This window comes from Vipera berus (assembly GCF_964194415.1).
Source record: "Vipera berus genome assembly, chromosome: 1".
In the NCBI taxonomy this organism is placed as follows: Eukaryota; Metazoa; Chordata; class Lepidosauria; order Squamata; family Viperidae; genus Vipera; species Vipera berus.
In genome coordinates this window covers 347,830,520-348,118,877 of record NC_138202.1, presented here as the reverse complement: position 1 = coordinate 348,118,877, position 288,358 = coordinate 347,830,520, and the positions used below count along the sequence as shown (strand labels likewise).

Here is a 288,358-nt window from a genome sequence, read left to right as displayed (position 1 = left end):
AAGCCAGAGTGATTTTTGGCTTTTGAATAGCATGCTAGAGATCACATGGGAGGTGCAAAAAATAATTTAAATTAAATCAATCTTTTAATTTAACACAGTCAATAGATTACCAGCTCTCCATTTATCTAGTACTTTGGAATTATTCCCAATTTGGAATGAAGCTGAAATCTAAACAAGATAGATTTATTTTATTTTTTTACTCACAAGCAATTGGGTGGACAACTCTAAACCACCCTGTCCAAATTCAAGATTTATTGAGCCACTGAAGAAAGACTGTTGGTGATCCCTTATCTAAGTACCATCCAAAGCTGACCTAGATTTGCTTCTGAACTGAAAGTCAGCTGATATTTGTGTAGATTTTTACAATTAAAGACTCAGGGGAAAAAATACCAGTCTGGTTCTGCTTACAAAATGTTGAAGACGAGGAAAATAATACGTTTTGTTTTCTCTACATTTCACCCCCAGTCTTGCAAGTAGGCTAGGCTTTTTGAGCAGCAAGGCTTTTTTTTTTGTTTTCAAATTTTCACAACTACCCCTAAATAATTTCTCCCGCCCCTCTCTCTCCCACTCAGGTATAAAGACCTCGAGCTTGTCAACTGGAAAAGTGAGAGCCCAGGTTTGAGATCCCAGCGCTGCATGATGGGGTGAGCTCCCACTGACTTGCTCCAGCTCCTGCCAACCCCGCAGATAGAAAGCATGCAAAGGCAAGTAGATGTAAACAGTTAGTTCATCACTTACAACAGTTCATTTATTGACCGTTCGAAGTTACAACGGCACTGAAAAAGTGACTTATGACCATTTTTCACACTTATGACCATTGCAGGATCCCCAAGGTCTTGTGATCATGTTTTAATAATAATAATAATAATAATAGAGTTGGAAGGGAACTTGGAGGTCTTCTAGACCAAATCCCTGCTCAGGCAGAAAACCCTATACCATTTCAGACAAATGGCTGTCTAGTCTCTTCTTAAAAACTTCCCGTGTTGGACCAAACACAACGTCTGGAGGCAGGTTGTTCCACTGGTTAATTGTTCTGTCAGGAAGTTTCTCCTTAGTTCTAGGTTGCTTCTCTCCTTGACTAGTTTCCATCCGTTGCTGCTTGTCCTGCCTTTGGGTGCTTTGGAGAATAGCTTGACTCCCTCCTCTTTGTGGCAGCCCCTGAGATATTGGAACACTGCTATCACGTTTGCGACCTTTTGACAAGCAGAGTTAATGGGGAAGCCAGATTCACTTCACAACTCTGTTCCTAATTCAACAATTGCAGTGATGCACTTAAGAAACGTGGCAAGAAAAGTTATAAAATGGGGCAAAGCTCACTTAGCAAATTTCCCACTTAGCAAAATAAATTCTGGGCTCAGTTGTGGTCACAAGTTAAGGACTACTGTACCACTTTAGTGGGAAGGTAACAGCGTCCATGAGCCTTTGGCATATAGCCTTGCTGGCCACATGACCACTGAAACGTCTTTGGACAACGCTTGCTCCCTCGGCTGAGAAACAGAGATGAGCAGCGCCCCCTAGAGTCAGACAGGACTGGACAGGGGAAACCTTTTGCCTTTATTTTTGGAAGACTTCTTGAGTCTAAGCTTAATCAATAGGCCACCTTGGGGCCAGAATTCACACATCCTTCATTTAACAGTCTTAGCAGAGGTGAGCATTTTCTGGATGACATGAAAAGATTCCCTGGCTAGAAGCTTAACCTCAATCAGGCAGCTGATGTTAGTAAAACGAAAAAGCTTGTCCCCAAATTGACATCCACCCTCTTTCCTTGCAAAATCACCATTGGTTTTGCACTTAGCATTTGTCTCACTTGTTCTCTGTCTTCCACCATGTCCTTAGTTATATTGGAGATGATGCACAAGGAGTCCAGAACTGTTTGGACATGACAATTGAAAATCATATCAACCTGGACTTCCGGTGGCTGCGCGGCGCCGGAGACAGCCTTCCCGGGCTGCCCGCGGCTCAGCTGAGTAATTTTCGCCCGAAACAGCGTCGATCAGCTGTTCGGGCGAATTTGAAGCCCCCTCCTCGGGAGAAGAGGAGGGGGTGAGGCCCCAGGTAGGGGTCGAGTTCTCCGGGGCCGCCTGAGCTTGGAGCTTGGGCGGCTGAAGGATCGAACTCCCCCGTAGCCTGGGTCGCTCCCAGCTGGTCAGCGTCTCTGCTCCGGATTTCTTGGAGCAGAGCCAGGCGTCTGCGACCACCCCTGCCTGAAGGAAGGACTATGGAATAAAAAGAGCAGGCAGAGCGGTACAAGAGGAAAAGGTGAAGAGGATTATTTTATTTTACTCTCGAGCTTGATGGACTTTTTAAACTTAAAGTGAAAGTGCGTCACAATTGAAAGTAAAAGATGGCGGCTAAACCTCCCCCTAAAACTCTTCGGAGTGGTGGAACTTCTCCGGTGCAACAATCATCATTGCAGGCGTTGCATCCTCCTGATGTATTGACATCGAAGGATTTACAAGATGCTCTTGAAAAACATACCCAGGTAATTTTGGAATCAATGGGTGATAAATTTGCACAGATGGAGGAGAAATTGGAGAAATTGGAGGAGAGAATGGAAGAGAGGATGGAACAGAAGTTCAGTGTGATGAAGGTAGACATTTTGTCCTCAGTGCATAAAGTGGCTGAATGTGTGGAAGATTTGGATGAAAAAGTGGAAGATTTGACTCAAAAGAATGCCACATTAGAAGCAAAAGTATTGGAGAATGAAGATTTAAGAGACAAAATGGATAGAGAATTGAGTCTTGCTCAATATTATCAGATGCAGTTTGCTGTTAGAATTAGAGGCTTAAAAGAGAATATTAAGGAAGATCTAAAGCAGCTGGTTTCTGAGGCTTTCGAAGTGGTATTGAATCAGCCAGCATCTGAAATAAAAGCAGGCATGGATAAAGTGTTCCGTGTGAATTCATGGATTGCTAGACAGAGAAAGTTGCCTAGAGATGTGGTGGTTTATTTTGCAAAAAGGGAAATTAGAGATGAAGTTATACAAGCTGCCTATGATGCTAAAGTTGTGATTGCTGATCAAGAAGTCTTGGTTCTAAAAGAAATTCCTCCAAAGATTTTAAGGAGAAGGAAGGATTTTACATTTCTTGTGCAAGAGCTCAAGCAACGAGATATAAGGTTCAGATGGGAGATTCCAGTTGGGTTGATGGTGATGCATGAAGGTAAAAGGTACCGTCTGGTTACTGTGATGCAAGCGCGTGATTTTTACAATAAAGTTTTAAAAGCAACCCCATTAACACTTCTGGAAGCTGCAAAGGGATCGGGAGAAGGAGAACATCAAGAGGCTGAAGATGGACAGACAGAGGAGAACGGTGCTGGAGGAGATCAAGCTACAACTTCTTTGGATGATCCTAGAGAGCAGAGGGTGACGCGTGCTGCTTTAAAACGATCAAAAAAAATAAAAGAACAAGATCAGCAGAAGTCTATGGTACTTCCACAACGCACTTACAGCCAAGCAGTGGGAGGAGCACGGCCCAAAAAAGATAGCCCTATCAAAGCAGTGCTCCAAGAGCTTTGGGATGATCTGCATGGCAACTAAATTTTTAACTTGGAACGTTAATGGACTAAATTCACCACAGAAGAGGAAGAAAGTTTTTCAATATTTAAAACAATATAAGATAGATGTTATATGTTTGCAAGAAACGCATATTAGGGTTGCGGATCAAAAGTATTTATCAAACTTAAGGTTGGGCACGCAATTTGTTGCTTCTGCAATGAATAAGAAAAATGGAGTGGTTGTTTATGTTAAAAGTGCTTTAACAGCAGACTTAATTGAAGCAGATAAGCATGGAAGATACGTTATGATAGAGCTGCTGCTAGAAGGTAAAAAGACGCTTTTAGTTGGATTATATGCTCCTAATCAACAACAAGCTGACTTTTTTAGCTTACTTCATACAAAGCTTACCCAGTTGGATTATAAATCTTTTATTTTTATGGGGGATTGGAATGGTGTTTTGGATGTACAGATGGACAAGGCTGGAGCTTTTAAGCGCGTCCCAAGTCATGCTAGACTGCCTAAATCTTTTTTTGAAATGAAGGATGACTTGGAACTGCGAGATATCTGGCGCGAGAGATATTTGCAGGAAAAGGATTATACTTTTTATTCTGACAGACATCAATCTTTTTCCAGGATTGATTTTATTTTGTTGACTAATGATTTTTTTTTAAGGACCAAAAAGGTGAAGATTTGTGCAAGAACTATCTCTGATCATAGTCCAGTTTGGCTAGAGATTGATAAGGAGAATAGAGACAGGCGCTCATGGCGCGTAAATGAGAATTTGTTTAGAAATCAGAGAAATGTGGAAGAATGTAAACAGCGGATGAAGGATTTTTTTGAAATTAATATGAATAAGGGCACCTCTATGGACATGGTTTGGGATGCTAGCAAGGCCTATATGAGAGGGGTGTTGATATATATGAATAATAAACATAGATGTGCTGTGGAAGCTAGGAGGAAAGAACTGGAGAATGAAATAAAGGAAAAAGAAAAGGCTTTGATTTTGAACTCAAAGGATGTGAAAACTAAGGAGGCTATTAAACTGTTAAGAGGACAATTTGATAAATTAATGGCTGACCAAGTGGCAACCAATTTGCGGTTTGCCAGGCATAATACTTTTTGCAACGCTAATAAACCAGGTAGATGGTTAGCTTATAGACGGAGGAAAAAACAAAGGGCTTTTAATATAGACAAAATTGAGTATAAAGGAAGGGTTGTGTTTCAACAGGATCTTATCAAGGATGCTTTTGTGGATTTTTATTCTAAATTATATGCTAAGGAGAAGATTAATGAAAAAGACATTGATATATATTTGGAGAATGCTAGCATCCCGGTTCTTACGCAAATACAAAAAGAGGAGATTAACCAATTAATTACAGAAGAAGAAATTTTTACAGCAATTAAGGAATTGAAGGTGGATAAAGCACCAGGTACGGATGGTTTGTCTGCGGCTTACTACAAAAATTTACAATTAGAGATGATCAAACCGTTAAAGGAACTGTTCCAGACAATCCAGAGGGGGGGAAAGGTGCCACCGTCTTGGAGAACAGCTTTCATTTCTTTGATTCCGAAGGAAGACCAAGATGTTACTCAAGTTAAAAATTATAGACCGATATCGCTATTAAATACAGATTACAAGATATTTGCTAAGGTTTTGGCTAATAGACTGATGAGGGTTCTGCAACAGGTGATTCATGGGGACCAAACGGGGTTTATTAGTGGTAGACAAATGAAAAATAATGTGAGGCATATAGTTGATGTGTTAGAGTTTTTGGAAAGGAACAACCAGATCCCTGCGGCGCTAATTTTTCTAGATGCTGAAAAAGCTTTTGATCAATTGAATTGGCAATTTTTGATGAAAGTTTTAGATAAAATGGATTTTGGGGAAATTTTTTTACAACCGATTAGGGCATTATATCAAAAACAAACTGCCCGAATTATAGTTAATAATAGTCTGACAGAATCATGTAATATTGAGAAGGGCACAAGGCAAGGGTGTCCGTTATCGCCCTTGTTATTTGTGTTAACATTAGAGATATTATTGGTTAAAATACGGAATTCGGAAAAAATTAAGGGGATACAAATTAGAGATCAGGATTATAGATTGAGAGCATTTGCAGATGATCTGGTTGTTACAGTGACCCAGCCAGAGAACTCTGTTGTGGACCTGATGGAGATAATAACACAATATGGGAAGGTTTCTGGATTTAAAGTTAATATACAGAAAACCAAAATTTTGGCCAAAAATATGACAGTTTCGCAAAAGGCTCTCTTAGAAGGATTAACTGGATTTGAGATTGTTAAAAGGGTTAAATATTTGGGGGTGCTTTTGTCGCCCTCTAATACAAAGTTATATAAAAATAATTATGAAAAATTATGGGGGAAAATTCAAAAAGAATTGGAGAGTTGGGAAAAATTGAAATTGTCTTTGTTGGGACGGATTGCAGCAGTGAAAATGAATGTCCTGCCTAAATTTTTATTTTTATTTCAAATGATACCGATTCTTAAGAAAGATTCTAATTTGGAGGAATGGCAGCGAGGTATCAATAAATTTGTCTGGGCAGGGAAAAGGCCACGAGTTAAACTTAAGATTATGCAGGATACTCGTGAGAGAGGTGGTCTTAAAATGCCTAATTTTAAACTATATTATGAAGCTGCTGCATTAGCAGGAATAAGTGATTGGATTACTTTGACACAAGAGAGATTATTAAATCTTGAGGGCCACGATTTGTTGTTTGGCTGGCATGCATATCTGTTGTATGACAAGAAGGTAGACAATGTGTTTAGAGTGCATATTTTAAGACAGGCATTGTTGAGAGTTTGGAAGAAGTATAGACATAAGTTAGATTGCAAGATACCACTGTGGGCAATTCCAAAACACGCAATAGAAAATATACATGCTGGCTTCAAACATGATGTGACTACGTACAAGGAGATCCTAAGTTTGGAAAGAAATGTTTGGTGTTTGAAATCATATAGCCTCTTGCGAGAAGAGAAGGTTGTTCAAAATTGGTTTCAATATACTCAGTTACGGGCCAGGTGGAAAGAAGACCAGAAAAATGGTTTTACAATGACTGATGAAAATTTGATAAAGCAAATCAGAAATCAGGGACAAGCACATATTAAACGGATATATCTTGCGTTGATAGAGATTGATTCAGAAACAGAACTTGTTAAGGATTGTATGATAAAATGGGCCCAAAATATCCAGGAAGTTATCACAATGGACACGTGGGAAAAGATCTGGGTGAGGAATGTAAAATTTACACAAGCTCAAAATCTAAGAGAGAATTTTTACAAAATGTTTTATAGATGGCATTTAGATCCTAAAAAGCTCGCAAGTATGTATCCAAATTATCAGCCTAAATGTTGGAGGTGTGGTGATGAAGACGCAACATATTTTCATATATGGTGGACTTGTAAAAAGGTTAAGGCCTTTTGGATAAAAGTCTGGTGGAACATGCAGAAGATTTTTAAACAGAGGATAAAGTTTTGTCCGCAACTTTTTTTGTTGGGAATAATTATAGATGCTACAGTTGTGGACACTAAGTTGATGTTGAATTTAATTACGGCAGCAAGACTTTTGATAGGTCAGTATTGGAAGAAAGAGGAACTGCCGACCATAGAAGAGTGGACTTTAAAGGTTTCCGACCTGGCAGAAATGGCGAAGATTTCGGCCTATTTGAAAGATCACTCGCAAGAACGCTATATTATGGAATGGAGAAAATGGATTGAGTTTATCCAGAACAAGTATAGGGTTAAGAAGTTTCATGTAGCATTTGAATAAGTCTTCTTTCTTTTCTTCTTTTTCTATTTTTGTTTTCTATATATGTTTAATATTACTAAGGTTTGTTTTATCCTATATAAGCTAGAGAGTGATGGATTTTAGAGTTTATGGTTGTTAGTATATGGTTGTTTATGATTGTTTTTTTTATATATACCTTGTATTTAGCTCTGGGAAGTCGGGGGGGAGGGGGGGAGGGGGGAGAGGTAGGGGGGAGGGAGAAGGGAGGGGGAGGGGGATTTTTTTAAAGAAAAAATTGTATGTTAAAACTTTTCAATAAAAAAAAAGAAAGAAAATCATATCAACCTAACAACTTCTGAAATCAATAAACAAAACCATAACTTCTTGCAGACTTTTTACTTCTTGATTTTGAAAAGGATTGCAGTTGCTATGCAGATGGCATAGCTCGGAAGGACAAATGCAGCTATCCCAACCATGTACTATCTGATGACTAAGTTCGCTCATCTTGGTAGATCTTGGTGTATCCTAATTATGACTTAATGAACTATAATGGGTGATGCACAACTTTAAGCCATAGGCTCTGTATGTAGGTATATGAGTATGTATGTGTATACATATGAATAAGAGCTGTGGTGTCACAGTAATTAGAATGCATTATTGCAGGCTAATTTTGCCAACTGCCATTGAATTCGATCCTGGCCAGCATAAGGTTGACCCAGCCTTCCATCCTTCCAAGGTCAGTAAAATGAGGACCCAGATTGTTGGGGGCAATATGCTGATTGTGTAAATTGCCTAGAGAGAGCTGTAAAGCAGTATGAAGTGGTATATAAGTCTAAGTGCTATTGATATTGCTATGTATGTACCATATGTATGTATGTGCCAACAGTGTACTGCAGCTGCCAAAAAAGCCAATGCATTCCTGGGCTGCATCAACAGAGAGGTAGTATCAAGATCATGTGAAATGTTAATACTGCTTTATACTGCTTTGGTAAGACCACACTTGGAATATTGTGTCCAGTTTTGATCACCACGATACAGAAATGATGTTGACAATGTAGAAAGAGTGCAGAGAAGAGCAACAAAGATTATTAGTGGGTTGGAGACTAAAACCTATGATGCATGGTTGCAGAAAATAGGTTTGTCTAGTCTAATGAAGAGAAGGACTGGGGTGACATGATAACAGTCTTTCAATGTTTGAGAATCTGTCCCAGAAAAGAGGGGATTGACTTATTCTCCAAAGCACCAGAGGTCAAGACAAGAAGACATGGAAACCTATCAAAGAGAGATTCAACCTAGAATGAAGGAGAAATTTCCTGACAGTGAGAACAATTAACCAGTGGAACAGCTTGCCTCCAGAAGTTATGGGTGCTCCATCACTAGAGGGTTTTAAGAAGAAATTGGACATCCATTGGCATAGAATAGATATACCATTGGACATCTAATAGTATAGAATAGATTCTCCTGTTTGAGCAGGGATATTGACTAGAAGACTTAAAAGGTCCCTTCCAACTCTGTTGTTATATATTCTGTATAATATATTGCTCTAAGTTGTCATGGGATTTAGGTTGTGTGGGAAACTTAACACCTAGTGGCATGGAGCATTTTTATTGTATTGATTTTTATATAATGGAATTGATTTACTGGCAGTTTAGAAAGAATATGCGATCACATGTGCCTTAATTGGCTTTGCTCTTTCAGGGACTGTACATTGATTGCTTTTTATTAGTTTGTTGATGGGCTTTTCTAATTTCATGTTGTAAAGGTCTGTAATTATTGGCTTTCTTTGACGTTCCAACATGTTCATTGTCTTTTGAATAGGTGGCCCTTGATTCAAAGGTGCATTAGAAATGAATACATTATTATTAAACAAATCATAGATAAGCAAATCATGCCTTGATACTATGAATAAACCGGGCTATTTGGAGACCAGGAAAAATACATTTGTCCTTTCTATTAAATATACACTGTTCTTCCTTTCCTCCCATTTTCACCCTCTCCTGTCCAGAGCTGAGCTGGCTCATTTCACAACTAAAACTGCACACAAATGGAGATCAGTCATTATGGAGAAACACAGCTGCCAAAACAGACTTGTCTAGGAGATTAACAGTAGAAAGGCTTAGCTTTGCTGGATGATCCTGGTGTAAGAGATAAGTCAAAAGCCAATGCTTCTCAGATGTCAGTTAAGTCAACAATCGACACTCTCAGCTTTAAGGTGGAGAGGAAACTTGGGAAAGGCAAAAGAAATACAAGTAGTCCTCAACCTATGACCCAACTGAGTCCCAAATTTCTGTTGCTAGCAGGACAGTTGCTATGCTGATGGTGTTAAAGTGAATGAATGAACCTTTATTGTCAAAGTACAACCATGTGTACATTGAGATTGGCTGAGCCTCCCTTCGTGCCCCCACCGCCAACTTGCAGTGACACAAACCCTCCATCTTATTACACCATGTGAGCTAATTGCACAACACACCGGCCTCGCAAGTCAATCATGCATAAAGTTTATAAAATTATTTCCCGTTCAAAAGCCTAACAGCCCATGGATAAAAGCTGTTCTTCAGCCCGTTGGTATGGCTGGCTATACTCCTATATCTCCTTCCCGATGGTGGGAGAATAAAGAGATACCATCCAGGGTGTGAGTCATCCCTGAGAATTTTCCTCACTTGATGTCACTTGATTTATTTATCTACTATTTATCTACTTTGTGACGATGGTGTTCAAGTGGTGCTCCAGTTGTTTTGGGTTTGCACCCAGGGCGCCTATTACTACAGATAATCCTTGACTTACAAAAGTCTGTTTAGTGACCATTCTAAGTTGCAACGGCACTGAACATAGTGACTTATGACCATTTTTCACACTTAGGACCGTTGCAGCATCCCCATGGTCATGTGATTTACATTAAGATACTTGATAACTGACTCACATTTATGATGGCTGCAGTGTCCCGGGGTTGTGTTCCCCTTTTATGACCTGACAAGCAAAGTCAATGGAGAAACCAGTTTCACTTATTAACCACGTTACTAATTTAATAGCTGATTCACTTAACAAATGTGGCAAGAAAAATCCTAAAATGGGGTAAAGCTCACTTAACAAATTTCTCATTTAACAACATAAATTTGGGGGTGAATTGTAGTCATAGGTTAAGGACTACCTGTATTGGTAGTAACTTTGCTTTCTTTTGCCACAGTCGTTCTATTTCTGTTTGCAGGTCTTTGTGTTTTGTTATCTTCTCCAGTTCTTTCTCGTCTATTCTGCTGTCTCCAGGCACTGCCACATCTCCACTATCCAGAACTTTTTGTCTTTCTTATCCAGAATTGTTAAGTCTTGTTACAGGTAGTTCTCGATTTACGACCACAATTGAACTCAAAATTTCTGTTGTTAAGCAAGACAGTCGTTAAGTGAATTTTGCCACATTTTTACAACTTTCTGTGCATTAATGCAATTGTTAAGTCAATAACATCGTTTTTAAGTGAATCTGGCTTCCCTATCAACTTTGCTTGTCAGATGGTTGCAAAAAGGGATCACATGACCCCAGGGGCACTGCAACCATCATAAATACGAATCAGTTGCCATGCATGACAATTTTGATCACATGACCATGGGGATGCTGCAACACTTGTAACTGTGAAAAACTGAAATAAGTCACTTTTCCCAATGCCATTGTAACTTTGAATGGTCACTAAGCAAACTGTTGTATGTCGAGGACTATCTGTAGTGTGTTTCTGTTGCTGTGGGTATAAAAGGATGTTGTGCCATCAGAATAACAAAGGGCTCTCCATTGCTTAATGTGCCCTGTTTCTAGTATCTGAGATACTTCTGCCAAGTTGAAGCCTAAAAACCTGTGTGTACTATGTTAAGTTGGGTTTCTAAAACTGGCTGAGCTAAGTCTATGAAGAGAAGAGAAGGACGAGGGGGGACATGATAGCAGTGTTCCAATATCTCAAGGATTGCCACAAAGAACAGGGAGACAAGCTATTCTCCAAAGCGCCTGAAGGCAGGACAAGAAGCAATGGATGGAAACTAACCAAGGCGAAAAGCAACCTAGAACTAAGGAGAAATTTCCTGACACAACGATTAACCAGTGGAACAACCTGCCTCCAGAAGCTGTGAGTGCTCCAACACTGGATAATTTTTTAGAAGAGATTGAACAGCCATTTGTCTGAAATGGTATAGGGTTTCCTGTCTGAGCAGGGGGTTGGACTAGGTGACCTCCAAGATTCCTTCCAACTTCTTCTTCTTCTTCTTCTTCTTCTTCTTCTTCTTCTTCTTCTTCTTCTTCTTCTTCTTCTTCTTCTTCTTCTTCTTCTTCTTCTTCTTCTTCTTCTTCTTCTTCTTCTTCTTCTTCTTCTTCTTCTTATTGTTATTGTTATTAATCATCGCACAGTCAGCCAGATGTTCAAACTAGATTTGGCATTATTATTATTATTATTATTATTATTATTATTATTATTATTATTATTATTATTATTATTATTATTATTATTATTATTATTATTATTATTATTATTATTATTGCCCTGGCTCAGGAAGACTGAGCACCCTGGCTGGCAAAAGGCATCATCTGGTCCCTCAAAATCTATCTTCCTGAGCCACGGAGTGTGTTTGCCATTGATTCTTCCACCTGTTTCGATTTCAGTACAAGATCTTGTCAAGTTTGCCTCACCTTCCAGGCTGTTGCTAAGGAGCCACTTAGGATTGTTTTCCAGCAGCTGCTAATCACTCAATCAGCATTTCAGACAGGCCCCTCAATGAAAGACAAACCTCACACCAACCTGGATGGCTGTAGACAAATTCACATACTCATGCTAGGGATGACACGTTACAGGTACTCCTCAATTTACAACAATTTGTTTAGTGTTGGAAATTGACTTGACGGGGGGGGGGGGAAGATTTATGACCAGTTCTCACACTTATGACTGTTGCAGCATCCCCATGGTCACGTGATCAAAATTTGGGTGTTTTTTTTTATCCCATTTATATCCCGCCCTTCTCCAAAGACTCAGGGCGGCTTACAATCTAAAGCACAAACCAATGTGCTTAGCAATAGCCTTCATTCTATGTATATGCCTGCTTATTATTAGGGCTTTCACCCCCCCCCCAAGCGGCATTATTACACAGTCAGCTTATTGCCCCCAACAATCTGGGTCCTCATTTTACCTACCTTGGAAGGATGGAAGGCTGAGTCAACCTTGAGCCTGGTGGGACTCGAACCTGCACTAATTGCAGGCAGCTGGTGTTACTTAAGGAGGATATATTTGTGATAGTTGCAGCGTCCCGGCATCATGTCTTCGCCATTTGTAGCTTTCCCATCTGGCTTCCCACAAGCAAAGTCAATAGGGGAAGATGGATCTGTTTAATGACTGCATGATTCACTTATTAACCATGGTTGGTTTTTTTTAAAAAAAAGGTTGTAAATTTGGATATGACTCACTTAACCTTGCTTAGCAATGGAAACTCTGGTCCCGACTGCGATTGTATGTTGAGGACTACCTGTAATTCTTAGATCAAAGACAGGAGAATATCTCACATTATCAGTTTTTGGGTGCTTTCCAGAATCAACTGGCTGGTAATAGAAGCCCAAACTATATAGGCTGTCCGGATGATGCAATGAATGCTGCCTCGGATTCTGTTCCACGGTTTCTCAAAAGCATTCTGCCCTGTAAAGTCCCCTGTTTCTACTTTATTCTTAGGATGTTTTTTTTCTTTCAGACTTCTGAGCTGGGGGGGGGTTGAGCCAATGTCCTCAATGAAGGTGGTGGAGGGCTGTTTCTTGCCATTGCACAGGTAGTCCTTGACTTACGACCACAATTGAGCCCAAACTTTCTGTTGCTGAGACATTTGTTCAGTGAGTTTTGCCCCATTTTATGGCTTTTCTTGCCAGAGTTGTCAAGTGAATCACTGTAATTCTGAAGCTAATAACATGGTGGTTAAGTGAATCTGACTTCCCGAGTTGTGTAGTAGGATACGCTGAGATGTTAAAAGAACAATTGAAAGACAAGAAGCTATTACCCAGGGGATGACAGTCACTAGGATTTGAGAATTTTATTCTTATTGATACATGAGAAGCAAGGGTGGCTACAGAGTCTCGGAGAGATGATTAAGAAAGAGAAATTTATTTGTATTTATTTTTTTATTTTAACCCCATTTATATCCCGCCCTTCTCCGAAGACTCAGGGCGGCTTACAATTTAAAGCACAAATCAATGTGCTTAGCAATAGCCTTCATTCTATGTATATGCCTGCTTATTATTAGGGCTTTCGCCCCCCCCCCCCCGCAAAGCGGCATTATTACAAAGTCAGCTTAATTGCCCCCAACAATCTGGGTCCTCATTTTACCTACCTCGCAAGGATGGAAGGCTGAGTCAACCTTGAGCCTGGTGGGATGCGAACCTGCACTAATTGCAGGCAGCTGGTGTTACTTAAGGAGGCATTAGCCCAGTGCTCCACCAAGGTGTGTTCAATTGAATATTGAACACACCCCCTTGGCCAGGTGAAAGAAAGAAGAACATCACACTTTGTTCATGAGTATTTTCCCCAAATTCTTTAGGAAAGGAACATTCTCCATAACTTTTTTTTTCTCTAACCAAATGAGACTTGAAAGATTTTTTTTTTCTGTAGTGGTTAAGGTGCTGGACAGAAACTGGGAGGTTGTGAGTTCTAGTCCTACCTTAGGTACGGAAGCTCTAGCCACCTGACAGTACTGTGGTGGTAGTGAAAAGAGAAACAGGAGGAGGAGGAGGAGGAGGAGGACTAGTTTGGTGTAGTGATTTTATCGCCAGGCTTAAAACCAGGAAATGGTGAGTTCTAGTTCCACCTTTGGCACAAAACTGACTGGGTGACTTTGGACCAGTCATTCTCTCTCAGCCCTAGGAAGGAGGCAATGGCAAACCACTTGTAAAAATCTTGCAGAGAAAACTGCAGAGACTACACCAGGCAGTCATCAGGCATCAAAATTAACTCGAAGGCACCCAAAATAATAATTATAACACCAGCACAGCTCTACTTATGTTGTTACTAGTGATGAATAAATTTTTGGGGTTTTGGTGTTGTTGTTTTTTTTGCTTTTCTTTTTCTTAATTCAATGACATGGAAAAAATGCTTCAGAGGCTTTTCCAGTAAAAAAAAAAGTTCATTGCACTAGACCAGACACATTTAAAAAGAAAAACAATTTGCTAAATTTGTAATAATTAATGAACTCAAAAGAGTTATCTCACATTTTTTCACATATGAATTAGAAGTTAACAAATTGAATAAAAGGCACCAGACGCTCTCAAAATATTCTTATAATGATGATTGACTCAACCAGACAGAATTAGGTGGCCATTTTTTTCACAAATCCAAATGTTGCAAATTTTAAGGTAACCAATGCAGAAGATATCTGAATTAGAAAGTTATAAGTAGATGTTATTCTTTATTTTGTTCATATCCTGTTGGAGCATACTCATAATGGAACTGCTAATTGGATGCAGCAATATTTTGGAATTCATCCACTCTCTTTACAGGGGCCTATGCTGCAGTTCTTCAGGAGTAATTAATTTATTTTCCATTATTGCCACACAACAATGTGAACATGTCGCATCGAAGTTCTGTGGAGAAGAAGCATTTCAGACTGATGGCCTTTATTATCCATGTAATGAAGAAAAAAAGAATGACACGCTTGTGTTTCTGGTGCAGACAACGTTAGGCTGTGTTCAGAGGTCTTGTAAGTCATCCTTAGATGGGCCATACCTGAACCCCAAAGACATGCAAGATAATACTATTTTTATTATAAGGACATATTTTATTTATTTGTTTGTTTAATTGGTTTCTTTGCTAAATTTATATGCTGCCCATCTCCCTGTTAAAGCAATCCTTATAATCAATCTTGAGGAAGATGGATAGTTTCTAAATATGATCAATCAATCAATAAAAAGGTAAAAGGTTTCCCCTGACCATTCATGTCCAACTCTAGCAGGTAGCGCACATCTGTTTCCTAGTCAAGGGAGCCAGATTTGTCCAAAGACTCTTCCATGGTCATGTGGCCAGCATGACTATATGCCGAGGCTCATGGAATGCTGTTACCTTCCCACTGAAGTGGTACCTATTTATCTACTTGTATTTGCGTGCTTTCGAACTGCTAGGTGGGCAGGAACTAGGGCAAGTAATGGGAGCTCATCCCCTCACACAGTGTTCAGGTCTTGAACCCAGGCTGTCAGCTTTCCAGCTGGTGGCCTAGGATCAAGAGGTATAATGGGAACAAGGACTAACCCTGAGGAAAAGGAGGAAGAGGCTTAAGCAAGGCAATGGTGAGATCAAGGAAATCTAGCTGACCGTGTTTTTAACCACTGAGCCATCACTCCTCCTTCAATCAATTAATAAAATAATACACTGGTTCTCAACCTTTTCTTCACCATGGAACCCCTTTAAATACCTTTTGTGGCCATAGACCATGGCCACAGACCACCAAGACTTAACTCAAGTTTTAATAATAATAATAATAATAATAATAATAATAATAATAATAATAATAATAATAATAATAATACGCTACTCGGAACATCTTACATTTTAAGGAGATACTTGGTTGATATCTAGGATGCTGGCAGCAACCCGTATCAACCATTAGTGCCAGTCAATTTGAGTGTTCAGTTGACTGAGTTTCATGTTTTATGAATAAAAGTTTAATAATAATAATAATAATAATAATAATAATAATAATAATAATAATAATAATAATAATAATAATAATAATAATAATAATAATAATAATGTTGTAAGGGACCTTGCAGGCCATCTAGTCCAACCCCCTGCTCAGGCAAGAAACCCTATACCATTTCAGACAAATGGCTGTCCAGTCTCTTCTTAAAAACTTCCAGTGTTGGAGCATTCACAACTTCTGGAGGCATGTTGTTCCACTGATTAGTTGTTCTAACTGTCAGGAAATTTCTCCTTAGTTCTAGGTTGCTTCTCTCCTTGATTAGTTTCCATCCATTGCTTCTTGTCCTGCCCTCAGGTGCTGTGGAGAATAGCTTGACTCCCTCTTCTTTGTGGCAGCCCCTGAGATATTTAAATCACAACATTTCTTCAAGCCTTTGCAGACCCCCTGTGATGACATTATGGATCATGGACCACAGGTTGAGAACCACTGTAGCAACAGAATCTTGCAAGTCTAAATACACTTCCCCTCCCCCATCCTCCATGGTTTTGTTTTTTTTCATTATAAGAGAGGATCATATCTGAGATGCTTTCTCAAATTACATTTCTGTCCCAGATTGAGATTTCCTTTATCTGACCATTGTCTTGGTTAAGATTCTTTTTCCTGTTCCTCAAGGTTATTCCTTCTTTCCAGGACTTTTTTTTTCTCATAGAACCCTCAGAACGGAGTTCCGGCACCTTTTTGGGATGGAACCTTGTAGGGTAGGCAAGGCGGGTTGTACGACATGTGTGAGTTCCGGCACCTTTTTCTTTTACAAACAAAGCACTGCTTCTTTCCATTACAGCTCTTGATCCCAGTCCACCAGCTGAATTAAATGCTCCCTAGGCACTCCATATTAGTGTAATATGCAGATCTATCCTCTGTGGTGTCCTTCTAGCATGCTTCCCATAGAGATGATGGTTATCAAAGAAAACAAGAACAGCTGTTATTCACCAAGAAGGAAGGCAGATAACTTATTTCCTACTATTTCTTGAGCTACTTATCTCCCTTTGAAGCTTTTCTTTCCTTTTTCTTTTTGCTACATTATAGTGGTCTTTACATTTCCAAAAGCATTATCTATAAAGCCTCTTTTTCAAATGTACTTGCAGTTTCTTGCACAAAAAAGGGGCTCTACACTCTTAAGCCAATCCCATTGATATCAGCTTTCATAATGCCTTTTTTAAAAAAGGGGTGGGTGGGTGGAGGTGTGGAGTTCATTGTTCAGATTAAAAAAATATGATGTATTCCACATCAAGGTTAAAATAAATTAATTCATTTATTCCATGGCATCAATAAAGAGAAGCTTGTTTTACACACTGAGCGTACTAGAATTATTTATTCTTTTAGGGCAGGCATGTCAAACTTGCGACGTCATGTGACGTCGCGTGACGTATCGTGACCTTTTTCCCCATTGCCAGCAATGGGGAGTATTATGTCGTGGGCTCTGATGAGCAGGAACGAGAACATGCAGATGAGTACAGACAAACTCATACTTTATTTAAGCAGAAACTGTACTGAGAGATTGGAGTCACCCTGCTTCAATATATAGCCAGGCCCTATGGCATTAACCAATCAGATTGAAGCCATGCTTGCCACCCAAAGTTGACCAATGGCAGGACTGGAGACATCCTGTCTGAGTTGCTGGAGAACTAACGGTTCTAACGCACGTGGTGATATTCCAAAAGCCCAGTACATAACAGGGAGGACGCGGTTTCATCCTGGTGCATCCAGCCCATGGCCGGCAGTTTGACATGCCTGTTTTAGGGCAGTCCTTCCCTCAGGATGATCTATCTTTGCTTCACTTAATCTAAAGAGTGAAAGGTTAATACCCACTCAAAAGAAAGCAGTAGCAGGAGAAACCGGACACAGCTAAGGTGTGAACCTCCCATCAGTCCAAAGAATTACTCCTGATTTTCCAGGAATGATTGTGGAACCACCTGACTATGAAATTATATGACAGTTCTGTAAGTCAGGGGTTCCCAACCCCTGGTCCGTGGACCAATACTGGGCCACAGCATGCCAGCAATTGGTCCACATAAACAAGCAAAGCCCCATCCGTAGGATGCAGGCAGCATCCACACACTCTCCAGTCCGTGGAAAAACCTTTCTCCATGGAACCGGTCCTTGGTGCCCAAGAGGTTGGGGACCTCTGCTGTAAGTGTCAAAAGGAGGTGGGGAAAAAAAATCCCTCTATGAAATGAATCTGGACTTGCTAGAAGTGCATCAAGCTTTTTAAAGTTCAAGCAGCAATGGAGGAAATCCTTCTGGCTTATACTTCAAATAAAATGTAACCTTCACCTGTTCTGAAAACTATCCAGGTCTGTAAAGAAAAAAAATTAAAAGAAAAAGAAAAATGTCAGAGCTCAAAACAGTCCAGTTATAGAAGTAGCTTTTTATTTGAAAGTTTGTTTTGTAAACTGTTTTGAACTTTGCTGAATTAAGCCGCATACTATGAATATAGTATGAAAAGGGCGTATAGTCACGGCCATGGTTTTCCCAGTTACAATGTATGTCTGTGAAAGCTGGACCATAAAAAAGGCCGAGCGCCAAAGAATTGAGGCCTTTGAGCTCTGGTGCTGGAGAAGACTCCTGCAAGTCCCTTGGACTGCAAGGCAATCAAACCAGTCAGTCCTAGAGGAGATCAACCCTGACTGCTCTTTAGAAGGCCAGATCCTGAAGCTAAAACTCAAATACTTTGGCCACCTAATGAGAAAGAAGGACTCACTGGAGAAGAGCCTAATGCTGGGAAAGGTTGAGAGCAATAGAAGAAGGGGACGACAGAGAATGAGGTGGCTGGACGGAGTCACTGAAGCAGTAGGCATGAGCTTAAATGGACTCCAGAAGATGGTAGAGGACAGGAAAGCCTGGAGGAATGTTGTCCATAGGGTCGCGATGGGTCGGATACGACTTTGCAGCTAACAACATAAACAAGAGAAAAGCTCAGTGCATCTCAATGCTTGAAAACTATGTGACTTTTCCTTTTCCCCAGTTAAAGAGGCTGCTGACACGCAGGTCCTCATATTTTGCTTAACCTCACCTGGAACAACTTTGCAGCATCCAGTGAAAAGACCCTCGGTTGGGCTCCATTCCCTCCCTTAATAAGGCAGCGGGAGATGGAGAGATACAGAAATCTCTAGACAATCTGACCGTGGAAACAAATCACTTAGAAAACCCTTTTAAAATGTCTCATGCCTTTTAGATCACCACAGGACTGCCAAATATTCCATTTTTTGTGTGTGCAAGAGAGGAGGAGAAGCTGAGCCATCCCTGTTTTTCAACCAAAAGCAGCCCAGAATTTAATTTGTAAAGCTGGAGAGTCTGCAAGGTTTCAAATATTTGGAATTTATTTACAAACTATCCACATGAAGTGGGAGGAAAACTGTCAGAATGAAGTTGGCAGTTGTTTGGGGTTCAGCATTCATTCCTGTGTCTGCATTACTTGGGCAATGCATACACACTGCTCACACACACACACACACTGCACACACATTTAAATATCACACAGAAACACACATGCGCAGATCACACTCTTTACATGGTAAACACATATGTTTTGTGCCCCGTATGAGGTCTTTTCCCAAAATGGGTTGCTAAATTATTGGACCCCTTTCAGGCAGTGAGTCAGATTGACGAGATGGCTGCTTTGTATATCTCCTGTGCACCTTAAAAACTTGATAGCACCCCAAAATAAAAAAATGGATGGAAACTGCTCTCTACAGGACACATCTGTGTAGGGGAGTCAAAACAAGGCAAGCTGATGGCTATAACTGCACAAGTAAAGCCCTGTCTCTTTTTAATGTGTGCCAGCTTCTTCACCCTCCCTCACAGATACCCTTGCTATCCACACCAGTGACATCATGATTATGAGACATTCACACAAACACACACCATTAAAGTGCAGGGCACACCCCCCCCCCACTAACTGAAAGGTTTTACAAAAAGACAACATGAGATAAGTAGGGCGTTTAGCTCCAGCAGCTAATTTATAGTCAAGGATGAGTTAACAGAATGACAAGCTAGGCCTGTCATGGCATAAATCATAAGAGACACCCACATCTGTTGTGTTAGATAATACAACAACCAATGGTTATTTGCCCTTTTCATTGGCTCCTTTCCCAGACATTTTTTGCAACAGCTAGTCAAGTGACATTTCCTGTCTATTCCACCTCCAGACACACATTCTAGTGGATATGAAAGCTACCACGCAGGGTGAGGAACAGGTGAGGTAAATCTGGTTCTGCCCTACCCCCTTGATGCTTCCTATAGAACATGGCATGTAGAATATCAGAGTTGGAAGGGACCTTGGAGGTCTTCTACTCCAAGCCTCTGCTAAAGCAAGAAACCTTTATACCATTTCAGACAAGTAGCTGTCCAGTCTCTTCTTTAAAAACTCCAGTGACTTCTGAAAGCGAAGCATTCCACTGTTTAATTGTTCTCACTATTAGGAAAATTCTCCTTAATTCCAGGTTGCTTCTCTCCTTGATTAGTTTCCATCCATTGCTTCTTCCCTTGCCTATAGAGCTGGGAGAGAGGAATTCTGTGGCTGCATTTGCCCCCTTGCAGACAAGCCCACTTCCAACTCAATGTTTAGGCTGAAAGGGAGATTTACCTTGTTGTTGTTGTTCAGTTGCTAAATTGCGTCTGACTCTTCACGACCCCATCGACCATAGCACGCCAGGATCCCCTGTCCTTCACTGTCTGTCCAAATTCATGCCTACTATGTTGGTGACAGTATCTAACCATCTCATCCTCTGCCATTCCCTTCTTCTTTTGCCTTCCATCTTTCCCAACATCAGGGTCTTTTCCAGTGAGTCCTCTCTTCTCATTTGGTGGCCAAAGCATTTGAGCTTCAGCTTCAGTAGTTATCCTTCCACAGAACATCTGGAGTTGATTTCCTTTAGGAGTGACTGATTTGTTCTCCTTGCAGACCAAGGGACTCTCAAGAATCTTCTCCAACACCACAATTTGAAAGCATCAATTCTTCAGCACTCAGCCTTACTTATGATCCAACTCTCAAAGCCACACATTGCTACTGGGAAGAACCATAGCTTTGACTACAGTGACTTTTGTCAGCAAGGTCATGTCTCTGCTTTTTAATATGCTGCCTAGGTTTGCCATAGCTTTCCTCTCAAAGAGCAAATGTCTTTTAATTTTCTGGCATTGCAGTGATCTTGGAGCCCTGTTGTGATTCAGGGTCAGCCTGTGGGTTCGGCAGTTGGGTCGGACGACTCAGAGGAGGAGGAGGGGGGTGTTGAAGACCTTGCTGAGGGGGTTGAAGATCTTGCTGATGAGAGCCCTCAGCCAGGCCCCTCCCACTTGGTCACCACAGAGACCCAGCTGTGTGAGCCTGACAGCGTGGATGAAGATGACCCACAGCTGGCCCTGTTCAAGGACGCTCGACGCAGGAGGCAGTCAATTAGGAGTAAACAGAGGAAGGCAATGGGGCTTCTCGGAAGGAGGCAGAGAGAAGCCACGCCCTGAACTCTATATAAGGGGAATGTGTGGGGAGGGCTGGTTTGCTGAAGGCAACCGCTTGGATAGTTCGTGTTTCTTAAAGCTCCTGTTTCTTGGTTCGTGTCTTGTTTGTTTTTGTAGCTATAAATTTGGCAGGCGTAATTCCAGCCTCTTGCCATTTGTAAAGGGGTTGTCCCTGCCTTTTCTGCAGGGCCGGTAGCAGGCTGGTACAGAACAAGCCCAAGAAAATAAAATCTGTCACTGCTTCCATTTCTTCCCCTTCTATTTGCTAGGAATTGATGGGACTGGATGCCATGATCTTACATTTTTTTAACATCGACTTTCAAGCCAATTTTTGCATTCTCCTCTTTCACCCTCATCAAGAGGCTCTTTAGTTCCTCTTGACTTTCTGCCATGAGAGAGATTTACCTATGTTTATCCAAATGTACAGGTTAAACTCAAACTAACTATGCCACAACTATTGTATGAAGTAGGTCAGTTGATTACACATGCCACTTTCACATTGTAGGCTTCCGATGAACCAGAACCTGAAATCTGGAAGCGAAAGAAACCAAGGACTATCTTCTACAAAGAATAATGGATGGAGGGTTCAGATATTTTGGAAAACGGAAGCCACTTGGAATCCTAACTCACTGAAGAATCCAGCACCGGCTTCCTGAGTTGATGGCTAACAGCTAGTCTTCATCCTGACTGTTTCAGAATTTGGATTTGCTTGGGAAGAAGAAAGTAGAGGTGGGGATTTCATCATGCAGGATGATATTGGCCACAGGCTGGTTCCAGGTTGCTCTTAAGAAGAAAACACTCATCAGATGACTTGGCTACTCTGTCTCTTTTTGAAAAGAAAAAAAAGAAACATGGAAGGAAGGAGTGGTATGTATGCCACCTTAACTTACTCAAGGAAAGGTGGGATATAAATCTAAGGAATGAAAGAAATAGATCTAATAACTGATAAATGTTATTTTTGACGCCTCTGATTCAGGTGTTACCTCAATTAAAGTAGATGCTTTGCAGAAATAGTGTCACTTCCTTTTTTTTTAGATAAGTGTAGGAGAGTCTCCTTCCTGCTTTGGTTTTACCTGCTAATAAATACGTAATTTGTAGAAACCCTACTTTAAAGGCCACTTTCTCAAACCAACAATTCACACTTTTTTCAGATACATGAAGATCTCAGCTGACCCAACGAACCTCAACCTTGAAACAATTAGGAGAAACAAAAGGGATGCTGAGTACAGCTAACAGTAGCAGACTACCTCAAGAGATGAAGGACAGTCCATCTGGCAAGGAGAATGCAGATGCAAGAATCCTACATTGAGAATGTTGTTCTAAATAACCTTCCTCAATATGACCCTCCTTGAGGCAAGTGAGTTCCCAGAATTGTCAGCATGGCCATCATGGCTGGAGAATTGTGCGAATGAAACATTGCACATCTAATAACATTTAAATATGAGCCAGCAGTGTGCTGCAGCTGCCAAAAAAGCCAACACAGTGCTAGGCTGCATTAACAGAGGGATAGAATCCAGATCATGTGAAGTGTTAATACCACTTTACAATGCCTTGGTAAGGCCTCACCAGTTTAGGTCACCACGATGTAGAAGAGATGTTGAGTGCAGAGAAGAGCAGCAAAAACGATCAGGGGACTGGAGGTTAAAACATATAAAGAACAGTTGCTGGAATTGGGTATGTCTAGTTTAATAAAAAGAAGGATAGAGGTGACATGATAGCAGTCTTTCAATATCTTAAGGGTTGCCACAAAGCAGAAGGAGTCAAGCTATTCTCCAAAGCACCTGAAAGGCAGGACAAGAAGCAATGGATGTAAATGAATCAAGGAGAAAGGCAACATAGAACTAAAAAGAAATTTCCTGGCAGTTAGAACAATTAATCAGTGGAACAACTTGCCTCCAGAAGTTGGATCTAAAAGTTTCAATCGAAAAACTTTGAAGTGTTTAAAAATAGATTGGACAACCATTTGTCTGAAATGGTATGGGGTTTCCTGCCTAAGCAGGGGATTGGACTAGAAGACCTCCAAGGTCCCTTCCAACTCTGTAATTCTGTTCTATTCTATTCTAACATCTATCCCATTTTATTTAATATATAAAATACAAAGATAAATAGAAATAGGAGATTAGGGGAAGGAAAAGGAGAGGGGGAAAGATGGTGTGAGGTACAAGGGTAAAAAAAAATTGTTTACTTCCAATTTTTTTTTAGCACAGTGCAAGATAAAAACAATAACACCTATCCCCAGGTTTGAGAAGTAAATGTGTGCAATTTTTGGTAGCAAAGTCTATATTTAATATTTGGGTAGGAGGGTGAGAACCACAGTAGGCGAACCATTGAAGCAAGATAGGCAGACCCATATTATATACGTAAGCAAGGCTTAACTGTTCTGCTTTTTTCTGAATTAGGTCTTTTTTCATGCTTTTCAGACTACTTTAAGGTTGTGTGTGGCAATTTTTTTATGCCCGGAAGACATGTCCCTGATTTTTTTGTCCTTTCACGTTGGAGGCGGTTCGAAAGGCCCACAAAATAGTTTGAGATTCAGATGAAGCCTGGTTTCTCCAATTCCCAACCTTTGGCTTAGGGGCGGTGGGGTGGCTCAGCAGTTCAGACTCTGGGCTTGTTGACTGGAAAGTCAGCAGCCCAGGTTCGAGACTCAAGCGCCACGTGATGGGTTGAGTTCTCATCCTCGCCTCAGCTCCTACGAACCTAACAGCTTGAAAACATGCAAGCGCAAGTAGATCAATAGGTACCACTTTGGTGGGAAGGTAACAGTGCTCCGTGACATCATGCTGGTCACATGACCGCAAAAATGTCTTCGGACAGTGCTGGCTCAATGGCCTTGAAACGGAGATGAGTACTGCCCCACTATAGTCAGCACCAACTAGCAGAGTAAAATCTGCAGGGATTCCTTTAGCTAGTTTTACCCACCTTTGGCTTAAAAGGCTGCTAAGAAGCCTTCCAATTCCCTAGTTCTGTGACTTCTGTTCCATCCACTGTATGCTGCCTTCACTTATTCTGCAACAGCTGTTTCCCACCATTTAAAAGCCCAAAGGATATTTGTTTGTTCAGTTAAATATATACTTGGAGAGGGGAGGGGGAGCATAATGGTCCTAAAATAGATCAAAATGTAACTCAGCAGCTGCAAAATGGAACATGGCAAACTCGGCCAGTGTTCTGTTTCATGTCTGTCCATGTGCAAGATGTCTCTCTGATCCATGCTATGCATTGAGATTTAACCGCTAGATGTTAAGACCTGAATCCTTAAGAACTGTCGTCCTACCATTTCGCGATGACAGGAGGCAGAAACAGAAGAGGAAGTTGTTTGATTTTCATTTTCAGGTGCTTTGGAGAATAGCCAAGCTATTCTCCAAAGCACCTGAAAGCAGGACAAGAAGCAACGGATGGAAACTAGTCAAGGAGAGAAGCAACCTAGAACTAAGGAGAAACTTCCTGACAGTTAGAACAATGAACCAGTGGAACAACCTGCCTTCAGAAGTGGTGAATGCTCCAACACTGGAAGTTTTTAAGAAGAGACTGGCCAGCCATTTGTCTGAAATGGTATAGGGTTTCCTTCCTTAGCCGGGGGATAGACTAGATGACCTCCAAGGTCCCTTCCAACTTATTATTATTATTATTATTATTATTATTATTATTATTATTATTATTATTATTATTATTATTATTATTATTATTGTTGTTGTTGTTGTTGTTGTTGTTGTTGTTGTTGTTGTTGTTGTTGTTGTTATTATTATTATTATTATTATTATTATTATTATTATTATTATTATTATTATTTTAAAAACCTAAGAAAGTGGCTGCACCTAGCTGATTTTGGCTGATCCTGAACTGATCCTGAACTGCATCCAGTTTTGGTCACCAGACTACAAAAAAAAAGATGTTGAGACTTTTGGGGAAAAGTACAGAGAAGAGCAACTAAGATGATTAAAGGCCTAGAAGAGACTAAAACATATGAAGAACAGTTTCAGGATTTGGCTTTGTAGTCTAGAAAAAAGAAGGACTAAGGGTGACATGATAGCAGTATATCCAGGATTTGAGGGGCTGCCACAAAGAAGAAGCGGTCAACCTATTCTCCAAAGCACCAGAAGGCAGGACAAGATACAATGGATGGAAACTAATCAAGGAGAGAAGCAACCTGGAGTTAAGGACAAACTTCCTAACGGTGAGAATAATCAACCAATGGAACAGCTTGCCTTCAGAAGTTGTGGGTGCTTCATCACTGGAGGTTTTTAACAAGAAACTAGACAGTTCTCTGAAGTGGTATAGGATCTTCTGCTAGACCAGGGGATTGGATTAGAAGACCTCCAAGATCCCTTTCTTCTATTCTATTCTATTCTATTCTATTCTATTCTATTCTATTCTATTCTATTCTATTCTATTCTATTCTATTCTATTCTATTCTATTCTATTCTATTCTATTCTATTCAACAGCTGCTGTTCTCGTAAACCTTGACTCTTGGGACCTTCACATGCAGTTTCCTTGGAAATAATGAAGAAGCGTTATCGTATCATTTCTGTTCCCAGTTTAGCCAGCAATTCTAGAATTTCCCAATAACTGTCCACCCTGGTGAGCTTTTGCAGGGATCACCAGAAGTCACCTAGTTGTATGCTGCCATCTGCTTAAGAAACCTCAGGGTATAAAAGTGACTGGTATGGAAGAACAGATGCTCAAAACACTGTAATGCCAACCTAGTCAAAAATAGTTGCAATCATACCAGGGATTTTTTTTAAAGGCCCTTTTACGCCTTCAGCAACATTCCTTCTGTTTGGGAGGAACACAGAGCTGACTCACTCAAATGAAGTCGTTGCTGCTTTAATAAATATTTCAAGCCAAAGAATGATTGGGTGGAGAGATTCTGGGGAAATCTCAGGGTGACCCATACATGCTTAGTAAACAAAATGCCATATCTGAAAAACCAAATGGAAGTGGCTAGCAAGTTTATCACTGTGTCTGTCCATCAGCAGGAACCGATCTGCCTCTTTTGGCAAACTCTGGAAAAGAACCAGCATCTTGCAGTTAGTTGGTGCAGGAAGGCATAGATCTTTTTTCACAGATGCAAGTTAGTGCAAATTGTTTCCTAAACAATTGTGGGAAATTGAGAGATTTCAGAGTTGGGCAATTTATGGTGATACTGATAAAGGAGAATATTTATAGCTCAGGGTTGAAATCAGGCCTTGCAGATGTTTCATTACCCAACTAGATAACATTATTAGTGCTAGAAGGGAGTGGGATTTACTCCATTTGCTTCTAAGCACTGGTGAGAGTGTTCTTCTTGGTTCTTACATTAGGCTATTGCTTACTGCTTGATTGTTGGTCTAATATTAATCACAGTGTTAATCTCTCCTTATCTGGATGTTAATTGCTGGTGAGGAGGTGTTTTGGTATTTTGTTTCGTTTTTTGGCTTTTTCATTGTCTCTTTTGAATGATAGGTAGATGTTGTTTATATCTATTTGTCTGTTGATGGTTGCTTTATATGAGTGCCAAGCTTCCAAAACATCCCTGGGATTTTTAGATTTGGCTTAGCCTACTATGTTCACAGTTTCTCGGTTGAAATTACTGTGAAGTCTGTCCAAGGGGTTGTGAAACTAAGGAGTTTTCATCATGTCTTGTGACTGCTGGTTGGTGTCCACGGATGTGCTGTGCTAGCTTTCTGTCTATTTGTCCTACCTAGTGGCTGTTACCATCGCGATGGGTCGGACATGGGTCGGACACGACTTCGCAGCTAACAACAACAGTGGCTGTTACACTCCCTTACACCAGTGGTGGGATTCAAATAATTTAGCAACCAGTTGTCTGCCCTACAAGGATTTCAAACGGGATATTCTAAGATATGTAACCACTAGGACTATTTTTAAAATGAGAAAGGAGGATATGCCCCAAAGTAGTTTTCTCGCCAAAGCAGCAGAATATGGGTCAGCGTCATAAAAGACCAAAGGCAAACTCCAGGGCACGCTCCAGGATGGTGATCAGGTTGTGCCGGCAGGCATCCCCAATGGTGAGCAGGTTGTCTTACCAGCACATAGGAAATTCAGCCAAAGCAGGGGGGGGGCCTGGCTCGCTTCAGCAGAAGAGCGGGATGCTCCATTTCACTTCCTTCCAGTCCGCTTACACTATATGTTATAGATGACTTCATTTTTTTTCCCTTTTTCCTTCTGGGGCTGCTGGGTCATTGTTTCTGCAACATGAGGATTCTGTGCAGGTTGCAGAATCAGTGCTGGGGCACATTGATTTGTAAGCTCTGGACTGTTTGCCCTTTCTCTATATCCTCCCCATTGGCCTCCCTGCACCCTAAGCTGACATCCATGATGTGCAAACACATAGGTGTCCACCAGACCTTTGAAAGACTGCTGTTGTTGCAGTGAAACAGTTTTGGTCCTCTGTGCTGACATTTTTCTCCTTCTTTTCAGTCATTCACGGGGGATGAATGCAATAAAAAAGAACTGCATGCGGATGTTGGGGAATGAATGGAAGAGAAAATGTGACAAAATATAATGGTAGTGTAAAAAGGTAAAGGTAAAGGTTCCCCCGCACATGCATGCTAGTCGTTTCCAACTCTAGGGGCCGGTGCTCATCTCCGTTTCAAAGCCGAAGAGCCAGCGCTTGTCCGAGGATGTCTCCATGGTCATGTGGCCGGCATGACTAGATGCCAAAGGTGAACGGAAGGCTGTTACTTTCCCACCGTAGTGTCCCCTATCTACTTGCATTTTTACGTGCTTTCGAACTGCTAGGTTGGCAGAAGCTGGGACAGGCGCTCACTCTGTTATGCGGCACACGGGATTTGACCCGCCAAACTGCTGACCTTCTGATCAACAAGCTCAGCATCCTAACCCACTAATCCATGCAAAAACTGGATTCTTTTTACATTGATGTTGACTTATTATTAAATACATTTCATAGTATCATCCCCTATATATGCATTCAGTATGTTGTCTTTTTCATAACAGTTTGAACTTTGTTTCAACAACAACTTGGTTGTTCCCAAGACTTTGGGGAGGCAGATGTTGCCCTGGGACAGGAGCATCCTTAGGGAGGTGTCAAAAAATCTAGATGATGGCCAGGATTGCGTAATTGAACACCTGCCCTTTGAGATATATGTTGTGTGTCCAAATCAGGGTTTCCCAACCTTGACAACTTTAAGACATGTGGACTTCAGCTTCCAGAATTCCCTAGCCAACCATGCAATTTTGGGAGTTGAAGTCCAGGTGTCTTAAAGTTGCCAAAATTGGGAATCCCTGGTCTAAAATGATGGCCAAGGAGTGTGTGTGAACTGCGGTGCCATTTCCATCTGATTATCCTGCATGTTTTCCAGTGTTTTTCATTTGACTGTTGGTCTCCAACATGATGAGCTTCTCCCTTGGGTCTTCAGAGCTGCTTCTTTCATGCACATTTTAAAAATTCAGCCCAAGGATTTCAGATGTTGCAGTGAAATCATTTAAAGTTTTTAAAAATCATTGCTCTTCAGTTTCCTTGAGCAACCTCTATAGGTGTTTTAATTTGAATGTGGGTGTAATTACTTCACTCCAGATTCATCTTTTATAGCACCTCATTACAGTCCAAGGATGTGCTATTGCCACAGCTTGGCAATCTAGCATGTTTTCAAGACAGTCCCCATCCCCATAGATAAAGAGAAAAAAAAGTGTGGTGCAAAAACCAGATCCACACCTGAAGAATTCAATTAGTGACTATATTGCTCATGTCTATTTCACAAGAATCTTCTCAAACTGGCAGTTTGCACCTGGGCCAGACTAGATAAAGTTCAATGGCATTCAATGAGGGTCTGACTTTGCTCTCTTATGCCTATGTAACGATTCCAGGCTAACTGCCCACTTGACTCCTCCCCTTGGCTCAGCCACTCCTATCTCCAACAAATTGGGACTTTATTATAGTATATGTTGACTGCAGCAAGACTTCTTAATGCACAAAAATGGAAACATATGTCAGTCCCCACAAAGGAAGAATGAATGGAAAAAGTGAAGAATGAATGGAAAAAGGAGCTAGCAGAGATGGCAAAATTAACTGTTTTAATCAAAGAAAAGAATATATCCAGTTTTGTTTCTACCTGGAAACTGCCTCTAGTTTTTGTGGTTGAGACAGACAAAAAAATTACTTTGGGTTTTACTGATTGGATTAGTTTTTTGTTACAGAAATGATTAAGTACTATATTACTAAGTACTTTATAGAAAAGTAAAAGTTCAGGCTGCAATTTTATTTTGTATTTTAATGTGCTGATAAAATATCAGAACCTAATGCTTTTTTCTATTCCCTGTTATCACACACTTTCTTTTCCTCTTTCTTTCCTTTTTCCATTTCTCAGTTACCTTTATTTTCATTTGTATTTTTCAGGTAGTCCTCAACTTATAACCATTCATTTAGTGACTGTTTGAAGTTGTAACAGCCCTGAAAAAGTGACTTATGACCATTTTTCACACTTATAACTGTTGCACCATCTCCACATAATCAAAATTCGGACACTTGGCAACTGTCTCTTAGTTATGACGGCTGCTGTGTCCCAGAGTCATGCAATCACCCTTTGCAACCTTCTGACAAGCAAACTCAATGGGGAAGCCAGATTCACTTAACAACCACGTTACTAACATAACAGCTGCAGTGATTCACTTAACAACTGTGAATCGTAAAATGGGGCAAAACTTAACAACTGCTCTACTTAGCAGAAACGTGGGGCTCTATTGCGGTCGTAAGTCAAGGTCTACCTGCATATCATGATAATCTCTTTAAAATTTCTATCTATAACAAGAAAAGGGATAGACAACAGGTGGAAGGTCTATGAAAATCAGGTTTTTTTCAATATCATTTCCCCCCATTTCTCCCATTTGAGGAACATAAGTGACTTACATGCCTGGGCCTTCTCCCAAATATACAAAAGCTGCTAACTATTTTATTTCGGTTTGGCATAATTTTAGTTGCAAAGTGAACGTGGTTTGCTATTGATGGAAGGAAGCTTGCTTTAAAAGCCTTCCATGATCTGTGATCTGATGTTATCTTAACAACGTAATTAGATAAATGGAGTAGCTGGATGAAAGTTCTTAATACAATCTGGGATCATATTTCTCTTTCGATTTCATTTCCATCCCTTCAAAAGTAGCATCCAAATCCTTCCGATGTTCAACCTTCAGCTACCTTCAGCTACCATTTCGTTCCTTTACAGTTCCTCTGTTTACCTCTGCTCAGTGTTACTACCTTCATTGTGAATGACTGATTAAATGTCAGAATCTCAGGGAATGGTTGATTACATGGATTAAATCTCAGAACTGCTAATTAAATGTCAGAATAGATTTGAGATGATAAGGGTGGTACTGTTCTGAACCAGCCCTCTTCTCGCAACCCCTAATTAAGAGAAGAGTCTGGAAAGCGTCCAAGGCTAAAAGGCTTCTGCCAAGATTTAATTACGCAGTTAACAAAAACACAAGAGCTTGTCTTCTCAAGCGGAAAAGTTGCTTTCAGCAACCAGCCCCTCCCCAAACACTTCTTTTATAGAGAGCTCAGGGCGTGGTCTCCCTGTGCCTCCTCCCGAGGAGTCCCATAGTCTTTCTTTGTTTGTCCCTGCTCGTCTGCCTCCTGCGTCGGGCGTCCTTGAACAGGGCCAGCTGTGGGTCATCATCCTCCGCACTCTCGGGCTCACACAGCTGAGAAGAGGTCCCCGGCTGAGGACTCTGCAAAGCCTCCAAATCATCATCAGCCGGTTCGTTTCCCTCCTCCCCCACATCTGAGTCCTCCGATACATCGGACCCGGCTGTCGGACCCACAGGCTGGCCCTGAGTCACAACACTATCCCGCACCGCAGGGCCCTTCCCTCGGGTCTGCCGATCCGGATGCGGTCGGGATGGGAACTGTTCGTGAAAAGCAGTCACCAACGCAGGGGCATGAACGGCGGTCGCGTCTTCCCATGTGAAGTCCTCCGGCCCGTACCCTTTCCACTCGATCAGGTACTGGAAGCGACCTTTCAGCCAGCGGGAATCCCTGATGCTGGCGACCTCGTACTCGGGGGTGCTGCCTCCATCACGAGTTCCTGATGGGGGAGGTTCCGCTTGGCGAAGTGGACAGGCCGGTTGTTCGGGGACCAACAAGGACCGATGGAAGACGGGGTGCACGCGCAGGGAACGTGGCAGAGTTAAACGATAGGCGACCGGGTTGATGACGGCCTCGACTGGGAACGGTCCAAGGTAACGGTGGTCCAGCTTCCTCGCCGGCCGAGTGGATGGTAGGTTCCTGGTGGACAGCCAGACCCGATCCCCCACCGATAGTGGAGGCGTATCCCTTCTCGACCGATCGGCGAACCTCTTGTAGTCGGCCTTGGCCTTCTCCAGCTGCCGTCGCACCAACCGATGGATCGCCTGTAACTCCGCCATGAATTCGTTCGCTGCCGGCTCCGGTGAGTCCACGGGAGAAAGAGGGAAGAACCTGGGGTGATAACCCACGTTGGCCAAGAACGGTGTCATCTGCGTGGAGGTGTGTTGCGAGTTATTAAAGGCAAACTCGGCTATGGCCAAATAGTCCACCCAGTTGTCCTGCTGCAGGTTAACATAGCAGCGCAGATACTGCTCTAAGATGCCGATGACCTTCTCGGTACCCCCGTCGGTCTGAGGATGATGCGCGGACGAGAGGCAAACCTTAATGTCCAACGCCCGCATCAACTCCTGCCAGAAGCGGGCTGTAAACTGGGCCCCCCTATCGGAGACGACCCTATCGGGAAGGCCGTGCAGCCGGAACACCTGTTGGATGAACATGCGACTAGTGGCGCGAGCTGACGGTAAGCCGCGACAGGGGATGAAGTGCGCCATCTTGGTCAACATGTCCACCACCACAAACACTGTTGTGAAGCCGGAGGATGGGGGTAGATCCGTCAGAAAGTCCATGGACACAGCCCCCCAGGGTCTCTTGGGCGTTGGCAAAGGCTGCAGTAAACCAGGCGGGGCCCCTGTCGCTGACTTGGCCTGCCTGCATGGGACGCAAGAGGTGACATAAGACTGGACATCGTGTCGGACTCGGGGCCACCAGAAAGTACGGGAGACCAGGTTCAGAGTCTTGAACAGGCCAAAATGCCCCGCAGCCGGGTTATCATGACATTGGCTGAGGACGAGTCCCCTGAGTGGCCCTCCTGGAACATAGAGCCGGTCACGATAATACAGGAGTCCATCCGTGACCGACCAAGGCGAATCTGGCCCCACCTCTTCCTTCCGCTGAGCCACCCACGCCTCCTGCTGCTGCGCCTCCCGGATCCGAGCCCGTATATCCACCGGCTCCCGTACCGCAGCAAAAGACTCGACGGGGATCACTGTCCTGGGCGGAAGCTTGTCTTCCACTCGGGTGTACTCGGGCTTCCTGGACAGAGCATCCGCTCTCTGGTTGTGCCCGCTTGGTATGTACCGCACCCGGAAGTCAAACCTCGCAAAGAAGAGGGACCACCGGATCTGGCGTTGGTTCAAATTCCGAGCGGTCTGCAGGCTTTCCAGATTCTTGTGGTCCGTCCGGACCTCGATTTGATGCCGCGCCCCCTCCAGATGATGCCTCCAAGCCTCGAACGCCGCCTTGATGGCCAGCAGCTCCTTCTCCCAGATGGTATAGTTGCGCTCCGAGGGATTCAATTTCCGAGAGTGATACGCGCAAGGGAAAAGGGTACCGTTGGGCGTCGCTGCCTGGAGTAACACGGCCCCAATGGCAATGTCGGAGGCGTCCGCCTCCACGACAAACGGCCGTTGCGGGTCAGGATGCTTCAAGATGGGCTCCTTCATGAAGGCGTCCTTCAAAGCTTGGAACGCCTGTTGTTCGGGGGCGTTCCACTGGAACCGAGTCTTCTTCTGCAGGAGCCGGGTGAGGGGGGCTGTCAAGGCAGCAAAGCCAGGGATGAATGTCCGATAGTAGTTGGCAAATCCAAGAAGTCGCTGAACATCCTTCACGCGACGCGGGGGTTGCCAACTCTGCAACGACTCAACTTTACTTGGATCCATGGCGATGCCCTCAGGAGAAATGCGGTGGCCCAAGAAATCAATGGTCACCTGGTAGAACTGGCACTTCTCCAACTTGGCAAACAGCCGATGTTTCCGGAGGCGCTGCAGGACCTAACGGAGATGCTGATGATGCGCTTAACGCGACGGGGAGTAAATCAGGATGTCGTCCAGGTAAATCACAACAAACTGGTCCAACAGATCCCGAAAGATGTCATTCATAAAATGCTGAAACACAGCGGGAGCGTTGGTCAGGCCAAACGGCATCACCGTGTACTCGAAATGTCCATAGCGAGTACCAAACGCTGTCTTCCACTCATCACCCGGCCGAACCCTGACGAGGTTGTAAGCTCCACGCAGGTCCAGTTTCGTGAAGATCTTAGCCTCCCGGAGTCGGTCCAAGAGCTCGGGGATGAGGGGCAGCGGGTAGCGGTTACGCACCGTGATAGCGTTGAGTTTCCGGTAGTCACAGCAAAGCCGTAACTCGCCCGACTTCTTTTTGACGAAGAGCACGGGCGCAGACACTGGCGAGGACGAGGGCCGGATGAATCCACGAGCCAAGTTCTTTGTCAGGAAGTCCCGCAATGCAGCCAACTCGGGCTCCGACATGGAGTACAAACGCCCCACTGGGAGAGGCGCATCAGGGACTAGGTCAATGGAGCAGTCGTAGGGCCTGTGCAGGGGTAATTGGTCCGCCTCTGACTCGCTGAACACGTCAGCAAAGTCGGACAGTACGGGAGGCAAGGAAACCCCTGAGGAACCCTCCACCTGGCCGGCACAGATATGGCGGGTGTGGTCCACGCACTGCAAACTTGGGAAGGTGACCAAGTTCTGAGACCAATAGATCTGTGGATCATGCGCCCGGAGCCACGCCAGTCCCAAGACCACGGGGAAGTGCAGATCCGAAGTGACGTAAAACTGAATGGCCTCCACATGGGTACTGATGGCCATACACACGGGTTGCGTGGCGGCCGTGATAGGCCCGGACAGGAGCACTCGACCATCGATGGTCTCCACAAGCATGGGCGGATCCACCGGACACTGGGGAACAGCCCATTTGGCCACAAAGGCCGAATCCATAAAGTTAGTGGTAGCCCCAGAGTCAATTAAGGCATGGACCGGAATCCCCTCTGGCTTGCCAGGAAGGATCAGTCGTGCCTCCAAAATCAAATGCCGTGGAGGTTCACAGGCACCGTCGGAACGGCGTCGCTCGGCGTGATCGTTGTGGGTCGCCCGATCTTTCACACCGTCTAGATCGGGCTCGGGCCGTTTCCCGATAGCAAAGCAGGGGACTTTCTCGGAGCTGGCTTGGTCACTGACGCCCGCTGACGCTTCTTTGGGCAAGAAGCAGCCAAATGTCCAGGGTCCCCACAGTAAAAACACAACCCCTCCGATCGTCGTCTGTCCATTTCCGACACCGATAGACGGGACCTGGCGGCACCCAGCTCCATTGGCTCCTCCCTCTGGACTGGGGGCTCACGCACAACAGGGGCGGCAGGGGTCTGTGGGGTGGCACGGCGACTCTTACGCTGCTGCAGCCGGGCATCGATCCGCAGACAAAGATGGATCAGCCCATTCAGATCGGAGGGAATGTCCACGCGGGCCAGCTCATCCAACATCTCCTCTGACAAGCCATCCTGAAAGGCATCCACGAGCGCAGCCTCATTCCAGGCGGAATCCTGGCTAAGCAGCCGGAATTCGCTGATATAGGCCTGTAGGGGGCGCTGACCCTGCCTCAAAGCTTTCAGACGTCGGGTGGCGGTCTGCGCCTTAATCGGGTCCTCGTACATGAGGCGCATATGGTCACAAAACCCCCCAAAGTTATCCAACAAAGGGCTAGGCTGTGCCAACAGAGGCGTGCCCCAACGAGCTGCATCTCCCGACAGAAGGCTCAACACGAATCCCACCTTATCTCGGTCAGTGGGGAAATCAGCTGCTCTCACGCTGATATAAAGCTGGCATTGTCCCAGGAAGGCAGGAAACAGTTCTGGTTTACCAGCAAATTTATCCGGCATAGCTAACTGACATTTCCTCCTGGGTGGGGGGGCAGCATGTACCTGAGCCTGCAGTTGTGCCACCTGAGTGGCCAGCAAGGTGAGTTGCTGGTTGAGCTGGGCATTCTCGGCAAGAAGCTGCTCCATCGTAGTATTAAGGGGTGGGTGGCTGAAAGCAAACTGTTCTGAACCAGCCCTCTTCTCGCAACCCCTAATTAAGAGAAGAGTCTGGAAAGCGTCCAAGGCTAAAAGGCTTCTGCCAAGATTTAATTACGCAGTTAACAAAAACACAAGAGCTTGTCTTCTCAAGCGGAAAAGTTGCTTTCAGCAACCAGCCCCTCCCCAAACACTTCTTTTATAGAGAGCTCAGGGCGTGGTCTCCCTGTGCCTCCTCCCGAGGAGTCCCATAGTCTTTCTTTGTTTGTCCCTGCTCGTCTGCCTCCTGCGTCGGGCGTCCTTGAACAGGGCCAGCTGTGGGTCATCATCCTCCGCACTCTCGGGCTCACACAGCTGAGAAGAGGTCCCCGGCTGAGGACTCTGCAAAGCCTCCAAATCATCATCAGCCGGTTCGTTTCCCTCCTCCCCCACATCTGAGTCCTCCGATACATCGGACCCGGCTGTCGGACCCACAGGCTGGCCCTGAGTCACAACAGGTACCTCCATCGGTCATCTTCCCACGACGTGTGCTCAAAGACACCTGAAGGTCAGAAATTTCCTCACTTGTGCATAGTCAGAACCCACCCAATATGCCATCACTTTAGAACATAGAGTATTACTTGGGGATCTTGGAGGTCTTCTATTCCAACCCCCTGCTTTAACAGGAATCCCTATACTATTTCAGATAAATGATTGTCCAATCTCTTCTTAAAAGCCTCCAACTTTGGAGGGCAAGCAGTTCCACTGGATAATTGTTCTCACTCTTACGAAATTTCTCCTTAGTTTCCTAATGGAGTTAGTTATTTTCCTAATTTTAGCTTATTCTAAGCCATGGTTTAATAGTTAAAGCAATGGATTAAGCTCCAGAAGACCAAAGTCTAAGTCACCATTACACAAACTTTTTGGGCCAATCACTAGTTAATCCCCAATAACATGTTAGAGCATCTTCTAGAGTCATCCAAATTTATGCCAAAATAAAGCTATTTATGACAGGTTTTACATGTAGTCCTCGACTTACAACCACTCATTTAGTGACTGTTCAGAGTTACAACAGCACTGAAAAAAGTGACTTATGACCATTTTTCACACTTAGGACCATTGCAGCATCCCCAGGGTCACAAAAATTTGGATGTGCAAGTGGCATGTATTTATGCCAGTTGCACAGTCTGGGTTCATGTGATCACCATTTGTTACCTTCCAAGTCAGCTTCCAACAAGTGAGGTCAATGGGGGAAGCCGGATCCACTTAACAACCATGTGTTTCACCTAACAACTGCAGTGATTCAGTTAACAAAGGTGGCAAAAAAAAGTTGTAAAGAGGGATGCAACTCAGTAACTGCCTTCCTTAGCAGCACAAATTTTGGGCTCATAAGTCGGGGACTGTCTGTATATCATTTCAATAATAGTTGAATGGTTAATAATGCTATAGGTTTCTAGTAAAGAAATGGTCTGTATTTTATTTTTAATCCCATTTATATCCCACCCTTCTCCGAAGACTCAGGGCGGCTTACAATTTAAGCACAAACCAATGTGCTTAGCAATAGCCTTCATTCTATGTATATGCCTGCTTATTAGGGCTTTCGCCCCCCCCCCACAAGCAGCATTATTACAAAGTCAGCTTATTGCCCCCAACAATCTGGGTCCTCATTTTACCTACCTCGGAAGGATGGAAGGCTGAGTCAACCTTAAGCCTGGTGGGACTCGAACCTGCACTAATTGCAGGCAGCTGGTGTTACTTAAGGAGGCATTAGCCCACTGCTCCCCCAAGGATCTTCTATTGCTCAGATTATCCTATTTCACTAGACGGTGGTTGTAGAAAAATATGGGGAAAAGATCTGTGCTGTCTTGAGCCCCTGAACTTGAGATATAAATAAAACAAATAAAGAAATGAATTCATAACTAAAGAAATGCCTTCCAGGTTGGAAATCCTTTTCCTGAACCAAGAAAAGAAGAAAATAATTCAGTTATATTCAGTTCCTACAGCCTCGGAATCTTGTACAAGCTTGTAAAATCTCGCTTGTTCTGAAAGAATTTGGGGATTTAATTGGAACAGTTGAGTAGCCCCATGCATGGTTGTTGTTGTTGTTGTTGTTGTTGTTGTTGTTATTATTATTATTATTATTATTATTATTATTATTATTATTATTATTATTATTATTATTATTATTAAGAATATGTTCTGGTTGTTCTATATTTAACATGTACTGACTTTGTACTAGACTATTGCTCCTGTCTGCTACCTTAAGTCCTTGAGATTGTGGTAGCATATAAATTTCCTAATTAAATATATAATGATAAATAATATATAAATACAACTGTACTTTGCTTCAGCTTGTTCATCTCCAATTCAGGGCAGAAATTCACAGGTTCCCTAAGGCTTCCAAGAAGACGAGAAAACCATTTCAAATTATATGACAGGAATGTTTCTAGAAACCCCTCCCCTCCTGATTTTATTTTATTTTTATTCTAAAAAATTGAAAAGGGGAAGTTATGAGCAACAACAGAACAGATCCCAAATCTCTAGCATTTTCTAGGTTTATGAGATAACATTTGTTAGGAAGTAAAATCTGAGGGTTATGTCTTATTGGGTGCTTTAATGGGTCCGTCTCTTTCAGGCGTCTGTCACTGTGAACTCTTCAATTTTACGTTACAGTTCTCAACTTACTACAACAATGGAGCCCATAATTTGCATTGCTAAGTGAAACAGTTGGGAAGTGAATCTTGCCCTATTTTGCACCTTTATTGCCACAGTTCTTAAGTAAATCTTTTCAGTTGTTAAGTTAGTAACACTAACTTAAGTTAGTAACAGTAACTTAACTGTTAAATGAATCTGGATTTTGCTTGTCAGAAGGTCACAAAAGGTGATCACATGAGACAATGCAACTGTCAGAAATATTGCCAAGCATCCAAATTTTTATCACATAACCATGGGAATGCTACAACGGTTGTAAATGCGAAAAAAAAAAACCATTCATAAGTCACATTTTTCAGTGCCATTTGAACAGTCGCTAAAGGAATGGTTGCAAATTGAAGACGACCTGTAGTCTTTAAAACTCTCAGACATAGGTTGGTAGGACAGACTACCTGTCAACTGTCCAGTTGGTGGATCCAGAAAAAGAAATTCTTGGGACATTATTTTACCAAGAGTATAAACTTTAGTGATGGCTGTGAATGTTGGGCCATAAGAAAGGCTGAGCGCCAAAGAACTGAGGCCTTTTAACTATGGTGCTGGAGAAGACTCCTGCAAGTCCCTTGGACTGCAAGGCGATCAAACCGGTCAGTCCTAGAGGAGATCAATCCTGACTGCTCTTTAGAAGGCCAGATCTTGAAGTTGAAGCTCAAATACTTTGGCCACTTAATGAGAAGGAAGGACTCACTGGAGAAGAGCCTAATGCTGGGAAAGATTGAGGGCAAGAGAAGAATGGGATGACAGAGAATGAGGTGGCTGGATGGAGTCACTGAAGCAGTAGGCGTGAGCTTAAATAGACTCCAGAAGATGGTAGAGGACAGGAAGGCCTGGAGGAACGTTGTCCATGGGGTCGCGATGGGTCGAACATGACTTCACAACTAACAACAACAAAACGTTAGTGAATAAACAATATTGGCATAGATGAAGCGAAACCAGCTTTGGGTTCCCTGCGCAAAAGCTAACATAGTTATTTCCCCCCCTTTCCCTATGGGCCACCCACAGTCCATTATGTCCACCAATCACTTCTGTTCGTTTTGTTATGGGAACCGGCGAGCCAGCATAAAACACCTGCTCAATGTGTCCTTGGGTTGTAGCACCGTCTCACAGGAACCATGATGCTCAGATGCAATTTCCCCATATCCACCCCTTGCATTCCATCCCACCTCCTCCCTTCTTTTGTCAAGCTGCGAGCGAAGCAGAACATGTGAGTCACTTTTGACATTACCTTTCAATTTTCCTTCTGTCCAAAGGGAAGACATATATATTCAGATGGAGTTTGGGTTGCATGCTTTTCCAAATTTCCTTTTCAACAGCAGTGCTTCCAAACATTTTCTACGTTTTCTGTTTTTTACGATCAAGTTTAATTTTACGTCCCTTCGACTTTATTGCACTAAGCCATCTTAAATGCTGGCTGTAATAGAAAAAAATGGTCTGGAGGCTTAATAGCTACTTTCTTTTGTTATCCACAAAGAAAAATGCAAAAGGGCAAAGAGATGAAAATTGGTGACCTCATTTGCCACCACTTACCTGAAAATTCACAACAATGGATGCCACCGTGAGGCTGTTTCTGGATAAATTCGGCAATGAAATGTGTGTCCAGGGTAGCATTTTTAAATGCCTCTCTTTCACTTCAGCAGATTCTGAAATTACAGTCACTTATAATATGCCAAGCTATTTCATTTTTCTCTGGAAGGACAGACACTGTAGCTGAAGGTCAAATGCTCTGGCCACCTAATGAGAAGAGAGGACTCATGGCAAAAGACCGTGATGTTGGGGAAGATGGAAGGCAAAAAGAGAAGGGATGGCAAAGGATGAGATGGTTAGATAGTGTCATTGATGCAATGAGCATGAATTTGGGAGACAGTGGAGGATGGGAGTGGGGGGTGGCGGCATGCTATGGTCCATTATATGGTTGCGAAGAGTCAGGCATTACTTAGCCACTGACCTTTTCATTTTTCTATCTTCTATCTTCTGAGGACCCAGATTGTTGGGGGCAATTAAGCTGACTTTGTAATAATGCCGCTTGGGGGTGTGTGTGAAAGCCCTAATAAGCAGGCATATACATAGAATGAAGGCTATTGCTAAGCACATTGGTTTGTGCTTTAGATTGTAAGCCGCCCTGAGTCTTCGGAGAAGGGCGGGATATAAATGGAATTAAAATAAAATAAATAAAAATAAAATATAAAATGCACTCTGGCTCCTGCCAACCCAGCAGTTCCAAAGCAGGTAACCACACATAGATAGATGGGCAGAAACTTAACTGGGACATGCAAGGAGCCCCCAACTGGGTGTTCTCTGGGCAACGGTGATGTCACTGTTCAATCTTTTCAACCCAGAAGCACTTCAGCACTCCCAACACAACTGTAGTACATTACTATTATTACTATTAGCATGTGGCATTGTGTCATGGCCCCCTCGGAGGCCAGTTCGGAAGAGGAGGAAGAGTTGGAGAGAGGATCATCCGACAGGGAAGGCATGCCAGGGGCTGAGGATGATGCTGTCCCTGGGGGCCCTCAGGCTTTGGGGCAAAGTGGTCAACCAAATGGGGAGCTACTTGCCCTCACAGACACAGGGGAGGATTGGCTGCTGACTGGCAGCAGTGCTGATAGGCAGCCAATCTCCTCTGATGAGGAACAGCTGCCTGCTCCACTGAGCCAAGGACAAGGAGAGTGGAACAGAGGCAAGCCCAGAGAAGGGCTGCAAGGCTACTTGGGAGGAAATCGCCCCACCCCTCCTCCCAAGGAATACCTGGAGGGGAGTAATTTAAGGAGAAGCCATGGGGAGTTACTCTTTGCCAGGAACAATTGTTTGCTTTGGCTTATGCTCTTCTGGCTTTTACTCGAGCTTGTTGCTATTTGCCTTGCCTTGCTTGGAAGATAGCTCTTTGCGTTTCGTTTTGGACCTCACCCTTCTCTTGTGGCCTGAGTTTGGCCTTTGCTTCATTTGGGCTTTGGAACCGCTTCTTTTCTGGGACCTGTTTCTTATCCTGAGGAGTGCCCTGGTCTTATGCCTGGACCCTGCCTGGTGGATTGGATTTTAGAATAGAAAACCCTATACCATTTCAGATAAATGGTTGTCCAATCTCTTCTAAAAAAAAAAACAACCTTCCACTGTTGGAGCATTCACAACTTCTGGAGGCAAGTTGTTCCACTGGTTAATTGTTCTAATTGTCAGGAAGTTTCTCCTTAGTTCTAGGTTGCTTCTCTCCTTGACTAGTTTCCATCCATTGCTTCTTGTCCTGCTTTCAGGTGCTTTGGAGAATAGCTTGGCTCCCTCTTCTTTGTGGCAGCCCCTGAGACATTGGAAGACTGCTATCATGTCACTCCTGGTCCTTCTTTTCACTAGACTAGACACACCCAATTCCAGCAACCATTCCTTATATGTTTTAGCCTCCAGTCCCCTTATCATCTTTGTTGCTGTTCTCTGCACCCTGGACCTTGCCCTGTGAGTGTGCTCCTACTCTGTGGACTTTGTTTGTACTACAGGGCTGTGTTTGGGAGTCTGAAGGTGCCTACCTTCAGGGTAGCATGAGGGTCGAGCCTTACTGTTTGTTGGAGGGCTGTTGGCTTTGTTAAGAGAAATAAAGAACTCTCTAGAGGCCTGCTTTGCCTTGACTCATCACATTGTTATGGTAGCCAAGAGACCAAACTGCTAATGCAGAATGGTAATTTGGCTTGTCAAGGTACCAGCCCTGTTATAGGACATGGTTGTGGGCTTCCCAAGGTGCACTGCAGGAGGGCGAGATGGCTGTGCCACAGAAAGATGAGTGGCTCTTCCTGCAGTGTCACACAAGGCCCTCTCCCTTCCCAGAACTGCCTTGCAAGTGGATGCTACAACCGGGAAAGTTCAGAGCCATCAGCAATCTGACTGCCTACACAGAGCATAGTTCATCTCTCCCCACCACAGTGGTGCCATGCATAGAACATACTTTCGAACGGTTAGGTAGACAGAAGCTGAGGTAAATGATGGGAGCTTACATTGCCCTGCAGTGCCTGGGCTTGAACCTCCAGACCTGAGACCGTCTCCAGTGTCATTACACCACTGAGCCACTATGCCTCTTACCATAGTATAGAATACCTTTCCAGATTATCCTTTCCAGATTTGGAGCCTTTAGCATTTGAGGTTGGTCTCTTCTGTACCAACTCTTCTTTGCTTCTTATGTGCATAAAATAAAAGGTCTTCTAGTCAATTCTTCCATCCCAGTTTCATATGTTCACAGTGAGTGGGAATCAGAAGATTACAACTCTGGACAATGATGGGATGTGGCTTTCAAGCCAAACACTTGTAATTGTCCAAGAAGAGTGGGGGAAAATCAGTCGTGTTATTTTTCTGCATAGGAAAATTTTAATAAAGGAGAATACTGATTAAGGCTTTTGTGAAATGGAAGGGGAGCAGAGAGGCATTGAGCAGAGAAGGCCCCATTTGCACATTAAGCTCATTCTGTTGGACAGAGTTATGAATGAGCTTATAGAATAGGAATGTAAATATCAACTGCAATATTCTAAGCCAGGGATGCGTAGCCTGAAACTCTTGGCTGAATTGGAGCTCATAGGTTTTGAGTGTGGCCTCAGATCCCCTCTAAAAGGTTGTCAGCCATTTGCAATTTTTGTAGTGGTAGAAGGGAAGAATGTTCTGCCTACAGGTGCTTTGGAGGACAGATTGACCCCCTCTTCTTTATAGCAACCCCTTAGATATTGGAACACAGCTATCATGTCACCCCTAGTCCTTCTTTTCATGTCTAGTTTAATGAAAAGGACAAGGGGTGACAAGATAGCTGTGTTCCAATATCTGAGAGGCTGTCACGGAGAAGAGCTATTCTCCAAAGCACCTGAAAGCAGAACAAGAAGAGACTGTGCCTATTCATTCTAGTGGCATCCCATCAATCTTAAACAATGCAGCCTTATTCAAGATCCTTTCAAGTTCCTTCTCACCCAAGCCTTTGGCTTAAAAAAATTATAACTATGTAAAGTTTACCATGAAAAGCATGACTTTCTTTTCATTATTGTTCATTTCATAACAAATGCACCTTCTGCCTCAAGGTAGCCCATCTCTGTGTTTCTTAATTCTCTTCTGTTGCTTATAATAGTCTAATGACATCATCATCATCATCATCATCATCATCATAAAAAAATGACTTTCAAATACAGACAGATCGCCATTTGGAACACATCACGCCAGATATCGCAGTTGTAGAGAACAGAAGCGTGCAGCTGATTGATATTGCTGTACCAGGAGATGACAGAGTCGAAGAAAAAGAACTGGGAAAAAACACGAAATATCGTGACCTGGCCATCGAAACTACGTGATTATGGATGAAACGTCTAACAATGGTACCCATTGTCATCTGGGCACTGGGAACTATGTCCAAAAACCTTGCAAACTACATCAAGAAACTGCAGCTTCCTCCAATAACTTCAGCAATGCTACAAAAAACTGTGCTACTTGGAACATCTTACATTTTAAGGAGGTACCTGGTTGATTCCTAGGATGCTGGTAGCAACCCGTGTCAACCATCAGTGCCATCAATTTGAATGCTCAGTTGACTGAGGTTCATGTTTAATGAATAAAAGATAATAATAAATAAATATGATAATGATGATGATGATGATGATGATGATGATGATGATGGAAGGGACCTTGGAGGTCTTCTAGTCCAACCGCTGCTCAGGCAGGAAACCCAATATCATTTCAGACAAATGGCAGTCCAGTCTCTTCTTAAAAACTTCCAGTGTTGGAGCATTCACAGCTTCTGGAGGCTGGTTGTTCCACTGATTAATTGGATGACTGTAAAGAATATAAATTCTTCAATTTCCCACCAATCAATTAGAACTGAAGAAGCTTCTTGGATGAGAAGTGAAACATTTTTTACAGAAAAAGAAAAAAAACAAGAAAGTCCAGTTGCCTTTTGGAAAAAACAACCATGACCTGGATGATGGAGAATTGCCATAAACATTCCCTTTTCTTCTTTTATCTTCATAAAAGGTGTTAGTTATGACGTACAAAGCCCTTCATGGCATGGGTCCGGATTACCTACGGCAACACCTGCGACCGGCGTCAACTTCCCTCCGTCCAGTGCGCTCCCACAGAGAGGGCCTCCTCAGGGTGCCGCCGATCAAAGAATGCCGATTGGTGACCCCCAGGGGGAGAGCGTTCTCTGTGGGCGCGCCAGACCTTTGGAACAGCTTACCGGTTGAGCTCCGGACGGCCCCCGACCTTCGCTCCTTCCGGCGCGATCTTAAAACATTCTTTTTCGAACAAGCTGGCCTGGTCTGACGGGATGGGGTTGGGTTTTTAAAATTAGTTTTTAACTTAATATGTATTGATTTTATGGGCATGATGTTTAATGGTTTTTAATGGTTTTTTAATTTTTGTATCTGATTTTTATTGTGTATTGCCCTGTTCACCGCCCTGAGTCCTTCGGGAGAAGGGCGGTATAGAAATCAAATTATTAAATTAAATTAAATTAAATAAAATCTAGAGAGGGTCACGTTCAAGACCCTTTCTCAACTTACATTTCTGCTTTGGACTCAAATTTCTTTTATCTGATACCTGATTGGTCGTGGCTCTTCATCCTATTCCTTAAAGTTCTTCCTACTGCCCATTATGCTGCCTTAGTTCTCCTCTTGTTCTCCCCCAAGCCATTTTTCTTCTGGCTTTCCACAAAACTAAAAAAATAATAATCTGCAGCTCTTCAGATGTTGCCAGGTTAAAGTTCACATCATGGGATTGTTGAGATGTTGAAGTATAGCAACCTTGATGTTGGGGATCAGAAGTTCATTAGCTCTGTTCTATAACTTGCAAAAGGGACGTGGTGGCTCAGTGGGTTAGGATGCTGAGCTTGTTGATCAGAAGGTCGGCAGTTTGGTGGGTCGAATCCTGAGTGCCGCGTAACAGAGTGAGCGCCTGTTACTCGTCTCAGCTTCTGCCAACCTAGCAGTTCGAAAGCACGTAAAAATGCAAGTAGAAAAATAGGGACCACTACGGTGGGAAGGTAACAGTGTTCCGTGCACCTTTGGCGTCTAGTCATGCCGGCCACATGACCACAGAGATGTCCTCGGACAAGTGCTGGCTCTTCGGCTTTGAAACAGAGATGAGCACCGGCCCCTAGAGTTGGAAATGACTAGCACGCATGTGCGGGGGAACCTTTAACTTTACCTTTACCTATAACTTGCAAACTCCTTTGAAGACCTCCAATGAAAAGGAAGACCTCATGAGGCAACCCATCCCATTATAACAATTCTTGCTGTTCTGCAATTTTTTCTGTCCTGGCTGGCAAGAAATTTTCAGACAAATCACTGGTTGTAAAATGAAATTGAACCAAGCAATGTTCCCCCATCTGCACTGGCCAAATTCAAATAGTTCCTGTTCTTCCCATAATGAAGAATATAATGTTCCATGGAGCTACTAACTTCAAAATGATCCAATCTGAGTTACTCAGTTACTACGTTAGGACTGTTTTAAGTTAATTACAATTAGACCATATTGAAATTGATGTGAAAAGTTCATTGTGATGACTACACTAAGTGCCATTATGTACAATGGGAATGTAAGTAATTTAGGGAGGAGAGATCCTAGTAACACTGGTGGATACCCCAACAAATAATAAACAATTTCATTTGTTTTCATTTAATCTATCTATCTATCTATCTATCTATCTATCTATCTATCTATCTATCTATCTATCTATCTATCATCTAGCTAGCTAGCTAGATAGCTAGATAGCTATCTTTCTCTCATCTCCCTTTGACTACATCTGTCATAGGTGAGCTGAGATTTAACACTCTTTCCTAACATGTTAAATTAAAAAACAAGCTATTATCAAAGTATTGTCTTTTTTCAACTCTTCATTTCTCTTGCAGGGATCAAAACAAGGACATTAGCATTACACATTGTCTTTATCCACTTCAGTAAATGATACTTTCTGTTTCTAAGACACTTACATTTACACTTTAAGCTCCTCTTATAGCTGATTCTGTCTTCTGACTCATATAAGAATTTAATTGTAGATGGGTCAAGTATTGCCTGAATGGCATCACTTCAGTGACTCAGACAATGTTCAGATTTTAGAGCAGCAAGTGACCCTTGAGGTCATCAAGCTAAAGCTACTAGTGCTTAGATCAAGAATCCCAATTAAATCATCTCTCTGTCAAGTTTCCGTATGAATTATGAAGAGGACTTGACCAGCTTTCTTGGCCATTGCCTTTCAATTGTTACATACAGTAAGCCTGTAGTCAGTGGAACTGCTGGAAATTGAACCGGTAACCTCTTGTGCACAAGATAAAGGGCTCTACCATTACTCTACAATTCTAATTCTGAAAAGAATAAGTGTCTCACCTGTCTTCAGGGCTATATTGGGTATTTGAACTCATCTCACCCTTTGAATAAAGTCCAAAGAGGGGTAACCCACTTCATTTATCAAAGGCTTAAACAATTTCCTTACAAAAGATGTAAAAAATATTTGCAATCTTTCCCTTCAAAAGGGACATTGAAAGAGGACTTTATTGGAGTATATGAAATCATGATGGCAGAGCGGCCTGATAGCCTAATGGTAAAGATGTTTGCCTCCTAGTCGCAAGGTTGGGAGTTCAATCCTAGGTAGCCTCAGATGTTTCTCTATCAGGATGCAAAGAGGAAATATCTATTGCAACACCATCGCCCCCAATCTCATCCTAAAACTAAGACCAACATTCATCCAATGAAGCTGATTGGAAGAAGATTTAGAACTGCCAAATAAAACTCTTCTTCATTAACCATTGACCAGTGGAATCCATTAATACCAACTGTTTGGGTTACTAGCTGAGATGGTTTTACAGGGGATTGGATACATGGGTGGGGCACAACATTATCAGATGTTATTAGACTTAAAGGGTTGAGTGTCACCTTCAAGTTTGGGATAGCATATTTCCATATTCGTACATGTATTCATTTATTCTTTCATTCTTTCATTATGATTAATCACCTTTCCTTGTGATTTAACCCATTATTTCTGGTCCTACCATATGGAGCAATAGAAAATAAACACATTTATTCTTTATATATTTGAAGAGTGTTATCATACTAACTGCCTTGTCTTTTCTGGATGCTCAGCTTAACCAGATCCTTTAACTAGTCTTCACAGACTTTGTTTTCCAGATTCTTCACCGCCTTGGTAGTCATCCTTCAGATTATTAATGTCCTTTTTGAGATGAAGTGCTCAAAAGTGGACACAAAACTCCAAACGGGGATTCTAGGGAGACTGCAAACTTCTGGAGAAAGAAATGAAAGAGATACATTTACAAGGACCCTTGTTCACCTTGTAACTCCATTAGGAGAAGAAGCCTATCTTCTTCCACTCATCAAAGTTCTTCCAAAATCCTCTTTTCCTCTGGAAGATTTGAAAAGCAAAATCTCTTTCCTCCACTCAAATGAGAACTGGAAGGGGGGGTGGAATGCAGGAGAATTTCTCAACCCAGCATCAGTGTTAGTTCAAAATATAAAGAATCATGCATAGATCTTGCCTTGGTAGCAGTAGAATAGGAAATTGCAAAGCTGATGGGAAGCAGCAGCCATCCGAACTGGAATATTATTTGTTTTTCACTACAAAACAGGGAACGTATTTGCAAGTCATAAAAAGAAGATTGCTTTCCTGGGGCTTTCCCTGAATACCAGCTTAATTTATTATGCCATGCAATATTGGGGCAGGGAGGTGAGGACATTACATCAGAAGGTGTTCCTTCAGCCACTCAACGATAACAACTAAGCTATTAAGTACATCTGCCCCAAATTATTGATTTCACCGCTTATTCCAGAGACAAGCAGTAGGGTGCTCTCACGACCCAATTACGTTGAGTAGTTAAGCTTGTTAAGACATCTGGAAGGAAGGGAGAAGTGTGGGACGGTTGCCTAGAGACTCCATGGAGTTGGGGGGGGGGTGTAAATATGACTGATTGGGGGGAGGCAGGAAGAGATAATGAGGTTGCATTAGCAGAGCAAAAGCTTTTTGCTTTGAAGCCAACGGGGGCGAATAGCATTTGCTGCCAGGAGAGAAATAATCTTCATAGGGGCAAGCATGATTTTGCGTGTTCTAGTTACATTGCCAAAGAAAAGAGGAAATTAAGTCGGGGTTATCCAAGTGGCAATCTGAAAAGACAAGCAATGTCAAGGCTCCTCTTGGTTATGTTTATTGGTGAAACTACAACCCTACAGTCGGTGAGAGAGGATTAGGAGTGCCCAGAACTTGAAGATCTGCACCTCAGAGTCCCAAAGCTGCTTTTACCTAAAGGCAACTGGATTTTCCTGGTGTCTGTGGAGTCATCAAGGTCCATGGATGACCCAAAGGTGCTTTTTTGAAAGACAACTGGATTTTTTTTCCTTGAAGGCATTTTGCTTCTCATCCAAAGAAGCTTCTTAAATGCTTCAGAAATGAAGAAGCTCCTTGGATGAGAAGCAAAATGTCTTCAAGGAAAAACGAAATCTGGTTGCCTTTTGGAAAAAAAAACATCTTTGGAACAACCATGACCTGGAAGATTGAGAATCTTGATAGACATCTTGTAGTCCCATCCTTCCCCTTTATTGATTACTGCCTTGTCATGGCAAAGGGGCTTGTGTAATTCAATGAAGCTATGAGCTATACCATGCAGGGCCACCCAAGATGGACAGGTCATAGCAGAGAGTTTTGATAAAATGTAATCCACTGGAGAAGGAAATAGCAACCCATTCCAGTATCTTTGCCATGAAAACCCCATGGACAGTACCAAAAGGCAAAGAGATATGATGCTGGAAGATGAGCCCCTCAGGTCGGAAGGCATCCAATGGAGAAGAGCAGAGAGCTAGTACTAGTAGTGCCAGAAAGAATGAAGCGACTGGGCCAAAGCCGAAAGGACACTCAGCTGTGGATGTATCTGGTGGTGAAAGGAACGTCCAATGCTGTAAAGATTTTTTCTCCATAGGAACCTGGAATGTAAGATCCATGAATAAAGGCAAGCTGGACATGGTCAAACTAGAGATGACAAGACTGAACATTGACACCTTAGGAATCAGCAAACTAAAATGGACAAGAATGGGTGAATTTAATTCAGACAACTATCAGGTATATTACTGCAAGCAAGAATCCCTCAGAAGAAATGGAATAGCCTTCATAGTCAATAAAAGAGTAGGAAAAGCAATACTGGGATACAATCCCCAAAATGAAAGAATGATCTCAGTTCAAATCCAAGACAAACCATTCAATATCACAGTAGTCCAAGTCTATGCCCCAACCACCAGTGCTGAAGAGGATGAAATTGACCGGTTCTATGAAGCCCTACAGCACCTTATAGAACTAACACCAAAAAATGATGTCCTTATCATCATGGGAGATTGGAATGCTAAAGTAGGAAGCCAAAAGATAACTGGAATAACAGGCAAGTTTGGCCTTGGAGTACAAAATGAAGCAGGGCACAGGCTGACATAATTTTGTCAAGAGAATACGATGGTCATAGCAAACACTCTTTTCCAACAACCCAAGAGACGGCTCTACACATGGACATCACCAGACAGTCAACACAGAAATCAGATTGACTATGTGCTCTGCAGATGGAGAAGCTCTATACAGTCAGTAAAAACAAGACCAGGAGCTGACTGTGGCTCAGACCATGAGCTTCTCATTGCAAATTTTAGGCTTAAATTGAAGAAATTAGGGAAAAGCACTAGGCCACTCAGGTATGAATTAAATCATATCCCTGATGAATATACAGTAGAGGTGATAAATAGATTTAAGGAATTAGATCTGATATACAGAGTGTCTGAAGAACTATGGATGGAGGTTCACAACATTGTACAAGAGGTAGCAACCAAAACCATCCCAAAGAAAAAGAAATGCAAGAAAGCAAGATGTCTGTCTGAGGAAGCTTTGCAAATAGCTGAGGAAAGGAGGGAAGCGAAAGGCAAGGGAGAAAAAGAAAGATACAGCCAATTGAATGCAGAATTCCAGAGACTAGCTAGAAGAGATAAGAATGCCTTCTTATCAGTGCAAAGAAATAGAAGAAAACAATAGAATAGGGAGGACCAGAGATGTCTTCAAGAAATTAGGAGAGATGAAGGGAACGTTTCATGCAAAAATGGGCATGATAAAGGACCAAAATGGCAGAGACCTAAAAGAGGCAGAAGATATTAAGAATGGGTGGCAAAAGTACACAGAAGAACTATACAAGAACGAGCTTAATGTCCCTGATAACCACGATGAGGTGGTCACTGACCTCGAGCCAGACATCCTAGAATGTGAAGTGAAGTGGGCCTTAGAAAAGCTGAGCAACAACAAAGCTAGTGGAGGTGACAGTATTCCAGCTGAGCTATTCAAAATCTTAAAAGATGATGTAGTAAAAGTGCTACACTCAATTTGCCAGCAAATTTGGAAAACTCCACAGTGGCCACAGGACTGGAAAAGATCAGTTTACATTCCAATTCCAAAGAAAGGCAGTGCCAAAGAATGTTCACCATTGCACTCATTTCACATGCTAGTAAAGTTATGCTTAAAATCCTACAAGCTAGACTCTAGCAGTTTATGGATTGAGATCTACCAGAAGTACAGGCAGGATTTTGAAGAGGCAGAGGAACTAGAGATCAAATTGCCAACATATGCTGGATCATGGAGAAAGCTAGGGAGTTCCAGAAAAACATCTACTTCTGCTTTATTGACTATGCTAAAGCCTTTGATTATGTGGATCACAACAAACTATGGCAAGTTTTTTAAGAGATGGGAGTACCAGACCATCTTATTTGTCTCTTGAGAAACCTATATGTGGGTCAAGAAGCAACAATGAGAACTGGACATGGAACCACTGATTGGTTCAAAATTGGGAAAGGAGTCCGGCAAGGCTGTATACTGTCGCCCTGCCTGTTTAACTTATATGCAGAACACATCATGAGAAAGGCAGGGCTAGATGAATCAAAAGTTGTAATTAAGATTGCTGGGAGAAATATCAACAACCTAAGATATGCAGATGATACCACTCTAATGGCAGAAAGTGAAGAAGAACTAAAAAGCCTCTTGTTGCAGGTGAAGAAGGAGAGTGCAAAAGTTGGCTTGAAACTTAACATTAAGAAAACCAAGATCATGGCATCCGGCCCTCTCAATTCCTGGCAAATAGATGGGGAAGAAATGGAGGTAGTGAAAGATTTTATTTTCCTGGGCTCCAAGATCACCGCAGATGGGGACTGCAGCCAAGAAATTAAAAGACGCTTGCTCCTGGAGAGGAAAGCCATGGCAAATCTAGACAGCACACTAAAAAGCAGAGACATCACCCTGCCTACAAAAGTGCATATAGTCAAGGCTATGATCTTCCCAGTTGCAATGTATGGCTGTGAAAGTTGGACCATAAGAAAGGCTGAGTGCCAAAGAATTAAGGCCTTTGAACTATGGTGCTGGAGTGCAAGGCGATCAAACCAGTCAGTCCTAGAGGAGATCAACCCTGACTGCTGTTTAGAAGGCTAGATTCTGAAGTTGAAACTCAAATACTGTGGCCACCTAATGAGAAGGAAGGACTCACTGGAGAAGAGCATAATGCTGGGGAAGGTTGAAGGCAAGAGAAGAAGGGGACGACAGAGAATGAGGTGGCTGGATGGAGTCACTGAAGCAGTAGGCGTGAGCTTAAATGGACTCCAGAAGATGGTAGAGGACAGGAAGGCCTGGAGGAACATTGTCCATGGGGTCGCGATGGGTCAGACTCAACTTCGCAACTAACAACAACAGCAAATCCCATCATTAGAAGGTTGGTGTGAGGTCAAGAGCTGTCTTCAGAAGCTAGTGCTCTTGTAGTGTTGGTGCCCCAAAATGAGGAAAAGGAAATCTAAGGAAATGCAGGGAGCATGTTTTGGGAATGGCAGGATCTTCAGCCTTCACGATTTCGTTTGGAGAAGTTAGAAAAAAGTGATGGAAACAAATGAGTTAAGATATCTTCAAGGAAATATTGCCCACCCCCAATCTGAACAACCAAACAAAACATAGACTTGAAGTTTTAAATGAAGCTAATATGTAGTCTACAAAGCAGGAAATGAGATCTCACTTCTTTCTCTGGTAATCTTTAGAAAATTGTGGGTTTTTTTAAAGAGCTATATCATCATTCAGCAGGTGCAGTGAAATTTCTACTTATTTTGCTTTTGGAAAAGTATTGAATCTATTTCTGGGGGTGGGGAAGTGTCCAATTATATATATATCAAAGCCTGCTGGCAAATCTGATCAGTATGCAGATATACAGAATATAAACAGAACATATCTATCATCTTATTCCCTTCCAGAGTAAGCGGCATTGTGCAAAGTGCATAAAATGAGTAAGAAATAGTAAGCATTTAAAATTAAGCACTTAGAAAATGAAAGGAATGAAATACAAAAGAAATATAAATATACAGGGTGTACCAAAAGCCAAGCCTGAAAGAGGAAATCAGACCCACAAACAATTTATCTGATACATATGCATATAGAGTACATATACATATACACATATACATACATATACACAGGTAGTTCTTGAGATATGACTATATGTATATACATATACACACACATATCTGCACTGCACTGTAAGAGGAGCCAGGACCACCAAATCTAGGCTGCAACAAACTAGATGACGACTAGATGGCAGCAAAAGGTTGAGGTTTTCTATATCCCAGCTTCCACCTAGTGGGCTTTCTGCTATGTTGCAGCCCAGCTCTAATACAGGTAGTCTTCAACTTACAACAATTAGTTTAGTGACCATTCAAAGTTACAATGGCACTGAAAAAAGTGATTTATGTATGATCATTTGTCACGCTTACGACCATTGCAGCATCCCCATGGGCATGTGATTAAAATTCAGATGCTTGGCAACTGGTTCATATTTATGATGGTTGTGGTGTCCCAGAGTCATATGATCAACTTTTGCAACCTTCTGATAAGCAAAGGCAAAGTGAGAAGTCAGATTCACTTAACAACCGGGTTACTAACTTAACATCTACAATGATTCACTTAACAACTGTGGCAAGATACATCATAAAATGGGGCAAAACTCACTTAACAAATGTCTCACTTAGCAACATAAATTTTGGGCTCAGTTGGGGTCATAAGTCAAGAGCTACCGGTAACTCTAATCCCAAATCACCCCTTTTCCAGGATTGCCCAAAAAACCCCAAACTTTGGTTTGATATCTAGGAGCATGGCTTTCAATATCCTTGTTTAGCCAGGGCTCAAGATGATCCATGAATAAAGTTTCCTTTTCAAAAAGCTCTAACCAACCTACCAAAACCCAGAATATCTTGCCTTGTTTCCTTTATGGGCATGGAAATATTCCATTTAGCCATGAACCCAATTTCACTGACAGTTCAAACACACACACACACGCACACACAGACACACAGACACAGACACAGAGACAGACACACACACATACACACACACACACACACACACACACACACACACACATATATAGATCTTTGGTCATTCGGGTTTTTTCCCCACGTAGAATTGGAAGTATCAAGGCAACGTTTCGACGAAATCTCATCCGTCATCCTCAGGCTGGTGATTAGAATACCATATATATATATATATTAAGTATTTGTCAAGGCACCTTGCTAATTAACTCTTTCTTTCCTGCTTTGGCCTGACTCAAGGCTTATCCACAGGATATAGTCAACTTATGACAGCTCATTATTTGTGTAAATTATTCAAATTGCTAATAAAGAATTTGGGAGGCTGAGATGATAATTTCGAACTTCTTATGTTCTATATATATATATATATATATATATATATATATATATATATATATATATATATATATATAGTAAAGGTAAAGGTTCCCCCGCACATGCGTGCTAGTCGTTTCCAACTCTAGGGCCAGTGCTCATTTCCGTTTCAAAGCCAAAGAGCCAGCGCTTGTCCGAGGACATCTCCGTGGTCATGTGGTCGGCATGACTAGATGCCAAAGGCACACGGAACGCTCTTACCTTCCCACCGTAGTGGTCCCTATTTTTCTACTTGCATTTTTACGTGCTTTCAAACTGCTAGGTTGGCAGAAGCTGGGACGAGTAACAGGTGCTCACTCTGCTACGCAGCACTCGGGATTCGACCCGCCAACAGTATATATTGTCTGGAAAGCAAGGCAGAGGGATTAGGTTTGAATTGTAATAAAGATGAGCTCAAGGCAAGGTGAGTTTCTACAGCACAATAAAATCCATCAATTGTCAAGGAAGATTAATTAATGTAATGCGAAGCAGAAGCTTTGCTAATGGTAGCAAATGAGGCTTGTTCATCCTGTCTACCCCCAAGCCTTAGGATATATCCGCAAAGTCTTTTTTAAGGGAAAAAAAATCAGAGGGCATTTTTGTAAAGGTTGCTGCTATTTCATGACCTTGAAATTCGTGTTTTGCTTCTTTTCATCAGAGTGACAGAGAAGATGGATATGTTTCTTATCAGTTTTAATATTAGCTTTGTACCATGACAGATCTGGATTTTTTTTCAAAACAAAGTTTGTTTCAGTACATGGTATATTTTGTCTAATGAAATGGCAGGTTATTCTAATCATCCTGATGAATTAAAATTGGGGAAAGTATTCAGCCAGGGAAGTATATTGTGTGTCAGGATATTGGGGTTTATTCAACAAAACATAGTTAAAATAAGCCATAATTAGCACTGTTTGAATCAAGCTAACAATGATGGATGTTTGAAGCTATATCATTTCTATTGGTTCAACCAATAGCTGGTAATGTAGTCATTCTTTAAAGCATACTACAAAATAATACAAAGCAAGCAGCCGCAAAACTGTATTATAAGGGGAAATAACATCATTTCACAACTGGCTGCCTTTTCTCATAGTAGCTGGCATTAGCTTTATAGGGAGAAATTCCTGACTTTGATTCTCAGATACTACATTGGTGTGCAAAACATTATTTTAAATTTCGGAGGTCAGCACTATAGTGTACACAATGATGTCTATGGAATTTCAAACCAGTCATTCTGCAGAAAGCAATGTTATGCATGAAATCCTACTTCTTTTATACAGGTATTGGGATAATGACTGATTGTCCAAAAGGAAACTCACCACAGCCAACTTGCCATGGCCAACTAGCCATAGCCAACTCACCATGGTCAACTCACCATAATCAACTCACCATGGCCAAGTCACCATGGTCAACTCACCATGGTCAACTCACCATAGACAACTCACCATGATCAATTCACCTTGGTCAACTCACCATGGTCAACTTGACATAGCCAACCCACCATGGTCAACTCACCATAGTCAACTCACCATGGTCAACTCACCATAGCCAACTCACCATGGTCAATTCACCATGGTCAACTTACCATGGACAACTTTCCACAGTCAACTAGCCAACTCGCCATGGACAACTCACCACAGCCAATTTGCCACAGGACAAGAGTTACACTAATATCAAAGAAATAGTGGAATAGAATAATTAAAGAAAGGATGTAAAAGGAGTGACAAAATGAAATGTGAATGATGAAAAATAAAGCCATTTTTTAAACTATTTTAAATAATTAAATTGAATTGTTGAATTGTCCCACAGCGAGTTGTCCTGTGGCAAGTTGGCCATAGCAAGTTGGCCCATGGCGAGTTGTCCATGATGAATTGGCTATGGTGAGTTGGCCGTGGTGAGTTGGCTGCTGTGAGTTGTCCCATTCCAGTCCTTGACATACATAAAACATGGAATAATAGAGTTGGAAGGGACCTTCTTCTGTCTCTTCTTGAAAACCTTCAATGATGGAGCACCAGCAACTTCTCCATTTGAAAACATCTAATGAGAACCCAATCACTTTTCTGGATGATCGCTCCCACCACTGAATTGCTTCTAAGGACAGAAAGGTTTTTTTCTAGGATATTTGTGGCTCAGGGTTGAACTTAGTACTCTCTGAGCTTCGTTGTTTTCTTGCAGACATTTCATTACCTAACTAGATAACCTCATTAGAGCAAGGAAGGAGTGGGATTTGAGTTCTGTTTATATAATGTATAAGTGGTTTGCCCTGTCAGTGTTAGTGGGAGTGCTCTTGATGCTTTCGTGATTAGGCTGCTGTTTACTGTTGGATTGTTTGCCTGAGTTGGTCGTTCAAGCAGTAAACAATACTCCAATCAAGGAACTGCCAACTCAGACAATCTCACAATAAACAATAGCCTAATCAAGGACACTCCAACAACATTGACAGGGCAAGCCACTAGTATATAAACAGAGAGCAAACAGACTCACTCCTAGAGATGGGAAGGCTTGCGGGGGGTGGGGAGGATTGAAAAAAAAGTTTTTCCAGGTTTTTTCCAGGCCTTCCCATCTCTACTCACTCCCTTCTAGCATTGATGATGTTACCTAGCTGGGTAATGAAATGTCTGCCAGAAGATAACCAAGATAAGAGAGCACCCAGGACCTTACAAGGTTTTCCCCTCCTAGCATTCAATAAGTGTCTGCCTTGATGTTTGTTTTTTTTAAAATCCATCTTCCAAGTTCTGCATCATGGAATGAGAAAAACCAGGCCATAGCTGCCTTTGTGCAGCACAGTGGCTCAGTAATTAAGAACTTGTGCTTGTCAGCTGGAAAGCCAATAACCCAGGTTGGATACCTGAGCACCATGGAACCAGATGAGCACCCATTACTTACCTCAGCTCCTGCCAATCTAGCAGTTCAAAAGTATGTAAATGCAAGTAGATAAATAGGTACCACTTTGGTGGGAAGGTGATGGTATTCTGTGACCTCATGTTGGCCTCATGACCGCAGAAATGTCTTCAGACAGCTCTGGCTCAATGGCCTTGAAATGGAGGTGAGCACCACTTCGCTAGTTGGCAATGACCAGCAAAGTAAAATCCGCAGGGACTCCTTTTTTTATGGCTGCCTTTGAGGTTTTCTCTTTGCAGAGGTTTAAAACAAGGAATCCTGTTCCCCCCTCAGACTGAACTTGTCCATCTCCTTCAGTCTCCATTATTCTCTACATATCCATCTTGCCTTCTGTTCATGCATGCAAATGGCAGTCTGGCCAGCTGTTTCAAAGGCCCCCGACTATAACAAAGCTGCAGAAACAAGTGATGTCTTTTGCAATCACTGTGACAGTTTATATCCATTTTCCACAACTAGTCATGCTGGAAGTTGAATTCTTAACAACTGGAAGACACTAAATTGAGGAAAGCTGCAATTCTAACCCTCGGTATACCACTGATGGCCACATAATGGTGGCAAACTAAAAATCAAATCCGTAAAAAAAGTACGCAAAAACTACATGTGGCAGCAAAAGCAATCCAAGAGTTGTATCACTCACACGAAACCCATGTTGTCACATGAAAACAGCTCACTACTCTATTCCCCCCCCCCCATCCCCAAGTTGTCTTCCAGGCATCCAATGTTGACATCTTGTTCTCTCTAAAGTCACTCTCAGATCTCACAGCCACCCACCAGCCTGCTTGCTGTGCACCGTGGATCTAGCTAAATATTGATTCTTAGTTGGAGGTTTTAGCAAGCTGAGCCAAATATGAATTTATAAAAACTCTATGGTATCCTTATCTTTCCTTATGTTTTTCAGTTTGGGCAAAGTCCAGGTTTTCTTTAAAACAAGGCTGGGAAGCCCTATAGCCAGTCACTTCAAGTGGTCCTCTAATCTAGTCTACCCTTCATGGTCCTCAGAAATTTAGCAGCAGCTTATGCCAAGAAAATTAAAGGGGAATGCTCACTTTGATGACCTTCAAAAGTTCTTTTTCAAAGGGCAACTGGACTTTCTTGGGTTCCCCCCCCTTTTTTTCTTTTAGTTCATGAACTGAACTGAAGAAGCTTCTTGGATGAGAAGCGAAACATTTCCAAGGGGGAACAATCCAAGAAGTATACTATTCTTAATTCTTCAAAAGGGATGTCTATGGAGATTCTCAACCATCCAGGTCACGGTTATCCCAAAAGTGTTTTTTTTTTCCAAAAAGCAGCTGGAATTTCCTGGTTGTTTTTCCCCTTTTCCTTCAGTTCATGAATTGAACTGAAGAAGCTTCTTGGATGAGAAGTGAAATGTTTTCAAGAAAAAAATAACCCAAGAAAGTCCAGTTGCCTTTTGAAAAAAGCACCTTTGAGACAATCATGATCTGAACGGTTGAGAATCACCTATTTTGATGATTTAAGAGAATCTCCATAGACACCCACTTTCATTATTTAAGAGTGGTATATGAACCACTGAATAAGCTTTACACACTAAAAAAAAACATTAAAAACCCCTCAACTGCTTCCTTATAATTCCTGGGCCAGTTGTATGATACCATCGCATTGTTGCATGCCTACTCTGTTTTTTTAGCAATCCAAAAAAAATATTCCCATTTGTAAGCTGTACAGCAGGGGTCTTCAAACTTGGCCCTTTCATGACTTGTGGACTTCAACTCCCAGAATTCCTCAGCCAGGCACACTGGTTGAGGAATTCTGGGAGTTGAAGTCCACAAGTCATGAAAGGACCAAGTTTGAAGACCCCTGCTGTACAGCCTCTAGCCACTGGAGGAATATTACCTTCCTTTCCTATATCTTGTGTTAGTGCTCCTGATGCTGGATGCCTGACTTTTGTGACTTCCAATTTGTTTTCATTGCTTTGTTTGGTACAAGACAGAGCTTCTCAAACCTGGCAATTTCAAGATGTCTGAACTTCAACTTCCAGAATTCTCGAGTTGCCACACATCTTAAAGTTGGCAACTTTAAGAGACACTGGTGTAAGAGATCTTAAAAGCAGGCATGTGAAAGATTTGTTGTTTAGTAGGAAGAGAAACATATTCGTCTGTGGTTACCCCAAAATCAAGAGTCTCCTAGCACCTTTTCCAACTTACAATACAGGTAGTCCTCGACTTATAATGGTTCATTTAGTGACTGTTCAAAGTTACAATGTCACTGAAAAAAGTGACTTATGACCCTTTTCACACTTATGACCATTGCAGCATCACCATAGTTCACATGATTAATGATGGTTGCAGTATCCCAGGGTCATGTGAACACCTTTTGCTACCTTCTGACCAGCAAAGGGGAAAGCCATATTCACTTCACAACCGTGTTACTAACTTAACAACTGCAGTGATTCACTTAACAATTGTGGCAAGAAAGGTTGTAAAGCAGGGCAAAATTCACTTAACATCTGTCTTGCTTAGCAACAGAAATTTTGGGCTCAGTTGTGGTCGTAAGTCAAGAAAGTTGTGAATGCTCTAACACTGGAAGTTTTTAAGAAGTGACTGGAGAACACTTTGTCTGAAATGGTATAGGGTTTCCTGCCTGAGCAGGTGTTGGACTAGAAGACCTCCAAGGTCCTTTCCATCATCATCATCATCATCATCATCATCATCATCATCATCATCATCTACCTGTAAAAGGCATACATTTTTGTGAGTACAGCTCACTTTATTGGATGTGTAGAGTGGTTGAACTGCTGTAGGATTTAAATTAAGAGGAGATGTTGGGAGAAGCAGGGAAGGGAATAGAAAACAAGGTAGTTATGCAGATGTAGGTTACACATGAGACAGATTACAAGTGCTTTACCATTCACAATTGTAATGTGTTACAAATCCTTTGTGTTTGTTGAGGCCTTTTGAGATTGCCTGCAACCTTCTGATGTATATGAGTTCAGTAATCTCTTGCTCAATGAAGCTGTTAAACTTTCTGTTTTTCCAAAACAGCTACTCTGAGATCTGCAATGAAGTGACCTAGGAGACTGAAAAACACTGATATTACTTTGCCCTTGTTTTAAGTCCTGATGTGAAACTGGACTCCCATGTATTCTCTTGTACAAAGTTTGTTCTCTATAGAATGTACAGAGGAATTGCTGGTCAGGGATGCCTTGTATTAGAGGAAAAGTATACAATGGCCAGGGCTTTTTTTCTCATTGAACGCTCAGAACGGAGTTCCGGCACCTTTTTCTTTCACAAAAAAAGCACTGACGATGGCATTGCTAGTCTTCTCACCTGAAGAGTGCAAATGGGCATGGAGCCTTTTTGACTGCGGGATGTTTTCTGCCCTGTGTCCCTTCACTGTTGAAGACAGACACAGGCTGTTGGGGATGAGTCTGTGTTGTCTGCACCTCAAACTGAAGCGCAAATGGTTCCTGTAGTAAGGTGACCCTGAGGACACAAGTAAACCTCCAAATGGCCTCTCTTAAAGAATGCAAATGACCCAGCTGTCTGCAAGGAACATAAATCCTTCCACTCTCCACCATCCAGTCAGAGCTGAAGAGGCTTCTTAGATGAGAAGTGAAATGTCTTCAAAGAAAAATATTCAATATCTCAGGGGCTGCCACATAAAAGAGGGAGTCAGGCTATTCTCCAAAGCACCTGAAAGCAGGACAAGAAGCAATGGATGGAAACTAACCAAAGAGAGAAGCAACCTAGAACTAAGGAGAAATTTCCTGACAGTTAGAACAATTAATCAGTGGAACAACCTGCCTCGTTTGGAATGCTGCAACACTGGAAGTCTTTAAGAAGAGACTGGACAGCCATTTGTCTGAAATGGTATAGGGTTTCCTGCCTGCACAGGGGGTTGGACTAGATGACCTCCAAGGTCCCTTCCAACTTTATTATTATCTTTTATTCATTAAACATGAACCTCAGTCAACTGAACATTCAAATTGACTGGCGCTGATGGTTGACACGGGATGCTGCCAGCATCCTAGGTATCAACCAGGTACCTCCTTAAAATGTAAGATGTTCCAAGTAGCATTGATGGAGTTATTGGAGGAAGCTGCAGTTTCTTGATGTATTTTGCAAAGTTTTTGGACATAGTTCCCAGTGCCTCGATGACAATGAATATCACTATTACACGTTTCATCCATAATTGTGCAGTTTCGAAGGCCAGGTCGTGATTTTTTGTAATTTTTTCCAGTTTTTTTTTTTGATTCTGGCATCTCCTGCTACAGCGATATCAATCAGCTGTACACATCAATTCTTTACAGCTGTGATATCTGGCGTGCTGTGTTCTAAATGGTGATCTGTCTGTATTCAAAAGTCCCACAAGATCTTCACCCTCTCATTCTCAACAACTTTTTCCACCTTATATTCCCACAACTTTTCGGACACAGGCACGTCGTATTTTTTACACAATGCCCAGTGAATTAATTTAGCAACTTGGTCATGTCTAGCTTTTTAATCAGTTTGCATAATTTTGCTACACTCACATATTAGATGTGAAACAGTTTCAACTTTGTTGTTGCAAAGTCGGCAATTTGGATTGTCAGTGGATTGGACTAGATGACCTCCAAGGTCCCTTCCAACGTTATTATTATTATTATTATTATTATTATTATTATTATTATTATTATTATTATTATTATTATTATTGTTGTTGTTGTTGTTGTTGTTGTTAACTTTTCAACCAGTGGTACGGGTACCAGGCTTTTCAACCAGTGGTACGGGTACCACCTGCGGTACATTGGCATCTGGCAGGTGGTACGCGACCATCCTAGAAAAGTGGTAGCGGAGAAGGGGAATGAACTGAACCGGTGGCAGCACCGTACAAGCCTGAGCAAGAGATGCCTGGAGCTGCAAGGCTGTCAGGGCTCAGCGGAAGTGCCAGGATCAGTGCTTCTTCGGGGCTCTCAGGGCTCAGCAGAAGCACCAGGATCAGCGCCAAGCTCCAGCTGGAGCTCAGTGCTGATCCCGGCGCTTCTGCTGAGCCCAGAAGAAGTGCCGATCAGTTGGAATGTTGCAGCATCTCCAGGGTCTTGTGATTTACATTCAGATGCTTGACAACTGATTCATATTTATGACAGTCACAGTGTGCCAGGGTCATGTGAAGTGACCAAAACTGCTGCAACCACCCAGCAGACGGGGGGAAATAAAAGCAAACACACACCCCCACCCCACCCTCGCTGCCAATCCTCAACAGAAATGCTCACAACAATGAAAACCTCGGACAGGAGGAAGAGTGCCGCTGGGCGGGCAGGCAGGTGTCTTGCTCGGCTGTGGATTGGGGGCACTTTTTTCAGTGCCGTTGTAACTTTGAATAGTCATTAAGTGAACTGTTGTAAGTTGATGACTACCTGCACTTCATAATTTTTTTCCTTTTTTTTTTGGTCAAGTTGACACCTTGCTAGGCAACTGGTGGTACTCGGATGTTGCCATATCCTAAAAGTGGTACAATGGGTGAAAAGGTTGAAAAGCCCTGAACAAGAAAGTCCAGTTGCCTCCTGAAAAAAAAGCACCTTTGGGACAACCATGACCTGGATGATGAGAATCTCCACAGACAATGGGAACCAGAATTTCCATTGCTAAGTAAGGTGGTAATTCAGTTGTGCCAAATTTTATGAACTTTTTTGGCACCGTTAAGTGAATCATGCAGTTGTTAAGTGAACCCAGCTTCTCCCATTGACTTTGCTTATCAGAAGCTGGCTGGGAAGGTTGCAAATATCTATCACATGATCCCAGCATACTTCAACTGTCATAAATATATGTTGGTTGTCAAGTGCCCAAATTTTGATCACATGACCATAGGGTTCCTGTGATAGTCATAAGTGAGAGGACCTGTTGAAAGTCACTTATTTTCAGTACTGTTATGATTTCAAAAGGGACGCGGTGGCTCAGTGGGTTAGGACACTGAGCTTGTCGATCAGAAGGTCGGCAGTTTGGTGGATCAAATTCCGAGTGCCGCATAGCAGAGTGAGCACCTGTTACTCGTCCCAGCTTCTGCCCACCTAGCAGTTCGAAAGCACGTAAAAATGCAAGTAGAAAAATAGGGACCACTACGGTGGGAAGGTAACAGCGTTCCGTGTGCCTTTGGCATCTAGTCATGCCGGCCACATGACCACGGAGACGTCCTCGGACAAGCGCTGGCTCTTCGGCTTTGAAACGGAGATGAGCACCGGCCCCTAGAGTCGGAAACGACTAGCACGCATGTGCGGGGGAACCTTTACCTTTTACTATGATTTCAAATGGTCACTAAATGAATGGCTGTAAGTCAAGGACTACCTGTACATCAACAGTAGAGAAGCTGTGCACAAAAACAGTGGAAATTGCATCTGAAAATGCAAATAGACATTTTCTTTCTTACTTTATGTAATACACAAATAGACAAGACAAGGAACAAGAAGTACAATTAACTCTGTACCCAAAACTGAAGGGCTTAGTTTTATGGGGAACTATGGTTTCCTGAGCTAACCTAGTTGGCTGAGTTTATAGTTGACCATGAGTCACAAATCAGCCAGTTGCATTTTCATTTAATGGGTTGTGTGAGTTCAGCCATAAACTGATCTTTATCTCCATATTCAAAGGTCACCCAGTCCACCCCTTTCCAGAATAGGAAATCTTTTCTTCTAACATTTAGAAAGAGCAGATGGAGGATCTATTTTAGCTGATGAATGGAATGAGGTATGGGTAACTCTGCCTGTGGAGGCATAGGGGTGTCTGTCTAAGAATTAAAGGCCAGTTTACCAAAAATAATAAATCCAAACAAAATGGAACAAATTGTACAAAGGCTGCACAAATTATACACCTTAAAAATATTGATATCCCTGTTCCAGTTTGAAAGCAGAGTGGCTCACCCACCACATGGATGCACAAGCCTGGGTGATGTAGAGTCATATGGTATAGTGGTTAAAGTGTATGAATGAAAGGATCCACATTTTATTCCTTCTTCAGCTATGAAAGCTTGCTGGGTGAATTGAATCATTCTTTTCTTCTTAGTCCAAAGACAAGGTAGGGTGATGGTAAAGATGGTGGACTAACAGAATAACAGAGTTGGAAGGGACCTTGGAGGTCTTCTAGTTCACCCCTTGCTCAAGCAGGAGACCATTTACCATTCCAGAAAAATGGCTGTCCAGTCCCTTCTTGAAAAACCTCCAGTGATGGAGCACCCATAACAGACAAGCCATTCCACTGATTAAAGGAAATTTATCCTTATTTCTTTCCTCCCCAGGGGAGGAAAGCCATGGCAAATTAGACAGCACACTAAAAAGCAGAGACATCACCCTGCCAACAAAAGTGCGTATAGTCAAAGCTATGGTCTTCCCAGTTCCAATGTATGGCTGTGAAAGTTGGACCATAAGAAAGACTAAGCACCAAAGAATTGAGGCCTTTGAACTCTGGTGCTGGAGAAGACTCCTGCGAGTCCCTTGGACTGCAAGGCGATCAAACTGGTCAGTCCTAGAGGAGATCAACCCTGACTGCTCTTTAGAAGGCCAGATCCTGAAGTTGAAACTCAAATACTTTGGCCACCTAATGAGAAGGAAGGACTCACTGGAGAAGCGCCTAATGCTGGGAAAGGTTGAGGGCAAGAGAAGAAGGGGACGACAGAGAATGAGGTGGCTGGATGGAGTCACTGAAGCAGTAGGTGTGAGCTTAAATGGACTCCAGAAGATGGTAGAGGACAGGAAGGCCTGGAAGAACGTTGTCCATGGGGTCGCGATGGGTCAGACACGACTTCGCAGCTAACAACAACAAATCCTTATTTCTGTGTTGGTTCTCTCCTTGATTATTTTTCCATCCTTTGCTTCTTGTTGTGCCTTCAGGAGCTTTGGAGAATAGATTGACCCCCCACTTCTCTGCAATGTCCCCTTAGATATCGGAACCCTACTATCATAGATTAGGAGCAGCAAGACTCAGACTCAAGTCTGTTCTCAGCCCTAGAAACTTCCTTGGGTTGACTTTGGACCAGTCCTCTGTCATTCCAACCTTTCTCACAGGACTGTTGTCATGGGGAAAATAGGAGAACATTATGTAACTGAAGGAAAGGCAGCATAGATATCCGATCAAGCATTAAGTGCAGGAAGCTCTTGCCTGTACCCCAATTCATTCATATAAGCTTGCCCTCATCTATATCTCCTTTTCAAAAGGGAGCTTGGTGCCCTTGAAAATGGCTTCCTTGGAGCCATAAGGCTTTAGCACATGAAGTTTTAATGTGTCCCTAGGCATATGTGTCTTTGTGATTTCCAAGTAAGGAGGCAATCTCAGTGAGAAAATTTCTCTCCTCCTTGCCCACTAATGGTCTCCATTTAAAAGCCTCCTCCACAGAACAATGAAGCTTTAAAATAGCCCTTCTAAATGGAGGTTATTTTAAAAGCTCATCCCAGTGAGTGAGCAAGGAAGTGATTATATCATACCAAGTATGGCACAGTGAGTCTTATCTTTGCTATGAGAAGCATATTGGAACTTCCCAATAACCTTTCCAAAGTGTGAAGAACATATTCTAAGCACAAGTAGTGACCTTCTGGGTTGGACCCCCTGGTCCATCTAATCTAGCAGTCTATTTTCCTAGTGACGCACCAGTCATGGTGAGGGCGCTTATGCAGCTCAATGAAGCTATGAGTAATGCTGTGCAGGGGCCTAGGACAACTTGCCACAGCCAACTTGCTTCAGCCAACTCATCACGGCCAACTCACCATGTTCAACTTGCCATGGCCAACTCGCCATGGGACAACTTGCCATGGCCTGCAGGACAATTCATTTCATTCAGTTACTTTTATTATTGGTGACCATGTTTTCATAGAAATTATTGCAACTCTTGTAGTTCATGGAATGACTTTATTTTATTACTCTTGGCTGTGATTCCGTCAAAATTAATTTAACTTTTGTATTTGTTGAATTGTCCTGCGGCAAGTTGTCTCACGGGGAGATAGTCATGGCAAGTTGGCTGCAGCAAGTTGGCCATGGCTAGTTGGCCATAGCTACCACAATTTGGCTGCAGCAAGTTGGCTGTGGTGAGTTGCTCCATTCCAGCTGTGCAGGGCCAATCAAGATGGACAGGTCATAGTGGAGAGCTCTGACAAAATGTGGTTCACTGGAAAAGGAAATGGCAACCCCCTTCAGTATCCTTGCCAAGAAAATTCCATGGACACTACCAAAAAACTAAAAGATATGATGCCGGAAGATGAGGCCCTCAAGTCATAATGAGATGATTAGATAGTGTCATCAACACAATGAACATAAATTTGGGCAAACTCTAGGAGACAGTGGAGGACAGAAGAACCTCATGCCCATGGGGACATAAAGAATGAGTCACGACTTTGCAACTGAACAAAATAAATTGCACAAGGAAGCCTTTGTCTTCCAGTAGGCGTCCTTCAAAGGCAATCCCATCACCATTGAGGCTAAGCACCATTGATCCCCAAAATTTCCATGAATTTATCCAACATTTTTTGAAGTCAGCCAAGCTGGTAGCCAGCACCACATCTCTTCCTGATTGTACTTCAGTCTTACCCAGAACTTGCATCTGAAATATTAGCTGCACTGCTGATATACCAAAGGCTTTGTTGTTTCTTAAATGTAATGGAATAGCCCTTAAAAACAATCTTCCCATAAGCACTTGAGATAAAATGAGATTTGCAAATATAGAAAGTTTTTTAAAAAAACAAAAATCTGCTATCCTGAAAGGAAAAAAACAACAACCATGTCCACAAGAATTTTCAAGTAACTTTTTAGAATTTGCCATGTCACCCAATCTTCATCAGCCTTGTCTCTGGGCACCTTTTCAGGTTTTAGACCCTTTATCAAAATAGCTCATGCCTTCAAGGATGTCACACAGAAAGCAACATACTGTATTTTGATTTATTCTCCTTGCCATCATCATGTGCCAGAGGCTTTTTGGAAGGATTAGAGGTCAGACCTGAAGTGTGCATTTTCCACGCAATCTGTTTTCCTTTCACTGTTGAAGCTGTCCTGTTGTTTCTCCAGAATGACCTTGGAAGGCATAGTAATTCTGAAGCATTTCCATTTCTAAAGTAGATTAAGTGGCAATAAGTTTCTAATGATGATGCCACATCAGTTTGCGATGTACCTCTGGCCCAAATGTTCAATTATTTGTTTCATTATGCGTTGGATGCAACTTGTTTTTCTCTGACTTAAATCACTTATAGATAAAAATCGGAGTATCTATTAAATCAATCTCAAGTTCTGGTTGCTTCTTTGAAGTATCTACAGGTTTTCTGGACAACAAATATCTCCTTGTCAATCTAGAAGTTACTGGTAGTCCTTGCTTAACAATGGTAGTTAGGATTAAAATTTCCATCACTAATCAATGTGGTCATAAAGTGTGACATAATGTGATTGTGTTGTTTAGTGGCAGCAATTCTGGCAGTCCCTAGTTGCCATCACTAAGTTGCTAAGCAAGGACCACAGGAGTTTTTTTAGCCTCCTCCTCCTAATATTTTTATTTTTATATTGATTTTAGCACCTATTCACCAACTGAGTAGTACATGATACCACAACATACTTAGTTTTCTAAAGAGACTTGTATCATATACCTAAGTGGCATATGCAGATCCTGACATGAGTAAGAGAAGCAACAGAAGTGCAGGTTGTCACAACAGGAGGAATAGCACTGCAGATGCTGCTTGCCTAAGGTGGGACTGGCTGAACACCAGAGCAGGACCCAAATTGTGCTAATTTTATTAAAGGCTGACATATGGTATCCCTTCCGATCATATTCACAGACCTGAAGTCTGCCTGATTTCCGACCAGTCTAAATGGCTCAACCAGTTAGGAGTGTCTATGGAGATTCTCAGTCATCCAGGTCACAGTTGTCCCAAACATGCTTTTTCACGAGGCAACTGGTTTTCTTGTTTGTCTTTGAAGACCTTTTGCTTCTCATCCAAGAAGCTTCTTCTCAGAGCTGAAGACGTTTCTTGGATGAGAAGCAGAACGTCTTCAAAGAAAAACAAGAAAGTCAGTTGCCTCGTGAAAAAGCACCTTTGGGATTTCAGTTAGGAGATTTTAGAAGACTGGAAACTAAGCCATACAACACATGATTAAGGGAACTGGGTATGTCTAGTCCAGTGGTAGGCAATCTTGGCTCTTGTATGACTCATGGACTTCAACTCCCAGAATTCCTGAGCCAGCCATGCTGAGGAGAAAGGGAGAGGTTTCCATGCTGAGCTATGCTGGCTCAGGAATTCTGGGAGTTGAAGTCCACGAGTCATAAAAGAGCCACGGTTGCCTATCCTTGGTCTAGTCCAACGAAGGGAAGGACTAAGGGTGACACGATAGCAGCCTTCCAATATCTGAGGGGATTTCACAGAGAACAGAGGGCCAATCTATTCTCCGAAGCACCTGAAGGCAAGACAAGAAGTAACAGAAAGAAGTTTATCGATTAAAAGTCCAACCTAGAACTAAGGAGAAATTTCCTGCCACTGAGAACAATTAGTCAGTGGAACAGTATGCCTTCAGAAGTTGAAGCTGAAACAGTTATAACTTGAGGACTACCTGCATCTACCCGACAGACAAAAAAGTATTTTTACAAATGTCTCAGAGAAACAAATGCATTCACCAATTAGAATAAGCTGCAAAAATGTCATGGAATTTCCAACAAAAGACAATATATTTGTCCTTTTTTAGGCAGGAAAAGGGGAAGGAGACGAAAAGGAAGAATTTATTGATCTTGGAAGCTCTGATGAGATTAATATTTTGCCCACCCACTTCATAATTTCATTAATCAATGAAGCATGCTTAGGATAGCATTTTGAGATAGAGTTTGTGAAACCAATGATCTGGCGTGCACTGCAACAACAACAAAAAATGCAAAAGGGCTAATTGCACATCGTATTTATTTGTGTGTTAACAAATACATCCAAGGGTATTGTCTGATTTATGCTTGCTCATTAGCAGCTCTTTGAAATATGGCATTGAAACAAAGCTGAATGTGCCACGTAAGGGGAAAGAAATGCATCTTTTGCACTATGGCATTAAAATAAGGAGGGAGGGGGAAAACCGTGGCCCATTTTTTGGTGGCCAGGTCAGCGCACTCTAATCTCAACCATCAAAAATCACCAGCCACCAAACATCACTATGGACTTCAAGTCACTCCTAAACCAAGCTGCATCAAGTTTAAAAGATAAACCTCTAAACCTCTGTCACTTTGCATCATCAATTCCCCAATTATATCCTGTGACCAGTGCATTAGAACAAAGAATTATATGGCTGGAAGGGACCTTGGAGGTCTTCTAATCCAGCCCTCTGCTCAAGGTATACTGTTCTGGTCAAATGGCTGTCCACTCTACATTTGAAACCCTCCAGTGATGGAACACCCACAACTCTGGAAGGCAAGTTGTTCCATTGATTAATAGGAACTTCTAGGTTCAATCTCTCTTTAACAATCTTCCATCCATTACTTCTGGTCCTGCCCTCTGGTGCTTTGGAGAATAAGTCAATCCCTTCTCTGTGACACCCCTTCTAGTACTGGAAGACAGTCATCATGTCTCTACTAATCCTTCTCTTTGATAGGTCCAGCATACCTAGCTCCCTCAACTATTCATCATACTATTTAGCCTCCAAACATCCTTTATCATCTTTGTTGCTCTTCTCTGCATATTTTCCAGGGACTCTGCATCTTAATTGCATCGTGGTGACCAGAACTGGATGCAGTATTACAAATGTCATCTTACCAATGCAGTATAAAGCAGTAGATTCGTTTCTCGTGTTCTTGATGCTATCCCTCTCTTGATGCAATCTAGGACTGCATTGGCTTTTTTGGCAGCTTTGGCTGCACATTGCTGGCTCATACTTAAGTGAAAGACCACGAGGACAACATGATAACCCTGGAGATTATATGTCACCAAAGCAGTTCAACAGGCTAGAAGGTCTCCTGTATTTGTGCGGATCTCTGAATAATATATGTGCCCCACTACCTGCCATTAATTATTTATTAAGAAAATTTATATGGCCACCTATCCCACTCATGGTGACTTCAGATTGCTTACAGAAATAAAACCCCAATACAAAACCCAATAAACCCTGAACATCCTGGCGACAACAATCAAACCAACCACTTTATGGGGTCCAAATCAACCTGAGGTCCCCAGGCCAATTAGCAAAGGCAAGACTTTGGGACCTTTTGTAAGAATGTCAGGCTGGGGGCCAATATTATTTCCTCAGGGATGATATTCCACAGGGAGGGAGCCACCATGGAAAAGGCCCTTCCTCTTGGTCCCCCAAGATGGACCTTCTTAAGAAAGCACAGGTTTCTTTCATTGACCTTTACCTTCCTGTTTTTTTTTCCTTGCAAATGGGCAGGTGAGATCAACCTCCGCTCAAATCTGCTTTCCAGATCTTCAAAGGTGATCTTCCTCCCAAAGAATTTGTTGGGTGCTTGATTTATTTATTTAATAAATTTATGGGCCACTTATCTCATCTCTATGGCTCTGGGTAGCTCACCATTGATCCTTTCATGTCTATGGAGGTTTAGGTCATGGTTGTCCCAAAGGTGCTTTTTCAAGAGGCAATTGGACTTTCTTGTTTTTCTTTGAAGACGCTTCGCTTCTCATCCAAGGAGCTTCTTCAGCTTGAGCCTTTTTTTAAAAATTTATCTTGATGACTCTTTGGACATTGCTTGATTGTTCAAAGTGATTGAAGAAGCTTCTACTGCTGTGGTTTTCTGTGCTATGCTTTCTCATTATTTTACAGCCTCTGAATACTTGAGATAGTATCCCTCCCAGCTAGAGAAAGCTCAAAGGGAAGTGTTCACATACAGTATGATGTTTTTCCTTGAGATTTTGTGGAAAGCAGAAAGGCTGCTGACCACTGGAGAAAATGGTCTACAGTGAAAGATAGATGCTTAGCCACTTCACAACTGAATAAAATAAGCAAACAAGCAAAGCTCAGAAAGAAATGTTGAAGAGCAAATTCTCTTTCATCCAACTGGACAAGAACCAACAGAGAAGAGAAATGTAACATATTTTTTCTGCACTGCATTAATTTCACTTCTCCAAGCCCTGATTGCTCTCCTTTTTTAAAAAAAAAATGAAGTGATTTCTCAGTCTCTCAGGAAATTAGTTCCCAGAAATTAACTGTCTTTGCTGAAACACTAGTTGAGCATTCTGAATGACCAGCAGCTTGTTATAATCTCTTGTCTTTTACTTGATTTTAGGATTATCTGTGCCAGAGCTGAGAATGAAGACTTCAGATAACTGGAAAGATTAAATGATGTTGAGCATCAGCAAATGTATCATTTGAGGAGACATTTTAGCAGCTTCTCTGTAAGACTGATTCAGAGAGAACACATCTGCTAATTCCAACCCCTCCCCCCAAAAAAAACATGAAGCTTCCCTTATTTCTGTGTGTGCTTCTTCTTACACCTCAAACTCCTTAGTGAAACATTTACTATGCTTAAACCTCTGTTTTCCCTTCCTCTGATTTTCCCCAAAGCTGCTATTAGCTCCACAATGGAAAAAAAACTTTAGCAAGGAATGTTTGTGCCTGGATATGATATAAATTAAAAATGGGGTTTTTCTCTCTCACACTCCTCCCCACATCCCCAAATGCTTTAGATTTAATCCTTTAAGCGTCCAGTTAGGTTTTGCAGATCTACATAATGAACACACACAAATGTTCATAGAATGAGCTGATAATTATATCTCTTTACAATACAATAACAGATTTGGAAGAGACCTTGAAGGTCTTCTAGTCCCACCCCCAGCTTAGGCAGGAAACCCTATACCATTTCAGACAAATGGTTGTCCAATGGTTTTTCCTTCTATTCCAGTTGTCTCTCATACAAAATACCTTCATCCACTGAGGAACCATGTATTTCCTATTCATTTCACCTGATCTTCTTTGAAGCGCTTGTGGTCAAGGTTAATTGCTCAATCAAATCTTTCAGTTGTTTTTATACCCCATTTTTCTGAGGAAGAAAGGGAGGCATGGAGTGCTTTTCCACCCAGTCTTTACCACATGCTTTTATGTAGTGAGTTGCTTCGACAGGCAAGGAGCGACACAGCGTCCTAGCATAGCTTTATTGCAACAGGAACAGAACTGCCCAAACAACAGGTAATGGCTGGTACTTATACACTTAAGCTCCCAGGTGTTCACCCAATTACCTGCCTGGAATCTCCCGCCCAAATACGAATGTTCCCACTGAAACAGTTGGGACTAACCGTCAGGTTCCTCTAAGGGCTAGCCTTGGCTTGGCAGGAAACGCCCGCTTAGCTTCTCCACATTAGGCGGGGGTCCAGTGGCTTAGCATATTTACAATACAGTACATAACACACGCCTAGGAGAGAATATTGTAGAGTTTGGTGCCCCAATTTGCTGTAGGGGTTGAGGTGCTGGCCTAGAAACCAGCAGACTGTGAGTTCTAGTCCCACCTTAGGCGTGAAAGCCAGTTGGGTGACTTTGAGCCAATCATTAAGAGAATATGAGTTCTATTCCCACCTTAGGCATGAAAGCCTAAGAGATAGACACTCTCTCTCAGCCCAACCGGCTTCACAATGTTGTTGTTATGGAGGAAATAGGAGGAGGAAGGAAAATTAGGTCTGTTCACCCCCTTGATTACCTATAAAGTTTTAAAAGCAGGATAAAAAAACAAATAAAATAAATAATAAAGTTTAATACCAAGGCTCAAAGTCATCCATTTCACACAAACACCAGAGCCTTCATTTTGCTTGCACTCTATATCTCTTTCCTATTGCTTGCTCAGCTGGTTCATAAGCCTATAGGTTAGATTTGGTGGACCACCTCTTACCAATTACATCTGCCCCACCAACCAGAGCAGCAAAGCAGGGCATGTTAAAGGTCCCAGCTACAATATACAGTATCTGGTGGGATTTAGGAAAAGAGTCTTCTCTGTGGTGGCTCCTTCCCTTTCGAACGTCATTACCCCAGAGATAAGACTGGCATCTAGCCTGTTGTTTTTCTGCAAGACCTTGAAGATATGATTTTGTCAGCAGGTCTGGAGACCCCATCCTTGTTTGATTCTGTTGACAATGTCATCATGTGGGGAGTGTGTGTTTGGTGGGGGTTGTTAAATTGTGAACATTTAACTATGGATCTTTAATGTTGTACACCGCCCAGACACATGGTGGCTGAGTTGGATAGCTACATACATTTGTTTAACATTAAATAAAATAAATATTGTATAAGCAGAAGCCTCTGCAAATGACCTTACTAAATGCCATCAGCTTTCTGACTTAATGAATAAACACAGGGAAATGAAGTTATATGCATTAAATTATGCATTAAAGACCTAAAATATATGTCAGAACATATGAATTGGTGTCAAAAAGATTATTGTGGGTGGGGACAGAAGTAGGGAGAGCAGATTGGTGTAGTGGTCAAGGCATCAGGCTAGAAACTGGGAGACTGTGGATTCAAGTTCCCATCTACAATTGTCAGCTACGTTACCAAAAGAAGAAGAAAAAATAACTTTTTTTTTCACTGTGAGTAAAGGGTGTATGTAGAGAGTAGCATCTGAGCTTTCAGTGGGATGTTCCCTCACATAGACCATGAGGAAAGTCCATGCTGTATGCCCTTGCAAATTTTCTGACTTCTTCCAGGGGCTTTTATGCCATTAAAAACTTGTGACAGTCTTATCAATTGTTAAAACAACAACCACAACCATCTTAAGCTTGGAATCAAGAACTACTGAGCTGTGCTTCGACTCACCAGGTTGACATTTGAAAGAAGATCTGAGGCAGGGGTCTTCAAACTTGGCCCTTTTATGACTTGTGGACTTCAACTCCCAGAATTCCTCAGCCAGCTTTGCTGGCTGAGGAATTCTGGGAGTTGAAGTCCACAAGTCATAAAAGGGCCAAGTTTGAAGACCCCTGATCTAAGGCTTCCAGGTGCCTGGAATGAACAAGAAGATCTCCTTGGGTGCTCATGCCTATTTGCCCATACATTACTGTCTCAAAGGAAGCTACTTCTTACACTCAGAGCAATGAAAACAAAATGAAAACATTTCACTTGGTTAACCATTTGAACGGGAAATATGTTCAGTACGGGTAGTTCTTGACTGATCACCACAATTGAGCCCAACATTCCTGTCGCTAAGCAGAGAGCCTTGTCCCCATTTTGTGACCTTTCGTGCCACAGTGAAATACTGTGGTTGTCAGGTTAGCGACAAGGTTGTTAAGTGGAACTGGCTTCTTCCTTTGACTTTCCTTGTCAAAAGGTCACAAAAAGTGATCGCATGACCCCACGATACTGCAACCATCATAAATATGAGTCAGTTGCCATTTTAATGACATGATTGTGGGGATGTTGCAATGGTTGTACGTGTGAAAACTGATCCTAAGTCACATTTTTCAGTGCTATTGTAACTTTGAACGGTCACTAAATGAATGGTTGTAAGTTGAAGACTACCTGTAATTTACTGGAAGCAAAAGAATGTAATAATAATAATAATAATAATAATAATAATAATAATAATAATAATAATAATAATAATAATAATAATAATGATGATGATGATGATGATGATGATGATGATGATGATGATGATGATGGAAGGGACCTTGGAGGTCATCTAGTCCATGGCTTTTCAACCAGTGGTACGGGTACCACCTGTGGTACATTGGCACCTGGCAGGTGGTACGCGACCCTCCTAGAAAAGTGGTGGTGTGGGAGGGGAATAAACTGAACCAGTGGCAGCACCGCACAAGCCTGAGTGAGAAATGGCTGGAGCTGCAGGGCTGTCAGGGTTCAGCAGAAGTGCCAGGATCAGGGCCAGATTCCAGCTGCAGCTCGGCGCTGATCCTGGCACTTCTGCTGAGCCCAGAAGAAGCACCGATCAGCTGGAATGTTGCAGCATCTCCAGGGCCTTGTGATTTACATTCAGATGCTTGGCAACTGATTCATATTTATGACAGTCACAGTGTCCCAGGGTCATGTGAAGTGACCAAAACCTTCTGCAACCACCCAGCAGATGGGGGGAATAAAAACCAAACACCCCCACCCCACCCCCACTGCCAATCCTCAACAGAAATGCTCACAACAATGAAAACCTCAGACAGGAGGAAGAGCGCCGCCGGGCAGGCAGGCAGGTGCCTTGCTCGGCTGTGGCTTGGGGGGAACTTTTTTCAGTGCCATTGTAACTTCAAACAGTCACTAAGCAAACTGTTGTAAGTGGAGGACTACCTGTACTTCATCACTTTTTTTCCTTTTTTTCTCATCAAGGTTTTGACACCTTGCTAGGCGACTGGTGGAACTCGGATGTTGCTGTATCCTAAAAGTGGTACAATGGGTGAAAAGGTTGAAAAGCCATGATCTAGTCCAACCCACTGCTCAGGCAGGAAACCCTGTACCATTTCGCACAAATGGCTGTCCAGTCTGTTCTTAAAAACTTCCAGTATTGGAGCATTCACCGCTTCTGGAGGCAGGTTCCTCCACTGGTTAATTGTTCTAACTGTCAGGAAGTTTCTCCTTAGTTCTAGGTTGCTTCTCTCCTTGTCTAGTTTCCATCCGTTGCTTCTTATCCTGCCTTCAGGGGCTTTGGAGAATAGTTTGACTTCCTCTTCTTTGTGGCAGCTGCTGAGATATTGGAATACTGCTATCATGTCACCCCTCACCCTTCTCTTCATTAAACTAGCCATACCCAATTCCAGCAACCGTTCCTTATATGTTTTAGCCTCCAGTCCCCTGATCATCTTTGTTGTTCTTCTCTGCACTCTTTCTAGAATCTCAACATCTTTTTTACATCGTGGTGACCAAAACTGGACGTAGTATTCCAAGTGTGGCCTTACCAAGGCATTGTAAATGTTGCTTTTCCTGGACAGACAAGGAACCAAAAATTAGGTTTATTTCACCGCAAAGATCTTTCTGCAGATGTGATTGCCCTGCAGTTATCGGTCATAATCGAGATGTCAGCGGCTATACAAATAAAAAGGCAATAGCAAAGCAATCTTTTCTCTTAAAATTATTGGCCAAGAAAGTGCCTGTGTATTTTCCTATCTGTAGCTGTTTAGGGCAGTGTTTCTAAACATAGGATGTCCTGAAAAAGTTGATTTTTTTTCTGCCGTCCCATTAAAAGATCATGAAGGATTTTCTGCCTTTTTCTTTAACATCTTTTTCCTCTGAAGAGTGGATTTGCAGTAGTTATTACAGAGACACAATAGGCTGAATGTAATTATCTTTAATAAATCTTACCCCAGACATTGATGAAATGAGCCATCATATGCAAATGCATATATTCCCCGTAGGAAGATACACACTCAATATATTAATGCAAGTAAAATAAGGAATGTGATGAAAACCTGTTTTATTTTAATAGCCCTTTGAGTCCCTCGCCCTTTTATTTTAAATAGATGTCATTATTGTTATTGTCGGTAGTATTCTTTGTGTTATTATTTTCATACATTGGGTTTCAACTTTATAGGAGGTTGAGAGCAAATGGGATAATGTGATCACCATTTTATAAGGATGCTGAATGCCACAAAATCAGTGGTGGGATTCAGCCGGTTTGCACCACTTTGGCAGAACCGGTAGCTAATTTTTTTGGGGCTAGGCCCAGAATGGACTTCCAGAAGTGGCATCCACACAGAGAACCAGTTGTTCACCTATTTGAATCCCACCACTGCACAGAATCATTGGATTCCATTTATTCTACTTAATTCTATTTATAGCTTTGAGTGCAGTACTTCTAGATCTGTGGCACCTAAGCAATCAAAGCTACTTTGTCTAGTCAGAATGGACCTTGTTCCTTCCCAGATTGGCCTGCGCAACCTCCAGGAACTGAATTAGGGCTTTGACTAGATTATATAGCTTGACTCCCTCTTCCAATATCTTGACTCCCTTCCAATATCTCAGGGGCTGCCACAAAGAAGAGGGAGTCAAGCTATTCTACAAAGCACCTGAAGGCAGGACAAGAAGCAACGGATGGAAACTAGTCAAGGAGAGAAGCAACCTAGAACTAAGGAGAAACTTTCCTGACAGTTAGAACAATTAACCAGTGGAACAACCTGCCTCCAGAAGCGGTGAATGCTCCAACCCTGGAAGTTTTTAAGAGACTGGACAGCCATTTGTCTGAAATGGTACAGGGTCTCCTGCCTGAGCAGGGGGTTGAACTAGAAGACCTCCAAGATCCTGTCCAACTTTATTAGTATTAGTATTATTACATAAGGGATGCAGTGGCTCAGTGGGTTAGGATGCTGAGCTTGTCGATCAGAAGGTTGGCAGTTTGGTGGGTCGAATCCCGAGTGCCGCGTAACAGAGTGAGCACCTGTTACTCATCCCAGCTTCTGCCAACCTAGCAGTTCGAAAGCACGTAAAAATGCAAGTAGAAAAATAGGGACCACTACGGTGGGAAGGTGTTCAAGATAAAACATAGCAGGGAATCTAGAAGGAATTGGTCCTTTCCCCCCAAAAAAAAAGCAACTGGACTCTCTAGGTTTTTTCCCTTTGAAAACATTTTGCTTCTCATCCAAGAAGCTTCTTCAGTTCTAATCAATGGAAGATTGCAAAGAATATAAATCCTTCCATTTTTCACCAGTTAGTACTGAAAAAGCTTCTTGGATAAGAAGCAAAACATTTTCAAAGGAAAAAACGACAACAAGAAAGTCCAGATGCCAGAAAAAACAAAACACACCATATTTTGTGTAATTAGATCCTTGCAAGGTAGGGGGAAAATATTCCTGAAACTATCACATGCAAGGAAGGAATAGAATATATATTTTTTTCTGTTGCTTTCCAGGATCCTCAAATGATTGTTATTATCAAATGTTATGAAATCTGAGAGCAGAAGCCTCACTCAGGCCATTCTGTGTTAAATTAAACCCAAGCTGAAATAACCCCAAAAGATGGCTACACAACTTCTGTTTAAAATCTTTTAAAACCTCATGCCAAATTGTCATGACTTTTTACAAAAGCAGAGTTAAGATGTTGGATAGGAAATCAGTGGCACTGACAAATTAAAATGTGAGCAAGATCTGACTCCATAATCTAACAATTAGATTTTATACTGTATATAAATGAGGAGAAACACAATTACAGCATAATTTTGAGTTAGACTCTAAAGTTAATAACTTCCTGTCTCCTAAATGTGATCACGAACTTCAAAGGGAATGCAAAGCTTTATTCTTGAAAGTGGATTTGCATTTAATTAAAAACCAGCACGTAATGCACACATCCACATCCTCGCTCAAAAAAGCCTTATATTTTTTTTAAAAAATATATTTTATTCCCTAATCTTTGCTGAAGATTTATCTAGCCCGGTAATGAAACGTTTGGAAACCAGCCCACAAGCTCAGAGAATGATCCTTCACCCTCATATATTTTACTGTTAAAATAATGAAAGGGGAAAAAAGAAACAAAATGATAACTACTATTGGAAGAAAAGTCTTCATCATGGTTCCATCCAAGCTGCTTTAGGAAGAAGGTTGTAGTTTATTGAAGAGGAGAACCAGACAGGAAGATGGCTGGCAGAAAATAAGGGCTGAACACATATAGGGAGCCTTTTGTTTGGAGCTCCTTCCTGCTCCTGTTTGAGGCTATTTCCTGTGTCATGTATTCTGAGCTGGGTTTGCCCTTTCTGGTATTCTGATGGTGATGGGTTCATCCTGTTATGTCCAAAGGTCATGTCCTGCTTCCCTGGGGCTGGGCTGATGACTCTTTGGATGGGGTATGTAGATTTTAGGTCTTTGTCTTCTTCTAGCTGGGGCCTCCTATATCTGCATTTGTACACAGCTTGGGGGAGGGAGAGCTGGGGCTATTAAGCAAACTGGGCATGCTTTTCTGGTTCTTCAATATCTTTTTAGGAAATATATTTTTTCTTCCCTTTTAATACTTCCTTCTCTGGAAAGCTGACTTCCCACACTACTAAATATAAATTACAGACATCATGAAAAGATGTAAAGTAGCTCACTCTCCCTTTCTGTTTGTGTTCTCAACTGTTGAACCACAATTTGGATATCTATCCTTTACATTGAACATTAAAGATTGTTACTAGTTTCTATTTAACTCCTAGAAAGCACATTCCAAATGTCTAAATTTGGACTGCTGTATAATATGTGTGTGTGGGGGGGGTGTTCCTCATTATCAACACTCTGTTTCATCTGGGAGAAACTAAAGACAAGTAACATATAAATAACTATTTTTGGAGATGACATATATGGGAAGATAGACAAATCCAGCTGAGAAGCAAACTATAGAGAGAGGTTAACCTACCTTTGCAAACAAAACATCCTTACTTTAATTGATGCACAAGAGATGCAGATGAAGGCAAGGGAACAGGAGCTTCCCTAGAGAATTGCTACCCAGAGCAATTATTTCATACTGAAATTCAGAAAAAACAAACCTGTCCTATGCACCCAAGAAGGTTCTGCTCCTGTCATGACTCCCTATTAAACTCATGCTTCCTAGTCCCGATGTTTGAAATTCAATCTCTCATATCCTCTCTTGACTGCTGGCCTCTCGTTTCATTTGAGCTGAGGAACATTAAATGGGTGGATCCAGGGACTGGCAAACATGGTGTGTTTTGTTGTTGTTGTTGTTTCTTTACATAGAGTTATAGTGCCATTGTTCCTATCCATTCCTGACAAATCCACTTTGGAACTAAAAGATTTTGCCCAGCTGTGTCTGGTCATTTATGCCACTTTGGGGGGTGGATTATGGTGCAGATGTTCTTTTAGCAATTGTTTCAATACTTTCCAGTCTGGATTCAGATTTTACTTGGGGAGAGAATCAGTCATGATCCCATGGGAAAAAGAGAGATGGTGCATGAACCAGCTGATCCTCTTTATCCCTTAGGTAAAGGTTCCCCCACACATGCGTGGTAGTTGTTTCTGACTCTAGGGGCCAGTGCTCATCTCCGTTTCAAAGCCAAAGAGCCAGCGCTTGTCCGAGGACTTCTCCGTGGTCATGTGGCCGGCATGACTAGATGCCAAAGGCACACGGAACTCCGTAGTGGTCCCTATTTTTCTACTTGCATTTTTACGTGCTTTTGAACTGCTAGGTTGGCAGAAGCTGGGACGAGTAACAGGTGCTCACTCTGTAACACGGCACTCGGGATTCGACCCACCAAACTGCCGACCTTCTGATCGACAAGCTCAGCATCCTAACCCACTGAGCCACCGCGTCCCTCTTTATCCCTTAGATGTTTTCAATAGATTCCATGGTAGTCTCCCAGATTATCCCTAGGTGTTGGATATTTGTGGCCTTGTCTTACAGTTATTCCCTCCCTACTGGCAAGGAGCGTGCCAGACTGGTTGCTATTCTTTTTAATGTGGGGGATTCTTGGTGCTCTCTGAGTTTGGTTGTTTTCTTGCAGACATTTCATTACCCAAACTTGGTTATATCATCAGTGCCAGAGAATCCCAAGGACCGCTCATTTTAACCTTGAGCTATGAATATTCTCCCTTATTCATTTAACGTTTTATGATTTTCCTACTGGGCAGATATCTTGCTGTTTTAGCCTTGTTGATGTGTAGTAGACTTGTCTGAGGGATGGTGTCTACCAAGGTGAAGTGGTGTAATGGACTACAGCGAAGCTGCAGTTTCCCAGGAAGGAAGCAACACATTCCAGAAAGGGGGACAAAAAAAGAGGTAGATGCTTGGAGCTTGACCAGAAACAAAGGAAGAGAGTTAGGATAGCCTAGAATCTCCCAGGGTATATAGCATTAGAGTAATAAAGATTTAGTCTGGGGTAGAGTCAGGGCAACTGGATGGAGCTGAGCGTTTACTTGCCGGATGCCTATTGGAGTGGAGTTCGCAGGGGTTATTTTCTCTTTGCGCCCTCAGAGACTAGGATTGAACTCTGTTCTGTTATTCAGTGGGTGGAAGCTTGTTAAAGAGAGATTCAACCTGGAACTAAGGAGGAATTTTCTGACAGTGAGAACTATCAGCCAATGGCAGTTTGCCTTCAGAAGTTGTGGGAGCTTCATCACTGGAAGCTTTCAAGAAGAGACTGGACCGCCATCTGTCAGAAATGGTGTAGGGGGCCTCCTGCTTGGGCGGGTGGGTTGGACTAGATGACCTCCAAGGTCCCTTCCAACTCTGTTGTTCTATTCTATCCTTATTCTATTCTCAATTTTTCGAGTGGGAGGCGAGCATCTTTATCACTAGGCAACCACTGTTCAATAAGCCTTTAATTATTATTTACATTAAAAGATCTCCACTCCCAGAGAGAAAGTAGTTTCCATTTGCTGGATATGTTCAAGCAACAGCTATCCGGAATGCTTTAATTTGACTTGTTGTCCTGAACAGGGATTAATGACCTAAATGGGCCTTCCAGAATCTCTATCTCTAGAATTGCAGGGCTGGAAGGGACCTTGGAGATCATCTAGTCCAACCCCTTGCTCAAGGCAGGAGATTTTATACCATCCCAAATGGTTGCCCCCATCTTTTCTTGAAAACCTCCAGTGATAAGAGCACCTACAATTTCAGGAGGCGAGTTGTCCCACTGATGAATTGTCAGGAAATTCCTCCTTAGTTCCAGTTTGAATCTCTCTTTAACAAGCTTCCGCCCACTGAAAAATAGAATAACAGAATAGCAGAGTTGGACCTTGGAGATCTTCTAGTCCAACCTCTTTATCATTTCAGACAAATGGCTGTCCAGTCTCTATTGCTTCTTGCCCTGTCTTCTGGTGGCTTTGGAAAATAAGTCAACCCCTTGTAGAAAGAAAAATCTTCATCAGGGTCCAGTTCAAGCTGGGAATAAACAAAATGGAGACTGCTTTAGAAAGAAGGTTGTAGTTTATTGAAGAGCACAGCCAGACAGAAGCATGGCTCTGGAAAAACTGACCGCATGTAGCAGGGAGTGGTGGGTTTTTATACCTTCTGGGGCTCTTGAGGTTGTTTCCTGTTCCTGTTTGAGGCTTTGTATTTCCTGTCTCATGTACTTTGGCCTGAGTCTGAGTGTGCCCTTTTGGTATCGGTGGGTTAATCCTACTATGTCCCCAAAGGTCATGTCTTTTAGAGTTTGTGTGGGGTATGTAGATTTTATGCAGATTACATCAGCTTCTAGCTTCCTGGCCCCAGCCTTCCTGAATGGATTATTACATCTGCATTTCTAAAAGTTGGTTTCTGCTGAGTTTTGTGGCTGCGGGGAGGGAGACGTTTCGGCCTTTTAAAGATCTTCTCCATTATTCCTTTGGAGAAATATATTCTGCCTTTTTAATATTTCCCAAAATATTTCTTTCTCTGGATTCTTCCCACACCCTCTTCTCTGTGACAGCTCTTCAAGTACTGGAAGACAATTATTTTGTCTTCCAGTGTATGATAAATCTTCTCTTCCATCGGTTAGACATACCTAGCTTCCTTAACTGTTCATTATATAGTTTAGCCTCCAGACCCTTCCAGATCATTTTTGTTGCTCTTCTCTGCATGCTTTCTGGGCTCTCAGTATCTTTTTTTTTGCATCATGGCAACCGGAATTGGATGTAGCATTACAAGTGTGGCCTCAGTAATGCAGTATATAACACATATACAGTACTTAAAATATAAATAGCTAGAACAAGACAGTCTGCTCTGCTGGGAAGACATCTCTCAACACCCTCTTCATCCTTGAGAGTTTCCTTGGAGGCATTTATTTAGCCGTTATGTGATACAGAGGAGATGTACAGAAGCTAAGAACATAAAGAAATAGGATCTGCAAGGTCCAAACAACCAGATTCGAATGTAGCTTACCAAAGGAATCTGAGGAACAGAAAATCGTTTAACTGCTGCAAAGTTTTCTCATCCAAACAATGTTTGTTCATCTAGCACCACCTAGTGGTTATAGGATTATTTAGCATCATCTCACCTCCCTCTGAATAACAGGGGGGGGAAAACCAAACTACAACAAAGTAGATTCAAGAGGACAGTCAATGTGATGGAAGCGGTGGTGGGATTTATCCAGTTCGCACCAGTTCGGCAGAACCAGTAGCTAGTTTTTGTTGCCCAGGTCCAGAATGGACTTCCGGAAGTGGCATCCATACAGAGAACCGGTTGTTCACCTATTTGAATCCCACCACTGGATGGATCCAACTTAAAGTCCAACTTAGAGCAGTTCTATGGAAACCTATGGGACATGAATTGCAGAACAAGCCAGATGTTGTTGATCTACAACTCCATCCAGCCTCAGCCCCCAGGCTCAAAGACGTCATCTGAATTTTCTGAGGTCTTGTAGTTTTAGTTTGCTCTAAATTTGTGTCCAGCCTGAAGTACTAGGAATAGAATAGAATAGGATAGGATAGGATAGGATAGGATAGGATAGGATAGGATAGGATAGAATAGAATAGAATAGAATAGAATAGAATAGAATAGAATAGAATAGAATAGAATAGAATAGAATAGAATAGAATAGAATAGAATAGAATTAGAGTGGAATGGGAATAGGAATAGGAATAGGAATAGGAATAGGATAGGATAGGATAGGATAGGATAGGATAGAATAGAATAGAATAGAATAGAATAGAATAGAATAGAATAGAATAGAATAGAATAGAATAGAATAGAATAGAATAGAATAGAATAGAATAGAATAGAATAGAATAGGAGCTGGGAACTTGGAGGTCTTCTAGTCCAGCCCTCTGCTCAAGCAGGAGAACCTATACCATCAGACAGGTGATTATCTAGACTCTTCTTAAAAATCTCCAGTGATGGAGTGCCCACGATTTCTGGGGGCAAGCTGTTCCATTGGTTGATTACCTTCACTGTCAGGAAGTTTCTCCTTAATTCCAGGTTGCTTCCCTCCTTGATCAGTTTCCAAACATTGTTTCTCATCCTGCCCTCTGGTGCTTTGGTGAACAACCTGGCCCCCTCTGCCTTGTGGAACACTGTTATCATCTCTCCCCTATTTCTTTTTTTTATTTCTTATTTTTAAGGAGTAATGCAGTGCAAAGCTCAATAGCTTGCATTCCTTAGTTATGTTTGTCTTGCTTTCTTATTTGTAGTTAACTTAATCTTGGTTTACTCCATCTATTTAAGACAGTAGGCTAAAGCAACTAATCTTTGGTTCAGCATGACAGGCTATCCTGATATATCCACTTGCTGTTGTGGGTTGCACCTGACCCTAAATCATATTGATAGAAATAGTGATTGCTGCTTATGTACCAGTGACCAGGAATCCTTCTAATAACTCCGGATCGTATTTTACAGTTTTCGAGGCTAAGGACACAGGGCCAAGATTTTTCTGAGGAAAGCCTAGAAGTTTGCAGAATTTCCAGTGTTTTGCTGGAACTTCAACTGGCTGTGTTTCCTGCAGCCTTGTATGAAAAGATCCAGTTTGGTGTAGTGGTTAAGGCACCAAGGTAGAAACCAGGAGATTGTGAGTTCTAGTCCTGCCAGTCACTCTCTCTCAGTCCAACTCACTTCACCAGGGTTGCTGTGGGAAAAAATAAGAGGAGGAAGCAGTATATTTGCTGCTTTGAGTTACTTATAAAAGAAACAAATGTGGTATACAAATAATAAAATAAAAATAAAATAACAAAATAAAATAAAAGACATTCCTAACATTCAGAACTGCACCATAGAGATTTGATGGCATGGCTGAAGGAACTTGCAAGAGATCATAAAACACACAGTGGCTACGAAGGAACCAGAGGATTTGGAATTCCCTGTTGCCCACTCTTGATGTAAGCAAAAAAAAAAATCCGTTCTTTTCCTCTTCCTTCTCCTTTTTCTATTATTGGACTAGAATAGAATAGAATAGAATAGAATAGAATGGAATGGAATGGAATGGAATGGAATGGAATGGAATGGAATGGAATGGAATAGAATAGAATAGAATAGAATAGAATAGAATAGAATAGAATAGAATAGAATAGAATAGAATAGAATAGAATAGAATAGAATAGAATAGAACAGAACGGAACAGAATAAGGACAAGAAGCAATGGATGGAAACTAGTCAAGGAGAGAAGCAACCTAGAACTAAGGAGAAACTTCCTGACAGTTAGAACAACTAACCAGTGGAACAACCTGCCTCCAGAAGTGGTGAATGCTCCAACACTGGAAGTTTTTAAGAAGAGACTGGACAGCCATTTATCTGAGGTAGTATAGGGTTTCCTGCCTGAGCAGGGAGTTGGACTAGATGATCTCCAAGGTCCCTTCCAACATTATTATTATTATTATTATTATTATTATTATTATTATTATTATTATTATTATTATTATTATTATTATTATTATTATTGTTGTTGTTGTTGTTGTTGTTGTTGTTGTTGTTGTTGTTGTTTTTGTTGTTGTTTTGTTGTTTGTTAATAATAATAATAATAATAATAATAATAATAATAATAATAATAATAATAACTGAAAACTGAAGGGGTTTTAGCTTTTTAATATTGTTTTAATTGTTGGGCTTTAATTAATTTAATTCATTTTAATTTTATATTATCTTTTTATATTGTCTTTTATATGCTGCCCTGTAAACCGCCCTGAGTCCTTCGGGAATAGGGCGGTATAGAAAAATAAATAAATAAACAAACAAACAAACAAACAAACAAACAAACAAACAAACAAATAAATAAATAATATTCGGGCTGCAAAACTCCAGGAAACTGCTATATGACCAAAAAGTGCTATAGAAAACTCTGCCCTTGTTTTGCAGCCCACATTTGTCATCGTCATCATCCCCATCATCTTCATCATTATTTCATCCTTATAATATGAATGAACACGGAGATGCAGAATAATGTGAAGATCTGTATTTGGTAGTTTTATGTCTTCTATCTCTTTTCCCCCCAATACAAAATCTTTGCTTTTTTGGACATGAAATCTTTACTCTGCTGCCACCTACTGGCCTATTTGTCTTACTTCAGGAAAAGAGAATAAAATTGCTCTCTTGCTGAAACTTCTAGTCCAAAACTTTGGATGTGGGTCTGCTTGGGAGAATATTGTGTTGTCTCTGGCAGAGGTTTGATAACATTAATATTCTTGGATTGATATATAGATTGAACATGAATGCATCCTCCCACTTCCCAATCCCCAATTGCCCACTTTGAAAAATAACATACAGGAAATCAAGGATATAGGAAAAGTGTATTCTTTAGGGGAAATGGTATGCCAGAAAAGAATTGTAGAAAATAAGTATCAGTATTTACAAGAATTGATCCAACTAATTCAATCTTGCTGGAAGAGGCAGCTGGTGATCTTAAGGCTCAGAGATAATGCCTTTCTACAGAAGTGCCAATCCTCTGAGGTGGCAACATCAGTTGTTTGACATTTGGATTTCTTAGCTTTGATGAGTTTTAAATTTACGCTGGACATTTTAGTGGTATGCATGTTCTGTTGAATTGCCAAGAGCTTGTGGCAGTACAGAAAGTTGATAGATAGATGATAGATAGATAGATAGATAGATAGATAGATAGATAGATAGATAGATAGATAGATAGATATGGATAATGATATACAATAGATACACGATGGATAGGAACAGCACTTAGACTTATATACCACTTCACAGTGCTAAGCGGTTTACAGAGTCAGCCTATGGCCCCCAACAATCTGGGTTCTCATTTTACTGACCTCAGACGGATGGAAAGCTGAGTCAACCTTGAGCTGGTGAGACTCAAACTGCTGAACTGCTGGCAGTCAGAAGAATTAGCCTGCAGTAGTGCATTCTAACCACTGCACCATCACTTCTCTATAGAAAGCAAAAGAAAGAAAGAAAGAAAGAAAGAAAGAAAGAAAGAAAGAAAGAAAGAAAGAAAGAAAGAAAGGAAGGAAGGAAGGAAGGAAGGAAGGAAGGAAGGAAGGAAGGAAGGAAGGAAGGGAAAGAAAGAAAGAAAGAAAGAAAGAAAGAAAGAAAGAAAGAAAGAAAGAAAGAAAGAAAGAAAGAAAGAAAGAAAGAAAGAAAGAAAGAAAGAGAAAGAGTTTTGCTGAAATCTGGAAGTAACTGCCAGTTTTTGACAAAACTTCTGAAAAACACAGACACATGACCATGGATGCTGCAGAGGGGGAGGAATCACTGGCATTTCAAAAACTGAATCATAAGTAGCCCCCAAGTAGGTCCATTGTAGCTTCAACAATGAAATGAAAGATGCCAAGGCTTATGGTTGAACACATCTTGCTAGACTATGCTGCAAGAGTTGAGTGTGGTTTATTATACCATATGAACCCAGCCACCATCCTATTTGCAAATTAAGCTGTTGGGAGTAAAAACATAAGATTTCTTTGTTTGGGTATAGCATGTTGTTTGAGTGTGGCAATTATATTTTGTTAACCCACATTTAAGATTAAGTATGATGTGTGATCCCAGCAATGGACACATGACTATCCAACCATGTTTGGACATTTGTCTTCCAGGAATATAAATAGATTAGATAGATAGATAGATAGATAGATAGATAGATAGATAGATAGATAGATAGATAGATAGATAGATAGATAGATAGATAGATAGATAGAGATAGATAATAGAGAGCAGAGATGGATAGAAACAGATAAATGGTATATACAGAGATGAGAATGAGAGAAATGTGTACAAATAAATAAATGTTAGTAAAGCATTATTCACTTAAATCACAGATAAATGTGATTTGCCAATATCTGGTCTTGTATTTAAGGGAAAGCTACAAAATTGGCAAAAAACAGACACAAATTTCACTTCCAAAATACACAGCAGGCGGCTGCATGTCCAAAATCTCTGGCATCTCCTGGTAACGCCCTTAACAGATGTTGAAAAAAATTTTTTTTAAAAATGTCTGATATAAAGGGATTTTGACTGAATAAGAACATGAATGAAGAGAGCGAATGGAATGGAATGGCTGGATCATCTGAAATGATCACTCACCCAAAAGCTCCAGACAGAAGTTGACCTCTTCAGCTGCACAGCTTTCAAGAAGTGAAAAATGACTTAACTCCAAACTACAAATAAGGATTGCACTGCTGTGATAAATATTAAGGTGGGTAGGAGGCAGAGAAAATGGGCCCTTTGTGGCAGAAATGGGAAGCCAATTTTGCACTCCACTCCTAGTTGGCACCACAGAGAGTCAAGGTTGATGGGAGCTGAGGCCTATTTGAGGAGTTCCCGCCTGTGTCTTCTGAACTGGGTCACGCCAAACAAAGAATGCCTACCAGTATAGTTCACATTTTTTAATAACATGGCACAGATTTTACATTACACAAGGCTTTGCTCATGAGGAAACATGCTGTGGATTGAATGTCGCTTCAGAGTTGTTGATTTTTTTTTCCTTTTTCACATAAGGTTTAGAAAGGACTTTATTACATACAGGAGAAACAGCAAAAAAGATTTGTATATAACAATATTTTTATACAATACTGAAAGCTATCACTACAGTGCCAGTGTACATATTTTTCAGGATTCTCTCTCTTTTTTAATTTTTTTGCTTTGTTTTGTCTTGTTCTTTTAAAAAAAAACACTGCACAACATCTGGAGTTCACAAAATCTGAAGTTCACAACTAAAACTTTTTAGTTGACTACTAAAATAGATTTTTGATCATTAGAAACAGCGGTCTGTAACAGACTTTTTTTTCCTTTTTGTCAAAACAGGAGAAACGATTTGAGATATCACTTTAACACTAGAAGACCAATGGAACTATTTTCTTTTAATCCCATACACATATTTTTACAGTTTATTAGGAGGCAAGGTATCGTACGCTTTCTGATAAAGTCATATTCTCTCCAAAGTATTTCAAAACAGAACTCAGCATTTAAAAATGAGACACTTAGGAAAACGGAAGCATTGAAACATATAAAAACAATTTCTACTTAGGGAAAAAAATGGACACTTGTGAACATCATCACATAACTTTGAATACAGGTAGTCCTCGACTTATCACAATTTCTGTTGCTAAGCAAGACAGCTGTTAAGTGAGCTTTGCCCCATTTCACAACCCTTCGTGCCACAGTTAAGCGAATCACTGCAGTTGTTAAGTTAGTAACACAATTCTTACGCAAATCTGGCTTCTCCATTTTCTTTGCTTGTCAGAAAGATGACATGACCCCAGGACACTGCAACTGTCCTAAATAGGAGTCAGTTGCCAAGCACCCGGATTTTGATCATGTGACCATGGGGATGCTGCAATGGTCGTAAGTGTGAAACATGGTCATAAGTCACTTTTCTCAGTGCCGCCGTAACTTTGGATGGCCACTAAACAAATGCTTGCAAGCCAAGGAATACCTATAATGGAATGCACACCCCTAAAATCAAGCAGAGTATTTTTTTTAAATGGTCAGAATCTCACAGGAGTACCACTTTCAAGCATTTTTAGGGTTCTTATGCACACACACACAAAAAACCCCAACACCCCCCCACACACAATCTTCTAAGGCTCCAATCTTCTCATCTGAAAATGCATGAGATTTCAAATGAGATCATTGGCATCTCCTAGACCAGGGGTAGGGAACCTTGGCTCTTTTATGACTCGTGGACTTCAAGTCCCAGAATTCCTGAGCCAGCAGTTGAAGTCCACAAGTCATAAAAGAGTCAAGGTTCTCCACCCCTGTCCTAGACTGACTGATCTCATGAAAGTTAAGCCTTTTCTCATTTCTGGAATATTCAGGGTGAACCTGTGGTTCCCAGGATGGAGTTACAGGCAACATGGTGCCGTGGCCCTCTTTTGCTCACCTTTACATTGATGGGACGGTGGAAAAACATTAACATAAATGTACTATCTTACCAACATTTCCGAAGAGCTAATAGCAGACTTCTGCACCTAGTTAAAAGTACATCCATATAACAAGGTTTATGCCTATGTTAATGGATGTTCAACTAGAGTCTGAATGTGGGAAAAAGGTTAAGAAAATTGGTACCCAACCCAAACACCAATGATTCTTTTTTCCCAAATGGCAAAGATATCCAAATTCCTTAGAGTTCCAAGTTGCTAGTCCATATAGCACCAGAGGTATCAGGTTTACCACAGATGGCATTTAGAAAAGTGGAGGTTAATGTTATAAGGCCCAGCTCTAGACTTACACAGGCAACATGGTGTACTGCAGTTGTTTTGGGCTCCAGTTCCTATGAGATCCAACCAATGTCAAAATAATAGATGTTTCTGCAAAAAGTGTTGAAGCATCAGGTGCCCTTTGTTTGCTAGGTTTTGGAGGCAACTAGAATCACTAAGGCAATGCCCGAGATCAATCAAGTTGCCCACCAAATTTTGGACTACAACCTCCACCATTCCTCTCTAGACAACACTTCCTTACTTGCCTAACCTTAATTCAGGAATTAGGTGCAAAAATCTGGAAGTAAACTCACCAAATGGACCAGATTTTCATAGCATCTTAAATCACAAAACTAAAAAATTAGCCAAGGTGAATACGAACCACGTTTAGGATGTTGTACAAATATTGGTATTGGGCTTTAATTACTATGACCTCAAAATCGGGCAAAAGTACATAACATCAGGGGTTATCGGGGAGAAAGGTTAGAAAGTCAAATGGCAGCTGTGGCTGCGTGATCAAAGTCAGGCGTATTTTTATAGACATTGCACCAATAAAAAAATAAGTCAGCATTCATCATGTCATGACTGCCATCTTGCCTTTTCTGACCACCACCCCCCGGGCAGATTAGCCGATATAAGTGTCAGTTTTGTTTCATGACACACATTTTGTCACTTAGAGAAACCTTTATTTATAATAGGGTTCTCCAAACTTGGCAACTTTAAGACTTGTGGACTTCAACTCCCAGAATTACTCAGTCAATCATGCTGGCTGGGGAATTCTGGGAGTTGAAGTCCAGAAGTCTTAAAGTTGCTAAGTTTGGAAAACCTTGGTTTACACTCTAAATGATGGATGAAACAAGGATGACCAAAATGGGCCAAGTCGGGACAATTAGCTTCATTTGATAAAATGGAAATGCTGTCAAACAGTAATTTCCCATGAATTTAATAATTTCCATAGTTTGTAATTCAAAGTTGGCAGAAAACCTGGAGATGGGAGGGTGGGGGAGGCAGATTGTGAGTCCCCTTCTCTTACCCACTCCTCACACTTTATAAGGCCTAAAGAGAAGGACAGCCCAGAGAGCAATGCTGGCTAGGTTATTGGGAGTTAAATTCAGAGTGCGCTTGGCTCCTCTAAATGGATTTCAGCAAAAATGGCCTACTTGTGAGTTTTAAAGTTTGATTCACAGTGACTCAGGAACAGCTATGGAGAGGCTGGATGGAATCTAACATTGTACAACATTTTTCAAGTTAAGAAAAAGAAACAACAAAACACTAGCTAGCAAAAAGATTTTTTTAAAAAAATAGGTAGGAAAAACAAACAACAGGTGAGACCCAATTTCTATTTGTTGAAGATGAAGATGGTTTATTTCCTCATCCAAAAGTTATCCGTGATGTGTGGGTTTGTTTAGGGAAAGTATGACTTTATGTGTGGTTGAGTGTGTTGACAAGGCGCCTTTGAGTTAAAGAGGCTTTTGTGAAAAACTTCAAAATTAATTGCATAGCTGAAGGGGTTTAGCTGTCTTATGACATTAGATGTACCGCAGCTGCGGTCTTTCACACAATTAAAGTCTGCAAAGAGCACAGTTTAAGAATTAGCAATGCATTATGTTACTTTTTTTCTTTTCCTATGTACATACTTACAAAGTAAAGCTTTCGTCTTACCCATGTTGCATATATGACCCACTAGCCCACGAAATAATGTTATTTTCAACAACTCTCTTACAGGGGAGAAAAAATAAAAAAAGAATAAAGGAATTCTGCTTTTCTTCATTTCAACCTGGAGAGAATGAAAAGAGAGAGAGAGAGAGAGAAGTGGAAAGAGTGAAGATTTTTGAGAAGATGAAATACTGACTTACATCTTGTTCTGGTAGGAACAGTAAAAAGAAAGAGCATTTACGTAGAAAATGTGCCAACTTTTGTCTAAAAGGTTCTGAAAACTTTTTTTTTCAACATATAATATACAACCCAACCATATTTTATTTTTATTTTTTTTGGAAAAAAAAACAAGAAAAGAAAGGAAAACCTTAGTACACCTGGGTCTGTACATTTTATACAGTTGGGTCATAACCAAAGTCTACGTTTATCGAGCAAGAAGATCCGTTTGTCTAATGTTCTCTCTTGGACGTGTTCGGCGGTTATTTATCGCGCTTCGATGTCTTTGAGAGTGTGGGAGGGTGGCCTGTCCCTCATTTCTGACGACAAAGGTGTAGTCCTTCGGGGGGAACCAGGCCGAGGTCCTAGGGTGGAAATGAGAGGGGGAGGCGCACTCAGGGCCGCTGTGGGGGGCGTTTTATTGAGAAGCCCATTCTGAAGTCCTGAAGGGGGACTGACGCGAGGGTAATGCATACTAGGAAGTCCTGGAGTAATTAGACTTGGGTGAGCCAAGTGACCGTCCAGGGCCACGGGATGCACGGAGTGAAGCCGAACGTGCTCATAGTCCTCTCTGAGCATGTGCAACCTTTCTCTCTCATCCAGGTGGGCTCCCCTTTCGTGCTCACGACGTGGGTCAACCGAAAGGGGGTGGTGATGATTATTATAGTCATGTGGCTCTCTGTCCCTGAAAGATCGCTCTGCGTCGTACAGCCTTGGTGTGGAGAGGCGGTGCAGCGGATCATTCCTTAGCAGAAACTCCCTGCCCAAAGGGTCTCTCCGATGGATGTCTAAGTCTCTGTAAGGGTCCCTCAAGGGGTCTCTCATGGGGTCCCAGTGGAATGAAGGATAAGGGAAGCGTTCGGCCCCTGGAATTGGGCTGATGCCCATAAAAGGGGTCATCATGCGAGTCCTATCTAGACCACTGATGGTGTTCATGGGGTGGATGCCAGTGACACCCACAGTCATGGGCATGGACACTAAAGGGCCTGGATGGACACTGGCCGTGGGCATGGATGATGGCTGCTCAGATGGCCGATGTGTTTGTGGTGTTTCAGGAGAAACGTCATGATCTTCCTTCCGCTCCTCTTTCACTTTGACCTCATTCGATTTTTTCAGATTCTCATAAGCAGGTTCATTCTTCTTCTCAGCATCCCGACTCAAGTTGCTGTTAGGTCTGGTGCTTTCTGCAACAGGTGTCCTGGAGTAGGGTGAAGGCACCCGGGATGCTTGTTTAGATTCTTCCAATGATCTGCTATCGTGGGTCAGACTTTCCTTGTCTGAAATATAGTTGTCTTTTGCCTTGTGCTCATCAACACTGATATCCTTCCGTGGTTCTGGATGATCCCTCTCTCGCTCTTTGGGCTTCTCTTTTTCACGAGCCTCTGAGTTCAGGTGGCTTCTGATCTGTTCAGCTGAGCTGCGGTTGTGTCCAAGGGAACTCACAGAATGGATAGGCGCTGATGAAGGGTGGCTTGTGTGTCTTTTCTCAATAGTTTCCCTAGAAGTATTAAAAAGCACAAAAATTAAGACAGAAGAAAGCTTATGGAGATGCTTAAGGCCAATATTTTGCACATGTCCTGTGTAATTATAACCTGCCTAGTATGGATAACAAGTTCCAGTTCCTAACAGTTTCAGATGGTTTAGCCAAAGATCAGAGCTAGTGAGGATCAGACTCCAACATCATCTAGAAGGCTTCTATCTCCCTGCCATTTGTATATCAAAACAGCATTCCATAACCTGGCACCTTCCAGCTCATTCACAACTTCAGATAGTTAAGAGACAATAGGAATTTTAATCCAAGCAAACTGGACAGCTGTAGGCTGTGGAAGGTTGCATTAAAGCCTGATTTATTTTAGTGGTGTTGACACAAGGCGTCAGTTCCAAATGGGGGTGCCAACACATGCTTCGTGTTCCTAATAGATAGCATCCTCCCTCAGAAGACCTCTGTTCCATCAGAAGCTCAAATTCTTTGGCTTCCAAATGAGAAGAGAGGACACATTGGGAAAAAAATATGATGTTGGGAAAGATTGAAGGCATAAGGAGAAGGGGATGGCAGAGGATGGCTAGATAGTGTCACTGACACCATGAACAAGAGTTTGGGCAAACTACAGAAGACAGTGAGGATAGGGGGACTTGGCGTGCTGTGGTCCATGGGGTCACAAAGAGTTAGACATGATTTAGCAACTGAACAACAACATTCCATCAGACGTAATAGTTCAGGCAGGCAGGCACCCTGAAACACCCCTATAGATTTATATAAGACTTCCTGAGATACCAAAAGGTATAATTTGTTAGTGGGACACAGAATTGTGACAGAATTGTGATTTTTGGGATATCTGTGAGGTTATTTAGAGTCAAATATCAAACCAGTGTGGGTAATACAATGTTGACAGATATTCCTTCTTGACCTCTTTCCACAAGCATCTTTTTAAGTGCACTGAAAGACACAAAGGAGTGCAAGACTTGGTTCTAGAAACCTATTTGCTCTTTGGCTTTTGCAATTTGTATTTATTGTTGTTGTTGTTGTTATTCTCACAGTCAGCCAGATGTTAAGACTGGGTTTGGTATTTTGGTCTACCTATCATCCAGGACCTGGAATAGGCAGATCTGGATGTTCGGTAGTGTTACAGATAGTGTCACAGGGTGGAAGCTGTTCAGAGTAAAGCTGCCTTTTGCAATTGACTAATGGTGAATTTGTCAATGCCAATGGTGTTCAAGTGGTGCTCCAGTTGTTTTAGAATTGCACCCAAGGTGCCTATTGCTATTGGTACTACCCTTGCTTGCCTTTGCTACATTCTCTTTGTTCTCTTTCTCTTCTATTCTGCTGTCTCCAGGCACTGCCACGTCTACTATCCAGACTTATCTTTCTTATCGACAATTGTTAAGTCCGGGGTGTTATGTGGCAGGTGATTGTCTGTTTGAATTCTAACATCCCAGTGCAGTTTAACTTCTTCATTTTCTATGATTTTCTCTATTTTAGGGTCCCAACAGTTTTGCTTGCAGGCAAATTATATTTCTAGCAGATCTTCCAATGCACCATTGTTGCTACTTTGTCATGTGGCTGCTTGTAGTCAGTCTGGGCAATCTTCTTGCAGCAGCTTACCAGGTGGTCCACTGTTTCTTCAGCTTCTTTGCATAGGCGGCACTTACTGTCTGTTGCTGTCTTCTCAATTCTGGCTTTGTATGCATTTGTCCTTAAAGCTTGGTCTTGTGCAGCCAGAATTAGTCCCTTGGTCTCTTTCTTCAATTTTCCTGCTCTTAGCCATTGCCAGGTCTTGTTATTATCTGCTTTCCCTGCTATTTTTTTTTTAAAAATGTACTGGCCATGTAGTGCTTTGTCTGTTCATGCCTCCATTTTGTTCTGCATTTGGTCTTTCTTGTAGGGCAGTTTGGTGGTGCAGTGTTTTGGGGGTTTTTCCCCTTCTCTGTTGACTTTGTATCCCAAGTTATAACTGTAGCTGTGCTATACATTAGTTGGTTTGTTTCTTGCAGTGTGTTGGTGCTTATACTTGATATTGCAGTATTTGCATCTTTTAATGCTTATGCTAGCTGTTTGTTTGGAACAAGCTTCAATGCAGACAGCCTGATTCTGATGTTTATTATTATTATTGATGTTGCTGGTGTTCTAAATGACTACAGTCTATTGGATTATTTTATCACTTAATACTTGTGCCCTTATTTTCCATAACTGGTGTCAAGATTCACAAAACTTCTTTCTACCTGCTGCCAGCTAATAACTGCCTGGCCAGATGTTACACAAACTATTGTGCCATCCATTTATCTGTCCATCCAATTTATGGTCAAAGACCATGGAGGGGGAAAAAATCCAATTTGAACAAAAGAAGGAATTAATATATTAGAAGAAAAAAAGATTAGGAGTGAACATTAAATACATGAAGTATATCTTGTCAGACCATTTAAGCTTAAACATAATTCAAATCCAGCATCTTCTAACAACAATAATAACTTGGCAGAATCCCTTCCTAGAAATTTAAGTCAACTGATCCATCAGTAAAAAACTCTCATCTTCAGGCCAAACCATGTAAGGAGATGAAATATTGAGAGCTCTAGGTATGATCTAGGGGTCAGGACCCAAGAAATTAGATTATCTTGTTGATTTCATCTGAATGTGGGCAGGGTTGTGGAATCTTCCTTCCAACACACTTGAACTTAAAATGTTATGAGGCTGCCCGAATAACTATGAGCACCTTAAATTTTGTCTTTGTACGGCTGCTACTTTGGCCGCGGTTAGCTTCCTGGTATAATTCAAGGTGATCTTCAAGAAAGATTTGTGGAAAATGGAAGATTAACCCTATCACCATAGATGGAATGTTCATGGTTTGTTAGGAAGGAGCTTTCCATTTGACTCAAATGTTCTAAACTTAAGTGTTTGGGTGTTTTGTAAACCATTCAACACTATGAAGTTGGGTAGCATAGAAGCCTAAGTATTTAACAAGAAATAAAATTCGTATTGATGTAAGTCAGTGGCCCGCACATTTTTTGGCACTAGGGACCAGTTTCATGGAAGACCATTTTTCCAAGGACCAGGGGTGGGGGTGGGGGGGAGGTGCACCCAACCTAGATCTCTCGCATGCACTTTATAGTAGGATTCATGCTCCTATGAGAATCTAACGCCTGATGATCTGAAGTGGAGCTAAGGCAGTGATGCTAGCACTGGGGAACAGCTGCAAATAGAGATGAGGCTTTACTCATCTCCAGCTGTGCACCCTGGTTCCTAACAGGCCAGAGACTGGTACTGGTCTGCGGCCTGGAGGTTGGGGACCCCTTATATAAGTGGTCTCCTATGTAGAAAGGCAAGAATGGTGGAGAGATAACTAGGTACAGAAAGATTTGTGATTGAGGCCCGCTTAATAATAGGGATCTGTCATTGTTCAGATCCAGAGCAAGGACTCTGCTTTCTACTATAGCATTCTTTGGTCAGTGTTTGAACTGAGAATCTGCAGGAAAACAAATCTAAGATTATGTCATTTCCCCCCAGAAAAGACTCCTCAGCCATTTGGCTCAGATCAAGATCATGCCGCATGTTTCTAAAAATCAGAAGTAGTATCAGATGCAGAATTGGAAAAGCATCCTGTCATTTAATAATGTAAATTCCTAATTCAAGGGCAGGCCTTCTTTTTTTGACAAAAGTAAGTAACTCCACACCCCCTACTTGCCTGTGCTGTGCTAAAGATGCAGTGAGAAACCAGAAACTCAGTATATGTTGGGCACTTAGTTCTAACTATCAAGGAAATCAGAAGTAATGTTAGATAAAGTTTAAAGGCTCCTGGTTCCCCACATCAGTTTTGAAAACATTCAAGTTTCTTCAGCAACCTATGACGACAACAAAAAAACAAACTACCCTAGAAAATTATAGCGTACGATGATTCTCCAAATTAAATTGAACATCCAAGATAGTTAAATGGTTTGAAGTGCAATGTAAGCTAACTATTATTTGGGGTTCATGAGCAAGCTTTCAGGTAATGAATAAAGGTTGCAGTCTTAGTCTAGTATCAAATCTAAGTATTTTGTAGTCACGAAATTCTAGAGAATTAAATTTGAAGATCCACAAATGAAAGCATCAGATATAAAGTTAGATCTGAAATATGTACTCATTTCCCAGGCTTTTTTTCTAAACAGTAGTTCCCAACCCGTTCTTTTAGGCAGATCATGTCATCGTCAAAAGCTTTTGAGGACCATGATGTAACTCGGACATTATCAGCATGGTACATGTTGGCATCATATCAGTGTAACTTCCCAGAGCACATTTAACGTCATAAAAATTGAATGCAGTTATTTTTTTTAATGGCAAATATTTCCAAATCCCCAGATCTCAAAGGATTTTAGCATTCCCCTGTAAAATCTTGCAGGAAGTTTCATCAGGAATATCAAAAGCTTGTGAGATTTCAAGCAAGAATGTCAAAACCTGCTGGCTAAAATCTTGACAATTTTACAAGATTTTGGCCATAAATAGATAGATAAATAGAAAGGCAGAGACAGAGATAGAGATACTGGTACATGATAATCTATAGTGACGAGTCCTTGGGGCTCTCTGAGCTTGGTCTTTTTCTTGCAGATGTTTCATTACCCAAACTAGGTAACATCATCACTGCTTAGTGACTAGCATTGATGTTACCTAGCTTGGGTAATGAAACGTCTGCAATCAAACAACCAAGCTCAGAGAGCACCAAGGACCCCTCATGTCAGCCCTGAGCTACAAATATTCTCCTTTATTGATAATTTATCGGTCATCATCGACCATCAGCAGTTTTTGGAACCACAAGTTAAGTATGTATTAAGGAGGGAATGGTTCCCCATCCCCCAGCAGGTGATGCTCAGCAGGTGTGTTCTTTTCATACCTTTCTTTGTCATCTTTACTAAGAGAAGCGTCTCCTTTATCTACATCTCTGTCTCGTTCATGAGCTGCAGCGGACGCGCTGCGTTCCTGCTCACCTGGCTTCAGCCAGGGCGGTGGAGTTGGAAACGAAGGAGGCGTTCGGTGAAGACGATTCCAAGGCTCGTGAGGGTTGCTAAAGCTTTGCATGCTGGGGCAATCCTTGTGGCCAAACATAGCGTTGGGTGCTGAAATGGTGAAGGGGAGGGAAGGAGGGGGGGGGAACAGAAAGCAATATGCTCAGTGGGTAGTACTTACCAATTAAACCCAAGTTTGTTTATTTTAACAGCACTCAGAGTTTAAAATGAATACATATTATGGGGAGCTGCAAAAGGAAAGGAGATTAATAGATCATTGTTAGCACCTCATTTAAGAGGAAGAGATGCAATCCCTCCTTTGAAAGACAGGGGGAGCCATTTAGGTGACTCAGCTGCTAAGTTTTTATTTCTTTGTGAAGAGGAAGAACAGCCAAAGAAATCTTAAGATAATATTAAAGGACACAAAACCAATCCCAAACTAATTAGGAAATGAACCCAGCACAAAATATGTTGCATTTTAAAAAAACATTTGGAGCCTATTTGTTTTGGTGTCTATCAAGAGAATCAACAGCACAACAATGCTATAAAAAGGCATATAAAATAAAGACACTGAAATGGAAGACTACTTGAATTTAAGAAAATTTCACTTGGGAAAAGAAAGTTAGATGGGGGAAAAATTGCCCTTCCTCCATTGCAGAATTCTCAGCAAAGTTTAGACAATTTTCTCACTAAGTCAACAGTTTAAGGCAATGGTTCTCAAATTTTTTTTTTGTTCTCAGGACCCCTTTACGCTCTTAAAAATGATTGAGGACCTTACAAAGCTTTGTTTTACATGGGTTATATCTAACAATATTGACTATTAGAAATTAAAACTGAGAAATTATAATATATTATTAGACTTTGTGGATACCCTGAAAGTGTCTCTAGCATCCCCAGGAGTCCTGAGATCACATTTTGCGTATAAGGGAAATATTTAGTCTTCCTTTCATTGTAACAAAACAAGACAATTCTGAAACAATAGCTGCAGGATCCGAAGCCTACAGGAGAGGTAACCCAGAGAAGCAGATTAGAACATAATCAACGTAAGTTGTTGTTGTTGCCAGTTGTGAAGTCGTGTCTGACCCATCACGACCCCGTGGACAATGTTCCTCCAGGCCTTCCTGTCCAATAACATCTTCTGGAGTCCATTTAGGGTCATGCCTATTGCTTCACTGACTCCATCCAGCCAACTCATTCTCTGTCATCCCTTTCTTCTCCTGACCTCAACCTTTCCCAGCATTAGGCTCTTCTCCAGTGAGTCCTTCCTTCTCATTAGGTGGCCAAAGTATTTGAGTTTCAACTTCAGGATCTGGCCTTCTAAAGAGCAGTCAGGATTGATCTCCTCTAGGACTGACCGGTTTGATCGCCTTGCAGTCCAAGGGACTCGCAAGAGTCTTCTCCAGCACCATAGTTCAAAGGCCTCAATTCTTTGGTGCTCAGCCTTTCTTATGGTCCATAAGAAAGCCATGGCTTTCCTCTCCAGGAGCAAGCGTCTTTTAATTTCTTGGTTGCAGTCCCCGTCTGCGATCATCTTGGAGCCCAGGAAAATAAAATCTGTCACTACCTCCATTTCTTCCCCATCTATTTGCCAGGAATTGAGAGGGCCGGATGCCATGATCTTGGTTTTCTTAATGTTAAGTTTCAACCCAAGTTTTGCACTCTCCTTCTTCACCCGCAACAAGAGGCTCTTTAGTTCCTCTTTACTTTCTGCCATTACAGCAGTATCAAATGCATATCTTAGGTTGTTGAAATTTCTCCTGGCAATCTTAATTCCAACTTTTGATTCATCTAGCCCTGCCTTTCTCATGATGTGCTCTGCATATAAGTTAAATAGGCAGGGTGACAGTATGCAGCCTTGCTGGATTCCTTTCCCAATTTTGAACCAATCAGTGGTTCCGTGTCCAGTTTTCACTGTTGCTTCTTGACCCACATATAGGTTTCTCAAGAGACAAATAAGATGGTCTGGTACGCCCATCTCTTTAAGAACTTGCCACAGTTTGTTGTGATCCACACAATCAAATGCTTTAGCATAGTCAATGAAGCAGAAGTGGATGTTTTTCTGGAACTCCCTAGCTTTCTCCATGATCCAGTGTATGTTGGCAATTTGATCTCTAGTTCCTCTGCCTCTTCAAAATCCTGCCTGTACTTCTAGTAGTTCTCGATCCACATACTGCTGGAGTCTAGCTTGTAGGATTTTAAGCATAACTTTACTAGCATGGGAAATGAGTGCAATGGTGTGATAGTTTGAACATTCTTTGGCACTGCCTTTCTTTGGAATTGGGATGTAAACTGATCTTTTCCAATCCTGTGGCCACTGTTGAGTTTTCCAAATTTGCTGGCAAATTGAGTGTAGCACTTTTACTGCATCGTCTTTTAAGATTTTGAATAGCTCAGCTGGAATACTGTCACCTCCATTAGCTTTGTTGTTGCTCAGCTTTCCTAAGGCCCACTTCACTTCACATTCTAGGATGTCAGTGACCACCTCATCGTGGTTATCAGGGACGTTAAGCTCATTCTTGTATAGTTCTTCTGTGTACTTTTCCCACCTCTTCTTAATCTCTTCTGCCTCTGTTAGGTCCCTGCCATTTTGGTCCTTTATCATGCCCATTTTTGCATGAAACGTTCCCTTCATCTCTCCAATTTTCTTGAAAAGATCTCTGGTCCTCCCTATTCTATTGTTTTCTTCTATTTCTTTGCACTGTTCATTTAAGAAGGCATTCTTATCTCTTGTAGCTATTCTCTGGAATTCTGCATTCAATTGGGCGTATCTTTCTTTTTCTCCCTTGCCTTTCGCTTCCCTCCTTTCCTCAGGTATTTGCAAAGCTTCCTCAGACAGCCATTTTGCTTTCTTGCATTTCTTTTTCTTTGGGATGGTTTTAGTTGCTACCTCTTGTACAATGTTGTGAACCTCCGTCCATAGTTCTTCAGGCACTCTGTCTATCAGATCTAATTCCTTAAATCTATTTGTCACCTCTACTGTATATTCATCAGGGATATGATTTAGTTCATACCTGAGTGGCCTAGTGCTTTTCCCTACTTTCTTCAGTTTAAGCCTAAACTTTGCAACGAGAAGGTCATGGTCTGAGCCACAGTCAGCTCCTGGTCTTGTTTTTACTGACTGTATAGAGCTTCTCCATCTTTGGCTGCAGAGCTCATAGTCAATCTGATTTCTGTGTTGACCGTCTGGTGATGTCCATATGTAGAGCCGTCTCTTGGGTTGTTGGAAAAGAGTGTTTGCTATGACCATCGTATTCTCTTGACAAATTTCTATCAGCCTGTGCCCTGCTTCATTTTGTACTCCAAGGCCAAACTTGCCTCTTATTCTGGTTATCTTTTGGCTTCCTACTTTAGCATTCCAATCCCCCAATATAAGTAGGAGCATCTATAGAGGGAGTCGTCAAACAAACTCAAAATGGTCAAAATCATGACTGCCTGATTGAAGCCCTCTTTATTTTACATTTGTCCTACATGTAGAAAAGGGACAAGGCTGTGATTGTGAGGTCATGATTGCCATCTTGACTTTTTGTCCCTCTTCATGCCCTTAAAAGTTCAGAATGCACTTATACTAATGGCCAAATTCATAACTTCCTAAGTCAACAGAGATGCCCACATGCAAGATAATTCCTGTTCACTCAAGCAGGAATGTTGTGTATGCTTAATAATAGATTCCTTTCTTTTCACTTTACTGATTTTTTTTTAAATTAATGCCTTTGTTCTTTTCTTTTATTTCTTCTGTAATATGTTTGCTAGCTGCCTATAAGGGCTTTGGATTTAAATGTGCTTTGAATGAAGAGAAAACACCAGCCATGTTTTCTTCTGTCATAAAGCTTGACTGTGAGTTCAACCAGTGATAGGATACATTCAGCCCAATTCAGTTGACTTGCAGTTGTTACCAGATGCAATCAAATCTTATACATTCATTTCACTGCTTAATCCAAACAGTAATCAAAATATCATTCTTTTCTGTTTTCCGATCCCACTTTTTGTCTAGTAGTGTCTACATTCCGCAACCAAGAGCAACGTAGGCAACAGTGGTTTGTGATTATTTTCCAATGCCAAAGAGCAGTCCTACTTACTTTTGAATGAAATACTATAGCGGTAGGAACCTTGTCGGTTTTATACTGGCAATCTTATCTTTAGAAAATTAGCTTTTACCATAGATTGATGGAGCTACCTCTTCTGAAGTAAGAAAATTAATCTGCCCCTAACTTGACTTTCTCTTCTAACAAAAGCCATTTAATGTAACGTTCTTATTACTAATATATTCAAGATGACTTCATAGAAGCAGGAGAGTTATTTGTGTTAAGATTACATGATCATTCAGAATTAATCATTGACCTCAAAATTATACGATGGCGAATTTCTGAGATTCATGCCAGCAGAGAACAGTGTTAAAATGCTATTAAAACTGCCAGTAAAACAAAGATACAAAAGAAATATACACATTTACCAAAACCCAAATCAATATATAATAGTAAGCAAATTAACATTTGTCTGTTTGTTACAAGATTTTTTTTTAAAAAAATCTCATCTTTGTTTCTGGTCAATTCAAGGTAGCTTACATAGCCTAAGATCAGGGCTTTTCCTTCCTTCCTTCCTTCCTCCTTCCTTCCTTCCTTCCTTCCTGTCAACCCACTGCACCCCATTCAGACCCCAACTACATTTAGACTAGGACAGAGCCTCAATGAAATTTCCAGCTAAGCTCAGAATTGAATATAAGATGGGAATGGCATAGCGATGCTAAACTATGCTCAACTGTTGGAAGACCTACCCCAGTGGTTTCATAGACATGGTAAGTGTGGTGCCCTCAAAGAGAAGGGCCACTTGGCCAATCCCATATCCCCAATGTCAATCAAAACTGCCCAATGCAGTCCAACACTCTCACTAGTAGGAGGGGCAGCATATAAATTTAATAAATAAGTAAATGAGAGAAATGGGGCTACTGAAACAGAGTACCCCCCCAATCCCTAACCCCTGTAGGTGGTCCATAAACAGACCATGATCAATCACATTAAAGGCAGCCAATAATAGGAGCAAGTGAGATGCACTACCAAGATCAGAACAAAAATGATACACAAGCGTGGCCAAAGTTCACTCCACCTCATTACTAGGTTTACACCTGACTGAAGAGAGATGCTGGGACAGCTGGGAGTCTGAGGATCAGTCACAACCACTAGGTCTTCAGTGACTTCTTAACTTTAAATGGTCACTGAACAAGTGGTTGGAAGTCAAGGACTGCCTGTACCCTATTAACCCCCATCCGCTCCTTGTACCAGTTTACACTGCCTTTTCAAAATTCTCCTTCAGGGGGAGAGGAAATTTCTTTACATTGCTATTCAATGTTTGCTATTCAATACTATAGATTGATATTCAGTGTTAAGAGCCGTGGTGGCGCAGTGGTTAGTATGGAGTATTGCAGGCTAAATCTGCCCACTGCCAGGAGTTCAATCCTCACCAGCTCAAGCCTTGACTCAGCCTTTCATCCTTCCGAGGTCAGTAAAATGAGGACGCAGATTATTGGGGGCAAGACGTTGAGTCTGTAAACCGCATAGAGAGGGCTGTAAAGCACTGTGCAGTGGTATATAAGTCTAAGTGCTACTGTTATTCCAAGTTTTATGAGATGATCTCTCTCCTGATTCCTTCATTGGAGATTTAATGGAGAGGTGGGAAGCAACAAAAAACAACAGATTGGTGGAGACATGATTATGCAATGAAAATCAGGACACCGATGTGCACGCTTCTTGTCCCTTTTACAACACAGCAAGACCACCAAGCTTTGCTAATGAGAACTTTCTAAAAGTCTCCTCTCATCAGGTGGAAATGCAAACTGGTAGGGGAAAAGAAATGCAAGAGATTTTTTATTGCTTGGAATTAGATTTCCGTGTCAGTAAAGGGTTTATAGAAAGCAGAGGCATTCCATATTCTCTTGCTTTTCTGCACAAATACAGGTAGTCCTCGACGTACGACCACAATTGAGCCCAACTTTTCTGTCGCAAAGTGAGACATTTGTTAAATGAGTTTTGCTCCCTTTTACGATTTTTCTTGCCAGAGTAGTTAAGTGAATCACTGCAGGGGCTAAGTTAGTAACACGGCTGTTAAATGAATTTAGCTTCCTCATTGACTTTGTGTGTCATAAGGTTGCAAAAGGGGATCATATGACCCCCCAGGACACTGTAACCATCATAAATATGAGTCAGTTGCCAAGCCCCTGAATTTTGATCACTTGACCATGGGGATGCTGAAATGTAAGTGTGAAAAATGGTCATAAGTCACTTTTTTCGGTCCTGTTGTAACTTTGAGTGGTCACTAAATGAACTGTTGTAAGTCGAGGACTACCTGTGCTGTTCTTTCACTCTTGCTACTAAGCCAACCCAAAGCATGACATAGCCAGAGCCGAAGGAGAATTTACTCACTAACGGCATGGTTGCCAAGTCCCCCGAAGGCATTGCTGCTCATGGCTGCAAGGCTGGTGAACGTCACGGGCCGATTAAAAGTCTCTGAAACCAAACGGAAAGATGCTAATGGGAGGGGTGTTACCTCCTAGGGTGAAACAGTGGCTTACTTGTATTTGGCTTGGGCAAGCAAAGCATTAGCAGGACACGTCCTTAGAAAGAAAAGAGATGGAAGGCTAAGAATATGTAGAGAGGGTGGATTCAAGAGAGACAGGAAATAAGATTCAAGAGAGAGGAAATAAGGGATAAAAAGAGGAAAAATAAATAAAGGAAGGAAGGAAGGAAGGAAGGAAGGAAGGAAGGAAGGAAGGAAGGAAGGAAGGAAGGAAGGAAGGAAGGAAGGAAGGAAGTAAATGAGAAACAATGGGGAAATATGCAGCAGATTCTTTCCAAACAGAAACACTTACTAATGTACTGCGAATGTTTTTCTATACTATGAACTGGCCTGAATGAACAATCTGAAAGTGGGAATCCCAAGGAACTTTTCTATGGCCCTCCAAGCTTCCTTTGACCATAATTACTGAAACTATGATAGCAAAATGTCTCCAACACTGAAAATGATAGCATAAGCACTAAATGGTTAAAATAAATAAATAAATAACTCTCCCAAACCAAGACTTGGCAACAAACATGCCATTTGAATACTAAATACAACCCTCAGTCATCAAAAGATTGTCCATCCCTGTTCTGAAGGATAGAAAATGACTGGTGTATTTAAACTGAATGAGAATAGATTTCATCTAAACCAGGGGTGTCCAACTTTAGCAACTCATGGGTTTCATGGCTGGATGGGGAATTCTGGGCGTCGAGGTCCATAAGTCTTAAAATTGCCAAGGTTGGACACCCCTGATCTAAACATTAGGAGAAATTTCCGAAAACTGTTAAAAGAATGGAACAGGCTGCTTCATTTGAAGATACGTGGACTCCCAGAATTCCCCAGTCCACACATCTTAATGTTGTTGAGTTTAGAATCACTCTTCTAGAGCAAGGGTGTCAAATTGCCAGCCTGCGGGCTGGTAGCCTCATAGGGAAGCCACGCCCACCCCAGCTCTGGCAATGCAAAAAATAAGTCACGATACATCGTGACATGTCACGTGACGCAGCGAGTTTGACACCCGTGTTCTGGAAGATTAACACACCATTTGGCAACTTTAAGACTTGTGAATTTCAACTCCAAGAATGGTTGAGGAATTCTGGGAGTAGAAGTCCACAAGCCTTAAAGTTGCCAAGTTTGGAGACCCCTGTTTTAGAAGAACTTAAGAAAAAAGGGACCCCTTCCCCCTGAGATGGGAATAGCAATAGTTGTTAGATCCCAGCACTGAACAACTAGTCTAGGACAGATAAACTACAGGTAGTCCTAGACATGCGACTGCAATGAAGTCTGCCTATTATGGTCAAAGGTTCTTTTATGACCTTTCTTTGTGGTGGTTACGAAGTGAATGTGGCAATCATAAATCAATTGCCGCAGCTATTAAACAGATGCTGTGGTCATAAAGTGAAGCCATGGATTGCTATGGCATAGTTTTAACTTCCTGTTTTCAGCGAAACCATCTTAAATGTGGTTACGTGATGGTGGGACTCTGCAAATGGCCATCAATGCAGCTGTGTTGCAGTGACATGACTCCAGGGGGAAGGGAAGGGGTGCAATTATCAGAATTTCAGAACAGGCCTTTGCTCTCTTGTTCCAGGTAGGCCATAACTTCAAATGGTCACTAAGTGACCAGATGTAAGTCGAGGACTGCCTGTACTACAAACTCTCCTGTTAAAATTTGTGTTAGTCTAAAGGATCCTTGGTGCTCTCTGAGCTTGGTTGTTTTCTTGAAGATGTTTCATTGGCCAAACTAAGTAACATTGTCAACGCTAGTCATGGATTACTCTACATATCTGATACTTGCCACAGAATGCAGCAGTGACATTCAGAGTTTAAGCAATTTCTTTCTCTTTTTTTAGTGTTATGGCATACATAACCAGGGAAGTCTACAAGGCTTTTTACCACAGAGTAGTTCTGGCAACCTAACATTGCTAGTTTGTTCATTCACACATGCATACTATCCATGGCATACCACTGGGGCGAACTAGCTTTGCCTCAGCTGGCTAGCAGTGCTCATGGGATATCAGGTCATCCAGACTTTTTTTTGGCCAGCCTCACCTAACATCCGGGCAGGTCCGGCACTGTCTCCCACTTCCACATGGAACACTGCTAGCTTTTCCCACCAAAATGGTAGCTATTTATCTACTTACATTTTTACATGCTTTCAAAGCACTAGGTGGGGGCAAATGATGGGAGCTCACTCTGGCACATGGTGTTGTGGGGCTTGAATCGCCGGAGTGCCAAACATCTTTGGTCGACAAATCCAACATCTTTTAAGGCGTTGAGCTACACCACTGTCTTAAGTTTAAACAATGTAAGTTACGTCAATGTAGTTACACCAAAGTTAAGGTTGTGAAGGGAAAATTATAAAGGGCAAGTCACTCTGCTCTTTGGATGTGGAAAAGTTCAGCGGAACATTGAAGTAAAGGTAAACCATCACACTGATTTACTCTGCACTTTGTGTTGCCAACTTTGAACATATAAAGCACCGTAGTGACGCGATGGAAGAAGGAAGCCCAGAACAACAGTCCATATTTGAAATAAAATGAAGACAGACTGCTACACTGCACCACACTAGCATATGGAAGCTCTCAGGTTCTGAAGTAGAATAAAATAACAGAGGTACAAGGGACCTTGGAGGTCATCTAGTCCAACCCTCTGCTCATGGAGGAAACCTTATACCATTTCAGGCAAATGATTGACCAGTCTCTTCTTAAAAACCTCCAGTATTGGAGCATTCACCACTTCTGGAGGCAGGTTGTTCCACTGGTTCATTGTTCTAACTGTCAGGAAATTTCTCCTTAGTTCTAGGTTGCTTCTCTCCTTGATTAGTTTCCATCCGTTGCTTCTTGTCCTGACTTCAGATGCTTTGGAGAATAGCTTGACTCCCTCTTCTTTGTGGCAACCCCTGAGATACTGGAACACTGCTTTCATGTCACCCCTCGTCCTTCTCTTCATTAAACTAGCCATACCCAATTCCAGCAACCGTTCCTTATATATTTTAGCCTCCAGTCCTCTGATCATCTTTGTTGCTCTTCTATGCACTCTTTCTAGAGCAGACATGTCAAACACAAGGCCCGAGGGTCGGATCTGGCCCGCAAACTGGTTTCATGTGGCCCGCGAAGCCATCCTGGAAACAGTGAGGGAACGGCCCCCACTGCCTTGGCCCTGGCCCAGAGACCCTCCTTCTGCCAGAGACCCCCAGATCTGTCCCACTCCTGCCCGGGCCCCCATAGGCACCCTTGATGCGAACCATGTAGAGCTGGCCACGCCCACCCAGTAGGCCATACGCACTCTAGTCACGCCCATGCAGTAGGCCACGCCCACCCTGGCCATACCCACCCGGCCCCCTGAGGGCAACTGCAATGCTGATGTGGCCCTCAATGAAATTGAGTTTGACACCCCTGTTCTAGAGGCTCAACAAAATATAAACGGTCTTCTCCCATCCAACACAGATTAAAAAATCATTTGCCACCTCATCTCTGTGATAATCTCCAAGATTTGCACCCCCACCACGAAAGGACTCAACATGAACGAAAGGGATCGGAAGCAGTTTCCTGAGTAGACGTTAACTAAACTCAGAGCTGCTTGAAATCATGGAACTTTGGATAATATCCTGAAGTCTAGGACAAACTTTCAGAAGTGAGAAGTTTCTGATTACTTTACTTTGAGAGTTTCTACTTACCTAAATGGGCTGCTGGGTTGAGAAAGTTGCTGTGGTGCGAGGGTGGGCCGAAAGTAGGACCGGCTGGATGGTGGGCACCTAGCAAAACACATTCAAAAGCAAGCAAACCAAAACATTTGAGTACAGCACCTCCAGTGTGGCCACTGTATCCTAGGTTTGATTTGGTTTAGCCAGAGAGGTTGGGAGGCTAGATTCCTGCACAGTGAACTTAATGGCCCAAACAGCCCCTTCCAATATTTTGATTCTAATATATCTGTTTACCTCAAATGAGCATAGGAGCAGCACGAGTGGTCCTTAATTACAACCATTCATTTATTGACTGTAAGAAGTTACAACAGCACTGGGGAAAAAAGTGACTTGTGACTGTTTTTCACACTTACGACCTTTGCATCGTCCCCATGATCACATGATCAAAATTAGGACACTTGGCAACCTGTTCGTATGTATGACGGTTGCAATGTCCCGGGGTCATGTGATCTTTTCTGACCTTCTGATGAGCAAGTCAGTGGGGAAGCCAGATTCAATTAACAATTATGTTGCTAACTTAACAGCTGCAGTGATTCACTGGCGAGAAAGATCGTAAAATGGGGCAAAACTCACTGAACGACTGTCTTGCTTAGCGACAGAAATTTTGGGCTCAATTGTGGTTGTAAGTTGAGGACTACCCGTACGTGCATACTCCACCCTGCTGAAATTCTGATCAAGGGAAGAGTGCATTTAAAACAACAGCAAACCAGGTCAATTCAAGTCTTACATTTTATTTCATGAAGTTTATCTGATCATATTTATCAGTAGAAAAAAGACATTGTGTATTGCTGAAGTCTATATCATACTGCCCACCCTTCCATTTCTTCCTGTTCCGTTTCCAAACAGAGAACAAATTGGTGGTTTACAAACTCACTGGTTGCGGAGAAAAGAGTTGATGGCCGGGCTAAGTCATGAGGATGATGAATGGCCCCAAAAAGACTGGGACCTGGGGGTCTGCTCAGAAATTCAGGTTTCAAACCAAAGTCCAATTTATGGGGATCTGTCTGCATCTGTTTCTGAAATAAGGGAAAAAAATCATGAAGGTAGCAGATCTTTTTTTTCCAAAAAAGTAACATACCATGGTACTTTGGAAATCAAGGAGAGATCAGGTTGTTTTTATAAAGCATGTCTTATAGATGTAAATATCTGTAATTCATGCTTATGAACTGGAAGCCAAGAAGTTAATATTCCTGACTACAGACATACAGAATAGCATTGAGCATAGAGGAACCTGTGGCCATTCAGATGATGCTGAACTTGTAGTAGAAAAGCAGGAGGAGCTGCGGGAGGGCGGAGTTAAGTTCCTCATCGGTTTAGAGTCCTTGCATTCCCACAAGCGCTCCAATTCCTCCTGAATTCTGTTGACCCTTATCTGGTGCTAATTTACTGCTGAACTTTAGTTGACCAGATTCTTATGTGTAGGCTGAATAAATCTTCTATACCAATCCTTATGAATGGTCCTGATTCTTTGCGCCTGACCGAACTATAGTTTCCAATGTCATAACAATTGGAGGACCACAGGTTCTCTACCTGACATATATAACTGTAAGAAGTGCCTTAAACAGGCCATCTGATCCAATATTGCCTCATTTAAATGTCAGTGGCTTTCCAAAGCATTAGGCAGAGAGGAGCTTCTATTGACTGGGTCTCTTGGAGGTTTCTTGAGAGCTTTCAAGGATTGAACCCCAGACCCTTTCCATGCAAAACTCTTGCTCCGCCATTGAGTTATGGGCCTCATAAAGAGTCTGATATGAATCAATTATGGGCCTCATAAAGTGTCTGATATGTATCAATCAATCAATCAATCACTCTCTCGCTTTTTGCCCAAAAAGAGCTCACCTTGACTTTCTGTTGATGGTGATAGATCTGCCAAGCAATATGAACATGCATAGCACACCATTTGCCTGGTTTCTGCAAAAAAAAGAAAAGAAAAAGAAACAAGTATTTAAAAGTATTGAAAATAATACCTCTTAGCTATAGGAATAATGAGATTTTAAGTCTTAACCTGTTGTTGCTTGAGAATTGCCATCAATGGGATTTTTTAAGCACAAAAAACAATGCAGTGTTCTATAAGAAGTCTCCTATCCAGGCACTAATGAGAACAATTGCTTTTTAGATTCACAAAATTTGTAGCATTATATACATTTAAGCAAAAGATTCAAAACTAAGGGCCTTAGAACTGCATGGTTCACCAGAAAACTTCATTCCCCTCCATCAAAGACTCAGATCCTTCCAAAAATTGTGACCAAATTTCATTTTTCAATAGGATGGAAAAGAACAATTCTTAATCCCATGTGGGAGATACATTTTATTAACCATCACTGCATTTAAAGATAAACTGAAATCGTGTCTGGGTTTTGTATTTTATTTTTTTAGACTATGAACCTCCACCATGAGCCAATTTTTAATTGAGAAAAGTTGTGCACCCTGCTTTACACCACCTTTTATGTAAGTTATATAGTACTTTCCACTAGTGAAGGAGGATTCACACATTGCCACAGAAATAACAGGATCAGCTTGTAAAATGGAGAGCGAGGACAACCTGTATGGTGCCAACTGTTTGATAAGACATCAAAGATGTAAGCATGGACATTAGTCATAGCCCATAATTAAATATTTAGCCCACCCACACAAGCCTTCATCTTATTTCTTTCCACCTTCACTTTTATTCCAATTGATGTAGACATGGTTTTACAATGCAGGTTTTTGATTTAGCTATTGATGCCCTGAGAATCTTTATAATCACAAAAAATCTGCCAGAAAGAGATATGCAGATTTACCAAACCATTTGGAAAGACTCTATGACCAAACATAGAGTGCCTTCACACTGGCTGTTAAGCTAGCTATATTAAGACATCGGGTAGGAGTTGAACTTTAAAGACAAAGTCAGTGTGGTAAAGGGGAAAAAATGCAGGAACATGAGGGAGAGAAAATAATCATCTCCATCTACTGTGGCTTGCAAAGTAAACCTCTGATGATGCTGGGTAGCCTATAAGCCACAACGTGTCACACAGATTTATTTCAATAAAGTGATCTGAGCCATGGAGACATTATCACTCACTTTGCTGAAACAAAAATATCACCAGTGCCTACATGAAACAATTTGGGTGGTTTGAAAGTGCTTTGGGTCACTACTGTGGCCATAATGGTTCCAGGTTGAGCAACCTTGAGGACCACCCACAACTTGTCCCCAAGCTATTCAACCTCCAATCCCCTCAGCAAGTACCAAAAGTTGTCCAGGTGCTGACACACGCGTTGTTCAACCCTACAATGATGGTCAAAACCTCTGGAGAATGTCAGAAGTACCACTCATTGTGGTGAACAGTTGGAAGGAGGTGAACAATGGCTTCTCATTTTAGGAAGTACATGGCTGAGAAGATATATAGATGCCGTGGGACTGTCTGCAGGATTGATTAAAGCCAAGTGGTCTGGAAAACTCTTTGGCATATATTCCATGGCTTCCAAGCTGGCTACACATATTGTACATATTGTGGGCAATTCCTTATTATTTGTCTGGAAAATCTATGGCGCATACCAAGGTGCTCTTGGATGGCTTCTAGGAAATCTTGCATTTGATGCAAGGGACAAAGAATATGTGGGTTCAGCATCCCTGGAGGTTTTTAAGAGACTGGATAGTCCCCTCTCAAAGAAGTTCTCGTTATTTTTCTTGCACAAGGCACATTGTAGAGGACTACATCAGATGACTTTTGTGGTCCATTCCCTTCCAAAATTTCATGATTTTATGACAAACTGCATGTGTAGTAATTTTTATATAGCATAAAAGGTGACCCACTTTTAAAGGAGGAATAAATGATGCCTTGTGAACAGTGCATTTTGCAGGCAACAATCAAAGAGGAATGCAGCTGGGGAAAATCTAAGAAAAGCAGAAGTGGCATAGCGAAACAAGGAAAAAAGGGTTAGTTGTCATCTTACCCTCAACATGGGCCTGAATGGATCTGTCAACTGGAGAGAGAGGAAAAGGGAAAGAGAGGGAGAAGGAGAGGGAGGGAGGGGGAGAGAGAATTAGAATCTAGATCAGCACTGTTAAGAATCTGAAAATGGAAAACATTAGCATATTCTAAGTTGTACATGTAGCCCCAAGTAAGCACTTCCTGATACCTTAATAGAGACAGGAGAAAAACAAAGCAAGTGCTTTGTCAGCTTTGGCCTTATGCCTACTGCCAGCTGTTTTCCTAGACAATGTATTTGAATTGTTGGTTTCCCATTTAGTCTTCATAAGGACTGCAGCAGGATCAAATCTGGTTTAACCCATCTTGCCTTCCCATCTGTTTTTGTCTGTGTGTCCAAGGGGGATAATGCTAATATTTATAAGTCATTCTGGGAGCTTTCTGGCTGAAGAATGGTGAAGAGAAAGAAAGAAAGAAAGAAAGAAAGAAAGAAAGAAAGAAAGAAAGAAAGAAAGAAAGAAAGAAAGAAAGAAAGAAAGAAAGAAAGAAAGAAAGAAAGAAAGAAAGAAAGAGAGAGAGAGAAAGAAAGAAAGAAAGAAAGAAAGAAAGAGAGAGAGAGAGAGAAAGAAAGAAAGAGAGAGAGAGAGAGAGAGAGAAAGAAAGAAAGAGAGAGAGAGAAAGAGAGAGAGAGAGAGAGAGAGAGAAAGAAAGAAAGAAAGAAAGAAAGAAAGAAAGAAAGAAAGAAAGAAAGAAAGAAAGAAAGAAAGAAAGAAAGAAAGAAATCCCAATCCACCTTCTGTTAATTATTTTAAATTCACCACCAAGAAGCAGAACATGGCTGGTTTCATCCTATATTGCAGTGACTTTAAGATGTATGGATGTCAGCTCCCAGAATTTTAGGAGTTGATGTCCATATGTCTTAAGGTTGCCACGGTTGAATAACAGTACTGTCTTCAGAATTCTGCCTGAACAGAACAGAGTAACAGTTGGAAGGGAGCTTGGGGGTCTTCTAGTCCAACCCCCTGCTCATACAGGAGACCCTATACCATTTCAGACAAATTGTTATTCAAACTCTTCTTAAAAACTCCAGTGTTGGAGCACACACAACTTCTGGAGGCAAGTCATTCCAGTGATTAATTGTTCTCACTGTCAGCAAATTTCTCCTTAGTTCTAGGTTGCTTCTCTCCTGAATTAGTTTCCCTCCATAGCTTCTTGTCCTGCCTTCAGGTGCTTTGGGGAATAGGTTGACCCCCCACTTCTTTGTGGCAACCCCTTGGACATTGGAAGACTATCATGCCACCCCTAGTCCTTCTTTTCATTAAACTAGACATACCCAATTCCAGCAATCGTTCTTTATATGGAATTGAACAATCTCAGCAGAGCATGACTCTAATCCTGTACTGCCTCTTGGTGGTCAGTATAAATAAAGACACCACACAAGATCTACATCGTTAAGAACTGAGAAATTCCTCAGGTAAAATCTCATACATGTGGAGATAACATAATTTAATATCACTCTCTCTCTAGTCTGAGAGCCTAGGGGCAAGCGATCACATATATCATTCTGACAGATAGTCAACTTCCTAGGAAACATGTCTCCAAAGTAATAGTTTGTCCTGGAGCTGCATCATTCATTCAACACTGAAAAGGAAATAATTGACTTTGGGTTTCAGGCTAAGCATAAGCTCAGGAAGATAAAAAGGGAGAATGCATCTGAGAAGCAGCTGAATTATCCATAAAGAATTGCTAATTTGTATTTCCTACCCATCCCCTTCTCTTGAAGCACCTTGGAGTCATTCCATTCTAAAATTCAAGATGAATGAAAAATAGTACTGGGAATAATCTCAGGTGTTAAGAGATGGTTTTTCACCAAGGAAGAAAATGCCAATATAGAAAATAATCATCAGTGCTAACCCCCCTTCCCCACCCCCGGCTTCTCTGCCAGCTTAGATCAACTTTCAGCATATGCTAGTTTTCTCCTCTTTTCTCCAGAGTCTAGAAACTGCAATGACAGACAGGTTCAGTGATTAACTAAACAACAATCAGCATCAAATGCCTGAAGTTATGAAAATGGGTAAGGATATAAAATGCAATCTAGAGAAAATCAAATTATTGCGTTCATAGCGGCCTATTTAAATTCGAATGGATCTTTGGAGCTGATTTTATTGCATCAGTTTCAGAAATTTAAGAATGCGCTGTATTACGGTCAGCACTATTTATGACTTATGAAGGAAACTCTCATTCGGAGGGCTCTTAGCACAGGCTAGGGTCTTGAGGCTATGATATAATTGAATTTCTTTTTAGAACTTTCTGATCATAATTCCTTTTGGCTGCACACACTTCATTGGGATTAAACTGTGCTGAACTCTGATGAAGTGATGTTCAAATACCCAAGAATTGATTCATATTATTAGAGAGCTTTGATTCCTTTTTGAAGGAATTCATGGAAGCTCAAGTAATTACTTGCCCTTTTTCAGGCTGTTATTTCATTCTATAAACCTTATTTATGTTTTTTGGGGGGCGTGGGGCCAACATATGAAAAACAAAGCACAGGTGCCAATGCTGGATTTGCCAGCAATACCATATTCTAACTTTAAATGCCTGTGACCATCCAACTGACCATCCCCCATAGAACTGGACTTCTTAGGAATGGACATTCCTGATGAGATGGAACGTCTATGTATCTGTGTGAAGTCAACAGCACTCGCTGCATAGACAGTGAGAAGTATTAGGATGAAAAGAAGGACTAGGTGTGACGTGATAGCAGTGTTCCAAAAGTAAGGGGCTGCCACAAAGAAGAGGAGGTCAACCTATTCTCCAAAGCATCTGAAGGTAGGAAAAGAATCAATGGGTGCAAATTAATCAAGGAGAGAAGCAACCTAGAACTAAGGAGAAATTTCCTGATGCTCAGAACAATTAATCAGTGGAACAACCTGCCTCCAAAAGTTGTGAGTGCCCCACTGGAGGTTTTTAAGAAGAGATTGAACAATCATTTGTCCAGAATGATATAGGATCTCCTGCTTGAACAAGGAGTTGGACTAGAAGACTTCCAAGCTCCCTTTGTTATTCTGAGCAGTACGATAGCAAGCTAAAGACTCAGAAGTACAACCATATCTCATTCTACATTTACAGCACTGGCTTTATAGGCCAAGAATCCAGAAAGGATGGTACAGGTAGTCCTTGACTTATGACAATTGAGCCCAATATTTCTGTTGCTAAGCGAAACATTTGTTACCTGAATTTTGCCCCATTTTTGCCACGGTTGTTAAGTGAATCACTGCAGTTGCTAACTCAGTAAGACGGTTGTTAAGTAAATCTGGTTTCCCCATTGACCTTGCTTTTCAGAAGGTCCTAGATGCTGATCACATGACCCCAAAGCATTGCAACCGTCATAAATATGAATCAGTTGCCAGGTGACCATGGGGATGCTGCAAACGGTCGTAAATGTGAAAATTGGTCGTCTCTTTTTTCAGTGCCATTGTAACTTCAAACAGTCACTAAACTGTTGTAAGTTGAGGACTAGCTGTAGTGCCCAAGAGGATTACGAAGCCTGTGCTGAAGCAACTAATCCCCTTGGGAGCCCCCCAAGATATATAACTTCAGTCTGATGCTATTATCTTGATGTTCCCAGGGATAGAATGACAGATTACTCACAAATCTTGTACAATTATTTTTTTCCAGTTCCATTAATTCACCCATTTGTGGTCGGGCAGAATAAACGATTCACAGGAATTAGTAGCCAATGCGATTTAGCGCCGATTCGGGACCCACATTATCAAAGGGCACAGAAAGCATTGAATAAAATGCCTGAACGGAATGTGAGACGTCGGAGCTGCTTAACGGCCAGGTGGTTCACTTAACAACCATGGCAAAAAAAGGACATAAAATCAGGTGAGACTCATGCAACTTATCTACCGCACCACATAGCAACAGAAATACTAGTCTAACTGCGGTTGTGAGTCAAGGACTAACCTATAGTTTTCTTTCTTTAATTTGGTTTGGATATTTTTTTAAAAAAAAACGGTATTTCCATGTTTTGTTTTGCTTTTCCTTTTTAGAAGCTGCAACTTCACAGGACTTACCCTGGGATCCTTCTGTAGGAGAGTATGGGGAAGAGCTCCAGGCCTTGTTGCAACATCAATAGGATTGGAAGTCTGCAAATGTCACATGTAACATACATGAAACATATATTATTTAAACATGCACCTAATTAAATATAATCAGTTTTGGAAAGGGAGGAAGCTCACAGATAAACCCCCCCATTGCTTCAGTGAGATCATCTCATCAGAGATGAAACCGCCTTGAAGAGTCTCCAACTCCGTTCTCAAAGTTTATGGAGATGTTCTGCAATTTGGGGAAGTCGAAGTACTGCTTCAGTGTCTTTTCAATGTCCATCTTGGACAAAGACCAACTTGTCCATCAGCTAATTTCCCCCAGCCTTGCTGGATCCAGCTTTTGCTTTAAAATTCTATTATCTGAGTAAGGAAAATTAGATATATATTTTTAGAAAAAGAAAATGGCTGAAACTTGAGCCACATTTTTTTAAACCATCCATGAAAATTGGCTTCTTTTAACGTCTTTTATGTTTTTAGTGTATATAATACACACTGTAATATATATATATATATATATATATATATATATATATATATATATATATATATATATATATATATATATATATATATATATATATATATATACATACACACACACACATACATACACACTAAATATAACATATAAAGTATACTTTATGGATGTAGGCCACCCAGAGTTATCCTGTGGTTAAATGGGCAGCCAAATTTTATAAATAAATAAAATATACATTTTAAATAGACTGAAGTGGCATGATTTTACAATGTGAGCGGTGATGATTTAAAGGCTGATCTTTCCCATTTTGTTTCCTTCCCTATCCCCTATTTCTAACTGCAGCATCTGATTTCAACCCATGGACACAGGTGTGCATTGGGAAAATCAAGTATTTCCACCCTAAGTTGCAAGACTCTTCTTTCATAAGAGAAACTGATCCTGAAATCAAGAGAAAATCCTCAGTTAAGGAATTACTTTCTTAAAAAAAATATATTCAGAAAACAAACCATCTACAATGCCATGGATGATTTAACTCAAATGGATTCTTAACAGACTGATTAGCATACATATGAAGGCCTTTGCTAACGAGCCATAATCTACATATTTAAGCAGCCTAAATCACCGTTAGTGGGGCTGGTGTTCACACTGAGCAAACGTAGCTGTGGATTCATGCTGAAAAAGTGTAGATTTAAAACACACTGCTGAAAAGATAATTTTCCATTGTACATATATATCCACCCCTCCCCCCCACACAAAATGCTCCATACAAAGAAATAAAATATCTAACATACAAAGTTTACAGTAATTGGAAAGCTTTGAAAGCTTGTCTGAAGATCTCATCACCACTTCTAAGTTGTCATCTTCTCATTCATATTCCTGCACTTATAGTGTGAAGCCTTAGGCTTCCCTCTGATTTAATTCACACACCAAAACCATAATTTTGTTTAGTTCCTTTTAGCATAGTAAGTTATGAAAACCCAACCATTTTATTTGTAATCTTGGCAAGGATATGTGTGGACCGATATACTATTCTTGGTTCATTCTACAAACCATGGCTAAAACAAATCCCAAATTAAATAGCCTCCCCCCCCTTTTTTTTTGCTCTCCAAATTCATCCCACCTCTAAACTGTACAGAATGTCCAGACAAGTTTGGGTGAGTCCTCCCATTCACTGAGAAATGGAGATCCAATATTCAAATCATTGGAAAGAGTCATGCCTCAACACATGAAAGCCAAGGTAAGGAAGATTATCAATGCCCACCTCATTCAACTTAAGAGGCAATGGATGTTTAAAATATCTCTCTGAAAAGAATTCAACCAAGGTTGTTAGGCCATGTTAATTACTTTTTTTTTAATCTCTGCAAACTTCAGGTTGGGTGAAGTCTATATGATTGACATCTCTGCTTTGAGTCCCCCTCTCAAAATATCAGCAGATCCATGACACTTCATGTAAAGGTAAAGGTTTTCTTTCTCCATCATTTCTGACTCTAGAGGCTGGTGCTCATCTTGGTTTCTTAGCCAAGGGAGCCAGCATTCTCTGAAGACATTTCCATGTGGCCATGTGGCCAGCATGACTATATACTGAAGTACATGGAACACTTGTTACCTTCTCACCAAAGTGGCACCTATTTCTCTACTTGCATTTACATGCTTTCGAATTGCTAGGTGGGCAGGAGCTGGAGCCAATAATGAGAGCTCACCCTGTCATGTGGCGCTCGGATCTCGAACCCGGGCTGTCAGCTTTCCACCTGACAAGCTCAGCTGTCTTTATCCACTGAGCCATTGCACTCCTCCCCTAATAATTTGCTCCAAATTTCATCTTTTCTTGTGTAATTATAGTTTCAGAATTCTTTTAAGACAATGTCTGAGATTTTAACAGCCCCATTTCCTCTGTATGTTTACTACTTTTGCATGAGACTATCTAGAGTTTAGAAAGATTATACTTTCTCTCACTTTTTTTAAAAAAAGTTGGTTTTAAAATATAACTTAGGCTACTTCTCTAAATGGGTGACAAATTGCTTTCTTAGTCACCCACTCAAATCTAAAATGGCCCAGAGGTGACACTATAATATTTACAGGTAATCCTTGACTTATGACTACAATTGAGTCCAAAATTTCTGTTGCTAAGTGAAATATTTGTTAAGTAAGTTTTGCCCATTTCTTGTCCTTTCTTGCGACCACTGTTAAGTGAATCACTGCAGTTGTTAAGTTAGTAACACGGTTAAGTGAATCTGGTTTTCCCATTGACTTTGCTTGTCAGAAGGTTGCAAATGATGACCCTGGGAAACAGCAACCGTCATAAATATGAGTCAGTAGCCAAGTGTCTTAATTTTGATCACGTTACCATGGGGCTCCTGCAAGGGTTGTAGGTGTGAAAAACGGTCACAAGTTACTTTTTTCAGTGCCATTGTAACTTTGAACAGTCACTAAATGAATTGTTGTAAGTCAAGGACTACCTATATTTCCTTAAATTACATTCTTTACTTTTTTTTAGAAAGTTTTATTAAATATACATTTAAAAACAAAAGTGGACGTGATTCAACTTCCCTAGCTACAACACTACTATTAGTATTGTCTTATGTTACAGAAAGAAATAACAAAAACCTAAAATACAGTCTATAACAGGACCGAGTATAACAAACTGTACATATAACATCTGTCGGGTTTTTTTTTAGTAAACTGTCATACAGTCCTCAGCGTTATATTTACATATCTTTCAATTATGTCCATTATATAGATGCTAATAAGAAATCCTTACATTATCAACCAATCAAACAATGTTCATCTCAGCGATCCTCCTTAACTCTAACCAATTGTACAAATTTTGCCAAATTTCATAATACTCCGTTTCGTTCTTATTTTTAATCTCTAGGGTTAACCTGTCCATTTCAGCGCAGGATAAAATTTTATCTATTATTTCTTCTTCAGTGGGTGTTTCCTTTCTTTTCCATTTTTGGGGATATGCCAGTCTTGCTGCGGTTAAGATATGTACTAAGAAGTAGAGAGATGCTTTACTGAGATTATCGTTAATAATCCCTAATAAAAAGATTTCTGGTTTTAAATCAATTTTTTGTCGTAATATTTCTTCCAACTAATTTTTTATCCGCTGCTAAAAAAAATTTGCAACATTCTTTACTTTTTTAAATAGCCTCTACATCCATACTATGGGTATCCTATCCATCTCATTGTCCAGATTTAAGGGAGGAGATGCTAAGTAAAGGCTTTCTCAAGAAAAATAGGAGACTGCTGCAGTAAGTACCAAGCAGTTACGCCAAGACAGAAAAAGGCAGGCCAGGTTGTGCAAATGAGTTTTGTTTGTCTGCCAACGTGTAGGCTTCCTCAATCAGTCTATTGCAGCCATCTCCAAGACAATGTAAAAGACTACCATTAGACACACACCCCCTCTGCAAAAAAGAATGGGCACATACAACACAAACACCTAAGCAATATAGTTCACACTATACAGTCTATGTTTACCTTCGGTTGAAACGCTCCTTGCAGCGAGCCAAAAGGACCAGTTGGAGGTATCATGGGAGGGATCCCAGATACAGCAGGAGGATAGGAGTGGAATAACTGTGGCAGAAAGACATCAGTATTAAAAAGAGACTACTGACTTTTTTTTTCCTTTTTTTAATATACAAGTCTTGCCATTTTAATTTACAAGAAAGCAAAAGAGATACAAGCATGGATGAGTCGGTGAACTGACTGTGTAAAAAAAAAATCCATGAAGGACCACTAAAGCTTGTTAATCTGTCAAGTACTAGGCAAAGGAGGAAATGATAAACCCACAAAGAAATGACAACGAAGACAGCAAAAGGTTACGCAGAGCATTTATGACATGCAAGATGAGAGATGATTGATACAGAGAAAAGAACTCGGCTGAGTGAATGCATCACAAGGCAGAACTATAGCAGATATAAAAAGGCCAATTATCTCTGCAGTCTTGTGTTATGGAAAATATGTAAGCAAGGGGAAAGGAGCTAGTGCAGAAAGAGGATCTCATTGTCAATTGCATTAGACACAGCACTGAAATCATGGCATGCAACTTTCAGTACTAGCCCCAAAGACTTTTCAATCAACTTCCAGGCATCTTTTTAATGACTGCTGATATTTGGTAAGTACAATACAATTCAACTTAATGGTTGCAGGATTGATTAAAATAGAAGTAGGAAAATTCAGGAGGGAACTAACTTATTTTTTTTTAAAAAAATGTTTCTGGTCCATGACTGGCAAATTTTGCACACTCCTGTTGTCTAAGATGACCATCCACACTGTCTTCAGAATTTCCCATCCATACTTGGAGACTCAGGAAACTGAACCCGAGACCATCTTTATCCAAAATATGTCTTTTGCCACTGCGAAAAGCACAGTTGATTTTGAACTTAAAAGTATTTTAGAAAACAATCTCTTCCCCAGTTTTCTATATATTGGAAAAGGAAAGGAAGGGTGTTTTTTTTATATGAGACTTGGCAAAAATTGCTGTTTAATTGAAGACGGGGAAGAAATTGTTACAAGTTCCAGGATTCTTGTTCCCTCTTCCCCCACCATTAAAATGCAATTAAGAGCACAGAATTCAAGCATTATATGCAAAAATGAAAAGTATATTGCGTTCCAACATTATTAGTGTAATATAGTATATCATCACATTGAGCATACAAAGTAATAATATCTCAGTTTCTCTTCCACCCCTTTAATAATTACCTAATTGTCTGCAAAAGACACAGTTGGGAAATGTAATAGCATTACTTGCAATCCTATCTATGTAACGTGGAAGCTTTGTATAAATAGGGACATGAATAACAGAACAGAATAATGGAATAACAGAGTTGGAAGGGATCTTGGAGGTCTTCTAGTCCAAACCCCTGCACTGCAGGAGACCGTATACCAGGGGTAGGCAACCTTGGCTCTTTTATGACTCGTGGACTTCAACTGGCTCAGGAATTCTGGGAGTTGAAGTCCACGAGTCATAAAAGAGCCAAGGTTGCCTACCCCTGCCCTATACCATTCCAAACAAATGACTGTCCAGTCTCTTCTGAAAAACCTCCAGTGTTGGTGCAACCACAACTTCTGAAGCCAAGCCATTCCACTGATTAAGTGCTGTTACTGTCAAGAAAGTTCTAGATTGGTTCTCTCCTTGATTAGTTTCCACACAGTACTTCTTGTCCTGCTTTCAAGTGCTTGGGAATGAAGGTAACATGAGATTTGAGAGTCCAAGCATAACCATGGCTTGGAAGTGGCATATAAATGTTATAAATAAATACATTTTGGAGATTCATTAGATTTATATCCCATATGTTCTCCAGGAATAAATGTGAGCTTGCAAAGCAGTGTCCTTTCATTGTATTCCCATAACAGTAATCCAGTGAATTGAGCAGGATTGGCCCAGTTACCCAGCCAAATTCTATGGCTGAAGCAGGATTTGAACTTGGGTTTCTCTTAATCTAATGCCTTAAACCCTATATGAACTTCAACAAGATTTTGCAACTTAGCATGGATTCATTGACTGGCTGCACTATCAACATTGCTCTCTAGTTTTCTTAACTGAAAACCTACATGCTAGGCCAGCAGTGGGAACTTCCAATCCCTTCCAGATGTTCCTGGATTACAGCATCTTATAGCCCAGCCATCATGGCCAAAGTGTAGAAAAGAAATTGGAAGATGTACTTCAATATTAGATAAGAGGGCTACAAGATCCCTTTTTATTCCTATTTCAAGACTGCATAATTTCATAATCTCAAATGCCACTCGAGACTTGGCATTCCAATGGTCTTATCTGAAAAGTCGGTGGAAGCAGGAGTCTTTTTTTGTTTGCTATATTTATATCCCAAAAACTAGTTTGGTCTAGTAATTAAAGGTGTTGGACTAGATGCTAAGGAATTGTGAGTTCTAATTCTGCCTTAAGCATAAAAGCCAACATTGGGCCAGTCCTTTTCTCAACCCTAGAAAGAAAGCAGAGACAAATCATTTCTGAAAAGCATAGCCAAGAAAACTGCAATGCCAAGAAAACTATAGTGATTAGGAGTTGGAACTGACTCTAAGGACCATTACTTATTTCCCAGTGAGTGTGACTTAAACCCTTAAGCTGCATCCCCAACTCCACAACAACAACAACAAAAGCCTATGGGGGAAGGGGATTGTATATAGACTGGAGGATACAAAATGAATATTGCTGGGACTCATGCAATCCACATTTTGCTCCTATCTTGTACGTGAAAATATCCCCAGATAAAAGAATAATTCCTTGGACAGAAAAGGGGACCAACAAGCAAGTACTAGAGTGCATAACACCAGACATGTCACTGGAAGGCAAAATCACAAAACTACATTATTTTGGCCATGTCATGCGGAGGAATTCACTGGAGAAAGCAATTATGCAGGGAAAAATTAGCAGTAAAAGGAAACCAGGCCCCAAAAAACATGGTGGCTGGACACCATCAAAGCTGACACCAGCCAGAACATAGAACAATTCAAAAAAGTATTGCAAGATTGGAAGACCTAGCCCTTAGAATTGTGAAGAGTCAGACACGTTTAAATGGATAACTTCATCATCACCAAAACAATTATACTACCCCCACTCTACCTGATGAGTTGCTCTTCCCCATTTACAAAAGGAAAGAATGTATCATTAAAAAGCACAATTTTGAGAGGAACTGTGTTCATTAAAGCTTGCTTCTTTATACTTTGCATTTAGCTCAAATATAATTGCAATGCTGCATGAGCTGGTATGGATTGCTAATATGTTGGTAATTGAAAAGAAGCAGGACAAGTAAATAAGAACGTGGTCACTATTAAATTCCTAGCCAAGCAAAACTTTTAATTCGGCTGAAACATTAACTCATTTCATTACATGCTGGTATGAAAGATAGGATAACATCTTTCCTATTTTACAGACCAGGGATCTGAACCCAAGAAACAATGATACACTACTAAGCCAAAATAATACAGCTATACCAGAAATAAGCTCAAGAAAATAACATTCTTTTGGAAACTTCCAATGCAACTTCAAGGCAAAAGTGAAACTGCCATGCCTTCTAAACACAAAAACTCAAAAAGCGGCAATTCTTATTCCCTATATACTCCAAAATCCTCAACCCCTTTTGCAGTTAACTTCGTTAGGAAAACATACTGATTTAAGTGCAGCTACCTGGCTCTCTCTCTCTTCCTGTTGATAGCTCTGTACTGTTTTAATGTGGTTCATTTCAGCACAAAATGTCCAACGATGCAGAAAATATTTCCAAGATTAGCTGATATTGAAACTGAAAGCTTTAAGAAGTCATTAAGTCAGTCAAGGCTCTCGGACTGAAATCACGTTTTAATGAGCATCTTTAAAGACTCCAATGCCTGTAACATTTAATTTTCTGTATAATGTGCCATTCAAAAAGATGGAGAGACCCAGCAATGTTATTGCCCATTGGCTGTTAACAACAAAATGACCATCATGGCAATGACATTACTGTTCTTTACACTCCATCTCGGCTTCATCCCAACAGATCAAATTCATTCTTGGGAATCAAGCAAGAAGGATCTCACATCTCGTGCTCCAAACCAGGGCAAAGTTGACAGACAGGACAACAGTATCAACTCTAAAGCTCTCCGCTGAAATTAAATAATGCTCAAGCAACACCTGTCTTGGAATGTCTTCAGTGGTTCCTGCTAATTTGGATGTTCTAAACTTTAATTCAATGAGTAGTTATTGAAATCTTTAAGTCTGGATTGTTCTCAGGCTCTTGACCTCTGCCTAAAACTAGAAGAAATTTCCTTTTTCCACTGTCTTTTCAGAAGGAAAAAAAACTGATTAAAAAGAAAGGAAATAGGTTGCAAAAATTCCAATGACTGAAAATATTTCCCAACGTATAGCTGATATATTCCCAACAAAAATTGGGATGGAGTCTTTCTCCCCTTTCCCTTTTTATACTTCCTTATCATGAACTGATTAACTTTATTTATTTATAGCATTTATATAACTGTCAGGTCCTTTGAATCATAATGGTGGAGCTTGTAGGTAGAGATTTGTATAACTGTCTGCAAATTCTTTGACAGTCAGGACATTGACCACTATGGTCATATAGCCCTTTATCTATATGGTAAATTAAAAGTGTTACTTGAATGTGAAGCTTAATTATTTCCTTGGTAGGGCAAATGATAGGAATATATCCCCCAGTGGGTTGATCAATACATACACTCAGGAATTTGAAAAATGCATTCAAACTTGCAATTTTGATGCATTAAACTGATGTATTAAACAGTTCCCATATAAGATATTAACAAAATTGGATTCCTCCATAGAATAGGAGGTTGGACTAGATGATCTAAAGGAGTCTTCTGTTATGATTTTATGCACCTTAATAATCCTATGTCAAGATTAAATTATATTCTTGATTTGGGTTGCTTGCTTTTTTATTGCCCAATTCTACACTCTCAGCAGAGAAAACAAATACATTTGAACACAATAGTGATTTTCTAATTACACAGTGTATTTTAGTAAAAAAAAAAAAAGCACATACTGATCAAAAATACAAAATGTAAAAAGCAAATTTAGACCATAATAGTTCTCTGCTTTGGGTTATTAACTAAAATCCATCAGTTAGGATGCATTTAAATAAGGTGCTATTTAATAGATTCAGCCTTTTAATCTTACAGCTTTGATTAATTCAACTATTTTTTTCAGGATTATATTCCAACCAGTTTTGACTGGATTATATCAAACAATAAATACATTAAAATAAAATTACGGTCTTTAAAAACAGTCTTTTATACAATGAATTGCAGTAATCCAGCTGTGAGGTGACAGGGTAGGAATTAACTGTACACAAAGCTCCCTGATCCAGGAATTGGTGCAATTGGCACCCCATCTGTAATTTATAAATCTGATCATAAGAAACAGAAGTTGTGAGTCCAATACGACCCCCCCCCCCCACACACACACACACCTAATTGCAAGCCAGCTCCCTTATGGGTAGCACAACTCCATCCAAAGCTAAAGATGATTATTCAGCGGGTTTAGTTGGCCTTTGAATCTACACAACCTTGCCAAGGCTCAGTCTGTCCCATTGTCCCATAGCCAGTGTTTCAATTTGGGTTGTTTTGTTTTAAAGTCAAATTAAAACTTATTTCCATCTCAATTATGAGGCATAGACGTATGCACTGCATCTGCATAAATCACTGCAGATACTAAAAGATTAATAAACACAGGATTCTATTTACACGTGTGAATGGGGCTCTCTCATCTTTATTGCCATATCAAACTGCAAGATTACAATCACCCTGGAGTGAATAAGATGATGCAGTGGTTAAAATGCAGTAAAGGTAAAGGTAAAGGTTCCCCCGCACATGCGTGCTAGTCGTTTCCGACTCTAGGGGCCGGTGCTCATCTCCGTTTCAAAGCCGAAGAGCCAGCACTTGTCTGAGGACGTCTCCATGGTCATGTGGCCGGCATGACTAGACGCCAAAGGCGCATGGAAAGCTGTTACCTTCCCACTGTAGTGGTCCCTATTTTTCTACTTGCATTTTTACGTGCTTTCGAACTGCTAGGTTGGCAGAAGCTGGGACGAGTAACAGGTGCTCACTCTGTTACGCGGCACTCGGGATTTGACCCGCCAAACTGCCGACCTTCTGATCGACAAGCTCAGCATCCTAACCCACTGAGCAACTCTGCCGACTGCCAGGAAATTCTGACCAGTTCAGGGCTGACTCAGTCTTCCATCCTTTTGAGGTCGGTAAAATGAGGCCCTGGATTGTTGGGGGGGATGGGAATATACTGACTCTGTAAACCACTTAGAGAATGCTACAAAGAGAGCGGTATATGAGCCTAAGTACTATTGCTATAAGAAAGCCTATAATAATAAGGGAGACTCTGTAAATCCACTGAATACCCAGCCTCGTTATGAAAAAACTAGAATTGTTGAGGAAAAAAAGACATTGCCATTTTTAAAAAGGAGAAGATTCTACTTCTTTAGAAAAGACAGTGAGGCAACAACTAAAGCAACTGACAATACTGGTGACAGGTGCCTTTTATAGTGAATGGAGGTGAAGGAATGACACATAAAACTGGATGTTCTATCAGTGACTGAACAGTGATATGAACTCATGGAAGAAAAGCAATTAAAATCATTTTAATGCAATAGTGAGAACTCACACTGTGACGGTAGAAAGGATCTACTTTTGTAGGGTATTTGTCAAACTGTAAAAGGATTGAAATACAAACTGATTACATGTGTCAGGGGAAATCCTTTCATTTCATGAAGAGTTTTGAATGTTACCCTATCTAACAGTTCAGCCATCACTTTTTATAGATATTTTATAGATATTGATGGAGGTTAGAAGGATAATAAACTCAAGATGGTAGCCATAGCCACAGTATCAAAGAACCACCTTTTTATGTATATTTCACGAAGCATGTTAAAAAAGAACAGGGCTTCAATTGCTACTTGTAGTCCCTGTCTTGATTTTTTTTAATGCTTCACACACATACACACACAAACCCTACCTAAGATGCCCCTCAATATAAACCACATCAGAAAACATTATTTAAAAAACACACACACAAACAATATTCCTGGAGATAAGAAGGATCAGGAATCAACAGTCATAAAGAAAAACAGATCAAGGAAAACACAGGTAATAAAATTTCAGATATTAAATAAAACAAGCAAGGATTAGACCAGGGGTAGGCAACCTTGGCTCTTGGACTTCAACTCCCAGAATTCCTGAGCCAACCATGCTGAGGAGAAAGGGAGAGGTTTCTATACTGAGCCATGCCGGCTCAGGAATTCTGGGAGTTGAAGTCCACAAGTCATAAAAGAGCCAAGGTTGCCTACCCCTGGATTAAACATTCTGTTGCTCTTTCACGTTAACATTTCAACCCTCACTCATCATTTTACAGCATCTTCAATTTTGCTGGATTTGGTTTAGGAAGACAGCAAGTAGGGGTTGTTTTTTGTTAAATAGTAACAGTAGTGGTAAGAGCAGTAGTACAAGTAGTCTTTGACTTACAATAGTTTATTTAGTGACCATTCAAAGTTACAACGGCATTGAAAAAAGTGACTTAGGACCATTTTCCACACTTACAATCATTGTAGCATCTCCATAGTCACATGATCAAAATTCAGATGTTTGACAACTGACTCACGATTGTGACAGTTGCAGCGTCCTGGAGTCATGTGATCACATTTTGCGACCTTCTGACAAGCAAAGTCAATGGGGGAAGCCAGATTCACTTAACAACCGTGTTACTAACTTAACAACTGCAATGATTCACTTAACAACTGTGGCGTGAATCATCGTAAAATGGGGAAAAATTCACTTCACAAATGTCTCACTTAAGAACATATATTTTGGGCTCAGTTGTGGTTGTAAGTCAAAGACTATCTGTAGTAATAGTGTTGAGATTGAAAATTCTACCCAGCCTGCTAACATCTATCTGCTATTTTTCACTCATTTCTGTGATAATTCTAATTATGTTAACACTAATCCAAATGGAGTTTCTGATCAGAGTGATGAAAATTGGGAGATGATTTATTATGAATTTAAATTTAATAATCTATGTGCAATTTAAATTTAATAATTTATTAAATATGTATGCTGCCTGGCTCTCAACAATAGAATGATAGAGATAAATACAGAGATAGATTAGGGCCTAAATACAGAAAAACCACAACTGAGAACTTTCTACCTTTTAAGTAATACCATAGAATAAAGCAGAGTGAAAGAAAGACTGACAATTCACTCATTTCCCCCCTCCCCCAGAGTTTCAGATCTATTTAAATCTTTATTTAAAGGCAATAAAGATGGGATTTCTCTGCACATCAGTGTGACTGATGTTCTCATGATTCCAAAAAGGAAAGGATAAGTTACTTATTAAATTAGGAACACCAGATCTGGGCTGCAGGATCTATATACACAGAATCCCTCTACCCCGGGCCCCCTCCCCACTGCAAAGGGGAACATTCCAGAACCTTTCAGCCTTTTCTCCCATGACTTCACAAAGATCTTTGCTCTTGTGATTATTATATGTAGCTGTCACAATATACTTGGCAACAAAAAAAAAGGTTGCGCGCTACTTATCCTCACATTTCTGCCTGGATTACGCACCATGGGAGGTGCTGGCGTTGGCATGATGGCTGTTGGTGGGAGGGCGTGAGGAAAAGGCGTGAAGGTGTGCTGGTGCGTGTGTTGGTGCGTGTGCTGGTGTTGGTGCTGGTGCTGGTGGAACTCCGTCCTCAAGTAGGGTGGTGGGCCCAGCGAGGCGCCACGATCCGCGCTCTGGGAAGCCAGAAACCGAGTGTTCAGCTCCTGGCGGAGAAGATCTTGCTCTGGAAAGGAAGACAATATCATGAAAGTCTCTCCCTTCCCCCTTTACGTCATCTTATGCATCACTCCAATCATTGCGAACTCTGAACAACATGCCTGCCTAATTCTGTAAAGAAGGTTAAAAATATGCATCAGAATCTATAAAATAACAATAAAGGACAAGGCAACTCACAACTGTATACAAAGGAATAGCATGAGAAATTCAATCTATCTCTCCTCCCCACCCCACCCCCCAAAAAAAATCTGTTGAAAAGTCAAGATTTGATGGCCTTCATAAAACCCAGTAAGGTTGAGGCTGTATAGATCTCAGTAGGGATGTTATTTCAAGGTCCTCAAAAGAAGAAGAGCTGGCCCCTCAACATGAGCCTCTTGAAATCTTATTGTATGGAGTGGGTAAAAACAACTGGGAGAAGGCCAACCCAAACATAGCCAAGACCTGGGCCCTCTTCCTTCCACTGAATTCTCCTTATTGCCCAGAGAATAATGTAGATACTGTATGTGTGGATTAGCCCCTGTTTTGTTCATACAAGGTCAGGATCATAACATGGGAGGTCAATGACATGAATGAACTGGGCAATCAAAGCCCTGAATCTTTTTTACACTTGTGAGATATGAGGAAGGAAGGAAGGAAGGAAGGAAGGAAGGAAGGGAGGGAGGGAGGGAGGGAGGGAGGGAGGGAGGGAGGGAGGAAGGAAGGAAGGAAGGAAGGAAGGAAGGAAGGAAGGAAGGAAGGAAATTTAAATAGCTCCATATTCCTTCCCTCTTCTTGATGAACTATGAAGTTCCTTCATAAAATATGTCCCAGCTCAGAGGTCCTGGTGCCATGGAGAAAGGTTTTTCTGCAGACCAGAGGAGATGTGGTTTTGAATACTGCCTGCATCCCGAGGATGGAGCTTTGCTTTGTTTGTGCAGCCCACTTGCTGGCATGCTGCAGACTGGTGCTGGTCCACAGACCGGGAGTTGGGGACCCCTGTCCTAGCTCCGTAAAATCTGTTTGTATAAATTTAAACCTGTTTCCTTTGCAAGATGCTGATACCTTGACTACAACAAGCAAAGAAACTAGCATTTGACCCAGCAAAGTTACACTTTCTTCCTTACCTGAGTAAGCAGTGCCAGCAGGATGACCTGGAACTTGTAAGGTTCCCGATGTCAGAGGAGGAGGAGGAGGTAATGCCGTGGGAGGGGCAAACATATTGGGGTGATGGGTGTGGGTAGAAGGCTGGAGGGCAGGTGTAAAATTATGGAGAGGGCTGTGATTGGGTAAAGAGAGAGGAAAGGGGGATGCTGGAGGATGGTGAGCTATGGGTGGAGGAGGCAGTGGAGGAGGAGGGGGCTGACTCTTGGCTGGGGTGCTGCTTCGGCTGCTGCTGTTTGTGGGAAAGAGGCAGAAAAGAAGAGGTTAGCAAATGCACAAAAAGGAGTTCCCAAGAAAGGAAGGGCAGAGCCACAAGCCCTCCCATTGCTGCAAAGAGAGAACAGGTCTTCTTCCCAAAATACAGGTGATCCTCGACAGTACCAAGTTGGCACCTTCCCAATTTTTGACACACCAAGTCCAAACGTTCACCATCACTGGCCTAATCTGCTGTCGATGAAAAATGGCCTGAGGTTCCTTCATACCAACTGTCCTGATGGAAAGCGGGATTTAGAGTAAATGCAAACTTGCCATCTCTTGGGACAGATTATTATATACATTTTTATTTTTATTTATTAAATTTAAATTTGTTTGCCGCCCATCTTATCATCAGACGATTCTGATTATGGTTGGACTTCTCTTTTTTGCTAAAAGCTTGGTTCAAGCCTGGTTGGCTTACAAACCATCATGCCTTTGCTTCTACAAAACACCAAGCCATGCACCAGAGGTCTTCAAACTTGGTCCTTTTATGACTTGTGGACTTCAACTCCCAGAATTCCTCAGCCAGGCATGCTGGCTGAGGAATTCTGGGAGTTGAAGTCCACAAGTCATAAAAGGACCAAGTTTGAAGACTGCTGCCATGCACCATGTTTTATAAGCTGTAGTGGCTAGGCTCAGGTAATAAAGTAAGCTGAGGGACTGGGTGGTCACTTGAGCAATTTTGAGAGCATGATATAGCCGTTCTCACAAAATGGCTGCCTTGATGGATATGACCAGTCACTCATTTACCAGAATGCCAAACTGAGACCTTCCCCAGCAGGCATTTAATCTCCTCACCTTATCTGACCTTTTCTAGGCGGAAGGACCATAGTTGCAAAGGAAGCACAAGCCATATTCACCTGCCATTTGATTTCTGAAGAACATCTCTTGGGTTTACGTGAAACCCAGACATTTTATTGGAAATACGCATGGATAAAAGCTGATACTTGTCTCAGCCACATGTCAGCTTCCCCTTTATTTATTTTTAATTTAGACAAAATCTAAAAAGCTAAAATTGAGGAGCGCAAGGACTCGATAGAGGCTGTGGGAGATATTGCTGCACATCTTTGAGTTTCATTAGCAGAAGCAGGATGAAACCAGCCCAATTATTCTGTGATTTATTTTCTTGTCTGATTAACAACCTCTCCCTAACACTTGACACAGCAATAGCCTTGCTGTACTTTCAGTCCTTTAAATTGGCACACAACAGTACTGGAAACTGGCACCTCTTTAGTTTTTTGTCTAGTCTCAGTTTCCAGGGTTGGCCCAGAGTTTTTGTATTATGGAAGAAGATGTTATTTATAATGTTGGCTGTCTTCCAACTCTCCCACAGCACTCACCCAAATAAAGAGCCTGGCCCCTTTTCAAGAAATGTCAACATCTCTACTTTTACAACACAGTTGATGAACTGATGCTTGGAAAACGCCCAGCCTGATCCTCACCTCAAACTGTTGAGGCTTAAGCTGCTGCTGTTATAAGCTGACAGCTGTTGTGCAAGGCTACGGGAGGGAGGACGCAGCTGAGAAGGTGGTATGTTTGGATGGGCCGGCTGCCCAGGAGAGGGAGGTCTCGGTGGATGTTGTATTTGGGAAGGAGGAACTGTGGGAAACTGGGCCTCTTCCAAAGCTGGTTGCTTCTCTGGGCCTTCTGAATAGGAAGAGTGAGCAGGGTGGACAGCAGGTGGCTTTGGAGAATGTGCTTCTGTTGGTGGCTCCAAACGAGGTGGGACCAAAGGCTGAGAAACTTGAGGACAAAGATCCTGAGGAACAACAGGGTCAAGTGATGGCTCTTTCCCACTGTCCTGACTCTTCTCTTGGCTCCGTTCTAATCCTGATATTTTGGGGAGTGCCAAAGACCTGGCCTCTTGATCTTCATTTTCTGTTAGCGTACCAACTCCTAAGTCTGTATCTGGAAACAAAAACATCAAACACAAAAAGAGATGATGGATACAACAGGGAAAACTACACCTACTCTGAAGCTAGACTTTAGCATGTTAAGTTAATGAACTAGAGTCTGACTGGTTTTCTATTAATGTTTTACACCCTGACAGAAAAACTAATCACAAAAAGCTAACCACGGAAGGTTACTTACAGTCCGACTTTTGTAAGAGGAGATGAAGCAACAAAAACAACCATCCCCAACTTGTTTATCAACAATAATTAACAAAATTGCCAAAGCCATAAGCGGTTTTCAAAAATACAGTACAAATATAGCAAGTAATAAAATTAAACATTACATGTGAAGAAATGCAATAAAACTCTTGTTTACAACAAGTGACTTAAAGATGAACGTCAATCGTGAGAGCAGCTTGGGTTGACAGTACAGCATCAAAACAATGAAAGCACTCCTTCTTGCGATTATTTTTTAAGCCTCCAGAGATGACAAATTGAGATGACTCAATCCATTCGGTGCCAATAGAGCTTCAAAAGCTTTTCTAGATTATCTTCACATAAACAACACTCCTGCAACAAATACCACCTAATAAGCTGTGTATGACAGCCAAGCAAAGCTTTTGAAGTAGCTGAGCAGAACCATGTTAAGGAGACTTAGAAATGGGGAATTTTACTCATGCGAGTACATTTTCTGGAGCATGACTATTTGCTCATTTATTTATTCACTCACTCACAAAATCATAGCTCTGGTCAGCTTAAAAGATCAAAACAAAGAATCCAGAAAAACAATCTCAACAAAAAATCAAAGCACCACAAAAGGGGTCCATCATCCATGGTACCCCAAGACTTAGGGAGCAGCCAGCTGTCAAAGTTGAATTGCTAAGATGCTTGCTAACCTATATAGCTGTTCAACTTGGCATACAAACAGGGGGGATTGGGAGTCTGGGAAAGAAACAGGAGTTTCAGGAAGCCGTCCATGGACTGTGAGAACCAAGGACATTCAAAGCAGGTGTCTGACAGAGAAGTGGACCATTCCCATAACAAACAGAAAGAATGTGATTGGCCAACATGAACACATGGTGGGTGGGGATATGAAAAGCTATTGATAACTAATCAGAACTTCATGCAAGAAACTTAAGAGTTGATTTTACTTCTTCAGTGCCGGGATGTGTATTCAATAAAAATTTATCTCTTATGGCACCTCAAGGCCATAGAGTTTCTTTAATGCTATATTCACCAGCCGGAAGATTGACACCAACTCTTAAGAACTCATTTAAACAGGGTCAAGGTGAGAGCCATATGAATTGCATGGTGAATGTTGTCCTGAGGACAGGTGCCATGATACAGAAGAACCGATTGCTGGGTCCCACCAGATGGCACTTTTTAATTTATGGGACCAGGAACATGCCAAGTCAGAATATATGGCTTGGGCAGAAGTAATGGGCAGTCCCTCAAATACCAATAAAGGAGAATATTTGTAGCTCAGGGTTGAAATGAGGGGTCCTTGTTGCTCTCTGAGCTTGCTTGTTTTCTTGCAGACATTTCATTACCCAAATGAGGTAACATCATCACTGATCAGCACTGATGATGTTACCTAGTTTGGCTAATGAAATCTGCAAGAAAACAAACAAGCTCCCAGAGCACCAAGGACCCCTCAGTGCCTCAAATAAGCAGGTTGATTGTCATCAAGGCCTTTATAGATGATAACCAGCACAATGAATTGTGCCTGCTAGTCTACTGATAACCAAAATAGCCCCCACAGCAGAGGTGTTACATGGGTGTACCATGGCACATCCATGTTACTGCATTTGGGATCAGCTATAGCTTCTGAGTGGTCTTCAAGGATAGTCCCAACTACAGTTCATTGCAGTAGTCTAGATATGAATGATCAAAGCATATATAATTGTCTTAAGGGCCTTCCTACTGAGGTATGGTCACCACTGTCATTAATAGGTAAACTTATGCTTCTTCAGTAAGCATTATAAGTCCAAAAAGACCCTCAAATTGTGCACTAGCTCTGAAATAGGAAGTGAGACTCCAATTACAGCTAAATACAGAATCACTCCAGACTCAGGCAGTCCAAACATCCACAGCCACTCAATCTTATCAGGATTCAACTTAAGACCTTTCTTCCCCACACAGTCTCCAGGTATTAGAACAAACTGGAGCTATCTTCAATAGTTAGTCATTGAGAGCACACTGTATACAAAGTCAGCTTTCTCCATGAGACAATATTTTTTTATTATTTTTTTTAAATGGCAACTATTTCAAAATCTGTACCATGACTTCCAATTATTATTGAGTCCACAATTATGGTCATAAGATGTGGTTGTTAAGTCAGGGCATCACATGACTGGACCCAATTTTTAGCAATTTTGCACCAGTTGTTAAGCAAATCCATTTTACCCAAAGGGAAGTTATTTTGCCAGAAACTGGAAGTAAATGCCATAAATCAGCAAAAAAAAAAACCCACTAAAATCATAGTCATGTGAACTCAGGATGCTGCAAACAGCCATCAAAATGATCTGGTTGACAAAGATCCAAAATGTGATCACACGATTTTGTGCGTGTATATGTGTGCGCAAGTGTGCAGTCACTGTGACTTGAAAATCAGATGGTAAGTATCTTTGTGGGGGGAAGAGACTTCACAACTTCAAAAAGTTGCTAAATGAGTAATCATAAGTCAAGGAGTACCTGTAACTAGTAATCTGTAATCCCTTAATGCCGGGTAAAATCAGGGCAACTGAATGGAGCTGAGCTTTTACTGGCTGGATGCCCTTCCTGATGCCTATGTGTGAAGCTCACAGCAGATATTTTCTCTTTGTGCCTTAAGAGAGAAATATCTGTCCCTACCTAGGGTTAAACTCTCTTTACCATTAGGCCACCAGCCATTTTACCTATAACTAGGAATGACTAGACAAAAAAAAAATCTTAAGCGATTTGATGACCCTGGTCTGTTGCTTTGTTGTTTTGGCCATGCACAAGTGCATTATCTACAACTCCTCCAGATCAAGACTTGGAATATCCACTGCAGCTAGCAAGAGATGAGAGATAGTAATGAAAAAGATGAGATCCACCAGATCTCAATTCCTTCTTCTTGCTGAATGCATTAAACCTTAACAAGTGTCTTCCAGTTCAGCTATTGTAACCTGAAAAGTGATGGAGGCTGCCAAGGCTTAAAATTCTTCTCAGTTACTGAAATACACAAAGACAAATTGAGGGAAAGCTCTGGACTTGTTTTAGTCCCATTAGTTTTGTACACACAGAGGTGGAGAGCTGACAGGGCCTTGGCAGACCTCACAGAGCTTCTACTTTATGGCTGTCATTTTGGGTAAACATTCATTAACTCAGCCAACACTCCTGTCTTTTTCCAGACCTCAGAAGATTTGGGAGCCTCACAGCATGGAAAACCTTTGTAAAGAGCTGAGGGAAGCAGGCTTGGAAGCCCAAGTTTACTGCTCCATGACAAATTTATTTTTATTAAAAACATCTGTATTGGCTTGGAGATGTATCTCCACGTAAGGAAAGAAACCCAAGCATTTAAAAACAATAATAGAAAAAATGAAGCAATACTCTCCATAGATAAAATTGCCATGAACCCGTCATTAAAGGAAGGTTGGGTTGTACAGGTAATCCTCGACCTAGGACCACAATGTAGGTCAAAATTTCTGTTGCTAAGTGAGACAGTTATTAATTGAATTTTGCCCCATTTTATGACCTTTCTTACCACAGTTGTTAAGTGAATCACTGAAGTTGTTAAGTTAGTAACATGGTTAAGTCACAAAAGGTGATCACATGACCCTGGGACACTGCAACTGTCATAAATATGAGTCAGTTGCCAAGCACCTGAATTTTGATCACATGACCATGAGGATGCTACAGCGGTCTTTGAGTGTGAAAAAGGTTGTAAGTCACTTTTTCAGTGCTGTCGGAACTTTGAAAGGTCACCAAAGGAACTGTTGTAAGTTGAGGACTACCTGTATTTTGAGTTCATAGGAACGCAGAGTCCTGGAGGAATAACTCCAGTTTCTAAGGTACACAAAATCATCCAACAGCTATATCTGAGGAACTCACAAGTCTGGATGAGAAGTCAAGTGTCCTCTTTTTTTTAGTTACTTCCTCTTAACCACTATTAAAGGTTAATATTTCAGAGGAAATTTCAGAGGAAGTAAACACCCATATCTTCTGTTTAGTTATTTGCAGGGTTTTTTACGCTGGCCAAGTCCAAAGACTCCAGGCAATTTACAAAACGGTCAAAAGATGTGCTGTACATAACTTCAACAAAGAATTTTTAAAAGGCATTCCAAGGTCAAAGAGTCAAATAACAAAAAAAAAAATCATCATCATTTTAACGCCCTTGCGTCAAAACTATTTTCACGGCTCTGCATGAAAATGAGGATGTCCAGCGCACCTCTGAGAGTGTTGCCCAGCAGGGGAAAACTCCAGAGAACTACTGTCTTTAGAGGTGTGTTCTTTTGAACTTTTGTGGGACGTGACCCTAAATATCCCTACTCTGCTTATATATGACTGGACAGATTCCACCTGGAAGAAGCAATCTCCCAAGGAATCTGGAACTAGGTTCTCTATTGTCTTCAAAGGCAGCCCATGTAGACTTGTATTACTATAATTAAAGCAAGTCTTCACCAGAACTTCAACAGTCTGCAAACAGGCCTAACATCTAACTTATGTACCACCTAATCAACTTAGGTGAAGACCACTCATCCATACTTCAAAAGATGTAGTAGATACAAAACATGCCACTTCTTAAAGTATGGATCTGAGAAGACCTCCAATTGCATTTTTTTTTCTTCAGAGTGATGGGCTCCTATCTAGAAGAATGACAAAGGATGTCCAGGACCCAAGAGGTTTGTGGACAAACAGTAACTCCATCTTGCTGGAATTCAGCCTAAATTTGTTTTTGTCCATCTAGACCTTCATAGCCTGCAGAGACATAGTCAGAATTTCCACAGCATCTCCATATCAGCTTGGCAAAGCAATATATAGTTAAATAACATTGGGAAACTGATTATTCCTCTTCCTAAACGAAAGGATGATCTTCCATGAACTTGTCCAGACTTGTTTTTAAACCACTCCAATTGACTAGAATCATTTTTTATTAACAAGGATGCTGGTAGTTAATTCCAGAGTTTTATCTATGTTCTCTGTAAAAAAAATATCATATTCTGTCCATTTTGAATTTCAGTACAGATAGTCCTCAACCTACAACCACAACAGAGCCCAAAATGTATGTTGCTAAGTGAGAAATTTCTTAAGTGAGTTTTAGAACTTTTCCTGCCACATTTGTTAAGCGAATCACTGCAGTTGTTCAGTTAGTAACATGGTTGTTAAGTAAATCTGGTTTCCCCATGGACTTTGCTTGTCAGAAGGTCGCAAAGGGGATCACATGACCCCCCAGGACACTGCAACCAACATAAATATGAACCAGTTGTCAAACATCCGAATGTAACCCACTTGAGCATGGGGATGCTGCCCATTAGTCACTTTTTTCAGTGCCACTGTAACTTCGAACAGTCATTAAATGAACTATTGTAAGTTGTGGACTACCTGTACAGGAGGCTATTCAGTTCAAATATTGTAAAAGAGATAAAAAGGTAATTCTTCCACATCTTATTCTCTCTCTCTCTCTCTCTCTCTCTCTCTCTCTCTCATCAATTCAAGCTTTTAAGTGTTACCTTTTGAAGGAGTGATTTTGCTATAGGTAAGAGGCAAAATGACTGCCTCTGGCAAAGAATGCCCAATAGGACCAGATTTGGTGAGGAATGGCAGATGGTCCTTCCATCTGATGTGACAACTTTGATTTTGGCCAGTGTCCCACAACCATCTGTTGTCTTCTTAGTTCTGTTCCATCACTGGCACAAAGCTTTCAAGCCTCTGCAATTAAATTTAGCCATATATATAAATTTAATAAAATAAATATATATGGAGTTCAACTACCACAATGGAAGTTCAAAACATCTGGAAGACATCATGGCTAATGTCTTTCCCAGCCCTGCTAGTTGAAATCTATGGGCAGAACGACCCTTTTGCCTGCAAAGCCTGGATTTTACTGCTAAGATATTGAGATGTCCTGTTTTACAGCCTCAGGGAACTGTAATTTTGAAAGAAAGATTTATGCCAAGATTGTAAGAAAGCACATCTAGTCAACACTCAAATGCTTGGCTCCTCCAGCATGGGAATTGCAATTATAAACCAAAATCTGCCACACAAAAACAATAATCTATGTGCTTTGCTTGTTGACAGAGCCTCTGTTGCAATGGAAATATTAAACTCCCTCCCATCAATTATGGTAATAAAATAACATGTGGATTTCTTTTTCATCCTTCAACAAAGTTCTGTTCCATGAAAAGTGGGTTCCCCCAGGGTGCAAAGCTTTCCAAGAACATAATACCCCATTTTGCTTCTGTTTTGAATTTGTTCAACAGTCATTTGAGACTGACAGTAAATGGATAGTTGGGTTTAAGCTCCTAACTCTTTGCAACACTCTCCAGAGAAAAAAAAAGGGGGGGGGAGATAAACCATCCTTGTGTTGGACAGATGCATATTTTAAACAGCTGGCTTCCTAATCACAAGAGGGACATTTGTTCATAAGCATACAAACTGTGTAACTGCTGACTTCTAGTGTGATATGGCAATGTGCTAAATTACAATTTTAGCTCACTCCTGAGTTAAGTAGCAATCTTCTTATTATTTTTTTTGATTGCTTTATTACTTGATTGGTAAACAGAAAACATTTCCTGTCTAAATTACTGCCTAGCAGTAGAGGTGCTGCTCGAGTTACAGCAGTTCGTTTAGTGACTGTTCAAAGTTACAATGGCACAGAAAAAAAGTGACAACCTCTGAAGCATCCCCATGATCATGTGGTCAAAATTCAGACCGTTGCTGTGTCCCAAGGTCATGTGATCCCCTTTTGCGACCTTCTGACAAGCAAAGTCAATGGGAAAGCCAGATTCACTTAACAACCCTGTTACTAACTTATCATCTGCAGTGATTCGCTTAACAAGGGTGGCAAGAAACCTCATAAAACGGGAGCAAAACTCATTTAACAAATGTCTCGCTTAACAACAGAAGGTTTGGGTTCAATTGTGGTTGTAAGTCGAGGACAGCCTGTGTTTCTGACTTCATTGATCTATTTACCGTGGTTCAAACTTAATAAGACAAGAGAAAACAAAGATCTCCTTATTTCTTGAGGCAGAACAGCGTACTGAGCTGGCATCAGACTAGATGATCACTTCAGTTGACAGCTTTAATGCAGATCCAGAAAAAAAACAAAAAACCCAAAATGAGATGCTTAAATACTTTTCCATGTTACACATATCGTTACAGTGTCTGAATTTAAGACAGTTAAAAACCTTCCTGACAACTGGAAACAGAAAACCAATTATTTAAATCCGAGATCTGATGGTTTCGATTAGAAGTGGGAGAACTGAAATGTTTAGGGGGATGAATCACATGAAACAAGGAAAATAAAGCTGGGAAACACTGGTAAACAATTTAAAACAGATGTGCCAGATATTCTGAAAGTAAACCTATCTCTTCAGGATGAGGGGACCTACCTTGAGGGTCTTTATCACAGGAATGCTTTTTGCTAAACATTGTTGAGCGGTTGTTTTTTTAGGGGGTGGGAGGAAGAGATTGTATAAATGTGGTTTTATCACTGCAGTTGGGGTATAAACTTGTAACTGCTCACCCAGTTCATTGGTTGTGAGATAACTGAGGTCTATAGTATGGGATCATGCTCTGCTTTTCAAACAATACCCAATGCAAAATAAGTAAAAAAAAAAAATAATTTTCCTCAGGTCAAACAGCTCTCAGAGTTTCATGAACCCATCCATATTTCACTGGGGGTTCTTGGCAATAATATAAAAGCTATTTGTCACTGCTTCATTCAGAGACTTTTTATATTTCCTAACCCGGACTACAGCTCTGGGATTTTGTGGTAACCTCCTATCTATGAATTTGCCAGATCTAATCTTGCTTAGCTTTTCAAAGTTTTATTTATTTAGATTTGTTCATTTATATAAAATCGGAGGCTGCTCAATTCCAAACAGCTTGGGGGGGGGGAGAAGGAACTTATGTTTTAAAAGCAAGAAGCACTTTAAGAAAGAAATCATTTATGATGACAAAAGCAACCCCCAAGGATTAAACAGACCCTTTTCTCCCAAAACCTGGAAGAACACACAGGTATTCAATGACTTGAGAACCCCATCAGGACAGGTGATCAGATAAGTGCTGCCTTTACTGTGCAATACAGGATAATATAGCATATAGTGTCTGTCAGAATGGAGCCAGCAGTAGTGTTAGCCTTGTGGGGTAGCCCAGATAAAAAGCACAACCAGAAATACCATCTCTAAATTTAATGTAAGATTACAGTTACAGAATCTTGAAGGTCTGAAAGTCCATCTCTCTCCCCTCACCTTTACAATCCAAGAAACTAGGGACTCTCCCTTCTGAGATGTTTGCCATACCCCAATTCCATGTGCTGCAGGAATTGGGTATGTCCGGTCTAGTGAAAAGAAGGACTAGGGGTGACACGACAGCGGTGTTCCTATATCTAAGGGGCTGCCACAAAGAACAGGGAGTCAGCCTATTCTCCAAAGCACCTGAAGGAAGTACAAGAAACAATCAATGGAAACTAATCAAGGAGAAAAGCAACCTAGAAGTATCCCAAAGATGCTTTTTTCACGAGACAACTGGACTTTCTTGTTTTTCTTTGAAGACATTTTGCTTCTCATCCAAGAAGCTTCTTCAACTCTGACAGGATGGTGGGGAATGGAATGGTACATGCAGTACAATGCAGTGAGCCATGTGCATATCTGTACATTGGGGAAACGAAACAACAACTTCATAAACACATGGCACAACATAGGAGAACAAACTCATCAAGTCAAGAGTCAACAGTTCATCTGCCTTTAAAAGACAAAGGTCACTCTTTCAAAGACAGCAAAGTTGACATTTTAGACAGAGAGGACTACTGGTTTGAAAGAAGGGTCAAAGAGGTGATCAACATCTATGTCAAAACTGAACAGCCCTCCCTCAACAGAGGGGGAGGGATCCGACATCATTTATCTCCAGTCTACAACACAGTCCTTTCAACAGTTCCAAGAAAGCTCCACACCCATTTGCACTACTCAGGTGATGCTGGAGACACAGATAAGCCTCCAGGTAGCTTTAACAACTCGCTAAAAGAAGGCAAATGAACACCTGTCTGCAGGAGTATAAATCTTTCCATTCTCCACCATTCAGTCAGAGCTGAAGAAGCTTCTTGGACGGGAAGTGAAACGTCTTCAAAGAAAAATAAGAATGTCCAGTTGGCTTCGTGAAAAAGCATCTTTGGGATAACTATGACCTGGATGACTGAGAATCTCCATAGACAACCTAGAAGTAAGGAAAAATTTCCTGACTGTTAGGATAATTAACCAGTGGAACAACTTGCCTCCAAAAAATGTAGGTACTACCAATGCTGGAGGCTTTTAAGAAGAGACAGGTATACTGTATTAGCAATAATGTTTAGCCAATGTGACAAATTTAAGAGTGTTACATTAAATTTAATCAACAGTGTTGTATATTCAGTCATCTTGAGCAAATCTTTTCATAAATCTACATTATTTGTCTTAGTGCCATACCACCTTTGGCAAATGCAATTTCTATTGTCATCTTATGGCGGTGCAATGGCTCAGTAGTTAAGACACCAGGCTTGTGGGCTAGAAAGCTGCCAGCCCAGGTTTGAGACCCAAACACCACATGGTGGGGTGAGCTCCTGTCCTCGCCCCAGCTTCTGCCAACCTAGCAGTTCGAAAGCACACAAGTGTGACTAGATAAATAGGTACCGTTTTCATGGGAAGATAACAATGCTCTGTGATGTTGTGCTGGCCACACGTCTGCGGAAATGTCTTCGGACAACACTGCCTCAATGGCTTGAAACAGAGATAAGCATCACCCCCCATAGTCAGCAATGACTAGCGGAATAAAATCCACAGGGACTCCATTACTATCATCTTAACCCATGTTCATACACAGATCAGTGGCACATGCATACATATTTGAAAAAGGGAGCTACTTTGGTGTTGTGGCCTAGAAACTAGGAGACTTGAGAGTTGTAATCCCACTTTAGGCATGAAATCCGGCTGAGTGACTTTGGGCTAATCACCAGGAGACCATGAGTTCTAGTCCTGCCTTAGGCTTAAAAGCAGGTTGGGTGACATTTGCATCAGTCACTCTCTCTCAGTCCAGCTTACCCCACAGAGATGTTGTGAGGAGAAAAAGGAGAAGGAAGGAATATCATGAATGTTCTCACCTTGAGCTGTTTATAAAAATAATAATTGTGGGATAAAAAAATCCAAATTTTTTTAAAAAGCAAGCTTTGGGGGAAGTAACATAAGCCCCTGCATTACAGAGAATGATTGGCAGTAGATTCCCAGGATTTGACTCAATCTTTTTTTCAGCCCTAGTTGGAAATATTAGGAATTGAATCTTAGAACATAGAACATAGACTAACAGAGTTGGAAGGGACCTTGGAGGTCTTCTAGTCCAACCCCCTGCTTGAGTAGGAGACTTTATACAGTTTCAGAAAAATGGTTGCCCAGTCTCTCTTTGAAAACCTCTAGTGAACCCACAATTTCTGAAGGCAAGCCATTCCATTGGTTGATTGCTGTCACCTTTAGGAAATCTCTCCTTAGTTCTAGGTTGCTTCTCTCCTTGGTTAGTGTTCATCCATTGTTTCTTGTCTTCCCTTTTGGTGCTTTGGAGAATAGGTTGAGCCACCCCTCTTCTTTGTGGAAGCCCCTCAAATATTAGAACACTGCTATCACGTCATCCCTAGTCCTTTTTTTTCATTCTTAAGCTCCTGAAAACAAAACAAGGGCTCAACGATAGTATTTGCTTAAAGAAAGCATTCAATAATAGAATGCTGATCCCTCCTTCCAGATCAACAATTGGGTGATTAACCTGGTGACTTTTTCCTAGATCCCACACCCTTCAAAAAATAAGTTCTGCATTGTCATGATCAATATAAGACTCTCATTGAACTTTGGATAGAAAGTGGTTAACTCTTACAACCAAGGATCACACAGAATTTCTTTCTTTTTAATGCAGCTAAAGATAAACATTTATTGGTCATTGGAAGGCTAAATCAGTGCATTTGATGCGTTGACAGCAAATCAAACAAAATAATCAATGCTTTCCAATTCATTCTATTGACTCTCTTCCCTTGCAGCCCAACGCACAAAGCTTGACATGGTTGTTTAGATAGTATCAAATTGATCAAGTTTTGAGAATGTAGGCAATTTATTCAGGATTACCTGATTAGCGTTTTTAATGCTCTTGGGCTTTCAAAAAGTCAAGGGCAATGAAAGCAGACTGAATGAAGTATGACTGTGCTTTGTCTAGACCAAAAATGTTATTTGATATAGTGAAACACCTCTGCTACTACAGTATAAGAACTAGACATGTTAAAGTCCTTGTTCCAGGGCTTGGCCATTCTCAAATCTAGTGCACACTATTTACCCTTAACTTTAAACCACCTATGCCTTTATCCCATCCCCTTGTGTTGAGTAATGCAACTAGCTTTACACCTTCTGTTAAGCAATGGATATACGCAGGGCTTTTTTTCTCATAGAATGCTCAGAACGGAGTTCCGGCACCTTTTTTGGATGGAACCTAATAGGGTAGGCAAGGCAGGTTGTATAACATGTGTGAGTTCCGGCACCTTTTTCTTTTACAAAAAAAGCACTGGATATATGTAATATGACTTAATCCAGCATCTAGGGCATAATGGTTCAGGGTTAAATATACTGAGCTGGGGAGCTAACAATCCAGTTTGAGACCCACGTTCCATGCAACAGGGGGAGGTCCCATTCCTGCCCCAGCTCCTGCCTACCTAGAAGTTCAAAAGCATGCAAATGTGAGTAGATAAATATTCACCACTTTGACGGGAACATCACAGCGTTCCTGTCGCCTTCGGCATATAGTCATGCTGGGCACATGTTTATGGAAATTGTACAACACTGGCTCCCTTAGCTAAGAAACGGAAATGAGCACCGTCGGATATGTCTGACAAGCAGGGCTTTTTTTGTCATAGGATGCTCAGAACGGAGTTCCGGCACCTTTTTTAGATGGAACCTTGTAGGGTAGGCAAGGCGGGCTGTATGACATGTGTGAGTTCCAGCACCTTTTTCTTATACAAAAAAAGCACTGCTGACAAGGAAACCTTTACATTTAATCCAGCATTTCTAGCTAGCCTGGTGGACTGAAGAATGCTATGGCATGTCGTTTAAAACTCCATCTACTACCACTACCCTTTTTTTGTGTGTGTGTGAAGGAAACATGGCTCCCCATGTATTCTTCTGCAGAAAGAAAAAGCCACCTGGATCTTCCCTGATCAGAGATTGCACTGGATGGCCTTATGACTTTTGTTTCAATCCCATCGTTCTTTCTAAAAGGTTCTGGATGCTGAGAAGACAGGGTCTCCTCTGTGATCTAGAAGGCAGATGACGTTTATGGAACAATACATAGAGAGGAATAACTTGGTGACCTGCAGATGTTGGCCAACAATTCCACTGAGTCTGGAATCTAAAACCGTCATTCATAATTCGTCAGTCTTTTCCCATCAGTTTCCCAACTTTCTTCTTATCACATAAACACCCCTTAAGAGTGAAAAGTTGGGGAAAAGTTCTTCGAAAGAACTTCGAGGCATAGTTTTCCTTAAAGAATCTTTCACTGAGGATACAAAGTATCGGCACTACATGGTTGAACCCAAAAACTAAATTCCCTTCCACTGGATACAAAGTAACAAAGTACAATTCCCACCCCCCAATAAACAGTCATAAAACACATTCCCCAATTAGCTTAAAGCAGGGGCTTTCTCCCCAGCCCACCAAAACGTTATCGGCTCTGGATTTAGTTTGTCCTTGGGATCCCACGGCAGAGTTATTATTATGGCTAACTGAGCTCACGTCCCAATCCCCCCTCCCTGCACCAACTAATTCTAAAAGCAAGAAAAAGAGTATAGAGAAAATGGCTGCATTTTCATCTGTTGTCAAAGGAAGAACATCCAATGTTAGCAGCGTTGACGGTAGGAGCAACAGAAGCAGCAGTTTAAGATTGTTAAACTCTCAAAGCTGCATTCGTGACTCTGAAATGGTGGAGGACAGGGTGGATTTGATTTAAAATCAAGATGATTTAAATCACTAGTAAAAAGGCTTGATTTAAATCAACTTGATTTATATCAACTTGATTTAAATCATAATTCTTAAAGAGCAACTGCCATCTCTGTCCCGCAGTGGCTCCTCCTCTGACCCGCTGTTGACTCACTGACAGTCCCATTCACTTTAATGGGATGGCTGGTGATGCAGCAGTGACACAACAAGGTGAGGGACGTGGCTGGCAACAGCTGAGTGGATGCCCACTAACAGGCACTGCCATGATGGATCTGAAATGACAGGTGTTCTTTAAATGTAAGGAATCATTCTTCTTGGTAGTTAGAATTTTTAATATTATTTGCAAACAAAATGAAGGTTTCCTATTTAGAATAATAAACTGCCAGGTTAGTAAAACAGCGATATTAGAACCGATTTTAGGTTAATAGGTTAATCGCACATAGTTGGAGAACTACTCAAATTCTTTTGTTTAATTAAAACACTTAGAGCCTGGTACAGATGCATTTCTCTTCAAACAATAATACAGTCTGTAGTGTACATAGATTTGCAATACAATGGGATAAAGGAATATTCCTGAACTTTGTTTTATGATTTACCTCATGGTTACTGTGAAATTGTGTGAATGCATCAATGCAGTGCATGTTATCTCAGCTTGCAGAGCTTGGATTCACTGAGTTTACCAAAAATGTAAATATTGCAGAATATACAGCCTTACGCTACATAACTAACTCATGCTGAATAAACTAAATTATTATTGTATCTTAAATGGAAAATTATATTTAGATAATTATTTAGAAAATTATATTTAGGGACGCGGTGGCTCAGTGGGTTAGGACGCTGAACTTGTCGATCGGAAGGTCGGCAGTTTGGCGGGTCGAATCCCGAGTGCCGCGTAGCAGAGTGAGCGCCTGTTACTCGTCCCAGCTTCTGCCCACCTAGCAGTTCGAAAGCATGTAAAAATGCAAGTAGAAAAATAGGGACCACTACGGTGGGAAGGTAACAGCGTTCCGTGCGCCTTTGGCGTCTAGTCATGCCGGCCACATGACCACGGAGACGTCCTCGGACAAGCGCTGGCTCTTCGGCTTTGAAACGGAGATGAGCACCGGCCCCTAGAGTCGGAAACGACTAGCACGCATGTGCGGGGGAACCTTTACCTTTACCTATATTTTTATTCCAAAAGCACTTTATTAAAATAAATTTGATAAAAATAAAAAAAATCCGATTTAAATTAAAAAATTCAGATTTTTTAATTATTTTTTTAAAAAAATCATCAACTATTATCCATCCTGGGGGAGGATGATTAAAACTGATTGGCTATTTCCTCCCTCCCCACTTGAAACTTTCCAAGTTTGACTTTGGAAACTTCCTGAGGAATATATCCTGGGAGAAGTCCAAAGACAGAATGGGACTTTAGAACCTCAGTCTTCCACCAAACCCTATTCTTTTGCAGATCTCTGAGCAAGTGAGGGAATAACAGAATAACAGAGTTGGAAGGGACTCTGGAGGTCTTTTAGTCCAACCTTCTGCTCAGGCAGAAAACCCTACACCATTTGAGGCAAATGGTGGTCCAAACTCTTCTTAAAGAGTTTGGAGCACCCACAACTTCTGGAGGCAAGTCGTTCCGTTGATTAATTGTTCTGGCAGGACATTTCTTCTTAGTTCTAGGTTGGCTCTCCCCTTGAGATTGACCTAGGGAGATTAGGGGATTAGGGAGATTAACCTAGTCATTGGTTGTGCTAGTAGAGTTCATTAGAGATATATTCCTATATGTCTTCAATGTATGGGGTTATCAAATCCTGTATTAGATATATTCAAGAATTAAGGGAGCAACAGGAAGTAGGGGAGAACAACAGGTCATATATGTCTGAAATGGTATAGGGTTTCCTGCCTGAGCAGGGGGGTGGACTAAATGACCTCCAAGGTCCCTTCCAAGATGATGATGATGATGATGATGATGATGATGATGATGATGATGATTATATTATTATTGTTATTATTGTTATTGTTATTGTTGCTATTATTATTATTATTATTATTATTATTATTATTATTATTATTATTATTATTATTATTATATCTAAGCAGTTCACAGTACCCTGTTATGGTACAACAGTAATTAAATACAATTATATTTAGAATAATATTTGCTAATCCTTTGAATTCAAAAAAGACACTCTTGTTGCCCAGTTGCGCAGTTCAACTGTGGACTGTGGTGATGCTTCCCAGTTTGGAAGTGCAGTGAGGGAACAAGAAATCCATTATTGTAATAACTGTGGGTGTTAATAATTATTAATTGATTGAAAATTAATTGAAAATAAATGAAAATGGCAAAATTTCATGAGATCACCAAACCATGCAAGATTTCAATCTTCTTGCATGAAATCTCATAGGTTTTGCATTGGGAGGATTCCAAAACAGGCCTATGCAGGTAGTTCTCGACTTATGGCCACCACGAGCTCAACATTTCTGTTGCTAAGTAAGATATTGGTTAAGTGAGTTTTGCCCAATTTTATGACCTTTCTTGCTACGGTTGTTAAGTGAATCATTGCAGTTGTTAAGTAAATAACACGATTGTTAAGTGAATCTGGTTTCCCCATCAACTTTGCTTGTCAGAAGGTCACCAAGTGGGATCACATGACCCTAGGACACTGCAACCGTCATAAATATGAGTCAGCTGCCAAGTCGGCTGAATTTGGGTCACATGACCATGGGGATGCTGCAACAGTCCTAAATAAGAAAAACAGTCATGTCACTTTTTCAGTGTTGTGGTAGTTTCAAATGGTCACTAAATGAGCTGTTGTAAGTCAAGGACTAGCTGTTCTACATTAGCTAAGTACCTAGCCACTTTCACTAGAGACAGAAGGCATCTCTTTGTCTTCTTTTCCCACCGCATGGTCCTAATGAAAAGGAGACTTTCCCCAAATCACAACTTAACAGAGGTCGGAGGGTGATAGCAAATCTCCAATTCTGCCTTTGGCTCTCCATCTGCTTCTAGTTATTTTTTCCCCCTCAACATTTCATCCACAGAGATTCCCACAAGCTTCAACAGCTTATTCATATTTCTGGTTTTCAGAAAGCCTAGATATGTTTTGTGTAAAACATGTTTCTATTTTATTTTATTTTATTTGTGGGGTGGGGGCGGTGCTTTGCTCTCCATGCTTGTTTCAATTTAGTTTCTGAATGTTTCATGACCAGACTAGGTAAACATCTTCAGCAGGATTTTCCTGAACTGTTTTCCTTAGCTTATAAATTTCTTGTGTGCCAGTGTGGTCAGTTGGTCGTGCGATTGGTTGTCCGTTCGGAGCTATCTTTAAATTCTGAGCAGCTGATTGGTTCTCTTGTGGATTGGCAGTTCGAGTGGTCTGCTTTCTTACATATTCCTGTTTCTTACATAGTCTTACAAAACATGTTTCTCCTCAGGTTTATTAGGATAACAGGCAGAAAACTCTTAGCCTCATGGGAAAGATGGAGGACAATAAGAGCAAGGCCCCTTAGAAAGGAATGATACAAGCATGCTGTGCTGGATGAGACCCCTGGCCCTACTATTTATTTATTTTTTAAATTCCATTTTTATCCCACCCTTCTCCGAAGACTCAAGGGCGGCTTACAAGCTTAGCAGTAGCCTTCATTCTATGTATATGCCTGCTTATTAGGGCTTTCACACACACCCCAAGCGGCATTATTACAAAGTCAGCTTAATTGCCCCCAACAATCTGGGTCCTCATTTTACCTACCTCGGAAGGATGGAAGGCTGAGTCAACCTTGAGCCTGGTGGGACTCGAACCTGCACTAATTGCAGGCAGCTGGTGTTACTTAAGGAGGCATTAGCCCACTGCTCCACCAAGGCTCTATTCAGTGGCCTGTTCACAGGGGCCAACTAACTGCATAAGGAAGCCCATTCGTCTCCCAGCAGGTGGTCTATAGAAGCAGTCCCATTACCATCAAGACTAAGCCTTACTTGGTCCAGCCCCATTTTGAAGCCTGCCAAGTTGGTAGCCAGCGCCACGCCAAATTCCAAAGTTTAACTACTCATTGTGTAAAAGTTTAATTAAACATGGACAGAAGATGCTGGGGTTCGTGGTTTTCCCCCACTTCCAATTACAACACAAACAGAACTTGGAAGAGGGAATGAAGGGCTCCATTTGAGAGACTTCATTCGCCTTTTTAGTCTGGAAAATGTAGACAGGAAGAAAGCTTTGTAATGAAGGAAAAAAAGAGCAACAGAAAACTGTTGCCTTCCATAATAATTTAGTTGTGCATTGCCCCGAGTCAAAAATTTGAGAAAGAAAGAAAGAAAGAAAGAAAGAAAGAAAGAAAGGAAGGAAGGAAGGAAGGAAGGAAGGAAGGAAGGAAGGAAGGAAGGAAGGAAGGAAGGAAGGAAGGAAGGAAGGAAGGAAGGAAGGAAGGAAGGAAGGAAGGAAGACATTTAGAAGAAACTCTCTAGTATCTCAAAAATGAGGATGAAAACAAGCATCTTTTACAGAAAGAGAAAAAAAATCAGAGGTATTGTATCATATTGCAAGGCAGATTATGGAACAGAACTCCCAACACATTGCCAGAAGAGAAATTATTATGGCCTTGTTCACATACCTCAGTTTAAGATATAGACACACGAGGTGGAGGGGAGGAATAAATTTGATAAATAAATAAAATAGTGGAAAGAAGGGACAGTGTTTGGGATTGCATGGTTTGTTCAATCACGCTAATCCAGATATGGGCAATTTTTTCTTATGATTACTATTTTTAACCTTTGAGGATGGTGCGAATATGTCTACTTATGCGGAGACATTACTGGGAGGGTGGGGTTGCTGCAAAATTTATCAGACCATTTTTCTTTCTTTTCACCTTTGGAGACAGTTTGCAGCCTCAAGATAGATATGTTCATTCTTGGGGATATAATTAAGCCTTACTTATCACAACTCTTTTCAAGCTTTAAATAACCCAAAGGAGCAAAGAAATCACACCAGAAAAATCAGCAATTTTCCAACAATATTTTTCACTATAATCAACAGACAGCCATAAAATGAGGACCAGAAACTACAGGTTACCCAGCCTTACATTAAGCCACATATCATGATTTACACTGGATGTCTTCAAGGGGATAGCAATAGTCATGTGCTTTGTTGTTCAGTCACTAAGTCAGTGGTCCCCAACCTTTGCAGCTTGGCAGTCCAGCTGGGGTGGGAGGAGAGGGAACCAGGCTGTGTGAGCAGCAGGTCAGCGCACACACGCATGCACATGCAGCTCATCTCAACCCTAGGAAGGAGAAAATAGCAAACCTCTTTGAAATTTCACCAAGAAAACCTACAGGGACTTGTCCAGGCAGTCACTAAGAGTCAGTGCTGACTCAAAGGCACTATGTATGTTGGCATGTATGTATGTATATATGTATGTACTACTACTACTACTACTACTACTACTACTACTACTACTAATAATAATAATAATAATAATAATAATAATAAGTAGTAGTAGTAGTAGTAGTAGCAGTAGCAGTAGTAGTTGGAAGGGACCTTGGAGGTCATGTAGTCCAACCCCCTGTGCAGGCAGGAAACCCTATACCATTTCAGACAAATGGCTGTCCAATCCCTTCTTAAAAACTTCCAGTGTTGGAGCATTCACCACTTCTGGAGGCAGGTTGTTCCACTGGTTAGTTGTTCTAACCGTCAGGAAGTTTCTCCTTAATTCTAGGTTGCTTCTCTCCTTGATTAGTTTCCATCCATTGCTTCTTGTCCTGCCCTCAGGTGCTTTGGAGAATAGCTTGACTCCCTCTTCTTTGTGGCAGCCCCTGAGATATAGGAACACTGCTATTATGTCACCCGTCGTCCTTCTCTTCATTAAACTACACATAACCCAATTCCAGCAACCGTTCCTTGTATGTTTTAGCCTCCAGTCCCCCAATCAACTTTGTTGCTCTTCTCTGTAGCCTTCGACTCAGTCTTAGCCAGGGGTGTCAAACTGCCGGCCCACGGGCCAGATGCGTCATCCCAAAACCATGCCCACCCCATTGCCGGCAACGGAGAAAAAGCTCTGATAAGTTGTGTGACGTCATATGACATCACAAGTTTTACATGTCTGGTCTTGGTGACTGCCTGCAGAAGTCCGTGAAGTTTTCCCGACGAGATACATGATCAGCCTTGGAGTTCCATGGTCACATGAACTATGTATCTTTTGGAGAGGTGTTTGTGGAAAACACATGGAATGAATGAAAGTATGAAACACTATATAAATAGCTGTATGTGACATAATTGAAGGAACAGAGTGAGTGGTGTGGCCCAAGAGTTCAACCTTGATTCTTGGTGACTGCCTGGAAAATACCTGCAGGTTTTCTGATGAAATAGATAGATATGAAAAAAGGGAGACAGAGACAGAGAGATGGCTTTTTTTCACAGCACCCATTTAACTGGTGACTGAATAAATCTATTTTCTAAGAACAGGCAACCCACTGCATTATAAACTAACATAAATTGCCTGGGCTGCAGGAATGCAAAACAAACCTAAGACAATCAAGCATGGCACACTGACCAAAAGAAGCCACTAGGTTTGCAAAAGCCCTGGGGAAGGGCTTGTGTGAACACAACTATTGGTTAAAACAGGGGTCTTCAAACGTGGCCCTTTTATGACTTGTGGACTTCAACTCCCAGAATTCCTCAGCCAGGCACGCCTGGCTGAGGAATTCTGGGAGTTGAAGTCCACAAGTCATAAAAGGGCCACGTTTGAAGACCCCTGGATTAAAACAATCAGCCAGAGAGAAAGTGAGAGACTGAGGGATCAAGGAGCAGAGGAGTCTCTGACTGAGAACATGACAGTGGGAAACCCTAACCCTCCCTTGTCACCCTTTTTGCAGCTTGAACTTGTCAGAAATCTAATCTTGTTTTCTTAGCCAGTCAAGCCATGACCGTTTTTTTCCTCAGAGGTTCTTTGTTTGGATAGGATTTGGATTCATCAAGCTGTCACTCTTGCGTTAGGGCAGGGAGGGGGAGTGGGGAACGCCTCCAAAACATACATAAGATTAGACAGGATTTGCTGTCAAACCAAATAACAATCTGACATTAAAAGCTCCACATGGAATTTCACAGCCAGTTCCACCTTATGTTGTCAGAGAAACATAAAAAGCAGATTTCCAAAGGGAGGGGAAGGAGGAAAGACAGAAACAAAACTATTGTTTCACATTTTCATCTTGGGATTCTCCCATCTGGGCTCCTCCCGAAAACCTGCCTGATGCAACATGGCAGACCTTTAAGAAACAAATAACTTTGTGTGAGATTTACAGTATTCAAAGCCTGCCTCACTGTTCATGAGAATCGAGGCATAATATTAAAGTTTGCCAAAATATTTCCTTTGCAACCGTTGGCTGCATGGGGGCCAACTCTAAGCTACTCCTTGGAAAGAGGCAATCCAAGAAGGAAAATATATGAGGAGAAAAAAGGAGAAATGCAAAGCAAAATGCAGCCCAGGTTTCAGGCACCCATTTCGCTCATGAAATGTGTCCAATGGAGGAAAAAGAATCATATTCAATATTTTAAAGAGTCCCTTAAATGTATTAAGTATTAAGATACCTATTTCATCCCTTAACGCCCTTGGAGCTCTAAATCTTCCCCGAAAATTAGCTGGGTTTTCTGACCCACTTCAGAGTCATGGTGGGGTACCTGCATGCCCATAGAAAGCTAGCTGTCTATCCCAGCACAGAGATGAAAAAAACAACAACAACAACCAACAACGACAACAAAACATCTCCAGGGACATCGGCAAAGGTGTCTCCAGAGGAACAGCTGGAAAATAATTTCAAAGGGGAAGTGACAAGGGAAGACATGTTCACACAAGGCTAGGGACAACATGTAAAAAATAGCATTTGCAGGGAATTCGCAAAGGCAGAACAAAAAATTATTCTACTTCCCTGCGATTGGTCCTTAACAAGAGCTAGAAGACAGCCCCCCCCTTTCTGTTTACCAGAGGTTTACAGCCAGTGGTGGGATTCAGCCGGTTCACACTGGTTCGGCAGAACCGATACCTAATTTTTTTTGTTGAGTTCGGCAAACCGGTTAGGATAAATCTGTGATACGCATTGTCCTGGTGACGCTGCCACCATGAGGCATGCCATACAGCTGATGACATCAACGCAATGTGCATCACACCGGTGATGACATCAATAAAACACACATCCTGCCAGTGATGACAATGCTACGTGATGATGAATATGTGAGGAACGTGGCACCAGTGATAACGATGAAAAGAACCAGTTGTTAAATTATTTGAATCCCACCACTGTCTACAGCAAAGGCCTCCAAACTTTCCGGGCTCAAGGACTGGAGGGAAGGAGAAAGACTGATTTACACCATTATACTGGTGTAGATCTGGTTCTTCTATGGAAGCCAGAAGCATTTCTGGTAGAAGATTTGAGGGAGGGGAGGCTATCTGTTTAAATGGGGCAGAGTACCCTCCCCTGAATTTGACTGTGGTGTTCCTCAGCAGACACTGGATCATATAGTGACTACATAGTCATCTGAGGAGGAAAAACAGACTTTCTCCAAATAACAAATACTGCGCTTGATTGGATAAATGGCCTAGATATTAATAAATAGAACAATAACAATAACAGAGTTGGAAGGGACCTTTGAGATCTTCTAGTCCAACCCTCTGCTCAGGCATGAAACCCTATAACATTTCAGACAAATATTCCACTCTCTTTTTAAAAACTTCCAGTGATGGAGCACCCACAACTTTGGAAGGCAAGTTGTTCCATTGATTCATTGTTCTAGGTTGCTTCTCTCCTTGATTAGTTTCCATCCATTGCTTCTTGTCCTGCCTTCAGGTGCTTTGGAGAATAGCTTGACTTCCTCTCCTTTGTGGCAACCCCTGAGATATTGGAACACTCCTATCATGTCCCCCCTCGCCCTTCTTTTCATTAAACTAGACATACCCAATTCCAGCAACTGTTCTTTATATGTTTTAGCCTCCAGTTCCCTAATTATCATTGTTGCTCTTCTCTGTACTCTTTCTAGAGCAGGGGTGTCAAAGTGCTGGCCCATGGGCTGGTTGCATCGTATGGAGGCCACGTCCACCCCAGTCTGGCAATGCAAAAAAAAGTTGCGATACATCACGACATGTCATGTGACGTGGCGAGTTTGACACCCATGTTCTAGAGTCTCAACATCTTTTTTACATCGTGGTGACCAAAACTGGATGCAGTATTCCAAGTGTGGCCTTACCAAGGCATTGTAAAGTGGTATTAAGATTTCACGTGATCTTGATTCTATCCCTCTGTTAATGCAGCCTAGCACTATGTTGGCTTTTTTGGCAGCTGCAGAACACTGCTGGCTCATATTGAAGTGATTGTCTACTAGGACTCCAAGATCCCTCTCACAGTTACTATTGTTGAGCAAGGAACACTTATTTTGTGAAGCCAGAGAGGCTGCAGACTGCTGGAGAAAAAGTCCCACGGTAAAATATAGGATGTTCAGACATTCCTCTTGACTTTTTCTCACTTAATATGGGCAAGAATACCATACCTCTGCATCTGAAGTTTTACTTTATTCTAGAAGACTGATGCCTTTTACCAATTTCAACCTTGATGTCAAATGTGTCTTGCTAATTTCAACCTTGGGGTTAAATCTGTTTAAATGCAATCTCTAATCTTCTGCTGGAATTTGGCTGAAATCTGTATAAATGTAATCTTTAATCTTTCGCAGGAATTTGGCTGAAAGGTCAGAGAAAGAGGGATGGGGAAAAGGCTGAATGGTGGAAGGTGGAGTTTCCATCTTACATTCCAATTGTGAGATTTTCTTCAAAACCATCTTCTCCTTTGGAAAAAAAATATGGAGGGCAGATCCTTCCTACATTAAACCAAAGAAGACAGGTAACAGAACAGTCCTAGCTGTAGCAACTAATCATCCAATGTTAGAATACTTGGAATACTGCAGCCAGTTTTGGTCGCCACAATGTAAAAAAACATGTTGAAACTCTAAAAAGAGTGCAGAGAAGAGCAACAAAAATGATCAGGGGACTGGAGGCTAAAACATATAAAGAACGGTTGCTGGAATTGGGTTTGTCTAGTTTAATGAAATGAAAAGAAGGACGAGGGGGGACATGATAGCAGTCTTCCAAGAAGAGGGAGTCAAGCTATTCCCCAAAGCACCTGAAGACAGGACAAGAAGCCATGGATAGAAACTAACCAAGGAGAGAAGCAACCTAGAACTAAGGAGAAACTTCCTGACAGTTAGAACAATTAATCAGTGGAACAACCTGCCTCCAGAAGTTGTGAGTGCTCCAACACTGGAAGTTTTTGAGAAGAGACTGGACAGCCATTTGTCTGAAATGGTATAGGGTTTCCTGCCTGCGCAGGGGGTTGGACTAGAAGACCTCCAAGGTCCCTTCCATCTCTGTTATTCTATTCTGTTATTCTGTTAATATTTGAAATATTCACAGCCATGGAAAGATGAATAAATCGGGTAAAACACTTTTGTTGTTAAAAAAAACAAGGAAAAAAAAACAAGTGAAGGTTCAAGATTATTTTAGTTTCTCCCTTTCCAAAAGAACAGACATTTCAGTCTTTGCAAGCAAGTCAAATATATTGTTTCTTTTTCCTTGAGGGGGGGGGAGGAAACGTGTTTTATTTCTGGGAAGTTAGAGACGAATATTTATTTAACTAGGTTGTTGGTTGTTTGGTGGGGAGGAGGCTGTATGTTTGCTTCCCTTCAATCTGGATTCCATTCAGTCACTTACCACTCCAATTAACTAACAATTATTTAACATTAACAGTAATTACAGATGCCAGTTAAGCACCTACAGATGTCAACTGTTAGCTTTTGTACCTAATCACTCAATGAAATGGAGAAAGTTCAACAAACATCAATTAGCCAAGCAATTAGTTGGAGTTAGAAAAGTGCATGTTATCATGTGTGAGCTGATTCGATTTATTTTATTTTGGCAGTAAAAGGCACATTGGCTGACAAGCCGGCCTACATGACTGCGATAAGATAAAACTCTCCGCTGTTAGGGTTGTTTGCTCAAGGGCAAGCTTCTCTTTTTGCTGTGAGGTGGAAATGACATGACCTGCTGAAGGTACTTGGGGGGCAGGGTGGGGACAGGAATTCTTGCACTGCAATGTTGTTCAGCTTAACATTAAGAAATTGAGTGTGGAAGCACGTAGTTATGTACATACAAGCATGCATTTATATACGGTATACTTCTATAGGAAAGACATGCTCCTGTTCCGAACTTTAATTCATTACCAAAAAAAATAAAAATCAAGGTTATTGAGTTGCAAACAACAACCTTCTCCTGAACGTATTTAAATCTAAGTTACTCTGAAAAAATGTGCCCTTTTGTAAAATAAAGGATACTTCAAAAATGACCCATTTTTGCAAAACGCCACTGTCAAAAATAACAGAATAACAAAGTTGGAAGGGACCTTGGAGGTGTTGTAGTCCAACCCCTTGCTCAAACAGGAAACCCTATACCACCTCAGACAAATGCCTGTCCAATCTCTTCTGAAAAACCTCCAGTTGTTAGAGCACCCACAATTTCTGGAGGCAAATCATTCCACTAAATCAGACATGTCAAACACAAGGCCCGGGGGCCGGATCCGGCCCGTGAAGTGGTTTCATGCGGCCCATGAAGCCATCCTGGAAACAGTGAGGGAACGGCCCCCACTGCCTTGGCCCTGGCCCAGAGACCCTCCTTCTGCCAGAGACCCTCAGATCTGTCCCACTCCTGCCCAGGCCCCCATACGCACCCTTGATGTGAATGATGTAGAGCTGGCCGTATGCACTCTAGCCACGCCCACCCAGTAGGCCATGCCCACCCTGGCGATACCCACATGGCCCCCTGAGGGCAACCGCAATGCTGATGCGGCCCTCAATGAAATTGAGTTTGACACCCCTGCGACTAAATCAAGAGTGTCAAACTGCCGGCCCGCGGGCCAGATGCATCATACCGAAGCCGCGCCCACCCCATTGCCAGCAATGCAAAAAGAGTCGCAATACGTCACGACACATCCCATGACATGGCGAGTTTGACACCCATGCACTAAGTAATTGTTCTGTCAGGAACTTTCTCCTTAGTTCCGGGTAGCTTCTCTCCTTGATTGGTTTCCATTCGTTGCTTCTTGTCCTGCCTTCAGGTGCTTTGGAGAATAGGTTGACCCCCCCTCTTTTTGTGGCAGCCCCTGAGATATTGGAACACTGCTATCCTGTCACCCCTGGTCCTTCTTTTCATTAAAGTCCTTTGCTTCATACCTAGAATTTTTTCCAGAACATCCAGTGGCGAAAAGAGGAATCTGTGAATGTGCTGAAGACTTTTCCAACACTTCCAGAGAGCTACTGATGCAGGTTTGGTGTATAGTGGTTAAGGCACCAGGCTAGAAACTAGGAGACTGTAAGTTCTAGTCCCATCTTAGACATGAAAGCTGGCCTGGTGACTTTGGGCCAGTCACACACTCTCAGTCCAATTTTCCTCACAGAATTATTGCTGTGAGGAAACTAGGAGGAGGAAGGATTATTCTGTGTTTGCTGTCTTGAATTACTTCTAAAGCAATAAAGGCAGGATAAAAACCTAAATAAATAAACAAATTTGTCACAGTACTTCAATAACTGTTTGTGTTCCTTCCAGAAGCACGAAGTGATTTCCTAAGGCAAAATATTATTACTACTTATGTTTAGGGGACAAGGCTAAGGACACAGAAAGGAGTTATATCCAATACATGAGTGGGGTGCTTTAACCAATCCAAACTTTCAATGTAGAGAAATAGTTCTCTTCTGAGAATTAGGCAAAGTAGCATCCTAGTGTTTTTATTTGCTTTTATTCTTCAGGGTTAAGTGTAACATATAAGAGTTACCCTCCCTCTGAGGTTGGGAACTACAACATACTGAATGCCATTGTCAATGCTGGCAAGAAATTCTGGGAGTTATCACAACAGAGCAACCTCAGAGTAGGGAAGATTGATAGGAGCTTTAGAAATGAAGGTCTTTTGTATACGACTATAGCACATGTGCACACACACTCATGTTCAGACATATAATCCACACCTGTCTTGGGTCTTTTTCTCCATTTACACAAAGGATGAATGTTGGTTCTCCACAAAAACTGAAAAGCACCCAAAATGACAAGGGGGTCTTAAACAATTCTTATTAAATGGAGCATTTAAAAAAAAGCATTGCCTTCTACTTCAATTTATCATTAAGATTCTTATTATGAATGGTGGTGGTTGGGAGGCAAGGGGAAAGTACAAGGAATTAGGAAATACTGAATTATTATTGTCTAAAACTTTGCAAGATGCACATTTACTGTCATCAAAAGGGGGAAAGCAGAATACCTTAGTTTCTTTCCCTTTTTTCCCACCATTTTAGATTGTAGCCTAAGATCAGGGCTTCTCTGTCTTTCCTTTCCTTCTTTCCTTTCCTTTCCTTTCCTTTCCTTTCCTTTCCTTTCCTTTCCTTTCCTTTCCTTTCCTTTCCTTTCCTTTCCTTTCCTTCCATCTAGATTGTAGCCTAAGATCGGGGCTTAATAATTTCTGAATATTTGTGGGCAATTTCCAGCTGAAGGATGGAATAAAAATAAATATTGGCTATTTGCTATTGTGGCCACTGGTTACCAATGGTAAAGGTAAAGGTAAAGGTTCCCCCGCACATGCGTGCTAGTTGTTTCCGACTCTAGGGGCCGGTGCTCATCTCTGTTTCAAAGCCGAAGAGCCAGCGCTTGTCCGAGGATGTCTCCGTGGTCATGTGGCCAGCATGACTAGATGCCAAAGGCACACGGAACGCTGTTACCTTCCCACTGTAGTGGTCCCTATTTTTCTACTTGCATTTGTACGTGCTTTCGAACTGCTAGGTTGGCAGAAGCTGGGACGAGTAACAGGCGCTCACTCTGTTACGCGGCACTCGGGATTCGACCCGCCAAATTGCCGACTTTCTGATCGACAAGCTCAGCGTCCTAACCCACTGAGCCACCGCGTCCAATTCTTCAACTAAGCTTACAAGCATCTCTGTAATTCTGAACAGAAACATCCTATATTTATACTAGTGCTAGGCCTAAATAACTTTTCAAAATCCCTCACCCAACTGTGGGCAGAGTCTTTGGGTAGACATCTTTTCCCAATTTCTCCAGGAGGAGGAGGACTCTTCCAACGTTTCTCCAAGGGTAGGACTTCCTCCAATGATAGTTGCTATTGAAGCAGCCCCAAAGGAAGAACCCCTTCTTCATCTCTTTGTTAGGAGTTGAGTGGAAGTGTGGGAAAAGAGAGACAATAGAGTGATAGAGTGAGGACGATACAGTGGAAGACATTCCAAACTGCCTTTTGCCAATTTCTAATTCAATAAACACAAGAACATCACAAGCAAAAGAGGGAAACAAATTAGAAAAGCAGAGTTTCACCAATATAACACAAGCACCATGTCTCTTGTACATGGGTTGTGAGGTTGCGCACATTTGTGAAAGTGGTTGAGTTTGTGTCCATGGCACAACATTGATTTTGTCTTTTGGACCTTGTGGAGGCATCTCTCATCCGTTCTTCTTCTAGAAAAGAAATTTCAAAGCATTCTTTTCCAAACCAAATGAGCATTTATTTATTTTTTAAATCCTGAAGAATTTCTCTCTTTGTTTATTTTAGGTTATACTAGTTGACTCATGCCCTTCACATGAGCTTCGTGGATGCTGAACTAAGCCCTTTTCTTCTGAAGAGTTCCCATGCTCCCAGTTGCACACTGAAACTCTAAATGAGGCTCATGAGAAACTGCCATCTGGATGCACCCTGATTATTATTATTTTTTTCTAAATAAAAATAAATAAATAAATGAACCAGGCTTTCAGAGTGTTTATACATTGTGCAGACAAGGAGACAATCTGGTGCTGATAAGCCTTTTCTGAGAAACTCAAATAAAGCTTAATCTCTTAAACAAACACAGCAGTCAGAACAGATAAAAATTATGCATTAGTAAATATTACCATTTTGCTAGCTGGCAGTAGATTAGTCTGACTTGGCTAAAAACAAAAGGCTCAAACACTTAAGGAACCTACACAGAAATGCCATCATCCTCGTCTCACAAAATGTTCATTATTTCATTTAGCTCAATCAATAACTTGTACTACAATTGCAGCTTAAACAAAAACTCTGCATGCTGAAAACCTCAAGATATCTGAGAGCTATTTTTTTTCAGCAACGTAATTTTTTCATGGGTACATGGACATACTGTAGCTTGTCTATCAAAGCTGCCACCCTTTATACACTTGAATTAAGTCAATAAGAATTAGTAGGCTGGACTGGAGCTGGTTCACAACCAAAAAGCTGAGCCCTGAGCATGAACTTCACAAAACCTCACAGAAATCTAAAATCAGCAACTTTATCAGAACAGAAAAATCTCTAGAACCCTGTTTTTAAGTGCTGATTTGGGTGCTAATTTCTACAACAGGTGGCATCATAAAATTTAACTTGAATAAATGCTTTTTGCTAATTTTATAATTAAGATATCAAAGATTTATAAATAAGATATCTTTTAATCAATCTTAAAAAAGCATTTCTTCTCTGTCCTCTTCTTGCTTTGCATTGAAAGTGAGAGGTCTTCAGCATAAATTCAACCCAAAGTGGGAAATCTATAATAATTCAGATCTAATTTCAAGTTCCTTCCTCCCTCACCAACCGTCAAGTTGACTGAGAATAGCAATTCAGCAACTGGTATGTGGAGGGGGTTATCTATCCTAGAATTAAATACATAAGAAATCAAAAGGATTAATTGCGGAGGCAGAGCTTCAGGTAAATAAAGTATGGCCAATTTCCATACAGCAATGGTAAAGTTTGAACCTTCTTGTCTTTCCCTGGAAAAATTAGTCAATTTAAAGGACTATATTCAAAAGGAAGGAACCGACAAAAGGAAAGTAGACTAGAGAATCTATTTGTTAATTCAGAATACAACCCTGGATCTATCAAATTAAAACACAGGTCTGGAAAGTACCTTGGTGACTTCCATTTCTACCCCAACCCCTGCTCAAGACAGAAGACTTTAGACCATCCTGATCAAATGGATGTCCAATCTATTTCTGAAAACCTCCAGTGATGGAATAACCCACATTTCTGGGAGACAAGTGATTCCATTAATTGTCCTGTCAGAAAATTTCTTCTTACTTCTAGGTTAAATCTCTCTTGAACAAACTTCCCACCCATTATGTCTTGTCCTGCCCTTTGGTGCTTTGGAGAATAAGTCAACCCCTTCTTCTCTGTGAAAAATACTGGAAGATAAGTTATCATGTCCACCCTAATCTTACCCTTTGATTGTTTTAAGGTAAAGGTAAAGGTTCCCCTGCACATGCGTGCTAGTCGTTTCCAACTCTAGGGGCCGGTGCTCATCTCCGTTTCAAAGCCGAAGAGCCAGCGCTTGTCCGAGGACGTCTCCGTGGTCATGTGGCTGGCATGACTAGACGCCAAAGCCGCACGGAACGCTGTTACCTTCCCACCGTAGTGGTCCCTATTTTTCTACTTGCATTTTTTACGTGCTTTTGAACTGCTAGGTTGGCAGAAGCTGGGACGAGTAACAGGCGCTCACTCTGTTACGCGGCACTTGGGGTTTGATCCGCCAAACTGCCGACCTTCTGATCGACAAGCTCAGCATCCTAACCCACTGAGCCACCACGTCCCTTTGATTGTTTTAGGCAATATCAAAACAAGATCCTAATCAGGCCACTGGACCTTCCAGCACAGAACTGTCAATGTTGATTAGCTGTGTGGTAGCTCTCCGTGATGTTCCCTACTTACCCGGAAGTGCCTGGATTTGAACTTTGGAATCTTCAGTATTCAAAGCAGATTCTCTGCCACTCAGCTCCAGTCCTCCAGGTGGACCTTTTGACATCTTCACTGACAGCAGATCTCTTCCCTCCCCTTGTTCACCATTTAGTAGCTCGTCTGACTGCACTCTTCTTTTCCAAAGCAGTCTGAGTAGTTGTGGCATGGAGTTGAGTGAGAAATTTGCTACTTAGGAAATAGAAGTCCAAAGTCCTTCTTGCCTGGGCAGTATTTGGATCCTGACCAACAGTGTAACTGCATTTTAAATCAATAAAGGTGACGTTTTAGGAGAGAGTGGACTAACCTATAAATACCCTTCAAACAAACAGAGCAAAGTGTCAGGATTAATGTAAATCGGGTCTTCCTAATCAAAATCTCCAAGTTAGTTGCTGTCCTTTATATTGAGATCATTTTAACACAACAAAGGGTGATCTTTCTGTATTGAAAGTAATAAGAAGGAGGGAATTCAGGACTACTGTCAAGGGATAGGAGGGCTAAGGAAACCAGGTCTCTTTTGTAAATATGTTCTATGATTACCTGGCTCAAGAAAATCACTGGAAAGAAATAGGACATGGATAATCAATTAGCAATATGGTTTTAATCGTAGTATTATAGAATCAGAATCAGAGGGAATGTCAGCCGTCCAAAGTACACTAGAGTAGGAAACTAAAGTCATACAGGTTAATACAAGTAGTCCTCACTCAATGACTGAACATACGACAGTGCTCAAGAAGTGGTAATTTACAACCAGTCCTTTAAGTTCTGGCTGCTGCAGCATCTCCACACTCACATGATTGCAATCTGGCCACTTGGTAGACAGCTCACAATTACAACATTTCCCAGTTGCAATGTATGGCTGTGAAAGTTGGACCATAAGAAAGGCTGAGCACCAAAGAATTGAGGCCTTTGAACTATGGTGCTGGAGAAGACTCCTGCGAGTCCCTTGAACTGCATGTCGATCAAACCGGTCAGTCCTAGAGGAGATCAATCCTGACTGCTCTTTAGAAGGCCAGATCCTGAAGCTAAAACTCAAATACTTTGGCCACCTAATGAGAAGGAAGGACTCACTGGAGAAGAGCCTAATGCTGGGAAAGATTGAGGGCAAGAGAAGAAGGGGACGACAGAGAATGAGGTGGCTGGATGGAGTCACTGAAGCAGTAGGCGTGAGCTTAAATGGACTCCAGAAGATGGTAGAGGACAGGAAGGCCTGGAGGAACGTTGTCCATGGGGTCGCAATGGGTCGGACATGACTTCGCAACTAACAACAGCAACAACAACGGACACATGATTGCCACTTGCATCCTTCATGGTGACTCCCTACAAGCAAAGTCAATGGGGAATCCAGCAGGAGGTCCATAAATGGAGACCAAATGACACCCTCACTTCACCTTGTTAAGTGAAGCATGGGATTCACCTAGCGGCAACTGGAAGTTACTTCACGAAGCAACCTAATTGGCAGCTCTCGACACTCAAGAAATTCCTCTTCATATCGAACTAGAATTTATTTCCTCGTCCTATATTTTCAATCCTAGTTCTGATCCAGCTTTCCAGGGCAACAGTTCCTTTTATTGTTCTTCACAGAATCTGGTTTCTAATCCTCTCACCCTCTCAGTACCCTTCTGCAGTACCACTCTGAATTCACTCCAAAGTATCCTTTTTTTCGGGCTGTGGCATCCAGGATTGGACACAACATTTATTTATTTATTTTGCAAAATTTACTAGTTGCCCATCTTACCGCGTGGCGCCTTTTGTAGGAAGAAGGTAGGGTAAGCGGGAAGATGCAAGGGAGACATGATGAGGCTCAGGCAAGGCGCATGGGGGTACAGGGAAGACACAATGAGCCCAAGGGAAAGTGCATGGCGAAGATCCAAGCAAGTAAAAACTGAGCGAAGAATGTGGCATTTGGACTAGTTTTCTGTAAAGAAAACATGCCTCTTCCCAACACAGTTACAAAAACTGTGTGAATGATGGGCGGGGTAGGGCAAGATTCTTAGTCCCCTTTCTATTTAGGAATCTTGAAAACTTTCCTTTTATAGTTGAACAGACTTTTGTCAATCAGGACAGGAATGCACAACTGGAAATCCAAGGGCTGCCTAGGACACTCAGATTGCTGCTCTTTGTGCAATAAAAAGGGAACATTGTTAAACACAAAGGACCAATAAGCAACCATATTTGTACTGAATTTGCTTCGTAATTAATATAAACTTGTATTTCGTTCGGCTTAGGAAACATCACTCAAGAGCTAAATGCAGGATCAAATGATCTTTAGATCTCTAGCGCCACAGCCGTGTGCACACCTGTTTGTGCATGTGCACGCGAGCTAGCCCCGCCGCTGTGCACATGCCCGTTTGTGCATGCACACCCAGGGCCATGCAAGCGCACATTTCCATGCTCTTCCCTTTCCTTCTGGGCCGCCAAACCGGAAAGGTTGGGGAGCTCTGACCTAAACAATAAAGGTAGTCCTTAACATACTACTGTTAGTTTAATGACTGTTCAAAGTTACAATAGCAATGAAAAAGTGACTTATGACCCTTTTTTACACTCACGACTGTTGCAGCATCCCCGTAGTAACATGATCAAAATTTGGACCCTTGGCACCTAGCATGTGTCTATGATGGTTGCAGTGTCTCATGATCATGTGATCACCTTCTGAGACCTGCTGACAAGCAAAGTCAATGGGGAAGCCAGATTCACTTAACAACCAGGTTACTAGCAGTAGCACTTAGCACTTAGACTCATATACCGCTTCATAGTGCTGTACAGCCCTCTCTAAATGGTTTACAAAGTCAGCCTATTGCCCCCAACAATCTGGATCCTCATTTTACTGACCTCGGAAGGATGGAAGGCTGTGTCAAACTTGAGCCGGTGAGAATCGAACTTCTGGCAGTTGGCAGAATCAGCAGGCAATATTGCATTCTAACCACTGCGCCACCATGGATCTTAACTAACTTAACTATTGCAATGATTCACTTAACAACTGTGGCAAGAAAGGTCAACAAAATGGGGTAAAGCTCACTTAACAACTGTCTCACTTAACAACAGCAACATTGGCCTCAGTTGTGGCCATACGTCTTAAGGACTAACTACTCTTGACTGAGATGTGAAGGTTTTAGACAGAAAAGCAGAGCCCCGGGAGTTTGTGCTCAAGTTTTTTTTTTCCACTGGTGTCTGCCCAACACCACTTATGATCTTTATGCAAAGTTCCTTTGTATCATCTGATCACCCTAGAATCAGAGATGGAGCTAGGATATTTTGTGTACCAACCATCTGTCTAAGCTGGAGCGTAGAAGGCCCCCGCATGTGACCTTCGTGATAATTAAGGTTTCTTTGGCCTTCACAAAACCTCTGCCTCTCCCCAATACCTCAAGGCAGTGCCTCTCAAGTTACATATAAAAGAAAATAATTCCCTGTCTCATACCACCTGAACATTTGCAACCAGCAGTAATTCTTACAAGCCCTGACTGGCAGTATATTTGGCTAAGGATTCCAAGCTTTCCACCGACCTCTTTTTTTTTACAACAGTGCCGTTGCTAAGGTGTCAAGGCTCAGCTGCAGCTCCACGAGTATTTTGGCATCGTAAAAACTCTACCACAGAGCTCTCAAGTTTCTCCCATCCTTGTCCCCACCTCCCCCACCCCCCCAGCAGCCTTCAGAGTTCTCAAAAGGCTAACAAATCTAGGACTCTCTCTTTAATGGTACAAAGACATTGCCAACAAAACTCTGTTGTGAGTCCATCTGGCAATTCCCCGAGGGATTTTGAGGGAGGGGGTGGGTGGGAGGGTTGTACTGGCCCTTTTCCAAAAAACAATGGAACTCAACAGAGAAAGGAGATGGTTGGTTAAAAGCAGAAAGAGAGGAAGGTTCATAATGGATGCCTGGCTGTGAAATGTTGGCTGAAAGAAAGCTTTTGTGAGACAGACGGAGGCAGCCACCATTTGCTGGTGTTGCGAGGTCCATCTGAAACGTTTATGAACATGCTTCACACTGAGTCAAATCAATGGGCCATTTAACTCCACGTTGCCAACTACTGACTGATAGTTATGCTCCAGGTCTTCTATAGCTCATCTGGAGATAGAAGGACGACTTCTGCAAGAAGTTCAGGTGCTCTACAACTCAGCCATGATATGCAATAGTGGTGAATATCTGTAGCTCAGGTGTAGGATGACGATTTGTTCTCTGAGCTTGATGAAATGTTCGGAAACCAACCCTCCAGCTCAGAGAATGAACCTCTACCCTCATCAGCCATGATATTCCCCTCAAGGCTTTCAGGCAATCATATATCAAACATGGTCCTTCCTACACTTTGGAAAAGAAAAGAAAATCAGATGCTAGCTTCCCATTCCAGTCACCTAGATTGGCTTAATTTCAGCCATAGGCCTGGGACAACTTTTCCAATATGACCTCCACTGGAATACTGATAAGAAAGTGCTACGGTTTGATAATAAAATAGATTAGAAGGAACCGATCACTTTATTCCTTAAATGTCAGCATCTGTAGGCTAATACAGGTAGTCCTTGACTTATGGCCACAAATGAGCCTGGCAATTATGATCCTAAGTCCCAATGGTTGTAAAACAGGTCATCCTGCAACTGACCCAATTTTATAATCTTTTTTTGCAGCAGTCATAAAGCATTTGCCGCAGTCTTTAAACAAACACCATGGTCAGTAAGTGAACCCATTGTTTGCTATGGGCCAGCTTTTGCCAGAAGCTGGAAGCAAATGCCAATTTCCAGTAAAAATGTCATAAATTGAGGTCACATGGCCACAGGATGCTGCAAACAGTCATAAATGAGATCCACTTGCCAAGCGCACAAAATATAGTTACATGACCGCAAAAGAGCTGGCCACCAGAACTTTGAAATTGGGTCTCTAGTCAACCGGTCATAAGTCAAGGACCACCTGGATACATAAAGACGTTGCAGTACTTTATAGCTATCCATAAGAATTGGCTATGGATTCTTCACAGGTCCTCTGTGTACCAAGGCAATGAATGCAACTTGCTATCATATCATATCATATCATATCATATCATATCATATCATATCATATCATATCATATCATATCATATCATATCATATCATCATATCATAATATAATATAATATAATATAAAATAATATTACTTATTATCCTTCTCATCTGTCCTATTACCTATTTCCTTAGATTCTTATGACTATAACTTGTTTTATCTCATGATTTATGTTGATTGCTTTTTTAGAATCCATTATTTGTGATGTATCTATGATTTATGATTTATCTATGATTTATGATTTATCTATGATTGTATTTTATTATTACGATTATCACTTGTTGCTTGTATCTATACTGAGAGCTTATGCACTGGAGACAAATTCCTTGTGTGTGTTCAATCACATTTGGCTAATAAAGAATAAAGATATTGTTAGGGCTCAGGGGCAGAAGCCTGTCCACCATCTTCCTGAGAACCTCTGACTAATCACAACAGGAAACAAGATGATAAGAGGATTGTCACCTGGGGAGGCTATACTTAATGATGAGCTTACGCTGTAGAAATGAACAGGTAATCCTCGACTTACAATAGTTCATTTAGTGACCATTCAAAGTTACAATGGCACTAAAAAAGTGATTTATGACCATTTTTCACATTTACAACCTTTGCATCACCATGGGTCACCTGATCAAAATTTGGACACTCGGCAACAGACTCATATTTGTGATGGTTGCAGTGTCCCGGGTTCATGTGATCATCTTTTGTGGCCTTCTGACAAGCAAAGTCATTGGGGAAGCCAGATTCACTTAACAACTGTTACTAAATTAACTGCAATGATTCACTTAACAACGATGGCAAGAAAATTGGTAAAATGGGGCAATATTCACTAAACAAGTGTTTCACTTAGCAAAAGAGGTTTGGGGCTCAATTGTGGTTGTAAGTCGAGGACTACCTGTACTAGGTGGCTACATAAAATCCCTGTTAATCCTAACAGCAAAATAGTCAATATTAAAGCTAATTACATCTCTACATACAATGGCAGTGTATATTATTCTTTGTAGCCCAGGCCATAATCATGGTATACATAGCCTTTTAGCACACATAGCCTTAGTGCTCCAAGAGATTTGGGTCACAAACATATCATCATCATCATCTTCTTCTTCTTCTTCTTCTTCTTCTTCTTCTTCTTCTTCTTCTTCTTCTTCTTCTTCTTCTTCTTCTTCTTCTTCTTCTTCTTCTTCTTCTTCTTCTTCTTCTTCTTCTTCTTCTTCTTCTTCTTCTTCTTCTTCTCCTCCTCCTCCTCCTCCTCTTCCTCCTCCTCCTTTTTATAAATATTTTATTGGTTTCTAACTATAACAATCCACAAACATATCTTCTGGTTAGCCCTTAGCCAGGATAAACCAAAAAGCCTTCTTCCCATCCATGTAAATGCGACCGCTATTTTCTTCTTTTCTTAAAGCAATTTCTATTTTAATGACCCGGCGCAGATCCCGGCTCGCTCCTTGGTTCTCCGTGGACCTGCGGAAGATGAAGCGCCGGAGAAGGGGCCTAGAGAGCATTTGGAGGTCCAGTCGGTCTGAGTCTGACCGAACACAGTTAAGATCCTTTTCTAGATCTTATCTTGGGCAATGGAGGTGGCGAAGCGTGCTCACTTCGCCACCCTCATTGCATCTGCAGATAACCGCCCGGCCGCCCTGTTTAGGGTGACCCGTTCTCTTTTAAATCAGGGGACGGGAGAGGACCCCTTGCAGGGACGGGCCGAGGAGTTTAGTGAGTATCTGGTGGATAAAATCGCTCAGATTCGGGCTGGCTTGGACTCCGACTGGGCAGTGTCTGATGAAGGGGAAACAATGGGTTTGGCCGATAATATTTGGGAAGAGTTCGATCCTGTGACTCCGGATGAAGTGGACAGGATCATGGGGAAATTAAGTGCCGCCACGTGTTTGTTGGACCCGTGTCCCTCCTGGCTCGTTTATGCGGCCCGGGAGTTTACACGAGGCTGGCTCCTGGCAGTCATAAATGCTTCCTTGAGTGAGGGGTGCTTCCCTGCCGCCTTGAAGGAGGTGGTGGTAAGGCCCCTCCTCAAGAAACCTGCCTTGGATCCAGCTATTTTAAACAACTTTCGTCCTGTCTCCAACCTTCGCTTTCTTGTGAAGGTTGTTGAGAGCGTGGTGGCACGGCAGCTCCCTTTGGTCCTGGAGGAAACTGAGTATCTGGATCCATACCAATCGGGTTTCAGGCCCGGGTACAGCACGGAGACGGCATTGGTCGCACTGGTGGATGATCTCTGGCGGGCCCGAGACAGGGGTTATTCCTCTGTCCTGGTCCTTTTAGATCTCTCAGCGGCTTTTGATACCATCGACCATGGTATCTTGCTGCAACGTCTTGCGGGGTTGGGAGTGGGAGGCACCATTTTATGGTGGTTCTCCTCCTACCTCTCAGGCCGCTCGCAGACGGTGTTGCCAGGAGGGCAGAGGTCAACCCCTAGGCCCCTTAGTTGTGGGGTGCCTCAGGGGTCAGTACTCTCGCCCCTCCTGTTCAACATCTATATGAAGCCGCTGGGTGAGATCATCCGTGGTTTTGGGATGAGGTATCATCAATATGCCGATGATACCCAGCTCTTTATCTCCACCCCGAACCAACCCAGTGATGCCCTCGATGTGATGTCCCGTTGCCTGGAAGCGGTACGGATTTGGATGGGGAAGAACAGGCTCCAGCTCAACCCGGCCAAGACTGAGTGGCTTTACGTACTGGCATCTCGACTTGTCCAAGAGGTTCCATCTTTGGTTATGGGAGGAGAGGTGTTGCCTCCCGTTGATAGGGCGCGCAATTTAGGCATCCTCCTGGACTCACGACTCAATTTTGAAGATCATATTGGAGTCATGGCCAGGGGGGCATTTGCCCAGGTTTGCCTGGTGTGCCAGTTGCGCCCCTATCTGGACCGAGATGCCCTATGTACGGTCATGCATGCACTCGTTACCTCTCAGATAGATTACCTCAATGCTCTCTACATGGGGCTGCCCTTGAAGACCACCCGGAGGCTCCAGCTGGTGCAGAATGCGGCCGCGTGGGTAGTGATGGGAGCATCCTGATACTCCCATATTACACCCCTCCTGCGTGAGCTGCATTGGCTACCAGTTGTCTTCCGGGCGAGATTTAAGGTGCTGGTACTTACCTTTAAAGCCCTACATGGCCTAGGCCCGGGATATTTGCAGGACCGTCTGCTGCCGGGGACGACTTCCCATCGCCCAGTGCGCTCACACAGAGAGGGCCTCCTCAGGGTGCTGTCGGCCAGACAATGTCGGCTGGTGACCCCCAGGGGGAGGGCCTTCTCTGTGGGAGCACCAGCCCTTTGGAACCAACTCCCCCTTGAGCTTCGAATGGCCCCGGACCTCCGGTCCTTTCGCCGCGACCTCAAAACTTTCCTCTTCCATCAGGCTGACCTGGATTGACGATGGGTTTTTAAATATGTTTTAATTTTTAACTGTGTAGTTAATTTATTTTTGGGCTGTTATTTAATTCTTTTGTAATTTTTGTATTGTTTTTATTGTTGTTAGCCGCCCTGAGTCCTTTGGGAGATAGGGCGGCATATAAGTCCCAAAAATAAATAAATAAATAAATAGCCAGTGGGAAGAAAACATATCAAGAAGAAAAACAGCACTTCAAATAACTAGCATTTTCTCCTAGTGGGAACCATCTTTGTCTAAAGATAGGACCAACTTAGCAAGCCTACAAGAGCAAAATTATTACTTCTGTGCACTGCAAAATTCCCTAATTTGCAAGCCACTAAGGCATTTTACCAACAGCAGAGTCTTGTACAGCAGCAAATGGATTCATAAAGTTTAGATGAACTTTCTGTAAACACATCTAAACATTTAAAAGCCCCAACAGAAATCCCCTTATCCAAGAGGAAATTTCAGCATACCACAACAGATTGAACATTTCAGCCAACAGAAAACAGAGCTGTCAGTTGAAGGACCTACTTTCCAGTTACTCATTTAAAATGCAGAAGCTTTTCTTGCACTTAACTGTCGGCAAAGTTGAAAAGTGTTTATTTCAGTTATGCCCAATACACTACACTTGAACTCAATTATACCCCAGGGAGGAGGGAAGGATGTCATGAATTTGACAAGTACCAGCTTTCCATGGGAAAATGTGGTTTCATGAAAACCTGTATAGTTAATTTGTGACAAGAGTTTGTGCAATAGACATAACTGGATTAAAACTAATAGTTGATTTGACACTGGTATCTCAGGAACTGCAAATTACTCTGGCTAAATTATATTTGATACATGATTAATACTGGAATCATCATAATTGCCACAATATAAAAAAGATGTTGAGATTCTAGCAAGAGTGCAGAGAAGAGCAACAAAGATGCTTAGTGGACTTTAGATAAAATGGAGGAGGGAGAAGAAGAAGAAGAAGAAGAAGAAGAAGAAGAAGAAGAAGAAGAAGAAGAAGAAGAAGAAGAAGAAGAAGAAGAAGAAGAAGAAGAAGAAGAAGAAGAAGAAGAAGAAGAAGAAGAAGAAGAAGAAGAAGAAGAAGAAGAAGAAGAAGAAGAAGAAGAAGAAGAAGAAGAAGAAGAAGAAGAAGAAGAAGTTGTTCTTCTGTTCTATATTCAAAGATGCCACTGAAGATGAAAACAACAATCCAAGGCACCACTTATCAATGGTGTCTCCTCAAAAACCAGCTCCAAGCACTGAATTGGTCACTTTTGGAATCAGATGCTCAAACAGGGAGGATCTGATTCAGTACAAATACATTTTTAAAACAGGATTTTTTTTCCTTTTAACTATGATATTATTACATTCTGGCAGTGCTTCTTTGGGAATATCTGTCATAAGCAGCCAAATGTGACAAGGCAGTCAAAGCAAGCATAGATAGGAATGTGAAGATTGTCAAACAGAGGGCTAAATCTTTACTCTGAGCCCCTGTCAAGTTAGCTGTTTAAAAAGACAAGGGGGCCACAGAGACGGTTTTCTTCTACTCCTCTCAGCTGGACAGAAGAGAAACCCTTCTAAAAGTTGGCAGAATCCCCGCCCATTTCTTCTAGAACAGGGGTAGGCAACCTCGGCTCTTTTATGACTCATGGACTTCAACTCCCAGAATTCCTGAGTCAGCTCAGGAATTCTGGGAGTTGAAGTCCATGAGTCATAAAAGAGCTGAGGTTGCCTACCCCTGTTCTAGAAGTTTAAGACTGCTTATTCTCATCGACTGGCATAGTCAATCACTAGAGAGGAATGCCACTGTTCACAGCTCCTGGTTGGAGACCACTGACTGTAGGCAATAGAAATTAAACTAGAGCAAAGCAGAGTCCTGTTCTGCTATGTTTTCACCGGAGGTGGGAAACCAATGGCTTTCCAACTGTTGCTGAACAGCAATTCCCAGTAGCCCTCTGCTACTCATGCTGATTAGAGCTGTCATACGGTGGGGCTTAGCAACACCTTGGAGGCACACAGCCTTCATCCTCCAAAGCAGATGTATGTTTTAAGTGATCAGGCAGGGACCAAAAGAGGGGAAGAGCCTAGAGTTGAGTCTCACTGAATACTGAAGTTGAACTGACTTGGGTTAAACAAAGAGAAGTATAGAAAGCACAACAAATGGCAAATGACTCCTGTGTGTGATGCAATTGGTGTGTGATGGTATGGCAGAAAAGAAAACAAAGTCCAAGAAGTGTTGTGCACCTGTGCTGTCCTGGTTATTCTGGGCTGGGTTGTTGGCTTGCAGACGTTTCGTGACCCAACTAGGTAACGTCATCAGTGCTAGTGAGTGTGCTAGTGGGAGCACACCCTACGCTCACTAGCACTGATGAGGTTACCTAGTCGGGTCACGAAACGCCTGCAAGGAAACAATTACACTCAAGAAAACAAGAACTTCACAGTTCAACTCTGAGCTGAAGATTTAGTCTGGAGGTTAAATTGTATGACGAACAGCTGAGGGACTTCAGTATGTCTAGCCTAACGAAGAGAAGGATAGGAGGTATGATAGCTAGCTGTCTTCCAGTATTTGAGGGGCTGTCACAAAGACGAGGAGATTGACTTATTCTCTAGGGCACCTGAGGGCAGGACAAGAAATGGATGAAAGCTTGTCAAAAAGAGAGACAACTTCGAAGTAAGGAGAAATTTTCTGACAGTGAGAGCAATCAATCAGTGGAATAGCTTGCCTCCTGGGGTTGAGGGTGCTCCATCACTGGAGGTTTTCAAAAACAGATCAGACAACCATTTGACTGGGATGGTATAAGACTCCTGCCCTGAGTAGGGGGTTGGACTGAAGACCTCCAAGCTCCCTTCAAGCCCTATGATACTATGCATGTATGACACAGACTCATAAAATCTTTTTCTACCTTCTATTGTTCTGGACTTCCTGGAAAGAACTGTCAATATTAACATAAGATTTGTTTTCTGATATTAAGCAGCAGGGATTAAAATCCTTTCCAACATAACTCTTCCCTTCTAAGTTATTTTATTCTATTCTACTCCTCCTTTCCCACCCCCACTAGAAAACAGCAGTCTACTAACAACACTCTACTAGCTTTTGAAGCACCTGAATTTCTACCCTGATCCTTAGCTAGCTACTCATAATCTCCACTGAAATTACCATATGGCCCCAAGATTTTCAGGAGGGCAGGGGAAAAAAAGAAGAAGCCCTCAGTCCATTGGGATGGAAATCAGGAGGCAGATCCGCCATGGACTCAAACAACAAAACAAAACAAACCGCTTATGTGCCCCGACAGCTTCTCAAGCAAAGGGAATGAAAACCCTCTGTTGACTTTAGGCAACACAAAAGAAGCCCTTAAGCTTTTCATGGGAACGAAACCCTGCAGCCAAAGAGAAGAAAGAGGTCCCTTGTCAAGAGAAGGCTATTCACAACCAAATGGATGCCACCAATCAAACCAAGTAAGTAAACAAACTAAGGAGGTTGGGAAACCATGCTTTGGTTAAAAAAAAAAGGAAGAGGGAGCAGAAAAGCAGAGATGTCTACTTTTCAATCCATCAGTGTCTATTACTTGGCTGTATCTGAAGACCTTCTCTTTTGTCAATGAACCCGTCAGGAATCTTGGGTCTCCAGATTGGCTCCCATGTCAATTTGATCTCCTTGAAAAGATGAAAGGCTTGTCAACTCAGCTTCCAAAAAAAAAAAAAAAACATTTGCCCCATACATAAGGGAGTGGCTATGTGACTTCACCCCATGTAGCTGTTCACTCCCCCACTGTGCCTTACCCGATTTTGACCTCAACATAAGGAGAAATGTATTAGTGTCTATCAAGAGAAGAATACCACTTTAGTATTTCTGTTTTCACACTCGCTTAAAAAAAAAGAATAAATTAAAATGTTTTTTTTTTAAAAAAAACAGCAATAAAGCAGGGAGGGGGAAATCCCACAGTTGAGAACTTCAAAGACATGCTAATGCGTAAAGCAGGGCTCTGCGATCACAATTAAAAATAGATATAATCCAATATACATCAAAGGCTTTTCGGAAGAAGCAGTGTAATTCCCAAGGGCTTACAGGACTAATGAGCAAGCTTCACATAGATCTTGAATCTATTTCTGAAATGAGGGAGACAGAGAAAAAAATGAGGGAGGAAAGAAACGGGAAGACGATCTATTCAAAAGCAGCATTTCCTTGATCCCAGGCCAACATCTTAACCACTACACCCCACTGGATTTGGGGCTGAGAAAGATAAATTGATCCCAAACACAGAATATCAAAGTTGGAAGGGACCTTGGAGGTCATATTATAATAATAATAATAATAATAATAATAATAATAATAATAATAATAATAATAATAATAATAATAATAATAATAATAATAATAATAATAATAATAATAGTAATAATAATATTGAGATTCACTGGAGCTGCTCCGTACCCATACTGCGGCGCTCCTGTTTTAATGTCACCAATAGTGACCTGAACATCATCTTCATCATCATCACTATCACTGTCACTATCATCTTCGGCCTCTGCAGCCTTCATTTTTACTACGCCATTTTCAGCTGCTGTGTCTTCTTCATTTCTTGTTGGGGTTGGAACCCTAACAGCTGCTTCCTCTGGTGTTTCTTCTTCATTTTCATCTTTATAATCTTTGATTATGAAACTCCTTTCCGTATACCACTGCTCTTCTGTTCCCTTCTTCCTCCCTCTCATGATCTTCAAATTTACATGTCCAACCCCCTGCTCAAGCGTGAGATGCTACATCATTGGTCCCCATTTTTTACAACTTGGCGGCCGACAAGGGAGGGGAAACAGGACCTGGATCATCACTTGTGAAAATGGAGCTGCGTGCATCGGGTCACCCGCTCACATGGCCTAGTTCCAAACAGGCCACAGGCCAGTAGTGGGTCACAACCCAGGGGTTGAGGTCCCCTTCCTTATATCATTTCAGACAAGTGGCTGTTCAGTCTCTTCTTGATATGCTCCAGTGATGAAGCACCCACAACCTCTGAAGGCAAGCCGTTCCATTGGTCTCACTGCTAGGAAGTTTCTCCTTAATTCTAGGTTGCTTCTCTCCTTGATTGAATCAATCAATCCTTGATTGCCCCTGGAGATTTTATAACAGGTCCATGATCTCCACCACTACAAACACTTTGACCACCTTCTCCATTTTTACCTGCCTAGGATGAATTGTATTTCCAAAGACAAATGATTTTATAAACTCAGAAAACCATATTAAGGATCCGGGCCAACCCCTAAGTAAATGCTCCATAATTTGCCTTCATTAATTAATTCACACACACAGTGCCAAAATTATTCTCCTGCTTCGTGGATAGAAATATTATCATTCTTCTGAGTTCTGCTCTTCTTTCAAGTCAGCCACTTAATTTGGTGCTTTAGAGAGGGGGAAGAATTTTCTTAATAATAACAATAAAAAAGTGGGTTTAAATGAAAAAAATGTCTTTTGTCACGAATGGGTAAAATGATACCAACAGCATCTCACTTACGAGTTGCAACCAATAAAATAGTAAAATGTTTGTTTTATATGGCCTCTGTATTATTTTGTTTCATGCTGTATGCCACGGGTGTCAAACTCGCCCCGTCACGTGATATGTTGTGACTTTTTTCACAATGCTGGAGTGGGTGCAGCCTCCACAAGATGCAACTGGCCACAGGCCGGCAGTTTGACACCTCTGCTGTATGCCATCCAGAACCAAGAGAGAATTGGGCAGCTGATATATAAACTAAACAAACACATAAATAAATACCGATAAATCAATGTGCCTTTAGCCACAGGAACAGCTGACCCACAAAGTGGGAACTATTTGTTCCCTGGAAGGCTTCAAACAGAGGTTGGATGATTATCTGTGAGAGTGGATTCTACACTAAAGGTGGGATTGGACTGGATGACGTCTAAGGTCTCTTCCAACTCAATGATCTTATAATAACATAACATGAAATAAGAAACCATAAAAGAAAAGCACACTCTCCTATTGGTTTGAATTATAGTTCAAATGTAAAGGTAAAGGTTCCCCCGCACATGCGTGCTAGTCGTTTCCGACTCTAGGGGCCGGTGCTCATCTCCATTTCAAAGCCGAAGAGCCAGCACTTGTCCGGGGATGTCTCTGTAGTCATGTGGCCGGCATGACTAGATGCCAAAGGCGCACGGAATGCTGTTACCTTCCCACAGTAGTGGTCCCTATTTTTCTACTTGCATTTTTACGTGCTTTCGAACTGCTAGGTTGGCAGAAGCTGGGACCAGTAACAGGCGCTCACTCTGCTACGCAGCACTCGGGATTCGACTCGCCAAACTGCCAACCTTCTGATCGACAAGCTCAGCGTCCTAACCCACTGAACCACCGCGTCCCTTCAAATGTAATTAATGAAAAGAGATAATATCAGACTTCTTGTCTATCTTAACATTTTTCCCTTCCCTTCCCATTACATTTCAATTACAATTTCGCTGAAAACTTTGGAGAGGCTTAAAACTTCAGAAAACTGCTTCCCTACTGGAGAATTCCAGATGTGTAGACTTCAACTCCCAGAATTGACGTTGCTTATTGGAAGTTGGCTGGGAAAGTTGCCAATGATGGTCTCGTGATCCTGGTACATTGTAAAAACATGCCAAACACTCAAATTTTGACCAGATGATTGTGGGGATGCTGTGATAGTCATAAGTGTGAGGTCCGCTGTGAGTTACTTTTTCAATGTTGTTGTAATCAGTCATTAAATGAATGATAGTGAATCAAGGACTACCTCTATGTGAACTTCAGGCCTGTAAGCTTACTCAGATCTTGGATAACTACATATAATTGCTGATGACCAAAGAGAAGCTTTGATTCTCAAATCTTAGTTCTTACGGCAGATGAGGGCCAACATGGTAGATCTTCCATATTCCATAATTTGGAGAACAAGAAACCAAGCCAGATATCCCCGCTGCTAAACCACAAGTACAAGCTCATATTCTGAAGAATGAATATGACAGCCAGCTCGCAAATCCTCACATCCAGAAACTCCTACAACAATGATGTCACTGATGTTAATTATGGGGAAATCGATGACCACCTTTTGCAATAAAATAAGCTCCAAAACACCTCCAAAAGAAACTTGAAATAAATGCAGAAATAACATGAGATCAAGGAGGAACTACAGAAGTCTCTTTTGCCGGGGACAAAACTTTTTGGAAACTGGAAAGCAAATCCCAGCGCATGTTAATAGAAAATATCAAAGTAACAAATGAATCTTTGAAAGAAAGACAATTAAAAATCATAATCTATGACTTTGTCCTGCATCACATTAATCCACTAGTTCATTTAACATGGTCAAAGGTGAGTATGCAAAGAGGTATGTACTTCCTTAAAGACTTACATACTTAGTGTAAGATCTGTATACATCAAAGCAGTATATAAGATGCTTGTTTTCCTATAAAAGTTCAAAGGAACCAGTGGGGCCATAGTGATTAAATGCTGAACTAGCACCAGGGAGATCCAAGTTCGAGTATCTCCTCAATCACAGAAGTTATCTAGGTGACTTGAGGTCAGTTAGTCTTCAGAGAATTTGGTATAGTGGCTGAAGGCACCAGACTTGGAATCAAGAAACTAATCTAATCTAATCTAATCCTGCCTGAGGCACAGAAACCAGCTGGGTGACTTTGAGTCAATCCCTCTTTCTCAACTCTAGGAAGAAAGCCAGGGCAAAGCCCTTCTGGAAATCATGCCAAGACTTGTCTAAGTAATTGCTAAAGGTCAAGAATGATTCAAACACATTAAGGGGAAAAAAACAACTTTCTTTCAGGGACATTTATGGTACTGATTGTTAGTGAAAGCAAAAGAATGTTCTGTACACTGTCATACACACTGGGAAGAAAAGTAGGACATAAATCTAACAAATAAGTAAGAGATACATACGCCCAAGGTTCATTACTTGTGGCCACAAAGTGATCCAAAAAAATTTCAAATAGTTGTTCCCAAAATTGTTAAGAAGACAGAAGAGGAAAATGATTAAATACTGGAGAAGTAATTAAAGCAACTGTATTGAATTAGACCTTAATTAAATTCAACTGGAATTCAAAGTGAATGCTATTCGCAAATTACGTAGACACATTGCATTTAGACAACACACCTTATCCAGTTACTGAATTAATTCATGTTTTGGGTTTGCAACAATACACAAATCACACATTAGCCTCAGATTGCTTCCTGGGTAATACCTGAAATTTGGATTTCAACATTCAGAATTCTCCAATGAGGACCATTGCTGAGAATTCTGGAAACTAAAGTCCATGTTGGAAATTGTCCAGGTTGCAAAACATGAACAGCCAGACAAGTTGGGTTCATGCCACAGAACAAACCATAAAGCACACACCCACACCCCAAAACATCAAACTAACATTAATGCTAATGAAGCTTAGCATTTACTAGATCTTAATCTGGCCCTTGTTATCTGAACCCAGAAACTTAAAATTAGAAAGGGCCAATTAAGTTACTGAGTTTAATGTCCTTTTTAGGATAGAACAGTCATCTAGAAACTAAAGTTTTTTTTAAAAAAAAGTCAAGATGGCAGCCACAACTTTATCATTGAAACCCTGCCCCTTTTCTACATGTATCACAAGCATAATGTATGTGAAAAAGGGGGGGGGGAAAGTGTGTCTGTCACGACTAGGGGTGACATAATAGCAGTCATCCAATATTTGAGGGGCTGTCACAAAGACGCAGTGGCTCAGTGGGTTAGGACGCTGAGCTTGTCGATCAGAAGGTCGGCAGTTTGGCGGGTCGAATCCCGAGTGCCGCGTAGCAGAGTGAGCGCCTGTTACTCATCCCAGCTTCTGCCAACCTAGCAGTTCAAAAGCACATAAAAATGCAATTAGAAAAATAGAGACCACTACGGTGGGAAGGTAACAGCGTTCCGTGCACCTTTGGCGTCTACTCATGCCGGCCACATGACCACGGAGACGTCCTCGGACAAGCGCTGGCTCTTCGGCTTTGAAACGGAGATGAGCACCGGCCCCTAGAGTCAGAAATGACTAGCACGCATGTGTGGGGGAACCTTTACCTTTACACAAAGAGGAGACAACCAACTTATTCTCCAAAGTACCTGAGTGTAGGACAAGAGGTAACAGATGGAAACTTGTCAAACTGAGAAGCAACCTAGAACTAAGGAGGAATTTCCCGACAGTGAGAACAATTAATCAGTGGAAGTTGTGGGTGCACCAACACTGGAGGTTTTTAAGAAGAGACTGGACAGCCATATGTCCAGAATGGTGTGGGATTTCCTGTTTGAGCGGCGGGGGGGGGGGGTTGACTAGAGGACATCCAAGGTTCCTTCCAATTCTCTTATTTTATCATTATTCTATCATTCTGTTATTCTGTTATGTTAGGTTCTTTGATGCCCCAGAATCTGATCAATGCAAAATATTACTGGTGTAGATCTGGTTCTTCTATGGAAACCAAAAGCATTTCTGGTAGAAGATTTGAGGGAGGGGAGGCTATCTGTTTAAATGGGGCAGAGTACCCTCCCCTGAATTTCACTGTGGTGTTCCTCAGCAGACACTGGATCATATAGTGACTATATAGTCATACAGGAGGAAAAACAGACTTTCTTCAAATAACAAATACTGCACTTGATTGGATAAATGGCCTAGATATTAATAAATAGAACAATAACAATAACAGAGTTGGAAGGGACCTTGGAGGTCATCTAGTCCAACCCCTTCCTCAGGCAGGAAACCCTATACCATTTCAGACAAATGGCTGTCCAGTCTCTTCTTAAAAGCTTCAAGGGTTGCAGCATTCACCACTTCCGGAGGCAGGTTGTTCCACTGATTAATTGTTCTCACTGTCAGGAAATTTCTCCTCAGTTCTAGGTTGCTTCTCTCCTTGATTAGTTTCCACTGGTTGCTTCTTGTCCTACCTTTGGGCACTTTGGAGAATATCCTGACTCCCTCTTCTTTGTGGCAACCTCTGAGATACTGGAACACTGCTATCATGTCACCTCTCGTCCTTCTCTTCATTAAACTATTTGTATTTGGACCTTTTTAAAACACTGAAAGTTAGAATGGCAATTTTTCTTTATTCAGTTGATTCATTTTTGGTGAAATACTGCCAAGAACTTAAGTCCTACTTAGACTTTAACGCTAGTGCCAGAGAAGGCCTTCAAGGTAAGTTCATGGCTCAACCTTTCCCCCTCGCCTCCCCCAATTAGAGCGGCTAAATAGTAAATCTGAATTCTTCTTAGGACAGGCTTTCAGTCACTAATCAATCCTGCCTAGAAACCGTTTTTGGATGTCATAAGATGCCCAGTTTTTCTATAAATACTGTGCTTAACCAAACATCAACTTAATATGAGAGGCTCAGTGAAGCAGAAGAGATAGAAAGATCAAATGAAGTTACAATGACCCGATTCTAAATCTTTAAAATTGCCCATCTGCAATAAAGATCTTCTCAGCTTTCCATCTCAGTTCAGGCAGTCCTTGAGCTATGACCACAACCGAGAATTTCTGTTGCTAAGCAAAGTGGTTGTTAAGTGAGCCATGCCCAATTTTACAATCTTTTTTTGCCACGATTGTTAAACAAATCACTGCACAGTTAAATGAATCATGCAGTCATTTAAGTGAATCTGGCTTCTCCCATTGACTTTGCTTGCCAAAAGTCAGCTGGGAAGACCACAAATGACAAGCACATGACTTCAGGATGCTGCAACCATCTTAAATACAAGCAGGTTACCAGCTGCCCAAATTTACATCACATGATCACGGAGATGCTGTGATGGTCATTAAGTCAGGGGTCCCCAACCCTGGGTCCATGGACTGGTACTGGGCCGCAGCATGCCAGCAACCAGTCCACACAAACAACCAAAGTCCCATCCATGGGATGCAGGCAGCATATAAAACCACGCACTCTACGGTCCATGGAAAAACCTCTCTCCATGGAACCAGTTGGGGACCTCTGTCGTAAGTCACTTTTTTTGAGTGCTGTTGTAACTCCAAACAATCAGTAAACAAATGATATTAAGTCAAGGGCTACCTATACTTACTAAATACAACCAGACACCCATACAGAAAGTCCCATTACACAGTAGTAGTGCATTCAAAATAACTTCTATTAATGTATTGCCGCAAACCTAGCTACACCCTCTTGTTATGGCCATTAACTGCACACCCACATTTATGGCAGTCTGAGAGGAATTAATGAAACCAATCATATGTTACACGGGATTGTCGCCTAGTTTTTTTTAATTGACTTTTTAAAAACAGCTCCCACAGGCAGGATTCCAGGCATAATCCTCCCTACATGAACCCTAAACGGGCATTCAACAGTAACTGCCTAACATACAAATTAGTTCTTCTTAAATCTGTACCCATTGAGCCACCGGATGGGAAGCAGCCACACTGAAACATTTCAGAAAATGGGTCCCTAAATTCATTTACCCCTAGCAAATCAGATATCACTGAATAATATTTAATGACTTTTTTTTTCCTTTTTAAGCATGGTTTCTCTTCCCCGAGTTTCATCATACAAAGAGCAGCCTAAAAAAATGAAGCAAATGTTGAATGGCAAAGAGAGGATTTATGAAGATTATATGGTGTAACAGAGAAGAGCACAATAAACAGGACTGGAGAAGGAAGTGTGCAAACTTACCTTTCTTTGTGACTGTGTTGAACAACTTTTCTGAGCTGGCATCAGAAGCCTAAAATAATAAGAATAATAATAAAAAAAATGTTAAACCCTTAAACCAATTATGGAGCAAAACAAGTAACAAATGTTATTTGTTTCATGGAATATGCAGACCAAAAAATATTATTCTTTCAAGTTATAGACAGAAAAATATCTGGGGAGGACCGAAAGCAGAGAGATGTGGGATAGGAAACAAAAGACGAACATCTACGAAGTTTAAATTTTTTGTTGCCCAGAAGATGGTGCTATTTAGCTGTGCTGGAATACCCTGTTATCTGTACATATAGCAATGTTGTGTTTTTCATTTCCCACTCAAGGAGGGGAAGAAATTGTGTAGAAATGCTTTTGTGTGGTTTTCTTTATCATTCTTCCATATTTAAATGATTAGCACCTTATAGATGTTGGTCACTGGTTAGGCATCAAATTTTAAAGGAGATACAGGACAGTAATAGTAGTTTATTTTCCAACCAGACCTCGTGTAAACATATATATTGAATTATCTGGATACATAATAGCCTCGCTTAGTAGACTGCAGAAAATTTCTTTGCAGCTCAGATTCAACTCAATCAACCGTTTTTGACTTGTCAGTACCCCAATCTCACAAACATCCAGAACAGCCGGTCTCTTCATAAAACATCACGATAAATATAATTGATTGTTCACAGGCTCCACAAGTTACATCCGTATGAACATTTTTCCCACTATATAAGGTTGGAACATACCAAGTCACAGATCAGAGTCACTATTTTAATTTCACACCCAACTCAGCAAAATACAAGTCCTTTCCCTTCAATTTGGTTGTTGTTCAGTTGCTAAGTTGTGTCTGACTCTTCGCAACCCCATGAACCACAGACCCCATGAACCACAGCACACCACCACCACCCTGTTGTCCACTGTCTCAAATTTTATTATTTACATTTATTTCTGAGAAACTTATCTAAGATACCTTTCTTCCTTGGAGCCAAATTGATGATAAAACAGGACTTCTACAGCTATTACAAGATGTTCCTTAATTAGTTTAATTATGAACCCTCTGCTATCGTCACAAATCTGACTTCACAGACCTTCTCTCCAAAAGCTCTTGGGGCAATATTTCAAACCTACAACCTAATCCAAGAATTCCTCATTTTCAAGTGAGCAAATGTACGCCAGCCAACAAAGTACATTTGATTTTTTTTAAAAGGCTAAACTTTATCTGTTAAAATGTAGAGAAGCTGAATAGATACTATCATCCACCTTGTATCACATCTTGCACTTTGCTGTGAAAAGAAGAAGCAGACTATATCTGAAAGGCTGCAAACGCCAGAGGTTTGAGTTTGCTTCGGATGCTAAAAACCAACATGATCAGAATAAACATTTGGCCATCACGTTCCCAGATGTGTTTCCTTCTAGTTATCAGTTGCATTTCTTCCCTTCACTTTTCTTAAGCACAATTCTAAGCGCATTTCCTTCACTCTAAGTCTGACTGCAGGCCATTAAGCAAAAGCGTAGAGAATGGCATTCCTTGGGCCTCCTACAAAATGGATCCAGGTAGACTGTGGTTGTATGTGACGAACCATTCCAGTAATTTCAGTCAAAAATTTCTTACCTCACCCATGAGACTTATGTACTAGCACAAGCAATGAAATATACCAGGCAGCACACTGTGTGGGTGTAGATTTGACAAGTTCAACCCTCTGCTGAATTTTATTATGGAATTTCAAAAATTATAACTACAGCTGTGGCCGAGATTTGTCACTTACCTTACATTTATGAGGGGGGGAAAATGTCCAGCCTGGCCTAGACTCCAGGCTAGTTTTTAAGTGTGTGTGTGTGTGTGTGTGTGTGTGTGTGTGTGTATATATATATATATATATATATATATATATATATATATATATATATATATATATATATATATATATATATGTATATGTATATATGTATATATGTATATATGTATATATGTATATATGTGTGTGTGTGTGTGTGTGTGTGTATGAAAATTCTTTGCATAGAAAACTAATCAGAACTTCAGAGAAGGAAGTAAGCTATACCCAAACTTATCTTCAAACAACTGAATTAAAAATAGATTAACACACTGCGTGCAAGCCCATGACAGTACACATGCCTGCGTGCACACAAATACACACACACACAAAGAAAACCATTTGTGCCTGATCCAATGTATCTTTACTCAGAAATAGATTCAGGATATAAACGAAACTGGAAAGACTGAAGGGGTGGGTGTCCCAGAAAATTACCCAAGTCATCTTGTTTCATTGGCTTCAACGGATTTCTCAACGGCTTTTGCAACCTCAAGATACAATCCAAAATGTAACACAAAATAGTAGCCTGAAAAATTGAACTGAAATTGTCAGCCTACATTTTTCTCTGTCTGTCTCTCTCTGTCCCTCTCTCTCCAAATATATTTATTCTCCCACAACATAATTTTACATATGCCATGGAAGTGTACACACAATCCCATTGTTTTTAAAAGAAAAACGGAATTAATTTCATATTGAAATTTTGTATACCAAAGGCATGTAGCTCAAACCTCCTTCAGCTGTCATGTATGAACAAAGAGAAAAAGCCAGGTTTCCTGGCCTGGCACAATTTGGTAAGAAGGGCGATTCTTGAAAAGGAAAAGCAGCAGCCCAAATTAAAAGAATCTGGTAACTGCTCTCGGAAAATATCATGCTGCATAAAAATTCCTTGGGATGTTGGCTAAGCAAAAATTGAGGTGTATTTAGTCCAGGATTAAATACAGAACTGTAGCATCTGTTGGCTATCAAGGAAGATGTTCTATGTAGGGCACAGAAAAGGATAAGAAAACTACTAGCGGACGTAAATGAGAAACTAAATCTGACCTAACTCTCCATCAAAACCCTCTTTACAAATAAACTTTCCCAAGGTCAGTCAAACGAGAAATGTGAAGATCAGTCTTTTTTCCTGGATTGAATTTGTCTTGACTTCCATCCAGGATTTGAAGGCATGAATTGCTCAAGGGTGTTTTCCACTGTAAAAAAACAAAAAAACCCAAAACCCACATGAAAAGATGTGACCGAACGGCAGAACAAAACCCTGCCAGAAATGGGAGTTTATTAGCAGGAACGAGGAAACTTTTATCATTCTCTTGGATTAAGAGAGAGCACATAGAGACACGAGTTCCAGGTGCTGTCCCATTCTGAGGGAATGGAGTAATTTCCAGCAGGATTTAAGGCTAATCCTGCAATGGCTAAAAGGGGGGGGGCTCATTTTTCTGAAGGAAGGAGTGATACATTTTGTGTTATCTCCTCTTGACCTCTTTTCACTTTTCACACTGTGGGTGGCGGGGGGGGAAGGGGGAAAGAAGGTTCCCACGTGCAAATCTGCACACACAAAAAACCTGGATGTTAAAATCAAATGAACAAAATATGTATGATTATATAAGTAAAAGATCTATGAGTAAAATATGAATTAAAATCTGATGAGCAAGACTCTTGAGACACAACAAGGAGGGGCAGGAAGGAAAATGGGGACACTGTCCATGATGAGCCTCAATCATTTTTGACCAGAACTGAACTCTCATGACCTCCAGGGACCTGAGAGAGAAACAGTGCAAATAGCAAAGGAAGGGGAGAAGGAAGAACTGTATCTGTCCTACACACCACACACACACACACACACAAAGAAAACCTTTCCCTGCCTCCCTTTCAGCCTTCTGGGCTGGGGACTGCCTTGGCTTCAAATATTAAACGTCAGCAAACCATTTCTAGGTGGAGACAAATGGACTGTGTTTGTTTGTGTGTGTGTATTCTTCTCTTCCATCAAGGAATGCACTGCCATAAAGGCAAAGTGTGTGTGTGTGTGTGTGTGTGTGTGTGTGTATTTGTGTGTAGAGTGTATCTATTTCCTGTCCAGACAGAAAAGGCTGGCGCTTTTTCTTGGCATATGCCGACGCCAAGCACTTGCAAAAACATCAACTCTGTCCTGACATGAAAGGCTTTCTTTGAAAGCAAGCGTGATCCAACCCACTAAGCCGCCTCTTGTATAAAGTGAAGGTGGGGGGGGGGAGAAGAGAAGATCACCCAAGCCGTAATTAAGGGCTGGGAGACTGCTTTGCATCAAGGCACTGCTGTAAGCTCTCTGTGGCTTTTTAGCCTGGTGCAGGGAATCTCTCACCCCCATCAACACAGAACTGGGGAAGACAGAGGTGAAAAAAGCAGACCAGCTGCTTTTCCATCTCCCCCCCCCCCAATCTAAGGGAACCCTTGCAGTATTTCTTTCATGGAGAAGGAGCAAAGAGACAGTGCGCCCCCACCCCCTCTTTCTTCACATATACCGATTATGCTGCCTGTTGGTGCCACTTCTCCACCTGCCTGAGGTCATCAGACATGGGAACACAACAGGGCAGGTAATAAAAATGACCCACATGCATATATATATATATATATATATATATATATATATGTGGGAAGAAATGGGCAGGGATTCCCAACCAAGGAGAAAGTCTGGGGAACTATTGGATCAGCATTTCTGGTTCAAGTCCTACCCTCAGCTCTGGCAACTCAGGATTTGTTTGGGCCAATTATATCTCTCAGCCCAATCTATCTCACAGAGTTGTTGCAAGGGTATGTATGCTGCCTTGAAGTCTTAAAAAGTTGGGACTTAAATGTCAGAAATAAAACACAGAGGCTACCAGTGGAATATAAAGCTGGACTGAAAACTAGCTTTGAATTGTCATTCAAGCTCAATGGGTGCCTTTGGGGTAGTTCCTATTCCTACGGGGATCAACCTCTCAGGGTTGTTGTAAGGATAAACCAGTTCTTTTTTTTTTTTTTCAAAAAAAAGTTTTAAATTTCAACAAAAGGCAAAATATAAAGAAAGATAAAATTAGGAGTCAGGAAAAAAAACAGGATTGCAAAAAAGGAAAAAAAGGGAGAGATGGAGGAAAATGTCCCACTTTCTTCAGCACAAAATGTATTAACAATTAAATGTATTAACCTCTCACTCTAAAACCAATAATAATACACAATATTCTATTGCCATAAACAGTCCTAATGGCCAAATCGGAAAATTACAGTTTCATGTCTTTCAGTTTCAAGCGAGATAAAATTAGATAAAATACTTCTGAAGCATTATGGTTTGCCGATCTTAATAGAATGTAGAGCACAAAAGGACTATCCCGGCTTAATCTAAGCATACACCAGGAAGCAACTTTGCAGGAACTAAAATAATTCTAGAAGCTGGAGACTGCGCCCCAGGATTCTAGGGGCACCATTCAAAGTTCAGTTTCAAGGTTTTTTTTTTCAAATGAAACGTTTTTTTAAAAAAAAAACCTAAAAAAAACTAATCTCAAAGACTCTCAGCCACTAAAGCTTGTCAAATGAAATAAAATGTACAATTTTCACAAATGAAAACTTGTCTCACAGCTTTTCGCCACAATGAAACGGTGCTGCTTGCAAAAAGCCATGATCATTGGCGGCAAACAAAAAAGGTTTAAGAAGAAAATACAAGAAGGTTTCCCCCCCCCCCCCTTAATTATCCTGCCTTTCTTTGGCAAAAGAAAGAGGGTTTGGCTCTATGCAGAATTCAACTCTGATACCCAGTTTGGCCATCCGGAGATGGGCTGGACAACAACACGACCTTATGCAATACAAGAACATAGTGCTTTACAATCCGGTAAAACCAGCTAACCTGAAGCAGACAATCAAGCAAAAATGGTAACTCCAAATGTTTATAACCAAAGAAAAGACCTCAAAACCTGCCTGTCCCTGGGGCTCTTCATTACTGGTAAACATAAATCAAAGAGCTTATCCATTAATCTGTCCACCAGGAACCTGGAATGACTACTGCAATCAAAACAGACTGCCGTATTTCTAAGGATATATCCAGAATGTGGTTTGCTTGCTTGCTTGCTTTGACTAAAAACGACTAGGAACAATCTTAATGGAAAGGCTTCAGCCCCGGGAAAGGAGAATAAAGTCCTAAGACTTTTAAGGAATTCTCCATTCCAATTCTTCCAGCTCCTATCCTTTTGAAGCTCCGAGAGCCATCCGCAAAAGAAAAATGCAGGAGACAAGAAAGGAAAGCAATACAATAGTTTGGGATGTTTCCCCTACCACCACCACCACCACCACCACCACTACTCCACCCCTGGAACTGTATCTCCAATCTTGCCATGATCAAACGGAGAGTGGAAGAAATTCCAGCCAAGAAACCCACAGAGACAAAAGATAGCCCACGCACAAAGCCAGGTTATTGAGAGTCGCTCCATTTTGCCCTTAAAAGCGAATTTACCTGATCGTCCGGCGGGTTAAACAACCCAAGTGACAGCCGACAAGTTCATGTCTGGGAAGAGAAGCCGAAAAAGAGTCAGGGAATCTTGTCCAACTCCTCCTCCTATCCGTCCAGTAAGAAGCACTTATTCCCAAAAGCAAAACCAAACTATTCCGTCCAAAGGCGAGTCCTTCCCAGGAGGGATCCCAGCGCGCTCGGCCATTCCGGGAGAAACGGCGGCGGGAGAGACTTAATCGCGGGTCCTGCGACGGCCGGGGAAGGGAGCGCAAGAGAGAGGCGGCTAATAAAAGGGGAGGGGCGAGGATCGAAATCAGGGACCGCGCCGGGAGATCCCAGCCAGTAGGACAAAGGGAAGCATGTGCGCCCCAAGGCGCAAAAAGAATCGTTTGGCACCGTGCGCTCCGGAGAGGCTCCCGGCGCCCAAGAAGGTTACGTTCCCGGAAGGTTGTCTCGCCGCCTCCGGAGGGAGGCCAGGCGTGGAAAGAGGGGACGAAGAAAGAGGAAGGGGGAGTATCAGCCCCTCCAGCTCCGCAGGGTCTCACACAAAGCGGCCGGCCGCCCGTCCGTCTCGCCGTCTTGCCACCGGCCCCGATTCAAGTGAATTCCATTGGCACCAAGGCGCGCCGGCGGCCAGGCGATCTCATAATCCGGAGCCAGCGTCGACCGTGGCCCTTAACCCAAAGCGCTCCGGCGGCAACCCGAAGCCCCCGTCCCGCGCCCACCAGCGCCGGCTCCCCTTTGCCCTCCGACAGCTCCGCAGTCTCCCTCGGCCGTCTTTCCACCGTGTGAGCCAGTGGCGTTTCCTCCCTTGCCCTGCCCTGCCCTGCCCCGCCTCTCGGCCCGCCCCCCGTCGCCGCTTGGCTCCACCGCCCGGTACCTCCCCCCATTCATCTTCAGAGCTCGGGGAAAATCCGAAGTGCTCTCATGGTTAATTTTGAAAAGGAAAAAAAGAAAAAAAAGGGGGGGGGAGGAAGAAGCGGGACGCGAGAGGGGACCCTCTCTGGGGAAGCTCCCGCCGGCGGATCGTTAAAAAATAAAAATAAAAGACCCGCTCCAACTCCTGTACTCCACCGTTAGATTTCTTAAGGGCATCAGCCAAATGCTGTCGGCGCTCTTTGGAACATGGACGTTTCATTCATAATTAGTTTAAGCTACTTTGGAACCTCAGAGCCTCCCTATTCCCACCTGGTTCGCCAGGTTAGGATTACATTACTGGACCAGGTGGCGCTGCAAAAATGCAAGCGACCGCTAGGTGGCAGAAAGGAGTCAGGGTTTTCTGGATCTCTGCAGGTCATCTAGCGATCGCCCGGATTTTTACAACCCAAAGCTGGTGTATTGATCTGCTAGATAAGGAATAGCTGCGCTGCCCTAAGTTGTGAACGCTGGTAACAGAACCACAGGTTGACAAAGTTGGAAGGAGACAGTTACTCAGGTTCAGCAACTTCAAGATGTGTGGTCTTCTACTCCCAGAATTCCCCATCCAAAAAGCCTTAAAAATGCTTAATTAGCCTAATAAGATATGTTCTTGACAAATCCATGTTAACTTCTATTAATTACAGGAGTTTGGAAACATGTGGGCTAAGATTAACCCGGCAAGAGATCGAATAATCCTTCACCTTCTGTTATCAATCTTCTTAATTTCTGATCTTTTTTAAAAAAAAATGTTAAAAACTAAAAAAAAATACAAGGCTAAAAAGAGCAGAAACATCAAGCTAAGAGGAGATGTTAGTAACAATGGCGCCACCTCAGAATTTCACCAATTCCTTGAGTTCCCCAAGCCCGATGGCATAACCAGGCCTTGAGGGATTTCTGGAAAGTCAATAAGGATGCCAGTCTCACTTCTGTGGGGAGAGAGAGAAGGATGCTTCATAAAGTTGGTACCACAGCAGAAAAGGCTCTGCCCCTAGTTGACAGGGTGTATAACATGCCATTTCTATTGGATCTGGTTGGATGGGCATATCCCATATATTTCCTATTAGTCTTCTCCTTTGCATCCTATGCATAACAGCATAACAGAATTCGAAGGGACCTTGGAGATCTTCTAGGTCAGGGGTGTCAAACTGCCAGCCCGCTGGCTGGTTGCATCATACGGAGGCCGCACCCATCCCAGCTCCGGCAAGGCAAAAGAAGTCACGATACACCACACCACATCATGTGACGCGGTGAGTTTGACACCCGTGCTCTAGTTTAACCCCCTGCTCAAGCAGGAGACAGTGGGCCTATACCAGGGGTAGGCATCCTTGGCTCTTTTATGACTCATGGACTTCAACTCCCAGAATTCCTGAGTCAGCATAGCTGTCTCAGGAATTCTGGGAGTTGAAGTCCATGAGTCATAAAAGAGCCGAAGTTGCCTACCTCTGGCCTATACCATTTCACACAAGTGGCACTACTACTGGTAACTCCCCTCTTAGTTTGTTTTACATTCTCCTTCTTGCTTTTAAAATGTGATATCCAGGATCGGACACAGTATTTCAAGAGTAGGGTCATCAGTGCAGAACACAATAGATTATACTATTACAGTATCCTGTATAATATACAGGTATTCCATAATTTGTGACCACGTGGAATCAGAATTTTTGTTGCTAATCAAGGGAGTTGTTAAGTGACTCACACCTGATTTTACAATCTATTTTACCACCGTTGTTAAGTGAATCACAATTAGCTGTTCAATGAATCGTGTGGTCATTAAGCAACTCTGGCTTTCCTCATTGATTTGGCTTGTCAGAAACCAGCTGGGAAGATCCTAAATGGTGATCAAGGGACCCTCAGACAGTGCAACTAAATACACATTGGTTGTGCCAAATTTTGATCACATGATGATTTGCAACAATCATATGTGCAAGTACCAGTTGTCTGTCAGTCACTGCCACTGAAACATCAAAAGGTCACTAAACAAATGGCTGTAAGCTGAGGACTATATATATACAGACCCACGGAATTTAGTTTTCGTTAAGGATTTCTTTTAACAATATATTCCACCTTGCCATTTATACGGTTAAAAGATGCAAGTCAAGCATACTGTATATGCCCCTGTAAAAAATACTCCTTGGTGCATCTAATAAATATCCTCCCAAGTCAAACATATTGTATTCTATTCCCCCCTCAAAAAAATAATAATAATATCCTTGCTGCATCCAGTAAATATTCCCACACCCACCCCAAGTCTAATATCACCAAACACAGACCCACAAAATAGTAACCAAAAGCAAAATTAACATAATGCGAAGCTATTTCTGGAAAGTAGGGATAATAGATTGCTCAAGAAAAGCCCTTGAAGTAAACAGCATTAATGACAAAGAGTATTTGTAGAAAAATCCTGCAAGATCGACTTTGTTTTCATCTCAGTGGAAAAAGAGAGAGAGAGAAAGAGAGAGAGAGAGGAGGGGGTGGGGGGGAGAAATTTCAGTGCAGCTGTCAGCTCTAATGGAAATAGGCTGATGAGCCTCTAGACTAATAAGTCCCTTGTGATCATCTCTAGAATAAGAGTCATTTTGACTCCAGGATTTGATATTTAGCGTTTTCTGGGTGGAATACCACACCGATCTATATCCACCAGCCAGCTTTCCTAGTCCTTCCTCGCTCTTTCCACTTTGACAAAGATTCAGCTCCTTTCTCTCCCTATCCAGCACACTCCTCCTCACACACACCCCTCCCCCATCATCCTTTCTTAGGGCAGTGACTGACAGATTAATATACATCTACTCCATGTCTTTGAAATCAAAAGGAAGGTGCTGTCAGAATTGCTTGTCAGGAAATGAGATTAGGTGCACTTATCATTTCAGAGATAAGGTTGCATTTAATGAACGTAAAAAGCCTTCTTCTGAAGGGGGGGGAGAAAAGGTGGGGTAGAGGGGAGGGAGAAAGGGAGAGGAAGGAGGAGAAAAGTGAGGAGAAGAAAGAGAAGAAGGAAAAAGGAGGATTATGATGTGTTGTTGTTGCTGATGATGATGATGTTAATTATGAGGTATAGCTTAATTGTATGGCATCTTGTCAAAGCCACCTTATGGCCTTCTTAATTTACTACTTTTTTATTTCCCACTTTTATTATTCTTTACAAATAACTCAAGGCCCAATGTCGCCCAGCTGGCTCTCATGCCAAAGGCAGGATTAGAGCTCACAGGCTCCTTGTGATTGGCCCCAAATCGCCCAGCTATCTTTCAGGCCAATAGAGGAACTAGAACTCACAGTCTCCCGCATTCTAGCCTGGTGCCTTAACCATGAGACCAAACTGACTCTCAGTACTTTCCTTCAATACCAAACACTTGTTATCCACTTTGAAACTCTTCTACTGTACCTCTAAGAAGAAAAAGAAAGTCGGAAATGTGAGACTGTGATGTTGTGAGAATGCGAACATGCATATAGGGAAGCACAACTCAATGCATAGTTGGACTAGTCAAGAAATTCATCTCTCTCTCTCTCTCTCTCTCTCTCTCTCTCTCACACACACACACACACACATTCTCTCTCTCTCTCTCTCTCTCTCTCTCTCTCTCTCTCTCTCTCTCTCTCAAAAATAAATGCACAGTACGATTTCTGTGAAATTCAAAACTTGTCTAAGAAGTGAAGGATAACTAATGAGAAACACAATGATATCCCGTTGAAACCAATTGTGTTTTGTTGTGGAAAATATTTACCAAATCCTCATATGCCTTTGCCTTTAAGCCTTCTCTGGCAGTTTGTTGGTTATCTAGCAGCTGTAACAGAAATTCACTTTGGCCCTCTGGATTTCTCCTTATAACTTACGGTAGTTATATATCTCTGTCTTTTAGGTGAGGAGGATGAGGATGAAGATTAAATAATCTCCCCAATTTTGCCTTCTGTTATTATTCTGGAGGTTTGTGTGGTTTCCTAATATTTATGGGATTTTTTTAAAAAAAATCATTTAGGATTGTGGCATGTGTTCTTTGCCTCTGTGGGCAGTTTGCTCGCCAAAAGTATGAGGCTGTCCTCAAGTTTGATTTGATAAAGTGCTTGATTGATGTGCAGATGTATTCCTGCTCATTGGGGAAAAAAAGCTACGAAAAATCAACACTGATGTGATTATACATAATACAGGTAGTCCTCAACTTACAACAGTTCATTTAGTGACTCTTGAAACTTAGAACAGCACTGAAAAAATGTGACTTATGACTATTTTCACACTTAGGATCATTGCAGCAACTCCACGGTCATATGATCAAAATTCAGATGCTTGACAACTGACTTGTATTCATGACATCCATATTTATGACAGGCCATGTGATCATTTGTGTTTTTCTTCCACAAGATCCTTTGTTGCTCTGGAGATGATCCAGTCTGGACAGACTTGAACACTGGGCGCTATCTAACAAAATGAAAAAAGTAAGGTTCTATAGTTAGGCAAGAAAAACCAAATGCACAGGTATAGTATAGGTGGTACCTTGCTCAGTAGTAGCAACTGTAAGAGAGATCTTGGAGTCCTAGTGGACAATCACTTAAATATGAGCCAGCAGTGTGCTGCAGCTGCCAAAAAGCCAACACAGTGCTAGGCTGCATTAACAGAGGGAGAGAATCAAGATCACGTGAAGTGTTGATACCACTTTACAATGCCTTGGTAAGGCAACACTTGGAATACTGCATCTAGTTTTAGTCACCATGATGTAAAAAAGATATTGAGATTATAAAGCAGTGATGGTGAACCTTTTAGAGACTGAGTGCCCAAACTGCAACCCAAAACCCACTTATTTATTGCTGGGTGCCAGGTGGGCATGGCTGTGGTGGTCATGGAATTAGGTGGGTGTGGCCAAGGTGGGTGTGGTCACCTCAATGTTGCTCGTGGGGAGGGACACCTGTGGGGGGCAGCTGGTTGAAGAGGGACAATTACCACCTCCGAGGCATGGCATGGGTGCCCACAGGGAGGGCTCTGAGTGCCGCCTCTGGCACCCGTGCCATAGGTTCGCCACCACTGTTCTAAAGAGTACAGAGAAGAGCAACAAAAATGATTAGGGGTATGGAGGTTAAAACATATAAGGGGGACTGGAGGTTAAAACATATAAGGAACGGTTGCTGGAATTGGGTATGTCTAGTTTAATGAAGAGAAGGATGAAAGGTGACATGACTGCAGTGTTCCAATATCTCAGGGGCTGCCACAAAGAAGAGGGTGTCAAGCTATTCTCCAAAGCACCTGAAAGCAGGACAAGAAGCAACAGATGGAAACTAGTCAAGGAGAGAAGCAACCTAGAACTAAGGAGAAACTTCCTGACAGTTAGAACAATTAACCAGTGGAACAACCTGCCCCCAGAAGCTGTGAATGCTCCAACACTGGAAGTTTTTAAGAAGAGACTGGCCAGCCACTTGTCTGAAATGGTATAGGGTTTCCTGCCTGTGCAGGGGGTTGGACTAGATGACCTCCAAGGTCCCTTCCAACTTATTTTTTATTATTATTATTATTATTATTATTATTATTATTATTATTATTATTATTATTATTATTATTATTATTATTATTATTATTATTATTCTCTAGAACATTTCCATTACCTCTTTGTGGCAGAAAGTTTTGAAGGTTGAGCATGCCTGGAATATCTCACTTCAATTTGGGAGGATTTGCTTCCAGAAACTGCCAAACTATCTCCAGAATGTCATGGTTCAGAAGAAATGCAGTTTGGAAGAGTATGGATCAGTAAGTTTTGTACCTCATTAGCTCTTTAAAATACTTTATTTTCTTTGAACTGGTAGTTTGCAACAACCATGGAAATCTCTCAAGTTAGTGATGAGAGTCAATACATTTATCTTTGGAATGGTTGAACAGATTGTCCCTGCTTTTAACCCTTGGCATTAACAAGCTCATTTTTTGTTAAAAAAATAAATAAATAACAAATATTACCTGAAACAGCTATAGAATCCTGTTCCAATACTATTCCATCAACAGTAAAGGGGTCAAAAAGGTTGAGATGATAACTAATAATAAAAACCCATTTCCTTTTGATTTACATTGCATGTACAACCCATGTAAGAAATGGGTGGAGCTTTGGAAGTACTGATCAGAAAGAAACTTTACCAGTGGAACAATAAGAACATATAATTGTTTCTAGCTCTGCTTGGTCCTTCCTGGAAAGATCCAGATGGGAAGAAGGATGCTAAACCAAATGGATGTTTGAATACGATTCATGCATCATGCAAAATAATGATGCAATTAACAATGGTTTGGATATGTAAAAATGGTGAAGTCACAGCAACTATGCATATTTAAGAACTGGTTCCCCAAATAATAATAGGAACCCTTATATAAGGAGCCAACTGCAAGCTTCCCCATTATGACTCAAGAGGTCTATCTCTGTACCATGAGATGGATCTCTTGAGGAAGACACTTAGAAAGAAAATCAGAAAGTCTTTGACCTGGTAGGAATATATGGTCCTAGATAGGAAATCATTTCAGTAAAATAGAATAATTTTGGTCACCATGATGTAAAAAAGATGTTGAGACTCTAGAAAGAGTGCAGAGAAGAGCAACAAAGATAATCAGGGGACTGGAGACTAAAACATATAAGAAACGGTTGCTGGAATTGGGTACCATATTTTTCTGTCTATAAGACGCACCCTTGCATAAGAGCCCCCCCCCCAATTATTGGTACTTCTGGGTACCATCACACAAGGGAAGCAACTTCCTCCAATCAGATGGCGCTATGTAGGCTTAGTCCCACCCACCCCCTCGGCCGTCAATCACTGTACTGAGGCGGCTTCCTGGGGCCTCTTGCGGCTTCAGCCCGAGCTGCACCAGTGAAAAACAGGTCATAGAAGGCAGCTTCAGTGGGACCAGCGGCATCCTTGGGGCAGCACGATCCTCCAGGCGGCATGTAAAGAACCCACACATGCATGCCCTGGATTGCGGAGGTTACCATTAGTTTTTCATGTATAAGATGCTGGACTTGTATAAGATGCCCTTGATTTTTGAACAGAGTGTTTGCAGGAAAAAATAGTGTCTTATACACAGAAAAATATGGTATGTCTAGTTTAATGAAAAGAAGGGCGAGAGTGTGACTTGATAGCAGTGTTCCAATATCTCAGGGGCTGCCACAAAGAAGAGGGAGTCAAGCTATTCTCCAAAGCACCCAAAGGCAGGACAAGAAGCAACGGATGGAAACTAACCAAGGAGAAAAGCAACCTAGAACTAAGGAGAAACTTCCTGACAGAACAATTAACCAGTGAAACAACCTGCCTCCAGAAGCGGTGAATGCTCCAACACTGGAAGTTTTTAAGAAGAGACTGGACAGCCTTTTGTCTGAAATGGTATAGGGTTTCCTGCCTGAGCAGGTGGTTGGACTAGATCACCTCTAAGGTCCCTTCCAACTTTAATAATAATAATAATAATAATAATAATAATAATAATAATAATAATAATAATAATAATAATAATAATAATAATAATAATAATAATAATAATAATAATAATAAGAAGAAGAAGAAGAAGAAGAAGAAGAAGAAGAAGAAGTATTAATAATAATAATAACAACAACTCAGGGTTCAACTTTGGAGTTCTTGGTGCTTTCTGAGTTAGGTTGTTGTTGTTTTTTTAAATCCCATTTATATCCCGCCCTTCTCCGAAGACTCAGGGCGGCTTACAATTTTAAAGCACAAATCAATGTGCTTAGCAATAGCCTTCATTCTATGTAGTTTGTTAGTTGGGTCATGAAACATCTGCAAACAAAAAGTTCAGAGAGCACCAAGAACTCCACAGTTCAACCCTGAATTACAGATATTCAAGTGCAGAGATCTCCAACTTTTCTGGGTTGACGGCCCGGAGGGCAAGGGAGGGGCAGGCACCTTTATGTGTGCATGCACAAATGGGGCCATGAGTGTGCAAGCACTACAAACAGGGCCATGAGCACGCATGTGCCACAAATGGGGCCACTAGTGCCCGCGTGATACTCAGGATGGCACTAGCGCCAGCATGATACAAACAGGGGCCGCTTGTGCCCATGTGCCACAAACAGGGCCACTAGTGCCCGCACAACACTCAGGGCAGTGCTAGCACCCGCATGATACAAACAGGGCCACTAGCACCCCCGGACCACAAATGGGGCCACTAGCACCCGCACAATGCTTGGAGTGGCACTAGCACCCTCATGATACAGACAGAGTTGCTAGTACCCATGGGAAGCTCAAGGCAGCACTAGCTCAAGTGGAGGGGGGGAGTGCACACGCACTCTGGCCAGCCACTCACATGGCCCTCTGGCCAATACACCTGCCCACAGGTTGGGAACCCCTGTTCTATTGGAAGAGGAAATAATTCATTGGATAACATTTTGGGAACCCTGCCCCTTTCATCTCAATAAATCTTGCTGAAGAGAAGTCTTGGAAAATAACTTCCTGATTAGAACAATTGTTAAAGGACTTCACAATATATCAGGATTTCCTGATGTGAAAACAATTTAAACGAAGGTGGCCTTCAGTCTTTTATGGATACCTTTTTTAATGTGATTCCCCTTTACAAATACTAGGAAACTAAAATTCAGCAATGTAGTTCCTATTGTGTATAGGCTTTGTAATATTTTTAATATTGCAAACTGCCCAGAGTTACCTTGTGGTAAGACGGGAGGTCAATATGTTTAATGATAAATAAACAAGCAAACAAACAAAAGTGGGTAGGAGATTCAAGAGCTTGATGATCTCAAGCTACCCACCATTATGATTTATGGTTCACAAGCCACAATGGCAAAGATCTACCATGCCAAACAACAACCAAGCTATTTCATTTGTGTCTTATTAAAATATGTGAAAGCCAGTGACAAACCTGATACACCAATGCTCTATCTTAGATTGTCAGTAATATTTTTTTGGTCCAAGCTAGAAATTAGTCTGCAGTCTATCCTGGCTAACCATCCCAAACCAGGATCCACCCATCAGCACCACCATGATTGTTCTGCTGGAAGGCTAAAAGATGAGATATGTACCAGCAACTCTGAGCTGTGTACAAAAGCCCTAACTGGGAACGGAGAAACCACAATTGCTCATGTCTTTTTAATCTCTGTTTCTATTTCTCACCACCCTACGCCCCCATACACAAAAACTCCCATAAAACTGCTTGTGTAATAACCGCCTTGCTATTTGCCTAAATGAGAATGCCAGTGTTTTATGCTAATTTGCTTTAGTTTCTTTGAACCTGGCGTTTACAGGCCTCAGCTTAAAACTGCAATCTGTTCTGGATAAAAGAGAAGGATTACAAAAGGTTTCATGGTTTTTGTTTTGTTCCCCAGTTTTTGCAAAGGCTGCAGAAAAAAAAATAACCAAAGTAATGAGAAAGGGAGAGAGGAAACAAGAGCAAACTGGATTGGCATGAATACTGTGAAACTGGAGATTTCCTGTTTTGCCAAGCTGGGAAGAAAAAGGGAGATTTTTTGCAGCACCTCGCATGAAATATATTGTACCCCATTTCTGTAATATTAGGGGACAGATTGGGGGATTCAACTGATGTAATAAGCATTGGTAAAACTGTAAGGCCAAGCATTCATTCATTCATTCATTCATTCATTCATTCATTCATTCATTCATTCATTCATTCATTCATTCATTCATTTATAACTCACCTTTTTACAAATAACTCGTCAGCAAACATATCCAACAGACATTCTCCTCCTATTTTCCCAAAAATCCTGTTGGGCTAAGAGACACTTCATGGCTAAGGTGAGACTTGAACTCACAGTTTCCTTCTTTCTAACCTAGTGCCTTAACTACTAGACCAGGGATCTTCAAACTTGGCCCTTTTATGACTTGTGGACTTCAACTCCCATTGACTTAGCTTGCCAGAAAGCTGACTGGGAAGGTTGCAAATGTGGATCACGTGACCCCAGGATGCTGCAAACTGTCGTAAATACATGTCAATTACCGAGCATCTGAATTTTGGTCACATGACCGTTGGGGATGTTGTAATGGTTGCATGTGTGTATCAACTGCAAGTCACTTTTTTCACTGCCATTGTAACTTTCATTTCATTTCATTTCATTTCATTTTATTAAATTTAAATGCCGCCCTTCTCCCTGAGGACTCAGGGCTGCTCACAACAATAAAAATAAAAAAACATAAGACTAAAAAAATTAAAAGAGAATTAAACAATAAATACAAATTACAAAACAATTTAACCCAGTAAAAGCCTAATTAAAAATCGTAGTCAGTCCAGGCCCGCTTGTTGGAACAACCACATCTTCAGGTCACGGCGGAAGGACCGAAGGTCAGGGGCCATCCGCAGCTCCAGAGGCAACTCATTCCAGAAGGTCAGTGCGCCCACAGAGAAGGCTCTCCCCCGGGGGTCGCCAGCCGGCATTGCCAGGCCGACGGAACCCTGAGGAGGCCAACTCTGTGAGAGCGAACCGGGCAATGGGAGGTTGACATTGGCAGCAGGTGGTCTCGCAACTACCCCGGGCCTAAGCCATGCAGTGCTTTAAAGGTTATTACCAGCACCTTGAATCGCACTCGGAGGGCAACCGGAAGCCAATGCAGCTCACGCAGGAGTGGTGTAACACGGGAGTACCGAGATACTCCCATAAGCACCCACGCAGCCGCATTTTGCACCAGTTGAAGCCTCCAGGTGCTCTTCAAGGGCAGCCCCATGTAAAGAGCATTGCAGTAATCCAGGCGAGAAGTGACGAGGGCATGGGTAACCGTGCATAGGGCATCTCGGTCCAAAAAGGGGCGCAACTGGCGCACTAACTTTGAACGGTTGCTAAACAAATGATTCTAAATTGAGGACTACCTCAATTGGGTGGGTGTTTGGAGAAAAGGTCAGGAAGGGCTTCCTTAAAGGTAAAGGTAAAGGTTCCCCTGCACGTACGTGCTAGTCGTTTCCAACTCTAGGGGCTGGTGTTCATCTCCGTTTCAAAGCCGAAGAGCCAGCGCTTTCTGAGGACGTCTCCGTGGTCATGTGGCCGGCATGACTAGATGCCAAAGGCGCACGGAACGCTGTTACCTTCCCACCATAGTGGTCCCTATTTTTCTACTTGCATTTTTACGTGCTTTCGAACTGCTAGGTTGGCAGAAGCTGGGATGAGTAACAGGTGCTCACTCTGTTATGCAGCAGTCGGGATTCGACCCGCCAAACTGCCGACCTTCTGATCGACAAGCTCAGTGTCCTAACCCAATGAGCCACCGCGTCCCTTACTGGCTTCCTTACTGGGTCCCAATTTTTATTCACTCCTGGAGGATAGCCTGGCTGATTTGTAAAACCTTTGATCCAAAACATGGCTGCTCTGAATTCTGAACATTTTCTTGCAGATTTCATCTGTCTCGCCTCCCCACTTTGACACTAAACAATCCCTTTATAGGTAGTCCTTGACTTACAACAGTTTGTTTAGTGTCCGTTCAAAGTTATAGCATCACTGAAAATAAGATGACTATTTTTCACCTTTATGACCATTGCAGCAGCCCCATGGTCACGTGACCAAAATTCAGCGTGCTTGGCAACTGACTCATATCTATGACTTTTGCAGTGTCCTGGGTTCATGTAATCACCTTTTATGAACTTCTGATAAGAAAAGTTGATGGTGAAGCCAGATTCACTTAACCTCCACGTTACTACTTTAACAACTGCAGTGATTCACTTAACAACTGTGTCAAGAAAGGTTGTAAAATTGGACAAGACTCACCACTGAGCTGTGGTGGCGCAGTGGTTAGAATTCAGGCTAACTCACGGCTCCCTCCAGGACAGGGGTGTCCAACTCGCAACGTCACGTGACGTGTCGCGACATATCGTGACTTTTTTTCCATTGCCAGCAATGGGGTGGGTGCGGTTTTGCCATGATGCATCTGGCCCACAGGCCAGCAGTTTGACACCCCTGCTCCAGGAGTTTGATCCTGAGCGGCTCAAGGTTAACTCAGCCTTCCATCCTTCCGGGGTCGGTAAAATGAAGACCCAGATTGTTGGGGGCAATAGGCTGACTCTGTAAACCTCTTAGAGAGGGCTGTAAAGCACTGTGAAGCAGTATCTAAGTCTACGTTCTATTGCTATTGCTGTTAACAAGTGTCTCACTTAGTAACAGGGCTACATGTTGGGCTCAACTGTGGTCGTGAGGGCTACCTGTAGTTTACTTCCTAAAGAAGGTGGCCATTCTAGATTCTTAAGACCAGAATTTAGCATTGCCTTCACAGTATTATTATTTTTTTAACTTGCACCACTTAATCCTTGGTGGGTGGTGATTCATTCTGTGATTTCTTCCTTCGCAAATGTTCCTTCTTTTAAGAGCTTCATCTCCATTTCTTTGTGTAGCACACAAAGCCGACTCCCGGCTCCCAAACACAAGTCTCTCTCCCACCCCACTTACCGATGCCTCCTCTCTGCATTCACATTTTAATAAATGCATTATAAATGAGCAAGTAGGAAACAGTAAGGAAATGATGTTTTACTTTTAAATGCTAATTACGAAGCACGGCGCAGTTAATGTGCAGGGTGTTCTGTCAATTTTTAATGTTTATGCCAAGTGCAGTCTTCAATTTAACATGAGCTTTTAATCCTTTGAGTGCTAAATTGCCTTTTAATGCTTCCAGCACAACATTGTGTTTGCACAAAGTCAGGCTTGAAAAATGTATTTAGCGCAAAGTCAGCGTGCGTGTGTATGTGTGCGGGGAGGGCTGTGTGGGTGTGTATAAGGAAGCACAAAAGCGGGACAACTTGTCTTTGGAGCTTCTGTTGAAGATAGCGATTGACTCAGCTTTCGTTAGCTGAACTGCCTTAAGAAGGGCATGTACTGAACTCCATGAGATCAGCTGTAAGCATCTACAGATAAGCTAGCAACCCAATCCCCTTTTCCTTAGTCCTTTTCCTTCAGGATAATGCCAGAAAATGGACAATGGAGGAATATATAACGTCATCATTAAACCTGCAAGTGATGATGATGATGTTCTCATCACTTGCAGATTTTAATGTCCAAGCATGTTTATGTTTTCCCCCCAAAGCAGCATTTCAAGGATCTGTATCTAGTTCTCGCTGTTGCTTAATTACAAGATGTTTTAGAGTATTCAAGAGAACATTGCTTTTTATTGTTTTATAAGCAAACCAATTAATTGCAACCTGTCTGGCTTTCCATAAATGAATATGCAAGAGATTTTTGGATCACTGAAAACCACTTCTGCGATCCCCCTCAAGGCTACTCAGCTTTGTGTCCTCAAAATACATCACAGGGTGTCATCAGTTTTCTGTTAGAAAATTCAAGAAATAAAACGTGCTACATTTTTAGGTATCTTAGCACATCTAAAAGCGTAACTTCAAGTCAGTTATTTTTTTAAAGGAAAGAGGAGGAGGGGCCCAATGTGGCATCCACAAAGGGAAGAAGTGAGGCAGATGACAAAACATGTGTCACATCGATACTGTGACTTGCATAAATGTCTGTAGTGATTCTCAGACATCCAGGTCATGGTTGTCCCAAAGGTGCTTTGAAAGCATCTGTGTGTCTTGCATACTTGACAGTAGGTCTTAACGACATCTGGTGCTGTTTGTGTAATAATGGTGTCATTATTCTGGATGACTCCAGGACCCAAAGTGGTCTTATCATATGATGTCAATTTTATTTTTATTTATTTATTAAATTTTTGTTTTATTTTTTTTTATTTTATATTCATTTATTTATTCCAACTTTATTATTTTATCTCCTAAAGGAAATCAGCCCTGACTTTGGAAGAACAGATGCTGAACCTGAAGCACAAATACTTTGGCCATCCCATGAGAAGAGAGGATTCATTGGAAAAGACCCTGATGTTGGGAATGACTGAGGGCAAAAGGACAATAGAAGATGAGATGGATAGATAGTATCATTGTTGTAGTGGGCATGGGTTTGGGCAAATTCCTCTGGTAGTGGAGATAGGAGGGCCTGGTGTGCTATGTAGTCCATGGGGTTGCAAAAGGTTGGGCATGACTTAGCAGCTGAACAATGAACAAAATTATAAGCAATTCAAGGTGGTGGACATACTAATACTTCTTACTCCTCCTATTTTCCCCACAACAAGAACCCTGTGAAGTGGGTTGGGCTGAAGGAGAGTGGCCCAAAGTCACCCAACTGGCTTTCAGGGCTAGGGCGAAACTAGAACTGACAGTCTCCTGGTGATTGATCCAATGTCACCCATCTTTACGCCTATGGTGGGATTAGAACTCACAGTCCCCTAGTGATTGGCCCAAAGTCACCCAACTGGCTTTCATGCCCAAGGAGGAACTAGAACCCACATTTCCTGCTTTCTAAGCTGGCACCTTACACCATTACACCAAACAGGCTCTCCACTGACAATCTTATGCAGCATTTGCTGGATTGGACAGGGGAAAAACAAACATAAGAACCAATGGATCATTGAACAAATCAACCCAGAGTTCTCACTGAAGGCACAAATGCCCAGGTGACCAAATTACCCTATTTTGAACACATTATGGGAAGAGCCAACTCTCTGGAGAAGGCTGCAGTGGTGAGAAAGGTGGAAGGGAAGAATAGAAGAGGATAAGCAGCAGCAAGGTGGATGGATTCAGTTACCTTGGTGGTGGATGCACCATTGGAAAATATGAAAGACAAGTTAAGGGACAGATTGCCATGGTTGAAAAATAATGAGGTTGCTAGGAGTTGAAAATGAATTTGATGGCACATAATCAATCTGGCCTGTCTATCTACAGTTCTGGACTGTGATCACTAAATAGAACCAATCAATCGATCAAACTTTTGGAAATCAAGCCAGATTTGCACCCTTTTCTAATCTTCTTTATAGCTGCCAAGCTTGTCCCTGAGCAATTCACCTGTTGAGAAAATGATCAACATACTTCACAGTTTTGGAGTGAAACTATCAGTTTTCATCAAAGCTATCAGAGAAAGTTTCATGGTACAAAGATGGGCGTGGAAGGAAGAGAATCAGTTGATCCTAATATTATTAAACTGAAACTCAAAAAACTATCGCCAATCACATGATAGATTTGGACCTTTTTCCTCCCCTCCAAGAAACCAGGAGTTACTACAATTTCTCATTTTAATGGTGGGGAGGGGGAGGAGAGAGAGAGTGATATTATAGGCCTGCAAGTCCTCCTATTGAAGGGATGAAAAAAACAAACCCTCACATGCAAAAGTCACACAGACAGAGAGGTTTTGCAAAATTATAGCGGTTGGTTTTCTTGTGGGGACAAACAGTACAGCAGCTAGCAGGATCTTACGCCTTGTGGTTTGAGGAGGTTACAAACAACATCAGCACATTTTAGAAAGGCGAGATCAGATCTTATCAAGCTTCCATAATTCTATGGCTGTGGCAAAGAGTTTGCTGGAGTCTTTTGCCACCCACGGGTAGGTCCACCAAATTGCTTCCAGCAGGAATTTTGTATAAGTTGCAAACATCAGGTCACTGGAATTGAATCTTTCTCAGATGAAATGATAAAGTTGGACAAATTAATGGTTTGGGGAAGCATCGAAATCCACCCAAAAGCTTAATACGTGGAAAGGAGATATGAGCAGGATCTGATGTAGCTCTGTTACTTCCTGAACCTAGCCCAACCAGAGGAAAATTAGTGCTCAACTTACAACCTTTCATTAATGACTGAAGTTACAACGTCACTGAAAAAAAAGTGACTTATGACTATTTTTCACCCTTACAACCACTGCAGCATCCCCATGGTCATGTGATCAAAATTCAGATGCTTGACAACTGACTCATACTTGCAGTGTCCCGGGGTCATGTAATCCCCTTTTGCGACCTTCTGACAAGCAAAGACAATGGGGAAGCCAGATTCACTTAACAAGCATGTTACTAACTTAACAACTGCAGCGATTCACTTAACAACGCTGGCAAGAAAGGTGGTAAAATGGGGCAAAACTCATTTAGCAACTGTCTCACTTAGCAACTGTCTCACAGAAATTTTGGGCTTAAGTGTGGTCGTTAAGTCGAGGATTACCTATATCAAAAACATGGAGACGAATCTGAAGCAGTAATTCAAAATGAAATTATTTTTCAATTCTGCACTGGCTACCACCTGTGTGTGTGTGTGTGTGTGTGTGTGTGTGTGTATTGGGGGTGGGGGGGAAGGAGATCCCAAATGTGGCCTATAACCTGAAAAATGTTGTACCTGCTTAAGCCACAAAGTTATAGAGCTAGATCTCATTGGTCTTCTGAATAGAATCCACTGTGGATCTCTGAGCTTTGATTTGTTTTATCAAAGATGAGAGTCTCTACACTGGTCTGATTCCATTTGTTGTTAATTGCAGGTAAGTGTTGATGAAATGTATGCTTAATCAGAACATCCCAAAGGTGCTTTTTCAGGAGGCAACTTTCTTGTTTTTCTCTTTTGTTTTTTAAAAAATGTTTTACTGATTTTTTTTTACAATACCAATCCTTAGTGCCTGGTGTACAGCGTGTTTTCTTGGTTCATAAAATGTATTAAAATGGAAAATTTGGATATTTAGATGTTAAATACTGAGAAGACTATGACTGATAAGAATTGTTCGAATATTAAGGAGAAATTAAGCTTAAACAAGATTTATGAAAATAGGATATACGGTGAACCAATAAGTTGATTTTTATAAAAATAACACAAGTTGATAAGAAAAAAATGTCACATATGGACGCTATTATTGTTGGTACAAACATGGAAGAAAAAGTTCATATTTAATCATTTATGCATTGAAAATATTAAAAATTATGCTTGTTTAAGGTTGAAGGAGAATACTATTGGGAGAAGAGAAAATCAAAGAAAAATGCTATTAATCAATATACTAATTATGGAAGTATAAAAATTAATTATTATGGACTGTTAATTAACTACTATTGATTGTGTTTTTCTAAAAAAATATATATATAAAATTTATGGAGTTTCTTGTTTTTCTTTGAAGATGTTTCACTTCTCATTTTCTCATTATATGGAAAAAATAGAATTAAATCCACCAATGTAAATGTAATTAACTGTTGAGAAAACTCTCACTAGTAAGAATATTTAGAATTTGGGGGGAGAAATAAACTGAAATAAGCACGGTAACAGGATTTACAATAAGGCAACTAAAATGACAAATAGGAATATTGGAAAAAACTATATACTTAATTGTTGTTTATCAAAATAATGAAAATTGTTTTAATCTAATGTTTGCAAAGAAAGATACTTTGGGGAAAGGGGAAATCAACTGAAATTAACATATGGAATATAGATTATAGAAATCAGTTGTTAAAGATTGTCTTATAAATGTTACCCAGACAACACACTGTTTACAAATGACTGAATGATTTATGTTCTGTTAAAAAAACACCAATAAAATATATACAAAAAAAGAAAGAAAAGAGCCAAGGTTGCCTAACCCTGGTCTAACCTATCAAAGAGGAGGCTCGTGGGGACGTGACAACTGTCTTCCACTATTTGAGGGGCTGTCACAAAGAAGAGGAGATTGACCTATTCTCCAAAGCACCTGAGGACAGGACAAGAATGTGTGGACAAGAATGTCAAAGGGAGATCCAACTTAGAAGGAGAAATTTGCTGACAATAAGAGCAGTTGATTAATGGAATAGCTTTCCTCTTGAGACTGTGGGTCTTCCATCACTGGAGATTTTCAAAAATAGACTGGACAACCATTTGATTGGGATGGTAGAAGACTCCTGCCTCAAGGAGGCTAGAAGACCTCCGAGGTCTCTTCCAGTCCTATGATTCTATGAGCAAGCCGTATTTCCATCTCCCATTGGCTGAGGTCCCACCATTTCTTTGCTCCACCCCATTTTTGCCCCTGCTCCTGAACCATAGAGTCCCATTGTTATTAATATGTGACAAGGGGATTAACCAAAATGATGGATTGTAGGAATCAGCCAACATCAGTAGATGGTGGAGCAGTGGGCTAATGCCTCCTTAAGTAACACCAGCTGCCTGCAATTAGTGCAGGTTCGAGTCCCACCAGGCTCAAGGTTGACTCAGCCTTCCATCCTTCCGAGGTAGGTAAAATGAGGACCCAGATTGTTGGGGGCAATAAGCTGACTTTGTAATAATGCCGCTTGGAGGGGGGAGAAAGCCCTAATAAGCAGGCATATACATAGAATGAAGGCTATTGCTAAGCACATTGGTTTGTGCTTAAATTGTAAGCCACCCTGAGTCTTCGGAGAAGGGCGGGATATAAATGGGATTAAAATAAAATAAATAAATGAATGCTCTATGTCTTTCAGCAACAGGACATTTCAGAATGCCAATTGTAAGGGTACTAAACACACCACAAAGGGAAAGAGACTACTCATTTCCTGCTAGTGGTCTTCCAGGAGGCATCCAATTGGTCACCGTTGGAGCAGACTGCTGAATCGATATGTGTTTGATCGGAGCCAGGAAAGACCTTGTTATGATAACACAAGGGGGTTGTCAAAGAGATAGGCAACATTATGTTTCTTTTCCTTTTTTAAAAAAAATCCCTGTCAAAAGACAGTGATGAAAACTGACTTCCCATTCTCCTAACCAGGATCTAGGGATAGCTTTTTAATCTCACAGGACTAATTAGACCAAACCACACTTCAGTGCTTTCTGTTAGCTTTCTGTAGCTCTACATGTATTCCCACCATCGGTATCTTTATGTCTTTTATTGCTATTACAGAAGACCAGTTCCGTAAATGTTGACACCCTTCCCAACCCCCAACATCCCATCAAAGATAAAGGGAGATGTTCAAGTCGAACTCAATTCCTAGGGACCTCAAGGACACTTCCATGTAATTTTCTTCCTAAGGAAAGAGATTTCGTCACTGCCTTCTTCTGGATATCTCCCCCCCCCCCAAGATTCTGCCTTTGCTTAATTGGGATTTTTTGATAGTTAAAATAGTACTTAATTAAATATTAATGTGCAATAGACCATCTTTTTGACCATGATGCCTCAACGATAGCACTTCCTGTCATAGCCAGCAAGGGAATTTAATTGGTTCTATATTTTACTCTTTGGTTTTACTCTTTCATCCATCCCAACCAATCCAGGCATTACCAAGGGACTAGAGAAATTGTAGAGACAACTCTTATTTACATCTTAATTGTACTCTGTGTCTTCAATGTCTTGTGGGAATTGGTGAGCTCATCTACTCTGAATGGCCTCTGCCCAATAAAACCTGGAAAGGAAGGTTTGTTCTGAGTTCTGACCTCTAGTTATTACTACCACCAGGATTTCCCGATTGCTGTTCCCCTTCTCTGGAGCAACACACCCATAGAGATCAGAGCAGCTGCAAGCTTGCTAGGATTCCAAAAAGCCATTAAGAACTGGATTCCTGAGCAGAGGAATTAGCTATAGAGCTATGTTGGGGCACAGCTCTTCCCACCCAAAAGTAAATGCCTGGTTTCCACTGCTGCGAGCATCTTTTTTTTTTTGATTACCAAATGTTGAAAAGGATGGGATGTTTTCTCTGGATAATTAAGAGAGCCAAGCACACTGGTGCACTGTAGCTCCAGATCTATGCTCTACCTATCCCTGTGGTGGACCATCCTCTCAAGAATCTGACTGTGGCTTTGGATTGGCCAGTTAACATATGGGCTCCATGGCCCATTGGTGCTTTAACTTCTCTGCAGAATTAGGCTTCTGAGGTCTAGGGTGTCCTCAGCCTCCAATCTTCCCCGGGAGGTAATTAGTTTCCATTTAGAGGGATGACAAATTGACGGGCAGGGCTCTTGCTGAGCTTAGGAGGGGAGCTAAACAAGGCTGGCAGTGGGCCCCTGGCAAGCCAGATTTGTAAGCCTGTCAATGCATTTTACAGTTTCTGAATTTAATCACTCACCAGCAGGAGTGGCACGACACTGCTGCTAGGGAAGAAAACGGGGTGGGCGGGAGATCCGAAAGAAGAAATGAGAAGACCCCCCGGTGCCAAGGCCTCCTCTTCCTCTCGCAACTTCATTATCACCTCTTGAAAGCACGCCGAGGTGTAAAATGGGTGAGCTGCACCGATGCCTCGGTTAACGGCCAGGAGGAGGAGGGAGAAAAGTCGCACATCATTAGGAACGGAATAAACGATATTGAGGCACAGAGCAGAAATGATTTGATTAGCAATTTCCAGTTTTGAAAAGACCTGGATGCGAACCAAATGACTAGGCAGAAGGTGCGATGGAGTTCTTAATTGCTGTAGCTGCACGGGGAGACGCAATGATTTGTGACACATAATACAGCACACGACGCCGACGCTAATAACTGTTAATTAACTGTGGCAGTCATATACTCTCAAAATTCACATATGAGTTACCATAATTTCTCGATTAAAAGCTGCACTGCGAGGAGCCAAAAAAAGAAGAGTGCTTGATGGGATGGAGGAAGGGCGAAGGGGATGTGAGAGATTCATTATCCTTTTTTCCCCCTTAATGTAACCTTTCTTTGGAGTGTATTTGCTACCCCCCATTACAGAGCCGAGCAGCTAGAAAACACCAGGCATCCAAACGGACCTCTGCCAAAAATGCGAAGCGGTTCCTGAATGAACCTTTTCCTCTAGAGGAGTAGTTATTAATTCTAAAAGACCATTCCTGCACCACGCCATCTGGCAGGCTGCTAAGAATCCAGGAGAAAGTGCTCTGAAAGCTTTTTTCCTAGATCCCGCTTGCCCTAACACCATCATTCATGGGCAAACATTCTCCTTTCTGCTAATATTCTACTTTGGGGAGGGGAAAATATTTGAGTTGCTGCGGGGAGATGAATACATAGAAATGAGAAAGGTGGCGGGGCCTGTAATGAAGGAGAGGAGCAACATTAGCAGAGAAGCGTGGAGACCGCGTCTTGAGAGCAGCAGAGGCAAAAGATGACTTACATTAAGATGGCGCAGGTCAGAGAGAGACTGGCCAAGCCAGCAAGGAGGAGTCAAGCAGGGAATTAGTCTGGAATTTTTATGTAGGCCTAAGAGGGCGAGATCTGCCCCTCCCCCAAAATGCCATAGAACCTTATCTAGTTTACCCCAGGTGCAAACTCCCAATCTGGGAAGATTGCTGCGAAATAGGCATCGAGCAATAAAGTAGATAATTCGAACTCTTTACAGGTGGGTCTGATTGTTTGCATCTGACAGTGCAAGACAGTCTGTTATCCTCCAGATGACCTGGATAGTTAATTCTGAATTAAGCTCAACTTCTGGTGACTTACATGGATGCAACTATGCATGCATGAAATTTTTGTGGCATGACATACAGTAAGAGGTTTACCACTGCTTTCTTCCATGATGTTTTTTTCCCCTCTCTTCCCAGTTTAATCGGTTCCCAGGTAGTTGGCCATCTGTCCCAAACAAGTCCACCCTTGCTTACCTTTCCACATCAGACAGGATCAGCTGAACTACAACTTACACAACCCTTGTTGATCATGCTGCCTGAAAAGATGAGAGTTGAAGCCTAGAACAGCTGGAAGGTACCAAATTGTCAACCCATAGATTAAGAGCTGTTAATAGAGAAGTCTTTCAATATTGAATGATCAATAGCAGAATTGACAAAGTAAAGGTGTTCCCTAGTCTTCAAGGGGCTGAATGGAAGCAGGGGACCTTGAATAGCCACAGATATCCAACACAGAAGTACTAGATGAAATATAAAAGTCTTTGCTCAAATGAACACACTTTGGGGGCAAACTCCCTATACGGGGGCAGCTTGCCTGGGAGGGGAGATGAGGCAGATGACTGTGAAAATTTATCAGTATGGATGCAGTTTGCCAGAAGTATGGCACTGATATTTTTCTTCAATTATTGATGAATCTGAAGGTTTATCAGGCAAAGTGACATAGTTGTGACCACAGATAGAAGCTATCATAAAGTATCAGAGGTGTCCAATCCAGGTCGTGTAGTTGTTTAACATATTGCATTTAGGTACAAGGAGGGGTCGTTTCTTGTGGGTGGCGTTGTAGAGAGATGGATGGTCATACAAATTGGATGGATACATGCATGCATAGATGCATGGATGGACAGACAAACAAGTGTCCTTCCATTTACCTCTTATACATAGAATGGAATGTGCACTGCATTCTTTGCTTCAGGCAGCAAAATGGCTTGGGCCAATCCAACTTTAGTTATTCACTTCCTCAAAATATATTATCAAGTTTCTCAGTATACTTGAGATGGGAATCAGAAGTTAATATCAACAATGTCAAGAGTGATATTTGCTTCTATGGATAGACCATGTCCAGAAAATATTATGGAAGAAATGGCAGGAGAAGAACAAGTTTTATCTGATAAGAGTTGACACCGAAAATGGATCTACAAGTGACGGGCTACGAGAATGACATGGAAAAAGATGTCTTGTTGGACATACAAATGAAATTGTTTGATGCTTTAAAAATCAAAAGGGAATTATAAACAATAAAGCAAGAGAATGACTTGGATAGTTCTTTTATATTGGATTTACAAAAGAGGTTTATCAAAGCTTGGATGAATCTTGTGAGAAGGGGCAGAAAAGAATGAAATGAAATCAAGTTCTGCAACATTACTTGAATGGGTTAAAGATTAAGATTGTTAGAAGAAAAAGAAGTAGAAAGTTGGTTTATTTGATCCAGGTTGAAACAAATAGGTTATTTCTCACAATCCCTAATGGGCTTTTGCTGACATTGGGACTAAAATGACAGTGCATTATGGATTTATTTATACTGTTATGGGTTCTTACATAAACTCAACTCAGTGAGCTTCAAAACCCAGGAGAGCCAACACAATCACACAGGTCCTGCAACACAGACACACACACACACACACACACACACACACACACACACAAACATTCAAAGGCTGGTACTCACTACTCCACTCTTCCCACTTCCTACTTCTACCATATCTCCTGCTGCTGCTACCCCAATTCCTACTTAGGAGAACAGGCTCACCAATTCCTACTGCTGGAGAACAGGCTCTGCTTTACACACATATACAAACACACACAACCACCACCACAACAACAACCAGCTTCCTCTCTGCTAAGCTTTTATAGTGAACAGTTTTTGTGCTGGCTAGGGAGAGATGTTAAGGCAGGGGTCCCCAACCTGTGGGCCGCAGCCCAGTAGTGGGCTGTGGGCTGCCGGCCACTGGGGTGTAGGACAGATTGGCCAGTGGCTGCACGTGTATGTGCACACACACACCCACTCGCGCTGCGGCTGCAGGGCACAAAAACAGGACGCTGTGCTGCGTGGTGTGAAAATGGGCTGATGCTGTGTGGTGTGAAAATGGGACACAAAAATGGGATGCCACAGCACCACAGGGCACAAAAATGGGCTGTCACCATGCTGCAAGGTGCAAAAACCGGATGCCACCACACCATGGGGTGCAAAAATGGGACGCTCTTGCACCGCGGGACACAAAAACAGGACCACCATACTGCCGTGCTATGCAAAAATGGGCCAACACCATGCCTTGGGGTGCAGAAACAGGGCACTGTGCACAAGAATGGGGCAGGGCTGGTGAGTATCACGCAAGCACTAGCACTGCCCCGTTTGCGTCATGCGCATGCTTGCAGCCCTGTGTGCATGCATGCATTCGCACGCACATAAAATGCTTCCCCCTCCCTTTGGTTTCAGTCCGCCAACCAAGAAAGGTTGGTGACCTCTGCGTTAAGGGGACAGGGCATCAGCAGCACAGGTGCTGGCCATTTTGTAAGCAGTCTGTCGTCTCACACATACATTGTGTAGTACAGGTGAACAGAATAACAGAGTTGGAAGGGGCCTTGAATGTCTGCTAGTCCAACCCCATGTTCAGGCTGGAAGCCCTATATCATTTCAGACAAATGGCTTTCCAATCTCTTCTTTAAAAGCTCCAGTAATAGAGCACCCCCAACTTCTGAAGACAAGCTGTTCCAGTAGTTAATTGTTCTCACTGTCAGGAAATGTCTCCTTAGTTCTAGGTTGGTTCTCTCCTTGTTTAGTTTCCATCCATTGCTTCTTGTCCTGCTTCCAGGTGCTTTGGAGGATAGCTTGACCTCCTCTTCCTTGTGATAGGCCCTCATATATTGGAACACTGTTACGGTATCATGTCACTCCTAGTCCTTCTTTTCACTAAATCAGACATACCCAGTTCCTGTAACCATTCTTCATATGTTTTCAACTCCAGCCCCCTAATCATCTTTGCTGCTCTTTTCTGCATTCTTTCTAGAGTCTCAACATCTTTTTATATTGTGGTGACCAAAACTGGATGCAGTATTCAAAGTGTGGTCTCACCAAGGCCTTATAAAGTGGTATTAACTTGTGCGGTCACAATTGTTATCTTGACTTCTGTTATGGACCTTCCTGCCAGTAATCCAATCCCAAAGGCCATCTCAACCCTAGGCCTTATTTTAAGGCTAAAGTCATTGATATTGAACGTTGTAGGAGATGTAGGTCCACCTTAACCACCAGTGGCAACTTTTCTTATTACCTTTTGTAAGAATTATGGATTAAAAAACCCTCTATGCTTGCCTAACGATGGTTGGCTGTGGAGCTGAGGAACCCATGGCTGGTATGAGTTCATCAGCTGCAATGCTTTATCGCCTCTCCTCTGTAGTAAAAGTGACAAGTTGAACACATTATAAAGAGCTCAGATGTGCTATGTAGATGAAGCTTGCAGCAATATCTGCTTTCTCTCCATTATTTATGATGTCTGTATAATACAATGGACTGAGATTTAAACCATTGTGGTGCCGTTTGTTTTCCAGGCTTCCAACAGTACCGCTACATTCCCTCTCTTCCTCTCTTTGCAGAGAATTGCATCTCTGCTACATATTAATCAAAAGCACGCACGCACACGCACACACATATGCACAGTTCTGCAACTGCAAACTAAAAGAAGAGAAAGATTAAAATGCTCCGCTTTTTCCTCAGCTGTCAAGGAGAGGCTATAAAATCATAATAAAGGCTTCTAAATAACGTGCATCTGACAGCACTCGGTTCAGCTGCGCAGTCCTTTATGGGGGTTAACTACAAAATAACTCCCCATGAGTGATTGGAAACAGACACGCGTGTAATATTCTAATGCCAATGGCTACATAACTCTTTCCAAAGTTCATCTGATTCTGTTACTAGCAGCCTGATGGCAGGAAAGCCTTCAGCATACCCAATATATGCAAGAGGAGCTTCTTTAGAGAGATGACAACTGAAGGAAAGTCTTTTCTGTGAAGGAAAAGTGAGTTGGGTTGTTTGTCTGAAATTGTATAGGATTCCTGCCTGAGCAGGGGGTTGTATTAGAAGACCTCCAAGGTCCTATCCTATTCCATATTCTGTTGTATTCTGTTATTCTGTTACTCACAAAAAAACCCAAACAAACCAAAAACAGGGATATGCAGTACAGGTAATCCTCAACTTACGACCGCAGTTGAGCCCAAAATTCATTTTGTTAAGTGAGACATTTGTTAAGCGGGTTTTGTCCCATTTTACGACCTTTCTTGCCACAGTTGATAGGTGAATCACTGCAGTCATTAAGTTAGTAACACAGTTGTTAAGTGAATTTGGCTTCCCCATTGACTTTGCTTGTCAGAAGGTCACAAAAGTGGATCACATGACCCCGGGACACTGCAACTGTCATAAATATGAGCCAATTACCAAGCTTCTCAACTTCTATCACATGACCATGGGGATGCTGCAATGGTCATGTGAAAAATGGTCATAAGTCACTTTTTCAGTGCCGTTGTAACTTAGAGCAAGGGTCCACAACTTATGGTCTGCGGGAATAGCTGGCAAGCCCCCACACTTGCAGTAGCACCACTGCACAGCTGCTAGCGGCCCCATTTGCACATGCACAGGTACACTACCACCGCCACCAGTGTCACATGGGCACCAGCGGCCCATTTGCACAGGCACCACTGCACCACCATGGCTCTTTGTTTGCTTCTTGATTGTTGATCTAGTATTCATCTTGGTATTAATCTCTGTTTATCTGGTCTTCATTGCTAGAGGGGAGGTATTTTGGTCTTTTTGTTTCATTTTTGGCTTTTTGATTATCTCTTTTGAATGGTATGTAGATGTTGTTTATATCTATGTGTCTGTTGATGGCTGATTTGTCTGTGTGCCAGGCTTCCAGGAATTCTGTAGCATTTTTGGACTTGGCTTGGTCTGGGATGTAAACAACCAAGCTCAGAGAGCACCAAAGACCCCCTCTGTCATCTGATTACCATCTCTTCTGCTGTACTAATCATTCACTTAGATAAGCAGAAGAGCCCAAGGATGTCTACAGTATATACTCAAGAAAGTCAAGATGGTTATGTTTAATTAAGTACTTATCAAAAGTGATGGGACCTAACACACATCGCTAATGTGAACCTGATTTCCACAGTATTTTTATTCCCCAACATATAACATCAACATGCTAGGTGTTTTCAGATGACTTCTCGTCAGTAGGCACAGAACACCCAACTCTATTATTCCTGCAATCCTATCTGGGTTATTCACTGGGACTACAGGTTTAGTCTTCCGAGCTTTTGCTGGAGCCCATCCTCAGGAAATTTCTCTCTACTGGAATGTGTGCTTTGGACTATTCTCTGCATCTTATTTATGTGGTGCCTGGTTGGGCATGGCTTCCTATTGATTGTTTGGTGTATTGATGGCTGGCTATTGGCTGTTGTTTCCCTGTGATGCTAAGTACTCAGCTCATAAGTACCTGATAAGCTGGTGGTAAAACAGCACTCCTGTTAACTGACAAGGGGCCTGTTTCCCAGGAGTCAATCAGTTCCCCTAGAGCTGTAGTGGCACAGTAGTTAGAATGCAATATCACAGGCTAACTTTGCCCACAGCGAGCAGTTTGATCCTGACTGACTCAAGGTTGACTCAGCCTTCCATCCTTCTGAGGTCGGTAAATTGAGGACCCAGATTGTTGAGGGCAATATGCTGACATTGTAAACTGCTTAGAAAGCACAGTAAAGCACTATAAAGCGATATATAAGTCTAAGTGCTACTGTTATTGCTATTGCTATCTTTGTACCTGCTCAGCCAACAAGCTGCAAAATTGAACATATGTCCTTGCTCATTGCTATGTAAGGCTACCAATGAGTATGGGTCTTCTCATCTGACTGCTTGCTTGTGTTCTTGCAAACTGGCATATTTGCCTTCATTCTATTATTTTTCATCTAAAACAGAAGATATGGAAGTATTGTATCATCTTATTCATCTCCTGTTCCAATTTTGGGCAAACATGGATCTCCATAAGGAGGAAATGAATCAGTTCAACATATCTTTCTCCCCACCTCATCTTGTTTCCCTAGCAACTGGCATTAAGAAACACACAGATTCTGAAGACATATGTTCCATTTAGCACTTATTGCTAAAATCACTGACAGACCTATAGCTGTCCATGAATTTGTCTAATGTGTTGTAACAGCAATGTGTAGGTGTAATTACTAGGAAGATGTTCAAGCTAAGAATGGGTTCTGCTAATAGTTACACAGTGTTAATGAGGGAATGTTTATTTGAGAAACTTTCTTTTTCTAATCTTAGTGTAGCTGCTTTGATGTTGCCAGAAGGGGATAATAGCATCAACAAAGTTCAGGTGTGTATAAAATAGACCTAATTTTGATACATAGGTGCAAATTTTGAAATGTGTTATTGCATTAATGGAAGTACAATGCATGTTGCCCTAATGGAAAAGCTGCAGGTAGGTGACTTAAGGAAGGAACGACCAAGAATACTCCCACCAACACTGAAAAGGCAAGCCACTACTATATGAAAAAAGAGCAAACCCAACTCCCTTCTAACACTGATGATGATACCAAGTTGGGTAATGAAACATCTGCAAGAAAACCACCAAGCTCAGAGAACACCAAGGACCCCTCAGTTCAATCCTGAGCTATAAATACTCTCTTCTCTTGGTAGGTGACTTATAAGCCTGCACATTCTAGATCAGGGGTGTCAAACTGCCGGCCCGCAGGCCGGAGCGTCACGGAGAAACCGTGCCCATCCCGTTTTCGGCAATGGGAAAAAGTTCCGATACGTCACGCGACGTCACGTGACGTCGTGAGTTTGACATGCCTGTTCTAGATGGTAAAGGAGTTGCAATGGACTACTTCCGGTGATGTTTTTTGAGTCTTAAAAAGGTACTTCAAACAAAGGACTGCTTTTTGTAAAATAGCATACATGCTTTGCTAACAACTGAAGCCTGCTTCATTACAGCTTCTGACCTGGAACCCTTATGCTATGCAAGCACTGTAGCCATTTCATCTGATTCTAATGAGAGTTCCCTACCTGTGATGATGCTTCCAAGAAATAAATGCTTTCCATATCTCCATGGCCCATGAAGTTAGTGTCCCTTTCCCTTTTATGTAACAGTGACTTACAGACAGTTCTGGCTTAATCATAACTTCGCTTGCTAACTTGCTAACCAGTGCTTAGTATCAGCTTTGTATTGCATCCTCAAATATACCAATAGCACAATAGAGTTGAACAAGGCAATTTCAAGTGTTAGAAATATCCCTACACATGTAGCCATATTTTTTAGTCATTTCCAAAGGCCTATTATGTAATGGACATTACTAATAGGTAATAACATGTTTTGAAATAAGGCTGCATGCCAACATTTAATGCATCTCCTCTCTGAGTGTCCTAAGATTCAGTCATGAATCTAAGAACTCTCATCCCTCTTCAGCGATGAGTTGAAACAAGTTCTCTCTTTTATAGAAGACCTCATATTTTCTCCAGTAATGGACTTGGGAGAAATTCATCTCTTCCTTCAAAGAAGGGGTCTTCAAACTTGGCCCTTTTATGACTTGTGGACTTCAACTCCCAGAATCCCTCAGCCAGCATGCCTGGCTGAGGAATTCTGGGAGTTGAAGTCCACAAGTCAAAAAAGGGCCAAGTGTGAAGACCCCTATTTCAAGGCCTTATAATATTCCCCAGTAACACAGATGGAACAAACTCGCCTCCTTGTACATGCCATGGGATTAGAACTGTTTCTGTTACAAGTGGTCAATGCTGATGAAATGAAACATAATTAAATATAATTCCAACATTGATTGGATCATAATTCAGTTGTGTAATGTTTGAACTTGGTTGTACTGTAAATCCCTTTTGTTTTGTTTGGGGTTTTTTTGGTTAGTGTCGCAAGAGCCAATGTACAAAGTATGAAAGTTCCTTTTCCACTAAGCTGGGTTTTAGAAGTTAATGTTAATGTTGACTAAATGGCACAGAATGCTGCACACAAATCTAACCTTTTGCTGCCCTCTAGAGATTGGGACGCGGTGGCTCAGTGGGTTAGGACGCTGAGCTTGTCGATCAGAAGGTCGGCAGTTTGGCGGGTCGAATCCCGAGTGCCGCGTAGCAGAGTGAGCGCCTGCTACTCGTCCTAGCTTCTGCCAACCTAGCAGTTCGAAAGCACGTAAAAATGCAAGTAGAAAAATAGGGACCACTCCGGTGGGAAGGTAACAGCTTTCCATGCGCCTTTGGCGTCTAGTCATGCTGGCCACATGACCACGGAGACGTCCTCGGACAAGCGCTGGCTCTTCGGCTTTGAAACGGAGATGAGCACCGGCCCCTAGAGTTGGAAACGACTAGCACGCATGTGCGGGGGAACCTTTACCTTTACCTTTAGAGATTGTCCATATTTTTTTTTGCCGCCCAGGCATATATTATTTTTCTCAAAGTCGGAATTAAATTTCAATTTTGTCAAAGTTTATTTTTCTAGTGTATGTAAGCTTGTGAATATTTGAGGGCAGCTCATTGCTCTGCAGATGGAACAGTAAAGAATAGAGAAGAAAAGATACAGCTAAGCTAGGGCTCTGAACAAATGATGCCCTCTTAATTCTGGAATAAATTTGGAAAAAAAAAATGTTCTAATTTGAACTGGAATCGAGAAGATGTGGCCAGAAGAGCAGAGCAAGCCCATCACACACAAAAAAAAATCATCCATTGTTAGTTATTGTTATGGTGAACGTATAGTTAAATAAAATAAACAGAGGCATAAGTCACTTGATGTATAAGTGTGTCCATCCTAAAAAAAGACAAACACTAGTGAAGTTTCCTTCCTGCTTTGTCCAATTATGGACTTAGAGTAAAACATCCACATTTTGAAGGGATGTTGCTCATCCCTCTTGTGGAAGTACATGGGTCAGAGGATCATATGGACAGTTTCCTTCCTTCCTTCCTTCCTTCCTTCCTTCCTTCCTTCCTTCCTTCCTTCCTTCCTTCCTTCCCTTCCTTCCCCCAGTCCTTCCCTCCCTCCCTCTTCCAAGTTGTCCTCCCTTCCTCTATTATCCCTTCTTCAATTTCCTTTCCAGCTGAAGATGAATTAGGCCGAACTCTTTCCAATGCACAGGAATATTTGCACCTGTAACACAACACTAATTTTTCCACTTGCAAGAAAAAAAGCTGTACCAGCTTTCTCCAACCCAATGGCGGTGGGTCCAAAGAAAAGCCAAGTTGGCTGTGGATTTGGGGAGTTGTAGACAGATCCATTCGGAGGTACCAGTCGTAAAAATGCCAAGCCATGTAATCCATGCATCCTTTTTCCTGGCTGTTGACTTGCTGCAAGTGTCAGCCTCCCACTTCCCAACCCCTGACAGGCTTGTGCTGATTATTCAGATAATCATGGAAGGACTCTGATTGCCTTTCATTTCAAGGAGGTAATACATACCATTGAAATTCAGATAAGCCTCTTCTCCACCCTTATCCCATCCTTTCTTAGCCATCACAAAGTCTTAAAAGATCAGAAAGGAACAGGTCATATGAAATGCAGGCACTAACCATCCAGCTTCCTGCTCTCTGAGGAGCCTTCAATCCTACAACTGCTGACCTATCAGCAGGAGATGCTCTCATTAGCTTCTTCATCATTAGACAGCAGCTCAAGGTTTCACACCTGCTGCCCTATAGCAGCACAGTTACAGCTGGGGGGTGGAATTCAAAATAGAACCATTGCCTTTGCTCTAAGAAGCCTGCACCCTTCTCTTTCTCTCTCTCTTACACCCCCCACCCCACCCCACCCCACCCCAATGCCATTACATTTAATAAGAGGCTTTGGTCAAGATCCAGTTGCTCTAGTGTGGTACTCAAGAGAATTCCCTTTGATCCTTCTCTTCAGTAAGGCTATAACATAATCAATGGTCAAGCTCAAAGGTCTCTCTGTAGCTCATCATATTGCTTCTAACAGCAGTAAACAGATGCTCCCAGGAAGCTTATAAGCAGCAGTAGAAGACACTGGCCAACCCTGAGCATTTGTCCCTTGTGTCTTGTAATTGGAGATGCATGGACTCCAAGTTGGACATTCCATTCTCAGCTGTCACTGCTAATAGCCAGGAAGTTATCCGTCTTGAATCCATGTAATTCTTTTTCAAAGCCAGCTAGCCTTAGAATCGTGAAGACCTTTATGGCAATTGATTCCATATTTCCTGACTCTAAGGCAGGGGTGTCTAATCTTTTAAGACTTGTGGACTTCAATGCCCAGAATTCCCCAACCAGCATGGCTGGCTAGGGAATTCTAACAGTTGAAGTCCACAGGTCTTAAAGTTGGACACCTTAGCTCTAAGGGTATGACCCTGAACAGTAGTGCTTCATGTACATTCTTAAATTCTTGAGGTAGGTGCAGGGGAGTTTCATTATCCTCCCATTCCTCATCCACTTTTTCAATTATCATCTACAATACTCTTTGATGATAGGCTGGCTAGAAATGAATGCAATATTCCAAAGTTTGATTGGAATTCTTTTTTTTTTTAATTTCATCTCATTTCTTCATCCGTTTCCTATCATAGAATGGGCAGCCTGCAAATAAACTTGTACAAATGGTCATGTATATTTCTCTCAATACAACTCTGCATTTTTCCTAATAAAAGGGTTTATATATATATATATAATGGGGACTCCTAAAGCAGTATATACAAATATGCACATTTCTACATAGAAGGGGAACTCTAACTTGCAGACAACACCAAGCTGGCAGGAATAGCCAACTAGGCTTAAGATACAGAAGGATCTTGACAGACTTGAACAAAATGAAATTCAGTGATGAGAAAATTAAGGTTCTACATTTAGGCAAGAAAAACCAAACACACAGGTACAGTATAGGTGGTACCTGGGTCAGTAGTAGTAATTGTGAGAGGGATCTTGGAGTCCTAGTGGACAATTACAGTGTGTCGCAGCTGCCAAAAAAGCCAATGCAATCCTACTCTGCATTAACAGAAGGATAAAATCAAGATCACATGCAGTGTTAGTGCCACTTTATACTGCCTTGGTAAGACCATGCCTAGAATATTACATCCAGTTTTGATTACCACAATACAAAAAAGTAATGTTGAGACTCTAGAAAGAATGCAGAGAACAGCAACAAAGAGGATCAGGGGACTGGAAGCTAAAATACATGAAGAATGATTGCAAGAATTGGGTACGTCAAATTTAATGAAAAGAAGTACTGGGGGTGACCTGATAGCAGTGTTCCAATATCTCAGGGGCTGCCACAAAGAAGAGAGGGTCAAGCTATTCTCCAAAGCACCTGAAGGCAGGGCAAGAAATAATGGATGGAAACTAATCAAGGAGAGAAGCAACTTAGATCTAAGAAAAAAAAAAAACTTCCTGCAGGGTAGGAAGTTTGCCTCCAGAAGTTATGGGTGCTCCATCACTGGAGGTTTCTAAGAAGACACTGGACAGTCACTTGTCTGAAATGGTATAGGGTCCCTTGCTTGAGCAGGGAGTTGGACTAGAAGACCTCCAAGGTCCCTTCTACCTCTTATTCTGTTATTTCTGTAGACATTTTATACAAAATGTTAGCAAGTACAAATTTTGGGCCAGATGTGTTTTTATATGAGTGAGCAGGTAGTGTCATATAAGAAACAACAGTCCTTCAGACATCGAAGCAATTTACCCACAAAATCCACCATCAGAGATATATCCATTTCTTACTGTTGTCAGATGTGAGTGTGATGACATCATCTGAATACTCATCTCTGAACTCATACGCTAAGTAGGGTTAGAAATGGCTAATATTTGTATGAGAGACCATCTGTAGGTCTCTATACTGGGAAAATCATCCCTGAAAAAAGCCACAATAAACTTTTAGAAGAGAATATTTGTAGCTCAGGGTTGAACTGTGGGGGTCCTTGGTGGTCTCTGAAGTTGGTTATTTTCTTCCAATTTTCTTCTTCATTCCCATCTAGTACAGATAATGTTACCTAGCCGGGTAATGAAACATCTAACAACCAAGCTCAGAGAGCACACCAAGGACTCCACAACAAACTTTCTCTTCATTGTAATCAGTGGCACCACATAATTGTTGCTGTGTGGTCACCTCAACTTAAGCACATCTTTCCCTCTTTGAAGAGTAGAGGTTGCTCTTTGATGGCACATCAAGATAGCTTTGTGATGACTTCCCTGTAGACCCATCACCATAGTCCTTTTCTGATTTTAGTCTGATTTTCATGGACAATGACAATTTTTCTTTTGCTATTATTCCTTTTTCTGTGCTGATTTTCATGGACAACTTTTATTGCTATTATTTCTGCAGGGATTCAGGATCTGATGATAGTTTCTCTGCTTAGAAACTGCCAATTGTTTTCAGAACGTAACTTTTCAGCAACGTATCCTCTAACAACAACAACAACAAAGTCATTTTACAGAATTTCCATCAGTTACTTCCTCCAAGTAAGCCATTCTCCGACCTCTTCCTGCCACGGCCAGTTTTCAAATTATTTTCCTTCATTGGAACGATCTATCCTACAACCCCTTGTGATTGTTTCAGAGTTGTCATTTTTCTATTGTCCTGTTAGCCTGCTTTTGTTTTATTTTATAATGTCTGCTGGTCTCCTAAATAAGTCAATATTTCCTGGCTCTGTCTGAGCTCCAGACATGATGAAACATGCCGAAGTTCATTATTAGAGGGAGCAGACAATACAGTAGCGATGATGATGGTGACAATGATGATGATAGCTTTAACTGGATGATTTGAAAAAAAGTGAACAAATACAACCTAGGAAACAAACAATGTGAGCAAGGACACTTTCTCTCTTATTCGCAACGCATTTCCTAATCATTCTCAATGCTTGTTCACAACAAACTGGTTATTTGCTTTTGTTTGTTTTTTGTTTTGTTTTGTTTTTGCTTAGGGCTTTACCAGCTGCTATAGATTAACCAGGGAGGACCAAATGGCCATTACAGAATGCCACAAACTCTATCACTCGGCCATATGGTCTGTAAGTAGAGAACCTGTTGCTTGCCAAGACTCAAACTGTTAGATGGAATTGCTTATAAACTGCAGCTTCTACCCTAGAAGGTATGACTGTGGTGGGTAGATTTGGTGAGGCTCCAGATATTCTATCACTTCTTTCTATCTGCTGCACCATGTTGACTCCATGCCTAATTCCGATTGGATTTCACACATGGTATTTGGCCTGTCTGACAATCCTAAAGCGCTCAATCTTACAACCATATTTGGATCTCATGATAAGTGTTAGCTTGCCATGAATGTAAAGGTAAACTCTCCTTTGGATATTCTCAGCTCCTGATGACTTCAGAAGCACATCCTGGTTTTCTTGGAAACACTATGGAAGCGTCTCCCCATTGCTTTCTTCTGTCATCCAAGTATCAGATCCAGTCCTGTTGAGCTTTTGAAATTAAACATATTGGGCTGCTCCCAGGCTCATATGTGTGCTCTTCTCTGACATACATAAAAGGAGAACCTTGGAAATTTTCATTTGATTGTCCCCTGAAGTCAGGATATGGTGATTCATCTCAACCTGTTATTTTAAAATAAATTTCAAAAATCCAATCCAGTAGTTCTCCACTTACGACCACAATTGAGAGCAGAATTTGCATTGCTAAACAAGGCAGCTGTTAAGTGAATCACACATAGTTTTATGACCTTTTTTGCCATAGCTGTTAAACAGATCACTGCAATTGTTAAGGGAATCACAACTTAACTTAACTTAACTTAACTTAACTTAACTTAACTTAACTTAACTTAACTTAACTTAACTTAACTTAACTTAACTTAACTTAACTTAACTTAACTTAACACTTAAATTTCAGCTTTCCTTAGTTGGAAGCCAGTTAGGAAGGTTGGAAATAGCACCCCAAAGGTGCTTTTTCAAGAGGCAACTGGACTTTCTTGTTTTTCTTTCGCTTCTCAGCTGAAAAATCTTCTTGAATGAGAAGCGAAACACCTTCAAAGAAAATCAAGGACATCCAGTTGCCTCCTGAAAAAGCACCTTTGGGACAAGCATGACCTGGATGACTGAGAATCTCCATAGACAGTTGGAAATAGTGATCTCAGGATCTCAGGATATTGCAACCATCATAAATAATGCTGGTTGCCAAGCATCCAAATTTTGACCCTATAACTGTGAGGATGCTAGAATGGTTGTAAGTGTGAAGACCAGTCATAAGCAACTTTTTTTTTAATCCCATTTATATCCCGCCCTTCTCCAAAGACTCAGGGCGGCTTACAATCTAAAGCACAAATCAATGTGCTTAGCAAAAGCCTTCATTCTATGTATATGCCTGCTTATTAGGGCTATTTTCATTGCTATTCTAACTTTAAATGTTCACTCTGAATGATTGTAAGCTGAGGACTACTTGTAGTTTACAAAGCCCTCTTGTTTCAACCAAGGACCACAAAGGCAAACTCTTCTGTGTTGAGGTAGTGGTAAATTACGCATAATCAAAATTGGCAGTCAGACTTTTTCCATCTCCCTAGTTCTGTGTTGATGAGAGAGGAAGATGGAATTCACAGACATGGTGTGAAAGTAGCCTAGTTCCCATGACTGATCATAATTTATCACAATGTATCAATAGCCCATTGTGATACAGCTCTGCAGATCCCAGAGGAGGTTCATTTAATGAACCAGACCCCCAAATAAAATTGGTGAAATATGTTTTTTCTCCCCTCCCCTCCTTGCCATCAGAGGTCACGTGACCAGCACACAAAATGAGGTCTTTGGGGTAATGATGCCACTTGATTAACGCATGTGTCTATTTTAAAATGTTTTCTCCTTCATTTTTTTTTAGTATTGAGTTTCCAACTGTGAAATTCCCTTTCCAGCAATTTTTACCAAGCATCAATTTTAATGGTTTTTCCAATGCTGGGGAAAACATGGTTTTGCTTCAGAATGTTTACATTATTGGATAGTAGCTCTACTGTGTGATTCTGCAGCCCTCTACATTCTTTCATATTATCTGGGACAGTGTTGTGCAGATCCCAGGCTGCTTAATGGCTATTTGCTAAAATGTGAGGATTGATGGATCACTTTGTTTCCAGATGGTGTTAATGTTGCATATATTCAACTCACATTCACAGAATTCTAAAATTATACAGTTTGTGTCTTGGAGGTCTTCTAGTCCAATCTGCTATGCAAGGCAGGAATCCTCAGACCATCTCAGAAAAATAGTTGTCCAATGTTTGTATAAAAATCTCCAATGATTTACCCTTCCTTCCTTCCTTCCTTCCTTCCTTCCTTCCTTCCTTCCTTCCTTCCTTCCTTCCTTCCTTCCTTTTCTCATTCTCTTTCCTTCCTTCCTTCCTTCCTCCCTTCCCTCCCTTTTCTCATTCTCCTTCCTTCCTTCCTTCCTTCCTTCCTTCCTTCCTTCCTTCCTTCCCTTCCTTCCTTCCTTCCTTCCTTCCTGCCTCCCTCCCTCCCTCCCTTTTCTCATTCTCCTTCCTTCCTTCCTTCCTTCCTTCCTTCCTTCCTTCCTTCCTTCCTTCCTTCCTTCCTTCCTTCCTTCCTTTCTTCCTCTTTCCTCTCTCTTTTTTCATTTTGTCTGAATTAAAAAAAGAACTTGGACATCAACATTGTTTTAATATTATACATATATTGATATGTAGTTTTAGGTCAAGACTAATACTACCATTATAATTGGGCCTGAGAGAGAACTGCTTTCAAATGCACCAATTGACTTAAGAAATACTAATTAGGTTGAATGGCAAAATAAATAAATAAATGAAATAGGACGAATGAAGGGATTTCTCCAACATGTAAGGTCAATGGATGTTGCATCATGTCAAGCCCAATATGCAACATGAACTTTCTTCAGTAATCAATTCAGATGTAGCCTAGCACTGAATAGTGTTTCCTGGGAGTTGGTTTGAGCTAGTGGAAAAACAGTCAGGATCAGCTCAAGTAATTTAGAAGTATAAGATAAAGCCCAAGAGTGTATAGCCACTGCCTATCCCTCCCCCCTTGCCATCACCACCAGTTGATATGAAAACCAACTGGCTTGGCAGCTGAAATGTACCTCAACAATGAAAGTTTCTTCTATCTCAAGCCACCCAAGCCAGCTAGATTAATGGGCAGGATGGTCTCATTGTCTCCCTTCAAGAAAAGGAATTTCTCTGGAAGCTCAAGAGATTGTGTTCCTGTTGTGTCCAGGCAGAGTTGCCTCAGTTCCCTAATGATAGGGCAATTTGGAAAACCATCCCTTTCAAAACCTAGTGGGTTCCTTGAAAAGATTTTACTATATGAAAAAGACATTGTCCTCAACTTACAACAGTTTGTTTAGTAACCAGTTGAGGTTACATAACCATGGTGGTGCTTTGGTTATAATGCAGTATTGCAGGCTAATTCTGCTGACTGCTGATTGCCAGCAGTTCGGCAGTTCGATTCTCACCGGCTCAAGTTTGATTCAGCCTTCCATCTTTCTGAGGTCGGTAAAATGAGGACCCAGATTGTTGGGGGCAATATGCTGACTCTGCAAACTGCTTAGGGAGGGTTGTGAAGCACTGTGAAGCAGTATATAAGTCTAAGTAACATTGCTATTGCTACAATGACATTGAAAAAAAATGATTTACAATCGTTTTTCACACTTATGACTGTTGCAGCATGCCCATGGCGACATAATCAAAATCCAGACAGTTGGCAATCGACTCATATTTGTGGTGGTTACAGTGTCCCAGTGATCAATTTTTACAACCTTCTAAGAAGCAAAGTCAATGGGGCAGCCAGATTCACTTAAGCACCATGTTGCTAGCTTAACAACTGCACTGAACAACTGTGGAAAGAAAGATGGTAAAATGGGGCAAAACTCACTTAACAACTGTCATGCTTAGCAAAGGAAATGTTGGGCTGAGTTGTCATATGTTGAAGACTATCTGAATTGGTCTTTGACAATCCTCCAAGTCTAACTCAGCTGGAATCTTCTCACATTAATGACCAAAACGTGGTTCCCAGTGAAGTCACTTTGTCACGGCTTGGTCTGGGCAACATTATTGGGAGGGGGATGTTTCCTCCGGCTTGCCTGCGTGCCCTGCACTGTTTTACACCCACTGTGTCCACTGCCAACGCTATCTGTATCCATTTTAACCAGCTTATTTGTCCCTCTGCTCTGCACGCCTGTGAAACAGCAGGAAGGAGCCCAGCTCTAAAGTCGCAATGAAGTATTAACTCATACAGAACACAGTTTGTCTCCAAGGGTTTTCCTGCCCCCCTTCGTCATCCTATGTTGACATTTTAATCGTGCTTTTGTGGAAGCCGGCTGGCAGTATGTCATCAGGAATGGCGCGGCAAGGGGCCAGCCAGGGCTGCTCGCTGTGGCGGCTGCCGAGGGACGCAGCCTATTCTGACAGACTGAGCAATAATCTGAACTTACTGCACTGAGCCAGTGGGACATCAGCCGGGCCGCTTTATCTTCTTCATTAAAGTGTGCTCAGGAAAAAAAAAATCCATTTTCCTTTAAAGTCTCAGGAACAGATGGAGTAAAATTAATTGCGCCATTAAGTCCCGGTAGACAATACCAGAGTGGTTTTCTTTCAACAGTGCATGCGTGTTACAAAGTGCTCTTCGTAAAAGGCAATTACTGCAACATTTGCCATAAAATAAAGGTTGCTTTAATGGGCAATAAACACAGGCTTCAAATTTTGTATGAAATGGATCTCCAAAGGGCGCTGTTATGTGCGGCTCAAAGGCACAACCGACTTTAAGCATTTCAGCAGTGGCTCGACTCCGCTAACGGAGAACAATCATTTCTAAGACTTCTGGATGAAGATTTGTCTGTTCCACATGGGTGGAGGGCATGTAGGCCCGCATGTGTGGGGTGTAGGTTTGGGTAAACACGTACACAAACATGAATTATGCGTGGTCTTTCATTGCAGGCCTTTTGCGTACACACACACACACACAGAAAGATCTCCCTGCCAACCTGCTCAGGAAACCATGATGGGAACAAGCCTCCAGCAGCTGGGATGTTGGTGGCAGAAATTACATCAAAACTGCCAGTACAAGGCAGCTGAGGATTATGGAAAGCTAGCAGGTAGCTGGAGGGTGGGCAGAAGAGAGCATGCCGGAGAATCAGTAGCCTTTCCCACGGAGGAAATAACAAGCTCTGATTTTTCTCACATTATCATCCTGACAATGAGACCGAGGACTCAGCATTACAGCTTCATTTTGGGGGAAAAAGAAAAAAAGGAACTGGGATGGGGGAGAGTAACAGAGAAACCTGTTGGTAATATAGTCACTGATGATAACTCAGGTAGCTACTGTGATGGGGACGATGTAGGATGAAGGCTTATTTTGTGCACCATGAAAACTGAGATCCTGAGGATTGTTGGGGGGAGGAATGTGCCAGTAGATTCTGGTGAAGGCGTGATGACTTGTGATTGTGTGTCTTCATTCCACAAGGAAGACTGCAGGGTCCTTGGTGATCTCTGAGCTTGGTTGTTGTTGTTTTTTTTTGCAGACGTTTCATTACCTAAACTAGGTAACATCACCATTACACTGATGATGTTACTTAGTTTGGCTAATGAAATGATTGCAAGAAAAGGAGCAAGTTCAGAGAGCACCAAGGACCCCTCATTTCAATCCTGAGCTATAAATATTCTCCTTTATTGGTATGAGGGAGATTTGCAACATCATGAAAATCACTTTCCGTATCAGACAATAATGCTTCTCTTTTAGGATACAAGATTCCAAACCAGTCAGCCATTTCCCCCTCTTTCCATCTCTCTCCAAATATTCCAGATCAGGTACTCCTTGACTTATGACTGGTCGCTTAGCGACCGTTCAAAGTTACATCATATCATCTCCAAAAGGTACTTATGACTCAGATTCAAACCTCCAATTGACACATGACTGCATTTTGAGCACTTGGCAATTGGTCTGTGTGTTTTTCAGCTGTTTGCCATGGCTGTGATTTATGACATTTTGCTGGAAGCTGGCATTTATTTCCGGTTTCCAGCAAAAACTGGCTATTAAGAATAATGCATTTGCTCTATGACCACAGTGTTTCTTTTAGGACCACATTTGCTTTATGACCACAACATTTAGCTTAAAGACATTCTCCAAAAAAGGTTACAAAATCAGGTGTGGTCACATAATGATCTGCTTAATGTTTGGCATGGCTTATGACCCTATTTGTGGGCTCAGTTGTGGTTGTAAGTCAAGGATTACCTATACTATTAAAATACTATTGTTACTGAATGCACCCAAGGACTTTGGGGTGTATATTATTTGGGGGGGGCAGAAGTGTGCTAGTTTCTACTGAGCATGCTAATGCTGTTGTTTTAACCATTTAGTTGTGTCTAACTCTTGGGGACATTATAGGCAAGTGTTCTCCATGCTACTTGGTCAAGCACAGCTTCTTTCAATAGTTGAATGTTCATCCTTGTATCAGCTTTGATGGTACAAAGCATTCTTTGCTTGCCCTTTCATCTTGTTCCACTAACCATTCCTAGCATCATTGCCTTCTCCAATGAATTTGCACGCATAACATGGCCAAATCAAATCAAATGTAGTCTTATGATTTTTAGCTTTTAGTGATGTGTCTGTTTTTGTGCAACATGCTAATACTGCTTCCCCCCCCCCCCCATGGCACTATATCAGCTCCTGCATACCCTCTTCATATTAGCAACAAACTTAGCAAACTGATAAATGCCTACAGGATAGGCGTGGATGGAGTGAGGTCAAGCCTGAGGAAACAACTTTAAATAAATAAAATTAAATCACGGAATTTCCTCCTCCTCCCCATTCTGGGAAGCCCCCTTCCCCAATTTCCTCAAGAATCCCCTTTCAGCTCTCGTAGAAAAGCATGGGGAAGGAATTTCCAGGCTGTAGCAGACAGACATTTCATTTGTTGATTAAAACTGGATAGAAATGGCTACGAGTTAAACCATCCTGAAGAATTTGCAAACTAACTCATAGAAAATGGAGATGCTGCCTTAAGAATCCTGAGTGCCAAGAATGAGCAGCATTTTCATATCACCTAATGAGTTTCTCTTGGAGTGGGCTGGCTGTCGAGTCCGGAACATTTTAATTAATCTTTCAGAGGTGCTGTTCTAGGGCAATCAGATCCTAGTTGAGTTGCCAAAATCCAAAGGACCACTAGAGGTTAGCAAAGAAACAGAAAATGTTTTCCTTTGTTGCCATCTAGTGGTTATTGCAGCCGATATCAGGTTAGCAAGCCCTACTTGAAACTTAACTGGACCAATTGAATGGGAGGATGCTAGAAATATCCAAAGGGGTAAACTGATGTGTGTGTGGGGGGGTGGGGTGGGAGAGAAGAGCAGGTACTTTTCGATCAAAAGATCCAGCTTTGCATAGGATAAACCAAACCAAACCAAATCTACATTGTGGAGAATAATGTTCTACAATCCAGATTTCAATTCCTACCTGCCTGCTTGCTCGCTTGTTGGCAGAATAATCCCCTTCCATGTAACCAGATCTACAGTGCTGCAAACTAAACCTATCAATATGCCACTTACAAATTTTATTCCATTTCAGGAAAAACCACGGTGCACTTAAGGGAACAGTCATTTCCCATTTATCCGAACATTTTAATTCTTTTCAAAGTGGCCTCTGCATCAATGGTTGCAGGAGATAGATTTACTGCAGGTCCCATGTGGAAAGTCAAACCTTTTAAATGGAGGTATTTGCAAATGTTAACTGTCAATGCAGAGGAATAAATAATCAATGGGGCATGGTGGGAGGGGAAAAGTTCTCCCCCACCCCTTCCTTTTCGGAAGACAAAATTAAAAAAAAAGAACATTATCTGCAAAAAGATTCAAATTAATAGAAGTTGAAGTGCTGCTGCACAAATCATTAAGGGCAGATTTAGTGGAGTGAAAGAATTTAAGATGTTATGTAGCCCACAATTCTTGGTTAATACATGATAACATCCTGTGAATGTTCTTGACACTGTCAAATATGCACCTGAGTGTACAAGTGGTCCTTGACTTACGTCAATTCATTTGGTGACCATTCAAAGTTACAACACTGAAAAAAATGACTTATGACTATTTTTCACATGAATGACTGTTGCAGCATCCCCATGGTCACATGATCAAAATTCAGACACTTGGCAACTGGTTCATATTTATGACTGTAGTGTCCTGGGGTCATGTGATCAGCTTTTGCGACCTTCTGACAAGCAAAATCAATGGGAAATCTAGATTCATTTAACAACCATGTTACTAACTTAACAAATGCAACGATTCACTTAAGAACGGGGGCAGGAAAAGTCATAAAATGGGGCAACACTCACTTCACAGATGTCTTACTTAGCAACATAAATTTTGGGCTCAGGTATGGTCGTAACTCGAGGACTGCCTGTATTCTTCATCCATAGATTTTGGGCCACTCACTCATTCTCTCTCCCTTCATACTCCAACTCAACTCGCAAGGTTGTTGTGGAGAAAATAAGAGGGGGAAGGAGTATTAGATATGTTCACCCCTTGAATTATTTATAAACATAATAAAGATGGGATACCAACATTTTTTTTAAAAAAACAAAGTAAGTTGTCAGTTAAGTATGTTCAACAGCTGCAAAATACCAGCTACTGGGAATTGCATATATTTAGATAAAGTCAGTTTAATCTGACTAGCTTGCACAGGCTGCCAGTTTGCTTCCAGGTCCAATTTGGGTTGTCACCTATGAAGTCTTTCATGGCACGAGTCTAGGTTATCTGAAGGACCGGCTCATCCCAATGGAATTAGCCCACCCCACCTGCCTTGGCAAAAAGGGCATGCTGCAGACCTTGTTAGGAATTTCAGCTGGCAAGGTGCTAGAGAAGAGCCTTTTCTGCCATGGCACTTGCACTCTGAAACATCCTGCCCCCAGACCGCCCCTGATGTGAGATCTGCTCCCAACCTTCTGACTTGGACCTGGATCTGCCAGCTGGCTTGGGCTGTAATGGAGAAATAGATTCTTGGGGGTAGTTAATGGATTAATCAGATCCCACCTCCTCCCAATGCACACTTTGCTTTCTTCCTTTCCATCGTGTTAATCAAATGTTTACCGAATTTTTAAACGGATGGGCCTTATTTACTGTTTTAATGCTTTATATGATATTTTAATAGAGCCGTGGTGGTGCAATAGTTAGAATCCAGTACTGCAAGCTAACTCTGCATTCCACTGCCAAGAGTTCGATCCTGACCAGCTCAAGGTTGACTCAGCCTTCCATCCTTCCGAGGTTGGTAAAATGAGGACCCAGACTGCTGGGGGCAATATGCTGATTTTGTAAACTGTTTAGAGAGGGCTGTCAAGCACTATGAAGTGGTATATAAGTCTAAGTGCTATTGCTACAGTATTTAATCGCATGACTTGTAAGCTACCTAGAGTCGCCTTGGCGAGATGGGTGGCATGGAAGTCAAACAAACAAACAGCTTTCCAGAAGGGATGATAGTGTTGTAAGTTAGTAACTTTTACAAGATGTCAGTTCACATTTCTGCCTTATACTAATTCAGACCCCTGGTCATAGGTGTCCATGGAGGGGAACAAAAGGCAGTGGATAAATGATGAAATCTGTATTTTGCTGCAAAACAGCTACCTACTTATGCATGACATCAGGATACAAGATGAAATGGCATCACAACACCCATTTAGACTTTTCCTAGCTAGCATCATGATTTGTATGGACTCTTGCACCAATGGTCAAGCTAATTAGACTGCAGAGGGACATCTAATTCAGATCTGTCAGTCCTGCTCCACAGCTACTTAACAGAATAACAGAGTTGGAAGGGAGCTTGGAGGTCTTCTAGTCCAACCCTCTGCTCAGACAGGAAACTCTATACCACTTCAGACAAATGGTTGTCCAGTCTGTTCTTAAAAAGTATCAGTGCTGAAGCATCCACAATTTCTGGAGGCAGGTCGTTCCACTGATTAATTGTTCTAACTGTTAGGAAATTTCTCCTTAATTCTTGGTTGCTTCTCTCCTTGATTAGTTTCCATCCATCGTTTTTGTCCTGCCTTCAGGTGCTTTGGAAAATAGGTTGACTCCCTCTTCTTTAAGGCAACTCCTTAGATATTGGAACACTGCTTTTTTATAGTCACAAGTGCTTAAAATATTATCAGCAACTTATTGTCTGGGTTTCAATGTCTAGTATACTAATACATATTAACTTCCTTTCTCTCTACCTCTTTTTTCTAGCCAGTTATAAAAAGTATCCCATGTTCTAAAATAAACTGAATCTTCTTTCTCTTTCATTTTCAATGTCAAAAGATCCATTTCTGCACACTCTAATATATATTTTTTTTAATTAACACTTCCTCCACTGGTAGATTTTCATTTTTCCAATACTGAGCAAATACAATTCTTGCTGCATTTAATATATGTAAAATTAAATATATACACTCTTTCTCATAATTACCTACAATTATGCCTAACAAAATTAATTCTGGCTTAAACTCTATATGTTTTTTCATCATTTTCTCTAACCATGTATGTATTCTTAACCAAAATCTTTGCTTGCATTTCCAACAATTATTTGATACATATTTAAACATTTTTGCTAACCTCACAGGTGTTAAATGCCATCTATAAGGCATTTTATATAAATTTTCTTTGTACGCTACCGCTTTTGTTATTTTCAAATTTCTTTCCCAAAGGCTTTGCCATTTTTCTACTTCTATGTTATGACCAAAGTTCTTTCCCATGTTATCATTGGTTCTTTAACTTGTTCCTCTTCCATCTTGAAGCTTAGCATATATTTGTAAAGTTTCTTAATCATTTTTTTAACTGATGTCAGTAATATCTTATCAAATTCCATCTGTTCTTTATAGAACCCAGATATTAAAATTATATAAATAAAGATATTGGAACACTGCAATCATGTCAGCCCAGTCTTTATTTTCATTAAACTAGCCAAACCCAATTCCAACAACTGTTTATATGTTTTAGCCTCCAATCCCCTAATCATTTTTGTTGCTCTTCTCTGTACTCTTTCTAGAGTCTCAACATCTTTTTTACATTGTGGTGACCAAAACTGGATGCAGTATTCCAAGTGTGACATTACCAAAGCATTACAGAATGGTATTAATACTTCACTGTTACCTTCCCACCGCAGTGGTCCCTATTTTTCTACTTGCATTTTTACGTGCTTTTGAACTGCTAGGTTGGCAGAAGCTGGGACGAGTAACAGACACTCACTCTGTTACGCGGCACTCGGGATTCGACCCGCCAAACTGCCGACCTTCTGATCGATAAGCTCAGCGTCCTAACCCACTGAGCCACCGCGTCCCTTTTAAGTCTATCATACATGGAGTTATTTCCTGTTCAGGAGCCTGACAGCCCATGGATAGAAGCTGTTCTTCAGCCTGTTGGTGCGTCTGGCTATGCTTCTATATCTCCTACCCGATGGTAGGAGAGTGAAGAAGTGCTGACCAGGGTGTGAGTCGTTCCTGAGGATTTTCCTCACTCTTCTAAGGCAGCAGGCCCTAGTGATGTCATCTAGTGGTATCAGGGGACAGCCCACAATGTTTTCTGCTGTGCTCACCACTCTCTGTAGTAACTTTCTATCCGCAATTGTCAAGCCAGCATACCACACCACAATACAGTGTGAGAACTGATAGAGATTGAGATCTTCAGCTTTTGTAAACCCTCCCTCCTGCGCCACTTAGCTTCTTCCACATCAGGATTTTGATAATCACTTCCTCTTCCACACATCATCACTCACTATCAGGAGGATGATCTGGTGACTGGCCACCCTCCTCCAACAACCTGAGGGCTTGATGCCATCAATATGGCCTTTGTTGTGTGGACTTCTTAGCTAGGCACACACATTTGTAGGGAAGCCCTTCCTTACTAAATATTTAAGGCTGATTGCTACATAAATCGCAATTCAATGGAGTGTGAAGGGAACATAGTCAGGAAGTAGATTCCAAGGATGAGCCATGAATTAAATCTTATAGCCTTCAATCCAGGAAACTTTCATTGCTCAAGCTGCAGACTTACTTACAGGTAGTCCTTGACTTACGACCACAATTGAGCCCAAAATGTATGTTGCTAAATGAGACATTTGTTAAGTGAGTTTTGGTCCATTTGACCACTTTTCTTGCCACAGTTGTTAAGCAAATCATTGGAGTTTTTAAGTTAGTAACATGGTTGTTAAGTGACTCTGGCTTCCCCATTGACTTTGCTTGTGAGAAGGACGCAAAAGGGCATCACATGACCCCGGGACACTGCAACAGTCATAAATATGAGTCCGATTCCAAGCATTTGAATTTTGATCACGTGACTGTGTGGATGCTGCAGTGGTCATAAGCGTGAAAAATGATCATATGTCACTTTTTCCAGTACTGTTGTAACTTTGAACAGTCACTAAATGAACTGTTGTAAGTTGAGGACTACCTGTACTTTATTTATTTATTTGTTTATTGAATTTCTATGCCACCCCTCTCATTAATAGTGACTCTGTACAATATAATTAAAAGTGAAAAAAAGTGTTCAAAACAATTAAAATTAGAATAAAAAGTTAAAAAATAAAATTAAAAACCAAGAGGATGGGCAGCCCAAGAGTGAGAATCTTCTCTATCCCATCAGCCACCCCCAATATAGTGGCTCCAGGCCAAGTGGGGTCTGACATAATTCAAAGGTGGTTTTTGATGGCCCACCTTGTCCAAGGGAAACTGCTGTAGTGAAGAGCTTGGGTAAATACAGGTAGTCCTTGACTTATGATCACAATTTGGACCTTAATTTTGGTCACTAAGTGATGTGGTCTTAAGTCAGTCATCACATGACCTGATTTTATAAACCATTTTTCCCCAATCATTAAGCAAACCTGGCTTCCTCAATTGACTTTTTTTTTGTTGGAAATCAACAGCAAATCATAATCCTGTGACCGCAAGACACCCCAACCATCATAAGTTGCAATACAATACAATGCAATCAGTACAACAGTACAATGAGAATAGACCTGGAAGGGACCTTGGAGGTCTTCTAGTCCAACCCCCTGGTCAAGCAGGAGATCCTAAACCATTTCAGACAAGTGGCTGTCCAGTCTCTTCTTAAAGACCTCCAGTGATGGAGCACACATATGACATGGCCCTTGTAATTTTGATGATGGATTGTAAGCAACTCTTTCTGAGGCTGTTGTAATTTCAAACCATTATTAAATAAATGTCGTAGGTTGAGGACTGCTTATATTTGATTGACAAAGCATATACCCCTCCCTCAGGTCTCTTCTTTGTGGCTTACCATGCAAGCAAGTTTCACAGGGACCAAAGGGGCTTGCACTTTTGACACTGTTAGCTTCTGACATCTTTAGATTGTTGACCCACTCTGTTGAAGTAAAGGGGTCATTTCCAGTGTAGGCTCATATTTGAGCTTGGTCAAGGAAAGGAGAATAACAGAGGATGAGAGAGACAGACCCTCTTCTTAAGTTTCAGTGACACGGAGAACCAGGCACTGTATAAATGTAATAAATAAATTTCCTGCTGGAACTATAAAGTCTAGGTGGCTAGCTTCAGTGGGTGAAGAGCCTTTCTCTTCCCTAATTCCAATTTTCTTTCTTGCTCTTGCTTGTTTGGAGGGGGGGGGCAGAGAAAGTGTAGGCTGGCTGATTGGAAGCCATTCTCAAACTTCACTTCCAAATTTGCAGTGGTTGGGAAACAACTTAAAATGGGACCAGCAACTTTTTTTTTTAATTCCATTTATATCCCACCCTTCTCCGAAGACTCAGGGCGGCTTACAACCTTAGCACTTGGAGCTGAAATTCCAAGACGATCCTAGATACGTGTCAGATATCTTCAAACTGACCACCCAGTTATGACTACACTATTTTGTATGATATATTAGAGCACGTCCATTCCATGACGATCGGCCTAACTAAGATATTCCCATCTCTGTTGCACACCCAGCATAATTTTGTTCCCACTGTCCCCATATACCAAACCAGAATTGGCATATCATTGATGTCAGCAACCTAGAATGAAGGTTCGGGATTTCATTTCATTTATGTATTAATCAGATTTATATAACCTCCCAACACAACAGATCTAAAAACTGGAATATCTGGAATATTCTTCCTTCCTCTCTCTCTCTCTCCCTCCCTCCCACCCTCCCTCCCTTCCTTCCTCCCTTCTTTCTTTCCTGCTTCCTTTCCTTCCTCCCTTCCTCCCTCCTTCCCTTCTTTCCCCCTCCCTCCCTCCCTTCCTTCCCCCCTCTCTTTTCATTTCTTTTTATCTTCAGGGAAGAAAATGGGGGAAAGCTTCTCCATTCTCCCCTTCTTGCTAACCCCCTGCGTGCTACTCAGGCGCTTGTCTTTAACGAGCAACTCCAAATGACAGCTTTAATCACTGCCTCTGGCCACTGAAAGAGGACGCTAATGATAGGAAAGAACAGAGAGCTATTTGCATCAATCAGCTCAGGTCTAAATCACTTTTTATGATAATGCACCGAAGCGGAGAAAAGAGCCTCTGACGTCTCCTGCATGATGATGTACTGCAGGGCTGTCTCGTCTTCTCAGACCTCTGCATCAATCTCGGAAAGATGCCCCCACAGCCCCGCCCCACGCCAGCCAGAGAGGGGCCTATTTTCTACACCATTAATGATCTACCAGAAGGGTAGAGTCAGGAGAGGTTAAGCAATCAGTTCGCTCGGCTCCCGCTTTCCTGGGGCAAGGCCCCACCCCTTAGAGAGCCTAGCGGAGAAAGAAAGAGAGAGGAAAAATAGAAATCTCTTGAACCAACTGACAAAAAAAAAGGCCAATCTCATGGCTAGAACATATTCTGCAAAGCACTTATGCAGAGCAGAACCACAGGGCCAGAGTTTCCTGGACCTCTTTGGAGCAACAGATTCAAAGAAGAAATGCAGACCACAGGAAGCTGTTGGAATTTACTGCCACAAGAGAAGAGATTGCAAAGACCCATAATAAGGTCATTGTCATCATCGTCATCATCATGTTCCAGAACTATTGCAATATCTAAGGCGTTGCCACAAAGAAGAGGGGGCCAACCTATTCTCCAAAGCACCTGGAGGAAGGACAAGAGGCAATGGATGGAAACTAACCCAGGGGAGAACCAAGCAAGAATTAAGGAGAAATTTCCTGACTGTTAGAGCAATTAATCAGTGGAACAACTTGCCTCTAGACGTTGTGGGTGCTACAACACTGGAGGTTTTAAAGAAGAGACTGGACGGCCATTTGTCTGAAATGGTATAGGTTCTCCTGCTTGAGCAAGGGGATGGACTAGAAGACCTCCCAGGTCCCTTCCATCTCTTTTATTCTGTTACAATGGCACTGAAAAAAGTGACATGACCTTGTTTTACACTTACAACCATTGCAGCAACCCCATGGTCACATGATCAAAATTCAGATGCTTGGCAGCTGGCTCATGTTTATGACGGTTGCAGTGTCCCGGGGTCATGTGATCACCTTTTACAACTTTCTGACAAGCAAAGTGAATGGGGAAGCCAGATTCAGTGAACAGCTGTGTTACTAAATTAAGAAATGCAACGATTCACTCAACAACTGTGACAAGAAAGGTCACGAAATATATAGCCACTTAACAACTGTCTTGCTTAGCAACGGAACATTTGGGCTCAGTTGTGGTCATAAGTCAAAGACTACCTGCAATGTGATGGTGACTGGCTTCTCTTCTGGAAGATTGCTGTGGATTGCTCTCAGCCAATTTGCACTGTCTTGTCATTCTCCCATATGTTCTTCTAATACTGTTCACTTTCTGCTGTTGGTGGCTCTGTTGTTACTCTACTGTTGCACTGCAATTGCTACACTTTGGATGGTTCTTTGGAGAACAGGGCATTTATCTCCTTAGCCTAGTAGCCAGTTCTGTGAGCCTTTGTTTTGCAAGCTCAAACTCGCGATGTCACGCAACATCACACAATGTATCGGGACGGTTTTGCCATTGCCGGCAATGGGTGGGCGTGGCTTCCACATGATGCATCTGGCCCAAAGGCCAGCAGTTTGACACCCCTGCTCTAAGGCTTCAAATGGAGTCAAGCCTTTGTATTCTTTCAGTAGCTGAGTCTTCTCCTTAATCGCCATACCCTTCTGTAGTCCCACCAGCCAACTAACTTCTCCTTGTGTTGCTTTGATCTTAGTCTCCAACCTCATTTTCCAGGGAGGGGGTATATGTACTACTACTGTTCTTCTTGATCATATAACCAAGCATCTTCAGGATTACAGTGATTATACCATATGCTAGTTATGGTGGTAATAGGGATGGTTGTGAAGGCTCTATTGGCATCTTCTAGAATACTATCTCATGATATTTCTCCACTGAGCCTTGGTAATCAGTCTCAAGGGTTGACTGTAAGCAGTTTATCCATGATCTTATGCCTCATATCAGCTGCTGTGCTCTGTAACTGAGAGGGTGGTAGCACATATATTTACAGCTACTATATATATTGTTATTGCATATATACAGGGAGCAAATCCCACACTCCCTTGCACTGATGATGTTACCTACTCGGGTAATGAAACCTCTCCAAATAACTAAGCTAAGAGAGAACCAAGAATTCCACAAAATATAAAAATGTTGAACTCCAGTAATGGGCTCAAAGCTCCTAAAGTTCCTTAACAATAAGCTGCCCCTATCTTTTTCTTCTCATAAGGTAGCTTCGCAATTTTTCTCCTCTCTTATCTTAGCTACTGAGAATTGAAACAGAGCATCAGAGAATTACTATGATATCAAGGTTTTCACAAATATAAATAGTTCTCGTGTTGCAAATTAAACAAGACTAGTCTGAGAGGAACAAAATGCCTTTTAACTGGTATAAATTTAAGATATTACTTTCAGGAAGAAAAATTATAGGATGCATACAAATGGAGAATTCATGGCTTGGAAGCACTGAATTTTAGATTAAATGGATGTGGTCAGCAGTGGGTAAAAGAAGGACAAATGCAGTTCTGGAGTGCATTAGAAGGACTGAATGAAAGACATGTTAGGCTATTTAATTTAGTAGCTGGAATAGTAAAGTGCAGAATGGGCCAGAACACGCAGTTATAGCTGATTGGTTGGAGACTGCTGGCTCCTGTGTGAGGCAATCTATGCTCTGATTGGTTGCTGTGGGTGTAAAGGGGGAGTTTCCATCCCCCCCCCCGCCCTTTTTCTTCTGTGTGCTCTGCATACTGTCTGATGATTTACCTCATGATGTTCCTGGCTATGTTGTCTGTAGTAAATATAAATGTTAAATATATTTATTTATGTAAAACTACAAGTTCGTGTCAGCACCTCTGACTTCATTTGGGCACCTGCTTTGCAATTCCCTAACACATGTGAAGTTATTGATACTAATGAGGCCACTGCATACAATTTTGGGGCATCACTATTTGTACCAGATTATTGGCAGGGGATGAGAAATTCATAGGCGGGTGACCACCATGATGCCGACATTTAACAACATATCTTATGAGGATAGTGTTAAATAGCGGGTTCTTTGGCGCAGGAATGAAGACGCGTAACTGAGTACAGGGTAACTCATAGTTTATTTTGTGCAGGAACTGTACTGGGGAAATGGCTGCAACTAGCTGCAATATATAGTCTAGCCCCTAGGTGGCAGCCAATAGGCTTGAATCAACCATTGCCGCCTGGAGATAGCCAATTACAGCACAGGAGACTTGTAGTCTGGGTTGCTGGAGAGCCATTAGCTGCTCCAGCAACCCACGTGGTATTCCTCAAGAGCCCAGTACATAACAGATAGGATGAAGCAACTTGAGCTATTGGGTCCAAAGGAAAGAAGAACCTAAGGAGACATGATAGCTGTGTTCAGGGACATAAAGAGAAGCTACTGGGAAGATGGTTGAATATTTTCCTTGGACACAGAAACTAAGAAAGGATGAATATAGACTGTCCTCATTTATCAACCATAATTGTGAACAGCAACTGTGTCGCTAAATGCTACAGCTGGCTTAGGACTGTAATGCAGCCTGCCCATCAAGTTCCTAAGTTATGATAGTTGAAAAGGTGACCGACCTTCTTTGCAGTGGTTGTTAAGTGAATGCCACAATCATTAAGCAAATGACACCACTCTTGAGTGAACCAATTGTTCAGTGTGGTTTTGCCAAAAAAAGAGAAGTAAATGCCATTTTTCAGTAAAACTGTCGTAAAATGAAGTCATGTGACTATGTGACTGTAGGAGAAGGCCAGGCAGGGCAGAGTCAAGAGAGGAATCAGCCTCTCCCACAGGTGATCTAAGTCCAACCTCTCTTGAATTTTGTTGACTCTTATCTAAGTGCCAGTTTAGTTTTCTTAATAGACTAGATTCTTCTGTATAGGCATGAGCAATACATCAGCTTAACATGTGGTCCAGATTCTTTGTGCCTGACTTGTTACTGTAAACTGTGCATGCTACTGCTGAACACCCAATATGTGATCACATGACCATGGGGGTTATGGCCATCAGAACTTCAAAGCTTGTAAGTAAGGGAGGTCCATTGTAATCTCAAACAATCACCAAGCAACCTGATGTAAGTTGAGAACTACCTGTACTTATCTGGATTTTGTTTAAATGAGGAAAAACTACCTAACCATAAAATCTATACAACAATGGAACAGTTATGGGGGTTGTGGGTTCTCTATCTCTAGAGCGTTTAAGGAATAGTTGGAAGAGATTCTCATGAATAGTTTCATTGGTTTTCCTGGACATGGCAGAGGGCCTAACTAGATTATCTTTGCGATCCTTTCCAGGTCTATACAGGTCATTCTGGACTTGCAACAGTTGATTTAGTGACCATTCAAAGCTACAACGGTACTGAAAAAAGTGACTTATTTTTCACACTTATGATTGTTGCAGCATCCCTGTGGTCACATGATAATAACTTGGGCGCTTGGCAACTGGTTCATATTTATGATGGTTGCTGTGTCCCGGGGTCATGTGAACACCTCTTGCAAACCTCTGACAAGCAAAGTCAATGGGGAAGCTAGATTCACTTAACCACCGTGGTAGTAACTTAATAACTACAGTGATTTACTTAACAAATGTGGCAAGAAAGATTGTAAAATGGGGCAAACTCATTTAACAAATGTCTTGCTTAGCAATATGAGTTTTGGGGTCAATTGTGGTTGTACGTCAAGGACCATCTGTAATTCTACAAGTTTATCAATTCCCTCATTGTAGGAGCAAACAGCCAGTGCAAAGCAGAAGGAGATGAATTTCCTCTGATGCAAACCTGGTAAGTTTTCTTTTTAGAAACTTCCTCTTAATAGATACCCCTTTCACTGCATTGCTTTTTTATTATGGGGGGAGCTTCAAAAGGCCCATTTGATCTATCTGCATGATGTTCAGTGTCCACAGGTGTCCGTTTAAGCATTGCCACAAAGACAATATTGTCCGTGCAGCCCATTTTCTTTCTTAGCCACCTACGACGACTTCATGCAGCCTTGCTTTTCTTCGGCAAGCGCTTGGTGCCGAAAGTGAAAAATATACAAGCAGTTGAAATGGGTCCTTTGAAGTGTGCGACAAAGAAATATCTTTGAAAGCATGCTCATGTTCACATGGTTTGATTTTTTTTAAAGAGCCTTTTAAAAATCTTACAATATCTACATCACATTGAATTCTCCTCCCCTTGTGCCTGTGTTAAGCCAAAACTAATAAGCAGGAAGGTTGATCCCTGGTGGCCTGAACTCATGGGAGAAATTCTATTTTAACCACCAAAAAAAGCGGCTTTTCATAATGGCAGCTGGAAGTGGAAACTGGATGAAATGGGTATTTTCAGGTTTATTATACTGAAATGCACATTAAAATCAATCCAAGCCAATTTTGGCCAACAAGAAAAAAGAACCCTCCCCTCCCCCATATAGTTAATTTAGAAGAAGTCTCTGATTTTGATTCACTATACTAAGAAAGTTTCATTTTTAAATATTACCTTCCACTTTTCTAATCAAACACCCACCTCTAAGCAAGTAATACGACTGTTAATTAGAGGAAGAATTCTTGGCTAAATAATCTTTTAACATTAAATTACATGTAATCTTTGACTTATAACCGCAATTGAGCCCAAAATTTTTGTTGCTAGGTGAAACATTTGTGAAGTGAATTTTGCCCCATTTTACAACCTTATGAGCCACAGTTGTTAAGTGAATCACTGCAGTTGTTAAGTTAGTGACATAGTTGTTAAGCAAATCTGGCTTCCCCATTGACTTTGCTTCTAAGAAGGTCACAAAAAGTGATCATATGATCCCAGGACACTGCAACCGTCATAAATATGAGTCAGTTGCCAAGCATCCAAATTTTGATCATGTGACTTGGGGATGCTGCAACAGTTGTAAGTGTGAAAAACAATCAAAAGTCACTTTTTTCAGTGCCTTTGTAACTTTGAACAGACACTAAATGAACTGTTGTAAGTCAAGGAGTACTTTTATATTAATTCCATTTGTATATGTTATCATTGGAATAAAAATATTTCTAAAGTAAAAACTGTCTATGTGTATGTATTTATGAGTAATCCAAATACAACATCTAAGAAAAGATATTCCCATTTTTAGAAAGAAAAAAATGTCTTTTCTGATATTTTCTACATTATGATACAGTTGTATGACTTCTTAAATAGAAAGGAATGATGCTTCTACTTTTCCTTCTTTGGAGCAATTATTGGCAGGCTGAACAATAAGAACTCAGAAGTAATTTCCAGATGTTTGACTCATCCTGGCTAGATAAGAATCTTTATTGCCTATTAGAATATAGCCACTTAGAACACTTAAGTGCTATCTGTCAATGAGAAGTTGCAGTCCCTTCTTTTATCCACTTAATTTAATTCTCCTGCTTCTTTCTCCCACCCATCCACGGTTCAAGAAACCTTTTTAACCCTTAAGTTGGGGAACTGTTAACAGAAGGATAGAATCAAGATCATATGAAGTATTAGTACCATTTTATAAAGCCTCAGTAAGACCACACTTAGAATACAGCATCCAGTTTTGGTCCCCATATTATTAAAAAGATGTAGACTTTGGAAAGAGTGCAGAAAAGAGCAACAAAGATGATTAAGAGACTGGAGGCTAAAGCATACAAAGAATGGTTGCAGGAATTGGGTTTGTCTACTCTAGTGAAAAGAAGGGCTAACGGTGACCTGATAGCAATGTTCCAATAATTGAGGGGCTGCCACAAAGAAGAGGGGGTCAACCTGTTTTCCAAAGCACCACAAGGCAAGACAAGAAACAATGGATTGGAAACTAATCAAGGAGAGAAGCAACCTAGAAATAGGGAGAAATTTCCTAACAGTAAGAACAATTAACCCGTGAAATGACTTGCCTCCAGAAACTGTGGGTGCTGCATCACTAGAGGCTCTTAAGAAGAGACTGGACAGCCACTTATCTGGAATGATATAGGGTCTCCTTCTTGAACAGGGGGTTGGACTTGAAGACCACTAAGGTCCCTTCCAACTCTGTTATTCTGTTATTCTAACTGTTGGTCTTTGACAGAACTAACTTCTCTGCCCTGAGAAGCTCTTAACATCTTCTACCATGTTAGTAAGGCTGCAGTGCACTTTAAAAAATAAATCTGAAAGGTACATTCAGCCTCCACATCAATAGCTGTGTTCCATGGAGTGGGCAGACCCAGGATAAAAAGTGTGTGAGGAAAAGTAGACAAGAGGAATTGAGAAGAAATAAAATCAGCATGTTTTCTTGGTTAGCCTCGGTATTAACAGATGTAACAGATGACATGGCTACTCCTACTGGTTACCCCTGAATTCACATTTGTGAGGTTAGCACTGGGACAGCTCTAGCGATAAGAAATCCTCACAACACAATGCTGAAATTACTGCATCAACAGAGAAATAGCATCAAGATCATGAGAAGTGATAATACTGCTTTATTTGCAATAGTGGTGAATATCTGTAGCTCGGGTGTAGGGTGAGGGTGAAGGTTTGTTCTCCGAGCTTGTGGGTTGGTTTCTGAAAGTTTCATTACCAGGCTAGGTAACATCTTCAGCAGCGTTTAGTGGATGTCTGTGTCAGTGCTCTTCTATTTATAAGGGCTTCAGATGTGGGTGTGTCAAGTGAGAGTCTTGTGATGAGTCATTAGAGCAGACATGTCAAACACAAGGCCTGGGAGCCAGATCCGGCCCGCAAAGTGGTTTCATGTGGCCCACGAAGCCATCCTGGAAACAGTGAGGGAACGGCCCCCACTGCCTTGGCCCTGGCCCAGAGACCCTCCTTCTGCCAGAGACCCTCAGATCTGTCCCACTCCTGCCCAGGCCCCCATAGGCATCCTTGATGCGAACGATGTAGAGCTGGCCATGCCCGCCCAGTAGGCCATATGCACTCTAACCACGCCCACACAGTAGGCCACACCCACCCTGGCCATACCCACCCAGGCCCCTGAGGGCAACCGCAATGCTGATGCGGCCCTCAATGAAATTGAGTTTGACACCCCTGCATTAGAGAGAGGCTTGTGATGGGTTTTGTGATGGGGAGGTTACTCCTTTATACTGCTCTAGTGAAGCCACACTTGGAATACTGCATTCCATTCTAGTCACCACAATACAAAAAAGACATTGAGACCCTAGAAAGTATGCAGATGATAAAGAGTCTGGAGCTAAATCTAATGATATACAGTTGATGGACTTAGGTATGCCTAGCCCAGCAGCCCCCAATCTTTTGTGCACCAAGGACCGGTTTCATGGAGAGAGGTTTTTCTGCAGACCAGGGTTTGGTTTCCTGTGCTGCCTGCATCCTGTGGATGAGGCTTCGCTTGTTTGCGCGGCCTGGTTTCTGGCATGCTGTGGCCCTGTGCCGGTCCACGGACTAAGGGTTGGGGACTCCTCATCTAGCCTATTGAACAGTCTTCCAGTACTTGAGGGACTGTCACAGAGAAGAGGGGATTGACTTATTCTCTAAAGCACCAGAGGACAGTAGAAGTAATGGGCAGAAGCTTGTTAAAGAGAGAGCCAACCTAAAAGTAAAGAGAAATTTTCTGACAGTGAGAACAATTAATTAAGGGAATAGCTTATTTCCCAGACTTGTGGGTACCCAACCACAGGTTTTCAAAAATAGGCTGGATAGCCATTTGACCAGGATGGTATAAGACAGTGATGGTGAACCTTTTAGAGACTGAGTGCCCCAAAACAGGCCCCGCCCCCACCCTGCCCACTCTGCCCCCACCTCACCCCTAGCCCGCCCTGTCCTGCTCCCTGGCCCCTGTCCCGCCTGCCTGCAGGGCCACCCCCACTTCCACAGCCCACCACACATCGCCCAGGTGACCCAGCAGTGCCATGGCAGCTACGCCCTCTGCCTGCACCCTGCAGAATCACTGTGCATGACGGGGCACAAGGGCGGAGTCTTGTCCCCGCTGCCCGGCTGCCATGTTCTTGGCTGCGCTGCTCCGCGTGGGCCACGATCGGGAGCAACTCTCCTCAGGGGGGGCTGCTGATGAGATAGGGGGTGTGAGGTGAGGTGGGACTGCGGCGATGGCGCGCATGCCCACAGAGAGGGCTCTGAGTGCTGCCTCCGGCACATGTGCCATAGGTATAAGATCTCCTGTTTTGGACAGAGGGTTGAATTAGAAGACCTCTGAGGTATCTTCTAACCCTATGGTTCCATTTCCCAAAACTATTCTGCTGCAATAGAGTACAATATTATAAGTGTTGGAAATAGGAAACCCGTTAAAGGCAAACTGTATTGTATGCCATCCTGCATATCATTCCCCATTTTGAAAATGATTTCTTTCACTGCACCTTACCCCTTGACACCCTGTAGATTGCTTTGATCATAATATAGCTAGGCTGCTGATAAATAGAAAAGATCAAAATACACTTGAATGCTTCGCAGTCATCCATTTAATTTAGCACCAGTCACCTATGGTGAAGCTAATTGTACAGAAAATCCAGAAGACTGAGAAAACATTACCCATGACAAAATGCACCCGAAAGGGTTCCTCTGAAAGAGTACTTCTTAACATCATGAGTAAATTCTAACCACTCCATGACATCTTATATTCTGAGTTTGCTACAGAAATAAGATACCGGACATGGGCCAGCAGCTTCACAGCTGAGTCTTTGTTTTGCATGTAAAACAGTCCAGAGTTCAATTAGATGCAACTCTACACAAATTATTTCCAGAAAGAAGGTGAAATGGAAGGTCTTTGGGGGACCAAGGACAGCAGAAAACAAATCAACAAAGTCCCTTCTAGAGCATAAGATATTTCTTACATGCTTGGTATTTAAATTAACCAAATGCAATTGTAATATCAGAATAATACATTCATTTATTATGGATTGCATTATAGCCAGTCCACAGAGGCTTACATAAGTCAGTACTTTGTTATTGAAGGTCCCTTCTCTGCAACTATCAAGAAAAGAAGAACCAGGGGTGACATGACAGCAGTGTTCTAACATTTGAGGGACTGCCATAAAGAAGAGAGGATCAACCTATTCTCCAAAGCATTAGAAGGCAGGACAAGAAGCAACGGGTGGAAACTAATCAAGGAGAAATCCAGCCTAGAACTAATGAGAAATTTCCTGACAGAGCGAGCAATTAACTAGTAGAACTGCTTGCCATCAGAGGTTGTGGGTGCTCCATCACTGGAGGTTTTTAAGAAGAGATTGGACATCCATTTGTCTGAAAAAGTATAGGATCTCCTGCCTGAGTAGGAAGTTGGACTAAAAGACCTCCAAGGTCCCTTCCAATTTTGTTATTGTGTTATTCTGTTCCAGTATTCCTTCAAATTCTATAGATTAAACAATGGATCATTGATAGACTAATCATAGGTAAAGGTAAAGGTTCCCCCGCACATCTGTGCTAGTCGTTTCCAACTCTAGGGTGCTCATCTCCGTTTCAAAGCCGAAGAGCCAGCGCTTGTCCGAGGACGTCTCCGTGGTCATGTGGCCGGCATGACTAGACGCCAAAGGCGCATGGAACGCTGTTACCTTCCCACCGGAGTGGTCCCTATTTTTCTACTTGCATTTTTACGTGGTTTCGAACTGCTAGGTTGGCAAAAGCTGGGACGAGTAACAGGTGCTCACACTGTTATGCGGCACTTGGGATTCGATCCACCAAACTGCCAACCTTCTGATAGACAAGCTCAGCGTCCTAACCCACTGAGCCACCGCATCCCTAGACTAATCATAGATATGTCCATTTGTCTGGGAAGGTTTTGACTACCACCAGCAAGAGCCCTTCCCTTCAGAATTCTAGAAAAGAAAAGAAAATACAAAAGAATAATGGTGCACAGATTTTTTTTTTAAGAAAAATATTTTTTTTAAAAAAAAACAAGACAAATAGAAGTCCTTCCTGCCTTTTTCCTCCCCCCACCCAAAAATAAGAATAAAAGCCAATAATAATGTTGTAAGCCAATCAGGCATATCAGAAATTCCATATCTCTTTTGGGCTGCACTAATTTGATTGTTCCAGGGATGGATCTATTGTTTTCTTGAAATAAGAATTTTGTGGAAATGTTTCATTCCTGGAATAATTGATTTTGCATATATCTCCAGCCCAATACTCATATAAAAAGTTGCAAATCATTTTTTTCAGCGCTGTTGTAACTTCAATTGGTTGATAAATGAATGATAGCAGGTTGAGGACTATCTGTATAATGCAGTGCAACTACCATTCAACCTCAGTGTTTACATTAAAAAATATATAGGGATAGTGTGGCAATCTGATGCTTTATTGTGGTGTGATTCACTATAAACACCTGAGTTTGGCTGGATTGGTGGCATGTGTTTTTCCAACTAGCAATGGGCAAGCAAGATTGGACAATGGGAGAGTGACAACTTACTTTGGCGGCATGATCCCTTTCATGGAAATATTAGGCATTCATCTATGTGAAAGAAGTCATGAACTGGGGGAGGAAAAGACAGAATAACAGAATTGGAGGGGATATTGGAGGTCTTCTACTCCAACCCCCTGCTCGAGAAGGAGGCCGTATATCATTTCAAACAAACAGCTGTCCAATCTCTTATTAAAAATCTACTGTGATAGAACACTCACAAATTCTGAAGGCAAGCCATTCCAGTGATTGCCTTCTTGTTTTCTTGCAGATGTTTCATTACCCAACTAGGTAACATCATCAGTGCTAGTAGGGAGTGGGATTTGCTGTTATGTTACGTTATGTAAGTTATGTTATATATCATATCATATCATATCATATCATATCATATCATATCACATGATAGCAGTATTCCAGTATTTGAGGGGATGCACAAGGAAGGAGGTGTGTGTGCCAACCTACTCTCCAAAGCACTTGAAGGCAGGACAAGAAGCAACGGTTGGAAACCAACCAAGGAGAGAAGCAACCTAGAACTAAGGAGAAACTTCCTGACAGTGAGAACAATTAACTCTCTGCGCTGTTCCAAGCAGAGAGCACCAAGGACCCTTCAGGAAGATGTTATTTCTCAAACAAAGTTCATCTAGAACTGGAAGCTGTCTCTCCAGAGAGAACCTGTTAAACTAAGCATCAGCATGACCGATTGGGACCACCAACCAAAAGAATTTTGGATGGCTGGGGAATTCCTGGCAAGGTTGAGGAAAAACTATCCCACGGCAAGGATGGTCCCTGTTCTTATAGCCTACAGCAAACAGGTTAAGATCTGTTTTTTTTAAAGACCTCTAAATTTTAAAGACCTAGTTTTTCAAGGCTGCCTGACTCGCTCAAGAGTCATCAATACCAATTCCCTGCATAGCTCCCTGTTTTACACTACACTGTTTTATTTGTCGCAGTATTATTAGAGCCTTTATATTATACATAAACTGTCTGGAGCCCAAATGGATTTTAAACATCCCATCAACAAACAAGGAAACAAAGAACATAAGTCACTTTTAGTTTTATCTCGGTTTATTCCAGGAACAGCCAGATAAAATTAATCTGTATCTTGCACCCATGCTTGTTGACAAAGAGATGTCTTTGGCTGGGTTGTTTTTTCCCCTTCTCTTCTCTCTGTTTGATTTTTGTCCCACTCTTTTCTCTTTTTTCCCCAGACACAAGAGGTCACCTGCAGCTTCGCTCTTGGAAGCAATTGCCAGTAACCGTAAGGAAGCCAAAAAAAGAGAAGATCATCTTCTTTAAGCCAATTAAAAGAGCCTTCAAGGGAAACATCACCCCACTGACTCATCCCATGTACAGTATTTATTACCTGTTGCTAAATCACTTCCAACCAGATGGATGCAACCACAGGTGACGGCCATGGAACATGTAGTCGCGATGGGACGCCCACAGCTCAGCAACAAAACACATGCTATATCTTAAGAGTATCTTGAGGTTTTGGCACCACAGGGGAGTGGAAAGCAATTTTAGACTCCTCACCAAAACATTCCATGTTTGATCCCTAACAAAACAGTTAACGTCAACATTTCCTCCCCAACACCCCCTGAGGAAGAGAAAGAATAAGCAACAGGGGATTTCTCTGGGGCAACAGAGTCTAAATTGAGGCACAGGAGTGTTGCTTCACCCCATGGCTAATTTTTTCCCTATTACGGGGCGATTAACCCCTTGGGTTCATCTGGCTTGGCAGCCAGCCAGCTTTGGAGAGCTGTGCGCAGAACGTGACTCCAGCTCAAATTGCTGCAAATGCAAGGGGAACGCCTTTTGCACAGTGCCAGTCTCTTAAGATGGGTTGCTAAAAGCGTTATCAGGGCCCACAGGAATGGCACCTCATGTTGAGAGATAATGGGAACCCCAAATCCACTTCCCCTTGAGGGGGTAAATTTGAAAATCTGTTGTAAGCAGGTTAGGGATGGGGAGGAGAGAAGCGGAGAGTGCTGATATTTGATGAGCAGTAGTATCCTTTTATTTTCAAGAAGGAAAACTTTGCAACATTATACAGGTAGTCCTCCCCTTACGACGGTTCATTTAGTGACCATTTGAAGTTACAAGGGCACTGAAAAAAGTGACTTATGATCATATTTTACACTTATGAGCATTGCAGCATCCCCATGTTCATGTGATTTACATTTGGATGCTTGACAACTGGCTCATATTTATGACGGTTGCAGTGTCCCAGGGTCATGTGATCTCTTTTTGCAACCTTCTCACAAGCAAAATCAATGGGGAAGCCAGATTTACTTAAAAGCCACATTACTAATTTAACAACTTCAGTGATTCACTTCACAGTCAGGCGCGAAAGACCAGGTCCACACATGAAGGTTCTGGTTAGAGTAAGTGACAGATGAAATTGATATTTTAATAAGGTTGGCTTTCAGTTTTTCTGTACTTGGGTTTTTTAACTGGATAGAATCAAGATCACATGAAGTACTAATACCACTTTACAATGCCTTGGTAAGGCCACACCTGGAATACTGCATCCAGTTTTGGTCACCACAATGTAAAAAAGATGTTGAGACTCTAGAAAGGGTACAGAGAAGAGCAACAAAGATGATTGGGGGACTGGAGGCTAAAACATATAGGTAACGGTTGCTGGAATTGGGTATGTGTAGTTTAATGAAGAGAAGGATGAGGGGTGACATGATAGCAGTGTTCCAATATCTCAGGGGCTGCCACAAAGAAGAGGGAGTCAAGCTATTCTCCAAAGCACCTGAAAGCAGGACAAGAAGCAACGGATGGAAACTAGTCAAGGAGAGAAGCAACCTAGAACTAAGGAGAAACTTCCTGACAGTTAGAACAACTAACCAGTGGAACAACCTGCCTCCAGAAGTGGTGAATGCCCCAACACTGGAAGTTTTTAAGAAGAGACTGGACAGCCATTTGTCTGAAATGGTATAGAGTTTCCTGCCTGAGCAGGGGGTTGGACTAGATGACCTCCAAGGTCCCTTCCAAATAATAATAATAATAATAATAATAATAATAATAATAATAATAATAATAATAATAATAATAATAATAATAATAATAATAATAATAATAATAATTATTATTATTATTATTATTATTATTATTATTATCATCATCATCATCATCATCATCATCATCATCATCATCATCATCTATGGAGATTCTCAGTCATCCAGGTCATGGTTGTCCCAAAGGTGCTTTTTCAAAAAGCCAGTGGCCTTTCTTTCTTTATTTTATTTTTTCTTGAGGATATGTTGCTTCTCATTCAAGAAGCTTCTTCAGTTCTGACTGAGCAGTTCAGTTCCCCTCCCCACCGTTTAGTCAGAACTGAAGAAGCTTCTTGGATGAGAAGCAACATATCCTCAAGAGAAAATAAAATAAAGAAAAGCCAGTGGCCTTTTGGAAAAGCACCTTTGGGTTAACTGTATGATATGATTGCTTTTACTGCATTAGCCAGAGTGGTAGATTTAGTTGGCCCTGTAACTTTCTAAAATGACTATCTTCCTGAGACTCCCTGACATCTAGTAGTCATCCAGATTTGCAACCCAGTGTTGTGATTCAGGGTCAGCCTGTGGGTTCGGCAGTTGGGTCAGACGACTCAGAGGAGGAGGGGGGGTGTTGAAGAGCTTGCTGAGGGGATTGGACAGCTTGATGAGAGCCCCCAGCAAGGCCCCTTTCATCTGGTCACGATGCAGACCCAGCTGTGTGAGCCTGACAGCGTGGATGAAGATGACCCACAGCTGGCCCTGTTCAAGGACGCCCGACGCAGGAGGCAGTCAGTCAGGAGTAAACAGAGGAAGGCAATGGGGCACCTTGGAAGGAGGCACAGAGAGGCCACGCCCTGAACTGTATTTAAGGGGAATGTGTGGGAGGGCTGGTTTGCTGAAGGCAACCGCTTGGATTGTTCCTGCTTCTTAGCTCCTGTTTTATGGTTGGTGTCTTGTCTTGCTCTGTTTTATGTGAATAAATTTGGCAGGCGTAATTCCAGCCTCTTGCCATTTGTAAAGGGGTTGTCCCTGCCTTTTCTGCAGGGCCGGTAGCAGGCTGGTACAGAACACCCAGATCTGGAAGTTCTGTTCTAAAGAAGATCTAGAGCAGACATGGCAAACACAAGGCCCGGGGGCCAGATCCAGCCCGCGAAGTGGTTTCATGAGGCCCGCAAAACCATCCTGGAAACAGTGAGGGAACGGCCCCCACTGCCTTGGCCCTGGCCCAGAGACCCTCAGATCTGTCACACTCCTGCCAAGGCCCCCATAGGCACCCTTGATGCGAACAATGTAGAGCTGGCCATGCCCACCCAGTAGGCCATATGCACTCTAGCCACGCCCACCCAGTAGGCCACGCCCACTCAGGCCATATCCACCCAGCCCCCTGAGGGCAACCGCAATGCTGATGCGGCCCTCAATGAAATTGAGTTTGACACCCCTGAGCTAGAGGAATAGCTATTTTCTGCTCTTTTTCCCCTGAACCAGTTCTAGACAACCCAATTCTTTTGTAATGACTTCCCTCTTACCTCTTTAAGTGCCTTATTTATTTATTTATTTACAAATGATTGAATGACTGACTGACTGACTGAATGAAAATTAATATTGTCATTCAAAACTCACTCTTAGTGACGCTGGGCACCTTACAATACAAGAACAATTTTAAAAAAGGCAATAACCTTTCACTTCCCTGGAGTCAACAATCAGATAAGCTACTTGATGGGCTCCATGCCACTCTGGGGTCTCCAGATCTACGGGCAAAACAACATCTTCAGGGCCTTGTGAACGAGTGTCAAAGTGGGGGCCAATCTTATCTCCATGGGGATGATGTTCCATAGAGAGGGAGCAGCCACGGAGAAGGCCCTTTTTCTCAGTCCTGCTAGGTGGACCTCCTCAGGAGACGGAACCTGTAACATTCCCTTCTTCCTCGCTCTGGTGGATCAGGTAGTTGTGACCAAGAAAACACGGTCCTTCAAATAACCTGGTCTCATGCCATGAAGGGCTTTGAAGGCGACAACCAGCACCTTGAATTGCCCCAAAAGCAAATCAGCAGCTAATGCATTTTCCACAGGAGAGATGACACCTATGCAAATCTAAGGTAAAGGTAAAGGTTCCCCCGCACATGCGTGCTAGTTGTTTCTGACTCTAGGGGCCAGTGCTCATCTCCGTTTCAAAGCCGAAGAGCCAGCGCTTGTCCGAGGATATCTCCGTGGTCATGTGGCCGGCACGACTAGACGCCAAAGGCGCACAGAACGCTGTTACCTTCCCACCGTAGTGGTCCCTATTTTTCTACTTGCATTTTTATGTGCTTTTGAACTGCTAGGTTGGCAGAAGCTGCAACGAGTAACAGGTGCTCACTCTGCTATGTGGCACTCGGGATTCGACCCGCCAAATTGCCGACCTTCTGATCGACAAGCTCAGCGTCCTAACCCACTGAGCCACTGCGTCCCTTTTGTGAATCTAGCCTTGCATAAAATCATGAGGTTGCCACATTTTGAACTCTACATCCAAGTTGTACTTGTACAACCACCTAGGAACATCCGGGAGGAGAGAGTCAAAAAGCACTGTAACACGTGTAAGAAAAGGGGACGGGTTTTGTTTGCATGATTGTGGCTGTCACCTTGAGTTTCCTGACCCTTGGGTGGACACCCTGCCACCACCAGCAGAAGGAATGCAAAGCAGGTGAAGTGTTCTGTACTAGCCTGCTAACGGCCCTGCAGAAAAGGCAGGGACAACCTCTTTACAAACAGGAAGAGGCTGGAATTGAGCCTGCCAAATTTATTAAGATAAAACAGAGCAAAACAAGACACCAACCATGAAACAGGAGCTATGAAACAGGAACTAATCAAGAGGTTGCCTTCAGCAAACCAGCCCTCCCACGCATTTCCCTTTTATACAGTTCAGGGCGTGGCTTCTCTCTGCCTCCTTCCGAGGAGCCCCATTGCCTTCCTCTGTTTACTCCTGATTGACTGCCTCCTGCGTCGGGCGTCCTTGAACAGGGCCAGCTGTGGGTCATCTTCATCCACGCTGTCAGGCTCACACAGCTGGGTCTCCGTCGTGACCAGGTGGGAGGGGCCTGGCTGAGGGCTCTCATCAGCAAGATCTTCAACCCCCTCAGCAAGCTCAAAATGTTTTGTCTCTACCCCAATGGGAGTGTCAGTATTTCATCACACACATAGATGCACATATATCCTGCTGTGGGCCTCCAAAACCCAAATAAATAAGCAAGCAAAGCACAGTCCTGGCTTTAAAAAGGAGTTGACAACCATCCAATCGATGACGAACACTGGGTTTCCCAAGTCCTTAATTTGATCTGTGTTAATGTTATTATTTTAACAGACTTGTAGCCTATTCCAATTTCTGCCCTATTTTGCAGTTACTTTCCAACTGCAGGCGCCTTTGTGCAGAAAACAAACTTATTGTAACACTTCTCCCTCTTTCACTGTAAACCCCCCCTGCAACAAACATCATGCTCTTAATTAAAAGTGAAGAACTTAATGCGTCTCCAATGTTTCTAGTGCCACCACTAATTCCACTCAATTAGGACAATAGACTTCACTCTATTACTGAACTCTTAATTGCTGGGAAGTTATCCGGCTTCATAATTGCTCCGTGCTAAGGAAGATTGTGCTAACAAATATCAAGTGCCATTGCACTTGACTCAACTCTTCCTTTTCTCCTTTGCCAGGGGAAAATATTACTAGTTTTATATTACTGTTTTTCCTAGTCCTGTGCAAATAATAGCAACAATATTCTCAGATTCCCTTGCGTAGGTTGTAGAAGGACAGATACACTAATCTTTTGTATAAAGGATTGTTTCCTAGTATGCCTCTTCAAAACTGCTAAGGGACAGAAGCAAACCTGAAGAGGGAGAGAAGAACGCGTTCCCTTCTTAAGTTCTTCTCTCTTCTTTGCAGAGCTATCTCCCAGAAAGGTTTTAAGGACAAAAGAGGATGATTCTGCTAATAATCCTCATGGTATCTGATGCATCTCTCTTTGTGAATGGATTGTGATTTATCACAAGGACGAACATTGTTTTCACTTTTCAAGGGATGTCTGCATCACTATGGTAAGGCATCATGAAACATGAATCCTTTCCTTTCTTTCCCTTCCCTTCACCCCATCGCTTGCTTGCTTGCTTCCTTTCTTCCCTTCCTCCCCCTTCAGTCATAGACAAGTTTAAGTGGCTTACAGTTTTTGATAGAGGCCTAAAAATCAACAAATCCAAAACAATGCAGTAGTAGTCAATATATAAAATAAGCATAATAATATGGTAGAATACCAATTCAGTAATCAACGAGCGAGCCCTTCTGGAATAACCAGGTTTTTCAGAAACCCCTGGAGTACTACAACGGAAGGAATTATTCTCACTTTTGGGAAAAGCTATTACATATGAAGAGAGGAGGTCCCACATAGAATGTCTGTCTTCACGCCTGTTCCCATCTGATCTCTTAATATGAGGGGACTTTCAGCAGGCCTTCTCTGTTAATAGGCCTTTTTAAAACAAGCTTAGATATTTTTGATGTATTATGGTTTCCTTCTTCCTTAAGTTCAAAATTACATATATCTGAAATGGTATAGGTTCTCCTGCTTGAGCAGGAGGTTGGACTAGAAGACCTCCAAGGTCCCTTCCATCTCTATTCTATTCTATTCTATTCTATTCTATTCTATTCTATTCTATTCTATTCTATTCTATTCTATTCTATTCTATTCTATTCTATTCTATTCTATTCTATTCTATCCTATCCTGCTCTACTCTACTCTACTCTACTCTACTCTACTCTACTCTACTCTACTCTACTCTACTCTACTCTATTCCTATTCTATTCTATTCTATTCTATTCTATTCTATTCTATTCTATTCTATTCTATTCTATTCTATTCTATTCTATTCTATTCTATTCTATTCTATTCTATTCTATTCTATTCTATTCTATTCTATTCTACTCTACCCTACCCTACCCTACCCTACCCTACCCTACTTCTCTTCTCTTCTCTTCTCTTCTCTTCTCTTCTCTTCTCTTCTCTTCTCTTCTCTTCTCTTCTCTTCTCTTCTCTCCTCCTCTTCTCTTCTCTTCTATCCTACCCTACCCTACCCTACCCTACCTTACCCTACTTCTCTTCTCTTCTCTTCTCTTCTCTTCTCTTCTCTTCTCTTCTCTTCTCTTCTCTTCTCTTCTACTCTACTCTACTCTACTCTACTCTACTCTACTCTACTCTCTTCTACTCTACTCTACTGTACTCTACTCTACTCTACTCTACTGTACTCTACTCTACTCTACTCTATTCTATTCTACATGAATGCCACATCCAGGTAGAGGGAAGTAGAGATGGCTATAATGAAAAAGACTGACACTGTAATCCTTGCCATGTGAATACTCCATCAGTTTGAACCAGAATTCTCAAACACAGGTAGTCCTTAACTTACAACAGTTTGTTTAATGACCATTCAAAGTTACAACAGCACTGAAAAAAAGTGACTTATGGCCGTTTTTCACATTGCAACATCCCGAAGATCAAGTGATTGAAATTCAGGCATTTGGCAACTGTCTGGCAATCCCCATGGAGATTTATGGCAGTTGTAGTGTCCTGGTGTCATGTGATTCCCTTTTGCAACCTTCTGACAAGCAAAATCAGTGAGGAAGCCAGATTCACTTAACAACCATGTTACTAACTTAACATCTCCAGTGATTTACTTAACAATTCTGGAAGAATGGTCATAGAATGGGGCAAAACTCACTTAACAATTGTCTTGCTTAGCAACAGAAATGTTGGGCTAAATTGCGGCTATAAGTCGAGGACTACCTATAATGGGGGTGGGGGACTAAACACTGAAACACACTGCACTCTTTTCAGCCATTAAAGCACTGCCTCCTGGGGAAAATAGTGTTGTAAATCACAGCATACAGAACCAGAAGTTTTGCTAGTGAATTTTGGCAGCAGTTGCAGAATGAAGGCTGAGCCATATGCCACCTTCAGGGGCCTGGATTTCCATTCATGTATTGAATAAAACCCCATAACCCAAGGTGGATATTTCTGGGTAATGAGAAGGAAAATAAAAGGCAAATCTAAAAATTAAATAAAACAAAAGCCTCTTTCTTGTCTGTCCCCACTCGCTTAAAAATGAGTCTCCAGCCACAATTTGGACAATTACAGATAACATTGTTGAGTGGCAATAAAAGGATAAAAAAGAGGGGGAAGTATAACCACTGCCAACTGATTAGGAATACAAAGAGGAGAGTGGGAAATAGGGAAAGAAGGAAGGAAGAAAGGAAGAAAGAAAAGAAAAGAAAGAAAGAAAGAAGAAAGAAAGAAAGAAAGAAAGAAAGAAAGAAAGAAAAGAAAGAAAGAAAGAAAAAAAGAAAGAAAGAAAGAAAGAAAGAAAGAAGAAAACAAGGAAGAAAGAAAGAAAGAAAGGAAGGAAGGAAGGAAGGAAGGAAGGAAGGAAGGGAAGGAAGGAAGGAAGGAAGGAAGGAAGGAAGGAGGAAGAGGAAGCAAGGAAGGAAGGAAGGAAGGAAAGAAAGAAAGAAAGAAAGAAAGAAAGAAAGAAAGAAAGAAAGAAAGAAAGAAAAGAAGGAGAAAGAAAGAAAGAAAGAAGGAAGGAAGGAAGGAAGGAAGGAAGGAAGGAAGGAAGGAAGGAAGGAAAGAAAGAAAGAAAGAAAGAAAGAAAGAAAGAAAGAAAGAAAGAAAGAAAGAAAGATCCCTTGAGATAAACAAGATTATTTTTTTAAAAAAACTAATGTTAATTTATGACATAGAAAAGGCCTCAGTTAAATTATGACATTGGACATTTATACGGCTGCTACTGAATCTATTTACACATTCACAAGCATCACACACAGGAACACACACGCACACACTTTTTATTATAATCTGGAAAGCTGTTTTTTTTTTTTTCCTTCAGGCCACCTTGTTTTATTAAAGAATGGGAATTTTCCCATACAATAAAACTATTCCTGCTTGCAACAAATTGCACAGAGAGAAGGCAGAAGGAAAAGGAATTGGTGGAACTACAGGTTTGAAAATGGTTTCAACTTATATCAGTGTGGAAAAAGAGGGACTGATTTGCCATCAGAGCTTAAGGAAATTTGGTTTGATGGCCCACTGTTTGAATACCTCTGCACTGGATGCTCCTTCGCCGCCCGTTAATTTTTTTTTTAAAAAAAATCTCCACTTCATACTAAAACTGGGTTCCAAAACTCTACCACAAATAACATTTCTGCAAACATTAACCTTATCCTCAGCTCAACCGTATTGAGTTCTGCTTGTATCCTGGGATCACTCAAATCTTTATCTCAGATAATAAAATCCATTCTGCCATTTGAGATCTTTCTTGGGAGCCTTAACTGGATAATAAGAAAGGTCTGTTATTCTGAGATAAAAAAATAATATCTAATGGACCACTCTTAAATACATCAGTTACAAACTAGTCCTTTATTTGCGTGAAATGGTAAGATTGGTTAGTGTTAAACTTGGTCTGTTTTATCATGCTCTAGCACATGGGTGTCAAACTCGCCACGTCATGTGATGTGTCGTGATGCATCGCGATTCTTGTTGCATTGCCGGCAATGGGGTGGGCGTGGCTTCAGTATGATGAAAACGGCCCGTGGGCCAGCAGTTTGACACCCCTGCTCCAGCCTATTTGCATGGTGTTGTGGGAAAACAGGGAGAACTTTTTTTTTAACCCCATTTATATCCCGCCCTTCTCTGAAGACTCAGGGCGGCTTACAGTCTAAAGCACAAACCAATGTGCTTAGCAATAGCCTTCATTCTATGTATATGCCTGCTTATTAGGTCTTCCCCCCCCCCAAGTGGCATTATTACAAAGTCAGCTTAATTGCCCCCAACAATCTGGGTCCTCAATTTACCTACCTCGGAAGGATGGAAGGCTGAGTCAACCTTGAGCCTGGTGGGATGGGAACCTGCACTAATTGCAGGCAGCTGGTGTTACTTAAGGAGGCATTAGCCCATTGCTCCACCAAGAACTTCTATGTATCATGATGTCTATGGAGATTCTTCATCATCCAGGTCATAGTTATGCCAAAGATAATTTTTCACGAGACAACTGGACTTCCTTGTTTTTCCTTTGAAGATGTTTTGCCTCTCAAAATCTCTCCAGGATGTATATGGGTCAATATAAAAGAGAAAAAAAGTGACATCGCCATAGGTCAGGGGTAGGCAACCTTGGCTCTTTTATGACTCGTGGACTTCAACTCCCAGAATTCCTGAGCCAGCACCAAGCCAAAAGGTACAGAAGCAATTCCTCACGTACAGAATTGGGATGGATGTGGGGGAAAAGAACACTGGGGGATTTTATATAATATAGGGCTGGAAGATAATCTAAAAATTATGGCAACCGATAACAGCGTATACATATCCTCAGCAAATAGTAGCATCTAATTAAATTTGGTTGAACTTCAAAAAATTTAACAAAATTGGAACTAGCTATTGCTTTGCTGGAAGACTACCAGAACAACCCAAGATGAGACTGGAAAAACATCCAGAAAGAAGCCAGCAGGAAACAGCTTCCATATTGTTCAAAAAAAAAAAAAACTTCATGGACTTTTTTTCCTTAGCTATCCCATCCAACATTGCCTAAATACCACTGATTGCTCCTCTTCTGCCTCCAAAGTGGCCATTTCAATCTGCAAATCTGATTTATGATACTAGACTTCCAGAATTCCTTAAAGTTCATGTGGGCTGGAAGATTTCCGGAGTGTGGAGATGTGGGAGATATTTAGATTCCTTCTTCCTACAAGATCAGTGCAGGAAAGGTAAGGATTCTATTACCAATTGTTTGCTTCTTTAGTTATTGCCATGCTGGTACAATTCTATTAAATTTTCCTAGGAGAAAATCTTTATCCAACAGTGTTGAAACCTGAAACACAATTAGGTTCTTTTGCACTTTTGTAAAATATGGAATGTTGGTAGGTAGACCAGCATTATATGTCCTTCTTATAGGACATAGGTCGTAGAACAAGAATAATAGAGCTGGAAGGGACCTTGGAAGAATAATAATAATAATAATAATAATAATAATAATAATAATAATAATAATAATAATAATAATAATAATAATAATGATGATGATGATGATGATGATGATGATGATGATGATGATGTCCAACCCCCTGCTCAGGCAGTTAACCCTATACAATTTCAAACAAATGGCTGTCCAGTCTCTTTTTAAAAACGTCCAGTGTTGGAGCATTCACAACTTCTGGAGGCAGGTTGTTCCACTGATTAATTATTCAACTGTCAGGAAATTTCTCCTTAGTTCTAGGTTACTTCTCTCTTTGGTTAGTTTCAATCCGTTGCTTCTTGTCCTGCTTTCAGGTGCTTTGGAGAATAGCTTGGCTCCCTCTTCTTTGTGGCAGCCCCTGAGATATTGGAGCACTGCTATTATGTCACCCCTCACTCTTCTCTTTGTTAAAGTAGACATACCCAATTCCAGCAACCGTTCCTTATATGTTTTAGCCTCCAGTCCCCTAATGAGGATGAGATCCAGTCCTTACAAACATACAGTAGCAACCTAAATTTGAATCAAGATGTGAGAATCATTTTGCCCTCTTTCTCTCGTAAAATTAGTCCCAACTAGGAAGCAATTTTTCCAGTGGATGGCACACTTGTTTGGGAGATAGGCTCAACTGTCAGCAAATGTTGAACCAATATAATGAACTTTTAAACTGAAATTGAAAGCTTCTCCATTAAATTCTTTTGGTTGGTGGTCCCAGTTGGTCATGCTGATGCTTAGTTTAGCAAGTTCTCTCTGGAGAGGCAACTTCCTGTTCTAGCTAAACTTTGTTTGAGAAAGTTGAAGGGTCCTTGGTGCTCTCTGCTTGGAACAGTGCAGAGAGTTCATTGTTCTAACTGTCAGGAAGTTTCTCCTTAGTTCTAGGTTGCTTCTCTCCTTGAGTAGTTTCCATCCGTTGCTTCTTGTCCTGCCTTCAAGTGCTTTGGAGAGTAGGTTGGCACACACACCTCCTTCCTTGTGCATCCCCTCAAATAGTGGAATACTGCTATCATGTAATATGATATGATATGATATATGATATGATATGTAACATAATTTATGTAATGTAATTTAACAGCAAATCCCACTTCCTAGTAGCACTGATGATGTTATCTAGTTGGGTAATGAAACATCTGCAAGAAAACAAGAAGTTGTGAAGTTTCCATCACAGAAGGTTTTTTTAAAGAAGAGATTGGACAGCTATTTGCTTGAAATGATATACGGCCTCCTTCTCGAGCAGGGGGTTGGAGTAGAAGATCTCCAATATCCCCTCCAATTCTGTTATTCTGTCTTTTCCTCCCCCAGTTCATGACTTCTTTCACATAGATGAATGCCTAATATTTCCATGAAAGGGATCATGCTGCCAAAGTAAGTTGTAATTCTCCCATTGTCAAATCTTACTTGCCCATTGCTAGTTGGAAAAACACATGCCACCAATCCAGCCAAACTCAGGTGTTTATAGTGAATCACACCAGAATAAAGCATCAGATTGCCACACTATCCCTATATTTTTTTAATGTAAACACTGAGGTTGAATTGTAATTAAACCCCCTTGTCTTTCTAGGAGCCCCCCAAATATTGGAACTCTGCTATCATGTCTTCCCTAGTCCTTCTTTTCATCAGACTACACATAGCCAATTCCTGTAAATGTTGTTGCTCTTCTCTGCACTCTTTCTAGAGTCTCAACATCTTTTTTACATTGCGGTTACCAGAACTGGATGCAGTATTCCAAGTGCGGTCTTATAGAGTGGTGTTAACACTTCACATGATCTTGATTCTATCAGGAAAGGGGCAAACATAAGAAGGGAAATGAGAAGGGAAGGGAGATAAATTAGGAGAACATTCTGCAAAATGGCCATCTTTTTCTCAGATGAGGCAGGCTAAGAAAAAAATAAATCCATACCTTTTACTTTCTGCTGGGAGAAAAACCCTTTTCTGACAAGTTCCAGCTCGACTCTACTTAAAGAACAAAGGAGTTGCTTTGTCTGAAGCAAGTCCATTTTTACATTCTGATCCAAAATGTAAATTCTCCTCTAAAGGTGAGAAAATCTGGTACCCCAGTTTGATCAAAAGAAGCAGTGGGTGACATGGGGATATTTTTGATGCCGGTGATACCATAGCAAGGATTAACACTGTCTGGTTAAAATTCTTTTCAAAAGAACAGAATGAACCAGCAATTTAAACGTGGTGGTACTTATGGATGACATAACTATCCAGCCGTCCTTTCAAAGGTGAAAATCTTTCAAAGCTTCTTAAATTGCAGTATAACAAATCTTCAGTTATGCTTAACCTTAAAGTAATCTGAGCAAGAAGAGGAGGGAAATGAATCAATAGTCTAGACAAGCATTTCTTAGATTCATGAGGGAATTGTTTAAAAATAACTTCATGGGGAAATTATTTAGGCTTACACACAAGCTTTTAAAAAAATGCAAGGTAATGTGTCAGTGAATCCACGGATTCAGATGAATGAGCCTCTGTTTAGACCAGAAAAGAACTGTGGGAAGAATCCAGAGAAAGAAATATTTGGCGAAATATTAAATAGGCAGAATATATTTCTCCAAAGGAATAATGGAGAAGACCTTTAGAAGGCAGAAACTTCTCCCTCCTCCCAGCCAGTAACCAGTTTTTAGAAATACAGATGTAATAATCCATTCAGGAAGGTTGGGGCCAGGAAGGTAGAAGCTATGAAATTAGGAAGACAAAGACCTCTAAAATCTACATACCCCACCCAAACTCTAAAAGACATGACGTTGGGGGACATAATAGATTAACCCACCAATACCAAAAGGGCACACTCAGACTCAGGTCAAAGTACATGACACAGGAAATACAAAGCCTCAAACTGGAAACAACCTCAAGAGCCCAGCAACATGTGGTCAGCTTTCCCAGAGTTTCTGTCTGGCTCTCCTCTTCAATAAACTGCAACCTTCTTTCTAAAGCAGCCTCCATTTTGTTTATTCCCAGCTTGGACTGGACCCATGATGAAGACTTTTCATTCAACAGAACCTTGTCAGGCTAATTCATAAATAGTTATAAATTAATAACATTGGCTAAGGATTTCTAATAAAAAAAAACAGAACACTCTATTAAACTTCATGTTTTCAGAACAATGTCCAAGGCTCATAAACCTGCCCTTATCTCCTTTCTCTCTCCACAAATGATGAAATGCAGACCAAATAACATAAAACCCATCCAACGCCAGCTTTTTCTAACAACAGTAAAGATGGAAGACATGTTGTTTAGCTGTGTCTTTGATGAATATAAGCCATGGAAATATTGAATAAAATGACCTCGGTGGGGTAGCAACAGTCAGCCCTGTCTCTCCTTCAAAAGCAGGTGAGGCAATATGGTTGAGCAACACTGCAGGTAGTCCTCGACTTACGACCAAAACTGGGACCAGAATTTCTGAACTAAGCAAGGCAGTTGTTAAGTGAGTTGTGTCCAATTGTACGACCTTTTTTTGCTATGTTGTTAAGAGGATCACTGCAGCTGTTAAGTGAGTCAAAGGGTCTTTAAGGGAATTCAGCTTCCCCCAATTGACTTTGCTTGTGGGAAGGAGTCAGAACTGAAGACGTTTCTTGGATGAAAAGCAAAATGTTTTTAAGGAAGAAAAAGAAACCCCAAGAAAATCCAATTGCCTTTTGAGTTCTAGTCGCCTTTGGGCATGAAAGCAGCCTGGATGACTTTGGGCCAGTCACTCTTTCTTAGTTCAGCTCACCTCATCAAGTTGTTGTTGTGGGAAAAATAGCAGGAGGAAGGAGTATTATGTATGTTCACTGCCTTACGTTACTCATAAAGTGATAAAAGCGGGATGAAAATCTAATAAGTACTGTAAATAAACAAGTAAATCAAGGAGAGAACCAGCCTAGAACTAAGAAGAAATTTCCTGACAGAACCATTAATCAATGGAACAACCTGCCTTCAGAAGTTGTGGGTGCTCCAAGACCGGAGGTTTTTAAGAAGAGATTGGACAAGCATTTGTTTGAAATGGCACAGGGTTTCCTGCCTGAGCAGGGGGTTGGACTAGATGACCTCCAAGGTCCCTTCCAACTGTTATTCTGTTATTCCATTAAATAGATAGATAGATAGATAGATAGATAGATAGATAGATAGATAGATAGATAGATAGATAGATGATAGATAGATAGATAGATAGATAGATAGATAGATAGATAGATAGATAGATAGATAGATAGATAGATAAATCTGCTCCAGAAGCCCTCAGCGTCTTCATCCTTCTTCAGATTGTATGTGTGTGTGTTTTCTTTTTTCTTTTAAGTGAGATACGCACGCCCTTTTGACCTCATTGACATCATCTTGCTAATGGGATAAGAGTGGATCTGAAAGGGAAAGGTCTGGGCAGCATGTCAGCTGAGCAGAGACTTCACACAAGCCTCCATATTAAGGACCCATTTATGAGAACTTTGGATTATTTTGAGGGGGAGCAGTTCTTGGCTCAGCAGCACAGGATAGGGTTAGGAAATGCTTCCAGATTCCACAATGGCTCATCCGTTTCACCACAAGGTCACAGCAGTGACATATGAAAATAACCCAACTTAATTGATACCTGAGCTTCCGAGCTGCTGAATTTCTATCTCCCTTCTGCCTCCTTATGTTGCAAGTCTAATGTTAATACCTGGCTCTGTTAGCTGAAAAGTGCCAGAGACTATGAGATTCTTTTGCAGAAGCAATGAGTGAGGGTTTGAAAAATTCATAGGAGGAGGAAAGAGTTTCTCAGATGCTGGTGCACAATTTCTAAAGTGCAAGGACCATGTTGTATGGCCTGACCCAGAACCTGCCCTCAAATCCCACACATTAATGCAACTTATTTTTAGTTGCTGGGGGTCAAAAAGGTGTTCTTGCATTCACCTCTTGCAGACTGAGTTTCCAGAAGTGGATTGTAGGAAAATATTGGCTAGGCTATGGTCTTCCCAGTTGCAATGTATGGCAGTGAAAGCTGGACCATAAGAAAGGCTGAGCGCCAAAGAATTGAGGCCTTTGAGCTACTGTATGGTGCTGGAGAAGACTCCTGCGAGTTCCTTGGACTGCAAGGCGATCAAACCAGTCAGTCCTAGAGGAGATCAACCCTGACTGCTCTTTAGAAGGCCAGATCCTGAAGCTAAAACTCAAATACTTTGGCCACCTCATGAGAAGGAAGGACTCACTGGAGAAGAGCCTAATGCTGGGAAAGATTGAGGGCAAGAGAAGAAGGGGACGACAGAGAATGAGGTGGCTGGATGGAGTCACTGAAGCAGTAGGTGTGAGCTTAAATGGACTCCAGAAGATGGTAGAGGACAGGAAGGCCTGGAGGAACATTGTCCATGGGGTCGCGATGGGTCGGACACGACTTCGCAACTAACAACAACAACAACAATATGTTTTCCTAAGTCACAACTGAATTTGTTTTGGTTTAGTTTACTGGATTGTGTAGGTGGTTTTTTTTTTTACTTAGGGTGATTTTAAACAAAAGTCCAGTCAAGTTTTAGTGAGATGGGCAAGCATATAAATGTGACAAACAAACAAACAATAGTTTAGGAGTTGCTGCAGGTGGAACCCCAGCATCCCTCTTTCAACCCTACCCTAGAAGTAGGGTTCAAGTAACAAAACCTTAGGTCTTGCCCATATTGCACACTGTGGAGCTTTGTTTCTCAGTCTCAACAGCTTTAAGAAGTGTGGACTTCAACTCCCAGAATTCCCCCAGGCAGAATTCTGGGAATAGAAGTCCACAGATCATAAAGCTGTTGAGGTTGAGAGACACCACCTTAGAGAATCCAGTCCCTTCCCCTCAAAATCAGAGCATTTTCTCCTCATCTATGGGGAATCTAGAAGGCATTTCACTTGTTGTTGTTGTTAGTTGCAAAGTCATGTCCAGCCCATCGCAACCCCATGGACAATGTTCCTCTAGACCTTCCTGTCCTCTACCATCTTCTGGAGTCCATTTAAGCTCATGCCTACTGCTTCAGTGACTCCATCCAGCCACCTCATTCTGTCGTACCCTTCTTCTCTTGCCCTTAATCTTTCCCAGCATTAGGCTCTTCTCCAGTGAGTCCTTCCTTCTCATTAGGTGGCCAAAGTATTTGAGTTTCAACTTCAGGATCTGGCCTTCTAAAGAGCAGTCAGGGTTGATCTCCTCTAGTACTGACCGGTTTGAACACCTTGCAGTCCAAGGGACTCGCAGGAGTCTTCTCCAGCATTTCACTAAACCCCCACAAATCTTTCCAAATAGAAAGAAAAGAGCTATGATGATTTCAGGACATCTTCATCCTCTGAGGACCCGAGGACATCACTGTCCACATATCCTCTCAGTCTTCGGACTCAGCACAAAAACCAAATCTGTCACCCAATCCCCCCTTCCCCTCCCAAAAAATGCCAAGTCCTAGAAATAATGTATGAACCCAGACAATATTAGAGAGCACTATGTAGTCACTCGGTTGCATAGGCCCTCTCCAGATAATAATAATAATAATAATAATAATAATAATAATAATAATAATAATAATAATAATAATAATAATAATAATAATAATAATAATATAGAGTTGGAAGGGACCTTGGAGGTCATCTAGTCCAACCCCCTGCTCAGGTAGGAAACCCTATACCATTTCAGGCAAATGGCTGTCCAGTCTCTTCTTAAAAACCTCCAGTGTTGGAGCATTCACCACCTCTGGAGGCAGGTTGTTCCACTGGTTAATTGTTCTAACTGTCAGGAAGTTTCTCCTTAGTTCTAGGTTGCTTCTCTCCTTGACTAGTTTCCATCCATTGTTTCTTGTCCTGCTTTCAGGTGCTTTGGAGAATAGCTTGACTCCCTCTTCTTTGTGGTAGCCCCTGAGATATTGGAACACTGCTATCATGTCACCCCTCACCCTTCTCTTCATTAAACTACACATACCCAATTCCAGCAACCGTTCCCTATATGTTTTAGCCTCCAGCCCCCTAATCATCTTGGTTGCTCTTCTCTGTACCCTTTCTAGAGTCTCGTGGTGACCAAAACTGGATGCAGTATTCCAGGTGTGGCCTTACCAAAGCATTGTAAAGTGGTATTAGTACTTCACTTGATCTTGATTCTATCCCTCTGTTAATGCAGCCTAGCACTGTGTTGGCTTTTTTGGCAGCTGCAGCACACTGCTGGCTCATATTGAAGTGATTGTCTACTAAGACTCCGAGATCCCTCTCATAGTTACTACTATTGAGCAAGGTACCACCTATACTATACCTATGCATTTGATTTTTCCTGCCTAAATGTAGAACCTTACTTTTTTCACCATTGAATTTCATTTTGTTAGATAGTGCCCAGTGTTCGAGTCTGTCCAGATCCTTCTGTATCTTCAGCCTATCTTCTGGAGTATTGGCTATTCCTGCCAGCTTGGTGTCGTCTGCAAATTTGATGAGTTCCCCATCTATCCCCTCATCCAAATCATTGATGAAAATGTTGAAGAGCACTGGGCCCAGAACAGAGCCCTGGGGCACCCCACTACACACTTCCTTCCATGTAGATGCGGTTCCATTGAGGACCACACGCTGAGTACGGCCTGTCAGCCAGCTACGAATCCATCTGGTGGTAATGCTATCTAACCCACATTTTTCTATCTTATCAAGTAGTAGGTTGTGATCTACTTTATCAAATGCCTTACTGAAGTCCAAGTAAATTATATCTACAGCGTTCCTCTGGTCCACTAATTTTGTCACTTGGTCAAAGAATGTAATAAGATTTGTCTGGCATGATCTGTTTTTGACAAACCCATGTTGACTTTTAGTGATGACTTTGTTTGCATCAAGGTGTTCGCTGATTTGTTGTTTGATTATCTTTTCCAGAATCTCAGAGAGAACCCAAATCATTACTAAAAGTGTAAAAAACAAACAAACCAGAGAGATGGTCTTGAAGCAAATATTCAGAATCCATTATGTAAACAAAAAAAAGGACATAAGAAGACTCCCTGGGAGAGGGGAGGAAAAGCACAATGGGATTTGCGAGATTCTGTTATTACAACCTATCTCGATAAATTCTAGTTCTAGTCTTCCCGTGGAGTTGGTTTCCTGGTCTGCTCTATGTCACAGAGTTGAGAAAATGGTACTCTAAAATACAACCATTTAAAGATAAGATTATTTAATACATTAGAGTAACCCTATTAAATACATTGAACTCAACATAGTTTAAATGGAAACAATCTTAACTCAAATGTTTTCTTCACCTGGTTCAACCCATTTCTTTGACCTGGGCCCTTCCAAATTTTTGAAATGGGGCAAATTGGAGGTCTTTGGACAGAACATTATCTATTCATATCTGTCTGTCTGTCTGTCTGTCTGTCTGTCTGTCTGTCTGTCTGTCTGTCTGTCTATCTATCTATCTATCTATCTATCTATCTATCTATCTATCTATCTATCTATCTACAGTATCTAACAGTGGTTAGAATGCAGCATTGCAGGCTAATTCTGCTGGCTGCCAGCAGTTCAATCTTGACTGGCTCAAGGCTCCATGCATCCATCCATCCATCCATCCATCTTTTCTCCCTCCCTCCCTCCCTCCCTCCCACCCATTGCCCATGTGAAAATGAAATGGAGACCATAAAGCTTGTAAGGATGCCCTCTGTGGTGCCTATCCTTGGAAGTGAAAATGAAACATGGGAGAGCCTATTAAGCCAAGTTATTTGTGACAGGTTGCTGTTCACAGATATGAGGAGGTGCTGACATTGGAAGCAGGAGAGACAAGCGTGGAGTTAACCTCGACCAGATTGCATTGCATCTCCTGAGCCAAGGCAGGGAAAACAAACAGCCAGGCTGGCAACTGGAAACACCCTCTGCAAATGCCATTCTGAGTCTGGCCATGTCAGATGCCAGAAAAGGAACGCTGGCCTGTCCAACAAGCTTCGTACTGCATGGTTTTGAGTTATTTGAAACCCATCATTTCTCCTAGTAGGTGTACCGCAAGTGGGATCACCATTAGCTGGCCTTTCCCGGTGGCAGTGGGGAGGTTAGAAGTGAAGGACCGAGGGTAGAAAGACAAAAACAAAAACAAGACCCAGAAACTCCTTTGGTTTCATGCCGATTATTAGCTGAGACTGGCTGGAGAGCAAAGTGGTCATATATTCCCTTTGGTGTCTGCCTGTTAGCGGCTGGCTGAGCTAATTGAACATTGGCACCAAGTAGGCTGCTTTTTGATTTCCTGAAGTTAAAAAAAAACAAAAGAAGGAAAGGAAAGGAAAGACCCAAACATAAATACAGATTTAATTAAAACCTTGGTGAGCAGATGGGCAAGACAAAAAGACGGGCAACCAGAGACCTTCTCTCTTCTCTCTAGATCAGGGGACATTAATGAAGTGACTGTAATTTTCTCCCCGGTCTCACCTCTCCACCCCACCCACTGTCCCTGTCTCACCACAGTGGACTTCAAGCTTGAGAGCTTCTCTAAAGCAATGCTTGGAAGATGGAGTCAGGAAGAAAAACTCATGCGTTTCCTCCAAGGGTTTTTATTCATCTCCTTCGTGGGCACAAAAGAGTCAAGGGCAGGTTTATTGTGGGTGCTCTACCAAAATAGGTGCAATGCTATTTGGCTGTGATGGGTCTCCCAGGGTGGGCATGGCTAATCCCAAGATGTCTACTGAACTGACCTTGAACCCTGAGCAACTGTCTTACCCCATTGAGATAGACCCATCTCACTCATTCTGGCAGAAGAGGTATGCTGCAGACTCCCATCAGTCAAGGAACTGCAACTGACAGGGTCCAGGAGAAGGGCCTTTTCTACCCTGCTGTAGAACATCATGAACATCATGCCCCTTGAGGTGAGCTCCACCTCCACCTCCTTGGTCTTCTGTAAGAACCTCAAGACCTGGTTCTGCCAATGGACCTGGGGCCCCGATGGGGGCGTTTCATGTTGGAAGTGTTTAGTGGACTAAGAAGAAGATCCCACTTCCATCCCATAATATCTGTTTTTTTAAAAAAAATTGGTTTATTTAATATTTAATGTTCTGATGCTTGTACTTCTGTTTTTTTTAAAAAAAAAATATTTGTAAGCATGCAGAATCACTGTTAATGATGTGACTGGCATATACATTTAACAAACAAGCAAATAAATAAATGTATACAAATAAGCACATTAATGGTTTTGTTTTTGATATGAATCATTATTTTTAAAGGGTCATCTTGTTTCTTTGTTCAAGGCGTGTGCAATTATTTGTTCTTCTGTGATGCCCATTACACAGAAGCTAAGCACAACCCTTGGCATGAAAATTATGGCATCTTCACAATTACTTACAAACTTAACAGTAGAATCATAAAACTGTGGAATCATAAATTTGGAAGGAATAGAATAGAATAGAACAGAACACAACATAACACAACACAATACAATACAATAGATGGAAGGGACCTAGTCCAACTTCCTGGTTGGTTCAGGATCCATTGGAACATCTCTGACAGGTAACCTACAATTTCAACTCCTCTAGCAAAGGAGAAATTCTTTTGGGAACCATGCTTATATCATGACAGATATAAAAAAATTGCAGGGCCATTACAAAAAATATCCTGTTTTTGGATATTCAACCATTTGACAGCTCTTATTGATGGATCAATGGATCACGTAGGTCTACACTATTTCAAATGTCCAGGTCCCTAATTATTTTGAGCTTTGAAGAACAATACCAGCATCATAAATCTGTCTCAGAAATAAGCCAAAGATAATGCAACAGTTAAAAAAAAGATGAAATATGATCTAACAGATAGTTCTGACAAGTACCGTATTTTATCTCCCTTCTTCTGCACTTCCTGAATCTTTCTAAACATGCTTTAAAGGAAGCTTCACCTTAAGTACACTGCAGGACTCCATCATAGCTGTGAGCAAAGCAGAAAAGCTTGCTAATGTCAAGCTTGAGGAAATCAGTTAAGTCCAGGCAGTTCCAATGAATATAACGGTTTATTGCAAGCTTAAGCTTTCTACAAGAATGTGAACTACTAGCGGTCAAAGCGAATAGGCAGTAAATGAGTGTCAATGGAATTCAAGGTGGGCTGGACTTAGCTCACTTGTATGTGCAAAGAGACTGATAATGTATTCGACTCCACCTCAGGCTCATCTCCTATAGCAGCGATGGTGAACCTTTTAGAGACCAAGTGCCCAAACTGCAACCCAAAACCCACTTATTTATCATCGGGTGCCGGTGGGTGTGGCCAATTGGATGGGTGTGGCCAAATGGGTGGGCATGGCCCATTAGGTGGGTGTGGCTACAGTGGTAACGGCAGACTGGGTGGGACTAAAAAGTTCAATCAATCAATTCCAACTTTGCGATCTCTTTTTTTTCCAGCAAGAAGTTGAAATTGATTGGATTAACCTTTTTTGTTTTTGCACACAGCAGCGGAGGCCTAATGCAAAAAGGTTTGATAAAACCCAGCTGAAGCGCTAGGACTGGGGCAACAGCTTGTGTGCCCACAGAGAGGGCACTGCGTGCCACCTGTGGCACACATGCCATAGGTTCGCCACCACGGTCCTATAGCTAAGTGGTTGTTGTTACTATCATCATCTCATTTTTCCCTGCAATTGTCCTCCTTAATTTCCCTAAAACTTATCTTACAACTTCAGAAAAGTTTAATAGTATATGCTGTCCTGCTTTACAATTGTTCAAATTTTTATTCCTTCCGTTTTTTAACATTTTCAAATTCCTTGAGAATTTTTTATTTTTTTTTCCTCTTGGGCTGTTTTTGACGTCCTTGTTGAAGGTGGCTGAGAAAGCTGCTCTTGGTGATACCATTTTGTGTTATATTTTGTTTGGTAGCCCCCCAGGATGTTTACATTTTCCATTATGAGAAGCGTCATGGGAAGAATCCCTCTTAATGTCTTCCACTTGAGATTGAATTGAATCACAAGGAGCCACTGAGCCTACAGTAGCGATGAAGAAAGGTATTTATACATATGCATTAGTAAGCTGCAAGTACATCACACGCCTCCCGTGAGAATTTCCTCAAATTTTTATTCCTTTAAAAAGTAATGTCAAAAGTCATTCTCTTTCATCAGAATGAATGAGAACAGGTAGCAAAAAAATGTAGGAGAATGTTTCTTAAGGATATCAATTTGCATAACTGGGAGCCTGGAGAAAAAGATTAAAGAGGGTCAGGGTGTCAACCTTCAAATAGGTGCCACAGAGAAGATACAGTGTACAGTTTTGTTGGCCACAAAGGAGATTTGGGGTACACACTTTCTAACAGTATGAGCAATTCTGAGGAGATTGATTGTCTTGGGAACTGGTAGGCTATTCTTTAAGGAAGACAGAGAAAGAGAGAGAGAGAAAAAGAGAGGAAAGCAAAAACTTTAATCGGTCCCTGGATCACCATCTGCCAGGAGTACTAAATGCAAATCTCCCCAAGTCCAATTTGAATTTGTGATTTAATTTGAAGAGGGGTGTTGATTTTGATATTTAGTTCCAAGGGTTGCCTGAAATGGATTCAGAGCATTGATTCAAGACATCAAATCAAATCAATCTGGTTTCAAGAATTAGTTCCGTGTGTTAAAAGTGTAATGTAGAAAAATTCACAGAATCTGTGTAGTTGTTTACAGAGTCAAAGAATAAGCAAACATTGAATATAGCACGTCTGGAAGTCTGGACACATTTCCAGTGGATTCACTGCCCTTTTTTCCCCTTAAATATAAAATAACTAATAAAGCCACCAAACGTGAATGACTTATTAGGTCTCCAGTTAGCTAAGAAAAAGGTTGTGATTGTTGTTTGAATAACCGTAGGCTCCTCTAAGTCGCTGCCTGAGTGTTTGAAAATGATAATAATTCACTTTTACGAAAGAGGAGAAAGCTATAAAGAAATCTCACGATATTTCAAGCTACAGATAGTCCTTGACTATAATGTAGCCTGCCATAATGGTTATAAGCCATGATAGTTCTATAACAGTGGTTGTTAAACAAATGCCTCAGTTGTTAAGTTGTTATGGGTAAGTTTTTGCCAAAAAGCAGAAATGCTGTTTTTTTGCAAAACAGTCATAAGACTGCAGGACACTGCAAATGGTCATAAATGGGGCCCAGTTGCTGAGCACTGAGGTTTGGTGACATAACAGGGGAGCAAATTTCAGAATTTTGAATCTGGATCATAAGCAGCCCCAAGGTAGGTTCATCATAACTTTAAATGGTTGCTAAATAACTTGTCATAAGTCGAGGATTACCTGTCATGATTTCAGTTGTAAGAAGCACTATTGAAAAATTGATTTTGCATGGAATGTTGCAATCAGAACAAGATATGGAAACCAAGAAAACATCTTTGCTAGAACATTCCCAATTTTTTTTTTGGCTGGGAGGGGTGTCTGAATGTTGGTTGCTGGAGGTGCTGTGTCCTGATTTTTGTTTGGTTCTTAGCTTTATTATCTCTTTTGAATGGTATGAAAAGCACCTTTCAAAAGACCAGCTGATGCCAGGAAACCAAAAATATTTTTCAACCAGAAGAATTCTGCAAGGAATGTCAGAGGGTCTAGAATCCCCAAATCAAAGTAGAAATTGCCTTCATTTGTCAAAGTAGAAATGCTCTCAGGCCAGTCGGCATGACCAGTTTGTCTCAGCAGAAGTCTGAACCTCTAACTACTCCTTGTTGTGGGTGCTTCATCACTGTAGGTTTTAAAGAAGAGACTAGACCAAGGGTAGGCAACCTCGGCTCTTTTATGACTCATGGACTTCAACTCCCAGAATTCCTGAGCCAGCATAGCTGGCTCAGGAATTCTGGGAGTTGAAGTCCATGAGTCATAAAAGAGCCGAGGTTGCCTACCCCTGGACTAGACAGTCACTTGTCAGAAATGGTGTAGGGTCTCCTGCTTGAGCAGGGGGCTGGACTAGAATAGAATACAGCTGGAAGGGACCTTGGAGGTCTTTTAGTTTAGCCCCTAACCCTAACCTATGCCATCTCAGACAGGTGAATGTCTAGTCTCTTCTTAAAAACCTCCAGTGATGGAGCGCCCACGATTTCTGGGGGCAAGCTGTTCCACTGGTTGATTGTCCTCACTGTCAGGAAGTTTCTCCTTAATTCCAGGTTGCTTTTCTCTTTGATCAGTTTCCAACCATTGTTTCTTGTCCTGCTCTCTGGTGCTTTGGTGAACAACCTGGCCCCCTCTGCCTTGTGATATCCCCACAGATACTGGAACACTGCTATCATGTCTCCCCTATTTCTTCTCTTCTTTAGACTATCCAAACCCAAGTCCCGTAGCTGTTCTTTGTATGTTTTAGTCTCCAGGCCTTTGGAGACCTCCAAGCTCGCTTCCAGCTCTGTTCTGATTAGATACATCAAATCTTCCTTGAGCTGTATCCAGTCCAAATGCAATCCAAACTCCCTCCATTTGTCTCCTGCTGTGTACAAAGCAATATTTTCTGACTTACGCTGGTTCGAGTAGTGCTATTTTGTTCATTTTTTATTTCATTATAAACAAACTCCACTCTAATCAGGTACTGTGAAGTGTGACAAAAACAGCACCACCACTCCAATCACTGATTATTTCTCCTACAGGTTTCCCACATGCACCAATGAATCAACTTTTCTTTTTTCTAAACAAGCTCATTGGTGGAACAGTGAAACAGTGGACGCACGTACACCAACCTTTTTTTTCCCCAAGTTGACAAGAGCTTTGTTACTTATAATCTTCTAGTGCAGGGATGTCAAAATGGCACCCCATGGGCCAGATGCATCACACTGCAGGCCACGCCCACCCTGACTTTGCAAAGGCAAAAAACATCACGGTACGTCACGTGATGCGATCAGGTTTGACACCTGTGCAAGAAATAGGAAGAACCTTTAAACGATTGCTTCTCAACCTCACCAACTTTGAAATGTGTGGACTTCAACTCCCAGAATTCCCTAGCCAGCATAGTAATTCTGGGAGCTGAAGTCCACACATTCCAAAGTTTGTGAGGTTGAGAAACACTGCTCGAAACTGCACAAAGATGGAAAAGGCTCTGAAATGGAGGAACGGTTGGCGAATTTGCAGAGATGGCAAAAGATGACTTGTCTGATCAGTGAAAAAACAATAACTACATTCATCAGTTACTGGAATCTCCTTATGGACTGATTTATAGGATGGATGATTAGAAAGGGTAGAGCATGATCCAATCTGGTTCGGTTACCAGGACCAGAGATTTAGTCTTCCAAGCTTTCGGATTTGTGCTGGAGCCCATTCTGAGGGAACTTTTCTCCATCAGAACGTGTACTGGTAGAGTATGAATTTATTGATTGAATTTATTTGCCACCCAGAGTCATTCATTACAAGATGGGTGGAAAATAAATTCAATAAAATAAATAAAAAGAAGGAAGCCATGATGCCTTTGTAGTTGCTGTAAATAAGATTGGACATCACTTGTTCAAAGCTTGTTTTCAAGAAGCAATGGATGGAAACTAATCAAGGAGAGAACCAACCAACCAAGCTAGCATTAAGGAGAAATTTCCTGACAGTGAGAACAATTAATCAGTGGAATCAGAAGCTGTGGATACCGTATCACTGGAGATTTTTAAGAGATTGGACAACCTTTTGTCTGAAATGGTAAAGGTCCCTTGCTTGAGCAGGGGTTGGACTAGAAGACCTCCAAGGTCCCTTCCAATTCTGTTATTCTGTTATTTTTTTCCTTTCCCTCCTTTCTTTACCTTTTTTCTTTCATTTCTTTTCTGTTTATCACTTTTCTTTTGCTTTACTTTCATTTTTCTTGAAATTAGCCTTGTCTATATTATAAAAAACATCTTTAATAAAAATTAACAAATGCTACTTAAAACTGTGGCATGTCCTTTTTCTATAAGCCTGTTGGTGGATGTCCCACACAAGTAGTAAAAAGGGCAACAGAGGGGATTCGCATAGAAGGAAAACACGGTTCTTCAAAAGACATGCCCACTGAATGGGACGCAAATGGTGATCCCTTTCCTAGCATCGGTGGATGATCAAAAAAATAAATAAATTAGGGTAAGCCACCAACTGGAGACTGTGGAAAGTGGGGTCCAGATGCCAAGATCATAGACAAAGCAGAAGAAGGGCTTGAAATCTGGAAAGAGTTTCTTTAGTTGGCTTCATTGTAGCTGGTTAATGCACAGGAGTCAAACCGCTTAAGGCTGCATTGCAGAAAAGTCCTTAGCTGGCTATAGGAAACATTTGGAAGCTATTACTTCTGCCAAAGGAGGCTTACAAAGTATTGACTGGAATCACATCCAAACTTTTGCATCTGCTCTCTTCACTGTTTTCTTATTTTAAATCTATAAACAGCTACACATAAATAGCAAGAATGCATTCCAATTTGCAGAAAGATGCCATGTTTATCTTTGCATCAGTAGAGCTTGTGCCAGCTTCTGTTCATTTAGGGATTCATTGAAACATACAGTTTGTTCAGGAGGGCTTAAAGTTTTGCATAGTTTCATCCAACTTTGGATCAACAGGCATTGGTAAATTGTAATTCTCTTTCACCGCAGCCAGATTGGCTACAGATAACAAGAACAATACTTCAGCAGCTTTTGGATGTGAATAAACTGTGATTGAATAAACTGTGAATTAACAGATAACAAATGGTTCACCCCTTAGCTACTCCATTAGTCACATATGTGAGATAGGAAGCTATATAAATCTAAGGGATAGATAAATAAATTTTAAACAAAACATATGTAGGAAATGACCAGGCTGAGCCTGAGGGAGGGGTCAAGCACATCGTCAGTCTCAAGTCCCTTCAGATCCACAAGATTTAAATCCAACCCACCTTGAATTCCACTGATCTGTGCTGTTCCACTACACACACACACACACACACACTGGTGGGTTAGTGGGTTTATTAATATTCCCCAGCAATTCCCTTTACTAAAAATCCAGAACTATCCCAATGAAGTCCAGCCAAAAGCAGACCAATACTAGTCCACAGAGCAATGGCCAGAGTCCACAAGGCACTTGAAACTGGATAAATCCACTAGGCAACATTAAATCCATGATACAAGAGAGTGCATGAGGACAGAAAAGTCCAGAGTTCACAAGGCATGATCCAAAGTCAAGACACATGGTCAAGGCAAGGCTGGAATCACAACAACCAGGGAATGCACAGCTAGGAAATGAACATGTTGTTCCCAGCTTCATCTTCATCTGTCTGCTGTGCTAAATAGCCAGCTTTTGGTGCAGCCCATTAAAGAGGGATGAGGCTCATGAGTAATCAGGCTGATCTTAGCTGTTCCTGCCTTTTCTCTGCCTTACCTGTTCTCAGTTCAGATGCAGAAGGCAGTTCCTCCTCATTACTAACCAGCTGCAGATGCATGCTTTCCCCACCTGAAGCTGCTTGGAGCCACTGACCAACTCCCCTCCTGATGTGCCTGGGACTGGTTCATCCTTCTCCAAACTGACATCTGGAGAGGTATCTGGGGAAGCGTCTGGAGGAATCATCACATGATCCTTATCTAGCCCCAGTTTGCTTTCCCCGTTATAATTCAGATTCTTGTAGAGATTGTTAGCATGGAATAAACTTATATTCTTTTGGACTGCCTTGGCTCCTGATTTCCTGCGCTTGACAGCATACACCCATATGTGCAGGATAGGATTGCACAACACTTTGGATTTGATCTCCAAAAGTGCTTTAGAGCTTGTGGGAGCCTAAAGAGAAGATTTGTCTGCAGCATCTTAAACTCCCTTCTTCAGAGATCATGTGGCACACTATGAGTGCTGCCTGAGGTTTAAGAGCTTTATTTTAGCCCTTTGGGGAAAAATAATAATAATCCAAGTTCCCAAAATTGAGCAAACGTTGGATTCTGGTCCCAGCTGCTTCTCAAATCTGATTCTAAACTGAGCTTTCTCACAGGAACTGGTGGAAAGTGGATTCCCCAATTTAGGGAGTGTGTTAAGTCCTTGCATAGCTAAGAAGGATCAGAGAAGCAAGAACCAGGGAGATTTCAGGAAAGTACCTTTAATGCCAGGCTTGAGGGCACTACATAATTGTGAGAACTAGAAGAGGGATCACCAACTTGAATTTGAAATGAGTTTATTATGGCAAAATATATTTGAATGCGTAGAAATGTTCTTCCCAGGTTTCCTGCCACCTGGGCTGAGATGTTATTTGTGAGATAAGTTGTCAACTGATTCGCCATGGTCCCTTCCATCCCTTTCCTTCTAACCATTTTCTTATGGGTGTGTGTGTGTGTGTGTGTGTGTGTAGAAGTACCAATACTTCTGATACTGGTATAATGATGATTAATTACAGGACCATGACTTCAAATGGCAAAATCCAACTTGTCAGACATTTGGTGATCCAAACTGGCTGATTATAAGGCTAAAAGCATGATCGGTATATTTTATAAACCTTTCACTGGAAACTTGAGATGTATTATTTGGATTAAATCAGACCATGTGTAACCTTAAACCTATGGCTGTGGAACTGCAAAGAATTCCTTGGCTTGGAAACCTTTGTTGGGAATCTATTAATTATAGACTCATCACTTGAAGAAGCTATATTGAATTAGGAAATATGCATGGTGTGGTTATAAGGAAATTGGAAACAAGTAGCTGCACTCCTCATGTTTTGTTTGCCTCTGACTTCAAGCTTTCAATTTTAAAATAGTTGTTATTTTCTGTGTGTTTGGCATTGAGTTCATGCATCCTGAATCATGATCATAAAACTGAAAAGAGGATCTTTGGACAAAGAAGGACATTTAGCTGGAATTAGATTAATTTGGACCATGCTTTCCAAATCTTATGTGGCTAAATGGTTATATAGGTAATCCTCAACTTGCAACCAGTGGTTTAGTGACTGTTCGAGGTTACAATGGCACTGAAGAAAAAAAAAGACTTACAATTGGTTCTCACACTTCCAGCTCTCCCCATAATCATGAGATCAAAATTCAGGTCCTTGGCAACTGGCATATCTTTACAATGGTTGCGGCGTCCAGGGTCAGTTGTGACTTTCTCAGCTGGCTTCTGACCAGCAAAGTTAATGGGGTAAGCCAGATTTGCTTGATGACCTTGTGATTCATTTAACAACTGCAGTTTCTGCTTATACTAGAGATGGCAAAAAGGCTCATAAAATTATTTGCAACTCACTTAACAACTGCCTTTCTTAGCAGCGGAAATTCTGGTCTTAGGTATGGTTGAGAGTTGACGATTCGCTCAGCTAGTGACTGTTCCAAGTTGGAACAGCACTGAAGGAAGTGACTTATGACCCCTTTTCACACTTAGGACCATTGCACCATCCCCGTGGTCACATGATCATAATTCAGAGTCTTGGCTACTGAGTCATATTTATGGTGACCTTCTGACAGGCAAAGTCAATGGGGAAGCCAGATTTACTTAACAACCATGTTACTAACTTAACAACTGCAGTGATTCACTTAACAACTGTGGCAAGAAAGGTCATAAACTGGGGCAAAGCTCACGTAAGAACTGTCTCACTCAGTGACAGAAATGTTGGGCTCAGTTGTGGTCCTAAGTCAAGGACTACCTGTATTTTGGTTTTACCAAAAACTCTAAAGTCTGGTAGGTCTGCTAAGCTTCATTCCAGACTAGCCCCATTGGAGTTCTGTTAGAGTTTAACTTTTTTTCATATACGGTGATTCCAACAATTACTATTCCTGCTATTAACAGGAAATGCTGGAAGTGGCACAAGTGCAACTGTGGTTGGTAGCAAGTGTAACTATGGTCTGTACTTTCTGCATCTTATTAAAACGTGTTATGTGAAAGCCTCAGTCGACCAGAGCCATAATGAGTGAGAAAGATCAATATTTATGGGCCCATCTGGTGATGACTATGACATGTGGAAAAGTGCAAACTGGAATGTGAGAAGAGTAAAGTAGTATTTTTTTTAAAATGAAATGAAGAAAACAGAAATAGGCATGTTCTGTAGTTATGAAACTCATTTAAAAAAAGGGAAAAATGGAATATGACTCTATGTAGTCTGTTCTTGTGGCTTGGGAATTGCTGTAATGCATGCATTAGAATTCACTAATGACTGAAAGAACTACAACATATGTAGGAAATAATGAACTGGGACATCTAGGATGCTGTTGGTGAATATGGGGATCATAGAATCATGTATGGGATCTTGGAGGTCTTCTAATCCAAGCCCCTGCCCAAGCCATCTTGTTAAGCCATCTTGGACAAATAGTTGTCCAATGTTTTCTTGAAAACCTCCATTAATGGAACATCCACAACTTTGGGAGGCAAGCTCTTCCAACGCTTAATAGTTCTTACTGTCAAGAATTATCTCCAGGTTGGATCCCTCTCTGACAAACTTGCACCCATTGCTTCTTATGCTACTAAATTGACACTATCTTCAAGTATCAGAAGATGCTATCATATCTCCCCACAGTGGCTTGTCCTGTCAGCTTTGGTGGGAGTATTCTTGCTAGTTCCTTGATTAGGCTGTTGTGGATTAGGTATGGTTATATAAACAGAGAGCAAACCTCACTCCCTTCTAGCACTGATGATGTTACCTAGCTGGGTAATGAAATGTCTGCTAGAAAACCATCAAGTTCAGAGAGCACCAAGGACCCCACAGTTCAACCCTGAGTTACAAATACATATCCTTTGATACAGAAAAAGTGTTTGGGCTATTCAGAAAAGATAGAAAGAAAAATAAGAATAGTAACTGGTTCATATCCATAGCTGTCTGATTTAAACAATGCTGATGTGAAAATGAGAACATGTGTTGCTTTGCATGTGAAAAAGGGAAGGTGCACAGAGGATGAGACAAGAAAGGGTGTGTGGATTTGTACAGGAAGTGGATGTATCCAGAGTAGACCTCCATTGGTTCATGGGTCTTTCCAACATTTCCCATTTCACCCAGCAACCTTCAGCTTCATATGACCAACAGGTTTCAGGCTATGAACCAATTCTATAATGGACTAAATACTGCAGGCCTAGTTTGATTTGGATGGCTCAGCGGTTAAAGACACTGAGCTTGTCAGCTGCTAAGCTGACAGCCTGGGTTCGAGACCCAAGAACCTCATAACAGGATGAGCTCCCGTTTACTTGCTCCAGCTCCTGCCCACCTAGCAGCTCAAAAATATGCAAATGTGAGTAGATTAATAGGCCCCAGTTTGGTGGGAAGGTGCACCTTTGGTGTATAGCTATACTGGCCACAAGACCATGGAAAATGTCTTTGGACAATGCTGGCTCCCTCAGCCATGAAATGGAGACGAGCACCCTTCCCTAGAGTTGGACATGACTGGACAGGGGAAACCTTTACCTTTTATTCCTCCTCTATCTTTCCTTTCCTTTGTGGGTCAATTTCATTTTTTTGGGGGGGAGGGAGGGGTTAAACATAAACGCTTCATGGAGTTCTCTATGTAACAACTTTGCAATGGATGGAAACTAATCAAGGAGAGATATTAAGTTCAGATGGGAGATTCCAGTTGGACTGGTGGTGATGCATGAAGGTAAAAGACATTGTTTGGTTACTGTGGATCAGGCACGTGATTTTTATAGCAATGTGTTAAAAGCAATCCCCCTACCACTTCTGGAAGCTGCAAAGGGATATGGTGGGGGAAAGCTTCAAGAAGTTGCAGTTAGACAGACAGAGGAGAATGGTGCTGGAGGGGATCAAGTTACAGTCTCATCGGTTGCTGCAGGAGAGCAGAGGATGACGCGTGCCGCCCTAAGACGAGCGAGACGAGAGCAAGAGCAAGACCAGCAGAAAGTTATGGAACCTCCAAAGCGTACTTACAGTGAAGCTGTGGGAGGGGCGCGGTCTAAAGAAGTTGAAGGGGTCATTTCAGATATGCTCCAAAAGCTTTGGAGTGTCAAGATTGGTGACTAAATTTCTAATTAGAATGTCAATGGATTGAATTCATCATAGAGGAGAAAGCTTTTTAATATTTAAAACAATTTAAGACTGATGTTATCTGTTTGCAAGAAACGTATATTAGGGTTGTGGACTAAAAGTATTTGTACGCAAGCTTTTAATCAACAACAAGTTGATTTTTCTTAACTTACTATAAACAAAGGTTACCTAATTGGATTATAATTTTTTTAATTTTTTTATTTTATTCTTATTGGAGATTGGAATGGTGTCCTAGACGTATAGATGGATGATCTGGAACTGCGAGATATTTGGCGTGATATATGCAAGAACTATTTTTGATTATAGTTCAGTTTGGTTGGAGATTAATAAGGTTAATAGAGATAGGCGCTTTTGGTGCGTAATTGAGAATTTGTCTAGAGATTAGAGAAATGTGGGAGAATGTAAATAGTAGATGAAAGTTTTTTCTTTGAAATTAATATGAATAAGGATTGGGATTAAGAAATTTTATTTAGCATTTGAGTAAAATTCCTTTTCTGTTTTCTTCCTTTTTTTATCTGTAATATTATTACTGTTTGTAATCATTTTACATGAGCCAGAGGGTGATAGAATTAATAGTTTATTGTTGATAGCATATGGATGCTTATGTTTGTTTTTCGTTTTTATACCCTGTATTTAGCTCTGGGAAGTCGGGGGGGGGAGGTGGGAATGGGGGAGAGGGATAGGGAGGGTTAGATGGGGGTGGGGGAGGGGGGATTAAAGTTAAAATGTATTGTAAAACTTTTTAAATAAAAAAAAAAGGAGAGAAGCAACCTAAAACTAAGGAGAAATTTCCTGACAGAACAATTGATCAGTGGAATGACTTCTTTCCAGAAGTTGTGGGTGCTCCAACACTGGAGGTTTTTTTAAAAAGAGACTGGACAGCCATTTGTCTGAAATGGTATAGGGCAGGGGTAGGTAACCTTGGCTCTTTTATGACCCGTGGACTTCAACTCCCAGAATTCCTCAGCCAGCCATGCTGAGGAGAAAGGGAGAGGTTTCCATTTTGAGCCATGCTGGCTCAGGAATTCTGGGAGTTGAAGTCCACGAGTCATAAAAGAGCCAAGGTTGCCTACCCCTGGTATAGGTTTTCCTGCCTGAGCAGGAGGTTGGACTAGAACAGAGATCCCCTTGGCCACTTTATGACTTGTGGACTTCAACTCCCATGCTGGCTGAGGAATTCTGGGAGTTGAAGTCCACAAGTCATAAAGTGGCCAAGGCTGGGGACCCCTGGATTAGAACACCTCCAAGGTCCCTTCCTACTCTCTTACTCTGCTTTTAGATGCAGCTTCCACTGGCCAGACTTAAAGCTTTTAAAAATGTAGCTTTTCTTTCCTGACAAGGCTGAATTAGAAAGACAGTAGCGGAATGATGAGCCAAGAGAGGGGAAAGAGGGATATAGTCAACTAGGAAAAAAACAAACAAAAGTAAAATGCGTGTTCATTTAAGGAATATTACCTCCAGGGTCTGCAAAAGACTCGGTCTGAGGTTTTCATTTCCTTGTTTACAGAGAGGATTCAGTCTAGGCGTTTGCAGGGCATAAGAAGTAATCGCCTGCAAAGAGAAACACATGCAGTCTCTCTCTCTCCTGCTCAGCTTTTCAGCAAATCTCCACTGAAACCAGTTACGCCTTGTTGTTCGGAGGAGAGAAAGAGAAATCAAGGGAGAGAAAGAGAAAGCATTTTGCTCAGCTAAGTTCCCTACTACATTAATCTCATTATCTCTTGAACCGTTTAACTCGCAGTGCCGAATGCAATTTGTATTCTGCAGCCAAGCCGATGCTCCAAACCGATTAGCCCCAAAACGAACCATGGCAATTCTCCATATTGTCGGTCCTGAAAGGCTGCCTTTTCTGCTGAATGGGGTTCCCATATGCCTTTTGGAGCTTTTCACCACACAATGTTGCCATCCTCCTCCCCCTACCTTTTTTATTATTTTTTTGCAAGGGCTAAATTAAGCGTGCGAAAGGCTTCGCAAAGCCCTCATTTTCCAGTTAATCAAATCTCCCCCTAATCAAATTAGCACGCATAATTCCTCTGGATGCAAGGAAGAAAGGGAGGAAATATTACCCTCTCTCCCATCTTTGGGGATGAAAGGAGGAACACAGCAGGATATCTTTCTCCTCTGCTTGAGTGCCTCTAAATAGGGGACCTTCTCCAGAAAGGCAGGCCTGAGGTAAACTTTGGCAGTGTTTGCGATTCCCAGCTCATTAAATTGGCTGCTCTGGCTGCCCACCTCCAGGGGATCACCGAAGCGTTGGGTAATGAGATACTTGTTTAATTTTCTTTCAAAGGCTGGACATCTGCGACAAACCCACCCCCCATTTTTTTCAAATCCCACACAAGCACAACCTATCAATAGGCTTTTGGCCGCTCTTGGGTTTGATGGAGTGTTTTCCTTTGAATAAACCAGATAATAAATTTTGAAGAGAAGGGAACAATTGCCATTAACTCGGTCCGCTCTGTGAAAAGTCGAAGTCCATCATGAAAATTCAATAGCAGGCTGAGCTAAATGGATAAATGTTCGCAGTCAACCTTTTTTAATTGATTTCCCTTCATGAAATGATCTAGGGTTTTTTTTTTCTGAAGCAAGCTATTCCTGGAGGCTCCCCCCCCCCCTTTACTTTTAACCTTGCTTTTCATTCCAAATACTTGCAGGAGTGCTGAATTAAATGAAATAACTGAAATATTAATCTCAATCAAAAACCGAGGCCTACCACCCAACAGAAACAGAGTGCTCTAGGCTAGTGTTTCTCAACCTTGGTGATCTGAAGATGTGTGGACTTCAATTCCCAGCATGGCTGGCTGGGGAATTCTGGGAATTGAAGTCCACATGTCTTCAAGTCACCAAGATTGAGAAACGCTGCTCTAGGCTAAACTTCTGCACGGAGCTCACTTATGACAATAGAGGGCAGATTGTATGGGTATTTCTGGTGGCAGGAGATGTTTTCTCTATCTCCAGCCCTACCATCAATGCCCAGGAATATCAGCAGGCCACAAAAGGTGCTTTTCATGTCCTTCAGCCTAGCACTGCATCTGATCCCCATTGAAAACCAGCCACTCTTATCCTGACACCATTGGGAAAGAATGCCAGCGCCTTTCCCAACATAATAGAAATTCAACCCAGATATTGTTATGTCTCTTTTGCTCAGTCACTTTTACTTAAGTTGTAATGAGCCCTGAAACAAGCATAATGAAAGCTGTCTCAACAATATTTTCACTTTAACGCTTTATTATGTCTTTGAATATGTTTTAAGGAGTAAAAAATTCACTACTAGCGATGTGTCTCTCCCTATCGTTCTTATTGCCTGGAATTGTTGGGCATGTCCATTTACTGCTAAAAATGGTCTTTGGCTTTTCTTTTTTTTCTTTTGGCAAATAATTCTCATTTACTTTGATGGAACAGAAATTGCTTTCATTTTTTCCTCCCAAAGAAGAACACCTTGGTAAAAATTCTCATGAGTGACATATTGGCTTCTTGCACTTACCTCCTCACTTATGAGGTGATTCAGAAACTGTATGAATCTCCAAATCACCTATTGTACAATAATCTTTCCAAAAGCCTTCACCCACCACCACTTGCATTAAATTATACACACATATACACCTAAACACAAATTCCTTCCAACTAGGTTTAAAAAAAAAATAAAGTCTGGAAATGAAGGCAGCTCAGAAAGCTATAGAGTTGAAGAGAATGGGACAATAGCATGCTGACTAAGGAATTCTGGGAGATGAAGTCCACAAATCACAAAGTTGCCAAGCTTTTAAACCCTTTTACCAACTACCCTACAGAAGGATCTTCTTCTGGGTATGTGCATCACTGTTCTCAGCAGTTGTTTTGCAATTCTGAGGACCATCTTGCCATCTAACCTGCACAGTCCTGTTTGCATATTTTTTTATCTGAAAAGAAGCTGGAGATTCTCCCATCAGCATCCACAAAACAGCAACTCTGAAGGATGAAAGACTTTCCAGATGGTGTATATGCTGTCGACAAAAGAACACATGCAAACATGGGTGCCATGCAAAAAGGCAACTAGAATGCAGAGGGACAAATCCACTCTCTGTTGCTTTTGATTCAGTGACAATGAAGGCCCTAGAAAATGCACAGAGACCACAGCTGGAGAACCGTGAATTTCCCTCTACCCCTGTCTTTCAGACAGCTCTAGAGCAGGGGCTCTTGCCAAATCAAATATCTTTATTGTGGTCTTTGACCAACCTGATGTAGGAGAAGAATAGGCACAGCTGGGGGGCAGAGTTAAGCATGTCATTAGCTTAGATGACTTACTTTGCCATAAACAGTTACATAATAATAACAGCAGCAACAACAACAGTAATAAAATTGGAAGGGACCTTGGATGTCATCTAGCCCAACCCCCTGCTCAGGCAGGAATCCTTATGCCATTTCAGACAAATGGCTGTCCAGTCTCTTCTTAAAATCTTTACCACAAATGGCCCAGGTTCAGCCCCTCTTGAAACTGGTTGACCCACTATCTGGTGCCAATTTAGTATTGAACTTTAGTTGATTAGGTTTTTGTGCATAGAAGTGAGCAATAAATCAGTTGAACTGCAACTTTCTAGATGATTGTGATCCTTTGCACCTGACATTAATCTAGTCAACTGAATTTCTATACTAAATTGGCACTAGGTAAAAATCAATGGAATTTAAGTGGGGTTGGACTTGAACATTTGTGGCAATGTAATGACTCTAAGCTAATGATACACTTAACACTGCCCATCAGCACTGCCTGCTCTTCCCCTACACCTTTACAATAAAAGAATATAGTAAATAGGTAAATAGTTTAATACAGCAATTTGTTATTGGGGAAGGGAAAATAATAATAAAACAGCATATCTAATTAGGTTTGGTGCAGTTCTATAACTTGATGAAGATATTTGGCCACCAATATGAGTGTAGGGTTAGCATCCCTTAAAAATAATGAATATAAAATTTATCTGTATGGCCCTGTATAAATTTATCTGTATCAATCCAATCATTTGGAAATGATTGGGGTGAACCTGGACCCCACAAATAGGGAGGGAAAATAAATTTGGATGAGAAAAAAATGATAACTTTATTTTTACTGATCTCTAACTGAAATTAAGCTTTTTGTTCAATTATTATTCAATTACACAACAAAGTAAGGCGTTTAGATGTCAAAATGTTGATTAATGTCAATAAGTCTCATTATATAAAATTATTTTCCCCTCAGCAAGATATTGTCTGGCTATTGCTTTAATGGATTATTAAGCAGAGATACTATTATATACATTATGTGTTATTTTAAACATTAAAGGTAAAGGTAAAGGTTCCCCCGCACATGCGTGCTAGTCGTTTCCAACTCTAGG

General features: G+C 41.6%; 1 protein-coding gene and 1 long non-coding RNA gene across 2 annotated transcripts; one reads left to right on the top strand and one right to left on the bottom strand.

Moving 5' to 3' along the window:
- The first annotated feature begins 22,151 nt into the window (after positions 1–22,151).
- Positions 22,152–25,228, top strand: LOC308668147. The gene is made up of 3 exons (XR_014026452.1): positions 22,152–22,256; positions 22,541–22,746; positions 25,192–25,228. It is a non-coding gene; the product is annotated as an uncharacterized lncRNA (long non-coding RNA).
- Positions 25,229–87,748: 62,520 nt separating this feature from the next.
- On the bottom strand, positions 87,749–189,514 carry LOC308659525 (autism susceptibility gene 2 protein-like; the record flags this gene model as incomplete). The annotated part of the gene is made up of 14 exons (XM_081313185.1): positions 87,749–93,022; positions 97,884–98,106; positions 104,409–104,492; positions 108,224–108,301; positions 109,125–109,266; positions 110,090–110,161; positions 112,184–112,213; positions 116,241–116,312; positions 120,229–120,324; positions 128,842–129,062; positions 130,159–130,427; positions 131,893–132,358; positions 182,331–182,379; positions 189,350–189,514. The coding sequence occupies 14 exons, from the start codon at positions 189,512–189,514 to the stop codon at positions 91,792–91,794; spliced, it is 3,198 nt and encodes a 1,065-aa protein (XP_081169311.1). The 3' UTR covers positions 87,749–91,791.
- Positions 189,515–288,358: the final 98,844 nt, after the last annotated feature.